Source organism: Somniosus microcephalus, chromosome 19 (assembly GCF_052327205.1).
Source record: "Somniosus microcephalus isolate GS21.2 chromosome 19, FLI_Smic_1.0, whole genome shotgun sequence".
Taxonomy (NCBI): Eukaryota; Metazoa; Chordata; class Chondrichthyes; order Squaliformes; family Somniosidae; genus Somniosus; species Somniosus microcephalus.
The window spans coordinates 14,215,440-14,503,797 of NC_141005.1; the positions used below are offsets into that span (position 1 = coordinate 14,215,440).

The 288,358-nt window shown below is 44.6% G+C and overlaps 3 protein-coding genes across 6 annotated transcripts; 1 reads left to right on the forward strand and 2 right to left on the reverse strand.

Moving 5' to 3' along the window:
• Positions 1–13,717: 13,717 nt before the first annotated feature.
• Positions 13,718–56,680, reverse strand: snap29 (synaptosome associated protein 29). Its single transcript, XM_086012000.1, has 5 exons — positions 56,308–56,680; positions 39,047–39,237; positions 34,605–34,690; positions 19,801–19,899; positions 13,718–17,390 (listed from the first exon to the last, which is right to left on the reverse strand). Exons 1-5 carry the CDS (start codon positions 56,539–56,541, stop codon positions 17,233–17,235), a joined length of 768 nt encoding a protein of 255 aa, XP_085868126.1. The 5' UTR covers positions 56,542–56,680; the 3' UTR covers positions 13,718–17,232.
• Positions 56,681–57,619: 939 nt separating this feature from the next.
• Positions 57,620–230,862, forward strand: pi4kab (phosphatidylinositol 4-kinase, catalytic, alpha b). 2 transcript variants are annotated; one of them, XM_086012001.1, is made up of 56 exons: positions 57,620–57,756; positions 63,336–63,452; positions 66,809–66,902; positions 72,535–72,623; positions 73,382–73,454; positions 74,796–75,058; positions 77,907–77,970; positions 80,415–80,563; positions 82,696–82,761; positions 84,943–85,039; positions 86,886–87,077; positions 89,288–89,388; positions 92,000–92,129; positions 92,568–92,691; positions 94,517–94,612; positions 97,239–97,422; positions 99,544–99,647; positions 101,355–101,523; positions 115,942–115,992; positions 136,981–137,089; positions 140,379–140,515; positions 144,403–144,536; positions 144,630–144,712; positions 145,749–145,819; positions 145,940–146,064; positions 147,616–147,697; positions 147,789–147,872; positions 150,850–150,939; positions 155,433–155,552; positions 158,278–158,301; positions 164,688–164,780; positions 166,267–166,423; positions 167,914–168,041; positions 169,855–170,013; positions 170,308–170,459; positions 171,466–171,573; positions 171,667–171,794; positions 180,111–180,269; positions 180,946–181,025; positions 183,000–183,193; positions 185,541–185,631; positions 196,586–196,753; positions 198,456–198,509; positions 200,793–200,913; positions 202,737–202,866; positions 206,484–206,554; positions 206,787–206,859; positions 207,105–207,175; positions 214,565–214,671; positions 218,041–218,145; positions 219,332–219,457; positions 220,741–220,861; positions 225,823–225,982; positions 229,281–229,370; positions 229,694–229,777; positions 230,433–230,862. In XM_086012001.1, the coding sequence occupies exons 1-56, from the start codon at positions 57,652–57,654 to the stop codon at positions 230,482–230,484; spliced, it is 6,309 nt and encodes a 2,102-aa protein (XP_085868127.1). In that variant the 5' UTR covers positions 57,620–57,651; the 3' UTR covers positions 230,485–230,862. The 2 variants fall into 2 exon arrangements, with proteins under 2 accessions (XP_085868127.1, XP_085868128.1); XM_086012002.1 differs by lacking the exon at positions 158,278–158,301.
• Positions 114,689–131,989, reverse strand: serpind1 (serpin peptidase inhibitor, clade D (heparin cofactor), member 1). 3 transcript variants are annotated; one of them, XM_086012005.1, is made up of 6 exons: positions 131,890–131,980; positions 128,834–128,911; positions 125,665–126,588; positions 124,072–124,345; positions 120,360–120,507; positions 114,689–117,770 (listed from the first exon to the last, which is right to left on the reverse strand). In XM_086012005.1, the coding sequence occupies exons 3-6, from the start codon at positions 126,569–126,571 to the stop codon at positions 117,579–117,581; spliced, it is 1,521 nt and encodes a 506-aa protein (XP_085868131.1). In that variant the 5' UTR covers positions 126,572–126,588; positions 128,834–128,911; positions 131,890–131,980; the 3' UTR covers positions 114,689–117,578. The 3 variants fall into 3 exon arrangements, with proteins under 3 accessions (XP_085868131.1, XP_085868130.1, XP_085868129.1); XM_086012004.1 differs by lacking the exon at positions 128,834–128,911 and having other exon boundaries at positions 131,890–131,989; XM_086012003.1 differs by lacking the exon at positions 128,834–128,911 and having other exon boundaries at positions 125,665–126,591; positions 131,890–131,972.
• Positions 230,863–288,358: the final 57,496 nt, after the last annotated feature.

A 288,358-nucleotide genomic window follows, 5' to 3' on the forward strand; every position in this document is an offset into this window, starting at 1 on the left:
CTGAGGGGGGAGAGATTAGAGGCTGAGGGGGAGGGAGATCGGAGGCTGAGGGGGAGGGAGATCGGAGGCTGAGGGGGAAAGAGATCAGAGGCTGAGGGGGTGAGAGATCGGAGGCTGAGGGGGAGGGAGATCGGAGGCTGAGGGGGAAAGAGATTGGAGGCTGAGGGGGAGAGATCAGAGGCTGAAGGGCGGAGAGATCGGAGGCTGAAGGGCGGAGAGATCGGAGGCTGAGGGGGCGAGAGATCGGAGGCTGAAGGGCGGAGAGATCGGAGGCTGAGGGGGCGAGAGATTGGAGGCTGGATGTGGGGGTGGCGGGGTTGCAGGGAGATCGGAGGCTGGGAGGGAGGTTGGGGCCTTGTCAGCGGCAATGAAAGTGCCGACCGCCCTCAATTCCGACACGTGGAGACCTCGGTAACATCAGCCCAGGAGCTGTGAGGACCTGCATTAAACTGGTAACAGATTCCCTCTTCCGCAGGGCACCGGGCTTCGTGAAATGCGACCTGCGCGCAACCGAAAGCGGAAATGTCCTATTAACGGCCTTCACCGCCAATCCCACCGTTCCAGCAGATTCCGGCCCACACGACCGTTTCTCCAGGGCTTCCGCTGCAGTTACCATGGTGATTGGGATCCACCCCGCCCCAACCCCATAGAGTCTCTTCCCCAAGACATCAAAGTAAGTGGGAAAAATATCTGTGTTAAAATTTCCAGACACACTATTCAAAAGCTGGGCTGCCCGTTTCAAAACAGGCTAGGCGGCCCTGGCTAACCTTTGACCCCCCCTGCAGATAATGGAACTGAAATAGAGGATGTCCAGATCTTCACCATGACAGATGTTTGAATAACACGTTAACTCTCCAAATGACAATGATGACTTGCGTCATTTGTTCAGCCAAAGGGAAACTGTGGGCGTTTAGCAGTTGTCATCAGAATTCATGTAACCAAAAAGGCCCACTTATTCCACCAGTACAAAATAATTGAAGGTTGTCAGCTGTGGCTCACTACCAGCATTCTTGCCTTTGAGTTAGATGGTTGTGGGTTCAAGAGACTTGATCACAAAATCTAGGCCGACACTCCCAGTGCGGTGCTGAGGGAGTGCTGCACTGTCGGGGGTGCCGTCTTTCGGATGAGACGTTAAAGCGAGGGCCCTGTCCTCTCAGCTGGAGGTAAAAGATCCCACGGAACTATTCGAAGAGGAGCAGAGGGGGGAGGGGGTGTCCTCCCCGGTCTCCTCGCCAACATTGGTCCCTCAACCAACATCACTAAAACAGATGAGGCGGCCATTTTATGTCATCGCTGTTCGTGGAAGCTGGCTGTGCGAAAATGGCTGCCGCGTTTCCTACACTAAAACAGTGACGATGTTAAAAAAAAAAGAAAGTGGCATGAAAAGCGCTTTGGGACGTCCTGAGGTCGTGAAAAGCGCTATATCAACACAAGTCCTTGCTTTTTAAAAAAAAAAATGCAGTTGAAACGGAAAAAAAAAAATCCAGTCATAACATAAACTCTGGAGACTGTGAAAATCGCTGCGTTCATTGGAGCACAACCCCAGTATGGCCATGTCAGCGGTAACCTTTCTTTCACTGTTATATACAACACTGGAGAACGATTTGTGCCCGCCATGACTGATGACCCCCGGCTTAACCTTTCGGGGCAGCGAGTTCAGTTCTGAAAAGAAAGGGCGAGCCATCTCCTGGCTCCGTGCCTGATGGCTTCTGACAGTGGTGGATTCAGCGATTATCCCTGCTGAAAGGCGGGGGGACATTCCAGTCCTCAGGGCCATTGTCGTACGCCAGGCGCTGTTTGCTTTCACCAAGACAGTTAAGTTTAGGGTAAAGCTGCTCGAACTTTTATCGATCACGGCACTGACTACCGGTCGCAGCTCCAATCTGGCCGGTCATTGGACGAGCGGCGCCTTTCAGCGAATGGAGACCGCTGCAGAAAAAGAGACGTTGCTGTAATCAGACATCACAGCAGAATTCCAAAAATCATCAACTGGGTTTGAGTTGAGAATTTGTGGTTTCTTTTTTATGGTTTGTAAAATATAGACACAATAACTTGCATTTGCATAATGCCTTTAACATAGTAAAACATCCCAAGGTGCTTCGCAAAACGTAAATCAGACCAAAGGTTGACACTGAGCCAAAGAAGACAACATTAGGACAGGTGACCGAAAGCTTGGTCAAAGAGGTAGGTTTTAAGGAGGACCTTAAAGGAGGAGAGAGAGGTAGAGAGGCGGAGAGGTTTAGGGAGGGAATTCCAGAGCTTAGGGCCCAGGCAACAGAAGGCACGGCCATCAAAGGTGGGGCGAAGGAAATCGGGGATGCACAAGGATTCAGAACTGAAGGAACATCGAGTTCTGGCAGTGTTGTAGTAGGACTGGAGGAGGTTACAGAGATAGGGAGGGGGGCGAGGGCATGAGAGATTTGAACATGAGGACGGTAATTTTAAATTTGAGTTGGTGGATTGGGAGCTAATGTAGGTCAGCGAGCACAGGGGTGATGGGTGAGCTGGACTTGGTGCGAGTTAGGATACGGGCGGCAGGGTTTTGGATCAGCTCAAGTTTATGGAGGGTGGAAGAATCAAAGAGAACTTTGGTATAGTTGAGTTTGGAAGAACCAAAAGCATGAATGAGCTACTGTGCTCATACTTATCGGTCCGGACAACTGATATGACATTTATTGTGATATCTTGCCTGCCCAGCATTCTATCACTACATTAATGAATTTGGTCTCTGACCCCATCGCGTAACTTAGACCTTGTATGAATAATCAGCAACTAAACAGTTTTTGATTTGTTCGTGGGATGTTGAGGACGCTGGAAAGACTACATTTATTAGCTCTTCTCCGAAGGCAGTGGCGGACCTTCTCCTTGAACTGGTGCTCCCACAGTGGTGCCAGGATTTTGACTCAAGCGAAGGTAAAGAGATTACGATAGATGTCCAAGTCAGGTTGGTGTGTGACTTGCAGGCTGAACTTGACAACAGTGATGCTGTTCCCAAAACATTGCTGCTCTCATGCTTCTGGTTGGTAAAGGTCCCAGGTCAAGCAGAGGCTGTGGAAGCAAGCTTGGCAAGTTAGTACAGTGTATCCTGTAGATAGTATGTGTAGTGTCCGCGTATCAATAATACACAGGCTGCAGGAGAACAATAATAACAGGTATTTACTGAACAGAGGGTAAGCTTAAACTGAAAGTACAGAAGCCTGCTATGGCTTGATATACAGGTGTGGTCACTGCCGGTACTACAGTATAAAGTCAGTTCTCTCTTAAAGGTACATACACAACAGTATGCAATGCAGACACAGCACACTGGTGATGGAGGGGTTGGATATTGAGTTCAGCGACAGGAGCGCCAGTCAATCAAACGGCTTCACCCTGGATGATGTCGAACTTCTTGAGTTTTGCAGCTGTACTCATCCAGGCAAATGGTGAGTATTCCACTGTGGCTGCAACTCGCCAAGGCCTCTTCGGCAGCACCTCCCAAACCCGCGACCTCTACCACCCAGAAGGACAAGGGCAGCAGGCGCATGGGAACACCACCACCTCCAAGTTCCCCTCCAAGTCACACACCATCCTGACTTGGAAATATATCACCATTCCTTCATCGTCGCTGGGTCAAAATCCTGGAACTCCCTCCCTAACAGCACTGTGGGAATTCCTACACCACACGGACTGCAGCGGTTCAAGAAGGCGGTTCACCACCACCTTTTCAAGTGCAATTAGGGATGGGCAATAAATGTTGGCTTTGCCAGCGACGCCCACATCCCATGAATGTATAAAAAAAAACTTGGAATATGCATCATTTATTTAGGGCAGGGATTGAGAGCTGGAAGTCAATGTATGTGCAGGTACTATAGTTACTTGTGCTATACATGCCACCAACAGCAAACAAGACCATCTCACTTTCATTCTAGCTCCACTGTTAACCGAGTCTCCAGGTACTGGAGTTTGGGGGTATTTTATGGACGATGCAATATTCTAACGTTTTTTTTCTCTCTTGTACCATCTCTTATTTTTCTGTCCCTCTTTGGGTGGCCCTGGCTCGCATACCATTCCCTGGACACGGGGGAAACAGCAGTAATTGGACACCCAGGCTTCTGCTAAAGCCGCTGTGAAATTGGCCGCCTCTCAGTGACCATGCTGAAAGTTAGAAACTTACCACATTTCAAATTCATACACGCCAACCACCAGCTCTTTAAGCTGTCGGACAACCCGTCAGCATTTTACAAGAGAGAGACCGAAATAAAATCAGCTCTTATAAAAATAGGGTGTGTGTCAAAAATTAAAATGGTCTGGAGGGGTAGCCCCAATAGAGAATCATTCTCATGCCTTCAACACTCACAATCTCCTTTGAGTAATGTCTAAATCACCACTGCTGCCAACTGTGCTCAATAAAAGTGATGGAAGAAAGAAAGAGTTGCATTTCTATGGCACCTTTCATGACCTCAGGGCATCTCAAAAGTGCTTTACAGCCAATGAAGTACTTTTGAAGTGTAGTCACTGTTGTAATGTAGGAAACGCGGCAGCCAATTTGCGCACAGCAAGCTTCCACAAACAGCAATGAGATAATGACCGGATAATCTGTGACGTAAGAAAACTACTAGGCACTTGGTCTGAATATTAAACAAGGCTTTAATCAACTGTTTTTCAACATGGTGATCTAGTTGTGTCCTTCACTAGTTCCTGTTAAAGAATGTCCTGAGCAAGCTGGGCGCATGCCCGAGTATTTATACTCTCCCTGGACAGCGCCACCAGCAGGCCGCCCAGTATTATTTCCTAAGTCATTTCCACATGAATGACAAGATTCATGTCAATCTGTTTTAGTGATGTTGATTGCGGGATAAATATTCCTCAGGCCAGGACACCAGGGATAACTCCCCTGCTCTTCTTCAAAATAGTGGCCGTGGGATCTTTTACCTCCACTTAAGAGAGCAGACGGGGCCTCGGTATAACGTCTCCAACAGTGCAGCACTCCCTCAGCACTGTATTGGAGCTTCAGCCTAGATTTTTGTGCTCAAGTCTCTGGAGTGGGACTATGAAGCCACCACCTTCATGACTCGGAAGGCGAGAGTGCCACCCACTGAGCCACGGCTGACAACGTGAATGTTGGATAGACCGGCAGCGTAGATTATGCTACTGCACCTGCGTCCCACTGCACTTTCAGCCTAACTCCTTGTGTTCATTGTCCTGGGCCAGAACTGTTTCAGAGTTGTCAGCTTTTACCCGTTTCCTAAGTTGGCATGTATGTGAATTGTAGCATTGAACCTGCATCTTGTCGCTCCAGCGTCTGTGACACACACTTAGGTTTAGAATGTAGTCTTACTCTTGACATTCTGCTCTGACCCGACTTTACCTCAGCCCAATTAGGGGCCTTCGAACATCGATTTTACTCTCTTACTGCAGTTTAGTTCGACCCATATACAAATGTAGGCAGTCAGTGAATCACTTTGCAATAAAATCAGTGATGCTTTAATTGTGCTCAGCCAACAGACCCATGCTTGTTTTCACAAAGCCAGTGAAATAAATTAAGAGAACGGGTCATTTTCTGAGTCTGTGCAGCTTTGGATTCCCAGCTTTTATTTTTTTCCCCGCACCTAATAAATTGCAGAAACACATCCTCTTTTTTTCTGGACTCGACGCAGTACACCAGAGACTATCACTAGGTAATGAAAAAGGATGTGGAGACAGCTGCAAAAAAAAACATACCTCTGACAGAAGCAACACAGTGGAGAAATGATGGATCAACGCTCCCGACCTCACTGCACAAATGTAATTTTTCAGTTTTATTAAATTTGGCTTGTAGAAATCATAGGCCTGGCGCTATCAGTCACCTGTCACTTATGTTGGCCAACACTTTTACCCTGTGCTGAATCAGGGTGTGCCAAGGGTGTATTAACCTTCTGCCGACAGGAATTGTCGTAACCTCTTACAGTGTCTTACGTTTAACAGTGAATTATTTGCATTCCACATGCCCGGCCTTGTGAACTATATGGCTTATGATGAGGGAGTTGTTAAAACAAGTATTTCTAAAAACTAGAGATCGAGGGAAGGGGGGGGTGGAGGGGTGGGGGGAGAGGAGGAGGGGTGGGGGGAGAGGAGGAGGGGTGGGGGGAGAGGAGGGGGGAGGGGAAGAGGAGAGAGTGTGGGAGAGGAGAGAGTGGGGGAGGGGGAGAGGAGAGAGTGGGGAGGAGAGAGTAGGGGAGGGGAGAGGAGAGAGTGGGGGAAGGGGAGGAGAGAGTGGGGGAGGGGAGAGGAGAGAGTGGGGGAAGGGGAGGAGAGAGTGGGGGAAGGGGAGGAGAGAGTGTGGGAGAGGAGAGAGTGGGGGAGGGGGAGAGGAGAGAGTGGGGGAGGAGAGAGAGGAGGGGAGAGGAGAGAGTGTGGGAGAGGAGAGAGTGGGGGAGGAGAGAGTAGGGGAGGGGAGAGTGTGGGAGAGGAGAGAGTGGGGGCTGCCATCTTACCAGTTCCCCACCCCCCGCACCCAGTAAAATCGCTTTCAACCATCCCCCTTCAAGATATAAGGAAATTTAGATAATTATTTGGCTTGAATGTCAATCTATGTTGAGAAACCAAACCACATTTATTGGTTGGTTACTTATCGTTGTAAAATAAAGTCACCTATGACAGTGTGTACCATCTAGAAGGTGCACTGCAGCAACTCACCAAGGCTTCTTCGGCAGCACCTCCCAAACCCGCGACCTCTTCCACCTAGAAGGACAAGGGCAGCAGGCACATGGGAACACCACCACCTCCAAGTTCCCCTCCAAGTCACACGCCATCCTGACCTGGAAATATATCGCCGATCCTTCATTGTCGCTGGGTCAAAATCCTGGAACTCCCTCCCTAACAGTAGGAGTACCTTTGGCACACGGACTGCAGCGGTTCAAGAAGGCGGCTCACCACCACCTTCTCAAGGGGCAATCAGGGATGGGCAATAAATGCTGGCCTTGCCAGCGACGCCCACATCCCATAAACTAATTTAAAAAAAAAATAACATCCCTTTAGTATCGATGGGTATGGATAACTACAGGCTTATGTGAAGGAATGGGTATTCTTTGCACTATCTACAACTGCACCCCCTGCATTATTCACCCTTTTAAAGAAATAAAATATCTAACAGTTACTAATCGATTGTTATGTTGCCCGTGGGGAGTGTAGAGCAATGGTAATCTTCATGTGAAATGAAATTGGAGGGTGGGGGGATAATTGGACCAGTCCCCATTTTCAAGTCATACATTCTGCTCTTTCTTAAAAATATAATTAGCCTTTACGTTATTCATATTTAAATAGAAAAACTTAAAGCAAATGGGTAACAGGACTTTCTCTGCATTACTGCTGAGGCGCTGCAGTGTCACTACTGGCAGGAGGGTGTCATTACAACGTGACAAGTTTATCAATGTGGACATAAGAATTTATAACAGCAACTTTTGCCTTTTCATTACAAAAGGCATCAACAGTGCAAAAATGGGACAACATTGCAGGCAACATCATTGGTAAGGGTGATAAAGTGGTATCTTCAGTCTCTCTGTAGCACATTCACCTCTGAGTCAGAAGGTTGTGGGTTCAAGTCCCACTCCAGGGACTTGAGCACGTAAATCCAGGCTGACACTCCAGTGCAGTGCTGAGGGAGTGCGGCACTGTCAGAGGTGCCGTCTTTGGGCATGAGACGTTACACCGAGGCCCCGTCTGCTCTCTCAGGTGGACGTAAAAGATCCCGCGGCACTATTTTGAAGAAGAGCAGGGGAGTTATCCCCGGTGTCCTGGAGCCAATATTTATCCCTCAACCAACATAACAAAAACAGATTATCTGGTCATTATCACATTGCTGTTTGTGGGAGCTTGCTGTGCGCAAATTGGCTGCTGCTTTCCCCACATTACAACAGTGACTACACTTCAAAAAATACTTCATTGGTTGTAAAGCACTTTGAGATGTCCGGTGGTCGTATATAAATGCAAGTCTTTCTCTGTAGCAATGGTGAGGTGGCAACAACAGCCAGCAGACTGCCAAAATGGAACAAAAGAGCGGGATCGGTAGCCACATTTTGACAAGTACTCAGCCGTGCTGTGTGCTTTCATGTCCAAACTTCCTCCAGACTGACTTACTGTTTTCCCTTTCCACTATAACAAGCAAAGGTTGCCAGGCAGTATATACATTATAGATGATTCTGTGAATGATGGGACTGGCTTTTGTATCTGGAACCTGGGATTTAATTCAGTTCAGACTGAGATGGTTAAAAATCTCATCTCCCTGCTGGGACCATGGGTTATAAACAAAAAATGTTTGGGGGACTCGCAACCCAGGACCCGACATCCATTAGTTCACAGCACGAACTATCCACAATTCAGCACTAATTGGCAACCTTACTCAATTTCAATTTCAATTTTATTGGTCACATAACCAAATACAAGTGTAATCTAGTCAGTGAAATGCTTTTTTCTTGACGAACCGAGAGCACCAAGCAGCAAGAACACTGAGCTGCCTGGTACGCACGGAGCTCGCAAGGACGGCAGCCATCTTCATCGGCGCCATCACAAAAAAACACATACCGACATATACACGCATACATACTTTAAATATAAATAAAGCAGACATAAAATAAATAAAAAAGACAAAAAAGACAGCACATAAAATGAACAAGCAATAATGTAAAAAAAGTAATTTCTACAGTAATTACATTGATATTTCTACCCAGGCTTCTAGAATAATCTCTGGCTACAGGGTGGCCGCACTGGGAGAGCATCGTGAGGAACTCACAACTTATAATTAAATAAATTTAATTAATTAATTAATAAAACTCAGCAGTCAGAGGTTGGTTGGTGCGGCAAATGGAAATGTCACAGTAGGGGAGGCGGTCTTCTGATGCCGGGGTTCAGGTGTTGGAAGAGAGTGAGGGAAGTCTTGCTCTGCATCTATCATACAGATTAGCTGGGAGTGATTAGATCCTGTTACTGAAATGGATGTGTGTCATATTCCCCAACACCAACATCCCTCCCAAACATTCACTGAAACATCAACTAAAACAGGAAAAGTATAAATTAGTAAGCATGACATATGCAATCAGTACAAATGTCACAAACTATTTGCATTAGGTGAAGTGCTAAGGTATTTCCTCAAATCTGAAATCTCTCTCACAGGGGCCGTTCAAAATTAAAGAACAAAATTGCATTTCTATAGCGCCTTTCATGACCACCAGATGTCCAAAAGCACCAATGAAGTATTTTTGAAGTGTAGTCACTGTTGTAATGTAAGAAAACACAGCAGCCAATTTGCTGTTTGTGGGAGCTTGCTGTGCGCAATGTGATATTGACAGATTTTTTTTCCCCCCAGTGATATTGAAGGATAAATATTGGCCAGGACACCGGGGATAACTCCCCTGCTCTTCAAAATAGTGCCATGGGATCTTTTACGTTCACTTGAGAGGGCAGATGGAGCCTCAGTTTAACATCTTATCTGAAAGACAGCACCACCGACAGTACAGCACTCCCTCGGTACTGCACTGGGAGTGTCAGCCTAGATTTTTGTGCTCAAGTCTCTGGAGTGGGACTGGAACCCACGACCTTCTGACTCAGAGCCGAGGGTGCTACCAACTGGGCCATGGCTGACAATGAGAAAGTTTGGTAATTTTAGTTTGATAAAGGACTCAGTTATAAATGGGATTTACATTGTGACAGCACAGGTCTGGTTTAGAATGACTAAATAATGGTTCCTTTGCCCTTCCCCAACAAGGTGCTTTAGCCCCAATCTCAGAAGAGCGGTCCCTAATGCATCAATAGGAATTTTGCAGCTCCCTAAACCAGTCTTCCTCTGACCTCCCCGAGTGAGCTTGGCAAATGACTTGAGGGAAACACAAAGACAGACGTTCACAAAGAACAATGATTGCAAAGGAAAACATTTCATTAATCACACAAACGGTGTGGTGGAATATATTTTAATCAATAGCCAGAAGAGGGATAAGAACAATGAGTTGTTGAATCAAATGAATAAACTTTCAAAATCAGTTTGGAGGACATCTGTAATGCAGTCGCTGTAGGAAGTGCCAAGTGTGATACTATTAATCTGTCCCTGTACAATATGCTGCCTAGGAAGCTGAGTAAAGTCCCTCAAGAAGATCTGTGCAGAAATGTACAGCCGCTATCCTCCAAGGCCACCAACAGACTTGAGGAAAAACGTTTGGTTGATTGTTAACAGAACAACCCGTGGTAATCCTAACAGGACAACCCCAGTGGTAATCCTAACACTTGCAGTACAAAATTAATTTCCTGTTTTCCCTAAACCTCCCTGATCAAATGCAAAACACAGCATAATAATGACAGCTTATAGTCATTTACCTCCTGCTCTGCACACCTGCACAAGTTCTGTATAAAGCAACCACTGTAGTCATCAAAGTGCCATAACTGCAAGGGTTACCACATCCTCTTTGGATTTATAATAACAAAGCACACAAGTGCTCACTTGTATTAGCCCATGTGTGTGCATTATCTAAACAAATATTCAATCCTCTATCAAGATGATTGACTTGGGTTTGAACCTAGATTAAACACGCACCTGTTTCAGAAACTCTATGTGTCGTCAGGAGCAGAGAACAGGTTGAAAGTTAAAAAATCTACTCCCAATAAATGAATTGAGATCGTGACCCAGTAGCTTTTTTGTGGGAACATTAATGTAGACAAGAGATCTGAACGCAAGCAGGTCTTTACACCATCAAACTCCCTCCCTGTTCCAAACTCTGGAGGAGCACAGTAACTAAACATCCAGCATGAAAACTTTAAAGTGTTATTCTTCCCTGGCTTAAGATAGGAAGTTTGTATCTTTTAGGATCACAGAAATCACAGAAACCCCACAGTGCAGATAGAGGCCATTTCGGCCCATCAAGCCTGCACCGACACATATCCCACCCTATCCCCGTAACCCCACGTATTTAATCCCCCTAACACTAAGGGTCAATTTATCATAGCCAATCAACCTAACCCGCACATCTTTGGACTGTGGGAGGAAACCGGAGCACCCGGAGGAAACCCACTGCAAACACGGGGAGAATGTGCAAACTCCACACAGACAGTCACCCGCGGCCGGATTTGAACCCGGGTCCCTGGCACTGTGAGGCAACAGTACTAACCACTATGCCACCGTGCTGAAGACATATATTGATCTATTTTTAATAGAAGTTGGGCTCTTTGGATTAATTGGGAGGTCCACCAGGCCAAGTTCCTGAGACAAATGCTGCAAAAAATGTTTAACTGAACACAACTTGCATTTATATAGTGCCTGTAACATGCTTGCTCCTGAAATTGTTGTCAAAATTAAAACAAAATACACTGCCCCCTCTAGCACTAAATACAGCTGTACAGATGGGGAAGAGCACAAGCTCAATCCGATTGTGTGTGGATTTATGTTTGGAGCCGAGGATCATTTGAGAAGTTATAGTTCTGGCTCACCTTTTGAAGTTGGGGGGGGGGGGGGGATAGCGGTAAAAGGTAACACAGCTAGGGCTTCTGATCAATATTCAGAGGTTTCTTAATGGAAAAAGTGCACCATTACGGATGTTTGGTGAAATACTGATCAGGCTTCACTGTGATGGCCTCCACAATTGAATAGACTGGTTTCTCACCACTTGAATACCAGAGGAGTGCTGATATCAATAGAACCACTCCAGAGACTTGGACACAAACATCTAGGCTGACACTGTAGTAAGTGCTGAGGGAGTGCTGCACTGTCAGAGGTGGCGTCTTTCGGATGTGACGTTAAACCAAGACCCCGTCTGCTGGCAGGTGGATGTAAAGGAGCCCATGGCACTATTTCGAAGAGGGGCAGGGAGTTCTCCCCTGTACCCTGGCCAATAATTATCCCTCAATCAACATCACTAAAAATAGATGACCTGGTCATTATTACATTGCTGTTTGTGGGAGCTTGCTGTGTGCAAATTGGCTACTGCATTTCCTACCTTACAACAGCGGCTACACTTCAAAAGTATTTAATTAGCTGTAAAGCACTTGGGGGCATGCTGAGCTTGAGAAAGATGCTATTTTAATACAAGTCTTTCATTGTACCTCAATCTAAGTCAGTGGCTTGAGGATAGGATGGGGAAAGGGAGAATCTGGGAAAAACCATCAAATTAAAAGCGTCAAAAACTAATGACATTGTTTAAATGTAAATAATTACCAAGGGCAAGTTTTAGGAAAGCAAACTTCCTTAGATATTACAGCTGCATTCTTGGAGGGGAAAACTTCATAGAATCATAGGTTACAGCATGGAAGGTGGTCATTTCGGCCCATCACGTCCACGCCAGCCAACAAAGAGCTATCCACCCTAATCCCATTTCCCAGCGCTTGGTCCGTAGCCCTGGAGGTTACAGCACCCTAAGTGCACATCCAAGTACTTTTAAAATGCGATTAGGGTTTCTGCCTCTACCACCGTTTCAGGCAGAGTTCCAGACCCCCACAACCCTCTGGGTGAAGAAATTTCCCCTCCAATCCTTCCACCAATTACTTTAACTCTGTGCCCCCTGGTTTTTGAACCCCTGTGCTAAGGGAAATAGGTACTTTCTATCCACTTTATCTAGGCCCCTCCTAATTTTATACACCTCAATAAGGTCTCCCCTCAGCCTCCTCTGTTCCAAAGAAAAACAGACCCAGCCTATCCAGTCTTTCCTCGTAGCTAAGATTCTCTACTCCCGGCAACATCCTTGTAAATCTCCTCTGTACCCTCTTTAATGCAATCACATATTTCCTGTAATGTGGTGACCAGAACTGCACGCAGTACTCTAGCTGAGGCCTAACTAGTGTTTTATACAGTTGAAGCATAACACCCCCTGCTCTTGTATTCTATACCACAGCTAATAAAGGCAAGCATTCTGTATGCCTTCTTAACCACCTTATCGACTTGGCCTGCTACCTTCAGGGATCTGTGGAGATGCACTCCAAGATCCCTTTGTTTCTCTACACTACTCAGTGGCCTACCATTTAACGTGTATTCCCTTTCCTGGTTAGCCCTCCCCAAATGCATTACCTCACACTTCTCCAGATTGAATTCCATTTGCCAGTGTTCTGCCCACCTGACCAATTTATTCATATCTTCCTGCAGTCTACAGCTTCCTACTTCAGTATCAACCACAGCGCCAATTTTAGTGTCATCTGCAAACTTCTTAATCATACCCCCTATATTCAAGTCTAGATCATTGATATATACCACAAAAAGCAAGGGACCTAGTACTGAGCCCTGCAGACCCCCACTGGAAACAGCCTTCCAGTCACAAAAACACCCATCAACCATTACCCTCTGCTTCCTGCCTCCGAGCCAGTTTTGAATCCAACTTGACACACTGCCCTGGATCCCATGGGCTTTTGACTTCGTGACCAGTCGCCATGTGGAACCTTATCAAAAGCCTTGCTTAAGTCCATATACACTACATCAACCACACTACCCTCATCTACCCTCCTTGTTGCACTTTTGTAAGTCTTCTAGGACGTTACACCATTAATGAGCTAGAAGTTTTTAAATTCACTCCAAAACAGCAGAATGGGAAGCAGTCTCCTCACTCCCATGACTGATATTTTACCATATTTATCACTACTCCATAGCAAGTTCTCTTCTTTATATTATGTTCACAGATCAGTCTCAACAAAAAGTATTTAAATAATTGAGAAATTCAAACTACTGTACATGGAAAGGAGAAAAAAAAGCACAACACTACAGTTTCTCACCAGATTACATTTACTAAAGACAAAAGGGGTTTTAAGGTTTTATTGCACAAGACAAAAAGTTGCATCATTTCAAACTGAAAGTTCAAAAAACAGGAAAGGCAGTTAAAAGTTTTACTCTGAAGAATCAAAATACAAATATTTCCAGTCCAGTAATAAATCACACATTTCATTAGAGTGCAACTTTCTTATGTTCTTCAAAGTATTTATGCAGTTAGTGGTATCAAAGTTTTGACCAGAAACCCTATCGCGTGTATGGCAAGAAACTGCCCCTTGTAAATGTTGGTACAATCTACTCCATACAGGCTAGCACTGCTTTGACCTATTAACATTTTATAGAAGGCACTCAATTAGCTGCGCTATCTAAACACATGTCCACTTAAGCAGTATGTAAATGGCACCCTTCCCAGCTTTGCGAAATGCTGCAGTTACCCATCTAAACAATGTGTTCAAATGCATTAGTCACCAAGTAGAGGGCCAAGCACCAATTTTATAGACCAACATATCTACAAGTCCTTCGAACTAGTCCAACATTTCGTAAAAAGAACAGCAAGGTTTCAAAATACTTCTGGTATCGCAGCACGCTCTGCTCAAGTGTCTGGCTCAGATAAATACCTGAAATAAAAATTGAGTCAAACCAGTTTACCATGAGAGCAGTCACATTTTTAGTTTGGATTGAGCGGCAAGTACTTTCAAGCTCTCAAATATGCACGATATACCTTCTGGGAGTTGAAAAATCAATCAGCTGCTGATTATATATCGTGCAGCAGCAGTGCTCGACCACACGTGACAATAGCCTAGTGCACAGCTAAGAACATTTTCAGTCACTTATCTGCAGTAAGTTTCATTGGTTTTTGAAATAGGCTTATGAAAAAATCCAACTAGGATGTAGAGATTCTCAAAACCCATCGCAACTTAAATAATGCACGTTTGTAGAAAGAAAAACATGGAAAGAGAGCAAAGTTACCGATTTGGCTATTTAAACTAGAATATGGCTAATTACATATGCACAATAAAATGTCAAAAGAAATTAAAGCATTAAATGGTTAGAACAGGAACATGCATTTAATATTTCAAAATGATTCAGCAAAATTGATATTGAAGTTTGCATACAGTTTTACCATTAAAATTACTCCCAGCATGCTGTTCCTGCAAGCCCAAAATTGTAAAAGGATTTCTCTTAATCTTTGATTTCCCCCCAAGTACAATAAAGCAAATTAAGCTTTTGCACTAAGTGAAGTTACTGCAGCCACACAGAAATTGGCAGTTTAAAAAAAAATCTATCCACCATGTGCAATTTGGAACCTAATTATGTTGCGGTTCACTGAAGTGTGCTAACTGATTTTACACTAGAAATTGAGATTTTTTTTTTTTTTTTTTTTATAAAAAGGTGAGAATTTGGTGTATAATCAAATCCAACACCAGCCATAGACAAAACCACTGAATTTTCTTTTTTCAAATGGACATGTTGATGCCTTAATTGTTCGTTTTTCTTTAAATGCAAAAACTGAGGGGGCAGGTATTTTACGCTTTCTCATACAGAAACCATTTTGAAACGTGCTCCATTGCTAAATGGGCTGCGTGTGGTTTTCAGATGCTCTAGCAAGGGCCTACTGTATTTCCTATGCTAGCAGTTATTCCCAGATAGGTTAACTTACCAACTCAGACTTCTGAGCCTCACCAAAAACAAATCTACCACTTCCAGGGTAGGTTGTGCTTTGACCTCTTGACCCCAACCCTGACCCGACTTACAAAGGTTAATGGGTAAATAGGCAGGTGTAATGAGTTTGCACAAATTCCCTTTGAAGGATGGAGAACAAATTTGTTGCGATGACAGACAAATTGTGGAATTCCAAGGACAAAGATTTCGATCGGAGACTAGTTGCCTTATTCAACTCTCCTATTTCCGCTCACCCTTTTCTGTGTAAAACCGACTCTTTGCATACTTTGCTCAGCAAAATACAAACCTCAAGAAAATAATCTGGTAATGAGAAACAAGAGTTTTTGATAAGGTCCTTCATTCCTCAGTAGCACTGTAGCTAGAGAAGGCAGCTACAGGAACGGCCAACAGGCTTATAACTAACATTGCGCTCAGATTCGCGCCGTTTCAAAGTGCCACAGCTGCCCTGTTGGATGGTTAAAGAGCAGCATCAATGGTGACCAGGAAGTCCACAACCTTGACGACTCAGCTCTTGAGAGGTTGCATAATGGAGAAAAAAAACTTGAAGGGACAGAGGCAAAAAAAGAAACCCCCACAAAATGGCCCAGATGTTAAATGCACTCTGATCATTGGTAAACAACAGGGAAGAGAGAAAGGAAGTATATTCTGCAGAATAATTAATCTTTTCATTGCACTGTGGAGGAAGGGAGCGAGAGTGAGTCAAAAAGGTACACATTTCCCCATACAGCATTTAGGATTGTGACAATTCAGTGAACCTGTCTTCCACTTTCCTTTCTTAAAATCTCTAGCTTAAAAAGCACATTTTTTTTTTTAACAAACACAGTTCCCTGGAAATTTGCTCAGTACTCAGTTAACAGCAGTCAGCAAGGTTTCACCCAACGAAAGAAAATCCTGATTACACTACAGGAAAAAGACCATCAAATTAACAGCTTCTAGCAGACCCGCTCTGCAAAGATCTCCCCCAGTGGTGTCGGAGTACATCTACCTCAACAGTGAGTCTGGTTTTATTCAAGTGATTATGTATACGACAGCTTGTGATTCTAAAAAAGGGAACGAAGGACTTAACATTCAAAACACCCCTTAAAAAACAGGCACAGTTCCCATTAACACATACAAAAAAATCCAACAGGTATGTTTTGATATGGATAACTACCATTAACTGATGCAAATGTATTTATTGTTTGCTAGATATATTAATCTTCATAAAAGTTTTGTATACAACAGATGGAGCGCTATAAGACACAGATTACTTAATACACATACGAACAGCATCTTCACAAAACAAGCTAACTCACAGACCAACAAAGAATGAAAGGGGTATGCTGAATTGGACAACAGCACAGAACTGGTTCGTGGTTTTTCAGTGACCTCATAAGGGCTAGTTCTCCTGGCCCCATTCGGTCAACAAAGCTACCAGCAAGAGCATCAAAGCAAGTGCAGCAAAATGCATCCAAGTTTTACGTTAGTAATAACACAAAGTTTAGATCACGCACAATTTCTGCCTTCCATACAAATTGGCACAGTTTATCGAAAAGCAAATTAAACGAGAGTACGTGTGCTTAATATTGCTGCATATCTTTAACGCCATCATATATTACATCAATATTAATCGCTATTTATTTAATGCAAATCTGAATGCAGACACCAAGGATACATCATAAAAAATAATGAAATTAGGCCCCCTGGTAATACATTCAGAAACAAGTTTCATTAAGAATCGATTCAATTTCTTGGAGGTTTGTGCATTTTTTTTCTTTAACCCTGCTCACTAAATCATCCGAATAAAAAAGGTGTTATTTCTGCAAGGACAGTTACTTTCCAGAGGGACGCAGAAAAAAAAACTTGAAATCCAACGCGGCACTTTAAAGTTTGCGAATCTGCCGATCAGTTGCGATAATCTTAGAGTCCATGCGTTCCGTCTTGGTCATCAAGCGGTCAATGATCTCATCCTGCTCATCAATTTCTGACTGCAGGCCAACTGCCAGACCCTTCAGACGGCCCAGGCCAGAGGACATCTCATCTGTGATTAGAGGGAAGACCAGAGGAAACCATGATTCATGCTTGGCTAACAATTGAAACAATTCTCTCATTCAATAGTAGCCTTCAAAAGGGAACTGGATAAATACTTGAAGGAGAAAAAATTGCGGGGATATAGGGAACGAGCGGGGGAGTGGGACTGACTGGATTGCTCTTCGAAAGAGCCGGCACAGGCTCGATGGGCCGAATGGCCTCCTTCTGTGCTGTACTATTCTGGGATTCCAAGAGGGCTCGACAGGATAGATGCAGAGAGGCTGTTTCCCCATGGCTGGGGAGTCTAGAATTAGGGACCATAGTCTCCGGATAAGGGGTCGGCCATTTAGGACTGAGAGGAGGAGAAATTTCTTCACTCAGGGTGGTGAATCTTTGGAATTCTCAGCGACTGAGCATCCACAGCCCTTTGGGGTTGAGTATATTCAAGGCGGAGGCAGATATTTTTTTGGATACTAAGGGAAACTAGGAATATGGGGATCGGGCATGAAAGTGCAGTTGAGGTTGAAGACCAGCCATGATCTTATTGAATGGCGGAGCAGGCTCGAGGGGCCGAATGGCCGACTCCTGCTCCTAATTATGTTCTTATGTAACAAGTCACCAGAAAAGGGAAGCAAAACCCACAACTTTCTCCCCCTCGGGGATGAAAACCTTGGAAGGAGCATATTTTCCAAAATTCAATTAAAACACAAATCAGAGTGCAATAAGAATGGAGCAGAAATACAAGTGCCACTGCAAATCCAGCATCGTGATTTGTGGGCAATACATTCATTGTACAGAGGGTCATGTGAAGACAGGATTAAGTGGCATCCTAGAACAGTTAATATAAATCAGACAGACTTGCATTCACATAGCACCGTATCATATTTGAATGTTTCACGCATTACTTTTGAGTGCAGCGATTTGCGTAGGGAAACAGAGCAGCTTTACTGTATTAGCAAAATGAGATAATCAGCAAGTTAATGTTGCTCTCCGCTTGGGGAGGGCTGCACGGGGCAAGACACCTCTTGCTGGCAAAGGAACAAGTGCCCTCCTTGGTGCTTTCCCGTAGCAGTGTGGCCGAGACTGGGAGCTCAGAAAGGGTAAGGCCCCTCGAGGGGCAGGGCCGCTGAAGCTTTAACCTGCGGGGCCACTTTCTGGCACCGCAACGGCCAATCCTTCACACAGCAGGTTATGGTCTCTGCTGCAGAGGCAATGCACTTGTTTTATTTTTTTTTCTTCCACCCTGTGAACAAGTGTATAACATGGGAGGGTCACTAACAGACTGCCCAGGCACAATCCCTAGCAGCTGGTTTCAGAACCGCATTGGTATAGAGCCAGGGGTTTGTGTCCTACCTCCATGACATCGTAGAGCAGGAGGAGAGAAAATACCGTGATCGCTTCAAAAAAAAAAACCACAGTTCACCAACTTGTATTTATATAGCGCCTTTAATGTAGTAAAACATCCCAAGCCGCTGCGCAGGAGTATTTTAAGACAAAAAATTTGACACCGATCTGCATAAGGATAAATTAGGGCAGGTGACCAAATGCTTGGTCAAAGAGGTAGGTTTTTAAGGAGCATCTTAAAGGAGGAAAGAGGGGTAGCGAGGCGGAGAGGTTTAGGGAGAAATTCTAGAGCTTAGGGCCTAGGCAACAGAAGGCATGGCCCCAAAGGTTGAGTGATTATAACCCATCAGGATTTGATACAGCAATACTCTTACAGATAGAGCTCGAAATTCATGGCTGATCATCCGAAGGCAGGGACAGGGTACTGAGTTTTGATGATCAGCCATGATCTCACTGAATGGCGGAGCAGGCTCGAGGGGCCAAATGGCCTACTCCTGCTCCTATCCTATCTTCTGAAGTACAGAAACCCCAGACTAGTCGCTGATAAGTCTGCTGACAGCAAAGGTCACTTGGGGGGGGGGGGGGGGGGGGGGGGAGAAAAAGAAAGGTGACTGATCATTAAAAATCGAAACTATAAAGGATAGGTCATTTGGATCATTAGAACGGAAACTACAAAAATTCTCTTGCACGTGTGCGCGCACACATAGCAACAGGAGGAGGCCATTCAACCCATCGAGCCTGTTCCGTCATTTAATTAGATCATAGCTGATCGGTATCTCAACTCCATCTACACGCATTGGTTCCGTAACTCTTACTCAACACAAACCGATCAATCACAGTTTTGAAATTTTCAACTGATCCCCAGCCTCAATAGCTTTTGGAGTGGGGGAGATTAAAAAAAAGTTCCAGATTTCCACTACCCTGAGAGAAAAAGTGAATCCTGACGGCAGCCTTGAACGGCCTAGCTCTAATTTTAAGGTTAAGCACCCTTGTTCTGGACTCTCCCACATGCGCGCGCATTCACACACAACAATGAAGGCACAATGGCTAGACCATACAGCCCGACAATACCTTACCTAGATTGTTATCTATCTGCTCATGATGAGTCTGAAGAAAATTGTTCTTAGTGTAACGGTTCTTTCCTTCAGCAGCAGAACTGCTACCGGCCCCAAAACCTAAATGGAAAAGAAAAATTAAGCTCACAAAAAATCGAGGAATTTTTAGTTTCAGCAATTCAAAATTTTAGCCCAAGCTAATATTCCAGACACTTCATTTTTTCCATAAAAAACTATAAGGTACTTTGGTTACATTTACAGATTTTGCAGTTAACTTGAAGACTAACGACTGCCACCTATCTAAAGAAAAAAAGCAGGTTCAAAACCAGGAAAGGTTCACTGCCACTTGTTCCCTTTAGCTGGCATGGTTTAATAACTGCAGAATTCACTCACTCGGTCTGTTGTTCAGAGTTGATCTGCAGAAAGTACAGTTCAAACAAAGGCATCAGATGTCCCCCCCCAAAAAAAATAAATCAAAAACCAACACTACCTGATCTAGGAATCTGCAAACTTGCCCGACAAACAAGTGGGTTAATGTGACGCACAAGCCAAGTCTTAGCCCAAGAGTTTTGGGTGTTAAACACCCTTCTGGTCTCAAGTATCCCAAAGCATGACTTCTCCAGTTCAGCAGTCAGATTTAGTACCAGTTCCCACGACGTGCAAATAGAGGGCAGAGGCAAAAGGTTTTAGGTAAAGAGAAGTTTCTCAGAATGGATACGTATGGGGAGTGGTATCCCTCAGGGGTCAGCGTTAGGTTACTCTTACTATATACTGGACTGAAGGAACAATATCAACATTTTCTTATGACAGCAAGAGGATAAAGATAGGTGGTAGATGCAGTTTAATATAGAAAAACATTAAGTAACATTTTTGGAAGCAAACATAGGTAAGGAAACAATGGCTACTTGAGTGGAGGCTGCAGTCAGAGTAGGATTCCATTTGAAGTGCTCCATTATAGCAAGGATATAAAAGCAATGGAAGTCAGGTAGATTCACTAGGATGCAATGAAGGCCAGTTATGTAGGGACACTTGAGAAGTTAGGACTCCCTACCCGAGCGGACAATGTTAAGGGGTGACCTGATGGAGGGTTATGATACAGTAAACTAGAATGCTTCCACTGGTCAGTAAGATTGCAATGAGAGGGGATAAAATAAAGAGAGAGGGCTAAAAAAAAAACTGCTTTATATTTAACACTATTAGAATATTAAAATCTCTGTCCCCAAACCATTATTGAAGCAGAATCCATAAATTTCAAGAGGGAATTAAATAGTTGATCCGGGGGGGGGGGGGAAAGGAATACTAAATATGGGGACAGTGCGGGGTCAGACTAGGTAGAGAAAAACACTCGTGCAGATTTGATGGGCCAAGTGACCAGTTTCTGTACTGCAAGATTCTTCTGTACATGCGTACATACTGAAATGAATTGTTTTTAAATATATTCCATTGATGGGTAATATGGGCCATTCCAATTGAAAGACACCTGGAAGTAATTACAAGGCTGTAATGCAATGGAGCAGCTCAGAGCAGAGAGAGAAAGCAGAGCAAGAAAGTCATTCACCTTGAGAACAAAGTACAGCTCTGAAATCACTTGGCATGCATGCACCATTAAAAAAAAGAGAATGAATGTGCATTCATTTTGATTTGGGTCTGAATTGTACAACCAGTGGTGCAAGATGTGCGTGTGCCTCACCTTGATGTACAAGGATATTCACACCCAAGTATTAATAGCTGCAATGTCCAACTAAGAATAAGCCTCCACTGTTTAAAAAAAAAAAAAGAATTTTACTTTTACAAGATTATAAAGGGATGATGTTATAAGCCTATTTCTTATATTGATAATTGAATTAGTTGGGTTGGCTATTTCTTTACGAAGTTATGGCTCATTAAAGCTCGGCTCGTGACTAGATTCCTTTGAAATTGCAGCATCAATTTCTTGGTTTAATTAACCGTAGCAAAAATAAGCACTTAACCCCCCAACGTGGGTTAAACTCCAGTTAGAACATTACATTCCACAAACTAATGTGTCAACTGTGTACACGATGCCATCCCACCTGCAATTTACATCTCCTGAAGACCCTGAGCACCAGTTACCTTCTGGGGCTTTCCCCCCCCCCCCAAAGCACACATGCGTCAACAGGCTATCCCCACACATGAGGGTCAGGTGGGAATCACAGCCGCGTCCAATCACGTCCTGGCATGGATCACTGGATAGCGATTCAGGAAAAGGGCACGCTGGCCGACATTCCTCTCTAGCCCAGGAGTACCCAGGCCAACTGTAGCATTCCTTTGTGACCCTGGCTGCGATCGTCTAACTCAGTACAGATGCAAATTGAACTGGAGATCTCCTGGTGTAAATGATTTTTAACCAACGCTAGTTTTAAAGAGACCACTCAGGACACCTTTTCCATGCACCACCTAATGAATTTATAACGAATGCACAACCAATTTTCGCATTAGAATAGGCAGGATATAGTTGTTTAATTCAAACTATTCTCGGTTTCGAAGTGCAGAACATACACTAATATTATGTTGGTATGGTATGCATTGGTGCCATCTAGTGTTGTATAATAAACTTGCAGTTTGTGCTGACAATGCATGCAATAATGCGGCAATTTTTGTTTTACAAGGGCTTATAGCAAAGTTCCCTCTAATTTTTTTGCGATGCGCAGCCCCTTTAACTGGCTGCCCGGCCCATTCAAATTATCGCGCGAGTGCGGTTTCTTCCATTGAAAAGCCGGTGAGTGGCCGCACAGTTTAGCAGGAACATTGGTTTTTAGTATGGTAAATTATAGAATAATTACCCGGGAGCGAATTACAAGGCTGCAATCTTAAATCAAGGATTCTATCAAGCTAAACCACGACAGCAAAAAGTTTACATGGTTTAGAACTCCCAAGATTAGATTACACTCAAGATACTCCCAAGTGGCGTGTATGGGTGGCAGGGTTTATTTTGAGGGCAAGTTACTTTTAGGCCTTTTTGTATTGTTGTTGGGTATCTGAATATTTCAAGTACTTGATGTGCAAGGATTATCCACTATTAAACTAGTCTTACTATGTACAGGTTGAGCGCCCAAAATCCAGAGTTCCGGAATCCGGGACGATTGGCGGCAGGGTCGTCCGGAATCCGGAAAATGTTCCAGAATCCGGACACCCTGTTTCCGCTGCCAGCCGGGCCCAGGTATTTCTGGACTCGGAACATGTTTCTGATGTCCGAAGTCCGCAAATGCCCGAGCCCAGGTTGTGATATTTCCGGACTTCGGACATCAGAAATACGTTCTGAAGTCCGGAATAACACGAAAACTGGCTTGACCTCAGTCCCGAGGTTGCCGGATTTGGGACGCTCAACCTGTCGTACATAGATCGAGTAGAATGGGCCTATATTCTCTGGAGTTTAGAAAGAATGAGACGTGATCTCATTGAAACGTATAAAATTCTTAAGGGGATTGACAGGGTAGATGCGGAGAGGCAATTTCCTCTGGCTGTAGTGTCAAGAATTTGGGGCCATAGTCTCAGGATAAGAGGTCGGCCATTTAGGACGGAGATGAGGAGACATTTCTTCACTCAGAGGGTGGTGAATCTTTGGAATTCTCTACCCCAGAGGGCTGTGGATGCTCAGTCGTTGAGTATATTCAAGACTGAGATCAACAGATTTCTGGGCACTAAGTGAATCAGGCGGGTAAGTGGAGTTGAGGTAGAAGATCAGCCATGATCTTATTGAATGGCGGAGCAGGCTCGAGGGGCTGTATGGCTTATTCCTGCTCCTAATTCTTATGTTCTTAACACTGTCTAAATGGAACATCTGACAGTTAACAGAAGAAATCACAAGTAGGACTGCTAGGATTTCACTCCTAACCAGGGTACTTTTCTAAATGCCTGTAATAGATTCTCTTTGGGGCCCTGAAAGGGATGCTGAAGGACTAATGAGCAAGTCAAAAGTCAATGTATAGGAAGAACAATTAGAATGGGTAATGCAGACAATCACCACCAACTGGCCAGTGAGAGAGAAACCTAATCCATAGAATAATGCTTAAGGAAATCAAAAATGGATGGTCCAAAGTTAAAAAGGAAGTTTTGAGATGCAAGGCTCTGGGTCTCGAGATGCAAGAAAGTGATTGGCAAGAAACTGGAGAGGGGCGAGACAAGGAAGCAGCAACAAATCTCCCGCAGCTGCTAAGAAAAGTGGCTAGCAATGTGCCACAGAATGTCCAATGCTCTACCTAGAGCTTCAATTGCACATATTGAGGAAAGGATAGAAGGACTACTGCGTCGGTGGGAATTTCAGCGGCGGCAGCGAGGCTATAAAAGGCTTCAGAGACCCAGGTAGGCCTCACCAGTCTCGGAACTCAGAGGGAAGGAGAGAAGTAAAAAGTAAGAGGTGTGACATCACCAGAAAGCAGGTAAGTGATTGGTTGGTGAGTATTTCTCTCTTTTTAAACTTTAACTCTGGTTTATAGTTTCTAAAGTCTCTGTGGTGTAGCAGGAACTGCTTATAAACCAGGGCCCTTAAATATACTATTTAACTGTAGTGTAATTGGTGGGATTGATTTCATTTAATTTAATTTGTTGGTAAATTTTATAAGTTGGTAAGTTCATTTAAATAGAGGCGTGATATTCATCATCTAGAATCGGGGCAGAGGGTATTTAAAAATAATAATAAATTTAATCAATTACATAGAATGGGAGAGCAGGTCATGTGTTACTGCTGCAATATGTGGGAGCTGGTGGACACCATTGATGCTCAAGGTGGTCACATTTGCAGTAAGTGCTGGCTGCTCAAGGAACTCCGGCTCCGTATTGAAGAGCTGGAGTCTGAGCTTCAAACACTGCGGCACATCAGGGGGGGGGGGGGGGGGTGGGGGGGAGTTACCTGGACTCTGTGTTCCATGAAGTAGTCACACCAATTAGATTAATTAATTCAGATGTAGTCCGTGGTCAGGGACAGGAGGGTGTGACTATGAGTGAGGCAGGTACGGGGATCCAGGAGGTAGTGTTGGAGGAGCTGCAGCCCTTGCTCTTGTCCAACAGGTTCGAGGCTCTTACTCCCTGTGAGGACAGGAACGGGGACTGCAGGGAGGATGAGCAACCTGGCCACAGCACCGTGGAACGGGGGGCCATTCAAGTGGGGGGGGGGGGGGGGGGGGGGAGTAAAAAGAAATGCTGTAGTGGTAGGGGATAGTATCATAAGGGGGATAGATAGGGTTCTTTGCAGCCGAGAGCGAGAGTCCCGAAGGTTGTGTTGCCTGCCCGGTGCCAGGGTCAAGGACATCCCCTCTGGGCTGGAGAGAAACTTGGAGTGGGAGGGGGAGGATCCAGTTGTCGTGGTCCATGTTGGTACCAACGACAGATAGGACAAGGAAAGAGGTTCTGCTGAGGGAGTATGAGCAGCTAGGGGCCAAATTAAAAAGCAGAACCACAAGGGTAATAATCTCTGGATTACTACCTGAGCCACGAGCAAATTTGGCTAGGGTAAATAAAATCAGAGAGTTAAATGCGTGGCTCAAAGACTGGTGTGGGAGAAATGGGTTTTGCTTCTTGGGACACTGGCACCAGTACTGGGACAGGAGAGAGCGGTTCCGTTGGGACGGACTTCACTTGGCCAGTGCTGGCACTAGAATCCTGGCGAATCGAATAACTAGGGCTGTAGGGAGGGCTTTAAACTAATTAGTGGGGGGGAAGTTTCAAGAGAGTGAAAAATAAAAATGTCAGCGGAGAAGGCAATAGAGCAAAGTAGCAGTGGGGAAATTAAAAACCAGAGCGTGTCAGGAAGGGACAGAATATATAAAGGCAAAGTAGTAAAGGGGGTAAAAGCAGGAATAAATTGTCACAAAAGATATTTAAAAGTTCTTTATCTGAATGCACGCAGCATTCGTAACAAAATAGACGAGTTGACGGTACAAATAACTACACATGGGTATGATCTGGTGGCCATTACAGAAACATGGCTGCGAGGTGACCATGACTGGGAACTAAACATCCAGGGGTATTTGACTATTAGGAAGGACAGACAGGAAGGAAAGGGAGGTGGGGTGGCTATGTTAATAAAGCATGGAATCACTGCAATAGTCAGAAATGATATTGGGTCAAAGGATCAGGATAGTGAAACAGTTTGGGTGGAGATAAGGAATAATAAGGGGAAAAAGTCACTAGCGGGTGTAGTTTATAGGCCTAACAGTTGCAACTCTATTGGTCAGAGTATAAATCAGGAAATAATTGGGGCTTGTAATAAGGGAACAGCTATAATCATGGGGGATTTTAACTTTCATATTGACTGGACAAATCAAATTGGGCAGGGCAGCCTTGAGGAAGAGTTCATAGAGTGCATTAGGGAAGGGTTCCTTGAGCAGTATGTTACTGAACCAACCAGGGGGCAGGCAATCTTAGATCTGGTCCTGTGTAATGAGACAGGATTAATAAAAAATGTCCTAGTAAAAGGATCCTCTTGGAATGAGTGACCATAACATGGTTGAATTCCAAATTCAGTTGGAGTGAGAGAGAGTTGGATCTCAAACCAGCGTACTAAGCTTAAATAAAGGAGACTATGAAGGTATGAGAGCAGAGTTGACTAAAGTGGACTGGGAAAATAGATTAAAGTGTAAGAAGGTACATGAGCAGTGGTGTACATTCAAGGAGATATTTCACAACTTAAGAAAAATATATTCCACTGAGGAAAAAGGGGCGTAAAAGAAAAGACAGCCATCCGTGGCTAAGTAATAAAGGACAGTATCCGACTGAAAACAAGGGCATATAAAGTAGCCAAATCTAGTGGGAGGATAGAAGATTGGGAAGCATTTAAAAGCCAGCAAAGAATAACTAAAAGATTAATTAAGAAAGGGAAGCTAGATTATGAAAGTAAACTAGCAAAAAATATAAAAACAGATAGCAAGAGTTTCTACAGTTATATAAAAAGAAAAAAGGGTGGCTAAAGTGAATGTTGGTCCCTTAGAGGACGAGACCGGGAAATTAGTAGTGGGGAACATGGAGATGGCAAATACGCTGAACAAATATTTTGTATCAGTCTTTACAGTAGAGGACACTAAAAATATCCCAACACTGGACAAACAGGGGGCTATATGGGAGGGGGGGGGGGGGGGGGGGAAGGAGCTAAACACGATTAAAATCACTAAGGAGATGGTACTCAGTAAGATAATGGGACTTAGGGTGGATAAATCCCCTGGACCTGATGGCTTACATCCTAGGGTCGAGAGAAGTAGCGGTAGGGATTGCGGATGCATTGGTGGTCATTTTCCAAAACTCCCCGGATTCAGGAAAGGCCCCAGCAGATTGGAAAACTGCTAAAGTAACGCCCTTATTTAAAAAGGGAGGTAGACAAAAGGCTGGAAACTATAGACCAGTTAGCCTAACATCTGTGGTTGGTAAAATGTTGGAGTCCATTATTAAGGAAGCAGTAACAGGACATTTGGATAAGCATAATTTAATTGGACAGAGTCAGCATGGTTTTACGAAGGGGAAGTCATGTTTGACAAATTTGCTCGAATTCTTTGAGGACATAACAAACAGGGTGGATAAAGGGGAACCAGTGGATGTCACAGAAATCAGAAATCACAGAAACCACACAGTGCAGATAGAGGCCATTTCGGCCCATCAAGCCTGCACCAACACATATCCCACCCGATCCCCGTAACCCCTACACCAACACATATCCCACCCTATCCCCGTAACCCCACGTATTTAATCCCCCTAACACTAAGGGTCAATTTATCATAGCCAATCAACCTAACCCACACATCTTTGGACTGTGGGAGGAAACCGGAGCACCCGGAGTAAACCCACGCAAACACGGGGAGAATGTGCAAACTCCACACAGACAGTCGCCCGAGGCTGGATTCGAACCCGGGTCCCTGGCGCTGTGAGGCAACAGTGCTAACCACTATGCCACCGTGCTGCATTTGGACTTCCAAAAGGCATTTGACAAGATGCCACACAAAAGATTACTGCACAAGATAAAAAAACACAGGATTGGGGGTAATATACTGGCATGGGTAGAAGATTGGCTATCTAACAGAAAACAGAGTTGGGATAAATGGTTCATTCTCGGGTTGGCAATCAGTAACCAGTGGTGTTCCGCAGGAGTCAGTGCTGGGACCCCAACTCTTTACAATCTATATTAACAATTTGGAGGAGGGGACCGAGTGCAACGTATCCAAGTTTGCCGACGATACAAAGATGGGAGGGAAAGCAGTGAGTGAGGAGGACATAAAAAACCTGCAAAAGGACATAGACAGGCTAAGTGAGTGGGCAGAAATTTGGCAGATGGAATATAATGTTGGAAAGTGTGAGGTTATGCACTTTGGCAGAAAAAAAATCAAAGAGCAAGTTATTATCTAAATGGAAAGAAACTGCAAAGTGCTACAGTACAAAGGGATCTGGGGGTCCTGGTGCATGAAACGCAGAAGGTTAGTATGCAGGTACAGCAGGTGATCAGGAAGGCCAATGGAATCTTGGCTTTTATTGCAAGGGGGATGGAGTATAAAAGCAGGGAAGTCTTGCTTCAGTTATACAGGGTAGTCTTGCTTCAGTTATACAGGGTATTGGTGAGGCCACACCTGGAATACTGCGTACAGTTTTGGTTTCCATATTTAAGAAAAGATATACTTGCTCTCGAGGCAGTTCAGAGAAGGTTCACTCAGTTGATTCCGGAGATGAGGGGGTTGACTTACGAGGAAAGGTTGAGTAGGTTGGGCCTCTACTCATTGGAATTCAGAAGAATGAGAGGCGATCTTATCGAAACATAAGATTGTGAGGGGGCTTGATCGGGTGGATGCGGGGAGGATGTTTCCACTGATGGGCGAGACTAGAACTAGGGGGCATAATCTTAGAATAAGGGGCTGCCCTTTCAAAACTGAGATGAGGAGAAACTTCTTCACTCAGAGGGTGGGGAATCTATGGAATTTGCTACTTCACAGAGCTGTGGAAGCTGCGACATTAAATAAATTTAAAACGGAGATAGACAGTTTCCTAGCTGATAAGGGAATTAGGGGTTACGGGGAGCGGGCAGGGAAGTGGACGTGAGTCTAGGTTCGGATCAGCCATGATCCTATTGAGTGGCGGAGCAGGCCAGAGGGGCCGTATGGCCTACTCCTGCTCCTACTTATGTTCTTATGTTATGAAGGCATTCGGAGATGAGCCAACGATGGTAGCCCACAAAGGGCTTACGAGCAAGGGGAAATGGGGTGGAGGTGGTACAGAGCGGGGTGTCCTAGGAATCGATGTTGGGATCTCTGCTGTTTCTAATTTCCAACATCATTTTGGATTCTGAGGCACTCGAGGACACCTATGGGTCACCTCTAAACTTAAACAGGGGATATTTCTGGTGTTTGCTAAATGAAATAAACTAATTAGGAAAACAGATGACAAACAAATGGCTACTTTCATAAGTAACAGACTATTTTTCGGGGTAAAGAGAATGATTTAGGAGGACACGATGCCAGAACCACGCAAAGAGCAATGGCATAAAGGCAGCTATGGTAAACCATTTAAACTGAACAGTGGGGGGTGGGGGAGGGCAGGGAGGTAGCTGGATCCCATACGAGACTAATAAAAGAGCGGATGCTAGTCAACAAACCAGCAGGAACTCAACAATTTGCAGGAAGAGTCAGACACCGATGGCAAAAAGGAGCTACACGAATGCTAGAAGTACTTGCAACAAAATGCCTGAACGAGAGAATGTCATAGCAGCGGGGAACTACAATACAAGACGAACAGAAATATGGCTTATCCTGGTAGATAGAGATGAATACAACACAGTAGGGTAGAGAATTTCAGGAAATGTGAAATATTAAAGAGACGGGGCATAGCTCTATATGCAAGCACATGTGGGAAGGGAAATAGATCATGCGAAAAGGGGAAAAATTATAAAGTGAAATAGCCTGGCTGGAGGTTTCCTCAGGTGGCCAATGGAAAGCCCACTAGTGCTGTACCTAGACTTCCAAAAAGCTTTGGACAAAGCTCCTTGTGAAAGGTTACTGGCTAAAGCTTAAAGTCTGCGGGGATCCAGGACAAAACTGGAGATGGATAAGAAATTGGCTGGAGGGTGAAAAGCAACAACTACTTGTTACACAAGGTAAATTTGTCCGATTCACCGATGATGCTGAAGTAGGCGAGGCGGTAGATTCAGAGGGCAAAGTTCGGGAACTACAAAAAGAAGCTGGGTAAAATGAGGGGGTGGGGGGCAGAACAATGGCAGATATTAAATTTAATACGGACAAGTGTACGACACAAAGGGAAATAAAGGGTGGGAATAAGTACTTCACCAGTGATGCTGAAATTATAAAAAAGGTGGAAGGTCGAGATCTAGGGGCATTAGCAGACTCAAGGTTCAAGATCTCCAGTAACTGTGGAACTACAAATACAGCACCAGAACGCTCAACAACAGAGCCAAAAACAGGAGAGTACGAGGCAGAGGATTCACACTCAAACTGGAGAGAGCTCTGCTCAGATTACACCTTGGAGGCAGTTCAGAGAAAAGGCACGGGGCTGATCCCTCAGTGACAAGAGGGTTGGAGCTCAGAAGAAAGACTGGAGGAAAAACCGTGGGCTTTTCCGCCTTGAAAACAGATGATTGATGCGATATTATTGATATGCAAGATAACAGGTCATATGGAAAAAATAAATTCAATAAAATTACTTTGAACTAAACCATGAGCCGGATAAGGGGACACATTTGGGATTGATGCCAGGAATTTATTTACATACACACACGCAAAACAGATTTCCAAGATAGCAGAGATGAAACTCTGGAATCATTTAAAGAACAGCTAATTTGATTTGGGGCAGGGAAGAGAAAGATCATTTTTAAAAAATAGTTAAGCCAAGATGGACTAAAATGTCCTCGCTCATTTATACTTATCCTATATCAGTGGGATGAGCTTTGCTCTCCTCCTCCGAGGGTTTGCTGGTATGTTAAGCTGTAGTACAACTTGATGCCGATTCAGTCTTTTAAACACCTGTCAAAGGTTATCGACATAGATCCTTATTGAATCATGCCAGGAAAAGGTGGATGTCCCCAGCCCTTATACACTGGAGGCCCCTGAACTCTCAGTCAAATACACATTCATCAACAGGGTCTTAGCCAATGAAGCAGTCAATGTCTTGAGGCGGCGAGGTACAAAACTACTTTTGTTGAACATTAATGATATTAACATGCTAGAAATCCCATGATGGATCAAAGCACATTCTGCCTACAGAGGACCCAATCGTCACAAGACAAACCGCTGAACCATAGCCCTCGGTCTCCAGCCTGATGCCCAGTAGCTACACAGATGGTTGTGGGAAGGAAATTTAACAAGACAACACATTGACCAGGAAGAGCGATAAACTCTCGCTTTGTTTTTACACGAATAGTTAGGAGAGAGAGAATTGCCCATTTTAAGGTGTGCGGGAAAATTTATACATTAAAAGCATTAATGCAATAAACAAGATTTTGAAACAATCGTTGATCTTGCCATCTGAAATGAATTATTCTCCAACATCTCACCCAGATGTCCAATACACAAAACCGCTCATGATCAGCGTGCAGCAGTATTTGCTCCCCATTCATACTAAATGTTACATAGCATAGATGTATTTAAGGGGAAGCTAGATAAAGACGAGGGATCAAAGCATAGAAAGTTAGGGTTGGATGAAAAAGGAGTGGGCGGAGGCTCGTGTGGAGTATAAGCACTGGCATAGGCCAGTTAAGCCGAATGGCCTGTTTCTGTGCTGTACATCCGATGCAAGTGTCCATCCTCCAGTTTATTTATTAGTCAGGGAGCCTCACCGCCAGCATTCAGCTGGTCAAAACAGTGACGGGCTCGATGAATTTACCCAGCAAGTAACAGAGAGACCAGCAAGGTTTAATCTCTACCAATCCATTCGAAGTTGGGTGACCTCATACGGAGTAGTGGAGTGTCCGAGGAGCAAGAAGGAAAACAAACCCAAAAGGAGTTACCCAGCTACCTCTGTTGGAAATGGGCACCCAGATTTGGATTGACCGTCGGTGCTCTCCAGTCAAATAACGGACAATCAAGTGAGCGAGGTACTGAGGGCACACAGTGCTTGTACCTTCGGGAGGGGCGCGAGAAAACTGGAGGGGGGAAATCTGCATCTCCTGTCCGGTCAGTACTAGGGTAGATATTTGGAATGTAACCCCATCTAACTCTATAAATGAACGCAGTCATAGAGAAACATAGAGAGATAGGAACAGGAGTAGGCCATTCGGCCCTTCGAGCCTGCTCCGCCATTCAATGAGATCATGGCTGATCTTCGTCTGAGATCATAGCTGATCTTACCAGTTCAGTACCCCGTCCCCGCCTTTTCTCCGTAACCCTTAATCCCCTTAGCCTTCAGAAATATATCCAATTCTCTCTTGAAAATATTTATTGAATTAGCCTTCACAGCCCTCTGTGGCAGGGAATTCCACAGGCTCACCACTCTTTGAGTGAAGAAATTCTTCCTCATCTCTGTTTTAAATGATTTGCCCGCTATTTTTAGACTGTGGCCCCTGGTTCTGTGCTCCCCGGCCATTGGAAACATTCTCTCTGAATTCAGCCTGTCCAGGCCTGCCATAATTTTATATGTTTCGATGAGATCCCCTCTCAATCTTCTAAACTCCAGTGAGTACAAGCCCAAACTATTTAATCTCTCTTCGTAGGTCATTCCCGCCATTCCAGGTATCAGCCTGGTGAATCGCCGTTGCACTCTTTCCATGGCAAGAACATCCTTCCGCAGATGGGGCGACCAAAACTGTACACAATACTCCAGATGCGGTCTCACCAGCACCTTGTACAGCTGTAGTAAGGTATCCCTATTCCTATACTCGAACCCCCTTGATATGAAGGCCAACATACCATTTGCCTTCTTAATCGCCTGTTGCACCTGCATGCTCTCCTTCAGTGACTGGTGCACAAGAACACCCAGGTCCCTCTGCACTTCCCCATCTCCCAATCTATTGCCATTTAGATAATAATCTACCCTCCTGTTTTTACCCCCAAAGTGGATAACCTCGCATTTATCCACATTATAGTGCATCTGCCACGTATCCGCCCATTCCCCCAACCTGTCCAAATCGCACTGTAGCCTCCTGACATCCTCATCAGAGCCCACCCCTCCTCCTAGTTTAGTGTCGTCAGCGAATTTGGAAATATTGCATCCAATTCCCTGATCCAGATCATTTATATATATTGTGAACAGCTGGGGTCCCAGGACAGATCCTTGCGGCACCCCGCTGGTCACTGCCTGCCACTCCGAAAACGAGCCGTTTATTCCAACTCTCTGTTTTCTATCCGCCAGCCAGTTCTCTATCCACGTTAATACTTTGCCCCCAATCCCATGAGCCTTAATTTTGCATGATAATCTTTTGTGTGGAACCTTATCGAAGGCTTTCTGGAAGTCAAGGTACACCACATCCACTGGCTCTCCCCCATCTATTTTACCAGTTACTTCCTCAAAAAATTCCAGCAGATTAGTCAAACACGATTTACCCTTTGTAAATCCATGTTGACTCTGTCCGATCCTTTCCCCATTTGTCAAGTGCTCCGCTATTTTATCCTTAATAATGGACTCTAGCATTTTGCCCACAACCGATGTAAGGCTTACTGGTCTATAATTCCCTGCTTTCTCTCTACCCCCCTTTTTAAATATTGGGGTAACATTAGCTACCCTCCAATCCACGGGTACTGTTCCCGAGTCAATGGAGTTCCGGAAGATGATCCTTAGAGCATCTGCTATCTCCAGGGCCACCTCCTTAAGTACCCTAGGATGTAGTTTATCAGGCCCCGGGGATTTGTCAGCCTTCAGTCCCCTCAACTTACCCAACACCATATCCCTAGAGATACTAATTTCTGTCAGCTCCTCCCTCTCATTAGTCCCTATGTTTGCCGATATTCCTGGGAGGTTATTTGTGTCCTCCTTTGTGAATACAGAACCAAAGTATGAGTTTAATTGGTCTGCCATTTCCTTATTCTCCATTATATATTCTCCCGAATCGGACTGCAAGGGACCGACTTGGGATTTTACCAGTCTTTTCCTCCTGATATACCGATAAAAGCTTTTGCAGTCTGTCTTTATGTTTGCTGCAAGTTTACTTTCGTATTCTATTTTCCCCTTCCTGATTAATCCCTTTGTCCTTTTTTGCTGTATCCTGTACTGCCCCCAATCTTCCGGTCTGGTGCTTTTTTTTGCCAGTTGATATGCCCTTTTTTTTGATTTTATGCTGTCCCTAATTTCCCTCGTTATCCACGGTTGAGTCACCTTTTTAGGTTTATTTTTATGCCAAACCGGTATAAACATGTTCTGGAATTCTTCCATTCTATCTTTGAATGCTTGCCATTGTCTATCCACTGTCAATCCCCCCAGAAACACCACCCAATCAATCTTACCCAATTCCCATCTCATACCCTCATAATTCCCTTTATTTAAGTTCTGGACCTTAGTCTCTGATTCAATTTCCTCACTCTCCATCTCGACTGAGAGCTCGATCATATTATGATCGCTCTGACCCAAGGGGCCTCGTACAAGAAGATTGCTGATAAGTCCCTTCTCATTGCACAATACCCAGTCTAAAATGGCCTGATCTCGAGTCGGCTCCTCGACATATTGGTCCAGATAACCGTCCCGAAAACATTCCAGGAATTCCTCCTCCTCAGAATTTTTACTAATTTGGGTAGTCCAATCAATATGTAAATTAAAGTCACCCATGATGACAGCTGTGCTCTTATCGCACGCTTCTCTAATTTCCCTTTTTATGCCTTCCCTCACCTCCATATTACTATTTGGAGGCCTATATATCACACCCTCTCTAAAGCCGCTGTATTTGTGCAAAGGCTTACCTGACGTGTCTAGTTTCCGCAAGTTTGGATGGTTTGCCCGGTACTGGTCGTCTTGTTGCTTACTTTTATCCAAAGCGTCTTGCAATCTGCCACACAGAATTAAAAAAAATAGGGACTTGCTTTAAATATTGAACTAGCGGATTATGTAGGAAAGTGAAATGGATATTTATGTTGACTCATTACAAGCTCTAGGACTAATATGCAAACGTATTTCTATTTTTGTTACTTCCCTCGGACAGATTCTATCCTTCACCCAAGTGGTTTTTGCAGATGAGGAATAATGCATGAATTGCCAAATCCCATTGCTCAGTAGCAGTAGGGCAAAGAGAGAGCTCCAAAATAGAGAAATAAATGCCAGGATTAATACTGTTGCACAGTGGAGAAAAGCAACATTCGGACATCTTTCACAACAAATATAAAGGTCAGATTGTAGCCTTCTGCTGCAGATCCTTGGGCTTGTGGCAAGCAGGAAGTTCTGCAACTTGAATGAGAACAGGTCACTTTTGGTAAACAAAATTTGATAAGTAAACTCGTGTTTGCTTCTGAATACCTTAATAACGAGGTGTTCAGAAGCTATTCAGAACACACACGCACAGCTCTCATTCAATGCTTGGATTTGTTGGATCCTTATTCTTTATGGCAGTAAACTCAGTTCTGGAATCAATTATCAGAAACACAGCCAAGACAGAACTGGAGATAGATTAAACAAAAGGAACTTGGATAATTACAGTAAAACAAGGTTCATAGCAGCACATTAGGGAGACTCCAGCCACCTTTATCACAACTTCCCCTTCCAACTGGTAAGACACTGGTAACAAATGCCTTACTGCGCTCATGTTAGAACTGCTCAGTCTAAATGCAGAACAAACTGAAGCAAACAGGAATTTGGGTATTAACAATTTGGCTTCATCTTAGTCTGTGCTCAGCATTTCAGAGACTGAAGACTACAGATCACATGACAGAAAAAGGAGAAAACATTTAATAAATTGCAGAAAATAAAACAGGCAACTTCAGAATTGAAATCAAATGACCTATGCATGTAGCAAAGCAGATGCCAACTACACTCAGCCATTCTGTATTAACTCAATTCTACTAATTCATTGGGCCTTGAAAGCTCAGACGTTTTCCAGTCTAATCATTTTCCTTTTGTAGGAATAGACTAACAACTGAGGTCGCACTAAAATGGAGCACACTGTTGATCAAAAATGAAAGAGTCCAGTAATTAAATGTTGCTTCTCTGCTTTAGTGTCAGCTGTGGCTCAATGGTAGCAAGCTTGCCTCGGTCAGAAAGTTGTGGGCTCTAGTCCCAACTCCACAGACTATTGCACAAAAATCTAGGCTGACACGTCAGTGCAGTACCGAGGGAGAGCTGCGCTGTCAGAGGCGTCATCTTTCAGAAGAGATGTTAAACCAAGGCCCGACCTGCCCTCTCAGGTGAATGTAAATGAGCCCATAGCACTATTTCCAAGAGCAGCAGGGAGGTTTCCCCCGGTGGCCAATATTCATCCCTCAACCAACACCTAAAACAGATTATCTGGTCATTATCACATGGCTGTTTGTGGGAGCTTGCTGTGTTTCCTACACCGCAACAGTGACTATGCTTCAAAAGATACTTAATTGGCTGTAAAGCTCTTTGGGGAATGTCCTGAGGTCATGAAAGTTGCTATAGAAATGCAAGTATTTCTTTCTTTAGAATGTAACTCAGTGTTAGACCCCATTCCCCACAATGAGGGGGGGGGGGGGGGGGAAAGAAAGGAAACAAGATGTCTACAATTCCTCAGACCGTTGATTCTTTCAAGGTTATCGATGAACTGAAAATTGGTCATTTAAAAGCAGCTCCATACAATGGTAGCCATGTTGCTCTTGTAGCGGAAGCAACTACCACTAATTGCAATGGACAAACCAAATCAGCCGTGAGATCTAATGATGGGGTGAGCTCACCAACCCGCTGTTGGCACCCTCTTCTTAGTAGTTTGCCAACACATGTGGAAAGTCCCATGCGAGGAATCTGTGGCAAAGCTGCAGCTTTGCCTGCGACAGAAAATTAAGTCATACAATTTTGGCAGCGAGATGGCAGGTATTTCACAATTTGTCAAGCCTAATACATTAATCATGTTGGCTCTTGTATTTAAAACAATCTGGGTCTCAGCCAGGAATGAAACTTCTTTTTCCCATCTAGTGTCAAACAATCCCAGGTTAGATTACAGGTAAACTTCCTTCTACACTACCCGAACCTCAAAAGAGCACCAGTTCCTATACATGTTGTGCAAGATCCCCATTTACCACACCAATCATCCTTGTAGCCAGTCCGATTAAATCCACGGGTTAGAATGAAAGGAGACCTGTAGTATTGACGTGGAATTTGGCAACGGAGAAGCGAGATCTAATACCAGCAGGGTTTCCAGAGGATCATCCAAATAAAGCTGGTTTACAAGTTCCGTTACACCCCCAATACTAAACTTGGGTGTAAACATAAGAACTGCTGAATTTAGCAAACACGAGACCTCTTGCAGTGACTTGACTGCTAGCTTTTAATTAGCAAATGAATGCAGTTCCATTCATTGCAGCACCTGTTCTATATACAGCAGGCAAAAGATAAAAAAAATATATATACAGGAAACTTTGTGCTATCCGGCACCCACGGGACCGAGCTGCTGCCATTGCCTGAAAACTGCCGTACTCTCCAGAGTTAATGTTGAGAGGTACGGAGATTCTTATCTCCGTATTTGACAACAAACACTGTTGCTTAGCAACAGCTTCTAAACACTCGGGTGTGGCCCTAAAGCTCTGTAGCTAAAGCTGTTGCTATAGCTACAGACCTTGCACAGTTTGACTGTTCAAACAAAGCAAAAAAAAAAACCCAAAAAGAATAAAAAACGGCTGCTGATTTTTGCCGGTGGCTCCAGATTGCCGGATAGCACAAAGTTTCCTGTATATCCGGACATCCCAAAGCACTTTACAGCCAATGAAGCACTTTTTGAAGTATAGTTACTGTTGTAATGTAGGAAACACAGCAGCCAATTTTCACACAGCAAGCTCCCACAAACAGCAATGCGATACTGATCAGATAATCTGTTTTTGTTATGTTGATTGAGGGATAAATATTGGCCGGGACACCAGGGATAACTCTCTTGCTCTTCTTCGAAATAGTGCCATGTGACCTTTCATGTCCACCTGAGAGCACAGACTCAGTTTAACGCCACATCTGAAAGGCAGGACCCCCTCGGTATTGCACTGGAGTGTTAACCTATATTTTGTGCTCCAGTCGCTGGAGTGGGACTTGAACCCACAACCTTCTGACTCAGAGGCGAGAGTGCTACCACAATATTAAGACACAATAGCCTATATTTTCCTCTATTTACTAAAGATAGGGAAAAGGTTGTACGAGTATGAAGGGAAGTTGCTTTATGCTTGTACCAACATGAGCTAAATATTCTCACATATACAAACCATAAAGCCTTAAACAAATTCCAGTCTCGTCGATATCTACTTCTCCACAAAGTTTAATGTTGCTCTAACTCTTCAGCTTTACACCATGTCTAGACAGAGTGGCTTTAGAACATGGTATTCAGATAAATGAGCCTTCAAGGAATCATTGAGTTGCAGTTGTATAGTTTTAATCACAGTGCTCACTCTGCTAGATGATGTCAAAACTGGATTAGGGCTTTCACGTCAGAGCAAGCTTTGCTTAATATATACAGGAAGTAGCATTCAACGCCAATTCAGATTACAGTGAAATTGCAATTATTGAAATTACACTCATGCAGGATGAAAAGGGGAGGTGGCAATGCCTTAAAAAGATCTAAAGAAAAGCAGACCAGATGCTAACCAAAACACGCATATTAAGCATCAGGCTAACCACGATTTCGGCTGCCAAAAACAGTTTAATTTACAGAATATGTACACAAATTTTATATTTTCTGCCATCACTTAAGATCTAAGTATAGACTGGGAGCTTGTATATCTATTGCTCTGCACAAGCAGACTATTAGTTTACAAGTTTGTGTGGGGGACCACCTGCAAATATAGACAAACTCCTAAGGGGTCCTATTCTAACTTCCAAATTTATATGTTAGCTATTCAAAAGCAGAACAATGCAATCATGGCAGAAAATGTTCAATATGCAACAAATGTTCTTTTAATGTAGAACAATTTCATTTGGCACATGACAAGAGGAGGGAAAAAACACTAAGTGGCAGAGTTATGAAAGGTGACCAAAAGTAGAGAAGTAGTGAAGGCGAGGTGGATATTGTCTACTTATATAAGGAAAGTGAGCCTCTGCCTACAGACAGTGCCACTGAGGAGAAAAGCAAATATGAGGAAAGAGAGGGGGGTCAAGGATAGAACCTTGGGTTGCACTGGAGGTGACTGAGCAGGGAAGAGAAGGGGGGAGATGAGAAATATGGGGGGGGGGGGGTGGAAAAAGAGAGGGCGATACTCACTTGGACCTAGTTTGCTTTTCAGGTTCTGGACAGGCTTGTGGTTCAGGGTTCTTAGATTTGAAGTAGTTTGTAATGCCACCAAAGATACTCTTGATGCTGTTGATGTGTTTCTGGCTAACTTTCAAATCCTGGTCCATTTTATCCAACATCTTATCTGATCGCTTCAGTGCTTCACCTTGTCGTATTAGTTCCTGTGTAGCAAATAAAACAAATATACAGTAACTATTAGACTTTTTACAAGAAGTTTGAATACGCTGCCCAAGGTGGCATAAATCACAAATTAATCTGCGAGAACTTTAAAAACAGAATAAGTTAATGGTTTTGTAAAAATGCATCAATGCCATATAGAGTAGCAAAGAGCTAAAACAAACCACAACTGGAGCAGCTGCAGTTAGAAGCAGCCAGAAAAGTCACTGAAGGATAAACGCACTAATGATTTTTGTTTTTCAGGTCACTTATTGGAGTAATGCACACCAGGTTGGTTGGTAACTGAAACGCTCCAGTCCGGTATCAAATTAATAAAACACAGACTTCCCTTTTTAAAATGTGGTCAAACATTGTCAATTTACCAGAATTCTAAACAGCACAAAAAGTCAAAATACATTTGCGATCCTCTCAAATAAGGAATGGATCCCAATGTGATCATTGGGGTTCCTTTTTCGATGTTTTTCTTCCAGAGAATAAAGAAGTTGCAACAATGGATGTAACCAATAGACTAAGCAGTTTGTTGCTCAAACATACAGCTGTGCAGAAAGCGCCTCAGCCATTCTCAAAGCTTTTCTTGTTTTGATTTTTCTTAAAAGGATGTCCGAGAGAGGGCGGGGAGGAGGAAGGAAGTGGGAGGAAGAGAAGAAGCTAGTAGGTGTCAGATATGGCGGATGGGGGAAAATGCAGTGGATGTGGTGTACATGGACTTTCAGATAGCCTTTGAGACGGTATCGCAAAGACGACGAGCGGAGAAGGTTAAAGGTATATGGAATTAAAAACCGATTAGAAGGGAGGAAACAGAGTAGGAGTTACAGGTAGCTGGTCAGAGTGGTTGGAAGTGGGTAGCAGTCTCCCACAGGTTTCTGTTCTTGAACTGCCTCTGTTCACTGCATTCATCAATAATTTGGTTTTAGGGGCTAGACGGAGTGGTGTCCAAATTTGCAGACACTACTAAAATAGATGGTATATTGGCCCAGAAATTCGGGTCTCCACGGGTGAGTACGCACGGGGTACTCACGCGTGGGCCCGATGGAAGTGCCGGTTTCTTGCATGCACTGCACATGCGCGGGAAACCGGCACTTCCGTTCCTCTGAACGAAGGGGTTCAGAGATTGAACGCGTGCGCAGGGGAGTCTGCGCGTGCGCGCTTTGAACTTACGTTTTTTTTTAATACAGGTTTTTCCGTGAGGGTAAGTCTTTCGATTTTAGAAATGTGAAAACCAGGCGTAAGGCCTGCATTTTAAAAGGTAAGTGGTCAATTAGTTAAAATTAAAACATTTTTTCCACAGGTTTATTATTTTTAAATACTTTAAATCAAGGTAAGTTTATTTTTAGCCCCATTAGAATATAAAATTATTTTTTTCAAAAATTTAAAATTGTTTAAAATAGTTATTTAATGTAATTTATAGTTTATTTAAAAAGTGTGATGATTTTTTAAAATTTATTTGAAGGTTTACTACTATTTTGGGGCCGTAGTATTTATACGTTTTGACAGGTCTTCCGGTCACTACTTATGAATGGGCTTTTCCCTGTGTCAATTGGCTGCCCATGGCCCACGTGATCCCAGGGGACGCATCACACTAACTACGCCCCTGGGACACACAAGCACAGCGCGCCGGCAGCTGGGCCAGGCCCCGGAGCGGAATTCCACGGGGCCCTACAGCTCAACTGCCGGCGCGCAAGGCAAGTGCAGGTCGGGGGCTTGCACCCGCGGGAAGCCCCCGACCCGAATTTCTGGGCCAATAAATAATTCTGGAGGGCCAAAGGAAGCTGCGAATGGATATTGATAAGATGGTGATTGGGCACACAAATGAGGTGGAATTCTCTGAAATAGGAAGGCATATGATTTGATTAAAAACAATAATTATACTTTGAATGGTGGAAGGCTCGGCGATGTGGAGCAGTGGAGAGATTTGGGGTTTCAGGTTCACAAGACCTTAAGAGCAGAATCTTAAATGGATAAAGGCCATAAAAATAGCTGAGGTTCATGGTAAGAGATACAGAATATAAAAGTTGAGATGTAATAGTGTATCTGTATAAATCTTAGTAAGACCACCGTTTGAGTGTGGTGTACAATTTTTGCCATAGTACAAGGAGGATGTTGAGGCTGTAGCGAGGGTACAGCACAGATTCGCTCGGATGGTATTTGATTAGGGCAGAGGAAATTTCACAGTAATTTGGTAGTGTTTAAAATTATAAAGGGATGGGGCAGAGTGGATAGAAACAGACCGTTGTCTCCAGTGATTGAGGGGTCCAGAACAAGGGGACCATAGACATAAGATTAAATGTAATACACAGAGGGTTGAGGGGCTGCAGAGAGCACTACCAGAGTTAGTGATTGAAGCAGAGACCATGTCAACATTTAATAGGTTGGATGGGTGATTGACAGAAAAGGGTATAAAGGGATATGAGAACCGGATAGAGACACAGGATCAGGACTACTGCTCATGTGGAGGGGAAACACCAACACAGATTGGTTAGACTGAATGTTGCAATTTATTCATTGATTTGCCTGTAAACATACTAATCGATGTAATTAGCCTGTTAGTTTTTGGTGTTGCACGTACAGCATATGCAAAATTGTAAGAGTTGGATAAACCAGACATTAATTGTTTCCTCATTGCTGTGACAGGTATAGGAAAGCTGTACGGGTGTACACATAGTGGTATTGTACAGAGATAAGTAAGGAAATATCACCTGCACCCAAAACCGGTTATAACACTGCCGAAGCAGCAGTATGCAAGTTTTTGTCCACGTGAAATTAAAATTTATGTTCCAAGCTCACCAGTAAATGACACGACCAATGTTTAAAAGAAAACACTTATCTACAAAATTCCCTTATCGCTCCCTTACAAAGATCCACGTGCTCGGTAAACAGTTAAAAGGAAAGCAAGGTTTCCACTGTTTTCTGACCTTCAATGTTCATTGAGATACAATAGACCTTAAGGCGGCTGCACCCCATTTTATGATAGTTCTGTAGGCACATGTTGAACACAGAATCATACAGCACATGAGGCCCTCATGCCTATGCCGGCTCGTTGGAAAGAGCTATCCAATTGGTCCCACTACCCTGCTCTTTCCACACAGCCCTGCAATTTTTTCTCTCAAGTATATATCCAATTCCCTTTTGAAAGTTACCATCAAATCTGCTTCCACCACCATTTCAAGCATTGCATTAAAAAAAAAATTTCATTGCCTGATGCGCTATCAATTACTCATAAAAGACTGAGTTAGAAGAGTAACTAAAGGCTTTTATTAACAACAGAATGGAGGTCTGCCTCGAGTGGTCGACCGGTCCAGGATACAAGGGCTGGGGAGCAGTCACCTTTATACTAGGACCTGTGGGAGGAGTCAGCCGAGGCATGTCCAGGCATGTACACAGTGGAATACAAACAGGACAAACAGGAATACAAACAGTGGTTTACCACATTCACCCCTTGTTTAAAATTGAGTCCGGCGGGGTGAAGTGTATTAAAAGTTAGTGTATTGGAGTCTCTCCGGAGGTCTTGTCCGCCGCTGTGATCGGCGTGGCGACGGCAGGGGTAGTGAAGCTTCCGGCGTCGAGTCCAGCGTAGGCTGTGGCACAGGCGTGTCGTCCTCGTAGATGTCGAGCGGGTCGCGGGGCCCAGGCCTGCCGTCTGCTGGGGCTGGATATCGGATCGTTGGGGGGGGGGGGGGGGGGGGGGGGGGGTGGTAGTGGGTTACTGTGGTCCCCGAGGGTGCAAGGTCTCTTATGGAGACTGTGTCCTCCCGCCCGTCCGGGTATGCGATGTAAGCATACTGGGGGTTGGCGTGGAGGAGGTCGACCCTCTCGACCAGGGGGTCCGTTTTATGGGTCCTCACGTGTCTTCTCAGTAGGACCGGCCCTGGGGGCGGTAGCGAAGTCCCTGATGTGGACTTCCTTGGGAAGACAAACATTTTCTCATGAGGGGTGGCGTTAGTGGCAGTGCAGAGCAGTGACCGAATAGAGTGGAGCGCATCGGGGAGCACATCCTGCCAGCGGGAGGTTGGAAGGCCCCTCGACTTTAAGGCTAGCAGGACGGCCTTCCAAACTGTCGCATTTTCTCTTTCCACCTGTCCGTTCCCCCGGGGGTTGTAACTGGTGGTCCTGCTTGTGGCAATACCCCTAGTTAGCAGGTACTGACGGAGTTCGTCGCTCATAAACGATGAGCCCCGGTCGCTATGGATATAGCTGGGGAAGCCGAACAGGGTGAAGAGGTTGTTCAGACATTTAATGACCGTGGCACTGGTCATGTCCGGGCAGGGGAAGGCGAACGGGAAACGGGAGTACTCATCAATAATATTGAGGAAGTACACATTGCGGTCGGAGGAGGGGAGAGGCCCTTTAAAATCAACGCTCAGGCGCTCGAAGGGGCGAGTGGCTTTTATCAGGTGGGCCCTGTCTGGTCTATAAAAGTGTGGTTTGCACTCAGCGCAGACTTGGCAGTTCCTGGTCATGGTCCGGACCTCCTCAATAGAGTAAGGCAGGTTGCGGGCCTTGATGAGGTGGAAGAACCTGGTGACCCCCGGGTGGCAGAGGTCATTGTGGAGGACCCGTAGTCTATCGATCTGCACGCTGGCGCAGGTGCCACGCGATAGCGCATCCGGGGGTTCATTTAGCTTCCCTGGCCGGTACAAGATCTCGTAGTTGTAGGTGGAAAGTTCGATTCTCCACCTCAAGATCTTGTCATTTTTGATTTTTCCCCTCTGCTTGTTGTTAAACATAAAAGCGACTGAACGCTGGTCAGTGAGCAGGGTAAATCGTTTTCCGGCCAGGTAGTGCCTCCAATGACGCACAGCCTCCACAATCGCCTGGGCCTCCTTCTCAACAGCGGAGTGTCTGGTCTCCGGGCCTTGGAGGGTTCGTGAAAAGAAGGCCATGGGTCTCCCCGCCTGATTGAGGGTAGCGGCCAGGGCAAAGTCGGACGCGTCGCTTTCCACCTGGAAGGGGATGGATTCGTCCACTGCGTGCATGGTGGCTTTGGCAATGTCCTCCTTGATACGGTGGAAGGCTAAGCGGGCCTCTGCCGTCAAGGGAAAAGAGGTGGACTTGATCAGCGGACGGGCCTTGTCCGCATAGTAGGGGACCCACTGGGCGTAATAGGAGAAAAACCCTAGGCACCTCTTCAGGGCCTTGAGGCAGTGGGGCAGTGGAAGTTCCATAAGGGGACGCATCCGGTCGGGGTCGGGGCCGATGACTCCGTGTTCCACAACACAGCCAAGGATGGCGAGGCGGTTTGTGCGGAATATGCACTTCTCCTTGTTATATGTCAGGTTTAGGAGTTGGGCGGTGCGGAGGAATTTTTCGAGGTTTGCGTCATGGTCCTGCAAGTCACGGCCGCAGATGGTCACATTGTCCAGATATGGGAAAGTGGCCTGCAACGCATTTTGATCTACCATCCGGTCCATCTCCCTTTGGAAGATGGAGACCCCGTTGGTGACGCCAAAGGGAACCCTAAGGAAGTGATAGAGGCGGCCGTTTGCCTCAAAGGCAGTGTACTGGCGGTCCTCAGGGCGGATGGGGAGCTGGTGGTACGCTGATTTCAGGTCAATGGTCGAGAAGACGCGGTACTGCGCGATCTGGTTGACCATATCAGCTATACGGGGGAGTGGGTAGGCGTCCAGCAGGGTGTAGCGATTTATTGTCTGGCTGTAGTCGATGACCAGGCGCTGCTTCTCGCTGGTCTTAACGACCACAGCCTGGGCTCGCCAGGGGCTGGTGCTGCCCTCAATAATCCCTTCTTTCAGGAGCCGCTCCACCTCGGTTTTAATGAAAACCCTGTCCCCGGCACTGTATCGCCTGCTCTTTGTGGCGATGGGCTTACAGTCGGGGGTGAGGTTAGCAAACAGTGGTGGGGGGGTGACTCTGAGTGTGGAGAGGTTGCACCTGGTGCGCGGCGGGCAATTTGGAAGCTGCTGGCTGCGGACTGTGAGTGGGGGTAGGGGTCCACCGTACGCCATCGTAACACTTTTAAGGTGGCACTGAAAATCTAACCCCAGCAGGACGGCAGCGCAGAGGTCAGGCAGGACCAGAAGTTTAAAATGATCGTACACGGTCCCGTCTACTACGAGTGTCACCACGCAGTAGCCGCCGATGTCCGCCGACTGGGACTCGGAGGCCATAGAAATCCGCTGTTGCGCAGGCAGGACTGGGAGAGAGCAACGCCGCACCGTGTCGGGGTGGATGAAGCTCTCCGTGCTCCCAGAGTCAAAAAGGCAGATTGTATCGTGACCATTTACCTTAATGTCCATTGTGGAACTGGCCAGTTGGTGCGGTCTCGCTTGGTCCAGTGTAACGGATGCCAGCGTAGGGGTCGGTGTGTCGCTGCGGGTATCAGATGAGGCGGTGTCGGGGGCCTGCTGCGTCCCGGCTGTCGTCCAAGATGGCGGCGTCCATGATCCCCATGTGGCTGGAGGCGTCCAAAATGGCTGCTGTACCGGTGATTCGCACACGGCCGGGGAGGTCCAAAATGGCGGCCCGCATGGCCCACACGCGGCGCTGCTGGGGTTCGGGGTGGCTTTGGCCCTGCAGACGCTAGCGTAGTGTCCCTTCTTCCCGCAGCCCGAGCAGATCGCGTTTTTCGCCGGGCAGCGCGCTCTGGGGTGTTTTGCCTGGCCACAGAAGTAGCATTTCTGGCCTTGGGGCACTGCTGTCTGGCCTTGGGACACTGCTGCGGTAGTTGGGCCGTTGTTGGGGTGTGGCTGGGGTGGCACGGCGCTATGAGGCGGTCCTACCGTGTCCCAGGCTGTCATTCCCCGCGGCGTCCACGGTGCAGAGGAGTAGGCATCCATGCCCTGGTAGGCTGCATCCAACGATAGTGCGAGTTCAGAGGCCTTGTTGAGGTCGAGGTTACTCTGCTCCAACAGTCGCTGTCGTGTGTAATTGGATCTGTGGCCCGCTACAAAAGCGTCCCGGATAAGTTCCTCTGTGTACACGGCGGCCTTTACATCCTTACAACCACAGGCCCGGCCAAGCACAGACAGTGCCTGAAGGTATTCCACGGTCGATTCCCCAGGTTGTTGTTTACGACTCCCCAGGAGGTGCCTGGCGTACACTTCGTTCACTGGGCGCGTGTACTGGTCCTTGAGGAGCTTGATAGCATCCGCGTACGAGGTCGCGTCTTGGATGACCGAGTACACTCGGTGGTTCACTTTGGAGGTCAGGACATCCAGTTTGTCCTCGTCCGATTTGATTGCTTCGGAGGCGGTCAGGAATTTTTCGAAACACTTAAGCCAGTGAGTAAACTTGGTGGATGAGTCCGCCTCCCGATGATCTAAGTCCAGGCATGCTGGTGTGAGGATCTTCTCCATTATAAAAATGTTGTTAATAAAATTGATGCGCTATCAATTACTCATAAAAGACTGAGAGTTAGAAGAGTAACTAAAGGCTTTTATTAACAACAGAATGGAGGTCTGCCTCGAGTGGTCGACCGGTCCAGGATACAAGGGCTGGGGAGCAGTCACCTTTATACTAGGACCTGAGGGAGGAGTCAGCCGAGGCATGTCCAGGCATGTACACAGTGGAATACAAACAGGACAAACAGGAATACAAACAGTGGTTTACCACATTGCCATTCTGATTCTTTTGACAATTGCCGTAAATCTGTGGGCTCTTGTTACTGACCCTCCTGCCAGTAAAAAGTGTTTATTTTTATCAAAACCTCTAATAATTTTGAACACATCTATTACGTCCCCCCCAACCGTCTCTGCTCTAAAGAACTTCTCTAGTCTCTCCACATCACTGAAGACCCTCGATGTTAGAGATCTATTTATAACCTTTGAGCATATTCAGTGTTATAATAATGTCCTTCAGACTTGCATTTTAATAGTCCTAAACTAGTAAAGACTGCAGTGTCCTGGACTAGTTTTTAGGATTTAATATAATTAAGTCAAAAGCAAAATCTGAATTAAAAACAAAAAAATTCCAGAAATAGTCAGCAGGTCAGGCAGCATCTGTGGAGACAGAAATAGTGTTAACGCTTCAGGCCGTTCAGAACTGGAAGATGCTGGCTTTTAAGCAGGTACAGAGCCAGGGAAAAGGGGTAGAGAAAGAACAAAGGGGCAAACATGAGAAGGGAAACAGGTGAAGCTGAACAGCGCAAAACAGACAAACAAAAGACCCATTGGTCAAGGTGGGCGTCCCTGGAAGAGAAATGGCAGCGAATTAAACTCAATACACCTACAGAAAACAGAAAGAAATACAAATAGCCGTTAGTAAAATCTAACAGGACATTTTCACAGTAGATCACCAAATTATAGGGTATGATTAAGTCAAACCTAGATTAGGAACTTTTAAAATGAAGAAAAATTAAGAGCCCAAGTCAATACCCTCCTCTACTTGGCTGAACTTCCCTCCCTGGATAATAGCTTTGTCCCAATATTCACTTGGACTTTATGCAATCAAAGGGTTTTGCTTATCTTTGATAGTTTACAAAGAATGTACAACACAGAAACAGGCATTTTGGCCCGCGCCAGTGTTTATGCTCCACATGAGCCTCCTCCCACCTTACTTCATCTTACCCCATCAGAATAACCATCTATTCCTTTCTCCCTCTTGTACTTATCTAGCTTCATCTTAAATGCATCTATGCTATTTGCCTCAACTACTCCACATGGAAGCATTCTAACCACTCATTAGGTAAAGAAGCTTCTCTTTTATAAAGTGTATAACTGTCACAAGTTATAAATTAATATCCTTCCTGTGATTTTTTCACCCAGAGGGTGGTGGGGGTCTGGAACTCACTGCCTGATAGGGTGGTAGAGGCAGAAACCCTCATCACATTTAACAAGTACTTGGATATGCACTTGAAGTGCTGTAACTCACAAGGCTACTGACCAAGAGCTGGAAAGTGAGATTCGGGTGGAGAGCTCTCTTTCAGCCGGCAGACACGATGGGCCGATTGGCCTCCTTCTGTGCCGTAAATTTGTCTGAGTCTATGAGCACAGAAATAAAGACTTGCACTTATATAACGCTTTCCACAACCACCGAACATCCCAAAGCACTTTACAGCCAATGAAGTACTTTTTGAAGTGTAGTCAATGTTATAATGTAGGAACCGATACAATACAGGGAGACATTGAAGCTGAATCAGAAGGTTGGGAAGCCCATAGGGCTGGTGATGAAGGACACGCAGCTCCAGCTCCCAACCAGCCTCTCAGCCCCTCGCCAGCCCCCAACTTCACCCAAGCCACACTCACCCCCACCCCAGCCTCACGCTCCCCCCAGCTCCCCACCTCAGCCACTGGCGACCCCTCCCCAGCCTCACAAACCCCCCCCAGCCTCACACCCGCCCCCTACCCTCACCCCCACCCTCCAGCCCCCCCCACCTCTCGCCTCGCCCACCCAGCTGCCCCCCTCCAGCCCAGCCTCTCAAACACCCCCAGCTCCACCTCTCTCCTCCTCCCCCCCCGCCCCCACATCCACTTCTGGTCAATGGCGACCCCCAGGATGTTGATGGTGGGGGATTCGGCGATGGTAATGCCACTGAATGTCAAGGGGAGGTGGTTAGACTGTCGCTTGTTGGAGATAGTCATTGCCTGGCACTTGTGGCGCAAATGTTACCTGACACTTATCAGCCCAAGCCTGAATGTCGTCCAGGTCTTGCTGCATGCGGGCATGGACTGCTTCATTATCTGAGGATATGAAGCAGTCATTATTTTGACTTTGGCCGACAGTGTAAAACGGGCCACACCGATTCAGCTGCCCGTTATACATCGCTCCCGATTTTCATTTCCACTGAAGTCTAGAGACGAAAATCGGGAGACGTATAACGGGCGGCTGACTCGATGGGGCCCGGTTTCCGCTAACGCCCAACGTCAAAATTACACCCCCCACCCCCCGCCAGTTCTGCTAATAGAAATGGCCTTTTTGTTGCAAGGACAACTTAACCAAGCGTTGGGAAGAAAGCCCAATTTATAACAAGCGGCATTTATTACACGGTGCCGTCCTTGGGCCGCACACTTTGTACGAAAGCAACTCACTCCCCTGCTAAAAATGCTACCCCTCCCCTCGAGAAACCCAGGCAACTGGCCAAGGCCCTGGGAGCAAGGCAGCTCGAACATGGCAAAGAGAAGAAAAGACGAGGCAAGTCGAGGGGCAATGGCAGAGCGAAGGTTTGGAAACCCAGCAGATTACAGGAAGGGGGGAATGATTTACCTCTCCGATTTCGCTGTGCAGCTGTCAACCATTTGAACTGCAGCAGGATTATTCGGAGATCAAGTTCAGGAAGTCCCACTGCTCAGCAAGAACTCAGGCATCAGCTGCACAAGGAAACTTTCAGATCTGCTTTGCAAGTATCCCAGTAACTGTTCTGTACACTTGTAAACAGTCACCTGCATCCCTTTACAAAGCCCGGCCGTGGGGTGCAGTCACTGCGACTTCACCTCAGTTTCATATTTAAAAGATTTGTTTTTTTAAGTAGAGCTGGCTTGCAGAGTTTTGTCGATGTTCTGTGAAACAACAGCTAGTTTGCTGGTCACTTCGTTTGGTTTCTTCTGCATGTTGATTCACCGTTTTTTTTGCAAATTTCACGAAACCTTCTTGAAGTCTTTGATGAATACAATGCAATGCGTATTGTAAGCAACATTGGTGGGAGGGGGTGGCGATTATTTACAATGAAGGATTTGGCGGTGGCAACATTTTTTACTCCAAGTATCAGCCTGCACCATTCATAGACCAAGGCAAGGACAATGGGCCATCATTTTCTGTAACAGGGCATCCAACGTTCGTTCCACTTGCCCTTGCACCTTTAGGTTTTTAAAAAAAAATTCCGTGGCAAGTTGCTGAAAGTGCGAGCTGCTAACGGCACAGCGCGGGGAAACCGGGCATCCGGGACCCTGAGTGAACAGGACAAGCAACAGGGTAACTGCACAACCAATCAGATTGAAGGATTGTGAAATTAACAGTGCAAGGACTGAGAAGGAAGCAGGTAAATTCAATGTGAAATCAGGTAGAGAGAGAGAAATAAAGGATGGGAAAGAAAGATTGGATTGAGAGAGAGAGAGAGAGAGAGGAAAAAAAAGGCAGAAAAGGCATCATAAGAACATAAGAAATAGGAGCAGGAATAGGCCATTCGGCCCTTCGAGCCTGCTCCGCCATTCAATGAGATCATGGCTGATCTTCTGCCTCAACTCCATTCACCGGGCCTATCGCCATAGCCCTTGATGCCCTTACTAGTCAGAAATCTATTGACTTCTGTTTTGAATATACCCAATGACTGAGCCTCCACAGCCCTCTGGGGTAGAGAATTCCAAAGATTCACCACCCTCTGTGTGAAGAAATTTCTCCTCATCTCAGTCCTGAATGGCCTACCCTTTATCCTGAGGCTGTGGCCCCTGGTTCTAGACTCCCCAGCCAAGGGAAACATTCTCCCAGCATCCACCTGATCAAGCCCTGTAATAATTTTGTATGCTTCAATGAGATCCCCTCTCATTCTTCTGAATTCAAGAGAATACAGGCCTAGTTTACTCAATCTCTTCTCATACGACAGTCCCGCCATCCCAGGAAACAATCTCGTGAATCTTCGTTGCACTCCCTCTATGGCAAGTATATCCTTCCTTAGGTAAGGAGACCAAAACTGTACACAGTACTCCAGGTGTGGTCTCACCAGGGCCCTATATAATTGGAGTAAGACTTCTTTACTCCTGTACTCAAATCCTCTTGTAATGAAGGCCAGCATACCATTTGCCTTCCTAATGGCTTGCTGCACCTGCACATTCACTTTCAGTGACTCATGTACAAGGACACTCAGGTCCCTTTGAGCATCTGCATTCCCCAATCTTCCACCATTTAGGAAATACTCTGCCTTTCTGTTTTTTTTCCTACCAAAGTGGATAACTTCACATTTATCCACATTATATTCCATCTGCCATGTTCTCGCCCACTCACTGAGCCTGTCGAGATCCCCTTGAAGCCTCTTCACAACTGACACTGTCACCTAGCTTTGTATCATCAGCAAATTTGGAAATGTTACATTTAGTCCCCTCATCCAAATCATTGATATAGATTGTGAATAGCTGGGGCCCAAGCATCGATCCTTGCGGTACCCCACTAGTCACAGCCTGCCATCCTGAAAAAGACCCGTTTATCCCTACTCTGTGTTTTCTGTCCGTGAACCAATTCGCAATCCATGCTAGTATATTACCCCCAATTCCATGTGCCCTAATTTTGTTCACCAACCTCTTGTGTGGGACCTTATCGAAGACCTTCTGAAAATCCAGATACACCACATCTACCGGTTCCCCTTTGTCTACTCCACTAGTTACATCCTCAAAGAACTCCAATACGTTTGTCAAAGAGGATTTCCCTTTCATAAATCAATGTTGACTCTGCCCAATCTTACTATTAGTTTCTCAGTGCCCAGTTATTGCATCCTTTATAATAGATTCCAGCATTTTCCCAACTACTGACGTGAGGCTAACGGGTCTGTAGTTCCCCGTTTTCTCTCTCCCTCCTTTCTTAAAATAGCGGGCTTACATTTGCTATCCTTACCCCACCAACCCCCCCCTCTCCTTCACTCACTCAATTCACAATTCAAATGCTTTATTGGCATGAAAGTTTACAGAGAACCATATTGCCAAAGCTTACACAACAAAAAAGTACAGTTTTCCAACATTCTGTAGGTGTCAAACAATTTTGACCCTTGTTGGGTACATACAATATTACTTTTAAACAATATTAATTTAAACAGTCTTTGTACATCATTGGGTACATTCAGTATTAATTTTAAACCGTCCTCAGGTTGTGACATGTTGTTACATATTTGGCACCAAGGTATGGTCTGTCTCCTTCTCCCAGGACTAATCTTAATTTTGACAGGTCATCCAAATCCTTGAAATCTGGGGTTGTTTGGCTGAGCTTGTTAAATAATATGTTTCTTGATGTGTTGAATTTTTCGCATTTTAGGAGGAAATGCATTTCTGTTTCAACCTCGCCGGTCAGACATTCATCACATATTCTATTCTCTCTAGGCTGCCAGGATTTCTTGTCTCTCTCACCCGACCCCCTTACCCTCTCCCAGCCCAGCCTCTAACTTAGAAACTTAGAGAATAGGAGCAGGAGTAGGCCATTCGGTCCTTCGAGCCTGCTCCATCATTCAATGAGATCATGGCTGATCATCCAAATTCAGTCCCCTGTCCCTGCCTTCTCCCCATATCCCTTGATCCCTTTAGCCTTAAGAAATATATCCAACTCTTTCTTGAATATATTTAATGAACTGGCCTCCACCACCCTCTGTGGCAGAGAATTCCACAGGTTCACCACTCTCTGGGTGAAGAAATTCCTCCTCATTTCGGTCCTAAATGGCTTACCCCTTATCCTTAGACTATGACCCCTGGTCCTGGACTCCCCGGCCATCAGAAACACCCTTCCTGCATCTAGTCTGTCCAGGCCTGACAGAATTTTATAGGTTTCGATGAGATCCCCTCTCAATCTTCTAAACTCCAGTGAGTATAAGCCCAATCGATACAATCTCTCCTCATACGTCATTCCTGCCATCCCAGGTATCAGCCTGGTGAATCTTCGCTGCACTCCTTCCATGGCAAGAACGTCCTTCCTCAGGTAAGGTGACCAAAACTGCACACAATACTCAAGGTGCAGTCTCACCAAGGCCCTGTACAACTGCAGCAAGACATCCTTGTTCCTGTACTCGAACCCTCTTGCTACGAAGGCCAACATACCATTTGCCTTCTTAACCGCCTGCTGCACCTGCATGCTTACCTTCAGCGACTGGTGCACAAGAACACCCAGGTCTCTCTGCACTTCCGCTTCTCCCAATCTATTGCCATTCAAATAATAATCTGCCTTCCTGTTTTTGCCACCAAAGTGGATAATCTCGCATTTATCCACATTATAGTGCCTTTGCCATTTTTCTGCCCAATCACCCAACCTGTCCAAATCGTACTGGAGTTTCACGACATCCTCCTCACAGCTTACCCTCCCATCCAGCTTTGTGTCGTCTGCAAATTTGGATATATTACATCCAATTCCCTCGTCCAGATCATTAATATATATTGTGAACAGCTGGGGTCCTAGGACCGATCCTTACGGTACCCCACTAGTCACTGCCTGCCACTCGGAAAACGACCCGTTTATTCCAACTCTTTGCTTTCTGTCCGCCAACCAGTTCTCTATCCAAGTCAATACGTTGCCCCCAATCCCATGTGCCTTAATTTTGCACGCTAATCTCTTATGTGGGACCTTATCAAAAGCCTTCTGAAAGTCCAAATGCACCACATCCACTGGTTCTCCCTTATCTATTTTACCAGTTACATCCTCAAAAAATTCCAGTAGATTAGTCAAGCACGATTTACCTTTTGTAACTCCATGTTGACTTTGTCCGATCCTGTCACTGCTTTCCAAGTGCTCTGTTATTACATCTTTTATAATAGACTCTAGCATTTTCCCCCACTACCGATGTCAGGCTTACCAGTCTATAGTTCCCTGTTTTTTCTCTACCACCTTTTTTGAATAGTGTGGTAACATTAGCTACCCTCCAAACCATGGGTACTGTTCCAGAGTCTATCGAGTTCTGGAAGATGACCAGCAATGCATCTACTATTTCTAGGGCCACTTTCTTAAGTACCCTGGGGTGTAGATTATCAGGCTCTGGGGATTTATCAGCCTTCAGTCCCATCAATTTTCCTAACACCATTTCCCTACAAATACTGATTTCTTTCAGTTCCACCCTTTCATCAGACCCTATGTTCCCCGGCATCTCTGGGAGGTTATTTGTGTCCTCCTTTGTGAAGACAGAACCAAAGTATGAATTTAGTTGGTCTGCCATTTCTTTGTTTCCCATTATAAATTCCCCTGATTCTGACTGCAAGGGACCTACACTTGACTTCACCAATCTTTTTCTCTTAACATATCTATAAAAGCTTTTACAGTCAGTTTTTGTTTCCTGCTAGCTTACTCTCATATTCTATTTTCCCTTTCTTAATTAATCCCTTTGTCCTCCTTTGCTGAATCCTAAACTGCTCCCAAGCCTCAGGAATATTGCTTTTTCTGGCCAAATTATATGTCCTCTCCTTGGATCTTATGCTATCCCTAATTTCCCTTGTTAGCCACAGTTGAGTCACCTTTTTTGTTTTATTTTTATGCCAAACTGGGATGAACAAATTCTGTAGCTCATCCATTCGGTCTTTGAATGTTTGCCATTGCCTAGCCACCGTCAACCCTTTGAGTGCCATTCCCCAATCAATCCTACCCAACTCGCTCCTCAGACCATCGTAGTTTCCTTTATTTAAATTGAGGACCCTAGTCCCCGAGTCAACTACTTCATTCTCCATCTTAATGAAGAATTCGATCATATTATGATCGCTCTGACCCAAGGGGCCTCATACAACAAGATTGCTAATTAATCCTTTCTCATTACATAATACCCAGTCTAAGATGGCCTAATCTCTGGTTGGTTCCTCGACATATTGGTCCAGGAAACCATCCCGTAAACACTCCAGGAAATCCTCCTCCACAGTATTGTTACTAATTTGGTTGGCCCAATCTATATGTAGATTAAAGTCACCCATGATGACTGCTGTGCCCTTATTGCACGCTTCTTTAATTTCCCTTTTAATGCCATCCCCAACCTCTGCCTTACTGTTGGGAGGTCTATATACCACTCCCACTAATGTTTTTTTCCCCCTTAGTATTTCTCAATTCTACCCATACAGATTCCACATCATCAGAGCTAATATCCTTCATTACAATTGTATTAATCCCTTCTTTAACCAGTAATGCTACCCCACCTCCCTTTCCTTTTTGCCTATCTTTCCTGAATATCAAATACCCCTGGATGCTGAGTTCCCAGTCTTGGCCATCCTTGAGCCACGTTTCCGTAATCCCAACCAAATCATATTTGTTTACCTCTATTTGCGCAACCAATTCGTCCACCCTATTACAAATGCTCCTCGCATTAAGACACAAAGCCTTCAGGCTTGTTTTTTTAACGCTCTTAGACTTATTGGAATTATTATTTACTGTGGCCATGTTTGCTTTAAACCGTTGATTTCTCTGACTACCACTTTTGCTTTTCTCCTTCCTATCTTTTGCTTTTATCACTGTTTCCCTTTCCTCTGTCTCCCTGCTCAGGTTCCCAACCCCCTGCCATTTTAGTTTAAACCCCCCGAACAGTGCTAGCAAACCTCCCCGCAAGGATATTTGTCCCGTTCTGGTTCAGGTGCAGCCCATCCGACTTGTACAAGTCCCACCTTCCCCAGAAGCAGGCCCAGTGATCCAGGAAACTAAAGCCCTCCCTCCTGCACCAACTCTTTAGCCACGCATTCATCTGCTCTATCCTCCTATTCCTATACTCACTAGCACGTGGCACCGGGAGTAATCCAGAGATTACAACCTTTGAGGTCCTGCTCTTTAATCTGCTACCTAGCTCCCTAAATTCTTGCTGCAGGACCTCATTCCTCTTCCTACCCATGTCATTGGTCCCAATGTGAACCACGACCTCTGACTGTTCACCCTCCCCCTTCAAAATGCCCTGTAGCCGTTCAGTGACATCCTTGACCCTGGCACCAGGGAGGCAACATACCATCCTGGAGTCACGTCTACGGCCACAGAAACGCCTATCTGTTCCCCTTAAGATGGAATCCCCTACCACTATTGCTCTCCCACACTTTTTCCTCCCTTCCTGAGCAGCAGAAGCACCACTGGTGCCAAGAAGTTGGCGGCTGCTGCCTACCTGTGGTAAGTCATCCCCCTCAACAGTATCCAAATCGATATACCTGTTTGAGAGGGGGATGGCCACAGGGGTCCCCTGCACTACCTGCCTGCCTCTACTGCTCTGCCTGATGGTCACCCATTTTCCTTCTGCCTGTGCAGCCTTTACCTGCGGTGTGACCAACTCACTAAACGTGTTATCCACGACCCTCTCAGCATCGTGAATGCTCCAAAGCCCATCCATCCGCAGCTCCAGCGCCGCAATGCGGTCTGCTTGTAGCTGCAGCTGGATGCATTTCTAGCACCCCGCCGCCCGCCCGGCCCAGCCCAACCCACCCTCTCAGCCCCCGGCCCAGTCCAGCCCACCCTCTCACCCACCAGCCTCTCACCTCCGCTGTCTCGGCGCCCACTTGCTCCGACTCGTAGATGAGGGCCACGCTGCGGCCGCTGCTCTGCACAGCGCGGTCGGCGCTCCTCATCACCTGCTGCCGCAGGTGCCACTGCTGCCCGCCCGCATCGCCCTCCCACGGCTCGCCGTCCGCCTGCCGGTTGCCCGGGCCGCCCAGCTCCTCGTCGTCATCCTCCTCGGCGAAGGGGTTGTGGCGGCTGGGGTAGGCCGACATGGTCACACACAGTCTCACACCGCCAATCTCCCTGTACTCTTTTGATGGGTAGAGCGGATTGATGAACCTTCACCGCCCGGTTCCTCAGCAATCGCCAGTCACCTGACCACCGCTCGGAGCCCCGCCCATCCCGTACGTCACTGCGTATTGCGTCAGCGCCCCGCTCCTGGCTGAAGCACGTCAAGGGCGCCGCCATGATTGACACTGGCAAGCAGGACCGTCACGTGACCTCAAACCCTCCTTTTTTTTGTATATATGAGATGAATTTCATATACATTATATACTTCATCATAATATATATATGTGTGTGTGTCTCATTCTCTGTATTTATGGTATTTAATACAGAATCCAACGCGATTTTTTTCTTATTAATATGAGTCTGCTGTTAACTATGTTTAAAATATTAACATGTTAATTAATAAACATTATTATCTAATAAAACGAATAATTACTCATAAAAGATCCCATGGTAAACGTTTAACTATATATTTTTTCTCTTTCAGGTGCTGACGGATCTGCTGAGCAGTTTCAGATTTTCTCCTATTCCATCGCCTTTTCATCTCTGATCAATTCTATCTCCTATTCCAGCTCCTCTTGCTCTCTGATCAATTCTATCTCCTATTGAGCTCTGATCAATTCTATCTCCTAGTGCTCTCTGATCAATTCTATCTCCTATTGTTCTCTGATCAATTCTATCTCCTATTGAGCTCTGATCAATTCTATCTCCTATTGAGCTCTGATCAATTCTATCTCCTAGTGCTCTCTGATCAATTCTATCTCCTAGAGCTCTGATCAATTCTATCTCCTATTGAGCTCTGATCAATTCTATCTCCTAGTGCTCTCTGATCAATTCTATCTCCTATTGTTCTCTGATCAATTCTATCTCCTATTGTTCTCTGATCAATTCTATCTCCTATTGAGCTCTGATCAATTCTATCTCCTATTGCTCTCTGATCAATTCTATCTCCTGGTGCTCTGCTCAGTGCTGGCTGAGGTTTGCGCTCCTCCTCCACCGTCACGCATTGTGAGTTGTGCGCTCTCTGGCGCTCCGTCGAGCCGGCCCCGCGGCCGCTGATTGGCTGGCTGGCTGCCGGGCAGCGGGCGGGGAAGATGGCGGACATGGCGGGGAAGGTGGCCGGCCGCGGCTTCTACTTCAACACCGTGCTGAGCTTGGCCCGGTCCCTGGCCGCCCAGAAACCCGCTTCCCTCGACAAAGTGAGTGCTGACCTCGTCGGCTTTAAGTAAAGGGCGATTTGCTGAGATGGAATAAACCGCGGGCGGGATGGTCGGGCTGTGGAGCCCGGCCGCTGTCACAACACGGGAACTAAGGGCTCCTGACCCAACCTTTCCTCAAACACAAGTCACTTGAATGAATGCAGTCATTTTTGTTCTGCCCAACTTGTCTCTTTTGTTGTCACGCGTTTCTTTTTAAAAAAAAAATCTGTTCAGATCGCTTGTCTCCACGTAGAATTATCTCCTCTCTTAGGCAGTCCCTCGGAACCGAGGATGACTTGCTTCCACATTAAAAATGAGTTCTTAGGTGACTGATGAGTCCAATGCGGGACCTACAGTCTCTGTCACAGGTGGGGCGGGTGCTTGGGTTGACGTGCGCTCCTTGAGCTGCCTGCGCTTGGCTTCCGCTTGCTCCCGGCGAAGAGACTCGAGGTATTCGGCGCCTTCCCCGATGCTTCTCCTCCACTTTGTGCGGTCTTGGGCCAGGGATTCCCAGGTGTCGGTGGGGATGTTACACTTTTTCAAGGAGGCTTTGAGGGTGTCCTTGAAGCGTTTCCTCTGCCCACCTGGGGCTCTCTTGCTGTGCCGGAGCTCCGAGTAGCGCGCTTGTTTTGGGAGAATTATACAGCCTATTCGGCCCACTGTGCCTGTGCCGGCTCTTTGCTACAGCTCTCCAATCAATCCCTCCTCTTTCTCCATAGCCCTTTAATTTTGTTTCCCTTCAAGTATTTATCCAATTCTGATAGAGTAGAGAGAGAGAGAGAGAGAGAGTGTGTTTCCACTTGCGGGGAAGAGTATGACTAGAGGCCATCAATATAAGCTAGTCACCAAGAAATCAAATGGAGAATTCAGAAGAAATTTCTTAACCCACAGAGTGGTGAGAATGTGGAACTTGCTGCCGCAGGGAGTGGTTGAAGCGAATACTATCGATGTATTTAAGGGGAGGCTAGATAAGCATATGAGGGAGACAGGAGTAGAGGGTTATGCTGATAAAGTTAGATGAGGAAAGACTGAAGGAAGCTCGAGTGGAGCATGGACTGGTTGGGCCGAATGACCTGTTTCTGTGCTGCATATTCTGCGTAATTCTCTTGAGTTTTACTATTGAATCTGCTTCCACTACCCTTTCAGGCAGCGCATTCCAGATCACAACAACTTGCTGTGTAAAAAATGTTTACTCCTGTTGCCTCTGATTCTTTTGCCAATCACCTTCAATCAGTGTGCACTGGTTACCGACGCTTCAGCCACTGGAAACAGTTTCTCCTTATTTACTCTATCAAAACCTTTCATGATTTTAAACACCTCTTTCAAATCTCCCCTTAACCTTCTCTGTTCTAAGGAGAACAACCCCAGCTTCTCCAGTCTCTCCACATAACAGTCCCTCATCCCTGGTACCATCCATGTACTGTATTGTGGTGATTTACTTTTGCTCTCATCTCGCCAGTGCAATGCATAATAAATGATGGTTGTAAATCTGAATGTTTACAGATGCAAAATTGCGCGTTGGTATAGAATGAAAAGAACTGCAAGGCTGATCCCTAGTGTTAGAAGGAACTGGATGGATTTGGCTTCAGTCTGGAAAGAGGCGTTTGAGAGGTTATCTTATAGAAAGACAAAAAGAAAAGACTTGCATTTATATAGCGCCTTTCACGGCCTCAGGATGTCCCAAAGCGCTTTACAGCCAATGAAGTACTTTTTGACGTGTAGTCACTGTTGTAATGTAGGAAACGTGGCAGCCAATTTGTGCACAGCAAGCTCCCACAAACAGCAATGCGATAATGACCAGTGATGTTGATTGACGGATAAGTATTGGCCAGGTCACCAGAGAGAACGCCCCCGAACCTCAAATAGTGCCATGACATCTTTTACATCCACGTGGTTTAATGTCTCATCCAAAAGCTGACACCTCCAACAGTGCAGCACTCCCTCAGTACTGCACTAGAACGTCAACCGACATTTTGTGCTCAAGTATAGATGTATGCAAAATAGTTAAGCAAATGGAAAAGGTAAACCGGGAATATTATGTTAAATTAAATGGGGGTACAAGGGGGCACAGGTTCAAGCCAGTAAAGGTACATTTAAGACTAACATCTGGAAGGTCTTTCACACAGAGCGATAAATGCATGGAATGGATTTCAACAACTACTTGTATTTATATAGCACCTTTAACACAGTAAAATGTCCCAAGGTGCTGTACATGAGTAATATAAGACAAAAAATTTGACACTGAGCCACATAAGGAGAAATTAGGGCAGGTGACCAAAAGCTTGGTCAAAGGTAGGTTTTAAGGAGATAGAGTAGTAGAGTTGAAAACCCTGGAATCATTTAAGAAACACTGGACGTTGCAATGGGGTTACTGTAGGGTCTTTCTGGATGGCTGGGCAAATGGTCTTCCTCACCCATACTTACCTGGTGAAAAATGTGTGGAACACATTTTGGGAAGTATCTTGTAGATAATGGTCCCTTTAGTACTTTTGTGATTGATCTAGTCCATTACTATACTTTTTCACATTAAAAAAAAATGATTTTATTTAGTTGAAATGAATTTACAAATGCATTGTTTTGAAATGTAGATCTTTGTGCTCCGAGGTATCGCCTTCATGTAAAGTGTTAGTATGGGTTCTCTCATGGCTGAAATGCAGAGCTCGGTGGTACAACATTCTCATCCTTGAGTCCGAAGGATGTGCGTTCAAGCTCCACCCCAGTGACTTGAGCACATAATCTGGGGCGACACTTCATTGCTGCACTGTCTGATAAAGACATTAAACCAAACCACCCCCCCCCCCCCCCGTCCTTTTGGGTGGACATAAAAGATATCAGAGCATTGTTAAAAGAAGAGTAGGGGAGTTGCCTCGGTGTCCTGGCCAACATGAATTCCTCAACCAACATTACTGAAAACAGATCGTCAATTTATCTCATTGCTGTTTGTGGGATCTTGTTGTGTACAAACTGGCTTCCGTGTTTCCCGACATCACAACAGTGACCACACTTCAAAAGTGGATCATTGGCTGTGAAGTGCTTTGGGATGCCCTGAGGCTATATCAAAGCAAATTTCTTTCTTTCTTGAGCCATAGAGATTAGAAAGGCTCCAGGTTCGATTCCCTGCCTGTATGGAGTTAGCTAACCGCAATCAGGATGGTGGGAGAACTGCATTTGGCATCGGTAACCTGGTGTTAGTAATGAAAACAATCCCTACTGGATTTATAACCCTCTTAGATTAACAGTAGTAGGAAACACATTGGAGTCTTCTATAATGGAAGCAGCCAAGAAACATCTGAAAAGAATAAAAGCAGATTGAAGATAGAGAGGAATTTCAGAGAATGGTGACAGGTGATTCTACATTTTAGATGTGCGATCGTACTAATGAAGAGAGGCAAAAGAAAGCTGAATCTGTTCTTGGAAAAAGTGAAAAATGTGGGGAGGGGCGGATGGGGATATGATTCAAGATTTTAAAATGACAGCAATAGGTTAGGAGGATGCAGTGGAGTATCTTGTGCAAAACATACTTGGAAAGCGGCAAGTTATACTTAAAAAAAATTCTCATACTTGTTTTTAAATCCCTCCATGGCCTCATCCCAACCTATTTCTGTAACCTTGTCCAGCCCTACAACTCTCTGAGATCGCTGCGCTCCTCCAATTCTGGCCTCTTGCACATCCCCGATTTTAATCGCTCCACCATTGGCGGCCGTGCTTTCAGCTGTCTAGACCCTAAGCTCTGGAATTCCCTCTAAACCTCTTCGCCTCTCTCGCCTCCTTTAAGACGCTCCTTAAAACCTACCTCTTTAACCAAGCTTTTAATAATCTGTCCTAATTCTCCTTATGTGGCTCGGTGTCAAATGTTGTCTGATAACGCTCCTGTGAAGCATCTTGGGACGTTTTGCTACGTTAAAGGTGCTATATAAATACAAGTTGTTGTTTACAAAGATTCACATGTAGTGATTGATTTACAGATTGGCTGCCATGTAGTGCAGTGAATCCTGACTTGAAATATCTAAAAGGGAGGGGAAGATTTGGGAGAGTAAATAAGTGATTGGATGGGTCCTGATTAAAGGACCCAGGTAATGAATAGTAAAAGTGAACTTTTCTTCCTGTATTCTTGGTTTCTTATGTTGTCTCTGGTAATATTTTGGATACAATATTATTGCCGTCTTTAGGAAATCATCTTTTCAGCAAAGACTTTATTTGGAAAATCAAATAAAAATAATCATTGCAGAATTAGAAGACCATTATGAATGCCCTTGAAATACAGTTTCTGTTCTGCAAATGAGCTGATGGTAACTGATGAAGGGTAATTATTTGTACATTTTTACTGAAGAAAGCCTACTCATTACAATAAAAAAATCCTTAATAGTTATTGGATTTCCCAAATTCTATATAATTTTATTAAAACCCATGAAAAGCTGCTAATAGGTGTCTATTTTTGAATTGCCTAAACCTGTAATAGTGCTGGCCAGGAATAAATAAGGGATATGTGTCGGGCAAAAGTTAAGTAGGATGATTATCTTATCACAGTCGCTGTTGCAACTGTGTACTGTACAAACAGTGTAATTGCAGGTATATTGTGTATCAGACATTGAATTAGTATTAGGTTAGGGCAGTTATTGAATAAAGGCTGTCTGCAGCAAGTTATACCATAAGAAACAAAAAGACAATATATATGAATACAGTTTTGAATTAAAAAATATCAAAACTATATGTAAATAGTGTGAATTTATTACAGGATTAAAGTGGTATTGAAAATATTGTGTAGAACAGGTTATGGGGTAGCAATTGAAAATGAAATAAAACCAATGGAAGTCACTGTACTCCAAAAGTAATTGATTATGTGAATCTATGTAATGAGGCACTATATAAATGGAAGCACTAAATATACTCATGTATAAGTCTAGAAGTGTTTAGAGTTGAAAGTAGGGGCAAGGTCATGTGCTATGTGTCATTGTTGTGGTTGGTACTGTAGCTTAATCTGGGAGTACGTTCACTCCTCCCAGCCCACTCTTATTTTTCTGCCTCTTCTGAATTCTCCATTGCAGCTTCTCTCTTTCTGGCTCCTAGCTTCCCACATCCCTTCGCAAGCTCCTTGTTTCCTGGCCCCTGTCGGTGCGCACCGGTGGCAGTCAGTGGAACAATCAGTGTGCATTAAGAGGCAATTTCCCACTCTTTGTGGAATGGTTGTGATCGATGCCGCATCTTATACATGTGTCATAGACTTACAGAATCATGCAGCATAGAAGGAAGCCACGCGGCCCATTGTGCCTGTGCCAGCTCTTTGAATGAGCTGTCTAATTAATCCCATTCTCTTTCTCCATAACCCTCCAAGTTTCTCCTTTTCAAGTATTTATCCCATTCCCTTTTGAAAGTTGCTATTGAATCTACTTCCACCGCCCTTTCAGGCAGCGCGTTCCAGATCACAACTTGCGGCGTTTTTAAAAAAAAAACGTCTCCTCATCTCCCAGACTTTCCCTCCAGCTGTGGGATATCTTGTACATGTGAACGTTCAGTATTTCTGTTGCTTTATGTTCTTTGTTGAGACAGAGAAGCTTGAATTAACTTTTATTTTCTTGCAGGTAGAGAAGTTATTATGTATGTGCCCTGTGGATTTCCATGGCACTTTTCAGCTGGATGAACGGCGCAGGGATGCAGTTATTGCTCTGGGGGTTTTCCTGACAGAGTCGAACCTTCAGGTAAAAAGGATTTGTTCTGTACATATTTTGATAAGGCTGGACTCTCCTGGAGCTCGTATGTTTGTATCCGGTAGTGTGTTCTATAATGAGCACTGAAGGAACCAGAGCATTTTAAATGAGTTGATTTTGACCCAAGTCTTTGAATGTGTCTTTCTATTGGAATCCATTTGACTATGGCTGTCTCTTGCCTTGGCCTTAATGTTACCTAAAGAGCCCTTGTTACTATCCAACTCCTGTCACTGTTGAAATGTTGCTTTGGTTTGTTAAATCAACCAGCTTTTTTGCAAAATTCTGTTTCATGTAAGTTCCGTAGACGTGTACATGTATCGTGGACAAGTTTTTCCCTGCTAAACTTTCCACAAAAAAAAATACTATGGGCCTGAAATGACGGTGCTTCCAACAGCGTGCTCACACTGTACGCTGTCGGAAGCCTTCAGAATGGCCTCGCAAGTTCCCGGTTTCCATATGCGCTGCGCATGCGCGATTACCCGGAACTTACGATCTGTCAAGTTTCGCTTGGACAGATCCACTGCATCTGCTACAAAATCACTTTTGCTGGTGCAGAGTGGGGCTATTTGCCCAACAGCTGCCCAGCGAATGCCCACCAAACCCTTACGCTTGGTAAAAGCAGGCATAAGGCCTTCTTTTATCAGCATAAGGATTAAAATAAATGTTAAAATAACATTTAAAAAAATTATTTAAACATACACATACATTTAAAATTAGTTTAGGTAAATTTTGGCCTGTTTTAAAATGTTTAAATTTATTTTTCAAAAAATTACATTTCTATTTTAAATGCATAATTAAAGGGTCTTTTAATTAATTTTGGACATGTGATCATTTATTTTTATTTAAATAGTGTGAATTCTTATTTATTTGGGGATTTCTATTATGCTTATGGGGATTCCGTTCGTAGGAATCCCTCTTTTTGATTAGTCGAGCTGGCCCACGTGATCCTAGGGACGCTTGCAAACCGCATGCACCCCTGGGATCCGTGGGCCTTTATGCAGGCCTACGCCTGCAGGCCCAGGAACCGAAGAGGCCGAAGCTCCAGAGACACCAGGTTAGTTCGGATTTTTTATTCGGTTCGGAGGCGTATCCTTCTTGTATGCCTCCGACCGCAAATTTAGGGCCTGTATCTTTTATAAATAGTCGTAAGTTACCAGTGACGATGCTCACGACCAGTTGATGAATCAAACTTGTTCTTGAAATACAAGATGGTGATGGAAATTGGAACGAGACTTTAGAAATTAACCTCACCGCACCACCTAGTGGCCCAAGCCTGAAATTACACTGTGACAGTTGACGTAGGAAAATTGAATGTGAAGCCTTGACATAGCAATTTAGCAATGGTAAATATTAACATGAACGAGTGATCAAAAAATAGTAAGAATAGGAAGTGGTGTGCTGAGCAAGAATTTTAATATTATACATTCTAATGTTAGAATGTGCAAATTTTTTTGAACTTTGCACTTGTCACATTTTATTATTTTTGCATGTACGAGCTATTTGTGTAACTCATGTCCTTGCAGTACATTTTGTACAATGGTCAGGATGTGCGCAGGATGTGTAAGATTTATGTTGCCAATTATGCTTGATTTGACTAAACTAACCCAGAATTGCATGTAATTCTCTAACTCACCCTGACCTTGTATCGTTTTTGTCTAAAGCTGCAGTTTTGCATCCTGCATACGTATTAGATTATACGACACTATATCAGACAAAACGCAGCTTGTCCCTAGGCTCCCAGTAGCAATTGAATCTGGAATTCCAACTTTGATCTTGTTGGGGAAAAAAATGCTGAAATGATGGTGCTTTGTGTCTAAGTCTTTGGCCTGTTGTATAAATTACACTTTATCTGGACACCTTTCAAACTTTCCATGCACTCTAGTTAGAAAGCAAGCTATTTTAGAGTACTTTGATTTTAGTATTAATCTAACATTGGGTGCAGTTGTGTAACTTAGTTGCATAAAATCTAAGTTACGTTACGTTTTACTGAAAGAAAATGTGGCTGATTTATATTTTTGAAAATTCAAGCTTTGTTGTTGCATGTGAATGATATTTCCCACATTAGAACCATACTGCACATAAAGAAGCCATTTAGCACAACTGTGTCTTTGCCAGCTCTCTGTAAGAGCGAAGTAAAACTCATCCCACTGTTCTCGCTTCCTCATAGAATCTTAGAAATTTACGGCACAGAAGGAGGCCATTCGGCCCATCGTGTCTGTGCCGACCGACAAAGAGCTATCCAGCCTAATCCCACTTTCCAGCTCTCGGTCCGTAGCCTTGCAGTTTACGGCACTTCAGGTGCATAACCAAGTACTTTTTAAATGCAATGAGGGTCTCTGCCTCTACCACCCTTTCGGGCAGTGAGTTCCAGACCCCCACCACCCTCTGGGTGAAAACAGTTCTCCTCAACTCCCCTCTAATCCTTCTACCAATTACTTTAAATCTGTGCCCCCTGGTTATTGACCGCTCTGCTAGGGGAAATGGGTCCTTCCGATCCACTCGATCCAGGCCCCTCATAATTTTATACACCTCATAATTTCATAGCCCTGTATCTTCCTCTGATGCAAATATTTATCCAATTATCTCCTTGGAAGATGCGATGGTATCTGCATCAATCACTCTCTGGCAAAGCACTCCATGCTCCAACAACCCTCTGCGTAGAGAGATTTTCACTAACCTTTTCCCTCTCTCTCTCGGTGATAATTTTAACTTTGTAACCTCTTGTCACTGACTCCCCAACCAGAGGAAGTAGTCTTTCGCTATTCCCTTTATCAAAACCTTCATAAATTTAAAAACCTCTATCCAATCTACTCTTTGCCTCCTCTGCTTCAGTGGACATAGTCTCCTCGCCGCAAATCTCCTCATAACTATCGTTTCTCATCCCTGGCATCATTCTGCTGAATTTACGCTGTATGCTTTCTGTGGCTTTAATGCCCTTTCAGTAATGGCGGTACCAAACCCTGCACACAGTACTAATTTATTGTTGTATTGTATACCCCATTTATAAAACGCAAAATGCTGTTGGTGTTTTTTTATGGCTTTATCTATTTGCACTTGCACTTAGAGGGAATTATGTATTTAAACCCTTATGTCTCTCTGTTCATCCACACCTTTCAATGTATTTCCATTGAGTGCACAGTTGCATTACATGTGTTTTTCTGTCCCCAAAGTATTATCTCGCACTTTTACCCATATTAAATTGCCAGCCCGTTCCACTGACTCACTTACATCTTCCTGACGTCTTTCACAGTCCCCTTTTAGGTTTTGCTAAACCTCCTCATTTAGTGCTGTCAACTCATGAAATGATTTGATTTGGACAGATGTAACTAATTTCTTCTTTTTCACAGCATAAAGAAACTGTGGTCCCTTACCTGCTACGGCTCCTTAAGGGGTTGCCGAAAGTCCAGTGGATTGAAGACAGCTCAGGAAAAAAAAGTCGAGGTAATGGGATCTCCTTTGTATTGCCTGTTACAATTGACAAAGTTCAGTGAAAACTTGAGTCATTGTGTGTTTGGAGTATTGTCAGCCCTGCCATGAATTTGTATTCATCACGAGCTTGCGATACGAGAGCTAACTTGGATTCCTTTTTTCAATTTTGTTTGCACAGCGGGATTGTTTAAATGTTATAAGTAACTAGTTACTTTTAAAAAAATTAAATACCAGTTAATCTCCCACAGCACTGTACACGGGGAATCAAGACTGTGTAGTCTTCAGGTGAAGTGGGGTTAGTGATCATGAGAAATTGGGCCAGGACATGCAGACGTAATTGAGTCCCCAATGTAAGGTCATACATTCTGTCGTGTTTATATTCTCATTATAAATAGCCCCAATGTCCACATTAACAATTGAAACTGCTTCTGTAAATTTGTAATCACACCTTCCCCACCCACAGTGGAGGCACTTGGGTTTTTACGACTATCCGGCAGCTTTCTCGCCCGCTCATTTCCTGATAGCAGCCCACTGGATTTATTGAATTAATTTTCACAATTTGCCATGCTGGGACTTGAACTAATGATCTCTGGGCTGATAGTCCAGTTCCATCACCACTAGACTACCATATCCTTTTGGAATTTATAATGAAAATGGTTCAAAGGAAGTGCATGCAGGTGTCAGATTTTTTTAATATAATAATGTTCCTGTCTGCTTTGTTTCCATAGAAGTTGATGTTTAAAAACAGACAGAAATGCTGCCCGGTAGAGCTCTGATTTTAATGAGAAGCACAGCACTGGTCCATGGTGCTGTAATGCGGGGCCCACTGTTGCTTGTGGCTGCTGTGTGTGAGATTGTGGCCCTCTTTCCTGGGGGGGGGATACGGAGTCCCGTGACACTTGCTCACTGCTGCACTGGAAGTCGATCGCTTCAGCTGGTGAAAGCTGCACACTTCTGCTGCAATAGAGATTGCACAGGATGTGGTGAAAGTATGTGGCGGTGTTTCTGCTTTCCCACAAATGGGAAATGAAACAAAGAGAAGGCTCCTTTGCTTCAATAAGCTGCTGTTATTTCTTAACCCTTTGATCCCCGTGGAATGCTTCTGTTTTCTGCAGTTTGAATGTGAAACCTGTAAAAAGAAAAGAAAGACAGACTTACATTTATATAGCGCCTTTCATGACCACCGGATGTCCCAAAGTGCTTTACAGCCAATTAAGTACTTTTGCAGTGTAGTCACTGTTGTAATGTAGGAAACTCGGCAGCCAATTTGCACACAGCAAGCTCACACAAACAGCAATGTGATAATGAGCAGATAATCTGTTTTTGTGATGTTGATTGGCCAGAACACCGGGGATAACTCCCCTGCTCTTCTTTGAAATAGTGCTATGGGATCTTTTACATCCACCTGAGAGAGCAGATGGGCCTCGGCCTGGATTGATAAGTGGCAAGTAGCATTTGCGGCACACAAGTGCCAGGCAATGACTATCTCCAACAAGCGAGAATCTAACCACTGCCCCTTGACATTCAACGGCATTACCATCACTGAATCCCCCACCATCAACATCCTGGGGGTCACCATTGACCAGAAACTTAACTGGACCAGCCACATAAATACTGTGGCTACAGGAGCGGGTCAGAGGCTGGGTATTCTGCAGCGAGTGTCTCACTTCCTGACTTTCCACCATCTACAAGGCACAAGTCAGGAGTATGATGGAATACTCCCCACTTGCCTGGATGAGTGCAGCTCCAACAACACTCAAGAAGCTCGACACCATCCAGGACAAAACAGCCCGCTTGAATGGCACCGCATCCACCACCTTAAACATTCACTCACTCCACCACTGGCGCACCGTGGCTGCAGTGTGTACCATCTACAAGATGCACTGCAGCAACTCGCCAAGGCTTTTTCGGCAGCACTTCCCAAACCCGCGACCTCTACCACCTAGAAGGACAAGGGCAGCAGGTGCGTGGGAACATCATCAACTCCAAGTTCCCTTCCAAGTTACACACCATTCTGACTTGGAATTATATTGCTGTTCCTTCATCGTCACTGGGTCAAAGTTCTGGAACTCCCTCCTTAACAGCACTGTGGGAGTACCTTCACCACACGGACTGCAGCGGTTCAAGAAGGCGGCTCACCACCACCTTCTCGAGGGCAATTAGGGATGGGCAATAAATGCTGGCCTTGCCAGTGATGCCCACATCCCAGGAATTATTATTTTTTTTAAAGGTGCTGTCGAAGAAGCCTTGGCGAGTTGCTGCAGTGCATCTTGTAGATGGTACACACTGCAGCCACGGTACGCCAGTGGTGGAGGGAGTGAATGTTTAAAGTGGTGGATGGGGTGCCAATCAAGCAGGCTGTTTTGTCCTGGATTGTGTCGAGCTTCTTGGGTGTTGTTGGAGCTGCACTGATCCAGGCAAGTGGAGAATATTCCATCACACTCCTGACTTGTGCCTTGTAGATGGTGGAAAGGCTTTGGGGAGTCAGGAGGTGAGACACTTGCCGCAGAATACCCAGGCTCTCTCGTGCTCTTGTAGCCACAGTATTTACTTGGCCGACAAACCAACAGTGACGGTACTTCAAAGGGAATTCATTGACTGTGGAGCACATTGGCATCTCTGAGGACATGAAAGGTGTTACGTAAGTATGAGTTCTTTGTATAATTTGTTTTGCCACGTTGTGCCTATAATGGTTTTACTGGGTTTAATGTGTTCACTTCGGCCACAATAGCTATTGTTTAAAATCAAATAATTGAGTTGGGGGAATCTATGTAGCTCTATTTCCTGTCTCTCTGACTTAATTTTAATGTTTCCACCACCCTATCAGGCAGTGCATTCCAAATCCTAACCACTCATTGAATAAAAAAGTTTTTCCTCATGTCGCCTCTGGTTCTTTTGCCAATCACCTTAAATCTGTGGCCTCTGGTTACTGACCCTTCAGCCACTGGAAACAGTTTCTCTTTATTTACTCTGTCTAAACCCTTCATGATTTTAAACACCTCGATCAAATCTCCTCTTAGCCTTCTCTGCTCTAAGAAGAACAACCCCAGCTTCTCCAGTCTATCCACGTAACTGTAATCCCTCATCCATGGAACCATTCTAGTAAATCTCTTCTGTACCCTCTCCAAAGCCTTCACATCCTTCCTAAAGTGTGATGCCTAGAATTGGTCACAATACTCCAGCTGGGATCGGACTTGTATTTTATATAGGTTTAGCATAACTTAAGAACATAAGAAATAGGAGCAGGAGTAGGCCATATGGCTCTTCGAGCCTGCTCTGTCATTCAATAAGACCATGGCTGATCTTCGACCTCTGCTCCACTTTCCCACCCAATCCCCAAATCCCCTGATTCCCCTAGAGTCCAAAAATCTATCGATCTCAGCCTTGAATATACTCAACCACTCGGCATCCACAGCCCTCTGGGGCAGAGAATTCCAAAGATTCACAACCCTCTGAGTGAAGAAATCCCTCCTCATCTCGGTCTTAAATGGCCGACCCCTTATCCTGAGACTGTGCCTCCTAGTTCTAGCCTCTCCTGCCAGGGGAAACAATCTGTCAGCATCTACCCTGTCAAGCCCCCTCAGAATCTTATACATTTCAATGAGATCACCTCTCATTCTTCTAAACTCCAGAGAGTATAGGCCCAACCTGCTCAATCTCTTCTCATAGGACAGCCCTCTTATCCCAGGAGTCAATCTAGTGAACCTTTGTTGCACCGCCTCTAAGGCAACTATATCCTTCCTTGGATAAGGAGACCAAACCTGTGCCCAGTACTCCAGGTGTGGTCTCACCAAGGCCCTGTACAATTGGAGCAAGACTTCCTTACTCTTATACTCCAACCCCCTTGCGATAAAGGCCAACATGCCATTTGTCTTCCTGATTGCTTGCTGTACCTGCACGCTAACGCTCTGTTTCTCCTGTACAAGTTCACCTAAATCTCTCTAAACACCAACATTTAATAGTTTCTCACCATTAAAAAAATTACCCCTAGTTCTAGACTCCCCAGCCAGGGGAAACATCCTCCCAGCATCTACCCTGTCAAGCCCCTTAAGAATTTAAATTTCACTTCCTGGCTTTTGTACTCTGTGCCTCTCTATTTATAAAGCCCAAGGATCCCATACGCTTTATTAACTCTTTGTTATACTGTAGTAGAAAAGGTCATTCCAATGCTTCATGATATCTGTATTGAACGGAGTTAGCCATTTGCTACAAATGGTGGAAGAGCTGTGCATTTCTCTACTTTTGCATGGTTATAGTTTTCCAATGCCTTAGTTTTACTCTTTCATGCCTGAGCAGTGGAAAGGCTAATTGGAGTTTGTTTCTGAGCTGTTCTACACTAGAAGCATTGTGTAGCACAGTTTAGACTGAGTAACTAAGTACTTGTAATTCTCATGTATTAACTGCATGTTTAGCACAATCCTCTCTAATTAAGAGAGACGTGCAAAAATAAATCTCATTCCTAAGTAGTTACTTTGTACATCTGAGGGAGGGGAAGAGCCCCATCAGCGTTTACCAATGTTTTTACCCTGGAGTATCCATTCTTTAAAACATTTCTTTTGTTATTCAGCGTACTTCGATTGAATTGTAGCTGTCAGCCGTGGCTCAGTGGGCAGCACTCTCGCCTCTGAGTCACAAGGTTGTGGGTTCAAGTCCCGCTTCAGAGACTTGAGCACAAAAATCCAGGCTGACACTCCAGTGCGGTGCTGAGGGAGTGCTGCACTGTCGGAGGTGCCGTCTTTCGGATGAGATGTTAAACCGAGGCCCTGTCTGCTCTCTCAGGTGGACATAAAAGATCCCGTGGCACTATATCGAAGAAGAGCAGGGAGTTCTCCCTGGTGTCCTGGGGCCAATATTTATCCCTTAATCAACATCACTAAAACAGATTATCTGGTCATTATCACATTGCTGTTTGTGGGACCTTGCTGTGCGCAAATTGGCTGCCCTGTTTCCTACATTACAAGAGTGAATACACTTCAAAAGCATTTCATTGGCTGTAAGACGCTTTGAGATGTCTTGAGGTTGTGAAAGGTGCTATAGAAATGCAAGTTCTTTTTTTTCTTTTTGAACCCTCGCTGACTAAACGAGGTTTTAATCACACAGGTTCAGTAATAGGCTTTGGTGTTCTGTGTGAGCAAGAGGAGTAAAGACACTTATTTCCTAATGAATTGTAGCTATAGCCATGGGAGGAGCTCAAAGTTGAATAAAGACTTAGGGAAATGGTCTTCCTGTAAATTAGATGAGATAATTGTGGAATCCTTCTTGGATCAGAGCTTTTAGACTAAACAAATGATGCCAATCTATATACATCTAGAAAACAGGAATCTTTATAAACCTATATTTGGTTTCACAGTCCAACAGCAAGCTATTGACGAAAGGTCATCGACCTGAAACGTTAACTCTGTTTCTCTCTCCACAGATGCTGCCTGACCTGCTGAGCATTTCCAGCATTTTCTGTTTTTATTTCAGATTTCCAGCATCCGCAGTATTTTGCTTTTGTATTATTTTAATCATGTTCTAATCTCTGAAACAGTACAGTACTGTACTGATAGTAATTGCAGTAAAGCAACATTGTATATGGGAAGAGTGTCACAAGGAAATAATGTGCAGAAAGAACTCGCAATTTATTATTTTTTCTATCTTGCAGGAAAGCTTCCTGTTGCTGAAAACTTCAGCTTCTGTTTGGTGACTCTGCTTTTCGATGTAGCCCAGAGAGAATCTGCATTAAGGGTACAGGTGAGGGCATTGTTCTGTTACCTTAGAAAAATGACTAAAGTCTTGGTGACCAGTAACCAATTGGATTATGTGATGGTGCACACTTCTTTTTTTAAAGAGTTCCAATTCCAAATTGGTGGCTATTACTGTGAAACAGTTCAATTGACAAGGGCAGCAGGCGCATGGGAACACCACCACCTCCAAGTTCCCCTCCAAGTCACACACCATCCTGACTTAGAAATATGTTGCTGGGTCAAAACCCTGGAACTCCCTCCCTAACAGCACTGTGGGAGTACCTTCACCATATGGACTGCAGCGGTTCAAGAAGGCGGCTCACCACCACCTTCTCAAGGGGCAACTAGGGATGGGCAATAAATGCTGGCCTTGCCAGCGATGCCCACATCCTAGGAACGAATAAAAAAAAAAACTGCTTTGACTTGATGCCAGAAAAAGACAATATATATCTTTTAGTTATTATTTAGCATAATAGGTAAGATTAACACTTCACATTTATAGTTGCATTTATAGGACTGTCTGTCTTAAGAACTATTTTGTCTTGTGATGCTATTACGAATAACAATTTTGAATATCCATTTTTGTTTCCTCTAGCTGTGGAGAGTGTTGATTTGTAATGTACAGGTTTCAAAGTGTAACATATCTCTGTGCAACCCTTTTTGTATTTACAACTCACTTTCAAATGAAAGAATTCAGAGTGTTTGGGGAAACAGCTCAGAAATTTGAACTTTGTCATTTTTGATTTAAAAAAAATCATTTTACAGATTCTGGAGGCTATACTGGATGTGATGGAAGTGCTGTTGGGAATGTGCCTGGCACCTCAGACTCAGGATAAAGGTATTTCTATACTGCTTTAAATGCCCTCTGAAACACCAGACCTACAAGATCTGGGTTGAGGCTTTTATGGAGAAATTGCTAATCACAATTATCATGAAGTAGTGCTCTGGCATCAAACTTGGATTCAGGAAAGTTCTTCTGTCAGACCTCGGATTCAGTGACTATGACAATAAAGTTAAGGGTGCAAAAAGAAAGTAAGAAATTTAGATTTAATTTTTAATAAGACGGTGATGGAATATTTGGTGTAACAAAAAGCCATGGCAGATTTTTTTTAAAAAGGAGTGGATGAATTCCTGTTAGAAAAGGGGATACAGGCATATTAGTCCCAGAATCATGGTAAGGAAACTGATAGGTGGTTTGGAAGGGTAGGCTAGAGGGACCAATGGTCTCCTGCCCAAAAATTACTGATCTGCTGTCAAACTTTTTCATACTGATTAAATCATTGACCAAATGTGCTATAGGGATACAAACGAGAAATGGTCCGTGTGCTCCTCGTCTTTTGCTCTCGAATTCCCCAGAGGCTACTCATGCTGACAAGTGTGGCCTGAACTTGATTGTCAGGCTCGTGGCTTGCTTTTAGATCACAAATATCTCACTCAAAATGGTCAAAAGATGCATTTTGATTCCTGTACCAGTTCGCTGCAGATCAGCTGTAGTCACTGAGTTTGTATCACTCACGCACGGGAAATATTTCAGAGGCTAAAACCATAAGAAGTTTGCATCACATCTGACAGTTCCAGTTTCCGCATGCTAAAGATAATATGACAGGATTTCGCCGAAATGTCCCTTTTTTTTATTGAACTATTGCTGAAACCTGGGATGGCAGGAGAGATTGGGTCGATTGGGCTTATATTCGCTGGAGTTTAGAAGAATGAAAGAGGATCTCATTGAAACTTATAAAATTCTAACAGGACTAGACAGACTAGATGCAGGAAGGATCTTCCCGATGGCGGGGGAGTCCAGAACCAGGGGTCACAGTCTAAAGATAAGAGGTAAGCCATTTAGGACAGAGATGAGGAGGAATTTCTTCACCCAGAGAGTGGTGAACCTGTGGAATTCTCTACCACAGAAGGCAGTTGAGGCCAACTTATTAAATATATTCAAGAAGGAGTTAGATATATTTCTTAAGGCTAAAGGGATCAAGGGATATGGGGAGAAAGCAGGGACAGGGTACTGAATTTGGATGATCAGCCATGATCTCATTAAATGGCGGAACAGGCTCGAGGGGCCGAATGGCCTACTCCTGCTCCTATCTTCTATGTTTCTATGTATAAACATCAAGTTCAATACCTGTATTCTGTTGGTTTGCTCTATATTAATAATAACTTTTGCCTTTCGCAGTAAACTTGTGCAGATACGCAGTGCCTTGCTTGATTGGAATTGGCAGAGCATTTGGACGTTACAGTAACACAGATGAATCTCTTCTTTCAAAGCTGTTTCCCAAAATAGCACCACAATCACTTAAAGCTCCCAATGAGCTGGATGGACTGAGGCGGCGCTCCTTCAACGACTTTCGATCAATCCTGCCCAGCTCCCTTCTGACGGTCTGCCAGTCGTGTGATAGCTTACGACACAAAACCAGCAGCGTGACGAATGTCTCCCAGGTTATAAAGCAAAACTCAATTTCAGTGTTCACTACGGGTATTAAGTTTTTTGTCTGAAAGACGACTTTCCTCTCTGCTCATAATTAAATTTAGGTGGCGTGGGAAATGGTGCAAAGAAAGGAGGGAGAGGGGGGGAAAAAAGGAACTACAGGCCAGTTAGCCTGACATCAGTCATTGGGAAAATGCTGGAATCCATTTTAAGGAAGTGGTATCAGGGCACTTAGAAAATCATAACATGATTAGGCAGAGTCAACATGGTTTTATGAAATGGAAACCGTGTTTGACAAATTTATTAGAGTTTTTTGAGAATGTAACTAGCAGGATAGATAAAGGGGAACCAGTGGATGTAATATATTTAGATTTCCAAAAGGCATTCGATAAGGTGCCACATAAAAGGTTATTACACAAGATTAGGGCTCATGGGGTTAGGGGTAATATACTAGCATGGATTGAGAATTGGTTAACAGACAGAAAGCAAAGAGTAGGGATAAACGGGTCTTTTTCAGGATGGCAAGCTGTGACTAGTGGGGTACCGCAACGATCGGTGCTTGGGCCCCAGCTATTCACAATCTATATCAATGATTTGGATGAGGGGACTAAATGCAACATTTCCAAATTTGCTGATGATACAAAGCTAGGTGGCAGTGTCAGTTGTGAAGAGGCTTCAAGGGGATCTCGACAGGCTCAGTGAGTGGGCGAGAACATGGCAGATGGAATATAATGTGGATAAATGTGAAACATAGAAACATAGAAGATAGGAGCAGGAGTAGGCCATTCGGCCCCTCGAGCCTGCTCCGCCATTCAATGCGATCATGGCTACCAAAGTTATCCACTTTGGTAGAAAAAACAGAAAGGCAGAGTATTTCCTAAATGGTGGAAGATTGGGGAATGCAGATGCTCAAAGGGACCTGGGTGTCCTTGTACATGAGTCACTGAAAGTGAATGTGCAGGTGCAGCAAGCCATTAGGAAGGCAAATAGTATGCTGGCCTTCATTACAAGAGGATTTGAGTACAGGAGTAAAGAAGTCTTACTCCAATTATATAGGGCCTTGGTGAGACCACACCTGGAGTACTGTGTACAATTTTGGTCTCCTTACCTAAGAAAGGATATACTTGCCATAGAGGGAGTGCAACAAAGGTTCACAAGGTTGATTCCTGGGATGGCGGGACTGTCGTATGAGAAGAGATTGAGTAAACTAGGCCTGTATTCTCTTGAATTCAGAAGAATGAAAGGGGATCTCATTGAAGCATACAAAATGATTACAGGGCTTGATAGGGTGGATGCTGGGAGAATGTTTCCCTTGGCTGGGGAGTCTAGAACCAGGGGCCACAGCCTCAGGATAAAGGGTAGGCCATTCAGGACTGAGATGAGAAGAAATTTCTTCACACAGAGGGTGGTGAATCTTTGGAATTCTCTACCCCAGAGGGCTGTGGAGGCTCAGTCATTGGGTATATTCAAAACAGAAGTCGATAGATTTCTGACTAGTAAGGGCATCAAGGGATATGGCGATAGGGTTGGTGAATGGAGTTGAGGCAGAAGATCAGCCATGATCTCATTGAATGGCGGAGCAGGCTCGAAGGGCCGAATGGCCGACTCCTGCTCCTATTTCTTATGTTTTTATGTTCTTAGATGGGACAGTAAGCCGTGAGGAGAACACAAAGAGTCTGCAAAGGGATATAGATAGACTCAGTGATTGGGCAGTAAGGTGGCAGATGGAGTATAATGTAGGGAAATGTGAGGTTATTCACTTTGGTAGGAAGAATAGAAAAACAGAATATTTTTTAAATGGTGTTGAGAGAGAATTGGGTGTCCTCGTGCAAGAAACACAGAAAGCTAGCATACAGGTACAGCAGGCAATAAGGAAGGCAAATGGCGTGTTGGCCTTTATTGCAAGAGGATTGGCATATAAGTGTAAGGAAGTCTTGCTATAATTGTACAGGGCCTTGGTGAGACCACACCTGGAGTACTGTGCACAGTTTTGGTCTCCTTATCTAAGGAAGGATATACTTGCCTTGGAGGCGGTGCAACAAAGGTTCACTAGATTGATTCCTGGGATGAGAGAGCTGTCCTATGATGAGAGATTGTGTAGAATGGGCCTATACTCGCTGGAGTTTAGAAGAATGAGCGGTGATCTCATTGAAAGGGGTAGATGCTGAGAGGTTGTTTCCCCTGGCTGGAGAGTCTAGAACTAGGGGGCATAGTCTCAGGATAAAGGGTCGGCCATTTAAGACCGAGATAAGGAGGAATTTCTTCACTCAGAGGATTGTGAATCTTTGGAATTCTCTGCCCCAGAGGGCTGTGAATGCTGAGTCTTTGAGTATATTCAGGGCTGAGATCGATAGATTTTTGGACTCATGGGGAATCAAAGGATATGGGGGATCGGACGGGAAAGTGGAGTTGAGGTCGATGATCAGCCATGATCTTATTGAATGGCGGAGCAGCTCGAGGGGCCATATGGCCGACTCCTGCTCCTATTTCTTATGTTCAGCAATTTGGGAAGTATTTAAAGTTGTGAAAGTAAATTATAAGCCTCTTTTTTTTTTCAATTTTCCTCAAAAGAAACTTGCATTTGAGAAGGAAATAAAAATACTGATAGACTAATATCTATATTGGGAAAGAGAAGTTCTTTTCCTCTACAGAAATATAAGCAATAGCTTCTTTACGGGCTCTGTTGGTAAGTGCCCTGTTACGTTCTAAAGCATTCATTTTAGTGCCCTAAGTTTAATCTCCTGTCTGTGCTGAATCAGCTGCTGGTGCCCAGGGTGTTAGTGTAGTTGCATCAATTCAGCACCAAGCTTTGCAGTTTTTGCATTGTTTTGTCCTCATTGTTTTTTTTTAATACTGCAGGTAAGCCCTGAACGCGCAACAGTTCCTTCTTCACCTGGAGGGACCAATTTGCAGTATTTTGAAGGTAAGATTTAATGCTTCAAAGATTGAATCAGCGATTTTTAACTAATAACGTTGCTATTTAAAATGTACTGAATACCATCACCAATGCTGTAAAAGCACAATGCCAATGAATGTGAACATATAGGGGGGAACTTTTACTTCTTGACAGGCTGGGATCAGGGCTGGGGTCCGGTAACGCGCGGGAAACCCGGAGGCCTGGGTTTCTCCGCACTCTGGAGATTTAATTCCACAGCGTGCATCTTCTGTCAGTGATAGGTTCCCCTGTTTGGAAGTCAGCCTGATTGACCGGCTTGGCTTCGAGTCGGACGGGGAGCACTCCGGAGGAGGCCGCAGGACCAGGTGAGATTGGGTCGATTGGGCTTATACTCGCTGGAGTTTAGAAGAATGAGAGGGGATCTCATTGAAACTTATAAAATTCTGACAGGACTGGACAGACTAGATGCAGGAAGGATGTTCCCGATGGTCGGGGAGTCCAGAACCAGGGGCCACAGTCTAAGGATAAGGGATAAGCCATTTAGGACAGAAATGAGGAGGAATTTCTTCACCCAGAGAGTGGTGAACCTGTGGAATTCTCTACCACAGAAGACAGTTGAGGCCAATTCATTAAATATATTCAAGAAGGAGTTGGATATATTTCTTAAGGCTAAAGGGATCAAGGGGTATGGGGAGAAGGCAGGGACAGGGTACTGAGTTTGGATGATTAGCCATGATCGCATTGAATGGCGGAGCAGGCTCGAGGGGCCGAATGGCCTACTCCTGCTCCTATCTTCTATGTAGGTCCTATCCCTGACCCAGGGTGGGGTGGTCTGATAGTGGGGGAGCTTGGGGTGCCAGGAGGAAGCACTGCTGCTCCTCCTTGCCCACAAAGAGTGCTCCTTGAGACTGTCTTCGCCTCCCTGCAGCTGCCCTGTTTCCTGAGGATCAGGAAACCAGGCTGGCCATAGTAAATCTGCTGCTTTTGGCCTCATTAACATATTAAAAATGCCAGCCTGCCTCCTGGGAGCGGGTTGGCTGCCCGCCCCTTGTCCCACCTCGGTAAAACCCAGAGGTCGGTGGTTTGAAGCCGGCTTCCCGACATGCTTCAATTTATTTCTTGCCCGCTTAAACCCCCCCCACCACCTGCGCCCGCTCCCACCAATGTTCCCTTTAAGCATGCACGGTATTTTGAAGGGTCCGCGTGGCGTCAAAAATAATTGCAGGCAACATTGACTCCCACCCACTCATCCATGTTAAAATTCCCCCCATACAGTCAGTATAATTCGAGATAAAATTACTGAATATTTCAAAATGCACGAGTAAATAGAGGACAGTCAACACATTGTTAAAGGCAAGTCCTGTTAGACAAATGCAAGAGTTTTTTGTTGCTGAAGAAGTGATCAATTGGATAGATAAAGGGAATGCATTATAATGCATTCTTATATGGATTGTCGGCAGGCATTTGATAATGTGTCTCACAAGAATAAAATTCAGTTGCATGGTATAAGAGGAGGTATCGTAGCATGGATAGAAAGTGAATTAACGGACAGGAGCAGAGCGTTGGAGTAAATGGATGTTGAATTGGTTAGTCCACCGAAAACTGCGTAGGCTTAGGTGCTTTATTATAGAAAGGACATTAACGTCGTAGAGAGTATTCGGCATAGGTTCAGCAGGATGATGCCAAGGATGGGAAACTATAGTTATAAGGAGAGACTTGAGACACTGGGGCTATTACTAGTGGAGCAGAGAAGGCTAAGAGGAGATTTAATGGAGGTTTTAATATTATGAAGAGCTTTGGTAGAGCAAATAGAGAAAGACTATTTACTTTGGTTGGGGAGTTAGTGATGGAGGGCCATGAATATAAAATTATACATAGATAATAGATTGATAGAAACTTAAGCACAGAAGGATGCCATTCGGCCTGTCATGCCTGTGCTGGCTCCTTGAAAGAGCCGTCGTGTTTAGTCCCACGTCTGCGCTTTTTGTCCGTAACCCTGTAAGTTCCTCATCCTCCAGCACCTGTCCAATTCTGTTTTAAAATTATCGATGGAATCAGCTTCCACCACCTTTTCAGGTCAAGCGTTCCAGATCTCGACAACTCTGAGTGAAAAAATTTCTCCTCGTCTCCCCTCTAGATCTTTTTCCAAGGATTTTGAATCTGTGGACCTCTAGTTATTGGCGCACATGCCAGAGGCAATATTTTTTGCCTATTTACTTTATCAAAACCTCTCGACATTTGAAAAAAAAACTCCAGTATGAATAGCAAAGAGCCAGCACAGACATGAATAACTGATTGGCCTCCTTCTGTGCTGTAAACTTTTATGGTTCTTACCAAAAAAGTAATTCCTCTTTGTGAATGCATTTTTCTTGCAACTGTGTTAAATTGGGTTTTTGTGTGGGTGGGGGGGATTGGTTAGGTTAGCTTCTGTTCTCCTGGGTAATTGGGAAAATTGGCTTTTTCTGTTGCAGGTTCGTACCTCCCCGATGGCAGTGCTTTGGACCCCCAATATTACTTCTCTACCATTAGCTCGAGTTTCTCCGTCTCCCCGCTGTTCACTGGCTGCAGTACAAAAGAATTTCATATTCCACTCGAATACCTCCGACAGCTACTTCAAATGGTACGTACGTTCTCTCAACCCATCTTTTTGATTAAGCTTTCATACATCTCTCTCGCTATAGTTTGCTATCTGTTCCCTTATCTCTTTCTTTTTGTGAAGCACCGGAGGATATATTTTTTTGTTAAAGGGACTAATAATTCAAGCTTTTTTTGAACTGTACGAATGCACTCAGCTCAGCTGTACATCTGTATATTGAAAGCCTTATCTCTCTGTACACTTCCTGTTAACTTTTCCATTATACATTCCTTTTTTTAAATGGTGAGAAACTATTAAATGTTGGTGTTCAGAGGGATTTAAGTATCCTTGTACAGGAAACACAGAAAGTTAGCGTGCAGGTACAGTAAGCAATTAGGGAGGCAAATGGCATGTTGGCCTATATTGTAAGGGGGTTGGAGTATAAGAGTAAGGAAGTCTTGCTACAATTGTACAGGGCCTTGGTGAGACCACACCTGGAGAACTGTGCACAGTTTTGGTCTCCTTATCTGAGAAAGGACATACATGTCATAGAGGCGGTGCAACAAGGTTCACTAGATTGATCCCTGGGGTGAGATGGTTATCCTATGAGCAGAGATTAATTAGATTGGGCCTCTACTCTCTGGAGCTTAGAAGAATGAGAGGTGATCTCATTGAAATATACAAAATTCTGAGGGGGATTGACAGGGTAGATGCTGAGAGGCTGTTTGCCCTATCTGGAGAGTCTAGAACGAGGCGGCATAGTCTCAGGATAAGGGGTCGGCCATTTAAGACTGAGATAAGGAGGAATTTCTTCACTCAGAGGGTTGTGAATCATTGGAGTTCTCCGCCCCAGAGGGCTGTGGCTGCTGAGTTGTTGAGTATATTCAAGGCTGAGACAGATAGATTTTTGGAATCAAGGGATCGGGCGTGAAAGTGGAGTTGAGGTCGAAGATCAGCCATGATCTTATTGAATGGCTCGAAGGTCCAAATGTCCTACTTATGTTCCTAATTCTTGTGGTCTTGTGTCAATGTGTATAATGTCTGTGGGAATTTGTTATTGCTGTAACTGCACTCAGACAGCTGGAGTGCCACCGCTGGTGGGAGGGTGCAATTACAGCATGACAAATTTCTCGTAGAAATGTGGACATAGGAATTTATAAATGAAATGGCAGAATGCATGATTTTAGAACGGGGACTGAATTACATATGCGCGCCCTCGTCCAATTATTCCCTGGCTTCTACCACTGCTTCACTTGAATTACTACACTTTTGTCCTGTCTTTCTGTTTGCGATGGCTCGGGAGATCAACTTGTATATTTAATCTGAACGTCTACCTGGAGCACCAGAAAGCGACACTCCAGGATAAGACTCTGCAACGACCTTATCCTGGAGTTTACAGCTTAAAATTATCAGCTTGAAAAAGATAAGAAAAAATAAATGACTTCTTGTATCTGAAATAGATTGACCTGTTGATTTTTTTTTTTGTTAATGATTGGACTTCCAGTTTTAGAAAAAAAAAAGCCACAAGACTGATTCTATACTCCTATCAACTGCATAAACCTGTGTACAATATTTGGATGTGATACCTTACCACCTTTTTAACCTTGCACAAATCTCTTTGTAGTAGCGTGAACCCTGTTCTGTAGTCTAAGAATAAAGTGCAGATTAAACCAACGTAATTCAGTTAAGATTTTAAATCCAGTGAAAACATCAAACAAGGGCCATGGAGTTGTCGGACGATTTTCCCACCTGCTCTCAGACAAGTTGCCGACGTGTTTTTATACTATTCTGGGCTCAGATTTCAAGAAAATATACCATTTTAGTCCAGCCATTTTGCAATTGTGTACCTTGTAACAGTGCAATTGTGAAATATGGGAACTTAAAAAAAAAAAAAATGGTGGCTATTTGACTAGAAAATTTAGCAGATTGTTTATATTAGCTGGGGCAGCTCTTGGATTGTTTTATGGCATTGCACAATCATCTCCAGGAGTATGCTTAGAGGAAAATGGTAGTTTGTGTCTGGTCTAACATGCACCCTAAATGCTGCATTTCAGTGTTTCTAATAGAAAACAACGATTCCCCCCACGGGTGACTGTGTAACCACTGGTTGTCGGCGTTCTGTTCTTTGGCTTGCCTATTTCATTTTAAGACTGAAGTTTCTATATTTCTTCCCCTAGGTTAAACGGATCGTGGCTGAGTCAGTTTTGAAAACACTGGATGCAACATTGACAGAGGTTACTGAGGTAAAAGAATCACACGTTGTTTTGAAATAGTGTCAGCCGTGGCTCGGTGGGTAGCACCCTCGCCTTTGAGTCAGAAGGTTGTGGATTCAAGCCCCCGCGCCAGAGACTCGAGCACAAAAACCTAGGCTGACACTCCAGTGCAGTACTGAGGGAGTGTTGCGCTGTCGGAGGTGCCGTCTTTCGGGTAAGACGTTAAACCGAGGCCCTGTCCACTCTCTCAGGTGGACATGAAATATCCTATGGCACTATTTCGAAGAAGAGCAGGGGAGTTATCCCCGATGTCCTGGAGGCCAATATTTATCCCTCAATCAACATCATTAAAACCGATGATCTGGTCATTGTTGTTTGTGGGAGCTTGCTGTGTGCAAATTGGCTGCCGCGTTTCCTACATTACAACAGTGACTATACTTCAAAAAGTATTTCATTGGCTGGAAAGTACTTTGGAACGTACGGTGGTCGTGAAAGGTGCTGTAGAAATGCAATCCAGTTTAAAATTATTGTTAATTCAGGGTGGTCTAAAATGATAGTGGGAGGAGGGCCAGACAACACAGTCGATTACTCGATAGCAAAATACTGCGGATGCTGGAAATCCAAAATAACAACAGAAGACGCTGGAAAAGCTCAGCAGGTTTAGGCAACGTCCGCGGAGAGAGAAACAGAGTCAACGTTTCAGGTCGAAGACCCTTCGTCAGAACTGAGAAAAAAGCAGGAAATGAAACAGATTATAAAGCAAGTTTGGGGGCTGGGAAATGGGGGAGGGGATGAAAGAACAAAAGGGAAGGTCTGGGAGGTGAAGAGACATTAAGAGACAGTTGATTACTCACTGTCCTTTCATCTCTAGGAGCTGGGCTCAAATACAAACTAGTGACGGGACAAAATCCTGATAAATGTTCAAGTTATCACCTAACCGTTGCTAATTGGTACTAAGGACTAGATCTCTGGCTATTTGGGGGGGCGGGGGGGTACGGAGCGGACACACACTCTGGATGCCCTTGATGCACATTCTTGGTGAAGAAAGTCACATCAAGTGCCCAATACCTGGCAGTCGCAAACCATGTGGCGCTGGATGGCTTCTACCCGCCGTTTTAGATCGTGGTTTTCAGCACCTGCATCATGATTTGTCAGCTGATCGGGGTGGAGACTGATCAGTTTGTTCACCGTGGGATTTCTCTGTGTTTTACCGGCGCTTCCGGTGTTGTGGCTGGGATTTGCTTTTGTGCTCGGCTTGTGCGCGCTGCCTTTGGTGACTGTACTGACAGCAGATCTAGCTGGTAAGTGGGAGCGAGCCACAGTTTCTAATTCTCAGCCACAGTATCTGAACTGCAACACTGCACAGAAAATACTTGCAGGGCAGAAACCCCACTGTGATTTCTGCAGCTTAGAATCACACAGCATCGGTAATGTGACTATATCAGATCTGAGAGTGCTTGCCCGAAATGGGAAATCCTCTATTTCCAAGCAACTGTCGATATTTCCTTGATGACTACAAAATTCACCCTAAAAGAACCTGACTCTTGCAGAGGGGGGATGATTTTGTTTGCATCTGTTAACAGTTTGGCTGACATTAGGTAAACCTATACCTGATGGAAGAGTTGAATTCCAATGTACCAGCCACTGTTCTATGCAATTAATGATAAAAGTTATGATCTGGAGTGCACTGTCTGAAAGGGTGGTGGAAGCAGGTTGCATTGTAATTTTCAAAAAGAAATTAAGACATATACTTGAAAAGGAAAAGTCTGCAGGGTTATGTGGAACGAGCAGGGGGAGTGGGACGAATTGGAGAGCTCTTTCAAAGAGCCGGCACAGGCGCAATGGGCCGAATGGCCTCCTTCTGTGCTGTAAGATTCTATGATGAGCATAAATATGTCACAAATCTTTTGGCCGGACAATGCACAGTATCTTCAAGGTAGGTTTTGAAGAAGGGTTTCGACCCGAAACGTCAACTCAAATTTCTCTCCACGGATGTTGCCAGACCTGCTGAGTTTTTCCAGCATTTTCTGTTGTTATTTCACAGTATCTTCAGTTCATTTGAAAATGTAACCTCTGCTGCTAATTATTTTGTGGACAGAATCCTGACTGGAAACATTGGATTTTCAAAGATTCTAGCTGAATAGAATCCAAACATGTTTGATTTTCTGAAATGCACATCACAATAATCTTTATATTTATTTTGATATTTAGGCAAATGCTAATTTGGATCTCTACTATCGAAACTTCAGTGATCCTCTCTATGTGGTGGTGTTTAAAATGTTGAGAGACACGTTATATCACATGAAAGGTAAGCTTCTCTTGCCAGTGGTATTTATTAAGATTTTGTTACAGCCCAGGAATTGAGTGTCCTTGGGATACTGACTTGAACGAGTACGCAAGTGTCTTTCTGGAACTTCTGCTTGTAATCGGCCTGTTTGCTGTGCTATTTTGTGGCAATCAATGCCTATTATACAATTAGATGGGGTGGAGTTTGCTTCACTCTAGTGATTGGGCTGAGTTAGTCCCTCCGAGGGTTAAGGAAAGGCAAAGGATGTGGGCTTGGAGGACGGTTACCATTTCCACCCCAACGTTAAAAGAATGCCAGCAAAAAATATTTGCTCCACAGACTCCCAGCCCTGCAGCAAAAAGAGTGCAGGACCCTAGAACCCTACCCCATCCTCCAGAGAGCCTATGATCTGGATTCTGAGGCGCAGGATCAACTTATAATTAATTCCCTGTGCAATTTGTTCTTCTTGAATTCCAAGGGAGATGTTAAAATGAGATGTACTATTTATTTTATATTGGCTGATTTTTCTGCATGGCGTTGCTTGTGAATCAAAGAATATGCTGTTTTACAACGTGGGTACTTTAACCTGTGACAGCACCCTTCCCTTCCAGTCATTGCAGTGTAATGAGCCTGTAATTAACCTCATGGTGTGACGATTTAGAGAAATTAGACTTTCAACCAACAAAACCCAAACAGATTATCTAGTCATTAAATAAAAACAGAAAATGTTGGAAATAGTCAGGCCAGGTAGCATCTGTGGAGAGAGAAACACAGTGAGCGTTGCAGGTTGATGATCTTTCAACAGCGACTCTGATGAAACGCCATCGATCTGAAACGTTAACTCTGTTTCTCTCTCCACAGATGCTGCCTGACCTGCTGACTATTTCCAGCATTTTCTGTTTGTTTTTTCAGATTTCCAGCATCCACAGTATTTTTTGTTGTTATCTAGTCATTATCTCATTGCTGTTTGTGGGACCTTGCTGTGCGCAAATTGACTGCCGTGTTTCCTGCATTACAACAGTGACTACACTTCAAAAAAACACTTTATTGTATTGAAGCACTTTGGGATGTCCTGAGGTTGGGAAAGGCGCTATATAAATGCAGGCACTTTCCTTCCTTCTCTCCACATTAAACGCAACTCCACCGTATCAGGACAATACATTGCGTTACATGATATAACGCCGCCTTTTGTGATAAAACCATATGCAGCCTGCCTAACTACAAGCAATGCAGGTGTGATCCACTGCTCATGAAGGATAATCCAGACTGCAGCATGTTTCAAGGACTTGATGTATCTCTGGATTCAGATGGCAGTGATAAAATCGTACAAGCTTGTTCTCGCAGTTTAGAATAGCTTGCGAAAGTTCTGTGTTGTTACACAAGCGAGCCTACCTCGTTATCTGAAACGTAACCAGTGAATGCTGCAATATAAAACAGGAATTTGCACATTGATCACCCAGAATTTACGATGTGTGAACAACGCCACATTCTTATTATTCAGCAGGACCAAATTTAGAATTAATCTTTGAGTTGCAACAGTAGGATCTTGTTAGGTTACTTACCATAAGGCACAGTTTGTTTATAGCATTCAAATAAGTGGAAGGATGTAAATAACAATGAATTTTTGTATGGCTGTTTTAGAGGGAGAAAGGTAGAGGTAAAAATTAAAGAGAAATTGACATGTTTGTCACTCAGCATAAATTTTGAGCAACCCACACGGATATCAGGACCTTTTGTACATTCCTGTCCAACAGTAGAGTATTGCTGTCAATGGAAGAAAATGTGTTTTTAAGAGCTTGGTTAAACTGAGTCGATGAAATCGCTTTCTTTGATGTGCTGTCAGCATACATCACTTTTGTCCTTCCAGATCTACAGACTGCATTTGTGAAGGAGGTTCACGATTTTGTGCTCGAGCAGTTCAACAGTAGCCAGTCTGAACTGCAGAAGATCTTGCATGATATGGAGTATTTCCATCATGAGTTTAACCCTCTGAAACTCAGGTGTCAAGCGAATGCAGCTTGTGTGGATTTAATGGTGTGGGCTGTTAAGGACGAGCAAGGTAGAGAACACTTGGTGGCGTCTAGAAATCTAATGTTCATTTTCTGTACTGTACTGATTCCTTTTTTTCTATTTGAGTGGTTTAATCAAGTTGGAAATATAGGCCAGGCTTTGTGTTGTGGCCACAGAAGGTTAAGTATTTCTATAGCTCCTTGAATTTCTAGATATCAGTGGTTCTTTTTATACTTTCCTCTCCTCAAACGACTCCCCTTCCTGGGTACATTTCCATGAAGGTAGCCCTTCAATACCTCGACCAAATTGGCTGTTCTTCACGTGTGATTCTAGACACTAAGGGGGGAATTTTAACCCTAAAAAATGGGTAGGTTGGGGTCGGGTAGGAGCTTAAGGTGTTAAAAATCTGAGTCCTCTCCCCAACCCACCCACTTCCGGTTTTAACAGAGGCAAGATGGGTAGCCAACCCACTCCCAGGAGGTGGGTTCGCACTTTGAGGCTGGAAGTCTCGGATTTAACCTGCTTTGCAGGTTTAACTGTAGCCGGCTGGGGTTCCTGGGCCTCTGGATTCCCAGCAGCTGCAGTGAGATGAGGACAGCCTTGGGGAGCATTCCTTGTGGGCCAGGAGGAGCTTTCTCCCAGCCCCCAAGCATTCCCCCACCATCAGCTCCCCCTCCCCCCTGGGGTCAGAGATCAGACCCGCCCCCACCCCCCCATCACCACCACCACCGCCCAAGGGTCGGCCCCTGCACCAACCTGTTTGTTGCGGCCTCTTGTCTGGCGTTCCTTGCCCGACTGGAAGCCAGCCTGTCACTCAGGCTGATTTCCGGCCGGGGAACCTGCCCGTGACGTCACGCGCACACTGAGGAGTTAAAACTCCAAAGCCTGAGGGGGAAACCCGACCTTCTGAGTTTCCCACACTCGATCTCTCTCCCCGCCCCCCTAACAGCGGGTCTCCAGGTAAAAATTCTGGCCTAAGTGTGGGTAAGCCATTCAGCTGTGGAGGGGAGTCGCAGCTAAGATATATTGTGTCTGCTACTTTCTAGCAGGGGTCATTGGATAAGCATCAGCAGGAAGGAAATCCTGATTGTAGCACATTTACTGCTGCCTCGTCTGAGACCAGCTAACGCTGCACCCGGCTCAGCACTGCACCCAGCTCAGCGCTGCACCCGGCTCAGCACCACACCAGGCAGCGCACTTAACCAACTGAGTCACTGCGGAGCACTTGGTAGTTGTGCATTTTGACCTGTTTTTAACGTGAAAGAGAATATTTTGTTTGTTTGGCACGATCTACATTCCCACATTACAACAGTGACTCCACTTCAAAAGTACTTCATTGGCTGTAAAGCGCTTTGGGACGTCCGGTGGTCGTGCAAGGCGCTGTAAAAATGCAAATCTTTTTCTATCTGCCTTTTTGATGAGACAGGTTGAATTGCACTTTCATGGACTTACTGAAAATTTATTTTATACGAATATATTAAGAGTAGTATCTTTTAATTTGCATACCTTTTATTTTAGATGCAATTAGATTTAGTGAACAATTTACTGATATCCACAGCTTTAACAGTTCACAGCTATGTGAACTTCTGGAATTGTTTGGTAATTTATTGGCATTTTAAAGATACAGATTTTTCAATGCAATTTATGGATACTGTAATACAGTACTTGAGTAATGAGTGGAAAAGTATGATAGTAACATGAAGTACAGGATACCTGGGATGGCAGGAATGATGTATGAGGAGAGATTGGGTCGATTGGGCTTATACTCGCTGGAGTTTAGAAGAATGAGAGGGGATCTCATTGAAACTTATAAAATTCTAACAGGACTGGACAGACTAGATGCAGGAAGGATGTTCCCGATGGCGGGGGAGTCCAGAACCAGGGGTCGCAGTCTAAGGATAAGGGGTAAAAGCCATTTAGGACAGAGATGAGGAGGAATTTCTTCACCCAGAGAGTGGTGAACCTGTGGAATTCTCTACCACAGAAGGCAGTTGAGGCCAATTCATTAAATATATTCAAGAAGGAGTTGGATATATTTCTTAAGGCTAAAGGGATCAAGGGATATGGGGAGAAGGCAGGGACAGGATACTGATTTTGGACGATCAGCCATGATCTCATTGAATGGCGGAGCAGGCTCGAGAGGCTGAATGGCCTACTCCTGCTCCTATCTTCTATGTTAGGACATGTTTTTAGTTACAACAGTATGAATAGAGCAAATTCTACTTCAGGTGTTCAACTTACTGAATTCTTTTAATGAAGGTGCGGAAAATCTCTGCTCAAAGCTTTCAGAGAAGCTGCAGTCCAAGACCTCCAGCAAAATAATTCTGTCGCACATGCCTCTGCTGATTTGCTGTTTGCAGGTATGTTTAAATTTTAAAAGTTAATATAAAGGAATTCTATTATTTCCCCGGTGTTTTTTTCTATCAAGTGTCAGCTTGGCTCAGTTGGTGGCATTCTCAAACCCGAGTCGCAAGGTTGAAAGCCGCACGTCAGGGATTTGAGCACCTAATCTCGGCTGACACTTCAGTGCAGTACTGAGGGAGAGAGACGCGCTGTCTTTTGGATGAGATGTTAAACCGAGGCACCGTATCCCTGTTTACGTGAATGTAAAAGATCCTATAGCACTTTTCCAAGACAAAGAGAGCGTTCTCCTGGTATCCTGGCCAACATTTATTCCTCAACCAACGCTACGAAAACATTAACTGGTCATTTATCGGTTGCTGTTTGTGGGATCTTGCTGTGCAAATTGGCTGTTGCGTTTGCCAATAAAAACAACAGTGATTGCACTTCAAAAGTAACTCATTGGCTGTGTAAATGCTTTGGGACATTCTGAGCACATGAATGACATTGTATAAATACAATTTTTTTCCCTTTTCTATTACTAGTCTGTCTTCCCATTTCGGCAAGTTTTTCAAGGCAATGGGATACTCTAAATCTGCCACCCGCACTGGTTAATGGGAGATGATTTTTTTGGGAGGTGAAATTAACAGTTACCTGTCTATCCCGAGCAGCAGTGAGAACCCTGGCTGTCGTTACTCCTCTAGCCCAGTGACCAGTTGTAATGTCCCATCTACTGTCTTAGCTGAGATCTGCTAACTCAATCAACCAGGAATTAAACCTGGGAACGTTTGCTGTGTTTGGGTTAGTGCTGTACCAGGCAATTATTTACCCACTTAGCCATCCAGAGCGTCTGAAAGTGGTTTCTTAATTCATCGTAAGATTGGTGCCATTTCTTGGAAAATATACATTCAGTCCTCGTCTTTTTCTCTAGCACTACAACCCCCCTCCCCCCCCCCGACTCCTCACCCCTTAAAAGCTCTGTTCCTCAGACTCTGGCCTCTGGTGCATCCCATCTCTTCTTGGCAGCTGTTCCTTCAGCCACCTAAGTCCCACACTCTGGAAATTTCCTCCATGAACCTTTCTGCCTCCTTTTCCAGTCTCCTTAAAACCCACTTCTTTGGCCATCCCTCCTATTAACTCTTTCTTTGGCTCGGCATCCATTTTTCGATTGTGCCTCTGAAACGCTTTGAGTCATTTTTCTACATCCATGTTCCATTTTATCAATACAGCATTTATGTTCATTGCAACTAATCTAATTAACTAAAAATATATTTCTTTGTGGGCTTTTTTAAAAAAATTTTTTTTTTTTTTTAAGTGTTCCAGTTTCACTTATCTTTCTCTCAACATAACCTTTTAAAATATTTTAGTTGATCTCCTGTGGCGGTGCAAATGGGTAGTCAAGACCATGTGTAGTCTTCAGGTGAAGTGGAGAGTGGGTGATATCTGGATCAGGGTGCATAGATATAATTAATTCCCCATTTTAAAGCCATGCGCTCTGTCCTTATATACAGGAAACTCGTTTAAATGGCACCTAAATAGCCGGAATAAACGGCAAAATTCTCACTCCGAAAACCGGCAATGTTGCCGAGTCCGAGTCTCCCGTGGCGGCCGAGTTAGTCAGTGGGGGTAGTTCTCCAAACTGCCACTACTCGGCTTCTTGGCGCTGTCCGAAGTCCGAACACCTCAATAACAGGAGTCTGACTCTCCCGCGCTGCCGGTAGTCTCTTCTGATCCGCCATTTTACAGGGGTACTGTGTGTCTCCCACGCTGCTGGTAGTCATTGCATTGCATTACCCTCAACTGGCAGTACTGTACTTAATCAAGCATCTTCCACCATCCAGTTAACACAACATTCTGTAGGTGAGTACCCAATTACTGTATACTGCACATTTCTTGATTTTTTTATTTTTCTTTGTTAAAAATAGCCTCGGTAGCTAACCCTCTCAGTCATCCGGAATTTTTGATCAACCGGCAACACGCCGGTCCCGTCGGTGCCGGATACCAAAGAGTTTCCTGTAATATGATTTGATATTTATAGTTAAATAGCAAAAATTATGGCAGTTTGGAAAGCAGAGAAATAGAGTTGTTTGGTATGGGTTTCGCTGCAGTACAGCTGAGGAGCAAATAGATGCAAAACTGAGGCACTACAGCGCCACCACTGGCAGGTGGGTATAATTACAGTGTTACAAATTTACATACAGTTTCCATTATAAATGTGATTAGGAATTTATAATGGGAAATGTGGATACGCAAGTATAACAATGTGACAATAGGAAGTAAGGTTCTGTAGACAGGAAATGTGTGTTGCTACAAGATCTTTAATTTAGGATTTATTACACTATAACATTGGCACTGCCAAAGTGATCACACAAAAAACATTTTTGCTGTTGTAACATGTTTAATGGATTGGCAGACTGCTAAACTTCAGAAGCACTTTTTTAATGTGGTGTAAACCATTTTTAGAGACAGTAGTTTTTACTGTCAGTTACATAGATTCTAAAAGCAGAAGCTTGAAGGGCAATCAATTTTTAAATGGTTTACTTTTTATTTGAAGTCGTTTTTGCTTGCTGGAGCCACCATGCATTTGTAAGCGTTGCTTGCATTTCAAAATATTTTCTTTTATCTGACCAGGGTCTGGGACATTTGTGTGAGCGATTCCCTGTCGCAGTTCATTCTGTCACAACGTCGCTACGAGATTTTTTGGTGATCCCTTCGCCAGTTCTCGTCAAGGTGTACAAATACCACAGTCAGTATAATTCAGGTAACTGGCTGCTTACCTCACACTGTTGTAAATTTGTAAAATGTCATAATGGCCTTCATAAACGGAATATCGTCACTACCAAAAAAAAAGTTGGTTTGGTACTTTGAAGAAATATTGCAAGAAGGAAATTATTTTCATTGCCAGAAACATTTAGTGAAAACGCTGAGGAAGAAAAGCAGCCGAGAATGTCCTAAGCAACATGCAGTACACAGTGGTGAAAATTGCTGTAACAGGTCCTTCATTTTGCTATATTCTGTATAATTTAGGATGAATATTGAAGTAAACATTAAATAAAATGTCTGTCGCAATAAGGTACAAAAGGTTTGCTGAATAATGTACATGTCCCATGCTCTATTTCCTAGGAGACTTTTATACAATAAAAGACAGTGCTAACCTGTTAGTATTTCCTGTAACGATGCAATTCTGTTCCTTTTAAAGGAAGTGCTGACATTAAGATCAGTGTAACAAATGAGCACTCGGAGGCAACTGTTTTCTCCTCCAAGAAAAACCAGCCATCAATGTACGAACAGCTGAGGGACATTGCTATAGACAACATCTGCAGGTAAGAAAAACCCAAGCTATCTATGCAGGAGCTGACATGAATCTTGTCATTCCTGTGGAAATGACTTATGAAATGATACTGGGCGGCCTGCTGGTGGCGCTGTCCAGGGAAAGTATAAATACTCGGGCATGGGCCCAGCTTGCGCAGGACATTCTTTAACAGGAACTAGTGAAGGACACAACTAGATCTCCATGTTGTAAAACAGTTGATTAAAGCTTTGTTTAACCCTCAGACCAAGTGCCTAGTAGTTTTCTTACGTCAGGAGCATTGTTATATAAAGAAAGAAATTGCATTTATATAGCACCCGTTATATCCATAGATGTCCCAAAGTGCGTCGCAGCCAAGGAATTCCATTTGCAATATAGTCACTGTTGTGTAAGCAGGCACAGCACAATCAGCAATGAAGTGAATAATCAGTTAATGTGTTTTTGGTCGTGTTGGCCGTGGGGGGGGATGTTGGCCAGGACGCAAGGTAAACTCCTCTTTGAATAATGCCATGGGATTCTTTATGTCCACCTGAACAGGCAGGTGGGACCTCGGTTTAATGTCCGACCCAAAGGATGAACCCTCCCAACAATGCAGCACTCCCTCAATATTGCACTGAAATGGTCACCTAGTTGATGTGCTCAAGCCCTGGAGAGTGGGGCTTGAACCCACACATTTCTGACTCGGATGCAAGAATGCTGCCAGCTGAGAGAGTGCTGCACAATTGGAGGTGTCATCTTTTGGACGAGGCCCTGTCTGCTCGCTCAGGTGGATGTAAAAGATCCCGTGGCACTATTCCGAAGAAGAGCAGGGGAGTTCTCCCCAGTGTCCTGGCCCATATTTATCCCTCAACCAACATCACTAAAAAAACATTATCTGGTCATTATCACATTGCTGTTTGTGGGAGCTTGCTGTGCGCAATTGGCTGCCGCGTTTCCTACATTACAACAGTGACTACCTTCAAAAAGTACTTCATTGGCTGTAAAGCGCTTTGGGACGTCCTGAGGTCGTGAAAGGTGCTGTAGAAATGCAAGTCTTTCTTTTTAATCTCTTTGCTGTTTACCACTCCTTTCTACTCCGCCACCTCTCCTGCAAGGAGGGAAAAATAAAGTTGCAAGATGAGTTACCTATTAGGAATTCTGAACTAGAAAATTGAAGGAAAAAAGTGAACTTGCATTTAGAGAGTGCCTTTCACAATCTCAGGACATCCTGAAGCGTTTCACAGCCAGTGAAATACTTTTGAAGCATAATCAATGTTCTAGTGTAAGGTATCACAGCAGGCAATTTGCACACAAGGTCCCACAAACTGCAGTGGGATCATTATAAAGATAATCTGTCTTTTTCTTTTAGCCATGCTGGTTGATGGATACATATTTGGCCACGACACCAGGAGAGCTCCCCTGCTCTTTTCCGAATTGTACAATGGGGTGAGAAGGCAGACTCTGTTTAACGTCTCATCCGAAAGACGACACCTCCGACAGTGCGGCACTGCCAAGAGTTTAAACCTCAGTCTCGAGTGATAGCACTTGGGCTTCTGGCGGGAGTGAGGCTTGGGTGCTGTGTTTGGATAGATTCACAGTTCTCAACGCCTGTGTGTTGGGCAACGTTCCCTCTAAGCTGCGCGGCCGCACAGCTGTCTGCTGATCCCGCGCAGCCTGGGACCGGCTTTTACAACGTGAAATTTTGTGCATGCGAGAAACTTTGAATGGGCCATGCAGCCTGTTAAAGGGACCGCGCACCCAAATTTAAAAAGGGGGAACATTGGTGTTAGGCTTAATTTTGGGGGTCAGATTTTAAAACAAAGTTGTTGCTATGCTTACAGTATTATTTTGCTGCTTAGGTGCCTTAAGGCGGGATCGGTTGCAGACCCAGTGATTGTGGAAGCATTCTTAGCCAGTCTAGCCAATCGTCTGTACATATCCCAAGAGAATGATAAGTGAGTAACACAACAAAGTTCTTCTAATCTATTGTTCCAGTTATGGGCTAAACCATTAGATATGCCTTTTTTCATATACATCTAGCTCAAAATCTGGAAACAAGTGGGTGCTTATAGGCTACAGATTTAATCTACTTTCAACAATGCTATGCTTTTTGTTTGTGAATTCTAAAGTCCATTTATGAATACTATCTGCAAATATACTTGGTGAAAAAATATTTTCACTGAAGCAAAGCTTTATAAATATTTTTCTTTGAGGGAAAATTAATCAAGATTTTGCAGTGGTTGATATGATACTTAACTCATTCTCTCCATGATAAATATAACTGAAAAAACATGCTGGCTTGAATTTTCAGTATTAGAATAGGGATGTTGTGTTTAGGGAATGTTTTTGGTATTGATTAAGAAAATCCAACATCTTACTAGAGAAGATTCCATCCTGGCCGAGGTTGAAGGAATTCTTGCATCAACTGCAAGACTTTGTCTTTATTTCTTTTTATCTTCATATGCTTGGATCAATAGATCACTAGTTCACTAGATTGATCCCTGGGATGAGAGGGCTGTCCTATGAGGAGAGATTGTGTAGAGTGGGCCGATACTCTCTGGAGTTTAGAAGAATGAGAGGTGATCTCGTTGAAACATACAAGATTCTGAGGGGGATTGACAGGGTAGATGCTGAGAGGTTGTTTCCCCTGGCTGGAGAGTCGAGAATCAGGGGGCACAGTCTCAGGATAAGGGGTCGGCCGTTTAAGACTGAGATGAGGAGGAATTTCTTCACTCGGGGTGGAGAATCTTTGGAATTCTCTACCCCAGCGGGCTGTGGATGCTCAGTCGTTGAGTATATTCAAGGCTGAGATGGATAGATTTTTGGACTCGAGGGGAATCGAATATGGGGATCGGGCGGGAAAGTGGAGTTGAGGTGGATGATCAGCCATGATTTATTGAATGGCAGAGCAGGCTCGAGTGGCCGTATGGCCGACTCCCGCTCCTATTTCTTATGTTTTTATGTAGTAGTACAACCGTGATTATCTGTTATAATGGAGGGGACTTTTGGCCAGTGAGTTCATTCAAATTGGCAGATACTCGAGACGCCTGGCATCCCTGTTCCAACAGGATTCGTGAATGTACCTGACCTGCCCTAAACTGTCGTTGTACCGACCCGTGGGTTATAGAGCTGATCCAAATCCCCGACCTAACCCGAAGTTGCCGTTCAGTGCATGTAAAAGTTGAAATGAACTGTACCTATAAGGCCCAACTTGAAGTGGCAATCGAATACATGACTCCTACAGAACTGAATTCCCCCATCTGACCTGACATTTGCAGCCCAGCTGTTAAAAGATTTGACCTGACCTGAAGCCCTGACTCTCGCTGGTTTGGTTTAAGGATAGTTATAAACCAACATTTCTGGGAGGGTGAATAATTCTTTTCAATTTGCTCACGAGATGTGGATGATGTTGACATGGTTGCATTTGCCACCCTTCCCGATTGGCCCCGAGAAGCCGTCTTCAAACATTGCCGTTCTTGTGGTGATGAGGCTCCTATTGCAATTCAGTTGTTGTACAGTGACCTCTGCATTCTACAAGTATGCTTTGCCACAACCACAATTAGATTACAGGATTGTTTAAGCATTTATCCCACACGCTGCCTCTTGCGTATCGTCCCTTAAAACACTAGCGGAATTTCATGGCAAATAGCTGTTGACTATCTTCTTGGTAGATTTGACGTGAATGTTTAATTTTTCAGCTTGTGAGCCAATCGTCAAGTCTCATTTTACTGCCTTATCTGGTTTCTTAGTTAATCTGTCTGACCTGGACGTGACTGTAAACAGTTGTGTGGCTTTTTAAAATAGATTTTTATCTTGTGACCCTCTCCTGTTTCTGAACTGGTGTGAACACTTAAGTGCAATTAAAGCGAATCAGTGCAGAAAACTATTACCTTGTGACCAGAGGCTCTGGTTTCTGTTGATGTGCAAGGCATGCTCTGCTGCTGTTTATGAGCTTAACATAAGAATTAGGAGCAGGAGTCGGCCATTCGGCCCCTCAAGCCTGCTCTACCATTCAATAAGATCATGGCTGATCTTCTACCTCAACTCCACCTTCCCTCACTATCCCCATAGCTCTTGATTCCCTTAGTATCCAAGCATCTATCGATCTCTGTCTTGAATGTACTCAACGACTGAGCATCCACGGCCCTCTGGGGTAGAGAATTCCAAAGATTCACAACCGTTTGAGTGAAGAAATTTCTCCTCATCTAAGTCGTAAATGGCTGACCCCTTATTCTAAGACTATGCCCCCTAGTTCTAGACTCCCCAGCCAGGGGAAACATCCTTGCAGCATCTACCCTGTCAAGCCCCTTAAGAATTTTATACGTTTCAATGGGATCACCTCTCATTCTTCTAAACCCTAGGGAATATAGGCCTAGTCTACTCGATCTCTCCTACGAATGTTTATTTCTGTTGATCTTTTTCGCTGCAAGTGAGTGGTAATTCGAGTATGATGTGTGTTGTTTTTTATTCCATTCAATGAGTTTGAACATTAGGATTTTATTATGACCGAGTCACTATTGATCGGTTGAGTCCCGTTCAGTTTCTTCTTGTTGGATTTATTTTGTGTTTTCTTCCTCTCAGGGATGCCCATCTGATTCCTGATCACACGATCCGTTCCCTCGGCCACATCGCTGTGGCATTGAGAGACACCCCAAAGGTGATGGAACCAATTCTGCAAATCCTACAGCAGAAGTTCTGCCAGCCTCCATCCCAACTGGATGTTCTTATCATCGATCAGCTGGGCTGCATGGTCATCACTGGGAATGTAAGTGAGATGGAGTGATTTTTCACGGTAATTTGCACTGTGGCACAGCTACAGGAAACTTTCTGGTATCCGGCACTGACGGGACCGAGCCGGTGCCGTCCCATCAAAACTGCCGTAGAAACCATGTTAAAACATACGGAGCTTTTGAGCTCCATGTGAATCAACAAACCCTGTTGCTTAGCAACAGCTTCAAAACAGTCGGCCGCAGCTTAAAAGCGTCTCTGTAGCTAAGCAACAGCTTCAGCTAGACCTTGCAGAGCCTGACTGGGGGAAAAAAAAGCAACGAGAAGTAAAAAAACTTATAGGAAACGGCTCCTGAATTTTGCCGGTAGATAGAGCTTTCCGGACATTTAACCTCCGGTTAAACGAAAGTTTCCTGTACTTACAAATCAAGTCCAATAACCACTGGAGGTGGTTTTCAAAACTAGTTAGGGCGCTAGTTGAAATCTCTTGACATTCAGCCCTGCGGATAACTAAGGGGGTAATTTTCAACTTCATAACCTGGTCAGAGCGGATCGATGGAAATGAAAGCTGGGCGGGTTCTTTAACAAGTGGGTAATCAGCTCTGCCAATGTGCTGTCCAGGCAGTGAAGTTGAAAATTCACCCCCTAATGTCAAATCCTCTCCTCAAAAAAAAATAAAAAAAAATAAAAAAAATAATAAGGAACAGTGAGCCTGAAGCTCTCCACTTGCCTGGATGAGTGCAGCTCCAACAACACTCAAGAAGCTCGACACCATCCAAGACAAAGCAGCCCGCTTGATTGGCACTCAATCCACCACCTTAAACATTTATTCCCTCCACCACCGGCATACCGTGGCTGCAGTGTGTACCATCTACAAGATGCACTGCAGCAACTCGCCAAGGTTTCTTCGACAGCACCTCCCAAACCCACGATCTCTTCCGCCTAGAAGGACACATGGGAATACCACCACCTCCAAGTCACACACCATCCTGACTTGGAAGTATATCGCCGATCCTTCATCGCCGCTGGGTCAAAATCCTGGAACTCCCTCCCTAACAGCACTGTGGGAGTACCTTCACCACACGGACTGCAGCGGTTCAAGAAGGCGGCTCACCACCACCTTCTCAAGGGCAGCTAGGGATGGGCAATAAATGCTGGCCTTGCCAGTGATGCCCACATCCCATGAATGAATATTAAAAAAACTTGCATCGAACTGTTCTAAATTAGTTTATAATTATGGTAGCCTATGTTCGGAGAGAACCAACATCTATCTACAAAAGATTGCATCTGTCACTTTCCTGCAATCTGATCAGAGATTTTGTGGAAGCCAAACTGTTTTTTGTGATCTGATTGTCCCGTTAGTTGAAAGAAAGAACTTGGATTTAGATAGTGCCTTTCACATCCTTAGAGTCCCCAAGTGCTTCACAGGGAATTGATTACTATTGGAAGTGGAGTCACCGATGTTTTGTGGACCAATTTTTGAAGCTCCCTTTTCTGCAAACTGATTCGTCCAACAGTTGAAGATAACAATGATGGCCTGTCTTCTGTGTTCGGATTGATCTGTTAGCTGAATGTGATGTCGTAATTTTTGTTCTCCATAAACTAAGGGATGAATTATAAAAGTGCTGCTCCAGAAATATTTTTAACACCAAATAAAAAAATTAGTTTTATTTCATTGTCCTATTACTTTTCCAATATCCAACTTCTTCATCTCCCAAAAAAGGTCTTTCAGATGAGATGATGGCTGTGGGAACTATTGGCTTCTCAACTGCACAATCCTTAACATATTGGGTGATGGTGTCTGTAGTCTTCTTCACTCAACAGTATATTTACTGTAGTTAGAAGAGGCAGTTTTCAATACAATAAAGAGATCAATGCTGATTTATTTCCATACATATCGAGCCTTAAAGATTATTTGTTGTTCCTTAACCGAGTTTTACTTGTGTTTATTGACCTCTGACCTGAGAGTACTTTGGGGAGAGTCCATGAGCAGGGTAAATTACATGTGGGTGGTTGGAAGGGACGCAATGGATGCTGTTCACCTGTCCCATTCTTGACTTGAGAGACGTCAGTAATCTTCCTCGAGTGCCATACCTGGGCAATGTTTTAGTGTCGGAATGCTGAAACGGACTGACCAACTCTTGTTGCATTTTTACAGCAATATATTTACCAAGAAGTGTGGAACCTCTTTCAACAAATCAGTGTGAAAGCCAGTTCAGTTGTTTACTCAGCAACTAAAGACCACAAAGATCATGGCTACAGGTAGGGTTTGAAGCATTGCTGCAAACAATGTGCACAAAATATTTTTTCCATTTCATTCAGCTTGTCCTATTGAGATTTAAAAGAAATCAATGCAAAGATGTAGCATTGTGGTAAACCACTGCTAACTCTGTACATGTCTGTGTGGTAAACCACTGTTAACTCTGTACAGGTCCGGGCATGTCTCCGCCCCTGGCTCCACCCCTAAGCCCGGGTATAAAGGTGACTCGCCACCCTTCCCCTGGGAGCTCTTAGGATGGATCCACTAGCAGAGGCATGCTCCAGTTCTTAGTCAATAAAAGCCTACTTTGTATAAGTTCAGCTCGTAGTCTTTGGTGTTGTTGATAGTGCATCAAGCATACACTGTTAAAGAGAGTCTTCATTTTTACTCACTTGGACTAAAACTTGGGAAAAGTTGAATTAACCTAAAGATCCAAACAGCCTGCTTGTTAGCCAATAATTTCTCCTCTCTTGTGAGCTTTGCGTCATTCCCCATTCCACGGCAAAAGATGTGGAGAGGTGACCCGCATCTGTATTTTTTGTCTCGAACATTCTTGAGCCAAGGACCTGAGGTGACCATCATCTCCCCCTGGCAAACCACTGCGAAGTACTGTCCTTTGCTCAGCACCTTATCCTGATGCTGTGATGGAGATTGGAAACTCAGTGTTGGATAATTGCAGAGCCATTTGTTATTTGTTTGTACAATCATAGAGCACAGAAGGAGGCCATTCGGCCCATCGTGCCTGTGCCGGCTCTTTGACAGAGCTCTCCAATTAGTCCCACTCCCCCAGCTCTTTCCCCATTGCCCTGCAAATTTTCCCCCTTCCAGTATTTCTCCAATTCTCTTTTGAAAGTTACTGTTGAATCTGCTTCCACCGCCCTTTCAGGCAGCGCATTCCAGATCATCATAACTCGTGGCATAAAAAAGATTCTCCTCTTCTTGGAATGTGGGTGATGCTGGCAAGGCCACATTTATTGCCCAGCCCTAGTTTCCCTGAGTAGGTAGCAGTCGGCCTTTTCCTTGAACTGCTGTAGTCCTTGTGGTGGCAGTGCTACAACAGTGATGTTTGGTAGGGAATTCCAAGATACTGACCCGGCAATGATGAAGGAACAAGCCAGGATGGTGTGTGACTTGGAGGAGATGGTATTCCCACAACATTGCTGTTCCTGCCCGTCTCGGTATTCCCACAACATTGCTGTTCCTGCCCGTCTCAATGGTAGAGGTCAAAGTGACCGTGGTTCTACCACTTTGTTCAACAGTGCCTAGGCCCACGGGCCATGAGCCCTGTGAATTGTACCCTTGAAACCATGGCAACTTGTCTTATATGCACTTAATAGTTCTTAATTGTTGGTTTGTTCTGTTTGAATTTTGTGGGCTTGGAGGTTTGGAAAAGATTGTTCTTGGTGCCTCATTAATGGATAAATTCAAAATCAGAGTGATGAAATCTGTTGGTATTGGCAATTTGAGATATATGCTTCACCACATGTTGAATATAGTTAATATATTGCACCTGATTCTGTAATAGAATCAGGTTATTTGGCCCATCATTACTGAATCTCTGCTCCTGAGATATCTGTAATTCATTGACTTCAATGTATAACTTGCTATGAGAAGCAAAATCTTTTTAAAACACTTTATAAAATGTGTATATAATTGGGCTAATGAATGTGGCATTTTGATGTAAACTGTTCTGGTTCTTTTTGTTTCAGGCACTGTTCCCTGGCAATTATCAATGCCCTCGCCAACATTGCGGCTAACCTGCAGGGCGAGCAGCTGGTGGATGATCTTCTAGTCAATTTGCTCGAGCTTTTTGTGCAGCTGGGTTTAGAAGGGAAAAGAGCCAGTGAAAGAGCGAGCGAGAAAGGTCCCGCTTTAAAGGTAAGCAGCAGGCGGCATCACTTACAGAAGTGGCTCCATTTAGGGTAGTTATGGAAGATAGCCACACACGATCTTTAAAGGCAGTTGTTTGTGTTAGAAAGCATTTGGAAAATAAGTTGAGGGCATGCGGTTTGCTTTTAAAGGAGATATCAACATGGTCACTTGGATTAGCCCTTTGGAATATCCCGGACAGTTACTGGAAACTTTATGATGCCTCATGATTAAGTGAATGGGCAAAACTGGGGGAAATGGATTTCAGTGTAGGCAAATGAGATCATCCACCTTGGACCTAAAGAGGATAGAACTGGGTACTTTCTAACTGGCTAAAAGCTAAAAACAGTGGAGGTCCAAAGAGACTTGGGGGTCTAGGTACATAGATCATTAAAATGTCATGAACAGGTACAGAAAATAATCTAAACGGCTAATGGAATGCTGGCCTTTATATCTAGAGGACTAGAATACAAGGGGGTAGAAGTTATGCTGCAGCTGTACAAAACCCTGGTTAGACCACACCTGGAGCACTGTGAGCAGTTCTGGGCACCACACCTTAGGAAGGATAGATTGGCCTTGGAGGGAGTGCAGCGTAGGTTTACGAGAATAATCCCCTAACTCCAAGGGTTAAGTTACGAGGAGAGATTACATAAACAAGGGTTGTATTCCCTAGAATTTAGAAGGTTAAGGGGTGATCTGATCAAAGTTTTCGGGATATTAAGGGGAACAGATAGGGTCGATAGAAACTATTTCCGCTGGTTGGGGATTCTAGGACTAGAGGGCATTGTCTAAAAATTAGAGCCAGACCTTTCAGGAGTGAAATTAGGAAACACTTCTACACACAAAGGGTGGCAGAAGTTTGGCACTCTCTTCTGCAAATGGCAATTGATGCTAGATCAATTGTTAATTTTAAATCGGAGATTGATAGTTTTTTGTTAACCAAAGGTATTAAGGGATATGGGCCAAAGGTGGGTATATGGAGTTAGGTCACAGATCAGCCATGATCTCACTGAATGGCGGAAGAGGCTCGAGGGGCTGAATGGCCTACTCTTGTTCCTATGTTCCTTTGTAGTCATTAAAGTCTGGACACCCCAAACCTGGCTAGCTTTACCTGTGAGGTGAGATAATAATACTTAGCAGTGTGTGGGTGTTTGCATACCTGGGCAAGAAAACCTTTTGAGGTCTCTTGAGTTCCTTTTTGAAATAGCTGGAACTTCTAATCTTGCATCACTGAAGACATGGGGCCATAGACTAATCTTGCCAATGCAACAACCTGTAGCATCATTGTTCTTCTCCCACGAGAACTGTGCCCACTTTCCTTTATCCAACTTTACGCAGCAATAATTCAAGACGAGATGATCAGTGTGCAAAAGATGAAAGTTCTGTTTATTTGTTGCCTTCGCTAAAAGCAGCCTTTGTGTTTACGTATTACTATTTAAAGCTTACAAAAATGAGAGCGGTACGGTGTAGCGTTTGAAGTTGAAAACTCTTCAAGTTCACTCTTTTTGTCATCAGTCTGCTAAATTTGTAAACTGAAGAAGTAGAAATCATCTTGTCAAACTTTTAACAGGTTTACAAATCTCTTGGGCTCCATTTTGCAATACAGGATGTAAGAATTAGGATTTAAATGATAGTAAAATATTTTTGATATTCGCTGTAAACTGCTTGAGCTGACCCAGTATTCTATATCCCGTGCTAATAATATGAAGTATTATTACAACAGATGCATTACTAATCTATTCACTTGCTCAGCAACAAGGTAAATGTCTTGCCACTGGTTGATGTCAGATTTTGTTCCTAAAATGTTGGCATTTTTCTCAAAAGTCAAATTAAAAGAAGACATGTTTATGCTTGTCACAGCTTTTAGAACTGCCCCATAATGCTTTGTACACAACAAATTGCTTTGAAATGAAATGATTCTTACGTAGGCAAATACATCTGGCAATACCTTTGTAACATCTCAGCTGAAAGATGGTGCCTCTGACAATGTAGCACTCCCTTAGCGCTGCACTAAAACGCTAACCTGGATTATGTGCTCAAGTCGATGTGCGGGCTTGAAGCCACCTTCGTCTGACTTCGAATGCTACCAACTGAGCTAAGCTGACGCTTGATTAAGCTTTTTGAATGGCGAACGCACATTGAAAATCCAGGATCAAGTTCCATGCTAAGTACCCGAAACACTGGAGAAGTTGTGCAGAGAATCATTGTGACTAATACAGTCCTGTTGCTGTAGTGCGGTGAAATCATGGCTGCCTTTGTGTCACTCGCTGCATTAACTTGCAGTTGGAATGTGACGCAACCCAAGTTTGCCATATTAAGCTGACGGCAAACCACGTGATGATTTATGTGGTAAACCACTGTTTGTATTCCTGTTTGTCCTGTTTGTATTCCACTGTGTACATGCCTGGACATGCCTCGGCTGACTCCTCCCACAGGTCCTAGTATAAAGGTGACTGCTCCCCAGCCCTTGGTATCCTGGACCGGTCGACCACTCGAGGCAGACCTCCATTCTGTTGTTAATAAAAGCCTTTAGTTACTCTTCTAACTCTCAGTCTTTTATGAGTAATTGATAGCGCATCAATTATGTCACAATAAGAATAAATATTAACAGATCCACTCTCTTTAAACAGTGAATGAAATAACAGTTTGTTCAAAGTTTAAGCTTCCAGGTTAATAATTAGCATGGTGTGGAGATGCCGGAGTTGGACTGGGGTGGACAAATGTAAGAAGCCACACGACACCAGGTTATAGTCCAACAGCTTTATTTGAAATCACAAGCTTTCGGAGCGCTGTTCCTTCTTCAGGTGAAGTGGAGAAATGCATAAAGACACAGCTTATATAGTCAGAGAATCATGTCAGATGTTTACAGGTAACCTTTCCAACTGCCATTTATCACACCTCGGCAGAGAGATAATCACAGCAGTCAAAGGTGTGAATGGTGTCCAAACAGGTCAGTCAGGGAAACATTACATCAAAGAACAATGAGGTGGGGTCACAAGGGGTCAAATATTGCAGATGCTGGGGTCTGTATGAAAAACAAAAAAACAGACAAAAAACATTTTTTTTGGCTGGAAATCACAGCAGGTCCGGCCGCATCTGTGTAGAGAGAACAAGCCAATGTCGACTCGAGTCTGGATGACCCTGCATCAGGTGGGGTTACATGTAGCGTGACATGAACCCAAGATCTCGGTTAAGGCCGTCCTCATGGGTGCGGAACTTGGCTATCAGTTTCTGCTCGACGATTTTGCGTTGTCGTGTGTCTCGAAGGCCACCTTGGAGAATGCTTACCCGAAGATCGGAGGCTGAATGTCCTTGACTGCTGAAGTATTCCCCGACTGGGAGGGAACACTCCTGCCTGGTGATTGTTGCGCGGTGTCCATTCATCCGTTGTCGCAGTGTCTGCATGGTCTCGCCGATGTACCATGCTCCGGGGCATCCTTTCCTGCAACGTATGAGGTAGACAACGTTGGCCGAGTCACATGAGTATGTACCATGTACCTGGTGGGTGGTGTCCTCACGTGTGATGATGGTATCTGTTGATGATCTGGCATGTCTTGCAGAGGTTGCTGTGGCAGGGTTGTGTGGTGTCGTGGTCGCTGTTCTCCTGAAAGCTGGGTAATTTGCTGCGAACGATGGTCTGTTTGAGGTTAGGCGGCTGTTTGAAAGCGAGTAGTGGAGGCGTGGGGATGGCCTTAGCGAGGTGTTCGTTGTCATCGATGATATGTTGAAGGCTGCGAAGAACATGGCGTAGTTTCTCCGCTCCGGGGAAGTACTGGACGACGAAGGGTACTCTGTTGGTTGTGTCCCGTGTTTGTCTTCTGAGGAGGTCTATGCGATTTTTCGCTGTGGCCCGTCGGAACTGTCGATCGACGAGTCGAGCGCCATATCCCGTTCTTACAAGGGCGTCTTTCAGTGTCTGTAGGTGTCCATCGCGTTCCTCCTCGTCTGAGCAGATCCTGTGTATTCGCAGGGCTTGTCCATAGGGGATGGCTTCTTTAACGTGGTTAGGGTGGAAGCTGGAGAAGTGAAGCATCGTGAGGTTGTCCGTGGGCTTGCGGTAGAGTGAAGTGCTGAGGTGTCCGTCTTTGATGGAGATTCGTGTGTCCAGGAATGAGACTGATTCTGAGGAGTAGTCCATGGTGAGTTTGATGGTGGGATGGAACTTGTTGATGTTATCGTGTAGCCTTTTCAGTGATTCTTCGCCGTGGGTCCACAATGTCTTCACCTTCGACAACCAGTTCTTTACCCAAACACACGGAACAGCCATGGGGACCAAATTCGCACCCCAATACGCAAACATCTTCATGCACAAGTTCGAGCAAGACTTCTTCGCTGCACAGGATCTCCAACCAACGCTATACACCAGATACATCGACGACATTTTCTTCCTATGGGCCCACGGCGAAGAATCACTGAAAAGACTACACGATAACATCAACAAGTTCCATCCCACCATCAAACTCACCATGGACTACTCCTCAGAATCAGTCTCATTCCTGGACACACGAATCTCCATCAAAGACGGACACCTCAGCACTTCACTCTACCGCAAGCCCACGGACAACCTCACGATGCTTCACTTCTCCAGCTTCCACCCTAACCACGTTAAAGAAGCCATCCCCTATGGACAAGCCCTGCGAATACACAGGATCTGCTCAGACAAGGAGGAACGCGATGGACACCTACAGACACTGAAAGACGCCCTTGTAAGAACGGGATATGACGCTCGACTCGTCGATCGACAGTTCCGACGGGCCACAGCGAAAAATCGCATAGACCTCCTCAGAAGACAAACACGGGACACAACCAACAGAGTACCCTTCGTCGTCCAGTACTTCCCCGGAGCGGAGAAACTACGCCATGTTCTTCGCAGCCTTCAACATGTCATCGATGACGACGAACACCTCGCTAAGGCCATCCCCACGCCTCCACTACTCGCTTTCAAACAGCCGCCTAACCTCAAACAGACCATCGTTCGCAGCAAATTACCCAGCTTTCAGGAGAACAGCGACCACGACACCACACAACCCTGCCACAGCAACCTCTGCAAGACATGCCAGATCATCAACACAGATACCATCATCACACGTGAGGACACCACCCACCAGGTACATGGTACATACTCATGTGACTCGGCCAACGTTGTCTACCTCATACGTTGCAGGAAAGGATGCCCCGGAGCATGGTACATCGGCGAGACCATGCAGACACTGCGACAACGGATGAATGGACACCGCGCAACAATCACCAGGCAGGAGTGTTCCCTCCCAGTCGGGGAACACTTCAGCAGTCAAGGACATTCAGCCTCCGATCTTCGGGTAAGCATTCTCCAAGGTGGCCTTCGAGACACACGACAACGCAAAATCGTCGAGCAGAAACTGATAGCCAAGTTCCGCACTCATGAGGACGGCCTCAACCGAGATCTTGGGTTCATGTCACGCTACATGTAACCCCACCTGATGCAGGGTCATCCAGACTCGAGTCGACATTGGCTTGTTCTCTCTACACAGATGCGGCCGGACCTGCTGTGATTTCCAGCCAAAAAAAAATGTTTTTTGTCTTTTTTTGTTTTTCATACAGACCCCAGCATCTGCAATATTTGACCCCTTGTGACCCCACCTCATTGTTCTTTGATGTAATGTTTCCCTGACTGACCTGTTTGGACACCATTCACACCTTTGACTGCTGTGATTATCTCTCTGCCGAGGTGTGATAAATGGCAGTTGGAAAGGTTACCTGTAAACATCTGACATGATTCTCTGACTATATAAGCTGTGTCTTTATGCATTTCTCCACTTCACCTGAAGAAGGAGCAGCGCTCCGAAAGCTTGTGATTTCAAATAAAGCTGTTGGACTATAACCTGGTGTCGTGTGACTTCTTACAATAATTAGCATCAAAGCCCTAAGTTCATCCATGGTGGGGTTTTTTTAAGTTTGCTACCGTTTTTACCTGATTTCACAGAATTGTTTTTTTTATTTTTGTTTTTACTCAAAAGTGGTAAGAATTTGAAAGCTGAGGTACAAGAAAAATCGCAATGTTGGAAATCTGAAATGAAAACAAAATGCCAGGAATTCATAGTGGGACAGTCAGCATCTAAAATAGTGAAGATAATAGGTTAACGTTTTTGGGTTTAATGCTTCTTCAAGATATTTGAAAATCTTTTCCCTCCCAGTTGAAGTGTTACGTTTAAGGTCTGTAAATTATAACTACAGAAGAGCATACAGGAAACTTTCTGGTATCCGGCACTGACGGGACCGAGCTGGTGCCGTCCCATCAAAACTGCCGTAGAAACCAGCGCTGATGTTAAAACATACGGAGCTTCTGAGCTCCGTGTGAAGCAACAAACCCTGTTGCTTAGCAACAGCTTCAAAACAGTCGGCGTAGCTTGCAAGCGTCTCTGTAGCTAAGCAACAGCTTCAGCTAGACCTTGCAGAGCCACGACTGCAGAAAAAAAGCAACAAAAAGAAAAAAAACTTATCTGAACCGACTCCTGAATTTTGCCGGTGGACAGAGCTTTCCGGACATTTAACCTCCGGATAAACGAAAGTTTCCTGTATTTATATATACATGTATTTATGATGAAAGGAATCATTCACCTCCCACACCACAGTAAAGTCATCCACATAAGGAATCAATGGACTTTGAGCTATTTCCTTTTACTTTCTTGCCCCAGATAAAGCTGCTTTGTTTCTGAAACATAAACCCACAAAATAGTTTTTTCGTTTTTCTGCGCTCGGTGTAATACAACTAGTAAATTACCTGATGTCACAACCTGGCTGATCATGAACATGAAATGCTGCCCCTTTTGCTTCGACTTCGCCTTACAAGCCCCAAGATCTCAACATCCACATACCATACTGAAGGTAACCTGTCCAATCAGAGAACCACACCAATACCTGACTGACTGACTGGCGGCTGACTGTTGCTCTCCAAACATCTGAACTGTGTGACTTTGTCCATCCTAAGCACATGCAATTGAGCCTTTAAAAAAAAAAAAAAATTGTTCTCCCTCCAGTTTGCATTGATTGCTATTTGCACTGTTTTTACTAGCAAGGAATCTAGGCATTTGTCCATTTTTGGGGCATTTACCTACAAAACAATGCTGACTGCATTTCAAAGCAATTCATTGTGAAACACTTTGGAACATCCTGCATGAAACGATAAAGCACTTTATAAATAAAAGGTTGCTCTTTCTTTGTGAGCTCAAGAATTATTTGAATGATGCGAGTCTGTCACACTGGCCATAAGGAAAGGAAGAACATGCATTTATATAGCACCTTTCACAACCTCAGGACGTCTGAAAGTGCTTCACAGCCAACAAAGTACTTTTTGATATGTATTTACTGTCGTAATATAGGGAAATGCGGCAGCCAGTTTGTGCAAAGCTAGTTCTCACGATCAGCAGTTCGATATATGACCGGATAATTTGTTTTTTAGCAATGTTGGTTGAGTGATAAATATTGGCCAGGACACCAGGAGAGCGCTCCTGCTCATCTTTGAATAATGTCACCTGAGAGGGAAAATATGAAAGACGTCACCTCCCTCAGTACAGGAAACTTTTTTTTATCCGGCACCGACGAGACCGACGTGGTGCTGGTTCATCAAAAATTCCGGATAACCGAAAGCTATAGTAAAAGATACGGAGAGCTGAGCGCTCCGTATAAAGCAACAAACCCTGTTGCTTAGCAACAGGTTCAGAACAATGGCCACAAGTTCCAAGTGTCTCTGTAGCTTAGCAACAGCTGCAGCCACACCCGTGCACAGCAACAGATCGAGGAAGGCAAGCACAATATGAAGTAAAACTTACCTGAACCTACTCCTGAATTTTGCCGGTTATTTAGGTGCCGGTAAATTGAAAGTTCCCTGTACTGCATTGAGGTGTCAGCCTGGATTATAATAATTCAACTTTATTGTCATTGTACAATGCACAAGTACATGAACAACGAAATGTGATCTTGCAAGCTCCCATGAGTCCAGTACAAATAACATTAACAGTAAACGTAAATAGCACCGTCCTGGGAGAAGCAAAGCCGCTGCGTCTGTGCGCGCCGCCATTCCATTTCCACCATTCCTCCTGTCCGACAATCTTCAGCCCAACGCCCGGGCCTGCTCACCAGCCGCCCCTCCCGGGGCTCCTTCCGTGACCTACTCACCAACCGCCCCTCCTCGGGGCTCCTTCCGTGACCTTCTGCACCTGGTCTTCCCTGATGGTTACCCCTCCAGGTACTAACCAGGCCTGGCTCTGCTTAGCTTCCAAGCCTTGCCAGTGAGTCTGGCATGGGGCTTGAACTCTGGACTTTTTGACTCAGAGACGAGGTGCTACCACTGAGCCAAGGCTGACACCTCCCTCTCCCTGTTATTTCCACGAAAGCCTTCCTGTGCGGACTCCCATCATCTGTGCTTTGGTCTCGCGCGCAGTCTTTTCCTAACTCGGAACCATTCCTTCAGTGGCCCAGGTACTGAGACTCAGTCATGCAACACACTTTCCCTGCCTATTACTTCCCCATGTTGTAATACACTCTGTTACTTGTAAACAGAACACTTCACATTAGTTCAGTATTAGCTACGATGTCCTCCCAGTTGATGCCCAATATTTGTTTTACACAGTAAAATTCCAAGCAGTTTATTTAAAATTGCGATTTGCATTTGATTCTGATTTCCTCATTTATGTCAATTGCAGAAAAATCTTTTCTGTAACCATTCACGATCAGTGCCCTGGTAACTCCACCTTGTGTGCAGATTTTTCGGTCATTCTTTTCAAGGAAACGTCAAGAAAAATGTCTGCGAAACCTAATTAAGCCCTGCAATATGCAGTACAGATTAAATTGCGGGTTTCTCTTTGCACTCGGCAAAACAAGCCCTGTTGGCTGGCTGGGCTTCTAAGCACGTGCCTGTATAAAAGTCAACATCTGGTAGGTGTTTGTACAAATTAAATGCCACAAAAAATACAATTTGCTCTTGAAATACTTTGGGGTCCCTTTGCCAATATTGTCTTTAGAGTCAGCAAATAGATTGGGAATTGGAAAATTAATGGTGCAGTTTTAACTTTCATTGGTGTGAGCTACTGCACTGATAATACAGCTCATGCTAAACTGCTCCAGTTGGAGGCATCCATATTTCTGCAATTCAGAGGCGGAACCCGTCTGGCTCAGAAACCCCCACGACTTTGAGTTGGATTCCTCCTGCGGTAACTTTGACTAAGCTAGTTGAGGAACCTACTGGACAATTTTATGTGCCGCCTAGTGTGGGTATGCTGTGTAATATGTGAAGGGATCAGTTTCGGCCCCTGCCTACCAACCTGCCAGCAGGTTCAACAGTTTCATGTCCAATTCAGACTGATTGGTAAATCTGCGCAGCAAGGGGACCATTGCCTAATTCCTCCAGTTTAAAGATTTTCAGTATCATTCTGCATGAAGGTGTAGGTCGGGTCCTATAAATAAGAACCAGAGGTGAGATGAACAGACATTCTTTTACACAGCGAGTTGTTGTGATCTGGAATGTGCTGCCTGAAAGGGCGGTGGAAGAAGATTCAATAGTAACTTTCAAAAGGGAATTGGATAAATACTTGAAGGGGAAAAATTTGCAGGGCTATGGGGAAAGAGCAGGGGGAGTGGGACTAAATGGAGAGCTCTTTCAAAGAGCCGGCACAGGGACGATGGGCTGAGTGGCCATCTGTGCTGTATCATTCTAGATGTCAATTGCAAGGGCACCAATTATACCGAGTTAAAAGCTCTGTTTTTTTCAGGCAAACTCAGGTCTTCAAGCAGCTGTTCGATCAGCCCTTCTTCACATCTCATTAAGGTGCAGTTACCTTGGTTACTTACACTTGCGTCTGTTAATCAGCCCCCAGAGTAAGTGTTCCCTTTACAACAACTGAGGTTGTCAGTGCAATGTAAAAATACTCTGAAGGCAATTGGCACAGTAAACTACAGTATGAGGCAACCTATTAGGGTTTTACCATCCACCTTGTATAGCTTGTGCGTAGTAATTGAAAGTAACATGTAGGCATCGAGATTCCACCCTCAGGCATCTGGAAACCCTTGAGATTTGGGATGTGTGTCTGCTGTGGCTCAGTGGGTAGCACTCTCGCCTCTGAGTCAGAAGATTGTGGGTTTGAGTCCCAGAGTCCAGAGACTTGAGCACAAAAATCTAGGCTGACACTCCAGTACAGTACTGAGGGAACGCTGCACTGTCAGAGGTGCTGACATTTGGATGAGACATTAAACTGAGGCCCCGTCTGCTCTCTCAGGTGGACGTAAAAGATCCCGTGGCACTATTTCAAAGACGAGCAGGGGGATTATCCCCCAGTGTCCTAGCCAATATTTATTCCTCCATCAACATCACTTTTAAAAAAAAAAAAACAGATGATCTGGTCATTATAACATTGCTGTTTGTGGGAGCTTGCTGTGCGCAAATTGGCTGCTGCGTTTCCTACATTACAACAGTGATTACACTTCAAAAAGTACTCCATTGGCTGTAAAGCACTTTGGGACGTCTGGTGGTCATGAAAGGTGCTTATTTCAACCTCCATTAAATAGATCTCTGCAAAGTTACCGTTTATTATAGCCGGCGGCTTAAAATGTGCTGTAAATACATTTTTGGTGCTGTAAATAGATTTCTGTTGCTGTGTCTTTCAGCATCATCTTCAAACCAAAACCGACTGCCGAATTGACCATTTTGTAATTTTCACCAGTATTTTAAAATGGCTAACCATTGCATATCTTGCAGGTTGGCTTAGTTAGAACATAAGAACATAAGAAGCAGGAGTAGGCCAATCGTCCCCTCGAGCCTGCTCCACCATTCAATAAGATCATGGCTGATCCAATCTTGTCCTCAACACCACTTTCCCGCTCTCTCCCCATACCCCTCGACTCCCTTGTAGTTCAAATGTCTGTCTATCTCCACCTTGAATATATTCAATGACCCAGCCCCCACAGCTCTCCGGGGTAGAGAATTCCAAAGATTCACGACCCTCTGAGAGAAGAAATTCCTCCTCATTTCCATTTTAAATGGGCGACCCCTTATTCTGAAACTATGCCCCCTAGTTCTAGATTCCCCCACGAGGGGAAACATCCTCTCAGCATCCACCCTGTCCAACCCCCTCAGAATCTTATATGTTTCAATAAGATCACTTCTCATTCTTCTAAACTCCAATGAGTATCGGCCCAACCTGCTCAACCTTTCCTCATACGTCAACCCCTTTATCCCAGGAATCAACCGAGTGAACCTTCTCTGCACTGCCTCCAATGCAAGTATATCCTTCCTTAAATATGGAGACCAAAACTGTACGCAGTACTCCTGGTGCGGTCTCACCAGCGCCCTGTAAAGTTGCATCAAAACTTCCCTACTTTTACACTCCATACCCCTTGCAATAAAAGCCAGCATTCCATTAGCCTTCCTAATTACTTGCTGTACCTGCATGTTAAGTTTTTGTGTTTCATGAACCAGGACCCCCAGATCCCTCTGTACCTCAGCATTTTGTAGTCTCACTCCATTTAAATAATCATTTGCTTTTTCATTCTTCCTTCCAAAGTGGATAACCTCACATTTTCCCACATTGTACTCCATCTGCCAATTTTTTGCCTAAACTTAACCTATCTTGTATCCCTTTGCACAACTTGCTAACCCACCTATCTTTGTATCATCAGCAAATTTGGCTACAGTACACTCGGTCCCTTCATCCAAGTCATTAATGTAGATTGTAAATAGTTGAGGCCCCAGCACCGATCCCTGTGGCACCCCACTAGTTACTGATTGCCAGCTGGAAAATTACCCATTTATCCCGACTCTCCGTTTTCTGTTAGTTAGCCAATCCCCTATCCATGACAAAATATTACCCCCAACCCCGTGCACTTTTATCTTATGCAGTAAATTTTTACGTGGCACCTTATCGAATGCCTTCTGGAAATCCAAATACACCACATCCACTGGTTCCCCTTTATCCACCGTTTGTTACATCCTCAAAGAACTCCAGCAAATTTGTCAAACACGATTTCCCTTTCATAAAAACCATGTTGACTCTGCTTGATTGTCTTATGATTTTCTAAATGTCCTGCTATTACCTCCCTAATAATGGATTGACAGCATTTTCCCAATGACAGATGTTAGGCTGACTGGCCTATAGTTTCCTGCTTTCTGTCTCCCTCCTTTCTTGAATAGAGGTGTTACATTCGCGATTTTCCAATCCGCTGGGACCTCTCCAGAATCCAGGGAATTTTGGTAGATTACAACCAACGCATCCACTATCTCTGCAGCCACTTCTTTTAAGACCCGAGGATGCAGGCCATCGTGTCCAGGGGATTTGTCGACCTTTAGCCCCATTAGTTTGCCTAGTACTTTATCTCTAGTGATAGAGATTGTTTTAAGTTCCTCCCTCCCTATAGCCCCTTGATTATCTATTATTATTGGGATGTTTTTAGTGTCTTCTACCGTGAAGACCGATCCATAATAATTGTTTAGAGTCTCTGCCAATTCTGTATTTCCCATTATTAATTCCCCAGTCTCATCCTCTAAGGGACCAACGTTTACTTTAGCTACTCTCTTGCTTTTTATATATCTGAAGAAGTTCTTACTGTCTGTTTTTATATTATTTGCTAGTTTACTCTCATACTCTATCTTCTCCCTCTTTATAATTTTTTTAGTCACCCTTTGCTGGTTTCTAAAAATTTCCCAATCCGCTGGCCTACCACTAATCTTCGCAACATTGTATGCCTTTTCTTTCAATTTGATGCCATCCTTAACTTCCTTAGTTAGCCACGAATGGTTCATCCTTCTCGTAGAGCCTTTCTTTCTCACTGGAATACACCTTTGCTGAGATTTATGAAATATCTCCTCAAATGTCTGCCACTGCTGATCTACCGTCTTACCCTTCAATCTATTTTCCCAGCCCACTTTAGCCAACTCTGTCCTCATACCCTTGTAATTGCCTTTATTTAAGTTTAGGACACTAGTTTCAGACCCAAGTTTCTCACCCTCAAACTGAATTTGGAATTTGAAATTCTACCATGCTATGATCAATCTTTCCTAGTTAATCACAGTTGAAAGCATTATTTTCTTTGGTATGTTTGTAAAATTGTGAGAATTATATCGTGAAACGGAGTGACTGCCAACGAACTGGAAGCTACCAGTGGAAGCTGTGCGGAAGGATTCTACGCATAAATGTTAAAAAACCAATTCAACTTTTAATTTTTATTTGGACGCAACTTGCTGCCAACCAAGTAAAGTTTCTTTGGTTGCTCTCATCGAACTTCCCAGAGATTGGTGAGCGAGAGAGGAGGGGAGCGGGTGGGGAAAAGAGATCGCTGCCGCCAAACTGAAGCAAATAAAAATAAAAGTTTGATCGCAGGATCCTGCTTTTTTTCCTGTTCTGACGAAAGGTCATCGACCTGAAACGTTAACTCTGTTTCTCTCTTCACAGATGCTGCCTGACCTGCTGAGCATCTCCAGCATTTTCTGTTTTTATTTCAGATTCCCAGCATTCGCAGTATTTTCTTTTTGTAAAAGTTTGATCGCTGCTGCCGAACTGAGCCATGTCAGGAGAAGAAAATAAAAATTAAAAGTTGAATTAACATTTATGCGCTGCCGAGCCGAGAGAAAGGAGGGGAGCGGGTGGGGAAAAGAGATCGCTGGTGCTGAACTGAGCCGAGAGAGAAAGTTAACATTTATGCGTCGGGGAAAGGTGATCTGTGTCGGGGAAAGGTGATCTGTGTCGGGGAAAGGTGATCTGTGTCGGGGAAAGGTGACCTGTGTCGGGGAAAGGTGACCTGTGTCGGGGAAAGGTGACCTGTGTCGGGGAAAGGTGACCTGTGTCGGGGAAAGGTGACCTGTGTCGGGGAAAGGTGACCTGTGTCGGGGAAAGGTGACCTGTGTCGGGGAAAGGTGACCTGTGTCGGGGAAAGGTGACCTGTGTCGGGGAAAGGTGACCTGTGTCGGGGAAAGGTGACCTGTGTCGGGGAAAGGTGACCTGTGTCGGGGAAAGGTGACCTGTGTCGGGGAAAGGTGACCTGTGTCGGGGAAAGGTGACCTGTGTCGGGGAAAGGTGACCTGTGTCGGGGAAAGGTGACCTGTGTCGGGGAAAGGTGACCTGTGTCGGGGAAAGGTGACCTGTGTCGGGGAAAGGTGACCTGTGTCGGGGAAAGGTGATCTGCTGCCGAGCTGAAGAAAATAAGGACGCGACTGCTGCCAACGAAGTAAAGTAATTGCGCATGTGCTGTTCCATTGGTTTTTTGGTTGTTTGAGGTTTCAACTCTTTTTATGAGATCTCTAGTGGAGCTTCGACAAATCCCAGGCAATGTCTTTATGGTAATGTAGTTACGATAAGTTCACTTCAGACTGAAGCTGAAATTAGATATTGGTGATAACATGTTAAGAGAAAAGAGGTGTTCTTTAATAATATGTCAGTAATGATTGAAATTCCTGTGTTTCAGGCTTCAAGCAGTGCGGGCAACTTGGGGGTTCTTATTCCAGTCATTGCAGTGGTAAGTACCTATTGAAAGTCTTCAACCAAAACCCATGCATTTTATGTACAGTCTTTTTTTTGTAGGCGGTGTGCATGTTCTACAAACTGCATACCAATTAATGGGGGTGAGGTTTAGGCTGTATTTGTTTACGAAAGATATATTTAATTTTAATTACTACCAAAATTAGAATACATTAAAAACATCACATAACTAAACCCCATCTAAAAATTCCCCATGGTATTAGATTTGAGTCATTGATGAACAAAGACCAGCACAAATTTCCACAAGAAAGTGGGTGGTTATTGGGATAATGGAAGTGCCGTTGAAATAGGAAATGATCCTGGGAGGCTGGGTTCGAGACGCCTTATTTGGAGGAATGTCCTCAGCGCCGCTACCAGTGTGAGTGTGACCTGATCAAGAAATACTTACTAGCAGCAATAAGCGCAACACAGAAAAGCTTTGTCTGTCAGCGTCGTTTGCTATTTGTAATCCGGATGAGAGCAATGGATGTTGCATGTAGCTGGAGAATGTGTTTTTCTTTTTTTTTTAAAATAGAATGCTTTGTACCGGAGCTGTTACTCTAATATTTCTCTATTCTGTAAATTCTGCCTGGACTGTTTAGCTATTTGCAGAGTTGATGGGTTAGATTTTAGGCAGAAAGTAAATGTTTAATCTTGTAAAACAAATATAGAGCAAGAGTTGCTGTTTTATTTTTTCTGTTGCAACTTTTGCCAGTCATTGACCTGGTGCAGCCACAATGATGGTGAGCAAAACAGCTTCTGATTTTATAAACCTGTTTAGTGAGGAAGGCTTTCAGCATTTACACAGCACAATTCATGTCTCTTAGAAATATCTACGGGTGCACTTACAATTTCAAGTTTAGCTTCCGTGCAAAGCAGGTTGAGCTTTGCACTGATGCTAAAGCACGAGTTGTATAAATCTGGTGTTAAAGCCTAAACTGACTCCAAAGTGAAACAGAGTGAGACTCCCCCCTGCCCCACCTCTTACCTTCCAGGGTATTGGGTTGGGCCCAGACTACCGATTCAGGCTGCTTTTATGGAAGCCAGTTTGGCAGCCATTTTTCAGATAGCAATCCAGTGGTTGACATGTTAATCTGTTTTTGATAATGGTGTTTGGGAGAGCAATGTTAGGTAGGATATCTGGAGAATCTGCTCTTTTAAGTAGTGCTTTGGGATCATTTTCATCCACCCAAGCCACCTGAAGAATTGTCCTATTCAAAGGACGGCACCGCCAAGAATCGAGTACTCCTTCAGTTCTACAAGGGATTGTCGACCCCGTTTATACATTGAAACCCTAGTGTTGAGATTAAACCTAAAAATGTTAGAGGCGAGAGTTCAGGCCACAGTCAAGCCACCACCCTTGGGTGTAATATTTGAACGGATCAGGTGAACATACAACCTCGGGAGAAAAAAGTTGAAGGACAAGAATTTTTTAAAATTTGGTTTGACAGCTCCTTCCGTGAAGCAGTGCTCCTCATTTGCTTACAGTTGTTACATTCTTATACATTGTTTTATTTTAAAATATTTTTTTTTGAAAAACTTGGCCTATTTAGTGGCAGCTTTATGCTTTTCTTCCGTTGGTTGTTAGTTGTTCTGCGGGTTTGTCACCCGGCCCATGTACAGCAGACATGCAGTGCGGTGCTCGTATATGAGAAATAAGAAGGGTCTGTTGACGGTAAATTCATTCTGCGAGGAGAGGGGCATAAAGCCAACCGTTGTCAAAGATGCTGCTGTCGTTCCTTCTTCATTCACTGTTATTGAACCTTGGTGTTTGAACTGAAAGGATTGAAGCATAAGGAATCATATTATTAGTGCGGACGGGTTGATCAGTTACATCAACTCTGATTAGAACAAATTTGTATTTAAGACCCAAGCAGACTGCATTCTGTCAGCATTAGGATATTAGATGCCGGGTACGATAACATGGTGGTTATGTTACTGGACTAGTAATCCACAGGCCTAAACTAATGTTCTGGGGAGCGTGAGTTCAAATCCGCCCATGACAGCTGGGAAATTTAAATTCAATTCATCAAATAAATCTGCAATAAAAAAACTAGTATCAGTAATGGTGATCATGATACTACCGGATTGTCGTAAAAATCCATCTGGTTCACTAATGTCTTTTCGGGACGGAAATCTGCCGTCCTTACCCGATCTGGCCTACGTGTGACTCCAGACCCACAGCAGTGTGGTTGACACTTAACTGCGCTGTGCCACTCAGTTGTATTCAAGAAGGTGGCTCACCACCAACTTCTCAAGGGTAATTAGGGATGGGCAATAAATGCTGGCTTTGCCAGCGACGCCCACATTCCGTGAATGAATAATCAAAAAATACAGAACTGGAAGAGGCCATTCTGGTCTCATTTGTGTTTTTTTTTGCTTTATTTGATTATATTTAATGGCAAATTTTGCAAATGACATAGATGGACTGAATAAAGATTTCCGTCATATTGAGGAGGAAAAAATCTGTAACTATCAGACAAAACCAACCTTCACAGGAATCAGAACTTGGCACCATTTTGAGACCATCTGCCTGATCAGATCTGGCCCTCTATTTATTTGTTTTTTTATTCGCATGTTCATCATCTTACTGAGGGGGAATGGAATGGTTCCCTCCCAGATCAAAATTCACACAGTTTGTTATAGTTCTTGCAAGTATTTAATCCATTATTACCCCCATGTCTTCCAGACTAATTTGATATGTATTACTGAACCTTACATATCTATGCTACAGATAATCCCACTACCTTGATTCATCTATTCAAGATCCTATAACCGTTTCATTTATTAACGTTTTTATTATTACCTTGTTAAAAGTATGAAGCTTCTGTTGCATTTAGAGTGGAAAAACATAATCTAAATGCGACCCCATTCTCCCAAGTGACCTATTTCGTCGATGGAGTTTGTGTGAATTTTCTGCTCGAATAATTGCTTTTTTAGTTGGTGGAACAATACTTTTTTTAACTGGAGAAAATTCAAAACTAATAGATGTGTTTGCTAGGTGGCCAATGATGAGCAGAAAATAAAACCAGCGGGGGTTTAAATGGCTTGTGTTGTTTATGTAGCTGCCAAATAGAGCTACTAAAATCTGTTAGTTTCATATGGCTACAACCAATGCTCCCTGTCATTTTTTTTGGGTGCACGGCCCCTTGAAGTGGCTGTGCGGCCCATTCAAAGGTTCGTGCATGCATGGTTATTCCAATTGAAAAGCCAGTGAGCGGCCTGCGTGGGAGCGAGTAGAAAATTCACAAACTCCACCAAGGGAACATTTTATGAATGGGTTGGACAGGATAGATGTGGAGAGAATGTTTCCACTTGTGGGAGAATCCAAAACTAGGGGCCACAAATACAAGATAGTTACTAATAAATCCAATGGAGAAATGAGATTTTTTTTTTTTTTTTAACTCAGAGACTAGTTAGAATGTGGAACTCGCTACCACAGGAAGTGGTTGAGGTGAATAGCTTAGATGCTTTCAAAAGGAAACTGGATGAGTACATGAGAGAAAAGGGAATAGAAGGATATGATGCGATGAGAGTAGATAGAATGGGAGGAGACTTGTCTGGACAATAAACACCAGCACAGATTAGTGGCCTGTTTCTGTGCTGTATATTCGATGTAATTAATGTAGTAAAATGTCCCAAGACGCTTCGCAGGAGCATTAACAAGCAAAATTTGACACGAACTACATGAGATATTAGGACAGATGACCAAAAACTTGATCAAAGAAGTAGGTTTTAAGGAGCGTCTGAAAGGAGGAAAGAGAGGCGGAGAGGTTTAGGCTAGGTGATTTTACTGATGGGAAGGAGAAAAAACAAGGGCTTTGTTGGGTTTGCTTTTAGTTTGCAGTGTTTATAGTTGTGAAATACAAAACTGGATGTAATTTTTGGCCATTTCAGTATTGTGACTTTAATTGCGGGTCTAAATAATTGGTGGGGAAAAGGTACTTCAATCCTTCCAATTGTGGTTTTTGGAGCCATGTGGGGTTCAAGCCGAGAGCTTCCTTAAATTTGTAAATCTCTTCACCTTTTTAAAACTTACTTGTCTTTCACCTGGAAACACAAGCTGCACTGAAACCGCAAACAACACAAAAGCAAATCTTCCCTCTTATCCACGTGGTCCATCCTTGCCCGAAGGGAGCTGGTTTTGGTCTATCGCAGGCCCGAACAATATCACTTTCTAGCCGGGTTAATCTTTCTCCACCACCTCAATGAAACTGCCTCCCCAGATGTGTGCGGTTAGCCTAATCTGGTGAGTGCTCCGATCTGATTACTCCTACAGTCCTGCAAGAATTATAGGTTACTGCCGCTCTGTGGCCATCTTCTTTAGTCTGCACATTGGTGTTTGTGCACAAGGGGAACTCCTACCAGGTTAATGCCCAGATTGTCCCGAGTTGATATTCCAGTAAAGTCTGCTCCTCCTTGGAAAGGTAACGTCAATCCCAAAGTCTTCAAGTATGGCACCAGGTCGTAGTGCTTCACCAGATTGAATCTGGGCAGCACCACTTTTCTTGTTCTTTAAAAAATCACAGAAAAAGAATTTATGTTCTAAAGTGATTTTAAATGAAATTCAAACACACGACAGGAAACTCTCTTTTAACCGGCACCTAAATAACCAGAAATCTCTGTTAACCGGCAAAATTCAGGAGTAGGTTCAGGTAAATTTTACTATATATTAGTGGCCGTGTAACCGGGGTTCCTGGATCTGTGGCCGTGTAATCGGGGTTCCTGCACCTGTGGCCATGTAACAGGGACTCCTGGATCTGTGGCCGTGTAACCGGGACTCCTGCACAAGTGCCGTGTAACCGGGGATCCTGCACCTGTGGCCGTGTACAGGGCTCTCGAACCTTGGTAAGTATACCTCTCTGTAATCCGGACTTTTTGATCAACCAGCACCACGCTGGTCCCATCGGTGCCGGATAAAAAGGAGTTTCCTGTACAGTGTTTTTATAGAAAGTTTCAGAGTGTGTCTGTTAACCTTGCCTCTGATTTTATGGTACTTTAATTGCTAAAATGTTAATTCAGAAGAAACAGAAATCTGATTGAATATTTGTATAGGTGATATCTAGAGATTGCAGCCTTTTTATATTGTCGTTTTTTTTCTCTGCTCATCAGGGTGAGGGATAATAGTGCCGGAGATGGAACTGTTCCTAATCCAGGTGCGCAGTGTCAGCATTAAGCACTCCCGGGTCAGGTTTAGCACAGACAGATGCAGAGTAAAGCTGCTCCTGCTTTGCCCCAACAAATGTTACAGTCCCCGACCCGAGGGGGCCCTAAGTGGCATTTTTCTTTCATTTCCCACATCTGCCACCCTATAGTTTCTCTGAAAGAGATTGTCAGTGAGTGTCAAATCATTCACTGTGTGAGTGTGCCTCACAACCCCCTCTTGTCCTTTTCTTTTTAAATCTTGCTCAGGTCTGGTCACAAACCTATCTTATTAAATGTTCACATTCCCTCAATTTCTTAATGTGGCAAATTGCGCCATAAAATTTGTGATTCATATTGGGTATTGCAGTAAGCTTTGGGGCATATGTAGGAATCCTGAAATGTAGACTTTGTCATATAGGCATGTGGAAAATTAACATAGAAACATAGAAGATAGGAGCAGGAGTAGGCCATTTGGCCCCTCGAACCTGCCCCGCCATTCAATGAGATCATGGCTGATCATCCAAATTCAAAAGACGTGCAAAGATCGACTTCTCCATCCAGACTTGCACCATCAAGCCCCCCATGACCAGTTTTGGATCTGACTCCCAAAGGCAATTGGAAGTAAGCTCCAGGAGACTGCAGTAACTGATATCCATAGTTACAGCTCCCCCTCACCTAACTTCTATAACTTGAGCTGCCTGTGATTCTTGGGAACTCATCCAACTCTTCCTTTTGAAGAGCTGCAATGGAACCATACTTGCCATACGTTTGGTAATCTATTCCAGAGGTCGCTGACTCTCGAGAACTACATCCTGGCATCTAACTTAACTCTCCGTTCATATTTTAAACTGATGCCCCCTAATCCATTCACCCGTATCTATTTCAAATAATATATCTGCATGAGCAGAATCTGTTCCTTTCATCCTTGTAAAATCCTCAATCATGTCACCTTGAAGTCTACATTTCTCCAATGAAAAACGCCTCAGTTCCCTGAGCATATAGAATCATAGAATGATACAGCACAGATGGAGGCGATTCGGCCCATCGTGCCTGTGCCAGCTCTTTGTGAAAGAGCTATCCAATTAGTCCTACTCCCCTGTTCTTTCCTGATAGCACAACAATTTTTTTCCTTTTCAAATATTTATCCAATTCCCTTTTGCAAGTTACTATTGAATCTGCTTCCACCGCCCTTTCAGGCAGCGCGTTCCAGATCACAACAACATGCTGTGTAAACATTTTTTTCCTCATGTCGTCTCTGGTTCTTTTACCAATTACCTTAACTGTGCCCTCTGGTTACCGACCCTTCCGCCACTGAAAACAGTTGCTCCTTATTTACTCTGCTCCTTATTTACTCTTATCAGAATCCTTCAAGATTTTGAACACCTCTATCAAATCTCCTCTTGACCTTCTCTGCTCTAAGAACAACCCCAGTTTCTCCAGTTTCCACATAACTGGAGTCTTTCATCCCTGGTGGTATTGTAGTAAATCTCCTCTGCACCCGCTCTAGCTATCCTGATAGTTAATAACTCTAAGACTAGGTATCCCGTTTGGTAGCCTCGTTTGGGCCTTCTGTGGAGCCTCCATATCCCTTGCCATGTAAGAGGACCATAGTCATAACGGCACAGAAGGAGGCCATTCGGCCCATCGAGTCAGCGCCAGCTCCCTGTAGAGCAATCCAGTCAGTCCCATTCCCCCGCTCTATCCCCGTAGCCCTGCAAGTTTATTTCCCTCAAGTGCCTATCCAGTCTCCCCTTGAAAACATTGAGTGTCTCCGTTTCCACCACTTCCGTCGGCAGCGAATTCCAGGTCCTCACCACTTGCTGCGTAAAAAAGTTTTTCCTCACGTCCCCCCTGTATCTCTTGCCCAAAACCTTAAATCTGTGTCCCCTAGTCCTTGTACCATCAACTAGTGGGGACAGCCTTTCCCCGTCTAGCCTATCCAAACCCATCATAATCTTGTACACCTCTCACCCTTCAACCTCCTTTGCTCTAATGAAAACAAATCCAGCTTCTCCAACCTGTCCTTGTAGCTAAGATCTCCCATCCCCGGAACCATTCTGGTGAATCTCCTCTGCACCCTCTCAAGGGCCTTCACATCCTTCCTAAAGTGTGGTGACCAGAACTAGACGCAATACTCCAGTTGTGGCCTAACCAGGGCCATTCATTAAATTGTTCATTGTTTCGTCCTCTATGACCATGGGTACTGCAGTGAATGGAATGCAAAAGAAGCCGTGCCATTCCTTATCTTTTACTGACAATAAATTGACTTAACTACCTTCAACAGCACTCTACACAACCTCATTTCCTTGATGAAAAGCAATTCCGTTGCCTTAACAAATTTTAAAGCGACTGAATGTTGTTATAAAATGGTCTAACTAACTTCCTTGGTCAGAGAGGAGACTCCTTACTCCTTACCAAAGCAAGCCCTGCCTGAAATCCACCCCCCCCCCCCCCCAAAAAAAAATGAGGCAACAGCATTAAAAACAGTCCTTGAAATTCAAACAGGGCAAACCAATGAGTAAGAAACATCAAGTGCAAATGCCACAGGATGCTTGGGCTTCATGGGCCATGTTGCCAGGCCCATATTTTTGACACCTCTCGTGTCGTGTCTCACATAATAGTTAGCACGTGATGTATGACCTCATCAATCTTCCTGCTATGTTTAATTCTCTACTGAAAGTAACTGGATCTAATTCATTACGAATTCTGTAAATCTGTAGAAATTTTACAAGCATTTGGACGTTTATAAACACTTAATAAAAGGGCGTCTTTGTAGAAGAGAGTGTGATTTAGATCACTGTTAAATTCACACTGCTTTTAATCCAGTCTTGTGTGCCAGTGCACAGCTTTTGTGTTTTTTTTTCTATTTTGCTGAAGTCCATTTCTCTTGGACTCTTAAAGTGTAAACAGTATCGCTGTGTACAAAATGTACCTGTTAGTCATGCTGTTTAACCACTTCACCACCACCTCTGACATCAGCTGTTTTTCAACGGTCCTCATGCCAGAGAATTTGCGGGGCACCACGATCAGCATGCTGATGTTTCCCACGTACGGCAGCTGGAGAATGTCGCATTCGAGCTCGTGATCTGCCGCAGCCAGGAAGTTTCCCTTTGTATGCATCATAGGCACTCTCACAGTCTCCTTTTCGTTCAGCCAGAACGAACCCCTGTACGTCTTTTCGGTCGGAAATTTAGTTTCCCAAGTTCCTGTTCAACCGGAGGAAAATAAAATGTCACATTAGCAGCATCTTTACGTTTGAGCTCAGGATTTCAGATTTCTGAATGAGAAGTGAGCGCTGTAAAATTGAATATTATACAATTTACAGCTTTTAATATATTTTCTCTACACGTAATGAGGGACATGATTAGCATTTTATGGGCAATTAAATGCTAAATAGTTGAAGCATGATAATCAGGAGCAGCACACTTACGAGTTTAAAATGTTCCTCTTAAAGAGTTCAGTCTACTGACTGCAACTTCTCAATTTCAGAGTTTTTTTGTTGTTGCCCCTTTTGAAATCCTGAACAATTGGCTGGCATAGGAAACTGAAGTAGGCCATTCAGCCCCTTGAGCCTCTTCCGCTGACCATTTTGAAGTGCTCATTTCACGAGGGAAGTCAAGCTGCCAAAACACTGGGAATATCTGTCCTTTCCTTCAGGACAGTTGATTTTGTTTGTTTTATTGGTAAACGGGTGGCTGGGAGTGCAGTGAAATGCTGTGCGCTGGATTGGTCTTGCCCAATGTGTTAGATTAGCTCTAGTCAGCCCTACTTGAAACATAGAAACATAGATAAATAGGAGCAGGAGTGGGCCATTCGGCCCTTCGAGCCTGCTCCGGCATTCAATATGACCATGGCTGATCCTCTATCTCAATACCTTAAGGAGAGGGAGGGTGCTTTCAACGTAAAATACTCCCTTTCCTGATTGGTTTAATATGAAAAATTGCTTAAGCTTTTCCTGATTATCATGATTATGTTGCGCGGTATTGGTTTACGGGTCTGTCATATGTCATTCTTTGTGCGCTGCATGTTACTGCCACTGTTGGAATAGCAAAGGGAATTTCATGACTCGACTATTGTGCAATTGCAAGGCTGTTGTCTTTAAACCAAGGGTGTTTTCTGTCATTTTTGCAGGAGCCCCCTAATTTAGCACCACAGATAATAGAACAGTGACGCCGATGACTCTGCCCCCTAATTGCTGGATTCTAAAATAATTCTTTTTATTAAAGCAAAATTAGGACTTGGATGGCTCTATTGTGGGCGCAGTGGTACTCGTGCATATTTGTGGCATAAATTCAAGTGATTTGGGCTCGACAGCTGGAATTTGAACTGAGAAAAATTATGATTAGGTTACAGTGCAGTTATGAATGAACTTAATTGTACATGAATGAAAAAGTTGGGTTTAGTATTTACGGTACAATGATGAATGAAGTCTGCTGTACCACCAAGTGCAGTGAGGTGACGATACAGTTTCGCTTGGAATTGAGAAGCCATGTACTCGCTGAATTTGTAACTTATATTAATTTACCTTTCAGGTACAAGCAGTTCAGAATCATGATTAGAGTTTGTGGATCTATCGTTTTTAAGGCTTCCTTAATCAGTCCTTTGGTGAGCTTCAAAATGCGTTGGTTTATTTTACTGATCAAAACAGGGTCGGAAAAGTTGGCTGACTGAGGCTCGGCAAAGTAATAGGTTTTCATATTTTGTGTAAAGTTGCTCAGAATCTCTGTCTCCTGCTGTACAAACAGGTTATTAGCAGCCTGGAGAGTGTAACCAAAGTTATGGCGAAAGAGGCGGTGGGTTAGCCTGCGGAAGAGATTATGAACGGTCATCGTGTCGTATTTTACACTTGCATTTACAAAATCCGCAAAACCAAGTGCATGGAATAGCTGCTGATGGGTTTCGTGTCGTGCACCTAAAGAAACCATGCCCAGGGTGATTGAAATGCCGACAGGCGCCAGCAGTATGTTATCAGACTGATCAGCAGCATTCCTGATGCTTCTATAAAGACCAAAAGCAAAGTTTGCGTTGACAGTGTTCAAGCGTTGAATCCTGGTTTTGCCGTGGAATAGTTTGAGTAGTTTGGCTCTTTTGGCCACGGGGTCTGCAGGTTCAAGCTCCGTGTCTATTGCTGGTCCACTTTCTATCTCGTCAATTTCATCAATGTAATCATCATCCTCCTCAGCCAATAGTCTATCAAAATCCAGGTAGTCGTCCTCCTCTCCTTCTGGAAGGAGATCTTGCGTTAAGGTATTATCTTTATGGAATTGTATTTGGAGACTTTCAATGTCGGGATCCTCACTGTCCAAACTGGTTCGAGGCCTTGGTGGTTCGCCTGTTGCCTTTGGGTTGAAGTGTTCATCTAAAGACTTAACTCCACAAAACGTAGGCACTGGAACGAGGTAGGCACTCAGCATGAGGAGTAGGAACCTCATTTTATACAGATTTGCTTCTGCTGGTGTCAAATGGAAGAAATTAGACATTCAGTGAAATAATGAGAATGACTACAAGCAATAAGTTGTAGGTTGGCATGCCAATATATTTTATGCAGCACTTAAGTGCTTCACCTGTTTACTGTAAGCATAGATTGTTTAAGTATACTATGCCCGTACTGATTTATCGGTAAATAACGTAAAATATACTTAAAGTTCTGAAAGAAATTAGTTGACTTTGGAAGTTACACCATATCGTCGTATTGTGATTGTCCATCTGACTATTTAAATTGTGAATGGTCACAGGGTTTATCAAATAAAACAGCTGTGAATGACATACCTAAAATTGTAATTTTTAACACTTTATTATCTGGTTATACATACTGTAATAGATAAACAGAAAAATAATTTTTTAAATCTCAGCAGTTGTAAAATCACAATTTAGTATTGTCATAGTCAGAGTCATAACGGCACAGAAGAGGCCATTCGGCCCATTGAGTCCATACTGGCTCTCTGTAGAACAATCCAGTCAGTCCCATTCCCCCGCTCTATCCCTGTAGCCCTGCAAGTTTATTTCCCTCAAGTGCCTATCCAGTCTCCCCTTGAAAACATTGAGTGTCTCCGCTTCCACCACTTCTGTCGGCAGCGAGTTCCAGGTCCTCACCCCTCGCTGCGTAAAAAAGTTATTCCTCACATCTCCCCTGTATCTCTTGCCCAAAACCTTAAATCTGTGTCCCCTAGTCCTTGTACCATCAACTAGTGGGAACAGCCTTTCCCTGTCTAGCCTATCCAAACCCGTCATAATCTTGTACACCTCTATCAAATCATCCCTCAACCTCCTTTGCTCTAATGAAAACAAATCCAGCTTCGCCAACCTGTCCTTGTAGCTAAGATCCCCCATCCCCGGAACCATTCTGGTAAATCTCCTCTGCACCCTCTCAAGGGCCTTCACATCCTTCCTAAAGTGTGGTGACCAGAACTGGACGCAATACTCCAGTTATTTATGAAACCCAAGATCTCATAAGCTTTGTTAACCACACTCTCAATGGGCCGGATTTTCCGATCGGAGGCTTCCTACGGGCGGACGCCTCCGATCAGGAAAATTCTACGCACTTACCTGCTGGCTCTGTAGGTCCCGAGACTTCCGATCCTGGGCCTCTGCTGGTCCGCGTGCGCAGAGGCCCAGGTATCCCAGGGGTGCAGGCGGTTCGCAAGCGTCCCTGGGATCACATGGGCCATGGAGAACCGATCAAAGAGAAGAATCCCCCTGCACACTTTTGACAGGTCTCTACGCACATCTCTGTCAAAAGTATGAATGGGAATCATATTAAAAAGTTAAACATTAAATTAAAAAAAAAATTAATCACATATTTAAAAATAGTTAAAATTACATTAAATTAAATATTTTAAACAACTTAAATTTTTTGAAAAATAAACTTTTTTAAAAGTATTTTTTTTAATTATAAATGAGTGGGGGAAATTTTTTTTAAAAACTCTTATGCTGGTAAATGCAGGCCTTACACCTGCTTTTACCAGGCGTAAGATTTTTAAAGATTTTCAGTGGGCGGAGGTTGTGCAGAAAGCGGAACTCTCCACCCGCAGAGGCCATTCTCCCGGGCAGGCGGATGATCTGATAATTCTTGACAGATCGGAAGTGCCGGGTTTTAGTGCATGCTTGAAACCAGCACTTGCGAGGCCTCTACAGGTGCATACACACCTCGTACGCATCTGTCGGGGTCAGAATATCCGGCCCAATATGTCCTGCCACCTTCAGGGACCTATGCGCGTTAACTCCCAGGTCCCCCTGTCCCTGCACACTCTTTAAAACTGTGCCATTAAGTGTATATTGCCTCTCCCTGTTCTTTCTGCCAAAATGCATCACCTTACACTTCTCTGTATTAAATTCCATCTGCCACTTGTCTGCCCATTCTGCGAGCCTTTCTATGTCCTGTTGCAGTCTATTGATATCATCATCACTGTTTACCACACCCCCAAGTTTGGTGTCATCGACAAAATTAGAAATTCTACTCTGTATTCCAATATCCAGGTCATTTACATACATCAAAAAAAGCTGTGGCCCCAGCACTGACAGTTGGGGAACATCACTGTCTACCATCCTCCAGTCTGAAAAACAGCCATTTACCACAACTCGCTGTTTTCTGTCCTTAAGCCAAGTAATATTGTGGTAAAGTGTAGTGATAATCCCAGCTGGCAAAATATAATAATTTTTATGTCTACAAAGAAAAAAAAAGAGAAAGAACTTGCATTTATATAGCGCCTTTCACGACCTCAGGACATCCCACAGCACTTTACAGCCAATGAAGTACTTTTGAAGTGTGGCCACTGTTGTAATGTAGAAACACATTTTGCATGTTCACAAAACCTTACTGTCATGCTCCCCATCACACCATGATCTAGTGCTTAATTATTATTAGCCCCCCCCCCCACCCCGCCCAGCCCAAATCATTCCAAAGGCTTTCTGGGGGAAAAAAAATTGCCCTTTCTCTCAGTAACTGAATTCTCTGCCAAAAATAAGGTTTTAAAGTTCAAAAAAATACATATTTCCCAATAACAGGAATACAATCAATTGAATTGCTGTTTTTTGTGCATTTTAATGTCTTTGTTCAAGGTACTACTTGAAGGCCTCAACCCCTCACAAAAACTTGGGCTGGGATTTGACATTTTTGCCTAGAATTGTGATTCTGGTAGCGGAGTTCAGATTGTGCAGCCTGAGCATGTGCAAGGTACCTAATTTCCCAGGATGTGCCAGTACCATTGTGTCAGCTGAACTGATGGGATATTTTTCTTTAGCTTCCAGCTATGTGCTCACCTGTTTTTTTCCAAAATTATTTGAAGAAAAACTTTGAGTTAAAGTTTATATTGAGTGTTCTTTGTTACACAGTGAAGCTGTGTGTAACAAAGGAGTGAGAAAAATATGACAGTTAACTGATTACATACCTGTTGTAGCTTTTGTTTTGTGTTCTATAACAACAGCAACTTGTATTTATATAGCGCCTTTAACATAGTAATATGTCCCAAGGCGCTGCACAGGAATATTATAAGACAAAAAATTTGACACCGAGCCCCATAAGTCCCTCCAAGTCACACACCATCCTGACTTAGAACTATATCGCCGATCCTTCATCGTCGCTGGGTCAAAATCCTGGAACTCCCTCCCTAACAGCACTGTGGGAGTACCTTCACCACACGGACTGCAGCGGTTCAAGGCGGCTCACCACCACCTTCTCAAGGGCAATTAGGGATGGGCAAGAAATGCTGGCCTTGCCAGCGACGCCCACGCCCGTTATGGGGCTGGAAGAGATTACAGAGATAGGGAGGGGCGAGGCCATGGAGGGATTTGCAAACAAGGATGAGAATAGACTTCAGAAAGTATATTAAGTTAAGTGAGAGAAACAATAACTGCCTTTCCTCACGGTAATTCGGTCATTTCTCGGGGGGAGGGGGGGTGGAGAAAGAAAGTTCAATTTTGAAGCCAAAATAAATTCTCATTATTTCAATAAGTGTTTTGTTGGAACTTGGAAAATGTAAATGGTAAGACTTATGAGGCAGGGTTCTAATTAATTACACCTGTGGGACAGAGAGAAGCAGACAGACAGACACGAGGAAGGAGGAAGACAGACGAGTGTCAACTCGAGCTGAAAAACAACAAAAGGACTCTAATACAGACCTCTAATTCAATCTGTTCCCATCTGCTATTTTTATTATAATGAATAAAAATTGCATATTTGCCTGCAGTTTAACCTCCTCCCCTCACCTGCCCAAAATGTCAACCACAAGGATCTGAATTTTGAAAATTCATGTCTGAGGTGCCATATAGAAATATCTGCAAATTATGAATCACCGTGCATACAACAAGGGTGTAATTCTTAGAAAATATAAAGCTAATAAGTGTCAACTTGGCACAGTGGTAGGATTCTCACCTGAGTCAGAAGGTTATGGGTTCAAGTTTGAGTACATAATCTAGGATGACACTTCAGTACAGTACTCAAGGAGTCCTGCATTGCCAACTTTCAGACGAGACATTAAACTGAGGCCCACCAGTTCAGGTGGATTTAAAAGATCCCACGTCACTACTTGCAAAAAAAAAGCAAGGGGATCCCTCTGGTGTCCTCGTCAACATTCATCCCTCAACCAACGCCACCAAGAGCGATTAACCAGTCACTTATTTTCTTACTGTGCACAATTAATTGGTTGCCTGCACAACAACAGTGACTACACCTCAAAGGCAATTGGTTGCCTCTGAAGTGCTTTGTATAAATGCAAGTTTGGTGTTTTTCTCTCTCATTCTTTCTCCTTTTTTCCATATTTCACATTCATTGTGTGTCTATAGCTATATACATACAATAGTCTTGCATCTCGCACGTGAAATTTGCATCACACCTGCACCTAGTTGGTCAAATATATTTGTAAAACTAATTAGTTGAAACGGAACAAATAAGGAACCTGACAATAAGCAAGTAGCAGCTTTTAAATTTGAAAAAAAATTATTAAAGACAAAGGAAAAGTTAGTCATTTCCTTCTGGTCTCTTCTGATCTTGCTTCTCTCAAAGGGAAGAGCCGAGGGTTTTCAAGCAGTTGTTATTTTAGAGGCAAAATTCGTCCTGGCAACTTTAATTCCCCGGACGTGTCCTAGTCCTCCAAGCAAGCACATCCACTGCGCTTACTCTTTGTGGCCTTAAAGGCACAGCCAAGTTAAACACGGCTTGGCCAAGTTACAGGATGGCCGTGCGTTGCAACATGTTACCCGGCTGCTACCTCGGCTGGTGTGCATCGTGAAAGATGAAGGAATTTATCAAAGCAATTTCAAAAATCATTTATTTTTTCCTTCTTTTGAGAGTTGAACCTTTTCTGGATTTTTTTTTCATCCCGTGAGTGGGCGTTCGTTTGGTTTTATTAGAGGATAATCAGCCAACAACTCCCGAGGACAAAAGTTCCCTCGAATTTACAGCACAGAAACATGCCATTCATGTTCCACATGAGCCTCCTCCCAAAACAAAATGTTAACTTGGAAATTGCGTTAATTTCTTTTAAAAATCTTATCGTATAATACTTTTCGTACTCCTTTATTTAAAGAAGTGATGCATCAGCTTTTTTCAGAATCTAATTCTGCTCAAGAAAGGATTCGAGATCCCAATCATGTACAAAAGAGCACTTTTCTAACTTAGTCCTGGCTGTGTAATGCAAACTCTTTGGCTCCAATAGTGTTCACAGGCTCCTCAATTAAGTATCACCGCTGTTCATTTTGTTATTTGTCGTCTTAAATAAATTGGTCTTAGTTAAAATGGTTGAAATGGGCTTACCTGCAGGCACTGTGTAGAAAAGCAATCTTGTGCTGTTGAAATCAGCAGGCTGTATGTTTTTCAAAAACTCTGCACTTAAAGGGCTGCCCTGATTGTCACTGTGCATTGAACCATGAAAAAGCAAACAAGCCTAAATCAAACACTTCAGGACATGTAATACTATCACTGGGTAAGACTATTCCAATCAATCACTTCAAGTTGGCATGTAGGTACACTGGTGCACATTTTGCACTTGCAGATACTTAAGCATTGTGACTTGGCTGAGTGGTATAAGAGGCGCTACAGTTGGCCTCAGGACCTGTAATCTAGTGATTGGAAATTGAGGCACGGTTCCTGCTCCTGATCGGGTTCAGCCACTGCTGCTGGCAAGTTCTGCATTGGGATGAGGGGGCGAGGACAGGATTCAGCTCCGTGGCGACGCCCCCTGCAGTTGAACAGCCCATCACCACTCACTGCCTTGGGCACGCAGCTGGAGGGCGATGTCTTCAGGAGCGATGGGCAGATTATTGACCCAAAAAATAAGTTCTTGAAAGACGTGTAACCTCACAATGGTGTTCTAATTCGGGCTACAGGGTTAATGGCTTATCACCGGTTTCAAGGCTGCAGTTTATCAAATGTTTTTCATTAACTTTGTATGTAAAGCAGTTTAAAAGTGACCATCGGTATGTTTACATTCAGTGGATACACTGACTTTGCTTTGGAAAGCGCCCAGCAAAAAAAAATATGTATATGGCCTGCTTTAAGTCACCCTGACGTTAGTCGTCAGAAGTAAACTACTTGAAGTAGCTGCACCTACTGTAACATTCCACATCTGTGACACGTGCTTTAAACACTGCGGCAAAGCCTTTCCATATTAACCTAACATAGTGAAGTCTCACTGTTTATGTAATGTAGGTGACTGTCTGGGTTGTAGAGTGGGCCCCCCCCCCCATTAAATTGGAAGTGGCAGCAGCAGTAAGATCTTCCAAATATATTTCAGGTAAAGTGAAGTTTACAGCATTTTTCTTATTCATTCATGAGATGTGGACGATGCTGGCAAGGCCAGCATTTATTGCCCATCCCTGAGTGCCTTCTTGAATACAACTGAGTGTCTTGCTAGGCCATATCAAAGGGCAGTTAAGAGTCAACCACATTGCTGTGGGTCTGGAGTCACATATAGGCCAGACCGGGTAAGGACGGCAGATTTACGGCAGATTTCCTTCTCTGAAGGACATTAGTAAACCCAGATGGGTTTTTACTCTAGATTTATTTAATTGAATTTAAATTCCCCAGCTGCCATGGTGGGATTTGAACTCACCATGACCATTAGTCCGTGATATACCTATCAATTCATCCAATGAAAAGCGACGAGTTAAGAAAGTAACTATAGGTTTTTATTGGCTAAATAACAGAGCCCACCCTCGTGGGTGATCGGATCCAACAAGGAGGAATACCAGCCAGTCGACCACCTTTATACCTGGGCAGGTAGGTGGAGCCATGGGCGGAGTCAGCAGTGGTCAGCCCAGGTATAACAGCGTGACAAGAGGCGACCTCGTATAGTGATACAACAGTGTGAACAGTGATAACCATAGAGTAACGATATAACAGTGATAACTATAGTGTAACGATAGTGAACGACAAAAGTGGTTTACCACAGTCCGGGACTCTGGATTACTAGTCCAGTAACATAACCACTATGCTACCGTACCCCCGGCATCAACCACTCTTGAGGTAGTGAAGTAAGCCGTTAATCTGAGCTAAAAACAGAAAATGCTGGAAAAACTCAGCAGGCCAGGCAGCATCTGTGGAGAGAGAAACAGAGTTAAAGTTTCATGTCGATGATTTTTCATCAGAACTAGAAATCCGGAGAACGCGAGTGCGAATTCCACCATGGCAGTTTGAGAATTTGAATTCGATTTAAAAATTCTGAAAATAAAAAGCTAGCATCAGTAAAAGTAACCATGAAGCTGTAGGATTGTCATTTATAAACCAATCTGGTTCACTGATGTTCTTTAGGGAAGGAAATCTGCTATCCTCACTCAGTCCAGCCTATATGTGACCCCAGTCCTGTTCCAACATGGTTGACTCTTAACATGCAGGTATAACAAGCAATTAGGAAAGCAAATGGTATGATAGTCTTTATTACAAAAGGATTGGAGTATAAGAGTAAAGAAGTCTTACTGCAATTCTATAGGGCCTTGGTGAGACCACACCTGGAGTATTGTGTACAGTTTTGGCCGCCTTACCTAAGGAAGGATATACTTGCCTTAGAGGGAGTGCAACAAAGGTTCACAGGATTCCTGGGATGGGGGGATTGTCCTATGAGGAGAGATTGAGTAGACTAGGCCTATATTCTCTAGAGTTTAGAAGAATGAGAGGTGATCTCATTGAAACATACAAAATTCTTACAGGGCTTGACAGGGTAGATGCAGGGAGGATGTTTCCCCTGGCTGGGGAGTCTAGAATCAGGGGTCACAGTCTCAGAATAAGGGGTCGGCCATTTAGGACTGAGATGAGGAGAAATTTCTTCACTCAAAGTGAATCTTGGAATTCAAGACAGAGATCGATACATTTTTGGATACTAAGGGAACCAAGAGATATGGGGATAGTGCGGCAAGGTGGAGTTGAGGTCAATGATCAGCCATGATCTTATTGAATGGTGGAGCAGGCTCAAAGGACCGACTCCTGCTCCTATTTCTTATGCCCTCTGTAGTGGCCTAGCAAGCCACTCAGATGTATCAAATCTACCACCTCAGAGCAACGAGGGATGGGCAATAAATGCCGGCCTTGTCAGCGATGCCTGCATCCTGAAAATGAATTTTAAAAAGCACACCGTTGACGTATAAGTGTAAAGTGGTCACTTGAACACTTGAACAAAATACTGCGGATGTTGGAAATCTGAAATAAAAACAGGAAATGCTGGAAACAATGAGCAGGTCAGGCAATATCTGTGGAGAGAGAAACAGAGTTATATTGTAAGTTGGTTAAATCTTCATCTGAATCATATTACATGAAAAAACTCTTCTCTTCACCCTCCACCTTCTCCACCCCAATAATATTTAAAAGAAATTAGATTGCTCACTTCTGTAGAATCCCTGGGGCTAATGCTCTGCTTTTATACTATAGAATTAATACATTAAGATGATGAGCAGACTAGTCTTTTTAGGCATACTTGTTGAATGTGCTTTTCTAAAATGATATACAGCCATGATTTTAAAATGCCAAATTGCTTTCTTTTCTCCCAAAGGTCAATTCTTTGTGTCTGTCCTGGGTACCTGCAAGAAGGCAGAACTGGTACTTATTGATAAGAGGGCTGATTGTGGAGAACAGATGTTTGTGTCCAAGGTTATTTTGGACTTGCCACATAAATATTCCTGTCTGTTCAGTCAGCTTTGTTATCAGTGCACCCAATGTGAACTCCAGCTTGTTTGCGGGAAGGGAAGGGAAGGCACGATGAATCGACCTCTGATCAGAATGCCATCAGTAAGCTAACCTAGTGTTCTTCAGGTAGATGTACTCCTGGGCAGTGCTACTGGCACGGAAGTTGTTCCCACAGAAGACTTCCTCCGTTGCTGCACATGCTCGTTCTTGTAGCTTGACCCAACAATTGCCAGTGCTAACCCAGTAAAGGGTGTAATATTTTTCTGGAAAAGTGAAGACTGAGGACTAATGTTCCCTCTAAAATTTCGTCCTTGTGCGTGGCCAGTTTTTTCAATGCACGGCGGTACCTTTACATTTTTTGCAGTGGCCGCTCACAAGCAGTACTTGAGAGCTTGTGAGGGGGTCTGCGCGGTGCCTTCAAGATTGCTGCGCGCAGCTTAGAGGGAACGGAACATTGCTGAGGACCTAAGAGAGGTCTTTAAAATTATGAAAGGGTTTGATCGGGTAGACGTAGAGAAAATGTTTCCACTTGTGGGGGAATTCAAAACTAGGGGTCATAAATATAAGATAGTCACCAATAAATCCAAGTAGGAATTCAGGAGAAACGTCTTTACCCGGAGAGTGGTTAGAATGTGGAACTTGCTACCACAAGGAGTAGTTGAGGCGGATAGCATAGATGCCTTTAAGGAGAAGCTAGATAAGTACACGAGGGAGAAAGGAATGGAAGGTTATGCTGTTAGGGTGAGATGAAGTAACATGGGAGGAATCTCATGTGGGGCATAAATGCTGGCACAGACCAGTTGGGCCGAATGGCTTGTTTCTGTGCTGTAATTTCTATGTAAGAGACGTATTTCATGAAGATGACCCCTGTGATTCACCAGACTGATACCTGGGATGGCAGGAATGACTTATGAGGAGAGATTGGGTCGATTGGGCTTATACTCGCTGGAGTTTAGAAGAATGAGAGCGAATCTCATTGAAACTTATAAAATTCTAACAGGACTAGACAGACTAGATGCAGGAAGGATGTTCCCGATGGCTGAGGAGTCCAGAACCAGTGGTCACAGTCTAAGGATAAGGTGTAAGCCATTTAGGACAGAGATGAGGAGGAATTTCTTCACCCAGAGAGTGGTGAACCTGTGGAATTCTCTATCACAGAAGGCAGTGAAGGCCAATTCATTAAATATATTCAAGAAGGAGTTAGATATATTTCTTAAGGCTAAAGGGATCAAGGGATATGGGGAGAAGGCAGGGACAGGGTACTGAATTTGGATGATCAGCCATGATCTCATTGAATGGCGGAGCAAGCTCGAGGGGCCGAATGGCCTACTCCTGCTCCTATCTTCTATGTTTCTATGTGATGCTCCTTAGGAGAGACCTTGATTTAAATGGGGCTTCCACCTTTTGCCACGTTCAGAGCCAGACACCAGGTTGGGATGGTGTTGGGGTTATGGCTTGAACTTTGATGTTTACCTAGTTGCTGATTAAAGTTAATTGAAGACCTTCAAAACTGATGCCTCTCCAGCATACAGGACCAAAGCAGGCAGGGCAAAAATTGATTTGTATTTTTAAAATCATTCTGCTTTACGTTTTGGCAATTCCCCAACTCTCCAGACTAGTTTCAAACCTTCTGAATGAAGACTTTCAAAATGATCTGCGTGTTAAGACAAGTACATTCATTGAAAAATAAATGAGCTTGGAGCTGCTAATTATGTGACTTCCGTTTTCCAGCTGACAAGAAGACTGCCTCCAATCAAAGATGCTAAACCCAGGCTTCAGAAGCTGTTCCGTGACTTCTGGCTCTACTCTGTCGTGATGGGCTTTGCCGTGGAAGGCTCAGGTACCTGAGAGAATGCGAAAATACCTGGCTGTGGCCGGCATGTTTATTATGCGGTTTCTGGTTTGGCAATATTCCAAAAACATTGTCCTTCCTAACTTTAAGACTCAGGAATTTGACATTTCTGCTGTGGGCAATCACACAGGCTGTGAAAATGCTGGTTTCTGAGCGACTTGAGTGATAATAAATCACTTATCATAGTCGTTATTGTGGACTTGTGAAAATTGTTAATATGTCTGGAGTTTAATAGTGGAACTTAAAAGAAAAAAATAAGACGAGAGTCTAAACCCTGTATTAATTTAATGGATTTCTTCCTCTTTTTCTTTCTATCCTTTTCTCTATCTCTTTCCCCCTCTTTCTTTCTCTTTCTTTTACTCTTTCCCTTTCTCTCATAAGAACATAAGAAATAGGAGCAGGAGTAGGCCAATCGGCCCCTCGAGCCTGCTCCGCCATTCAATAAGATCATGGCTGATCTGATCCTAACCGCCAATCCACTATCACAGAACCATCTCCCGAATCTAACAGAATTAGACACATGAAATAGGAGCAGGATCAGGCTACACGGCCCCTGGGCCCGCTCCGCTACCCACAGGGCCATGACCATTCCGAACCTAGACTCATGTCCAAATTCCTGCCCGCTCCCCGTAACCCTTAATTCCCTTTACTTCTAGGAAACTGTCTATTTCTGTTTTAAATTTATGTAATGATGTAGCTTCTACAGCTTTTTGGGGCAGCATATTCCATGGACCTACCACCCTCTGAGTGAAGTAGTTCCTCCTCATCTCAGTTTTGAAAGAGCAACCCCTTATTCTAAGACTATGCCCCCTAGTTCTAGTTTCACCCATCATCGGGAACATCCTCCCCGCATCCACCTGATCCAACCCCTTCACAATCTTATATGTTTCAAAAAGATCGCCTCTCATTCTTCTGAACTCCAATGAGTAGAGTCCCAATCTACTCAACCTCTCCTCATATGTCCATCCCCTCATCCCCGGGATTAACCGAGTGAACCTTCTTTGTACTGACTCGAGAGCAAGTATGTCTTTTCTTAAGTATGGACACCAAAACTGTACGCAGTATTCCAGGTGCGGTCTCACCAATACCTTGTACAACTGAAGCAATACCTCCCTATTTTTATATTCTATCCCCCTAGCAATGAAAGCCAACATTCCATCGGCCTTCTTAATCACTTGCTGCACCTGCATACTAACCTTTTGAGTTTCATGCACCAGGACCCCCAGATCCCTTTGTACTTCAGTACTTTCCAGTTTCTTGCCATTAAGATAATAACTTGCTCTACGATTTTTCCTGCCAAAGTGCATAACCTCACACTTTCCAGTATTGTATTCCATCTGCCAAATCTCTGCCCACTTACTTAGCCTGTCTATGTCCCCTTGCAGGTTTTTTATGTCCTCCTCACTCACTACTTTCCCTCCCATCTTAGTATCATCTGCAAACTTTGATATGTTACACTCGGTCCCCTCCTCCAAATCGTTAATATAGATTGTAAAGAGTTGGGGACCCAGCACTGACCCCTGCGGAACACCACTAGTTACTGATTGCCAGTCTGAGAATGAACCATTTATCCCAACTCTCTGCCTTCTGTTAGATAGCCAATCCTCTATCCATGCCAGAATATTACCCCCAATCCTGTGATTTTTTATCTTAAGCAATAATCTTTTGTGTGGCACCTTGTCAAATGCCTTTTGGAAGTCTAAATACACTACGCCCACTGGTTCCCCTTTATCCACCCTATATGTTGCTTCCTCAAAGAACTCCAGCAAATTTGTCAAACATGACTTCCCCTTCATAAAACCATGCTGACTTTGTCCACCACCCAAACTGTTTCATTATCCTGATCTTTTGACCCAATATCATTTCTCTGTATTACAGTGATTCCTTCCTTTATTAACATAGCCACCCCACCTCCCCTTCCTTCCTGCCTGTCCTTCCTGATCGTTAAATAACCTGGTATGTCTTTCTCTCCCTCCCCCCCCTTGAGTCAGATAATGTATTACTTAATTAAACTTGCTGTATTACAGCAATGAGTGAACCACTGTCATGTTTAGACTGCAGTGGGGCCATGATAACGTCAGAAAGCACATTCTAGTAGAAGACTTGGAAAAATGTTCACACTAGTTGGGGCCACAATCTCACTTGTCATGGCAGTTTACAAAAATCACAGGATTTGCCATGGGATATTTGCTGTACTCTTATACACCTTTTAATTTACCAGGGTTTGCTCTGATATTTAATTTACCAGGGTTTGCTCTGATATTTAATTTACCAGGGTTTGCTCTGATATTTAATTTACCTGGGTTTGCTCTGATATTTAATTTACCTGGGTTTGTTCTGATATTTAATTTACCAGGGTTTGCTCTGATATTTAATTTACCAGGGTTTGCTCTGATATTTAATTTACCAGGGTTTGCTCTGATATTTAATTTACCTGGGTTTGCTCTGATATTTAATTTACCAGGGTTTGCTCTGATATTTAATTTACCAGGGTTTGCTCTGATATTTAATTTACCTGGGTTTGCTCTGATATTTAATTTACCAGGGTTTGCTCTGATATTTAATTTACCTGGGTTTGCTCTGATATTTAATTTACCTGGGTTTGCTCTGATATTTAATTTACCTGGGTTTGCTCTGATATTTAATTTACCTGGGTTTGTTCTGATATTTAAAGACCTCCTTCCTTTCACAATTCATTGAAACTTTTTGAATCCAAAGATGTGCGGGTTAGGTTGATTGGCCATGATAAATTGACCCTTAGTGTTAGGGGGATTAAATACGTGGGGTTACGGGGATAGGGTGGGATATGTGTTGGTGTAGGGGTTACGGGGATCGGGTGGGATATGTGTCGGTGCAGGCGCGATGGGCCGAAATGGCCTCTATCTGCAATGTGGGGTTTCTGTGATTCTGTGAAATACGTGTAAATAAACTTTGTGGTTAGTTATTTTTCTGCATATATTCAGAATTTGCTCACAGAGGCTTAGAATAGACAGGAGCAGCAATGAATTTAAAGAGGGAGGAATTAAGACATTCTTTTCAAAAGCAGATGTCTGAATTATAAATAAGCGGATCATACTGATCAGAAGATTTCACAATGTTTTACGTGTTGTACAGTTTGATTATGAGCAACGTTGACAACTAGCAGCTCTTCACACTGTTTCTTGTTGGAAGCTGTGGTGCCTCCATTCAGGCTTCACTGGCACTTTTCACTGGTTCTTTTCACTGAAACCCATGCTTCCAACTGCTAGTGACGCGTTTGCTTTCTGCGTTCCTATAGGCCTGTGGCCAGAGGAGTGGTACGAGGGAGTGTGCGAAATAGCCACCAAGTCTCCACTGCTAACCTTTCCTGGAGGAGAGCCTTTACGCTCAGAACTGCAGTATAACTCCGCCCTGAAGAATGACACCGTTTCACCGGTAAGAACATCCATTTCATTCCAGAGACCAAAACAAAACGTTCACTATCGGGCATGGTAACCCAGTGGTAGTGTGTGCTGGTGTACTTGATGGCAATTTAGGATGAAAATTCACTCTCCTAAGTTTTCAGTCGTGGCAGGGCTGCCGGGCAGATGATTCAAGTGAATCCTGTCTACTATTCCACTAGAGGGGAGGGTAAAATTTGGGCGGACAAGCGGCCCCACCTTCTAGTGGCAGCATGTCGAGGCCTTAGTCTAATTTTGGCCTCTTGAGCTCCACCATTGGTGGCCATGCCTTCAGCTGCCGAAGCCCTAAACTCTGGAATTCCCTCCCTAAACCTCTCCGCCTCTCTTTCCTCCTTTAGACGTTCCTTAAAACCTACCTCTTTGACCAGGTACCTGCCCTAATATATCCTTAAGTGGCTTGGTGTCAAATTTTGTTTGATAACACTCCTGTGAAGCGCCTTGGGATGTTTTACTACTTTAAAGGCGCTGTATAAATACAAGTTGTTGTTGGTGAACGGCGCCAGCCAATCAGGGATAGTATGTGGCACGTGGTGGGGCAGGAGAGGCTTGAGAGAGAAGATTGGGTCTCAGTTTAAAATTCTGCATGGGAAACAGATGTTTTTCAGTGACAAACATCTGAGGAAAATGCAACAAAAATGGCAGAAACACATAAAGAAAGAAAGACTTACATTTCTATAGCACCTTTCGCAACCGCCGGATGCCCCAAAGCGTTTTACAGCCAATGATGCACTTTTGAAGTGTAGTCACTGTTGTAATGTAGGAAAGGTGGCAGCCAATTTGCGCATAGCGAGCTCCCACAAACAGCATTGTGATAATGACCAAATAAACTGTTTTAGTGATGTTGATGGAGGGATAAATATTGGCCAGGACACTGGCATAACTCCCCTGCTCTTCTTCGAAATAGTGCCACGGGATCTTTTACGTCAACCTGAGAGCAGACGGTGCCTCGCTTTAATTTCTCATCTGAAAGACGGCACCTCCGACGGTGTAGTGCTCCCTCAGCACTGCATTGGAGTGTCAGCCTAGATTTTTGTGCTCAAGTCCCTGGAGTGGGACTTGAACCCACAACTTTCTGACTCAGAGGCGAGAGTGCTACCCACTGAGCCACTGGTGACACGCAAAGGATGCTCGAGTGTCTTTGAATTTTGACTCTACTCTACCGGAGTACAATGACCCAAATATATTTTCAGTCCTTTCATTTTGTTGAGACTCTTAATTGCTTATATGCTTTAGTAACTGGTGAGCAGAAGGCTATTTTTCTTCAAAGAAAGAACGAGGAAAGAAGAGTTATGATCTGAAATGCACGGCCTGAAAGGGCGGTGGAAACGGATTCAATAAGTTTCAGAAGGGAAACGGATAAATACTTGAAAAGGAGAAATTTGCAGGGCTGTGAGGAAATCGCAGGGGAGTGGGACTAATTGGAGAGCTCTTTCAAAGAGCCAGCACAGGCACTGTTGGCCGAATGGCCGCCTCCTGTGCTTTATGATTCCATAAGAATGCACCAAGCGTTAATCTTCTGTCAGTTAACATGGTTCAAGCCATAACTCCTATAACATAATTTCCTAATTTCCTTTTTAAGAGCAACAATGCTGGAGTACATTCAGAAGATGTTTCAGATTGCCACTGATACAAGTCTTAAAAATCTGTCAGGAGTGTCCTTCATATCTTGCCTGTAACCCCCTGTACCATCTGCTCCTGGAACAAGTTGTACAGATGCTGCTGTTTAGTCAGAAAACATTTACTTAAATACCTGCTTGTCGCTTAGAGCAAAATATTAAGAGAAAGATGCCAATGGGAAAAAACCTTAACAAATGCTGATGAATGGATGTGTACATCCAGCATTTTCTGTTTTTTAAAATTCGTTTATGGGATGTGGGCGTCGCTGGCAAGGCCAGCATTTATTGCCCATCCCTAATTGCCCTTGAGAAGGTGGTGGTGAGCCGCCGCCTTGAACTGCTGAGGTACTCTCACAGTGCTGTTAGGGAGGGAGTTCCAGGATTTTGCCCCAGCGACGATGACTGAACAGCGATATACTTCTAAGTCAGGATGGTGTGTGACTTGGAGGGGAACTTGGAGGTGGTGGTGTTCCCATGCGCCTGCTGCCCTTGTCCTTCTAGGTGGTAGAGGTCGCGGGTTTGGGAGGTGCTGTCGAAGAAGCCTTGGCGAGTTGCTGCAGTGCATCTTGTAGATGGTACACACTGCAGCCACGGTGCGCCGGTGGTGGAGGGAGTGAATGTTTAAGGTGGTGGATGGGGTGCCATTCAAGCGGGCTGCTTTGTCCTGGATGGTGTCGAGCTTCTTGAGCATTGTTGGAGCTGCACTCATCCAGGCAAGTGGAGAGTATTCCATCACACTCCTACTTGTGCCTTGTAGATGGTGGAAAGGCTTTGGGGAGTCAGGAGGTGAGACACTTGCTGCAGAATACCCAGCCTCTGATGGCAATGGTTCTGGTAGTCTTCTCCATTACATTACACTGCTAGCTTTCGCCTCCAACATCAGGTTCCCAAACCAATCTATCAGTGCCACAAATTTGTCGCACTTAATTGCCAGACAAGGCATGTCACACAAGAAATGACCTCTATAATGGCTGTGGTCAGTTCAGTTAGGATGTAAAACTGACAGCATAGAGCGTTGCTTTTTGAAAGAGGTAAACTTTTGCTGGACCAGTAGTTCCTTGCGTCTGATAACAATAACAACCAACGGAGCGTTCGAACTACAGGAGTTGTCGAATCCGCAAACTATTCTCTGCCTGCTCCCACCTCCAGCGAAGGAACTGAGGGGGAGTAATGGTGAGAACCAAGCATTACCTGTCACGGGAGCAGAGTAAAGACCTGCTCACCGCATGGATACTACGATGTATCAAACTCTTCACATTTTGCTTTTTGTGCTCATTAAAGTGAGGAATGTCGGTGTGGGGGGGAATGGAACACTTTTGCACCGAGTGTCAGCATTGAGCAAGTCTAGGTCTGGTACAGCAGGAGTTTTAGTAGGTGTGCATTCTGCTGCCATATTTCACTGTGTCAGCCATGGCTCAGTTGGTAGCACTCTCGCCTCTGAGTCAGAAGGTTGTGCCATGTTTCTCTTAATATTTTGCCCTGAGTGATGAGCAGGCATTTAAGTGAATGTTTTGTGCCAGAAAACGGAATCTGTGCCAGGAGCAGACGGTACCGAGCGTTACAGGCAAGATATAAAGGACACTCCTGACAGATTTTTAAGACTTGTATCAGTGGCAAAAAGAAACATCTTCTGAATGTACTCCAGCATTGTTACTTTTAAAAAGGAAATTAGGAAATTATGCTAAAGGAGTTATGGCTTGAACCATGTTAACTGATTGGTGCATTCTTATAGAATCATACAACACAGAAGGAGACCATTCAAGCACAAAAACCTAGGCTGACACTCCAGTGCAGTACTTGAGGGAGTGCTGCACTGTCAGAGGTGCTGTCTTTCGGATGAGATGTTAAACAGAGTCTGCTCTATCAGGTGGACATAAAACATCCCATGGCACTATTTCGAAGAGGAGCAGGGGAGTTCTCCCCGGTGTCCCGTCCAATATTTATCCCTCAATCAACATCACTAAAACAGTTTATCTGGTCATTATCACATTGCTGTTTGTGGGAGCTTGCTGTGCGCAAATTTGGCTGCCGCATTTCCTACATTACAACAGTGACTACATTTCAAAAAGTACTTCATTGGCTGAAAAGCACTTTGGGACGTCTGGTGGTCGTGAAAAGCGCTATGTAAATGCAAGTCTTACTTTTCTCTTTCTTTTGCAACCTTTCTAGCATCTCTTTAAATTACTTATTTAGTTGGTATTGGGAAATGTAGGCTAACCAATTTTTTATTATTATTTATCATTAGGCTGAACTGCATGAATTGAGAAGCACCATCATAAACCTCCTGGATCCTCCTCCAGAAGTGTCTGCCCTCATTAATAAGCTGGATTTTGCGATGTCTACCTACCTACTCTCTCTGTACCGTCTGGAATATATGAGGTCTGAGAAACTTTGTAACGCAAAATGCAAGAATCCCTTTCTGTGGTTACTCTGCACCGTACAGCTGCTAATATGCTACATGTTGCTTTGCAGAGTATCACGCTCTACAGACCAGGACCGTTTTCAGGTTATGTTTCGATATTTGGACGACAAAGCTATTCAGAAAGATAAAGCGGGTAAGCATTTGAAGTGTAGGAGATGATTACGAATTACGGTCTGTCGCAGATATCTGCTTGGGTTCAGTGTTGTTAGTTGCTTCCTTAAGCGGTCTGATTGCCTGCTTCTAAAGGAAGTTGACTCCCACTGCCCTGTGTCGAGTCGCACGATACTGGGAGCTGAGAGTTTTACGCACGTGTACTTCATCAATCTCTCTGTAGGCAGACTTAGTGAACACGAGGTGAGACGGAATTTGGTTTGATTTCTAAGATGCTTTATTCCACTGTAGGCAAAACATACAATTTACACGACTACGATGAGAGACACTTGATACCTCTAGTGTAACCTTTGGTTGTGTACTGTTACAAAAATAAAGTATAGGCATACCCAAACCCACTTTGGTGAGCCCTTTACTTACTGTAAAAGCACACATTCTCCCTGATCAGAGTCCTCCCCTTGCAGCTTGCTGCTGCCTCCCTTCTTAGTGTATCGCCTGATTTTTAAAAGCCCCTTTCCTCCTGACCCATAAGAGATCAAACACCAAGATGCCCAATGTCTTCCTGTATGATCAGACATTGTTAATGAATTGCCTGTTGTTTGGTCTCTGAAAGAAAGCAATTCCGCATCTCGCACCTTAATTACCATTCGTCTGTTTACGGAATCGCAGCGCAGCATGAGGCTGTCCGGAAAAGCTAACATTTTTTAGGCAGATTTTTCTGAGGCTGTTTTTTTTTCCTTGCTGCCTGCTGAGCTCTCTAATCAAGCACTGCTGAAGGTCTTTCCTACATTACAGCAGTGACTACACTTCAAAAGTACTTCGTCAATGGCTATAAAGCGCTTTGGGCCATCCAGAGGTTGTGAAAGGCGGATGGTCTTTCCTTCCATAGAAACGTCGAATCTTACAGCACAGAAGGCGGCCATTCGGCCCGTCGTGCTTGTGCTGGCTCTTTGAAAGAGCTCTCCAATTTAGTCCCTCACCTCAGCTTTTTCCCCCCATGAATCCTCGTCAAGTCTCTTTTATAGAGATTGAAACGTTTTTTGTGCTCTGTTTCACAGGTATGATGCAGTGTGTGGTTGCAGTAGCTGATAAAGTGTTTGATGTTTTCCTCGCTGTCATGGCAGACAAGGTACCACGTGCTTTAATTTAACCAGTTGTTCTTTCATTTCAATCCGTTTGAAGCATTTTTCAAGTATCTATGTTAATAAATCTTTAAAAAAAGACACACCTTGGTATTTACCTCCTTCAGCCCAAAACGAAGGAAAATGAGGAAGAGCTGGAGAAACACGCCCAGTTCCTGCTGGTTAATTTCAACCATATCCACAAGAGGATTCGACGGGTTGCTGACAAGTTCCTGTCGGGCCTGGTAGATAAGTACGATTTTTTAAAAATATTAATTTTGTTACCTTTAAGCTTTGAAGCTGAAATTGAAACTGGATACTCTACATTTTTCAAAACACATACATTCTGGGGGAGTCCAGAACTAAGGGCCATAAATATAAGATGGTCACCAATAAATCCAATCGGGAATTCAGGAGCAACTTCTTTACCCAGAGTGTGGTGAGAATGTGTAACTCGCTACCAGAAGGAGTAGTTGAGGCTAACAGCATTTAACGGGAAGCTAGATAAACACGAGGGAGAAAGGAATAGAAGGGTATGTTGTTAGGGTTAGATGAAGAGGGTTGGGAGGCAATGTTCCCTCTAATTTTTTTTCATGCGCTGTCCCTTTAACTGCCTGCATGGCCCAGCGGGAACGTTGGTGGGAGGAGGCTCGTGTGGAGCATAAACACTGGCATAGACCAGTTGGGCCGAATGGCCTGTTTCTGTGCTGTACATTCTGCGATTCTATGAAGTATACAGCATTTTTTTTTAGCTTTTAAAAAAAAATGTTTCAATCAATGCAATGTTTTAAAACAAGAATTATTGTAGTATTCCTTCCAAATTTGTTTGTAACAGCTTATGACCATCGCAGTAGATCGCCCTTTGGTGTCGTCAAGGACATGGGTTGAGAAGCAAAATTACCCAGGGTGACACATGAAGACATGGGAGAGTTGCAAGTGTGAAACCGGGAACATTGGAACAGGAGGCAGCCATTTAGCCCCTTGAGCCTGTTCCGTCATTCTAAACATGCCAATTCAGCCAATCAGCAGGCTGTGTGCCCCACAGGACCTTGGCGGCATATCTGACATTTTCCCATAGCTTACATTGGATGTGAGCCAGATACAGAACTTTTAATGGGACAGATGGATTTGACAGGAGCAGAGTTTAATTTGTACAGGTTTGTTATCCCAAAAGTCGGAGATAATTAAAAGTTCAATAGAAAAGCAGTGACATTTTCTCCTGGTGCTGCGATGTATAACTCCAGGATGTAAAAAGATGGCACTAATTCTGTAGTTACCTTCTCCTTCTCCAAGTGTCAGCCGTGGCTCACTGGGCAGCACCCTCGCCTCTGATTCAGAAGGTCGTGGGTTAAAGACCCACTCCAGGGACTTGAGCACAAAAATCCAGGCCGACACTCCAGTGCAGGGCTGAGGGAGTGCTGCACTGTCGGAGGTGCCGTCTTTCGGATGAGACATTAAACCGAGGCCCCGTCTGCCCCCTCAGGTGGACGTAAAAAATCCTATGGCACTATTTCGAAGAAGAGCAGGGGAGTTATCCCTGGTGTCCTGACCAATATTTATCCCTCAGTCAACATAACAAAAACGGATTAACTGGTCATTATCACATCGCTGTTTGTGGGAGCTTGCTGCGCACAAATTGGCTGCAGCATTTCCTACATTACAACAGTGACTCCACTTCAAAAAGTACTTCATTGGCTGTAAAGCGCTTTGGGACGTCTGGTGGTCATGAAAGGCGCTATATAAATGCAAGTCTTTCTTTTTAAAGTTACAAGTTGTACTTCATTTTTGTCATTTGTAATTCCAGATTCCCACATTTGCTATGGAGCGGTACTGTCCTGAAAACTATGCTGGATATTCTTCAGACACTGTCCCTTTCCCTCAGTGCGGTAAGGACCAGACATAGTCGACAAAGTGCACTTGACGGAAGAATGTTCTCACGGCCAGAGATAATGATATTAAATCTATTCTGCCTTGCAGGACATCCACAAGGATCAGCCTTATTATGACATTCTCGATACCCCTTACAGAATCACTGTTCCTGATACCCACGAAGCCAGAGAGGTAATGTTAGCTTTCACTTTCAAAACCATCAATGTTTATCTGGGGCCAAAATAAAAATGGCAATGTTTTTACACTTTTGTGCCCCATTTAATGATTTGCTTTCCACTGTCGGGCAGCTTGTAACCTGTTCCAATTCCTTTATCGCACAGTAACTGGCTGCTCAGGGCAGCAAGTTTAACCATATAACCTTTTTTACTCTCCTTCCCCCCCCCCCCCCCCACCCCCTCTTTGTTCTTCCTTCTAATAGAAAAGTGCATTGCCTTAGCTTAGAGCTTCCCTGAAGCCTTGTCCAAGATTATGAACTCACCAAACAATAACAACCTGCATTTATATAGCTGCTTCAACATAGTAAAACATCACAAGATGCTTCACAGGAGGGTTATCAGACAGAATTTGACACCGAGCCACATAAGGAGATATTAGGACAGGTGACCAAAAGCTTGGTCAAAGAGGTGGGTTTTAAGGAACGTCTTCAAGGAGGAGAGAGAGGCGGAGAGGTTTAAGGAGGGAATTCCAGAGCTTAGGGCCGAGGCAACTGAAGGCACGGCCACCAATGGTGGGGTGAAGTAAATTAGGAATGCGCAAGAGCCCAGTATTGGAGGAACACTGATTTCTTGGAGGCTTGTAGGGCTGGAGGAGGCTACAGAGATAGGGAGAGGCGAGGCCATGGAGGGATTTGAATGCACAAGGGTGCGAATTTGAAAATCGAGTTGTTGATAGACTGGGAAGCAAAGTAGGTTACCAAACGTAAAACCCCGAGTACACTTGTTTTGCAAACTACTGACCGTGAAGCATATGCAGCCCACCGACTTCTGGCAGTCTGGCTGTCAAAGCTCGGGCAGTTTGGTTTTATTGAACCCTGTATTTCCGATTTACTCTTTCGTGGGTCTGGACTTTAGCAAAGAGCCGTTCTTGGTGAGTAATTCCTAACTCCGAACACCACAATACGTTATGTACACATCGTGAGATATGTGCAAGTCAACTGGTGCAGTGACTTAAACTTTATACAAGGCCCACGAGGCTGCAAACTATGCACGTTAGCAATCTACAAAGGCAAAAACCTTAGACACTGCTGTGCTACACCACCAGGTGGCCTCACTCATACTTTGTATTATAATGGCCTGCGCTACTGGCAAACCTTTTATAGTGTTCCCAGAAAGAATTAATTTGTATGCAATCTGAAGCTACTGAGGACCTCAAACCCGGCACTAAGCTCATGGTCTACAGAGCAGCAGTGATACCCGCCCTCCTGTATGCCTCAGAGACATGGACCATGTACAGCAGGCACCTCAAAGCACTGGAGAGGTACCACCAACGCTGCCTCCGCAAGATCCTGCGAATCCATTGGCAGGATAGGCGCACCAACGTCGGTATTCTCGCTCAGGCCAACATCCCCAGCATCGAAGCTTTGACCACGCTCGATTAGCTCCGATGGACAGGTCACATTGTTCGCATGCCCGATACGAGACTCCAAAAACAAGCGCTCTACTCGGAGCTCCGGCACGGCATGAGAGCCCCAGGTGGGCAGAGGAAACACTTCAAGGACACCCTCAAAGCCTCCTTGAAAAACTGCAACATCCCCACCGACACCTGGGAATCCCTGACCCAAGACCGTACAAAGTGGAGGAGAAGCATCCAGGAAGGCGCCGAGCACCTCGAGTCTTTTCGCCGGGAGCAAGCGGAAGCCAAGCGCAAGGAGCACACGTCAACCCAAGCACCCCACCCACCCGCCCCTTCAACCACCGTCTGCCCCACCTGTGACACTCATTTCTAGTGTGGAAGCAAGTCATCCTCGGTTCCGAGGGACTGCCTAAGAAGAAGAAGACTGTATAACTAGCTTACGTAATCTATAACAAATGTTCTCTATGTCACATGCTCCTTATTTGGGCCATCACCATTCTGTCATGCCTCTAGGTGGCGGGACAATAGGTTTTCCTCATTGTGAAGCGACCGAACAGTCACATCTGCAGCTGCGCAATTCTGCCACTAGATGGAGAACTCATAAGGTCCCAAAGCTGCAGATCCTCTTATCTACGCTGACAGCATCCCTAATGTGCCCTGAGAAAAATTTGCTTTTCCCTGATTTCCCGAGAGATTCACGAATATTTATGATGCTCTATGCGGGTTTTCTGTTACATCACACTGCAGTTCACAGATGACAGTGGACCTTGGTCGAACTTCTTTGTTTCGGTGCATTTGTGAAATATAAGAAGTCGAATACTCTGAATAACCACTTGTAAGAACATAAAAAAATAGGAGCAGGAGTAGGCCATACGGCTCTCGTGCCTGCTTTGCCATTCAATACGATCGTGGCTGATCTTCGACCCCAACTCCACTTTCCCACCCTTTCCCTTGATTCCCTTAGTGCCCAAACATCTATCAATCTCAGCCTTGAATGAAGAAAGAACTTGCATTTCAACAGCACCTTTCACGACCTCAGGACGTCCCAAAGCGCTTTACAGCCAATTAAGTACTTTTTAAAGTGTAGTCACTGTTGTAATTTAGGAAATGCCACAGCCAGTCTGCGCACAGCAAGCTCCCACAAACAGCAACGTGATAGTGGCCTGATCATCTGTTTTAATGATGTTGATTGAGGGATAAATATTGGCTCCAGGACACCAGGGATAAACTCCCCTGCTCTTCTTCGAAATAGTGCCATAGGATCTTTTACATCCACCTTAGAGAGCAGACAGGGCCTCGATTTAATATCTATCCGAAAGACGGCACCTCTGACAGTGCAGCGCTCCCGCAGTACTGCACTGGAGTGTCAGCCTAGCTTTATGTGCTCAAGTCTCTGGAGTGGGGCCCTGTAAGTTCCTCAACCTCCAGTACCTGTCCGACTCCCTTTTAAAATTATTTATGGAATCAGCTTCCACCGCCTTTTCAGGTCGAGCGTTCCAGATCCCAAGTAGCTGCAAAAATAATTCACCCCGGTTAAGACTAATAAATCAGTAGTTTTTTTTTCCTCTCCCCTCAGAGTATTGTCCGAGATTTTGCAGCTCGCTGTGGTGGGATCCTGCAGGAGGCCATGAAGTGGGCGCCATCTGTCACCAAATCCCATCTTCAGGTAAACTGGCAGCACATGTCTTAAAACAGGAAATGAAAGCGCATGGAATTCGAGGCAACTGCGACATTGGGATGGAAATTGGTTGGGTGATAGGAGACAAAAACTTGCATTTATATAGCGCCTTTAATGTAGTATGACGTCCCAAGGCGGTTCGCAGGAGAGTTATCAAAACAAAATTTGACGCCGAGCCACATGAGGGGACATTAGGACAGGTGACCAAAAGCTTGGTCTAAGAGGTAGGTTTTAATTCTGATTGGCAGGATGTGACTAATGGTGTCCCCCAGGGATCTGTGCTGGGGCCTCAGCTTTTCGCTATATTTATCAGTGACTTGGATGAAGGAATGGAGAGCCTTATATCCAACTTTGCTGACCACACTAAGTTAGGAGGCACAGTGTAAGTAGTGCAGAGGGGAGCAGGAAGTTACAACGAGCCACAGACAGATTAAGTAAGTGGGCAAAACTGTGGCGAATGGAGTTCAGAGTGGGGAAGTGTGAGGGACAGAATGTATAATGATAAAGGTAAAGTGGTAAAAGCAGGAATAAATTGTCAGAAAACATATTTGAAAGTTCTTTATCTGAATGCACGCAGCATTCGTAACAAAATAGACGAGTTGATGGTACAAATAACTACACATGGGTATGATCTGGTGGCCATTACGGAAATATGGCTGCAAGATGATCATGACTGGGAACTAAACATACAAGGGTATTTGACAATTAGGAAGGACAGACAGGCAGGAAGGAAAGGGAGGTGGGGTTGCTATGTTAGTCAAGGATGGAATCACTGCAATAGTCAGAAATGATATTGGGTCAAAGGATCAGGATAGTGAAACAGTTTGGGTGGAGATAAGGAATAATAAGGGGAAAAAGTTACTAGTGGGTGTAGTCTATAGGCCTCCTAACAGTTGCAACTCTGTTGGTCGGAGTATAAATCAGGAAATAGTTGGGGCTTGTAATAAGGGAACAGCTATAATCATGGGGGATTTTAACTTTCATATTGACTGGACTAATCAAATTGGGCATGGCAACCTTGAGGAAGAGTTCATAGAGTGTATTAGGGACAGGTTCCTTGAGCAGTATGTAACTGAACCAACCAGGGGGCAGACAATCTTAGATCTGGTCCCGTGTAATGAGACAGGATTAATAAAAAATGTCCCAGTAAAGGATCCCCTTGGAATGAGTGACCATAATATGGTTGAATTCCAAATTCAGTTTGAGGGTGAGAGAGTTGGATCTCAAATCAGCATACTGAGCTTAAATAAAGGAGACTATGAAGGTATGAGAGTAGAATTGACTAAAGTGGACTGGGAAAACGGATTAAAGGGTAAGACAGTACAAGAGCAGTGGTCTATATTCAAGGAGATATGTCACATCTTTCAAGATAAATATATTCCACTGAGGAAAAAGGGGAGTAAAAGAAAAGACAGCCATCCGTGGCTTAGTAAAGTAATAAAGGATAGTATCCGACTGAAAACAAGGGCATATAAAGTAGCCAAATCTAGTGGGAGGATAGAAGATTGGGAAGCATTTAAAAGCCAGCAAACAATAACTAAAAGATTAATTAAGAAAGGGAAGACAGATTATGAAAGTAAACTAGCAAAAAATATAAAACAGATAGCAAGAGTTTCTACAGTTATATAAAAAGAAAAAGGGTGGCTAAAGTGAACGTTGGTCCCTTAGAGGATGAGACCGGGAAACTAGTGGTGGGGAACATGGAGATGGCAAAAACGCTGAACAAATATTTTGTATCAGTCTTTACAGTAGAGGACACTAAAAATATCCCAACACTGGACAAACAGGGGGTAATGGCGGGGGAAGAGCTAAACACGATTAAAATCACTAAGGAGATGGTACTCGGTAAAATAATGGGACTTAAGGCGGATAAATCCCCCGGACCTGATGGCCTACATCCTAGGGTCTTGAGAGAAGTGGCAGTAGGGATTGTGGATGCATTGGTGATTATTTTCCAAAACTCCCTGGACTCAGGAAAGGTCCCGGCAGATTGGAAAACTGCTAATGTAACACCCTTATTTAAGAAGGGAAGTAGACAAAAAGCCGGAAACTATAGACCAGTTAGCCTAACATCTGTGGTTGGCAAAATGTTGGAGTCCATTATTAAGGAAACAGTAACAGAGCATTTGGATAAACATAATTTAATAGGACAGAGTCAGCATGGTTTTATGTTTGACAAATTTGCTCGAATTCTTTGAGGACGTAACATACAGGGTGGATAAAGGGGAACCAGTGGATGTAGTGTATCTGGACTTCCAAAAGGCATTTGACAAGGTTCCACACCAAAGATTACTGATCAAGATAAAAAATCATGGGATTGGGGGTCATATACTGGCATGGGTGGAAGATTGGCTATCTAACAGAAAACAAAGAGTTGGGATAAATGGTTCATTCTCAGGATGGCAATCAGTAACTAGCGGTGTTCCGCAGGGATCAGTGCTGGGACCCCAACTCTTTACAATCTATATTAACGATTTGGAGGAAGGGACCGAGTGCAACGTATCCAAGTTTGCCGACGATACAAAGATGGGAGGGAAAGCAGTGAGTGAGGAGGACATAAAAAACCTGCAAAAGGACATAGACAGGCTAAGTGAGTGGGCAGAGATTTGGCAGATGGAATATAATATTGGAAAGTGTAAGGTTATGCACTTTGGCAGAAAAAATCAAAGAGCAAGTTATTATCTAAATGGAGAGAAACTGCAAAGTGCTACATTACAAAGGGACCTGGGGGTCCTGGTGCATGAAACACAAAAAGTTAGTATGCAGGTGCAGCAGGTGATCAGGAAGGCCAATGGGATCTTGGCTTTTATTGCAAGGGGGATGGAGTATAAAAACAGGGAGGTCTTGCTGCAGTTATACAGGGTATTGGTGAGGCCACACCTGGAATACTGCGTGCAGTTTTGGTTTCCATATTTAAGAAAAGATATACTTGCTCTCGAGGCGGTTCAGAGAAGGTTCACTCGGTTGATTCCAGAGATGAGGGGGTTGACGTATGAGGAAAGGTTGAGTAGGTTGGGCCTCTACTCATTGGAGTTCAGAAGAATGAGAGGCGATCTTATCGAAACATATAAGATTGTGAGGGGTCTTGATCGGGTGGATGCGGTGAGGATGTTTCCACTGATGGGTGAGGCTAGAACTAGGGGGCATAATCTTAGAATAAGTGGCTGCCCTTTCAAAACTGAGATGAGGAGAAACTTCTTCACTCAGAGGGTAGTAAATCTATGGAATTTGCTACCCCAGAGAGCTGTGGAAGCTGCAACATTAAATAAATTTAAAACAGAGATAGACAGTTTCCTAGCAGATAAGGGAATTAGGGGTTATGGGGAGAGGGCAGGGAAGTGGACGTGAGTCTAGATTCGGATCAGCCATGATCCTATTGAATGGCGGAGCAGGCCCAAGGGGCCGTATGACCTACTCCTGCTCCTACTTCTTATGTTCTTATGCCATCCATTATGGATCCAAGACTGACAAATCGGAGTATTTTCTAAATGGTGAGAAACTCAAAAAACGGTGAAGGAGCAAAGAGATGTGGGTGTCCATGTACACACCACTGAAAGCTGGTGGACAGGTACAAAAAGCAATCAAAAAGGCTAATGGAATATTGGCCTTTATCTCAAGAGGACTGGAATACAAAGAGGAGGAAGTTATGCTTCAGTTGTAAAGACCCCATCTGGAGTACTGTGTTCAGTGCTGGGCACCGCACCTCAGGAAGGCTATATTGGGGTGAGGTGTCGATTCACCAGAATGATACCGGGGGGTTAAAGAGTTAAATTATGAGGACAAGTTGCATAAACTTGGCTTTACCTTGAGTATAGAGGATTGAGGGGGTGACCTAATCGAGGTGTTTAAAATGATAAAAGGATTCGATAGGGGAGATAAAGAGAAACTACTTCCTCTGGTGGGGAAATCTAGAACAAGCGGGTATAATCTTAAACTTAGAGCCGGGCCATTCATGAGTGAAATCAGGAAGCACTTCTTCACACACAGAGTAGTGGAAATCAGGAACACTCCCCCCCAAAAAGACTGTGGAATGTGGGGGGGTCAGGTGAAGCTTTCAACACTGAGATTGATAGATTTTTCTTGGGTAAAGGTGTCAAGGGTTATGGGTCAAAGGCGAGTAAATGGAGTTGAGGAACAGATCAACCATGATCTAATTGAATGATGGAACAGGCCTGAGGGACTGAATGGCTGCCTCTTGTTCCTATGAAATGGCCCCATCCTAATAAAGTGTATGTTGCCATCTCATTGGAAAAAAGAGGAATTGTGGCAACTTTTTCTGGTGAAGTTTCCAAATGCAGGAGAATATTCAGATGCTTCTAAGTTTAAAGACTGTAGCGTTTCAGCCTGTTTATATGTTGAGTGTTTCTGGAATTATGCTATTCAGCTAAAATTAACCTTCATATTGGATGATTTTATTTTACAAACAGAGAATTTAAGTGCAGAGTTGTGAAAGAGTGGTTTCCTGTACTTTTGTTTTTCAGGAATATTTGAATAAGCATCAGAACTGGGTATCTGGTCTGTCTCAGCACACTGGCCTTGCTATGGCAACCGAGAGTATCTTGAACTTTGCGTGTTACAACAGACAGAACACTACACTGGGGGTATGTACAGTAGGGACAGAATTGTTAATGAATGATATAGAATTGCATTTGTTTCCTGTTCTAATCACTCTCCCATTCCTGATTGATCATTTGTTCCTCTGATTTCCATTTATTAAGTGTGGTGACCCACTGTGCTAATAAGCCAACTGCTCAATCATGGAGTCACCGATTCCTTCGGATACCTATCCTCCTCTGAGGTGAATCTACTCCAAATAAGACTGGAAGAGCCTGCAGTCGGAACTTGCAATTGCAAATCATGAATCAAACCTCTGAATACAGCTCCATTCGATCACTGATTCTCCATTGAGAATTAATAGTTAACAGTTATTAGCTTTAGAATCATAGAATGATACAGCACAGAAGGAGGCCATTCGGCCCATTGTGCCTGTGCCGGGTCTTTGAAAGAGCTCTCCAATTAGTCCCACTCTCCCCTGCTCTTTCCCCACAGCCCTGCAAGTTTTTCCCCTTCAAGTATATATCCAATTCCCTTTTGAAAGTTATTATTGAATCTCCTTCCATCGCCCTTTTAAGCAGTGTATTCCAGATCGTAACAACTCGCTACGTTAAATGAATTCTCCTCGTATCACTTCTGGTTCTTTTGCCAATTACCTTAAATTGCTGTCCTCTGGTTACTGACCCTCCTGCCACTGGAAACAGTTTCTGCTTATTTACTTTCTCAAATCCCTTCATGATTTTGAACACCTCTATCAAATCTCTCTTAACCTTCTAAGGAGAACAGCCCCAGTTTCACTAGTCTTCCCCACATAACTGTAGTCTTTATTTAAAACAAAAATGCATTTGATTTAACTTCATTAATATAGCAGCAACTGAAATTCCATTTTATTCTCAAATATCTGTGCCAAAAGATATAGCTATTGTCTACTTTGAATTGTATTGCATTTGTAAGGTAATGAAAGCGTCTGTGCAGATTAGAATTCTGCCGCAGGCATCCCGGGCAAATACTTCAATTGTTTCTAAACAAAGAGAAACTGTTAAACAACTGTCCCAGGGAAACCAGTCCACTGCAAGCTGCTGTTGAGTATTTCCTGGTGGCAAGAATCTGGGAGTGAGTTTGTCTTCCTAATCTCTCAGGTAGGAAAAGGTATGTAGCATTTGGCAAGGGAGAACATGCCAAAAAAACATTTTTAATTGTTCTCTACATGCAAAGGAAGAACTTTTATCCGGTGCTCAGAAGTGTCCCAATGCACTTCACATACAATGAAGTACTTTGACGTGCGCTTGTGTAGGCAGACGTGGCAGTGCTTTGGTGGACAGCAATGTACCATGGACGTCATTGCATGATTGCATGCTGGTGTTGGTTGAGGAAAGAATATTGTCACGACACCGAGAGCTCACTGCTCTTCTTCGTGGGATCTTGAAAACGCCCACTTGAACCACCTGGAACAGTTAGTCGGGACTATGCCGCGACATCTCATTCGAAAAGACGGCACCTCTGACAGCGCGGCACTCCCTCACTTGTTGCACTGAAGTGTCAGCCTGGATTATGTGCTTAAAGTTACCGGATTTGAACTCGCACCTTCTGACTCCAAGGTGAGCGTGTTCTCGCTGAGCCAGGCTGAAACGTACATGGTTAGCAAAGCAACGACATTCATTTGTTTAGCCAGGTGAATCATGCTGGTTGCCGAGGGAGAGGAATTGTACATGGAGTTTTAGAATATCAGATCAGCTGGTTCAGTCATTTGAGTACCATTGAATATTTCATTTTTTCTCTAAATAAAGAAGCTCTGCAGTACACATTGAGTTTTGCTTTTTCAAGCCAATATTTTAGATTGATTGGCCAACAGTACCGCTGAAGTCAAGAATCAGGTTAAACATGCTGTATTCCCTTCTTTTATATTCCCACATTTATATTGTGCCCTTTTTATTAAAAAAAAAATTTCCTTTCTTTCAGTCTCCCCTTGTGCCAATCTCCAGCCTGCTCCTGATCATTTCCCGCAGCTTATGATGATCAGCCACCAGCCATGGCTCCCATCATAGCTCAACGAGTTTATCCAGAGAGCCATGCAGATAGGAAAGTTACCCTTTTCAACTCCCAGCCTGTGCTGAATAGCTGACCTGAACTGAGGCACTATTAAGGAGTAGAAAATTACCCTGATTCCCATTCCTGATCACTCGTTGTTGCAAAGTGCACACACAGACGTTGGATGAAGACCGGATTGAGCTGGGCTGCCATGCGAACCCCCCCCCCCCCCGCCACGCCCCTCTCCCTCCCCCCTCCCTCCCCTGCGATCAAGAGCTTCCTACCCCCTCGCTGTTATGTGCTCAGATGAATAATGGCCACTTGGGTTGAGGTACAGGAAGGAGACTGGTGGAATTGTTACCCTAGCAACCAGTAAACACCTTTTGCAAGTGGGTGAGAAAATGTAATTAAAAACAAATGACCCCTCAGCCTCTGTCAGAGTATTTGGTCCCTTCAATTCTCCTGTGAGAAGCTGCCATCACAGATTGGGCTCCTCCACTTAACAGTATAGCCATGCACGGAAACATACAATGAGGGAAAAGATGTTACACGGCTGCACATCCTACCACTCTATTGTGCTACACACTGGAGCCCTATTGTTTTATTTCAATTTTTCAGTGTGATATGTTTGTTTGACTTCTTTTGTATGTTTTTTATCCCCCCCATGAATTTGACTTGTTGTGACGTGGTTGTTCCTGTTTTTCATATTCACTGGTTGTCCTGCACTGTGTATAACCTCCACAGCGGCCATCTTTCATTGTTACCCAGGTTTGTTGTAGCAATAGCCAACGCATTAGACGTGTTTTGTGGGAGTTTTAGCTTCTCATTTCTTTCACTGAAACAAATTATCTAATGGCAACATTTGTGCTAATAGGTTTGGGCATATAATGTAAGTAAAGAAAAAAAATCTAAAGTTCAATTTCTGCATATTAATACACCAGCCTTAAAGCAGATGTATTGTTTAAAACAGGCATCTGCCTCATGCAAATCCTGAATCCTAATCGGAATCGTTTTGGAAAGGGGATCATGACTTCAGAAAGTTAACACATGTGGCATTTTTATCTAATAGTAGCACAACCCAAATGGAAGCTAAAACATGAATTTTGGAAGTTGGAACATTAGTGAGTGCAATCTGGGTATATCAGTGTGGATTTTCGATTGTTTTGTAGATCTTTACTGTTTAACGATGATCTCGGGGTGAACTGCAATGGTTGGTCATGATCCACTGGTTGGTACCTGCAAATCACCAGGAAGAATATTTCTTGATTGGGTTTGCTAACTTTCTAATGATTTCTACTAATCCTCTAATCTTACCTGAGTTAACTGTAGATTCTCGTCAAGCCTTTTATAACACACATGCTGTAGGTGATCTATGAAGAATGCAGTAGCATTGCTGTTCACAAAATTTCATTTACTTCAAAAATGCAGAATAGTGAGACTTATTGACGAGGAAAGCCGGCGCCTAGTTCAGGCCACTTACCTTGCTCTGTAAAATTCTTCTTCTGAACTTAAAATATGTGGAAAGGCTTGCACGTTGGGAATGCACAAAAGAGAAGGTCCCTGATGACCTACTGGTTGATGGTAGTCCTGTGCCATAAAGAGCAGAAGATCCCAGGTTCAACCTCCAGTGTGCACCGAGCTAGCTGATCTCCGGTGATGGTGAGGGCACGACTTTGCTGTTTGTGGGAGCTTGCTGTGCACAGATTGGCTGCCACGTTGCCTACATTACAACAGTGACTGCACTTCAGAAGTGTAGTCACTGTTGTAATGTAGGAAACAACATTCCTACATGTTGTTTTGGCTTTAGCAATCCCTAAGCTAAGGAGAGCTAAAATCGAGGTTCCTGAAAGAAAGAAAGACTTACACTTCTATAGCGCCTTTCGTGACCACCGGACGTCCCAAAGTGCTTTACAGCCAATTAAGTACTTTTTGAAGTATAGTCACCGTTGTAATGTAGGAAACGTGGCAGCCAATTTGCGCACAGCAAGCTCCCACAAACAGCAATGTGATAACAACCAGATAATCTGTTTGTGATGTTGATTGAGGGATAAATATTGGCCAGGACACCAGGTTTAACTCCCCTGCTGCTCTTCAAATAGTGGCCATGGGATCTTTTACGTCCACCTGAGAGAGCAGACGGGGCCTCGATTTAACTTCGAATCCGAAAGACGGCACCTCCGACAGTGCAGCACTCCCTCTGATCTGCACTGGAGTGTCAGCCTAGATTTTTGTGCTCAAGTATCTGGAGTGGGAGCTGAACCCACAACCTTCTGACTCAGGAGGTGAGGTTGCTACCCACTGAGACAAGGCTACACAGTCAGACTTGGCCCTGAAGCCCTCCACTGTCGAGTAGCCTGCTGGCATGCCCTGTTTAGGCCCACGTTTGAGGTGTGGTCTCTTGACTGAGGGATACTGGAGGAACCATACCTCAACAAGAGTTAGCACCTTCATTAGATGGTGGGTGGGGGGGGGGGGTGCAGGGAAGAGAAAAAAATGTATTACAGGCCACTTTAGTTTGCTTTACAACATTCTTCTTTACTAGCTTAAATACAAAAGGAAAGACTTGCTTAGTGAGGCCTTATTAAACTATCAGTACAGAAAAAATTAGGTAGAGAATGAATTGGCACGCACTGAATCACACGGCAGAAAAGTATTCATGGCTGTGCTGACTGATTTTCAGCGGATTATGGAGCACAACAGGTGAATAACTGATATAATGCAATGCTGCTTAAAGGTGGTTGCTGTTTCATTCTTAATGTCTTTCTGTAAATGGTGTGTGTTATAAATTGCTTCTTGTGTTTTTTCAAAGTACTTGGAAGTATAACAGGTGGTGGTATAGAATGTGGTTTGAAATATTGTATTCTGTATAGATAGCTTTGAATGTGCTATTCTGTTGTCAACATTGCCTTCTGATGACCAGCATTATTAAACTGTTGGAGACCTGTCTGTAAAGGTGGGGCATGCAACCCTTCTTCGACAGCACCTAGAAGGACAAGGGCAGCAGGCTCATGGGAACACCACCACCTCCAAGTTCCCCTCCAAGTCACACATCATCCTGACTTGGAACTATATCGACGTTCCTTCATTGTCGCCGGGTCAAAATCCTGGAACTTCCTCCCTAACAGAACTGTGGGAGTACCTTCACCGCACGGACTGCAGCGGTTCAAGAAGGCGGCTCACCACCACCTTCTCGAGGGCAATTAGGGATGGGCAATAAATGCCGGCCTTGCCAGCAACGCCCAGATCCCAGGAACAAATTTTTTTTAATGCAATATAACACAATCTGGTCTTGGGTTTGAGGTAATCATCCACCTGCATTTATATTTTACATTATTTGCTTCTGTTAATTGTAAGGAAATATGCAAGATATCAATACTGCAGGTGATTATGAAGTATCAATATTATAGGTGTTTGACAAATATCAATGCTAAGCCATATTTATAAAACGTCAAAACGATTTATAAAATCAATACTGTAACAACTTATTAAATATCAATACAGTAAACGCTTATAAAATGTTGATTGGAGTTTTATAAAATGTCGCTATTGCAAATGTTTTATAAAATATCAGTACTGTAGATTCATAAGATATTGATACTGTAAGCCATTTACAAAATATTAATACTGTAGGAAATTTATAAAATAGTGATACTGCAAGTGTTTTACATACTTTGTAGGTGATGTATAAAATATTAATCGAAAGAACTTGTATTTCTAAAGCACCTTTCGTGCCTGGGTGTGCCCCCAAGCCATGCAATTGATCTAGAGCTGGAAATCCCTGTGAGCCTGGGGCTGGACAGGTGCATTGCACATCGAGTGCTTTCTTCCCTCTGGTGTGTGGGAACAGGAGGGATGGGGTGTTGGGGGAAAAAAATCCACACTCTAGTGTAAATGCACCTCCAAGCTTGCACATCATGAAGAGGTACTCGGTTAGGCTACAGGTACTTTTAGCAGAGGAGTGCAGAAAGTTGGAATGGGTAGGGGGATTGCAGAATACTCGAAGCATGAATTGTGCGGAGCAGGTCTTTACTGTCCCCAGAGTTGTATTAGATGGTTTTGAGATTAAGGTGACCATTTGTCCCCATTTTCCAGGGACAGTCCCCGGGTGAGGTACTGTGTCCCCGGGCAAACAATTTCCCCAGTTCACAAAACCCGTCCCCGAATAGACTAGAGCCATATTCATTGGAATATATGTATATCATACCGTTCAATGTAATCACAGCTTCAGGTCAGTGGACTGAACAGTGTTGGTGTATTTTTCATAAACGGTGTCTGAATGCATTTCTTTCGCGTGATGTCACATCCGCGGTAATTATATGCACATTTGTTTTGCATTTGTAGTGTATATATAGGCTGCTAAAAAAAATTGCCTCGCTATGCTGCACAACCTACCTTTTCCGTCCTGGCTCCTTTGCTGTGCTCCCGCCCTGTGCGTCCCTGGATTTGGTTTCGAAAATATGGTCACCCTATTTTAGATCTTCCCATAGCTTAAAACTTTGTGTATTTTTATTAACGGATGGGCTTGAAGCTATTTACTGGGTTTATTGCCATAATCAACTGGTTGGACCAGTTATAAACGCAACACCCAAAGTTCTGTAACTGGACTTTGTATAATCCTGTGGAATAGTTTGTGCACCCTTTAGATAAATATTGATTATTATTTTAAATGAGTTGACCTATTAATAGTCCATTTTATTTTGTAGCTCTTAGTGTGCCAACTATGGGCTATTTTACACTCTGGTACCTGGTTAGCTGTGGATTAGATTGAAACAGTTAAACCAGAATAGCTTATAGCCCTTATAGTCGATCAAAACTAGAATCCGTCATCCCCTTTGGTTGGATTTGATCCTTGGGTCCCTCAGTATTGCTCTGATGTACCACTCGTTCCCGAAGTGTAACTGGCAGCTTATTATGTTGGGCACCCGGCATGGACCTGTTGGGCTGAATGGCCTGTTTCTGTGCTGTAAATACTTTGCTCATTGCTGTTCCAGATAAAAAGGTATATAAACCCGTGGAAGATATAGTTATTTGGCTATAATCGCAAAATATTCAAACTTAGCGAATGTTGATTAAGGCTGTACGGTATGAGCTGTTGACTCCCAGTCAGAATCCAAGGTTTACCTGTTGCTTCAACTTGCTTGGCTTAATTGAGTGATTTCGATCCTCTAGTAGCGGCGTCGCAGGTTTTTCATGCTGAGAGCTTTGATCGTTGTATTCAAAGACAGTTAACATCTGGCTCAGCCCCCACCCCTATAAGTTGTGGTTCCTGTTACCTGATTAAAGAATATTTCACTTGTGATTAATAGCAGATATGGAAGCTGCAATCGCCAGAACTGTGATTTTTAAATATCGGAATCATATTGGGGCAGTAATTCCTCCCCAAACGCGTGAGTACGGAAAGGGTACTCACGCGCCTGGACGGAGGAAATGCCGGTTTTCAGTATGCACAGCGCATGCGCTGAAAACCGGCATTTCCTCTCCTCTAACCCAAGAGTTGAAGAGGCTAGCGCATGCGCTGTAGGGGGCAGCGCGTGCGTCTTGGATTTCCTCTGTTTTGGGGGATTTGCGCATGTGTAAAGGCCTCCGGTCTTTACGCTTGTAAAAAGCACACGTAACTATTTACTTTTACAGGTAAGTGGTGTTTTAGTGTAATTTAGAATGTTTTTTCCCACAGGTTTATTATTTTAAAGAATCTACAATAAGGTAAGTTTAGTTTTAGACCCTTTTTATTAAAAATTTATTTTTGTCAACAAAAAAAAATTGTTTAAATTATTTTTTTTAACTTATTTATACTTAATTTAATGATTGGGATGTAGTTTAAATAGTGTTTTGGGCCCCCGTAGTTTTCATGAGTTTGACAGTTCTTACTCTCAAACTCATGAATGAACCTTCCCCTCCCCTGATTGGTTGTACAGTGCTCACCTGATCCCAGCCGACACACTGCACTAACTACGCCGCTGGATCAGGTAAGCACTGCGCGCCGACATCTGAACCGGGCCTGTGACAGGAAATGCAAGCAGGCCCGGGCTTCAGGGTGAGTGCAGATCGGGGGCTTGCACGCGCGGCAAGCCCCCGACACCAAGTTCTGGGCCATTATATCTTGTGTAATTGTCACAGGTGACTGAAATGTCAAGAAACTGATATTTTCTCTCAACAAATTTCCCTGCCACTGATGATTGATGCATTTTAAAGCACAGACTGCCCTGAACTGGTTGGATGAGGATGTGGTGGTGAGAGAATGACTGTAATTATTTAATATTGTCAAGAAATGGTATCAGGTATTTCCTAAGTACCGATAAGAACATAAGAAATAAGAGCAGGAGTAGGCCATTCAGCCCCTCGAGCCTGCTCCGCCATTCAATAAGATCATGGCTGATCTTCTACCTCAACTCCACTTTCCTGCACTATCCCCATATCCCTTGATTCCCTTAATAATCAAAAATCTATCGATCTCTGTCTTGAATATACTCAACGACAGCCTCCACAGCCCTCTGGGGTAGAGAATTCCAAAGATTCACCACCCTCTGAGTGAAGAAATTTCTCCTCCTCTCAGTCCTAGATGGCCGACCCCTTATTCTGAGACTGTGACCCCGTGTTCTAGACTCCCCAGCCAGAGGAAACATCCTCCCTGCATCTACCCTGTCAAGCCCTGAAAGAATTGTGTATGTTTCAATGAGACCACCTCTCATTCTTCTAAACTCTAGAGAATATAGGCCTAGTCTACTCAATCTCTCCTCATAGGACAATCCCCCCATCCCAGGAACCAGTTTGGTGAACCTTCGTTGCACTCCCTCCATGGCAAGTACAATATATCCTTCCTTAGGTAAGGAGACCAGAACTGTACACAATACTCCAGGTGTGGTCTCACCAGGGCAGTATATAATTGCAGTAAGACATCTTTACTCCTGATGTTGTATGAGAGTTGGATATTTTGATGAAACCTATTGGAATTTGTAGATTAATAGCAGATACGTTATCTACAGTCTCCAAAATGGATTAAATGTCAGAATTATGTTTGTCTTGTACTATTGTCACAGGAGCCTAAAACTTAAATAAACTGTTATTTTCTGTCTCTAAATATTTACATTTCCCATCTTCTGATTGAAACATTTTACACCAAGAATGCTTTACATGTTCCGTGCATTAATCTGCAGGCTACTCAGCTAACTGAAAGGCCTGCTTGCGTCAAGAAGGACTACTCCAACTTTATGGCTTCCCTCAATCTACGCAATCGTTCTGCAGGAGAGGTAAATGCTGCTTTGTAAGGTATTCCTTTGCCTTCTCTTTTTTTGTTGTTTGTTCTGAGACTCCAGAATCCGGAGCTGAGGTGCACAAGCTGCTTCCTCACTGTCAACGCTGCACTGAAACCACTCATTCAGAGCTGTGTGAAAGGAGCCCTGGCAAGAAAGAAAGAAAAATCCAATACGAAAGCAAAATACTGCGGACGCTGGAAATCTGAAATAAAAACGGAAAAGGCTGGAAATGCTCCGCAGGTCAGGCAGCCTCTGTGGAGAAAGAGAAACAGAGTTAACGTTTTGGGTCCATGACCTTTCATCAGCTCTGACGAAAGGTCATTGATCTGAAACGTTAACTCTGTTTCTCTTTCTCCACAGACGCTGCCTGACCTGCTGAGTATTTCCAGCATTTTCTGTTTTTATTAAAGAAAAAAATCGGTTGCATTTATTTATAGTGTCTTATCGTGGTTTCAAGATGGCCCAAAGTGCTTTACATCCAGTGAACTACTTTGTAAAGTGCAGTCACTGTTGTCACGTAGGCAAACAGGGCAGCTAATTGGCTAGGACGCAGATCATGTGTTATAAAAGGTGGGTAAAATGCCAGGTAATATAAGCTTGGGCAGTGTGGTCTCCTGGACTAATTTTCGACTGCCATGGTGGTCTCTGAGGAATTTTCCAGATTTACCCCCCTCATTAGCATTGGGTATTTAATCTCTGCTTTTTTGCTTCCTCCAGGAGTGGGGGGTGGGGGGGCGTCTATTCATGATGCTTCCTGCATCACGATTGTGTGGGGCAGAATTGATGGACCAGATGGTCTTTTCTTGCTTGTCTTTTTTTGTATGCTCGTATTTGTGTCCAGGAAATGAGATAAATGTTAAGTTAATCTGTATTGGTGGTGTTGGTTGAGTAATGAATATTGGCCAAGATACCAGTAGAATTGTCTGCTCTGCTTTGAACACTGCCATGGGATCTTTTACATCCATCCAAGCAAGCAGATGGGATCTCGGCTCGACGGAAAGACTGCATCAGCACTGCACTGTGTCAGTCTATAGGTTATGTGCTGGAGTGGGTCTTGAATCCCACAGCCGTCTAGACTGAGCCAAATTGACAGGCACATTGTTCTTGAAAACGTGCGGGAGGACAGGAACAGGCATGGCTGTTGAACAGGTCCCCGGTCGAATATCCTGCCGATGCTTGGTTTACACAAAGAATAATGGCACTCGGTGAGGCACTGGAGGGTTAACATTCCCACAGAACTATATCCTGTTAAAAGTCAGCACCTTCAGGAGAAAAGGCGAAAAAAAATTAGTTTAGAAAAAGAAAGATAAGGTGAAGCAAAAATATTGTCCTTCAGTGCATTACTTTGCTAGAATTAGACTTCAGTGGTACGGAATTATTCTATAAAACCCCAGCAATGATTCTGTTGCCTGTCATATGGAACCTACATCTGCTGCCTGTTCAGTATTTTGGGGTATTTCAGTGCTTTTTCTCTCTGCAGATCGCCGGCATGATTCAATTCTCTGAAGCAACTGGTCGGCAGTCTGACCTGAACAAAGTCATGATTAAACAGCTTAACGATGCACTGGAATCGGTTGGGAGTGAGGCTTACACACAGTCCATGTTCAACCTTACAGCTTTGCTCATCAGCAGCAAAGGTGAGGGGCATAGCTGTTACAATCTCTAACTGAAATAATTGTTATCTGGCAAAAAGGTATGGTCTGTGTTACACAAGATGCAATGCAGAAGAACTATGTAATGTCTAATTTACACTTTTAATACGTGATATAGGATGCGACTTATGCATTGATGAGACACAGGCACTATACTTTACAGTAACTTTGTAATTGAATTGCAATGAAGTCAAAAGAGTGAATTTATTGAAGGTTTAGAAGCACTAAACCAGAGTGTTAATGTTTTGAACCGCCGCGGCAGAGATCAACTCATTAACCTTCTGCTTAAATCGAGCTTACTCCTTGGAGTGTCCTGTAGCACCTGAAGGGAAAACCGACAGCATAAAGCTTCACTATAGCACTTTATAGTTAAATGCACTCATCTCTCCACCTCGGCTGTTGTGTAACAGGGTACAGAAAGACTCCGCAGTTCTCCACCAGTAATTTACTGACACTTGGGAAAATGGGGGGTGAAATAGAAAAAATATATAGTTAACTTGCAGAGGCTAAATCAAAAAAACAAGCTTTAAAATCTGGTATTTTTATTCATGCACAAGAGGAATTGGGGAAATTTGCATTTTTCCACGGTGAATATGTTCCAACAAATAGGAGTACTAGCTCTTCCCCCCCGTGTAAATCAGCAAGGCATTCCAAGCTAACTACTGTCATTAGCGTATCGGTACAATAGATGTGATTGCACTAGAGAGGGTGCAGAGCAGATTTACGAGGATGTTGCCACAACTGGAGAACTTTAGCTATGAGGAAAGATTGGATAGGCTGGGGTTGTTTTCTTTGGAACAGAGAAGGTTGAGGTGTATAAAATTATGAGGGGCTTAGATAGAGTGGATCGGAAGGACCTATTTCCCCTAGCAGAGAGGTCAATAACCAGAGGGCACAGATTTAAAGTAATTGGTAGAAGGATTAGAGGGGAGTTGAGGAGAATTTCTTTCACCCAGAGGGTGGTGGGGGTCTGGAACTCACTGCCTGAAAGGGTGGTAGAGGCAGAAACCCTCATCGCATTTAAAAAGTACTTGGATCTGCACTTGAAGTGCCATAACCTACAGGGCTATGGACCAAGAGCTGGAAAGTGGGATTAGGCTGGATAGCTCTTTTTCGGCCGGCACAGACACGATGGGCTGAATGGCCTCCTGTGCTGAAAATGTCTAATTTCTGTGAGGCTGCAGTAGTGATATACTGCAGCCTCCGAGGTTCAATTTGAGTTGATGCTGACACTTAACATTACTTGTCGTTACTTGTGTGGCTGTTTTATTTACAAAGGAAGTCTGGATGAAGATTTTTGATCAATAATTGCACCAGCACGTGGCAAATCAGTTATAAAACTCCATTAATTGTCACGAACGCTTCTCATCATTTAACTCTCTTGTAGTCCATTTCAAATTGAAATGAATAATTAGATTGCTCATTCATGGAAAGAGTTCTATTTTTGTTGTTGTTTCCTTTCTGTCTGGCTACAGTTTGTGATCCTCAACTCCTTCACCATCTGTGCTGGGCCCCTCTGCGCATGTTTACAGCGCTGGGCATAGAAACTGCTGTCGCTTGTTGGGAGTGGCTGCTGGCTGCAAAGAATGGCATAGAGGTGCCAGTAAGTATTGTGCCTTCAGTTAACGTCCTTTTTAAAACTAAGTTGCAGCAATTAAGCCTTTATTGAGTTAATGCCACTCACCACCTTCGAGTAGTGAGCATGCATCTCTGTCTTCTTGCAAGATCTTTTTTTTTATTGCAAAAAGAAGAAACTTCTTGCTGGATTAATAGCTACACATTTATTGGGCATAATTTATTTTTGAGACTCTGCAGATCCCGAGATGACCTGAAAGTGTACAGATCAGAAAATAATCTATAGATGTTCGCCTGCTGTGCACTGACGATGTAGCTAATTCACAAGGCAGGGAGGAAGATTTATTGAACTGCCTTTGATTGGTCTTTTATCATAGTATTTCTTTCTTGACCTCTCAAACACCTCGGATTAGATTAACTTTTAAAATCCATTTATCCTTTTATCTATATGTATGTATATATGTGTGCGTATACATACATAGAATTTTTTTAACAATGTCAGTAATAAGAATTACAAAGCCATTTTATTTCCTACAAAAGTTTAATTTGAAATGCTGGTTTTAAAAAAATAATGTATTTTTTTGTTTGACAGTTAGAATAAAAGTTTGTTGCAGGAATATTTGAAATTAATATAACTTTCATAATTTATTTTATAAATGTTATTAGCTCTCCGGTGACATGCTAAATAAAGACAGCCGTTTAGTCGTTGGACCAGAAGGTTCCAACTTTGACAGTAGTTGGGGGTGTTGTAGTTGGCCTTGGTGGCCCAGGGCTAGTGAGGGAAAAAGCTGATCATCCAGGAGTTACATAAGACGTAGGAGCAGGTGTGGGCCATTCGGCCCCTCGAGCCTGCTCCGCCATTCAATAAGATCATGGCTGATCTGATCTTGGCCTTAACTCCACTTCCCTGCACGCTCCCTATAACCCTTGACTCCCTTACCTTTCAAAAATCTGTCTATCTCCACCTTAAATATATTCAATGACCCAGCCTCCACAGCTCTCTGGGGAAGAGAATTCCAAAGGTTCACGACCCTCTGAGAGAAGAAATTCCTCCTCATTTCCGATTTAACAGGGTGCCTGCCCCCTTATTCTGAAATTATGCCCCTTAGTTATATAGATTCCCCCCACGAGGTGAAGAATCCTCTCTGCATCTACCCTGTCAAGCCCCTTCAGAACCTTATATGTTTCAATATGCTCCCCTCTCATTTTTCTAAACTCCAACTCCAACAAGGCCCAACCTGCTCAACCTTTCTTCATAAGACAACCCCTTCATCTCCAGAATCAACCTCTGTTCCTGCTCCTGATTCCTCCAGACATTGCGTGACGGCCAGGATCAGCATCAGCTATGATGTCCTCTATGGCCGTACCAGCAACAGTCGGCAACCTTGGGGAGGAGGGGAGAAAAGGTGGTAGTTTTTTTTTTCTTGTTACCGTCCATCTCCCTCTACAGTGCTTTGTAAGCATCTATTTCAGGGGTCAGTGTGCAGCAGTTATGCTGGGATGGTCACCGCAGCATCCCCTTCATTGTGACTGCTCCACAGAGCTCGTACCACTCTTTGATGGCCTCATGCGTTTAGTTACAAATAACTTGTCCTCAGAACCCTGCCTATGTGGCCGCGCAGCGCTCCAGGGAACCCGTGCAGCCGGCTTGTCAATGCAAAAGCTGTGCGGCGCCAAAAAAACATTAGAGGGAACATTGTTGCTTGCCCTAAATTACCTTGGAGCTCAGTGAAAAGATTGTCCTGATCTTAAATGCAATGGCCTTTTGATGCATTGTGCTTGTGGTCCATTTATTGATGGCAAGAAGGAGCATTTTCTATTTTGCTTGTTCTGGTTTGCAGTTTATGCGGGAAATGGTTGGAGCCTGGCAGATGACCATGCAACAGAAGTTTGGCCTTTTCTCAGAAGAGAAAAAAGAAGCTGATCCTTTGGCAGCTTCTGAAGAGAGCCAGCCCAAGCCCTGTGCCCCGGAAGTTACACCACACCACATCTGGATAGAGGCAAGTGCAAGGCATCCCCCGACTCTTGATGAATGCAAGATGGGACTTGTAAATCATTTTGGGTAGCGAGCTGTCCTTGGGTACTACAGCACTTTCTAATTCTTTAGTACTTTGTACTACAGTATTTGGATTCAAGATTGTCAAGATTTACTTAAAACAGTTCCAGAATAATGTTTGGGAAAACCATTGCAAAGAAATGTGTATAATGCATTGTATCCAGTTAACTGATCTGGCTTTTATCTTATGATTACCGCAAGTCCATTTATTATATTTTTTTCTCCTTCTTTGCTTTAGTTCCTGCTGCAAAGGTTCGAGATTGCCAAGTACTGCAGTGCAGACCAGGTGGAAATCTTTGGCAGTCTTCTGCAACGCTCTCTCTCATTAAACGTTGGAGCCTCAAAGGGGAGTTTGAACAGACACGTGGCTGCCATTGGGCCAAGATTCAAGTACGTGGAGTGCGACGACTGTGGAGATTGCATTAACGTACAAAACAAATCATAATGCTTCTACTTCAAATTTGCTCTCGAGTGAGAGGAAAGAGCTTTTTATTGAAATGTACAGTCATTTTTCTCCCATTAGTCTTCCCATGAACCAACCCTGGATGAAAAAGCTGAAGCTCTATTCCCAGGATTCTGCTAAATGGCGGATGATTACAGCGTTGGGTGACTCACCCTGCAAAATGTTTTATTTCCCCCTTTCCTTCAGTCCTTGTGGAGGAGGTGCCAGCCTTTGCTTGCTATCTTCTAGAACAGCATGGCTGAAATTGGTAACTTGGCATATGGAGAGCCGTGGGACTGAGCCCGCACCCGAGGACTCTGGTGCCATGTATTGATACTGCTGCATAGCCTTAATGTGTCGGAAATATTTTTGGATTAAAGTTGTCTGGTAAAGGGTTAAAGACATAAGAAACAGGAGCAGGAGTAAGCCATACGGCCCCTCGAGCAGGGTAAGAAGATGAAGACAACTTGCATTTATATAGCGCCTTTCACGACCACCGGACGTCTCAAAGCGCTTTACAGCCAATTAAGTACTTTTGTAATGTGGGAAACGCGGTAACCAATTTGCACTCGGCAAACTCCCACAAACAGCAATGTGATAATGACCAGATAATCTGTTTTTGTTATCTTGGTTGAGGGATAAATATTGGCCAGGACACCGGGGATAACTCCCCTGCTCTTCTTCGAAATAGTGCCATGGGATCTTTTACATCCACCCAAGAGCGCAAACGGGGCCTCGGTTTAACGTCTCATCTGAAAGACAGCACCTCCGACAATGCAGCACTCCCTTAGTACTGCACTCAAGTGTCAGCCTAGCTTTATGTGCTCAAGCCCCTGGAGTGGGACTTGAACCCACGACCTCCTGACTCAGAGGTGAGTGTGCTGCCCACTGAGCCACGGCTGACACTCACTAGGCTACTCGCATATCTAATTACTTTTCCCTTTGTCGCCCTAGGTTATTGACACTCGGTCTTGCATTATTGCACGCTGATGTCATTTCCAATGTCACAATTCGGAATGTGTTGAGAGAGAAGGTCTATTCCACTGCCTTTGACTATTTTAGGTAAATATTATCATTGTTACAGTGCAAAATCATATTTATTTTCTGTGTAGTGGCATAGAGGTATCTCCATTTAATTTTTTCTAATTATTTTAGCGTTGCACCTAAATATCCAACGCAAGAGGAGAAGAGACTGCGGGAAGATATCAGTATTATGATCAAGTTTTGGACAGCCATGTTCTCTGATAAGAAGTACCTCAATGCAAACCAACTTGTTCCTCCTGGTAAGGTTGTTCGCCTTCCCATTTAAAATCTAGTTTAAATCAGTGGAAGGAGGACTGAGCCCCGTGCCGTTTGTCGAATGTGCAAAGTGGAGGCCGGAAGGACCACATCTGGCATAAGTAGATAAATATGCAGAGGACGTTTGAAGTGGGTGAGGGAATGGAGGGTTGAGAATGTGGCTAATTGGCAGGCTATAGGACAAGGGGAAATTAGCAACACAGATGAGAGACTGGAGAAAAGTTCAGAGGTTTCAGGGCAGTGGCCAGGGTATTTAAATGTACATTTATATACAAAATGTATTTGTTTCCTAATGCCGAGAATTTGGAGAAATTTCATTAAGGTGCTGTTGAAGTTTTATCTTGAGATTAACTGAAATAGTACTGATTGAGATATATTTAAAGTTCAAATGTGTGTCTGGCTTCTTTCTATATTGGGTGAATTGATTAAATTCTGTATAACCTTTCCTTTCTGCTTCTCTAAACTAAAGACTACATTGGTGTTTTAACCAAATGTTTAAGGAACTTCCTCTCACCGGCAGTGACTTTAAATGGGTACAAAATTGCACAATGGGTGCATTACATTTGCTGATTGACGTCTTGAATCTGGCACTGAATTATTGCAATGCAAAAAAAAAACGGCTTAACGCTTAGTCTAATTACAGGACCCAAGAAAACGCGGAATGAAATAGGGGTATCGGGCGCATCGAGCCCATTCCATCTACAGATCATGTACATTCCGGTCCATCAAAGAATCCACCCAGCTGAGAAAATATTTACAAATTTCTCCCAAAATTTAAGCTGCAGAACTCCATTTTATATTGTTCATCCTTGACCAGTTGCCTTTCTTGGCATATTGCCATGGTGCCAGCAGCCAGATATTGTTTTGCACACAATATCTGATCGTCTCTATCTGTACTCACTTTATAACCCTTAATCCTGTTCTTGGCCCTTAGCTGCCTAGGCCCCAGGGTCTGGAATACCCTCTCTAAACCCCACCAGTTCTCTCTCTCTCTCCCTCTCCTCCTTTTAAGACCCCCCCCTTAAAACCCACCTCTTCTACCAAGCTTTTGTCACCTCTCCAAATACATCCTTCTTTGGCGCGACATCCATTTTTTCCCTTGCATCTCCATAAAGCGCCGTGGGATATTTTTTCTGCATTAAAAGCACTGTATCAATCAGATATTCAACTAGCCCCTTCATCAAGATGTTAATAAATACAACATGTCCCATCCGCATCATAACTCTGGGAGAAAAAAAATCCTTTAAATTTCAAAGTTTTGTTGTGCTCTGTTCACCGTCGAAGCCAACTAACCAGCTTGTTTCTACATTATCCATTGCCGTAGCATTTAAAAAGAAATCTGGATCATTCTTGCTCTCAATCATCTTATCCCTAATGAATTCAATGTTGTGAGTTTCCGAGTATCTGAGAGGGAAATATAATGTAGGTGCAAGCAAGTGAGTTAGCTTTTAAGTACGCAATCAACCTACTGTCCTTTTGGACCCCCTGTTTCATTGCCCCAAAGCCCCTTCAGTACAATCAATCTGCCTTGTACTTGTTTCCTGGCAAAGTAGCTTGCTGTCATCAAATCTGATAATGTAATACTAGAATTGCCGCCTTTAAAATCGCTTATGAGTAGTGTGAACAGTGCAGCGTGCAGAACAGATCTCTGTAGATTGGCTAGTTGCAGATACAGTAGTAGACCAGTAGTAAAGGCTCACTCGTATTACTCGCTCAGTACTTTATATTGGTAATTTTAGTTAACAATGATATTTGCATCTGTTTTTCCCCTGATGAATTTTAAAGTATTTCTACAACCATCCCTATTTGTACAGAAAGGAAATTTTTGTGAGGATTACACTTATAGTTTATTTTTATTTTTCTCTCCTTCTCGCGCACGCTCTCTAACTCCCTCCCTCCCGCCCTCTCTCTCTCTCTCGCTCCCTCCCTCCCTCCCTGTCCCTCTCTCCCTCCCGTTTATCTATCTCTCTCCCTCACGCTCGCCCTTGCCCACCCTCCCGCGCTCGCGCCCTCGTACCTGCCCTTGCCCGCTTTCTCCCTCCCGCACTCTCGCTCTCCTTCCCACCCTCGGTGTCTCTCCTTCCCGCTCTCACTCTCACTCTCACTCTCACTCTCCCTCGCTCTCTCTCTCTCTCTCTCTCTCTCTCTCTCTTTCCCCCCCCCCCCCCCGCTCTCTCCATCACTCTATGCCTAATTTTCATTTTCGCTGTGTTTTATCTTTCATTATTCCTTACCTCAATATCACTAAAGCAGCATAAGGGAGAAAAGGTACCTATATTTCACTTCCCTCAGTACAGAGTCCTGTGTCACATGCCTGAAGTAAGACTCTCTGCAGATTGCTTTCTTCTGGCAACTTGTATGTGGAGCGGAGAAATGCGGAAGAGAAAAGGAGAGACCATGAGTAAATTAAAAAATACCTGCAAGCTCAGGAAAGGAGAAGACAGACATTGAGGAGATAAACCAGGAAAAGATAAGAAACAGAAGAGGAAGGAATAGAAGAGGGAAATTTGAGGCTTTGTTCTCTCCCATCAGGTCCATTGGCTTGTGCCACAAGTCGCAGCACCCTCTGCTGTTGAAATGAAACAAGTTTGGCATTTAACCAGCCTGTCAATCTTTCGGAAATAAATTATTTTTTAACTGTAAATTGTGATTTTTTCCTAATGTTCTTTCTTCCACAAATAAGCCATGGAGGCAAGACACTTAGAGTAGCGTTCTAAAAGAACAAAGGCCCATCCCAGTGATTTTTTTTCTTCCCCCCCCCCACCATAATTTTGCCTCTTTTTCGTCAAAGAGCAATGCACATATTTCATATTTTCTTTTCTTTTCTCCATTTTTGATCCTACATTTGCACGCACCAGTTTGTTTTTAACATTGCAACATTACAACAGTGACTACACTGCAAAAAGTACTTCATTGGCTGTAAAGCGCTTTGGGACATCCGGTGGTCGTGATAGGCGCTGTATAAATGCAAGTCTTTCTTTCTTTATATAGGATTACATCGGCTATACGGCACAGAAACAGGCCGTTCGGTCCATGCCGGCGTTTATGTTCCACTCGAGCCTCCTCCCGTCTTTCCTCATCTCACTCCATCAGCGTAACCCTCTATTCCCTTCTCCCTCATATGCTTGTCTAGCCTCCCCTTAAATGCATCTATACTATTCGCTTCAACCATTCCCTTTCTTTATTATATCTGTGGATGCGAACTAAGGTTTAGGTCCAGGCTATATGGCCATCATTATTCTTAAACTGGCACAAACACCTGCTTTCTCTTATGTTCTTGAGTGCATTAGGAGAAAGTTTCTAAAGCTTCTACCTTGACAGCTTGATCATGACTTTCTCCTCCTGGCAAGGACTGATTTTCAGAGGATAAATGGGAGATGTACCAGTAGAAGCTGAATAGCTCCTTTTAACCCAAAGCAGCTGGTGCAGACCGTTATCACAGTACTGTGGTGCTTAGTAATTGTCACCAGCAGTCCAACCCCAGAGGCGCTAGAGGGACATAACGTAAGAGAGAGGAGCAGGAGTCGGCCACTCGGCCCTTCGAACCTGCTCCACCATTCAATAAGATCACGGCTGATCTTCTACCTCAACTCCACTTTCCCGCACAATCCCCATATCCCTTGGTTCCCTTAGTATCCAAAAATCCACTGATCACTGTCTCAAATATACTCAACAACTCAGCATCCACAGCTCTGTGGGGTAGAGAATTCCAAAGATTCAGCAGTGAGTCAAAAAGATCCAGCAAGGAAAGTGCCATCACCAAAGTAGTAGCTTCCCATTGAAATGTGAGCTTCAAGCCCTTCCGCCCCCTTCCAACCCAACTTCTGGTTGTACACAGCCTTTGAATTCTGCTCAGGATTCCCTTGGTAGGTGGAGTTTTCTGAGGCTTTGGTGACTATCGCAATGAAAGCATGCATAATGAGCCATGTTCTCTAAATCCTGGTGTACATGTGAGATGGTTAAGGGAGATTGACCACTTCTCTCGTGTCCTCATTTCCTATGGCTCTCAGTTTAGCTGGTCATGAGCAGATTTTTGCTCAGACTCGAGCAGGGCTACCCTGTGAGTGACGACTTGTGTTTCATAGTTTTTTCAGAGTGGCTTTGCTTTCCCAGCCCACGGCTGTTCTTGGTGGAGTTTGTTTGATTTTGCGAGCACTACTGTCACACTTCTTAAGCCACTTGTGACGTCCACACACTCATTAACTGCTTGACTGCCATGTCTGTTTCCGCTGTATACAGCTACAGTACAGTAATGTAGTGGATATGGCGGACAACTGGTTTAGCCATTCACTGCCAGATCTGGCTGGACCACATAAAGCATGATCGGGCCCTGCTCTCATCTGCCAACATTGCTCCAGACTCATTCTGAAATGCAAAGATAAACCCTGGCTCCTTTTCTCTACTGTTAACCGTCTTCTTAAACCCCTCTCCCCTGTCTTCTCCACCCTCGCCTCCGATAACAAGTGTGAGGAGCTCATGGATTTCTTTGTCTCTAAGATTGAGACCATCCGTTCAGCTGTCTCTGCCATTTCTCTTTTTTCCCCTAGCCTGCTGGACCAAGCTTCCTCTAAGGTTCCTCTCTGCCCTAGCCCTGAACTCACATCTTTCTCCAGTTTCTCTCCGATCTCCCCTCATGACCTCTCCACGCTCATCTTGTCCATGAGACCCACTTCCTGCTCCCTTGACCCTATTCCCACCAAACTGCTGACCACCCAACTTCCTTTACTGGCTCCCATGTTAGCTGATATTGTTAATGGTTCTCTCTCCTCAGGTACTGTCCCCCCTCTCCTTCAAATCTGTCGGCATCGCTTCTCTCAAAAAAAAAAAAAAAAAAAAAAAAAAAAAAAAAAAAAAAACCCTTGATTTCTCCGTCCTTGCCCCATCTCCAACCTCCTTTTCCTCTCCCAAGTCCTTGAACGTGTTGTCGCCTCCTAAATCCGTGCCCATCTTTCCCGCAATTCTATGTTTGAATCCCTTCAATCAGGTTTCCGCCCTTGCCACAGTACCGAAACAGCTCTCATCAAAGTCACAAATGACATCCTTTGTGACTGTGACAAAGGTAAACTATCCCTCCTCATCCTTCTTGACTTGTCTGCAGCCTTTGACACAGTTGACCACTCCATCCTTCTCCAACGCCTCTCCACCGTCGTCCAGCTGGGTGGGACTGCACTCGCCTGGTTCCATTCTTATCTAACTAATCGTAACCAGAGAATCACCTGCAACGGCTTCTCTTCCTGCTCCCGTGTTGTTACCTCTGGTGTCCCCCAAGGATCTATCCTTGGCCTCCTCCTATTTCTCAATTACATGTTGCCCCTTGGCGACATCACACGAAAACACAGCGTCAGGTTCCACATGTACGCTGACGACACCCAGCTCTACCTCACTACCTCTTCTCTTGACCCCTCCGCGGTGTCTAAATTGTCAGACTGCTTGTCCGACATACAGTTCTGGATGAGCAAAAACTTTCTCCAATTAAATATTGGGAAGACGGAAGCCATTGTTTTCGGTCCCCGCCACAAACTCCGTTCCCTAGCCACTGACTCCAACCCTCCTTAATATCTGTCTGAGGCTGAACCACACTGTTTGCAACCTTGGTGTCATATTTGACCCTGAAAATAGCTTCAGACCACATATCCGCAGCATAACAAAGACCACCTCCGTAACATCGCCCGTCTCTGCCCTTGCCTCACCTCATTCGCTGCTGAAACCCTCATCCATGCCTTTGTTACCTCTAGACTGGACTATTCCAATGCACTCCTGGCTGGCCTCCCACATTCCACTCTACGTAAACTTGAGGTCATCCAAAACTCGGCTACCCGTGTACTAACTCGCACCAAGTCCCGTTCACCCATCACCCCTGTGCTCGCTGACCTACATTGGCTCCCGGTTAAGCAACGCCTCGATTTCAAAATTCTCATCCTTGTTTTCAAATCCCTCCATGGCCTCGCCCCTCCCTATCTCTGTAATTTCCTTCAGCCCCACAACCCCCCCCAGATATCTGCGCTCCTCTAATTCTGCCCTCTTGAGCATCCCTGATTATAATCACTTAACCATTGGTGGCCGTGCCTTCTGTTGCCTAGGCCCTGAGCTCTGGAATTCCCTGCCTAAACCTCTCCGCCTCTCTACCTCTCTTTCTTCCTTTAAGACGCTCCTTAAAACCTACCTCTTTGACCAAGCTTTTGGTCACCTGCCCTAATTTCTCCTTATGTGGCTCGGTGTCCAATTTTTTTTTTGGTCTTATAATACTCCTGTGCAGTGCCTTGGGACGTTTTACTACGTTAAAGGTGCTCTATCAATACACGTTGTTGTTGTTGTTATGGTACTAGACTGGCCACCAGAGGTTGAGTTCGAGTCCCACCAAAGTGTGGGTTAGCACCAGGAAAATGACGATGAAAGCTGGTTGAAGTCTGTGGTTTTTGCTCCCACCACCCTACTCCGAGATCTATTCCGAATGCTAATGGTTCTTTGATGAACAACTTTGGGACATCGGTCCTAAATTTGCCTTTCACCAGTTTGAACCCGCGTTCTCTTGATTGACGTTCATGGTTTACCTTCAAGTTCTGGATTGACCTTTTCTGTACCATTAATACCGTATATACTTTTGGGTCCCCTCTCATTGACTTCCTGAAGAGCCTAGGTTTCTCCAGTGTTTCGTCATACTTGAATCCTCTGGGGCTACGGATCATTCTTGTGGTTTCACTCTGTCCTGCCACCATGTACCCCTAGTGTCTTGGTGACCAAAACAGGGTACAGCACTCGTGGTCAGGTCTGATTCAAGCAGTGTACATTTTCAGCATGATGCCCCCTAATTTATGCTCCATCTTTTTAGCGATACAATGCAACAGTCCATTTGTTTTGTTCATTGGCACTCCACAGTGACACACAACCTCTCTCATTCTTTGAACTTCGCTCTTTTAGTTTGACGCCATAGAATATGTATGTCTTTGTTTTTCAACCCGTAGAACCTTACTCTTGGCATTCGGTTTTAACTTGCTACTGTTCTACCCCCACCGCAACTGAGAGGATAATATCTAGTTCCTCTTGTAGGTTCTTGGCTCCTCATCAGAATCAACTCTTCTCTCCATCCGCCCCCCTCCCCCTCCTTGCCCCCGCCTCAACCAATTAATTTTGTCCACGACCAATTTGCATTTCATGAATCCAAGTTTGTGAGAAAGTGAGCCCACAGCACTGATACCTGAGGCAATCGGAATATTTTCAGCCCTCGTTTATCCTCCCTCCCCTAAAATTAAGAATGCAAAAGAGAGGTGGAGAACTGGAAGCCAGTCAGTTCTGATTGTTGCTCGTTTTGGTTAATGTTCTAACCGGCCACATTTTACCTCCTGTTTTCTGGTGTTGAGTGACTGGTTTTGGATTCTGTGGTTTGTGCTTGAGTTCGGAACTCGGGGACATTGAGTTCAGTAATGGGAATGGCTGCTGCATGTATTTACAACGCTGAGTGGAGACCTACATTCTGTCATCAGAATTCTGCTTTTGATTCCCTTTATAACGATTTCTGGATTCAGTTTCCCAAAGAAACTTTTACAAAATGACACTATCCTTTAGAACCACGTCAGACTGTGCCCCTACTGTCTGCTGCTGCTGTTGCAATAAAACATCTATTGATGTATTCTTACAAGCAAACTCGCTGGTGTGCCCAGTTAAAATATGCCTCATCAAAAAATTAAAGTGCTACAAACCACCACACTTGCATGGTGTGCTACTGAGCCTAATAGACCAAGGAGATCTGATCTATACTGAGTTAGCTGACCTCAGCTAGATGCCAGGGGAGATGCTACAATTGGGCTCAGCATCCCTGGTCAGGGAGGGTTCCCCCTCCTGGCACTGTACAGTGCAGGCAAGCGCGAGTGTGTGTGTGGAAATCGGGTGAGGGCAGGATGCTGTGATGCTCTCGTAGGCTATTTGCTTATTGACGCTTGCTATTTGGGCACACGTATAAAGAACAGCAACTTGGGCAAAGTTCCAGTCATGCCTGAGAAATTGGTCCCCAACATAAGTCAGTGCCATCCGAAGAGAAGGGGCAGAAGTTGATCTTTTCTCTTGCTGCAAAATGCAGTTATGATTGTGCCACCATAAGGAAACCATTGTGCGGTGAAGATAGTTTCATGACCTCAAGAAAGTGCTATTTAACAGCTGGGGCTCAGCTGCCATATACTAATGCTTTTCAATTGCTTGTATTCTCTCGCCTGCAATTTTGTTTGAAAAAAGTTGTTGCAGTTTTATTGTGGTGCAAAAAAAAAATTACTGGGCATAAAGTTTACAAATGGAAAACTATTCTTCAGACAACCAGGATCCCTCTGTGAATAACCTGTCTGTTATAACTGTGGCTGATTCGCGGAACAATCTTGACATTGCTGTTGGAACACGACAGCAATCTGCACAAGGCTGGATCAATACGTACCCACTGTCCAGTGGAATGTCAACTATCTCCAAAAAATCAGGTGATGTTTACAATGGAAACCTTTTAAACCGTGTATCGGAACTGCATTTCACCTAGTCATTTTTCAGAGCCATGAATAAGGCTTTCCATGCTGTAGATGTGGCGTTCTTGTTGCTTAGTGTCTGCCGTTTGATAATTCTATCGCTGTCCATTTTATATTTCGATCATATGTACGAGGATCTTTTGCAACCTCTGTGATGACCATTGCATGTACAGAGACCACTTAAATACATTTAATTGTATGATTGGGCACTTGCTCCTTATCTCTCCAGAGGTGACTGTAATTTAAACAATGTTTAAGCAAAAAATTAATTTTAATATCTACTTAAGCTCATGCAGAGTTAGCCAGAAGTATCTTAAAAGAAGCATACTGTATGTAGGAAATCTCAGTGTGCTGCAGAAAGGCATTAATGCGCCCTTGATAGTCTGAAGTTGTTGGTGTCCAGGGCTGTACACAATATTATAGAAACATAGAAACATAGAAGATAGGAGCAGGAGTAGGCCATTCGGCCCCTCGAGCCTGCTCTGCCATTCAATGAGATCATGCTGATCATCCAAACTCAGTACCCTGTCCCTGCCTTCTCCCCATATCCCTTGATCCCTTTAGCCTTAAGAAATATATCTAACTTGAGTTATTCTACAAAATCTCATTAAAATGTTTTATTATTTCCAATCAGGCATGTCAAAGAAGACTAACCGCGGTTCTCAGCTGCACAAGTACTACATGAAACGGCGCACACTTCTATTGTCTTTACTGGTGAGTTGGTTATCAAAGTAGTTGAGAGAAAGCTGTGCTTTACACACTCCGCTTCATTAAGCCATTTCCTTTAATGGCCGGTCGCAGTTTTACAAACAATAATGATGTGTGTTGTTTTGATGGCTTTTTAAAAAGTGGCTTTAATCCCCACTGTCAATTTTTATAGATAATGCAACATCTAAAAATTTTCTAGCATCCAGTTACCTGTTTTCACAAGATAGTTATGGATGAGAAAGGCCATATGGCCTATCTTGGTTCATTCATTGAGAATGACCCTAAAGAACCCCTCATTGCAATATTCAATTGATTCTTAAATCGCTTCCGGGTTCTTGCCTTCGCTACTCTATCCAGGAATCTACTCTGTCCACTCCATGTGTTGATCGCTCTTTGTTTCCCTGATATTTGTCTTTTACTAGTTTCAACCTTTCGCCCCTCGCCCTCCTGCGGCAATTTAATTTAAAGTAATTTTCCAGATTTATCTTTTCTGTATTGTTAACACTCTAGTATACCTCTATAATATCACCTCTCTGACACCGGACATTCCTTTTCCTTTTTTTTTACTTTGCCATTGCTATTTAAGCCAAGCCAAGACCAGGACTGGGAGAGAAGTGGTATTGGTCCCCATTCTTTCACATTTTCAGAAATAACTGAATTGATGCGTGCTATATTTATGAACCTTGGATAATTTGGGTGATGAGTTTTATTTTTTGAGAAGGACAAAGGCTAGAATCATGCCACATGCAAATGCACCGTTGATATTCTATTTCTACTAAAACTTAAATTATTAACCCTGCACATTTATGGAACTCGAGGATCAGTCAGTAGGCTTATGGGAGAAAATAGCATATACTGTAGATTGGAATGTGTTACAAAGCAGTCACCATGTAGATACAACAACTTACATTTTATATAGCTCCTTTAACATAGTAAAACGTCCCAGGACGCTTCAGAAGAGCGTCTGCTTGAACTTCACTTGTGAGGGTCATCAGTGTCATCAAAAAGATTTGACATATATATTACACATGCGTATACATGTATAGAAAAACTTTTTGATGTTTAATGTATTACCATATATTATTTCCCAAAATTTGGTCAGTTTTGCTCCGCCAACACCGTTCCAACTTCATTTGGCTAGGTTTTGAATTATAGAGGAGAGTAATTATCTAACTAGTCTACTCTGTACATGTAGCAGGCTCCTCTCCACAGCCTCTGGTCACTAGAGAACCAGTATGTCATGAACAATTCATTATACATTTCTCCATCATCTACGAAATCAATCAGTGCAGTTATGTAGTGCAACACCACTGTGATTTGAATGTCAATATGATTTCAAGACTATCTGACTTTCTACTTTGAATTATAGAGGAGAGTAATTACCTAACAAGTCTATATATTACACATCCGTACACGCGCACACACACACCCCTATTTTATGAAATACAGTCTGCTCTTAATTCAAAGTTGCTTAATTCCAATTGTTAGATAGTTCAATTAAAAAATTTAAAAAAAAATGGCTAAATTATCCAGAGCAGACTATATATTTTACATAGGCTAGGCTCAGTGAGTAAATAAGGAGAAACTGTTCCCATTGGCAGAAGGGTCGGTAACCAGAGGACACAGATTTAAGGTGATTGGCAAAAGAACCAGAGGCGACATGAGGAAACATTTCTTTTACGCAGTGAGTTGTTGTGATCTGAAAGGGCGGTGGAAGCAGATTCAGTAGTAACTTTCAAAAGGGAATTGGATAAATAGTTGAAGGGAAAAAATTTACAGGGCTATGGGGAGTGGGATTAATTGAATAGCTCTAACAATGAGCCGGCGCAGGCACGATGGGCTGAATGGCCTCCTTTTGTGCTGTATCATTCTATGATTCAATGCTGCAGGAGCATTCAGGAGGAATTGTTAAAGAAGCATCTAACTCTAATCTGATGTACCATTTTATCAAGAATTATTACTTTTGTTTTCAATATTTAGGCAAGTGAAATCGAGCGCCTCGCCACGTGGTATAACCCTCTCTCGTCCCCTGAGTTGGCAATGGACCAGGCAGGAGAAGCGAGCATAGCGAATTGGCGGTCAAAGTACAACAGTCTGAATGAAAAGCAGTGGAAGGATAATGTAAATCTGGCCTGGAGCATCTCGCCTCACTTGGCCATAGAGCTGCCTACCAGGTAATTGGGCCAGACCCATTAAAACTTTGCATTATCATTTTACGTTGTAGGTGTTAATTGGAAGCAGTATTGCTGCTGCTTAACATTTAATATCAGAAGTCAACCAGTTAATACTTACTGTAACTTAAAATAGTAATGTTAGCTATATATGTTTTTTGCCTGCTATGTTACCACTAAATGCAGCTTCTCTGTTTTGTTCTTCCTCACACCATGGGCATTGATCCAATGCTAGCACAATCCAAGCATTTCCCTGTTAAGTGCATAAATAAGCTTTGAAGCTGAATTTGAAACTGGATACACTACATTTTTCGAAACACATACATTGCGGGGGAGTCCAGACCTAGGGGCCATAAATCTAAGATAGTCACTAATAAATCCAATAGGGAATTCAGAAGAAACTTCTTTACCCAGAGAATAGTGAGAATGTGGAACTCGCTACCGCAAGGAACAGTTGAGGTGAATAACACAGATGCATTTGAGAGGAAGCTAGATAAGTACATGAGTGAGAAAGGAATCAAAGGATATGCTGATAGGGTGAGATGAAAAGGGGTGGGAGGAGGCTCGTGTGGAGCATAAACACCAGCATTGACCAGTTGGGCCGAATGGCCTGTTTCTGTGCTGTATATTCTATGTGATAATCCCATCTTGCAGCTTTTCATTTGCATGGACCGAAACCTGCATGGTGCACTAAACACAATAAAAATGAAATTAAATAGCTTCCCTCAATGGGTGGGCAATTTGATCCATTGGGAAGCTGAACCATGAACCAGAAAGGAAATAAAAACAGAAAATGCTGGAAATACTCAGCAGGTCAGGCAGCGTCTGTGGAGAGAGAAACCGAGTTAAGGTTTCAGGTCGATGACCCTTCGTCAGAACAGTCCATGCACAGTCTGGATTGAGGTCACTGATCTCTCCTCAGTAGGAGCGCTACAATTGTCCTCGGCCTCGTGGTTAACGAGGGAAGAATTTGGCTATTGCTGCCATTCTTGAATGCTGTTGAGCAATCCCTTGCTGTGAAGGTGCGTGCAAATGTTGGGCGAGGCCAGGATTGTGTTCAGCTATGATGTTCCCCACCCTCCTTGCAATCAAATAGTTGCCGGCGGTCGCTGTCTAGGCTTGCTTGTGAGGAATGGCAACTTGAGCGAGATACTGGAGGGGAACTGACACCTACGGAACCGTACCTCAGCAAGGAGTGAATGCCTTCAGAAAGAAATATTGGAAGGAAAAGAGATTAAATATGTTAGCATAAGACTGACAGTGAGGCTAAAACCAATACGATAATGTTGATGAGTTTTGCTTACATTACATACAACATTACATAACTGGTGGGGTGGAGGGGGAGAACAGAACGAAGCTAGTGATTAAGTTGGTTATGTAATGTCAGTGGTTATTTAATGTTGGAAATGCAGTGTCTCCTGTATAGGTCTGCCCTCTTGTCTGAACTCTGAGCCTTGAGTTGGAAATTTCACCTGGGCCTGAGTGCTTGGGATTCCTGGATGCCATGGACGATGTATGTGTTTGTGTTCATGCATGTATGCATACATGTGTGCATACATGACCAGGCAGTCGTTACTAACAGAAGGAAGGCAAGAGGGGCAGTGTTCTGGCACCTGTGGAGAATTCTGTTGGGAGAGATGCATCACGGGAGGTGTTTTCACTCTGCTCCTTTTGAACTGCAATACCCAAACTCTGACAACTAAAGAGAAAATTTACAAATAACAGATTTGGAATGTGTTAGGCACTTTCTACCGTCAAATGAAAATTCTGAGCTAACCGTGTTGTTTGGGATGGGGGGGTTGTTTTGGTCTGCTGTTCATGGCATGGCCAGAGGGAGATGTTTACAAAATTCGTTCTTGCTGATCTCTGATATTCTGGCCAGAGTCAAGTGGCCAGTCAGTCAGCCAGGCCTGGACCACGACAAATGACAGGTTACAGTGTACAGTAAGACCACAAAGGCATCAACATGACCACACTCCAGATCCCGTACTGCCTGTGATCAGTCCCCTGCTGCCCGCGATCAGTCCCCTGCTGCCCGCGATCAGTCCCCTGCTGCCCGCGACCAGCCCCACGCCGCCCGCGACCAGCCCCACGCCGCCCGCGACCAGCCCCACGCCGCCCGCGACCAGCCCCACGCCGCCCGCGGCCAGCCCCACGCCGCCCGCGGCCAGCCCCACGCCGCCCGCGACCAGCCCCACGCCGCCCGCGACCAGCCCCACGCGAGATCTATCCTGTTTGAAGGATGCGGAATATTGTACCTATAGCTGAATAATCTTGCCTCTTTTATTGAACAGTACGTTAGATTTATTGAAAATTTACACCCGTTTGTCCAACATTTTGCATCTGCCAGATTTAAAAACACTGAAGCCATAGGAGCAGAAGTAACTCGTTTGGTGAGGCTGGATCCGGGAGCCGTTAGTGATGTCCCAGAAGCCATTCGGGTAAGGATATGGACATTAAATGGATATGGACATTAAATGGATGCCCCTAAATAGCTGCCCTTATTTGGCTTTTGTACAAAAACTTAAAAATGTGAGCAGCAGAAAAGGGGAAACTGTTTAATTTGAAAATGGAATAAATTATTAGCGATTATTACATGGAAAAAGATGCACACAAAAAAAAGACAAAGACTTGCATTTGTACAGCGCCTTCACGACCACCGGACGTCCCAAAGTGCTTTACAGCCAATGAAGTACTTCTGAAGTGTAGTCACTTGTAGTGTAGGAAGCACGGCAGCCAACTTGCGCACAGCAAGCTCCCACAAACAGCAATGTGAAACATGTATAAATGCTTATTACCATATTTAAATACCAGATGTGGTGTCATTTTACTTGCCCGTTGGCACATTTCTGCAAAGTCAAAGTTGATCTTTTTTTTGTACTCTTGATCGTTATCCAAAGTCTAAGCACTTGACGCCTGAGGCACAAGTGACGAGACCAACGGGGCATTTTGTAAAGTCGAATTGCTTGTTCAGCATGTTTATGGCAGTTCCTGTAGATAACTCTGGCCAAGCTTTTCAGTCAACCTTGTGAGAATGCCAAGAAGGATTCAGCAGCTGGCTGGGTGTGTTCGCCTAGTTACATTCTGTCTGAGAAGCTAACGTACAATAAAACTTGGATTTCAGCGACTGAAATGGAGCACCGCATAATCTTCAGGAGCGGCCCAGTGATTCCGAGCAATGTGTTTTTTGATAGCAGGGGGCAAGAACGTAAGCCTTTTGAAGCTTCTGCATGCTGGGGATCACTCCTTTCAGAGGACGAATCAGAGTATGTTGTATTTGGCTATATTAGTTAAGCTCAATGCTGTAGGAATTCAGGGTCAATCTTGGGAATAGGTAAGAAACTGGCCGAAGAGGTAGAAGACAACAGGGGGTAGAATTTCCTCGGGTTCCTGAATTTCCCTCCACAACTCTGGTGGGTGATTGGCAGAAAGCCCGGCGCTTAAACCATTTCTCCTGGGTTTTTCCGCCAATCTCCCACCAACGTTGCAGAGGGAGATTGGGAGAACCCCCTTGGGCCTTGCTGGCAAGGTGTTTATTTAGAGGAGTTATGTCAGGCTTGTGGGGAAGTTCCGAGTGGGTTCCCCAGTACTGTGTTGGGAACACTAATGCATCTAATTTACATCAATGACCTAGAATCAGAAAGTCGATGGAAATTAGTCAAATTAGCAGAGATACCAAACTAGGAGGGGGCTGTGCAACCCAAGGAGGCAGTTCAGAAATTACAAAAATTGTTGGATAAAGTGGGCAGATCATTGGCAGATGAAATTTACTTCAGACAAGTCCAAAGTCCTACACATTGAAAGGAAATCGGGGGATACGTGCACTCAGGAAGAAGTTGAAAGCGATCTAGGAGTCTTACTCAACATGTCAAATCAATTCAGAATAGCAGCTCAACAAAGCCAATAGAATACTGAACTACATAATCAAAATAGTGGAATACAAGTCAGCGGAGGTAAAGAAATAGCTTGCATTTCTGTTGTGCCTAAGAACGTCTCAAAGTACTTCACAGCCAATGAAGTACTTTTGAAGTGCAGTCACTGTTGTAATGTAGGGAATTGCAGTCACCAGTTTGCCCACAGCAAAGTCTCATTTAATGTTTTTTTTTAATGATGTTGGTTGAGGGATAAATGTTGATCAGGAAAACTCTGCTGCTCCTCTTCAAATAGTGCCAGGAGACATTTTACATCCACCTTAAGAGGGGAGACCCCCCCCCCCCCGCCCCCCCAGGTCTCAGTTTAATATCGCATCTAAAAGATGGCATCTCCGACAGTGCTGCGCTCCCTCATTCCTGCACTGAGGTGTCAGCCGACATTAAGTGCTCAAGCCTCTGGAGTGGAGCTTGAACCCACAAATTGGACAGTGCTCTGGTCGGGCCACACCTTGAGCACTATGTTCAGTTCTGGTTGCCAATAAACAAAGGAGACATTAATGTGCTGGAGGCAGTGCAGAGAAAAGCCAGAGGATTGAGTCATGAAGAAAAACTGAAGAAACTTGCATTTTTCAGTCCAGAAAAGAGGTGTCAGAGAGGTGATTTTTGTCAAGATACATAAGATAGCTAAGGGATTGGAAAAGGTAAATCTGGAATATTATTTGAAATTAAACTATGGGAACAGAACAAGGGAACCGAGATACAAATTAGTAAAATGTTGGGAAGCACTTCTTCACACCAAGAGGTATCAACACATGCAATGAGCTTCCAGTTAGAATATCAGAAGCTAAATGTTACGATCAATAACGAAGCAATCGGATGCTGAAATGGGGGAGTGCCGAGTCTTTCCAGATGGATAGATTAAGATGGGTGGAACGGCCATTCTCCACCAATATGATTTTGTGCCAAAGGTAAAAAAACGAAAGTATTCTTTCCAGAGAGGAAAACAATTAGAATGTCCCCCTCAATATCTAGTAGAAAACAGCAAACAAAATACAGGAAACTTTGTGTTATCCGGAGGCTAACTGTCCGGAATGCTCGAGCCACCGGCAAAAATCAGGTGACGTTTTCGTTAGGTTTTTTTTTCTCGTTGCTTTTTTCCTCAACAGTCAAGGTCTGCTGAAGCTGTTGATAAGCTACAGAGACGCTTGGACTGTTTAGAAGCTGTTGCTAAGCAACAGGGTTAGTTGACAGATACGGAAGCTCGTATCTTTCAACATGAGCGCTGGAGTGTCCGGCAGTTTTGAGGGAATGGCAACAGCTCGGTGCCGGATAGCACAAAGTTTCCTGTATTATAGTGCAAAGCTATTTGGTACAGATGTGCTCATAATGGCAAATGGGGAGAAAAAATTGATCCAACAATGCATCCGTTTAACAACAGAAAATGCTGGAAAAACTCAGCAGGCCAGGCAACATCCGTGGAGAGAAAATAGAGTCAACGTTTCAGGTCGAAACCCTTCGTCAGGACTGAAAAAACACAGGAAATGAAACCGATTAAAAGGCCAGTTTGGGGGCTGGGAAATGGGGGTGAAAGAACAAAAGAGAAGTGAAGAGACATTAAGAGGTATTCAAAACCAGACGAGATGGTGATCGGACTAGTAAAGAGACAAAAGACGGCTCTAGATTAGGTGTGAAATGCGCTGGCAGAATGAGAGACAGCTGCCGTGTGGGAGAGAAAAAAAGGGGGAAATGCATCTGTTTACACAGTTTCACTTCTGGATATCTGAGGTGAGGGTAAGATAATTAGTGAGGCATAGTCTTCGTTCTGTAATCTTTGCTTTGCCATTTAGAAAGTTCCTTTTTTGCTGACTTGCCTGGAACTCAAGGAAACTTGGAACTCGCTGTGGCTTCTTTGGCAGCGCCTCCCAAACCCGCAACCTCTACTGCCAAGAAGGACAAGGGCAGCAGGTGCATGGAAACACCATCATCTGCAAGTTCCCCTCCAAGTCACACACCATCCTGACCTGGAAATATATCGCCGATCCTTCATCGGCGCTGCATCAAAATTCTTGAACTCCCTCCCTACCAGCACTGTGGGAGTACCTTCACCACATGGACTGCAGTGGTTCAAGAAGGTGGCTCACCACCACTTTCTCAAGAACAGTTAGGGATGGGCAATAAATGCTGGCCTTGCCAGCGACTCCCACATCCCAGGAACGAATTTTTAAAAAGACCTGTCGATAATAAACTCTATATTATCCACTTAACATTCTGGGAGTTATTAATGAAAGAATACGCATTTATTTATAATGGGGTAAGTGGCAGATTTATGACACACCGTAAAAAGACTGCAGTGAATTAGAGATGCGGTTTCCGCTAAGTATGGGCGGTTCAAAGTGCCCTGAGCCAAACTACTGTTTGCAAAGTTAACCCCTTGCATAGACTTTGATTTGCAATATATTCACTCTTTTGCACGTGATCAGTGTTTTCGCAATTGTGTAGTACTGAACAGATATTCCGGGGAGGAAAAACAACAACTTGTATTTATATAGCGCCTTTAACATAGTAAAACGTCCCAAGACAAAACAAGTTAAACATTACTCATCTGTTAGGACTTGTGCTCTGTTTATTTTGTGTACTTGTTTGATTCTGGGAGGCTTTCAAAATGTTGGAATGGTGATGAAGGCAATAGTGGTAAATGGTGAGAAAGGGCTTTTCTTTTGGTCCAATTTTCTCCCTCCTCTCCTAACAGTTGCTGGTAGTCCTGTGGTATCTCACCCAAGTGGCGATTGTTCAGATAGGAATCTAAATGAGTGTTGGCCAGCTATTTGATCTTGCCCTGCCCAGTGTGCATGCCGCACTTTCTGGAAGAAGTAATTTACTAGCCATCAAGACGGAGAGTCCTGGCTGATGTTTATTTTCTTCTCCCAACTCGAGCATTTTCAATGATACATCATAGCAATATAACCCCATTTCATCACCTACCTAATGTATCGAAGGATTCACTATCTATTTGGATGAAAGGGCGTAAGCAATCCCTCCATCAGCCTTCCCTTCCCTCTGATCGGTCCAGTGATTCAGCTCATCTCTCAGATATTTTCCTCGCCTCCAATCCTACCTCTTGTGCTGTGTGTCTTCTCGCTGGTGGCCACTTCTAACACATAACCTCGTTTCTGCCTTTTAGGTAATGCTCTGTAACAAATCACACCCTGTCAATCAACCCAGCTTGTTTCACACCAATAATCACTTCATTGATCAGAAGCATTTCAGGCTTCATACTATTCCCCTTCCTCTTGAAGAGTTTTGAGAGGAAATTAATTGCATCGTCCCTTACTATTCCAGCACCTCAGAACTCTGGAATTCCTCGCCTTCCTCCATTCTTTCTGTTTCCTTTTCTTGCAACCTTCAGGGTTTTACAATCCACGCTTGGTGTCGCCTAATTACTACATTTGCATTTATCTAGCCACTTCTTTCATTATTTTCGGTCTTGGTGGTATACCGCACTGTGGACGTGGCCCTTCACATTGCATCTCCATTTATTTTTAAAAGCATGTAGACTCTAGCCATAACAAGCTGATCGAGGGATTGTATAATAAATCTTTAGATTCAATGGGGATGTAGGAACAGAGAGACCTGGGGGTGTATGTACATAAATCTTTAGAGAGCAGGACAAGTTGAGAAGGCTGTTTTAAAAGCATGCAGGATCCTGGGCTTTATTAATAGAGGAATAGAATATAAAAGTAAAGAAGTTATGCTAAACCTTTCTAAAGCACTGGCTAGGCCTCAGCTGGAGTATTGTGTTCATTCCTGGGCACCGCACTTTAGGAAGGATGTCCAGGCCTTAGAGAGGGTGCAGAGGAGGTTTATTAGAATGGTACCAGGGATGAGGGACTTCAATTATGTGGAGAGACTGGAGAAGCTGGGGTTGTTCTTCTCGGAACAGAGAAGGTTAAGAGGAGATTTGATTGAGGTGTTCAAAATCATGAAGGGTTTTGATTGTATAAATAAGGAGAAACCGTTTCCAGTGGCAGGAGGGTCAGTAACCAGAGGACACAGATTTAAGATGATTGGCAAAAGAACCAGAGGCGACATGAAGAAACATTATTTTTACACAGCAAGTTGTGGTGATCTCGAATGTACTGCCTGAAAGTAACATTCAAAAGAGAATTGGATAAATACTTGAAGGGAAAAAACTTACAGCACTTTGGGGAAAGGGCGGGGGAGTCGGATTAGCTCTACCAAAGAGCCGGCACAGGCACGATGGGCCGAATGGCCACCTTCTGTGCTCTATCATTCTATGTATCTAAATAAGTCATGGAAAACATGTACGATAGTGCGGCTTGTTTACTCCTCGCTCATTACCACTGTCCTGACATTCACAATAATGTCAGATCATTGAGCACCATCATTAGAATTTTCAACGTCATTTATTACTATTTTTGCTGCAAATAAAGGAGTTTGTTTGCATAGACTCCTTTAGGTCTTTTCAGCCCCTGGGATACAAGGGTCCCTGCGGTGGAATAGCTGAACTTCTCTTCCATTAAGACCACATTAACCTGATTGCACCTGCAGGAATTCATACGACAGGAGTGAGGTGAATAAGAACGTAACCATCTTCTCTGTTATTAAACCTTTTGTGTATCTTAAAAGTCAGAACCTTATGCTAATACAGCATCTGATTCAGATTTTTTTTAAATGCCTGCAAGGAGTGATTATTTTTAATAAGCATTTACTATATGACTCTTCAAAAGGGAATTGGCTGAATACTTGAAAGAGAAAAGAATTACAGGGATATGGGGAAAGAGTGGGGGAGTGGGACTAATGGGATTGCTCCACAAAAGAGCCAGCTCAGACTCGATGGGCTGAATGGCCTCCTTTTACTAGTGCTTTACAGATGGCACAAATCCTTCAAATTCTAATTTTTGGGCCAAAATCTGCTGAACACAAATTGCTGGGAACCCCATCACCAAGTGGCATTTAGTCGACTGGTCTCACTGCATACTACGCAGTCTCACCAGCAGAGAACACTTAGCAGCACTTGCAAGCCCTACTGCTCAATCTCTAGTAACTTTGTAAAGTTGGTTAAAATAAAGTTACCTTATGCTGGGGATGTTCAAACCGTGACCCATGAGCTACATGCAATCCTAAGCTCTGGAAATCTGGCCCTTGGCAACTTGGTTACATTTGCACTTTATGGGTCTCCTGGCCAATATTTATCCCTCAACCAACAGCTAAAAAAACAGATGATCTGGCCATTTATCTCATTGCTGTTTGTGGGCCTTTGCTGTGTGCAAATTGGCTTTTGCATTTCCTATATTGCAACAGTGACTACACTTCAAAAAGTACTTCATTGGCTGTAAAGAGCTTTGGACATTCTGAGGTCCTGAACGGCGCTATATCAATGCAAGTCATTCTTTTTATTTCTTATTCACTAGATTGTCCTGTTTGAGTTTTGTGGGCCTGGAGACTTGGAGTTCTTAGCACTTTACTTCATTGGTGCATCAATCCTAAATCAGAACACTAACATCTGCTAGGATCAGCAACTTGAGATGTACTTAAATTAATGGGATCATGGATTTAAACTTCATACGTGGTTCCCCCAAAGCTCCATGGATCACACCAATGCAACAAAGACAAGAAATCTAGGACACCCTTGCCTTGGGCAAAGTGTACAACTACTAGCATGAGTAATCTCCATCAGACATCTGAACAATTAGGGAGATTGGCCATCAAAATAAGCTAGAGATGCCGTAGGGATGTTCAACCCATCTTAATATCAGCATGTGTGGAACTAATGTAATAAAGATTATACGCCTAGCGGGGGTGGCTCAATCTCCGTCTTGTTATCCTTCACCTGCAGAACTGTCATCCAAATGATCTTAGAGATATATATAGTCAGTGCTGGTTCTGGAAAGCTTTGGAGCAGAGGAAATGAAGAGGAGATTTAATAGGAGTTTTTAAAAGTATGAAGGGTTTTGAGGGAGTGAATAAGGAAAGGTTTTTTTCTCTGGTTGGAGAGTGACGAAAATGACGGGAAGGAGAAGGCCAACTGGTCCATCAAGCCTGCCCTGAGTTAGTAACGCAATTTAAAATGGTCACTAAAAAAAAAAGTGAAGAGAGGGGTTAGGAGAAATTTCTTGATGCAATTTGTTGAAGCATGGAATGTTTTGCCACAGGGAGCGGTTGTAGAGGCAAAATTGGACAAACATTTGAAGCAAAGGAAGATGCAGGATATGGGGAGAGAGCGGGTCAGGGGGATTAGTTATATACAATTGACCTTCTACTGTGCTGTAAATCTTTACGGTAAAGTTAAAACTATTAACCATTGGGTGAAAGTACTGAAGGGAATAGCTGATGGTTGGCATTGGGCCATAATTTGCTGTCAAAGTAACGGTGAGGCTAATGGCGCTCGCCGTTATTTCTGGGTAAATGGTGCAGCAACTTCAGGCAGAGGGCAGATGCGCGGTTAAACGCCAATATCGAAAAGTTGCTGCTCGAGTTGCGGCGCTTCGCCATTAGCTTCGCGAAATCAGCATCTCACCGTCTCCCTCGCCATTGACGGGCATTGAGTGGGGTGAAGTTGCTGTATTTGCGCGGTAGATGCAAACTAAACTTGCCACAGAAAGTAGAGTCTTTTCCATTCCAGTCTAAGTACCCTTTCAACAAAGTGATAAGTGTTAATTACTGTCAGTCAACCTTCCTGGCACCGAAAATGAACTAGTACATGGTAAATGGCTGTTTTTCAGACTGGAGGATGGTAGACAGTGGTGTTCCCCAAGGGTCAGTGCTGGGGCCACTGCTTTTTTTGATCTATATAAATGATCTGGATATTGGAATACAAAGTAGAATTTCTAAATTTGCCGATGACACCAAACTTGGGGGTGTGGCAAACAGTGATGATGATACCAATCGACTGATACAGGACATAGAAAGGCTAGCAGAATGGGCAGACAAGTGGCAGATGGAATTTAATACAGAGAAGTGTGAGGTGATGCATTTTGTGAGAAGGAACAGGGAGAGGCAATATTCACTTAATGGTACAGTTTTAAAGAGTGTGCAGGGACAGAGGGACCTGGGAGTTGACGTGCATAGGTCCCTGAAGGTGGCAGGACATATTGAGAGAGTGGTTAGCAAAGCATATGGGATCTTGGGCTTCATAAGTAGAGGCATTGAGTACAAAAGTAGAGAAGTTATGCTGAACCTTTATAAAGAGCTGGTTAGGCCACAACTGGAGTATTGCGTCCAGTTCTGGTCACCACACTTTAGGAAGGATGTGAAGGCCCTTGAGAGGGTGCAGAGGAGATATACCAGAATGGTTCCAGGGATGGGGGATCTTAGCTACAAGGACAGGTTGGAGAAGCTGGATTTGTTTTCATTAGAGCAAAGGAGATTGAGGGGTGATTTGATAGAGGTGTACAAGATTATGACGAGTTTGGATAGGCAGACGGGGAAAGGCTGTTCCTACTAGTTGATGGTACAAGGACTAGAGGATACAGATTTAAGGTTTTGGGCAAGAGGTACGGGGGGATGTGAGGAAAAACTTTTTTACGTGGCGAGGACCTGGAACTCGCTGCCGACGGAAGTGGGGGAAGCGGAGACACTCAATGTTTTCAGGGGGAGACTGGATAGGCACTTGAGGGAAATAAACTTGCAGGGCTACTGGGATAGAGCGGGGGAATGGGACTGACTGGATTGCTCTACAGAGAGCCAGCATGGACTCGATGGGCCGAATGACCACCTCCTGTGCCGCTATGACTCTAGTGCAAGTGTGGAGTCTCATTCCTTCAGGTTTTAATTATTGGGGATTTTTTAAATGTAAAACTTTTAATTTTTATTTTTTTTAACAACCTTTTTGTCTCTTTTCTCTCTCTTTTTCTCTCTCCCTCTTAATCCAAACGATCTTTCCCTTCCTTTATTTCTCTCCCTACTTGATTTGACATTGAATTCACCCTCTCTAACTTACACTTCCTTCTCGGTCCTTGCGCCGTTAATTTCACAATCCTTCAATCTGGTTGGTTGTAGAGATACCCTGTTGCTTGCCCTGTTCTCTCAGGGTCCCAGATGCCCTGCTTTTTCCCTCGCTGCGCCGTTATCGGCTCGCACTTTCAGCAACTTTCCACGCAAAAAAATGTAAAAACCTAACAGTGCAAGGCCGAGTCTAACTAACGGCAGATACCGTTAGAAGCCGTGTTACAGCAAATTATGGCCCAATGTGTGGAACCCAGGACGGGAGGTCACATGGCGTACTTGTTAAAATGTTCTAGAAGGAGGTGTCCCTGTCATTTTCCCCTGTTAACCCTCCCCAATTAGTAGTGTGGACTATATTCATAACCTTCCAATGAAGCTCAACATAAGCTCGAGGAACAGCGCCTCATCTTTCGATTAGGCACTTTACAGCCTTCTGGACTCGAAATCGAGTTCAACAATTTCAGACCACAACCGTTGTTCCTATTTTTTCACATGGCAGCTGTTGATGATTCTGCCATTCCCTTTTACACCTCTTCCAGACTCATCTTTTGTTTCTTTACTTGTCCCATTACCATCTCCTTTTGCTTTGTACTATCATACGTTTTGTCATTTAATCTCTTCTGTCTTACACCCTATCACAGACCTTCCCTTTGTTCTTTCCTCCCCTCCCCTCTTTCCCTGCCCCTGCACTTGCTTAAAACCTGTTACATCTCCAACTTTTTCCAGTTCTGACAAAAGGTCATCGACCTGAAACGTTAACTCTGTTTCTCTCTCCACAGATGCTGTCTGACCTGCTGAGTATTTCCAGCATTTTCTGTTTTTATTTCAGATTTCCAGCACCTGCAGAATTTTACTTTTATATTAGCTTACATTTCTATTGGGCTCCTCACCTACAGACGTATCAAAGTACCTTACAGGGTGATACAAATTAGACCCCAAGCGGGAGGCAAAAGCAGAAAAATATTAAGTTGTTGAGGTGCAGGTGAAGCCCAGTCAAAGAGAGGTTATTAGGTGTTTGAAAGGTGGTAAGATGGTGGAAAATGAGGGCAGGGAAGAGTAGCCATTGATGGCAGAGTGGGAAACAAGGTGTTAACCAGTATTGGAGAAGCAGCGTGTGCTTGTGGGAACATACGGCTAGAGGAGGTGGCACAACCACACAGACTGCAGCGGTTCAAGAAGGTGGCTCACCACCACCTTCTCAAGGGCAACTAGGGATGGGCAATAAATGCTGGCCTTGCCAGCGACGCCCACATTCCATAAACGAATTTTGAAAAAATAGAATGGGTGAGGCCGTGGAAGGATGTGAAAGCCAGCACAAGGATCAAGGTGGAAGGCTAGTGGATATCTGTAGATACTGTTTTGTACTGCATGCAAGTATTTTTTTTTGGAAACTGTCTTGACTGAAGAATTTGCATAAATAATGCGACTGTTAAACCTGTGACTTTATCCCAATGATGAACCGATCAAAAGGTTAGTTTTTTGTAGAGTTATTGATATCCAGACTTTGTTTCCTATTTGTGAGTTTAAACTTTTTTTTCCCCGCTGTTTGTTTTTGCAGTATTTGGTTACTTGGCACACAATTGATGCTGATGCCCCAGAGCTGAGCCATATTTTGTGCTGGGCACCTACAGATCCGCCAACTGCCCTCTCTTACTTTTCAAGTTTATATCCGCCACACCCGCTGACCGCACAGTACGCTGTAAAAGTGCTACGTTCATTTCCTCCGGTAAGGAGCAATATAATCGGGGGGTGAAATACTTAAATAAACTAATCGCTCTGTAACTTGCAGTACCCATAATACATTAAAAGTCTTGCAGGTCATGCGCACTTCCAGTAAGTATCACACTTGCATGTTCCACTTCCAGCACGTATCACACTCGCGTCCTATAACACTTTTTTCCTTGTCACACTTTCCATGTCACACTTAGTTGATAACCTTCCGCTTGCTATAAAACGGTGTGTTCTCCACCTCACCTTGCACAACCCCATGGGAGATAAGCTTGTCATGTTTTAGGCAATTGGCATTGTCCTATTAATAGAGATTTGTTGCTATTTTATGAATGAAATTTGTTTTTTTTAATGAATGAGCCAATCAGCAAATGTGACATTTTGAAGTGTGATGGGCGCAAGTGAAATACAAGTGTTTTAATTATATAGATTGCATCTTAAGAACATAAGAAATACGAGCAGGAATTGGCCATTCAGCCCCTTGAGCCTGCTTCACCATTCAATGAGATCATGGCTGATCTTCTACCTCATCTCCACTTTCCTGCCTGATCCCCATATCCCTTGATTCCCTTAATATTCAAAAATCTATCGATCTCTGTCTTGAATATACTCAATGACTGAGGCTCCACAGCCCTTTGGGGTAGAGAATTCCAAAGATTCACCACCCTCTGAGTGAAGAAATTTCGCCTTGTCTCAGTCCTAAATGGCCGACCCCTTATTCTGAGACTGTGACCCCTGATTCTAGACTCCCCAGCCAGGAGAAACATCCTCCCTGTATCTACCCTGTCAAGCCCTGTAAGAATTTTGTATGTTTCAATGAGATCACCTCTCATTCTTCTAAACTCCAGAGAATATAGGCCTAGTCTACTCAATCTCTCCTCATAGGACAATCTCCCCATCCCAGGAATCAGTCTGGTGAACCTTTGATGCACTCCCTCTATGGCAAGTATATCCTTCCTTAGGTAAGGAGCCCAAAACTGTACACAATACTCCAGGTGTGGTCTCACCAGGGTCCTGTATAATTGCAGTAAGATGTCTTTACTCTTATACTCAAATCCACTTGTAATAAAGACCAACATACCATTTGCTTTCCTCATTGCTTGCTGTACCTACATGTTAACTTTCAGTGATTCGTGTACAAGGACACCCAGGTCCCTCTGAACACCAACATTCCCCAACCTCTCACCATTTAAAAAATACTCTGCTTTTCTATTTGAGGGGGGATTTTTTTTTTTAATTACAGGAAACTTTGTTATATCCAGCACCGACTGGACCGAGCTGTTGCCGATCTATCAAAACTGCCGGACATACAAAGTTAATGTTGAAGCATACGGAGGTTTTCATCTCCGTATCTGACAACAAACACTGTTGCTTAGCAACAGCTTCAAACAGTCGGCCCGTACCTTGGAAGCATCTCTGTAGCTTAGCAACAGCTTCAGAGAGACTTTCCAGAGCCCGACTGTTGAAAACAAAGCCACGAGAAGAAAAACAAAGCCACGAGAAGAAAAAAAACCTAACAAAACAGCTCCTGATTTCTGCCGGTAGATCGAGGTTTCCGGACATACAACCTCCGGATAAACCAAAGTCTCCTGTATTAGAAGATATTAAAGTTTTATTTGAAGAGATTAAACAAAACCGTATCTCTGCCAGCCATTTGTTTTGACTGACCTAACCACTGGCCCATATTTTTTCCCAAACAGGATGCAATTCTGTTCTATATTCCACAAATTGTTCAAGCCCTCAGATACGACAAGGTGAGGAATACGTTCACTTGATTTGGTTAAAGACAAACGGGGAAGGATTTTGCCAGTTCACACTGGTGTTTGGTTTGCTACACATTGAGCTGAAAGGTTCAGAAATTCATGGAAAATGCCCCATATCTCTCTTTAAAAGAGTGACTTTTCTGTCCTATTGTTAAGACGTTGGGGTTTGCGGGTTTCAGAACTTGCTTCTGACACAATAAAGTTGGATTTAATGAGTTTACTTCCAAATAATTTGTTGTGAGCTGGATACTGTCCTGAAGCTGGTTTTCCACTGCTGCTATATAGTGTCCGTGTTACGGGAATATCAGGGAAACCTGTCAAATATTGACTCCATAGCCACAGTGGGCAGTCTGTGTGGAGTCCTCCTATTGATGCAAGAGGATCTCCATATTTAGCTTGTGCCAGATTATTGATTATATTGTGCACTACAGATTTCAACTTTCCCTTTGAGATGCACCCTACTGGGATGGGCCATGTATTTCCATACGGATAGATTTGTAGTCTGTGGGTTTTACTGAAACCCAAACTGGCGAACAAATACGTGAACCAAAGTTGTATAGCAAGCATTATATTCCTTTCTAATCTCGCCTCCTTCGTACATTGGTTTTGCAGACAGCTTCCCCCAAAAAGAAAGATAAACAAACCTGCATTTACATGATGCCTTATTGTGTCTCTCAGAAATGTCCCAAAGTACTTCACTTACAATAAATTACTTTGAATTGCAGTCACTGTTTAAAATGTAAAAAGGATAGTTGTTTTGTGTTCAGCAAGATCCCACAAACCGCAATCGAATGAAATTTGTGTATTGTAAAATAGAAGATTGGTATCGCCTGACGTGATTCGGATTCAGACTGCCATGCATTGGTTTGATACACCTTATATTGGCTACCTGCTACTTAAAGCCTTAGAAGTTTATAGCACACAAGGAAGCCGTGCTAGAGCAGTCCAAAACTAATGCCTCTGACCTGCCGTCTCTCCATCGGCCTGCATCTTTACCTTTTAAATGTTTATCTGCTTTACCCTTAAAAGATGCAATGGTTGGTGCCTCAACCACCCCCTGTAGCAAAATATGCTACGCTCCAACAACTCTCCTCACTCCCATACTGACTGTTTTAAATTGATGACTCCTTGTCACCCCAACCAGAATAAAGTCTCTCCCTGCTCACTCTTCTCAAAACCCTCTATAATTTTAAAAAACCTCCATTAAATCTCCTCTTCGCCTTTCCTGCTCTAGTTAAAATAATTCCAGTACCTCATGTCTCCCCTTGTAACTTCAGTTTCCCATATCACAGAATCACAGAAACACCACAGTGCAGATAGAGGCCATTTCGGCCTATCGAGCCTGCACCGACACATATCCCACCCTATCCCCGTAACCCCACGTATTTAATCCCCCTAACACTAAGGGTCAATTTATCATAGCCAATCAACCTAACCCGCACATCTTTGGACTGTGGGAGGAAACCGGAGCACCCGGAGAAAACCCACGCAAACACGGGGCGAATGTGCAAACTCCACACAGACAGTCACCCGAGGCCGGATTCGAACCCGGGTCCCTGGCGCTGTGAGGCAACAGTGCTAACCACTATGCCACCGTGCTGCCCTTTCTTGGCATTATCTTGGTGGATCGACAATGTATGATCTCTGTGGCTTTAATGTCCTTTCTATAATGGGGCACTTAGCTGCAGCTTTACATCAGCTGCCTCACCTGGCTAGATGTATAGTCAGGCGAGACGAGACGGCCTCCTGTTAACTGGAAATTATTACTGTAAGCAACTCCGGCTAAGCACAGTGAACTGCCTAAGCTGCCTTTCCTCCTCCCCTCAAATATTTAGTACTTTCATCTGGTACTTGAAAAATTATTAAATTGAGCTGCCCACCAACCCCGCCCCCCCTCCCAAATCCTGGGCAGACTTGCCACAGAACATGCGTTCTCGTTTGTGCTTGCTGTAGAAATTGGCCTGCGGGGGGTCCTGTAGAATTCTAGGAGCCATGCCAGGTGTGGGAGGGAATTCTAGCTGCAGGGTTAGTTTTCAAAATGCAGGCAGGAGTTAATCACATCCATAATATCGTCATAAAGCACTGTTCCATCAAACAATTTTTTTTAATGAACATTGCTCTTCAGTTTTATATATATAAAATTATCATATCTGCTACAAGTATTTTTTTCTACCATTATACCAGTCGGCAGAACTATGAATAGCACTTTTTATCCCTATACTGTTTCATTTTGATTTTTTTTAGCTCTATTAACTGTTTTACAATATTTTCTAGATGGGATATGTAAGAGAGTACATCTTGTGCGCAGCTGCCAAGTCACAGCTATTGGGTCACCAGTTTATTTGGAACATGAAAACCAATATATTCACTGATGAAGAAGGCAGTCATAAGGACCGTAAGTATTTAGGCTGTCGAGCTGTATAAAGGACGACGGTTGTTTTATTCGTTGCCCTGTTCCTTACCCGAGTGTGACATTGACATTCTTCGCTTCCTTTTAATTGTGCTTGGTTTATTTTTTTCCAAAGAAAATAATTCTGGGGATGGTTTGGGCGTCGCTAGCCAGGCCAGCATTTATCGGCCATGCCTAGTTGCCCTTGTGGAGGTGGTGGTGAGCAACGGCCCCTGTAGGCTGCGCTTTGTTCTGCGCAGCCTGTTTCTTTTAATGCGCGGTCCTTTTAAATTTCTGTGCGTGCGCGGTATCTACAATGGAAAAGCCGGTGAGTGGCCGGCGCGGGACCTTTCAGATTACTGCGCGGCCGTGCGCGCACCTTAGGGGGAACATTGGGGTGGTGGGCCTTCTTGATTGAACCGCTGCAGTCCATGTGGAAGTCCCTGTTAAAGCCGAGACTACTGAACTGTGTAGTTGCTAAATGGCAAGTTTTTGTTTTCCTATACAGACTGAATGGGAGACTAGCAGGAACCTTTGAATAGCCATTGTGCATTGAAGGTTTCAAGTCCCCAGTGATGGTTAGTAAAACAGGCCCCTGGAGATAAAGGCCAGAGGAGGAGCAGCTAGTACCTCAGTGACATACTTCCTACCCTGTGATGTGTTGCTTATTCAAGTGCCCAAGCATATATGCAATGCCACCAATGTGCCCTTTAAGCCGTGCGGCCGCGCAGCGCTCTGGACTTCCGGCACAGCCAGCTCACCGGCTTTTTCAACCGGCTTTTCAATGGGGAAAAACCGCGCATGCGCGATATTTTGAATGGGCCGTGCAGTCTCTTAAAGGGACCACGAGCCCCCAAAAAATTAAATTGAGCATTGAATGCAACATCAGTCTAAAGCTGAGGTTCTGTCCCATCAATGGTGCAGATCCTGATCTATCCTTTTATAAATATTTGTTTTGAACTATCTATTATTTTAAGTCACTTTAATGCAGTTTGTTAATCTAGAACAGTAAAAACTTTGATGCTTTGCAGTCTTTAGTGTATATGTGCCTTTGCACCAATTAATATTTCAAATGCACTGCCATAGCCTGTTGGCCAGAAAAGACTGTATTCACTATCATGTAAAAGCACTGAGAAAATGGGTTCCTTGACTATTGTGAATATACGGAGCTGTTAAGCTTCAAGGGTATTACGTGAATTAATTAGGCCACCGACTTGATATCAGCATTGGGCACAAAGAAGCAAGGTAATGTGAAGTATTTCAATCTGCAAAAAATATACAGGTTGTTTTCAGCCGATCAATTAGCTGAATGGAAGGTGATATGGTGGCACAGTCTGTTGACGGACTAACTTGTTGTAGAATAGAATGATTGAATACAAAGTTTCGTGCAGGATTACCAGCATGGTAACTTTCCAGAGTCTCCCTTCGTACTGTCTGGGTGGAGCCACAAAACACTTTGCCTCTAAAAGCATTTGAAAATTAGAGGGCGAGTTCCCCACAGGCCACTCTCACAGCCTGGGGGCACATTGAAGAATGGTGTTTAACAGCGACCTGGGAAAAATGTTGGCTGCTTGTCCTTTTATGCCTGTGAATGGGTTTACGATGCCCAGCAGTTCTAAGAGAGGGGAGAGATCAAAAACAAAGAACAATGGGACTGGTTTTATGTTTTGTGAAGTGTACTTTACCTGCCTGTTACATAAATTACATAGTTTACAACCTGTGGTAAATCTGCTCCTGCTTCAGATTGGAACAAGCACTATTTGAATCCTGAATTGACAGATTTTTTAATTTAAAAACAATTGAATGTTTGCTGTGTGTTTTGTTGGCAGCTGATATTGGTGAATTACTGGAGCAATTGATAGAAGAGATCACTGGCTCACTGTCTGGCCCAGCTAAGGACTTCTACCAGCGAGAATACGACTTCTTCGACAAGATCATTAATGTTTCTGCTATCATCAAGTAAGATGGTGTCCTCTCAAAACCCCTCATAATTAGGGTTTGAAATTGGTGGTATGACTGTTGTATTACCCATGCCAGTCAACAGAGAGCACTTTAGTTCCACAAAGGATATTGGAATTTTTTTCATCCACATTTTACTTTGTGTCCCATCGGTCAAGAGAGGTGAGGATGCTTTAGGGTGCACTTACACTGCGCAATGAAACCGAAGAGACCAGCACACTCGAGTTCACTGTGCATGGATACCATGTTATTGCTGCAATAAGACTGTGGTAAAAGTGAAACACTTTTGTCTAAGACTTTGTACAGTATCGTTTTTAAAAACTCTGTCATGGGTTAAAAACCCGTCTCCCTCCAACCGCCCCCCCCCCCCCCCCCCCAAGAAAACCTATCTCTGCTTGATCTGACACATTTGTTAAAGAGTTTAGCCCGTTTGTCTGTGCTTGATGTACATGGGAAGGATCAAGCCATTTGATTCAAATATATGTTTAATTTTTTGAATATTCACAGACAATTACTGGAATCTCCTCGGTCCCAGTCACTTTAGCCAGAGAATTACCTGCAGTGACTTCTCTTCCCGCTCCTGCAACGTTAGCACTGGTGTCCCCCAAAGATCTGTCCTTGGCCCCCCCCTATTTTTCATCTACATGCTGCCCCTCGGCGACCTCATCCGAAAACACAGCATCGGTTTCCACATATACGCTGACCACACCCAGCTCTACCTCACCACTAGTTCTCTCGGCCCCTTCACTGTCTCTAAATTGTCACACTGCTTGTCCAACATCCAGTACTGGATGAGCAGAAATCTCCAACTAAATATTGGGAAGACTGAAGCCATTGTCTTTGGTCCCTGCCACAAACTCCATTCCCTAGCCACTGACTCCATCCCTCTCCCTGCCAACTGTTTGAAGCTGAGCCAGACTGTTCACAAACTTGGTGTCATAATTGACCCCGAGATGAGCTTCCGACCACATATCCTCTCCATCACAAAGACTGCTTATTTTCACCTCTGTACCATTTCCCGACTTCACCCCTGACTCAGCTCAGCTGCTTCTGAAGCGCTCATCCATGCTTTTGTTACCTCTAGAATTGACTATTCCAACGCAGTCTTGGACATCCTCCATAAACTTTAGGTCATCCAAAATTTTACTGCCTGTGTCCTAACTCGCACCAAGTCCCGTTCACCCATCAGCCCTGTGCTCACTGACCTACATTGGCTCCCGGTCCGACACCGCCTCAATTTTAGAATTCTCAACTTTGTTTTCAAATCCCTCCATGGCCTCGCCCCTCCCTATCTCTGTAACCTCCTCCAACCCCAAAACCCTCCGAGATCTCTGCGCTCCTCCAATTCGGGCCTCTTGCACATCCCCAATTTAAATCGCTCCACCATTGGCGGCCGTGGCCTCAGCTGCCTAGGCCTTAAACACTGGAATTTCCTCCCTAAACACCTCTACCTCTCTTTCCTCCTTTAAGACGCTCCTTAAAACCTACCTCTTCGACCAAGTTTTTGGTCACCTGTCCTATTATCTCCTTATGTGACTCGGTGTCAAATTTTGCTTGATAACGCTCCTGTGATGCGCCTTGGGATGTTTTACTACAGTAAAGGCACTACAGGAAACTTTGGTTTATCCGGAGGTTGCATGTCCGGAAACCTCGATCTACCGGCAGAAATCAGGAGCCGTTTTGTTAGGTTTTTTTTCTTCTCGTGGCTTTGTTTTCAACAGTCGGGCTCTGGAAAGTCTCTCTGAAGCTGTTGCTAAGCTACAGAGACGCTTCCAAGGTACGGGCCGACTGTTTACAAGCTGTTGCTAAGCAACAGTGTTTGTTGTCAGATACGGAGATGAAAGCCTCCGTATGCTTCAACATTAACTTTGTATGTCCGGCAGTTTTGATAGATCAGCAACAGCTCGGTCCCGTCGGTGCCGGATATAACAAAGTTTCCTGTATATAAATACAAGTTGTTGTTGTTGTTGGCTTCTAGGGACAACTCTTCTCTATCAGTCAAATTTCCCCGTTTTCCTAACACAGAATAAATACAGCCTAGTTCAGTGTGACGTCATATTAAATAATGCTAAATAACAACAGAAAATGCTGGGGAAAAACTCAGCAGGCCAGGCAACATCCATGGAGAGAGAAACAGAGTTAACGTTTCAGGTCGAAGACCCTTTGTCAGAACTGAGAAAAAAGCAGGAAATGAAACGGATGAAAAAGGCCAGTTTGGGGGCTGGGAAATGGGGGGAGGGGATGAAAGAACAAAGGGGAAGGTCTGTGAGAGGTGAAGAGATAGTCAAGGCGAGACGAGATGGTAATGGGACAGGTTAAGAAACAAAGGATGGCTCTAGATGAAGTGTGAAATACACTGGCAGAATGAGAGACAGCTGCCATGTGGGAGAGAGAAACAAAAAAGGAAAAGGCACAAACCAAAAGTGTGGATAAAAAATATATTTAAAAAAAAATGCTAGTTGTGATTAGCCAAGATATTCTAACTGAGAAATATTTGTGACCTTGAAACGAATAGGAAGTAGTTTTTTCATTGTATGATTTTCACTGTATGTTGCTGTCAGCTGCTGGAAAAATTCAATCTCGTTACAATTTGAGTTTTTGTACAATAAAGTGGCGACACCACCTGTAGTTTTTTTTTAACGCTTTATTATGTAGCAGTAAAATCCACGAAAATGAAAGGAAATGACGAACTTGAGTTTATTGCTAAATGTATTATAGGTTTGTAAAATTGTTTTGAAACAAGAAAATAAAAATGGGAGGGGGGAAGGAGATCTGAAATTCGAGTCTATCTGGCAAGTTTTACTGAAGCAGGGTATTCCGTGCACCTTGTTTACTTAAAACAAATCCCGATTGCCTCATTATGATTAGCTTGGCCTCATTACAGGAGTCGCTTTTGCTGTTTTTAAATGCGTCCTTGTGTACATTTTTAATTGGAAGTTACTGCATTAACTCTTTATTTCACCAATTATATTTAACTTGTCAGCACATTCCGTCAGCCTTTCTCTCAGAATTAAAGTTCATCTCTCGTATACCTGCATTGAGGAAGTGGGAAAAACTGCCTAAAGTTCCACTGGTCCACTCTGCTTCGTATTGACGCTGCAGATACGGTTGTGAAATCGGGACCCAGAGTCCAACCTGACATCAGAGGAAAAGGAGCGAAAGTCCCTGGAAGAGGTGCTCTCGCTCCACTTCCGAGTCGGTTTTAGCCTTGACGCCTGATTTACACTGAGGTTGTGCAGGAGTGCGAAGCTGAAGGGTCTTTGCGCTGACACTGAACTTGCAATGCGAATGCACCGCCGGGTGTTTCATTGATGCAACTTGAGCAGTGGCAGAGCACCAGCTTCAAAGGAGAGTTTTCCTAGAAAATGTCGACAAGCGCGGAGCCTGCCTGAACAGAGCCGGAAATGTCTCTTCAAAATTACACGCGTGGTGTTCCAGTTCTTAACATGTTATACTATTGACTGTGCGTTGCAGAAAGCGTAGATCAATGAAAATCTAATTACAGATAGATGGTATTTACCAGGTTCCATCAGAAAGTGCAGTTAACTTTTCTCTGAAAGAGCAGCAGAAACACTGAGAAGGCTGACTCTTACACTGATTGTCCCTTACCTCTTTAGGCCATATCCTAAAGGAGAAGAGAGGAAGAAAGCTTGTCTGAAGGCCTTATCTGAGGTTAAAGTCCAGCCTGGTAAGGGAAAATGCTCCTTTTTCATGTTATTTCCAGCATCCCAAATGGCAGTGTGTTATCAGTTCTCATTTTGTAAATGTGTCCCTATCTTTAATAATGGACTGCTGCAATTTTGGGATTCTTCACTCCAGAAGACGCCATTGTGTTCTTAATTTATTTCTCCTATTAAAATAAAGGTACAATAATTAACGGATGACCATCATAGCATTGCCCTGGTTTCTTTTGGTTTCAGGCTGTTACCTTCCCAGTAATCCAGAAGCTATTGTCTTGGACATTGACTACAAGTCAGGAACTCCCATGCAAAGGTGAATTTGATTTGTCTTTTAGAACTCCAGTCAGCCACCCCTTTTAAGCATTTATTGCAGTAGGTGACTCTTTTTATGTCGAACAATTAATGCTTTTTGAAATGTCTTAATTGAACTACATTTTAATTACAAATAAAGTGGGGGGTGGAAAGTCTGCAGTGTAACTTTTGTTAGTTAAAATATCCTATTCTATGCTGTGTAAATCCTTTCTATAAACGTGTATGTGTTTGCTTCTTGTTGCACAGTGCTGCAAAAGCTCCCTACTTGGCAAAGTTTCAAGTCAAACGATGTGGAGTATCTGAGCTGGAAAGGGAAGGTCAGTAAAACCATTTGTACTCTGGGCATTGCACGTGTCACTCATTGTAAAATCTGCTAACAATAAAGATTTCTTGTTGGTATCTAATCAACTCCAGTTACTAAGTCCAGATAATCGTGAGATATAACGGGCAGGGTCAGTAGAAAAAAGAAAGACTTGCATTTCTATAGTCACCTTTCACAACCTCAAGACGTCCCAAAGCGCCTTACAGCCAATGAAGTACTTTTGAAGTGTAGTCACTGTTGTAATGTAGGAAACGCGGCAACCAACTGCACACAGCAAGCTCCCACAAAACAGCAGTGTGCTAATGACCTGCGATCTGTTTTTGTTTTGTTGATTGAGGGATAAATCTTGGTCAGGACACCGGGGAGAACTCCCCTGCTCTTGTTCGAAATAGTGCCAGGGGATATTTTATGTCCACCTGAGAGAGCAGACGGGGCCTCGGTTTAACGTCTTATTTTGAAAGACGGCACCTCCGACAGTGCAGCGCTCCCTCAGGACAGCACTGGGGAGTGTCAGCCTCGATTTTTGTGCTCAAGTCTCTGGAGTAGGACTTGAACCCGCAACCGTTTGACTCAGAGGTGAGAGTGCTACCCACTGAGCTACTGGCTGACACAATATTATAGAGAAACAATATTGTATTTTCTTTGTCGTTGATAGCTTGGAAATGGTTTTCATAGACTGATACTACAACAACAACTTGTATTTATATAGCGCTTTTAATATAGTAAAAGGTCACAGGAGTGTTATAACACAAAATTTGACACTGAGCCACATAAGAACATAAGAAATAGGAGCAACAGTTGGCCATTTGGCCCTTCGAGCCTGCTCCTCCATGCAATAAGATCATGGCTGATCTTCTACCTCATCTCCACTTTCCTGCACTATCCTCATATCCCTTGAATCCCTTAATATCCAAAAATCTATCAATCTCTGTCTTGAATATACTCAACGACTGAGCCTCCACAGCCCTCTGGGGGCAGAGAATTCCAAAGATTCACCGCCCTCTGAGTGAAGAAATTTCTCCCCACCTCTGTCCTAAATGGCCAACCCCTTATTCTGAGACTGTGACCCCATGTTCTAGACTCCCCAGCCAGGGGAAACATCCTCCCTGCATCTACCCTGTCGAGCCCTGTAAGAATTTTGTATGTTTCAATGAGATCACCTCTCATTCTTCTAAACTGCAGAGAATATAGGCCTAGTCTACTCAATCTCTCCTCATAGGACAATCCCCCCATCCCAGGAACCAGTCTGGTGAACCTTTGTTGCACTTCCTCTATGGCAAGTATATCCTTCCTTAGGTAAGGAGACCAAAACTGTACACAATACTCCAGGTGTGGTCGCTCCAGGGCCCTATATAATTGCAGTAAGACGTCTTTACTCTTGTACTCAAATCCTCTTGTAATAAAGGCCAACATACCATTTGCTTTCCTAATTGCTTGCTGTACTTGCATGTTAACTTTCAGTGATTCGTGTACAAGGACACCCAGTTCCCTCTGAACACCAATATTTCCCAATCTCTCGCCATTTAAAAAATACTCTGCTTTTCTATTTTTCCTACCACATTTCTCCACATTATAATCCATTTGCCATGTTCTTGCCCACTCACTTAGCCTGTCTATATCCCCTTGAAGCCTCCTTGCATCCTCCTCACAACTTACATTCCCACCTAGCTTTGTATTATCAGCAAACTTGGATATATTACATTTGGTCCCCTCATCCAAACATTGATGTAGATTGTGAATAGCTGAGGCCCAAGCACTGATCCTTGTGGTACCCCACTAGTTACAGCCTGCCAACTTGAAAATGACCCGTTTATTCCTACTCTGTTTTCTGTCCGTTAACCAATCCTCAATCCATGCTAGTATATTACCCCCAATCCCATGAGCCCTAATTTTGTTTAATAACCTCTTGTGTGGCACCTTATCGAATGCCTTCTGAAAATCCAAATACACCACATCCACTGGTTCCCCCTCATCTATTCTGCTACTTACAACCTCAAAAAACTCTACAGATTCGTCAAACACGATTTCCCTTTCATAAATCTGTGTTGACTCTGCCCAATCCTATTATTATTTTCTAAGTGCCCTGTTACCACGTCCTTAATAATAGATTCTAGCATTTTCTCTACTACTGATGTCAGGCTAACTGGTCTGTAGTTCCCCATTTTCTCTCTCCCTCCTTTCTTAAATAGTCGGGTTACATTTGCTACCTTCCAATCTGCGGGGACCGTTCGAGAATCTATGGAATTTCGGAAAATGTCAATGAATGCATCCACTATCTCTATAGCCACCTCTTTCAAAACCCTGGGATGTAGGACATCAGGTCCAGGGGATTTATCGGCTTTCAGTCCCATTAATTTCCCCAGTATTTTTATTTTTTTTACTCATACTAATTTCTTTCATATCTCATTCTCGCTAGACCCTTGGTTCTCCACTATTTCCGGGAAGTTTTTTGCGTCTTCCGTGAAGACAGACACGAAGTAGTTGTTTAATTTCTCTGCCATTTCCTTATTCCCCATTATAATTTCTCCTGTCTCAGCCTGTAAGGGACCCACATTTACTTTCGCTAATCTTTTCCTTTTTACATACCTATAGAAGCTTTTACAGTCTGTTTTTATGTCTCTTGCTAGTTTACTCTCATATTCTATTTTCCCTTTCTTTATCAATTTCTTGGTCCTCCTTTGCTGAATTCTAAAATCCTCCCAATCCTCAGGCTTACTATTTTTGGCAACATTATAAGCCTCTTCCTTTGATCTAATACTATCTTTAACTTCTCTTGTTAGCCACGGGATTTTTTTGCCTTAAAGGAATGTATATTTGTTGTAAATTATGTATTAATTCTTTAAATGCTAGTCATTGCTTCTCTAGCATCATACCTTTTAATGTAGTTTCCCAATCTACCTTAGCCAACTCGCCCCTCATATCTACGTAGTTTGCTTTGTTTAGATTTAAGACCCTGGTTTCGGATTTAACTAAATCACTTTCAAACTCAATATAAAATTCTATCATGTTATTAAGGCCCTTTACTACAAGGTTATTGATTAACCCTTTCTCATTGCAAAATAGTCTGTTCCCTAGTTGGTTCCTCAACATACTGATCTAGAAAACTATCTTGCATACATTCCATGAATTCGTCCTCCATACTATTACTGCAAATTTGGTTTGCCCAGTCTATATGTAGATTAAAATCTCCCATGATTACTGTATTACCCTTGTTACATGCACCTCTAATTTCCTGATTTATGCTCTGCCCTACATTACATAAGGAGATATTAGGGCAATTGTCCAAAAGCTTGGTCAAAGAGGTAGGTTTCTGCCTGTGGATGAGAAATAGGATGGGGGGCAAGGATAGATCCTTGGGGGATACCAGAAGTAACGATGCGGGAGTGGGAAGAGACACCATTGCAGGTGATTCTCTGGCTACGATTAAATAGATAAGAATGGAACCAGGCGAGGGCAGTCCCACCCAACTGGACGACGGTGGAGAGGCGTTGGAGATGGATGGAGTGGTCAACCGTGTCAAAGGCTGCAGACAGGTCGAGAAGGACTAGGAGGGATAGTTTACCTTTGTCACAGTCACAAAGGATGTCATTTGTGACTTTGATAAGAGCCGATTCGGTACTGTGGGAGGGGCGGAAACCTGAAATACAGCACAGAAGGAGGCCATTCGGCCCATCGTGGCTTTGCTGGCTCTTTGAAAGAGCTATCCAGTTTTGTTTATATCTGCAGAATTCTTCTCTATAAACCTTTTAAAGCCAGTCACTTACACGTACCATTTGAAATCTTCGTACAATTGCAACGGATGCAATTTTTAAAAATAACAATCGGCACATTGAAAATAGGCGTCAGCCCCACCCAAACCAATAAACTCCTAACAACACCTGCCGTATCACTGAACATTCCTGGCTGCAGTAATGAAGAGTGAAAAGTAAATTTCAGATGTATTTGCCAATTATTTACAGTGCTCCATTGTTGCCTTGGTATGTAAACCCATCTCTCAATCCACTTGGGACTGTGCATTTCCCCAAGAGATGGAATACAGGAAACTTTGTGATATCCGGCAGCGACGGGACCGGCGTGTTGCCGATCTATCAAAACTGCCGGACATACAAAGTTAATGTTGAAGCATACGGAAGTTTTCATCTCCGTATCTGACAACAAACACTGTTGCTTAGCAACAGCTTCTAAAGAGTCGGCTGCAGCTGCAAGCGTCTCTAGCTGAAGCTGTTGCTATAGCTACAGACCTTGCAGGGCCTGACTGGGGGAAAAAAAAAGAACGAGAACTAAAACAACTTATAGAAAACGGCTCCTGATTTTTGCCATTAGATCGAGTATTCCGGACATACAACCTCCGGATAAACCAAAGTTTCCTGTAGTTGCGTGCAAATCACTCAGGACACTCTTACCCACCGTTCTTCGGAAGCACCTCCCAAACCCGCAACCTCTACCAGCTAGAAGGACAAGGGCAACAGGCGCATGGGAACACCACCACCTCCAAGTTCCCCTCCAAGTCACACACCATCCTGACTTGGAAAATATATCGGCCGTTCCTTCATCGTCGCTGGGTCAAAATCCTGGAACTCCCTCCCTAACAGCACTGTGGGAGCACCTTCACCACACGGACTGCAGCGGTTCAAGAAGGCGGCTCACCACCACCTTCTCGAGGGCAATTAGGGACGGGCAATAAATGCTGGCAGAGCCAGTGACGCCCACATCCCGGAACAAATAATTAATAAATAAATGCTGGCATCTCGTGAACAAATAAAAAATTTTAATTTTTTTTGTTGAAAATCCAGTAGCTAATTTCAAGAGTGTCATTTCCTCAGCTGGGTTGCTGCACCTAACGTGGAGGAATCTGAGAGTGGGATAACAACACCAGCTATTCCCCCAGTTTTTTTTTTAAAACAATGAGTTGCATTTTCATAGTATTTCCTGTTTCACATAAATGTCTCAAAACACTTGATTTGTAATGAACTGCTTTGAAGTTTAGTGATTGTAAACAAGGCAGCCGTTTTGAGCTCCCTCGGATGACAAGTTGATTGGCTGGATTGCCTGCTTTTGATGCCGTTGGTTGAGGGAGAATTGCTGGCTAGGACACCAGGAGAATTCCTTGCAATTCTTTGAATGAAATCTGAAACAGGATAATGCTAGGGTTCAAGATACGATCTGAAAGACAGTGGCTCTGACATTGAGCCTTCACTCAGTACTGCATTGCCATGTTAACTTATTATCTGCTCAGATCATCAAATTGTGTTGCTTTTGTTTGTTGTGCAGGGAACAGAAAATGTGTTTTCAGTAGATTTTTTTTTAAAGAAAAATCTAATTGCAAATGCAGATATTTCTCATTTTAATTGCCCCTGATATTAGGTTGATGTTAAAAAGCAGTGAAGGTTACGGTTAAGTGGACCCTACCAGCAACGATTTAAGTTTGAACTTTACAGTACTGATAAAATTGAACATTTTCTAGCTTGGACGATGCTTCAGATTACAAAATATTATAACCTGAGGGATTGGTGTGTTTCAATACAAGCTTACAGTCACCGAGTCACACCCCTTAGTTTCTCCTGCTATGTCAGAGTCATACCGGCACAGAAGAGGCCATTCGGCCCATCGAGTCCGTGCCGGCTCTCTGTAGAGCAATCCAGTCAGTCCCATTCCCCCGCTCTATCCCCGTAGCCCTGTAAGTTTATTTCCCTCAAGTGCCTATCCAGTCTCCCCTTGAAAACATTGAGTGTCTCCGCTTCCACCACTTCCGTCAGCAGCGAGTTCCAGGTCCTCACCACTCGCTGCATAAAAAAGCTTTTCCTCACATCCCCCCCTGTATCTCTTGCCCAAAACCTTAAATCTGTGTCCCCTAGTCCTTGTACCATCAACTAGTGGGAACAGCCTTTCCCAGCGTCTGATCCTCTGCTCTCTATAGATACATTTGAAGACATTTTCAACATTAAATGCACTATATAAAAAGTTGTTGCTTGAGTTCCCATAGTAACTATAACTAAAAAGGTTACATCGGTGCAACCCATTATACTCTAAATATAATTCCTCACCGTATTTACTGTCCTGGATACAAAAAGAACAACAACCTGCATTTATATAGCGCTTTTAATGTAGTAAAACACCCAAGGCACTTCACAGGCGCGGCATCAGACAAAATTTGATGTTGAGCAACATGAGATACTACTGCAGGTGAACAAAAGCTTGTTCAAAGAGGTAGGTTTTAAGGCGCGCCTTAAACGAGAGGTTTAGCAAGGGAATTCCAGAGCTTAGGGCCGAGACAGCTGAAGGCACGGCTGCGAAGGGAGTGGGGGATGTACAAGAGGCCAAAATTGGAGGAAAGTAGAGTTCTTGGAGGGATGGAAGGGCTGGAGGAGGTTACAGAGATAGAGAGGGCCGAGGCCACGGAGGGATTTGAACACGAGGATGAGAATTTTAAATTTGAGGTGTTGCCGGACCGTGAGCCAATGTAGGTCAGCGAGCACAGGAGTGATGGGTGCACGGGACTTAGGACACGGGCAGCAGAGTTTTGGAGGAGCTCAAGTTTATGGAGGGTGGCAGGTGGAAGGCCAGCCACGAGTGCTTTGGAACAGTCGAGTCTGGAGTCAACATAAGCATGGATGAGAGTTTCAGCAGCAGATGGGCTGAGGCAGGAGTGGAGACGTGCGATATTACAGAGGTGGGAGTGGGCGGTCTTGGTGATGCAGAGGTTATGTGGTCGGAAGCTCAGCTCGGGGTCAAATAGGAGACCGAGGTTGCGAACAGGCTAGTTCAGCCTCAGACAGTGGCCAGGGGAAGGCATTGTCATATGCAGTACGTCAGCGTGAGACCTATGTGTGAACACCGATAATTTAGTACATTCACAGTTATATTGATGGTTAAGTTGGTGGGGTGGGTTGGGGTGGGGGGGGCCCGCAGGTGACTAGTTTGGCCCTGCAGTTTACCTCAGTATCTCTAGGCTAGGAAGGGGAAACATGAAGGAGGGTTCCTCCTCTTGATGTGCTATCCAAACATCCTTCTTGGTGAGGTCTTGTGTGTAAATGTTGGATGAGTACAGGATTGGCTTGTCCATGTTGCACTCCACGGTTGATTGGCCTGCAGACACTCGGCCCAAAGGCTAGCCACCCAGGTGAGGCAGCAGGGGAGCTGAGATACCAGTGGCTGTGGGAACCATACTACACAGAGGAGAAAATAGTCAAAAGTTTGTACGTGTGTGTTCCAAACACTTTCAAATCTGAATAAATAGTCGTATATTGATCATTATTTTGCCTTTTACCAATGATGTGTCTCATTTTATGCTTTAACCATATGCTATAAATGTTTTAGGCAGGCTTAAACATTGAAGTGACATGCTAATACGGTGAGGAATAACGTATAGGAATCTGATTTCCAGGTCTTCGCTGCTGTTCTGGCTTCACTGATGACAGTACTGAGAGAGATGACTCTGAAAGAATTTGTTGGCAGGCTGCCATTTTTAAAGTTGGTGATGACTGCAGACAGGTAAACCCATTCACCCTGCATTTAATTTCTGTAATTATATCTCGGCAAACAATTTATAATGTTAACTTAACAGGCAGGTCTGAAGTAATTAAAACAAGAACCAGTGAACATTCGGTGGGATCTGCTGACATTAGTTGAGGTTGGGATAAACGCAATACTCAGCAACAACTTTAACGTAATAAAACGTCCCAGGGCGCTTCACGGGCGTTATCAGACAAATTTTGACACCGAGCCACGTGAGGTATTAGGCCGGGTGACCAAAAGCTTGGTCAAAGAGGTAGGTTTTAAGGAGAGAGGTTGAGGGAGGGAATTCCAGAGCTTAGGGCCTAGGCAGCTGAAGGCACGGCCACCAGTGGTGGAGCGAAGGAAATTGGGGATACGAAAGAGGCCAGAATTGGAGGAGCGCAGAGAGCTCTCTTGTTGTAGGGTCGGAGTGAGTTATAGAGACGCAAAGTAAATCTTATTTATGACAGCAACCCCAGTAACTAAGTTACTTGGGAAGATTGTGGGTCCGATCCTCATTCCTGGACTTGAGCGCATAATAAGAACATAAGACGTAGGAGCAGGAGTCGGTCATTTGGCCCCTCGAGCCTGCTCCGCCATTCAATTAGATCATGGCTGATCTGATTTTGGCCTCAACTCCACTTCCCTGCCCGCTCCCCATAACCCTCGCTTCCCTTACCATTCAAAAATCTGTTTATCTCCACCTTAAATATATTCAATGACCCAGCCTCCACAACTCTTTGGGGAGAATTCCAAATATTCACGACCCTCTGAGAGAAGAAATTCCTCCTCATTTCCGTTTTAAATGGGCGACCCCTTATTCTGAAACTATGCCCCCTCGTTCTAGATTCCCGCACGAGGGGAAACATCCTCTCAGCATCTACCCTGTCAAGCCCCCTCAGAATCTTTTATGTTTCAATAAGATCCCCTCTCATTCTTCTAAACTCCAATGAGTATAGGTCCAACCTGCTCAACCTTTCTTCATAAGACAACCCCTTCATCTCCGGAATCAACCTCGTGAACCTTCCCTGCACTGCCTCCAATGCAAGTATATCCTTCCTTAAATAAGGAGACCAAAACTGTACGCAGTACTCCAGGTGTGGTCTCACCAATGCCCTGTACAGTTGTAACAGGATGGACCGCACTGATTTGAGGTCAACACACTAAAATAAAAGTTTGCGAGTCCAGTGGTAAGTTTTAAATAATCGATTTATTGCATCACTTGATTTACACTGTTTGACTTTCTTCCTCCGACTGACTTCGTGTTCAAAATGGCTGGTTTTTATGAAACAGCAGATGTACCCGCCCCCTTTATAACCATTGGCTCAGCAGCATTCCCTACTTTTATACTCCATTCCCTTTGCAATAAAGGCCAACATTCCATTTGCCTTCCTAATTACTTGCTGTACCTGCTTGTTAACTTTTTGTGATTCATGTACAAGAACCCCCAGACCTCTCTGTACCTCAGCATTTTGTAATCTCTCCCCATTTAAATAATAATTTGCTTTTTTATTTTTCCTACCAAAGTGGATAACCTCGCATTTTCCCACATTATATTCCATCTGCCAGATTCCTGCCCACTCACTGAGCCTATCTATATCCCTTTGGAGATTCTTTGCGTCCTCCACACAATTTGCTTTCCCACCTATCTTTTTATCATCAGCAAATTTGGCTACATTACATTCGGTCCTTTCATCCAAGTCATTAATATAGATTGTAAATAGTTGAGGCCCCAACACTGATCCCTGCGGCACCCCGCTAGTTACAGTTGCCAACCTGAAAATGACCCATTTATCCCGACTCTCTCTGTTTTCTGCTAGTTAGCCAATCCTCTATCCATGCTAATATATTACTCCCAACCCTGTGAGCTCTTATCATGTGCAGTAACCTTTTATGTGGCACCTTATCGACTGCCTTCTGGAAATCCAAATACACGACATCTACTGGTTCCTTTATCCACCCTGCTCGTTACATCTAGGCTGACATTTTAGTGCGGTACTGAGGGAGTGCTGTATTGTACATGGGGCCACCTTTCAAATGAGCATCAAAGATCTCATGGCATTATTTGAAGAAGAGAAGGCAGTTCTCCCAATATCCTGGCCAACATTCCTCCCTCAACCAACACCATCAAAAACAGATTAACTGGTCATTCATCTCATTTGCTGTTTGTGGGACCTTGCTGTGCACAAATTGGATGTCGCATTTGCCTGCGTAACAGTGATGCACCTCAACAACAACTTGTATTTATACAGCGCCTTTACGTAGTAAAGCGTCCCAAGGTGCTTCACAGGAGCTTTATCAAACAAAATTTGACACCGTGCCACATAAGGAGGTATTAGGGCAGATGAAGAGGTAGGTTTTAAGGAGCGTCTTAAAGAAGGAAAGAGAGGTGGAGAGGTTTAGGGAGGGAATTCCAACGCTAAGGGCCCTGGCAGCTGAAGGCACGGCCGCCAATGGTGGAGCGATGAAAATTGAGGATGCTCAAGAGGCCAGAGTTGGAGGAGCGCAGAGATCTCGGAGCGTTGTAGGGCTGGAGGAGATTAGAGAGATACGGAAGGGCGAGGCCATGGAGGGATTTGAAAAAAAGAATGAAAAATTTTAAAATCGAGGCGTTGCTCAAAGTAATTAAGTTGTTGTGAAGCACTTTTGGGCGACCCAAGTACATAATAAGGCACAATATAAATCCAAGTTTGTTCATTTGTTCTTAGTCTGTAGAAAGTGAAGATTTAAACTCGCCTCCGCTTTGTGATTCCAGTTTTCCCTCCTGCCCTAAAAGTTTAGGATCTGTACAGCCATTAGAGAGTTGTTTTGTAATGCTTTGCAGAGAGTACTTAACAAAAATGATGTGGGGTAACATGGGAGTGTCTCCAACACTGAGCTATGTGTGCTGCACTAAAGCAAAACTTTACTTGGCCTCCCGCAGGGAGATGGGTCAGCCACACTTTTCATGATCCGTTCATTGATGGGGAGGCCAGTATGTGGTTCAAATAAAATAAAATCTGACTGAATGAGAGAGAGGCCAGTGACTACACAAAAACCCCACAATGCAAGACCTGCTTTGATGAATAAAAATTCATAATTACAAACTGAGGCGAGTTTCAACTCCCAGTTTTTTGCATGGGAACTAGGTTTAGAAATACGATTTTTCCAAACCTTCCTTGGATCGTTCCTTTAGAGTATTTGTGTTTCAATATTAACTGTATCTAGAAAAAGGTGACTAAATATACAACTTATAAACCACTTAATGATAACCGGTTCTGTGCTCAGTTTTACCTGAAACACTTCTGTTAGAAGTTTAGTTCCTAATAGTTGCATGCGTGGTGATGCCTGCCTTTCAAAGTGTGCTCACTGTATGTGTCTCCGCAGGATATGTTGGCGTTGCAGATCATTGGTCTTTTCAAGAACATCATTCAGCTTGTGGGTTTGGATTTGTTTGTCTTTCCCTACAGAGTGGTGGCTACAGCTCCGGGGGTACGTCCTACATGATGGAATGAGATTGAAAATGTTAATGTTGCTTACTGTGATTATTCATTAAACTTAGTTATATGCACGAAGGTTGAAAATAGAAGGACAGATAAACTGTTACTGTGTGCAAAGAGCTAACCTTGAAACACCGTGCCATATTCACATGTCAGAATTACATTCTTGCGGACTTGATGAGACATAAAAACCAGGAAACAAGTGTACCTCATAGAAGTGAATTTGTTTTTTTTTAATTTAGACTAAATTCCAGCAAATTGAGAATTCCTCTCCATGTCGGAACCTTTACTTTAAAATAATTTAAAGCCCTTTTAGTGTGCATACTTTCTTTTCAACAGTTTGCTGTTTTCAGTAAACTGGTTAAGTGCTGACCTGTCCTTTAGGCTTCACTGCACTGTATTGTATTTCACGGTGAAAGTTATGACACCTGTGGTCCTAAAAGCTGATATTTATCAATGCGCGCTACTAATGGGGAGTCATTAAATCATTGATTCCTAGGATGAGAGGGCTGTCCTATGAGGAGAGATTGAGTAGATTGGGCCTATACTCTCTGGAGTTCAGAAGAATGAGAGGGGATCTCATTGAAGCATATAAGATCTTGAGGGGGATTGACAGGGTAGATGCTGAGAGGTTGTTTCCCCTGGCTGGAGAGTCTAGAACTAGGGGTTATAGTCTCAGGATAAGGGGTCGGCCATTTAAGACTGAGATGAGGAGGAATTTCTTCACTCGGTGGGTTGTGAATCTTTGGAATTCTCTGCCCCAAAGGGCTGTGAATGCTGAGTCTTTGAGTATATTCAAGGCTGAGATTGATAGATTTTTGGGCTCTAGGGGAATCAAGGGATATGGAGATCGGGCGGGAAAGTGGAGTTGAGGTCGATGATCAGCCATGATCTTAATCTTAATGAATGGCGGAGCAGGCTCGAGGGGCCGCATGGCCGACTTCTGCTCCTAATTCTTTTGTTCTCATCAGTGGACATAATATCATGGTGGGTGGATGAGAACTGCCCGCCGGTAGCAAGCATTTGTAAAACCAGCCCCGTAGTGTTTACTGTCAGGGTTATTGCCCGCTTACCTAGTGAAATAAATCCTGTACAAGACTGGAGTTCTCAAATGGATATTGATTGTGAGCAGAATTCAAATATGACAGCAGTTGTATTGCTAATGGTTAATTTTCCAGTGTGGAGTTATTGAATGCATCCCTGACTGTAAGTCACGCGATCAGCTGGGCCGGCAGACTGATTTTGGAATGTACGATTACTTCAGGAACCAGTACGGAGATGAATCAACTTTGGCATTCCAGAAGGTAAAGTCAGGGCATCCAACTAAGTACGTTGGTTGTAAATTGGGAGGAACGAACTGTTACCGGTGATTGATTGTTACAAAGAAACAAATGTTCATTTCTCTAGAATAGAGGTCTTTAAAAATTATGAAGGGGTTGGATAGGGTAAACGGAAAGAAGATATTTCCACTTGTGAGGGAGTCCAAAACTAGGGCCCATAAATATAAGATAGTCACTAATAAATCCAATCGGGAATTCAGGAGAAGCTTCTTTACCCAGAGAGTGGTGAGAATGTGGAACTCATTTACCACGTGGAATGATTGAGGCGAATAGCAGAGATGCATTTGAGGAGAAGCTAGATAAGTACTTGAGGGAGAAAGGAATAGAGGGTTATGTTGATGGGGTGAGATGAAGTAGGGAGGGAAGAGGCTCCTGTGGAGTATAAACAGCAGCACAGACTAGTTGGACCGAATGGCCTATTTCTGTGCTGTAAATTCTCTGTAAATATGACCATGCCCATTTGATCCGGTGCTATTAGAAAGGCAGTAATCTGTCTTACTGGTGCATATTATCACTGCTGTACACATCTCTGTGTAAAGGATTTCATAAAATTTGGAATTCAACAGGGTCACCTTGTATTGAAAAATTGAGAGATTTAATAATGAATTGGGGTGGGGGGAGAGGAGAGGAGAGAGTTCTAATTTTTGGTGCAGATATATCTAATTTACTGCATATTTTGATAACTAAACACAGGGAAGGAAAATTTGTTTCGGCAAAATGTTCCAGCACAATTCAAAATCAGCAGAATTAATTTATACAGCCAGGTATAGAAAATGGGTGTAGCTGTATTTTGAAAGCCCCAGAGTACATTCAGTATTAAGTTTGAATTTACTTTTGGTGTAATTAGTTGGCCTCGCTCTGTTCTCGAGAAACTCCGCGGAGCAATGCAAAGCCGATGAAAAATGACTGCCTGATGATACTGCTGGGCATTACTTAGTTATGCATTCTGTAGGCAGTCAAGAGGCATCCTAACTGCTAACAGTCACCCCTGTGACAGGTTCTGTGCAAAAAGCAGCAAAGGCACATCTCTGCTTTGTCAAGAATTTGGATCTTGACATGCCAAGCCTAAGCAAGATGATAAGTGGGTTTTATAAACTGATGAGTAGATGTGTTTACCAGACTGCGGCCAAGGTGAATTTTTAGGGGACAGTAAGGCGGGGCCAGTTTTGCTAATAAACCATGCTGTCTTAGATGAATATTCATCAATTATTTATTCCACAATTAACATTTTCTGTCTTTTCTCGAAGGCACGGTATAATTTTATCCGCAGTATGGCTGCGTACAGCCTCCTTCTCTTCTTGCTCCAAATCAAAGACCGACACAATGGGAACATCATGCTGGACAGGAAAGGTCACCTCATCCACATAGGTCAGTGCTCATCTTGCAAGAACAGCACAGAGTCTCTTCAGCATCAAAAGCTGAGTCAGTTGCTTTCAATGTGCCTCCGTCAAATCCCCAGTGCTGGCCTCGCTTCCATCAGCTTTCCGCTGGTGCTGTCGCATACCTTTCCGCATCCATGTACAGTCTCCAGTCTTCCTCTGCGGCCTGCCTTTGAAACCATTTTTTCACCCATTTGCTGCTTATAAAATCTAAAATTGAATGTAAAAGGAGATGGCAATTCTCTGGATAGGAACTATCCGTGATAAAAGTGCACACAAACTATAACGAATGCCCTGTAGAGATTGGCGGTGGAGAAGGAGAATAGAAGATGTCCTCTGTGACTGGTCTGTGCAAAAGCACCAAATGTTGAACTCAGTGTTGCACATTACAGCTTTCTGGACTCAACATTGAGTTCAACACTTTCAGATCATAACCTCTGCCCCTATTGTTTTGGACGGCAGCTGTTGATGACTCTGCCATTCTCATTTGCACCTCCTCTAGACCGATCTTTTGTTTCTTTACTTGTCCCATTACCATCTCCTGTTGCCTTGCACCATCATCCCTTTTGTCATTTAATCTCTCCTGCCTTCCGCCCTATCACAGACCTTCCCTTTTGTTCTTTCCTCCCCTCCCCCCTTTCCCCGCCCCTCTACTTGCTTAAAACCGTTACATCTCAAACTTTTTCCAGTTCTGACGAAAGGTTCATCAACCTGAAACGTTAACTCTGTTTCTCTCTCTACAAATGCACATCTCTGTTCTCTTAAGAATTTGGATCTTGACACATTAATTAAGAATAAACTAATAACAACAGAAAATGCTGGAAAAACTCAGCAGGCCAGGCAACATCCGTGGAGAGAGAAATAGAGTCAACGTTTCAGGTCGAAACCCTTCGTCAGGACAAGAATAAACCAATGATCAGCGGCTATTCATGTCTGTCACTTGTTGGCCTCAGTTTATTGTTTGTGTCTGGGTTGGGTAAGGTTACATTTTAAGAACGCAAGTGGAGAACATAAGAAAGAAGCATTTTCCTTTATTCCTGCCCTCAACCATTGCCGTCACTGAAGTTATGTTAACTTTGTCTAGAACCTTGGTTAGACCACACTTGCAGTACTGTGCACTGTTCTGGTCCCCATATTACGAAAAGGATATAGAGGCAGTGGAGAAGGTGCAAAAAAGATCCACAAGGATGATACCAGAACTGAGAGGTTATATCTATCAAAGGATTGAACAGGCTGGGGTCTTTTCTCTAGAAAAGAGAAGGCTGAGGGGTGACCTGATAGAGGTCTTTAAGATTATGAAAGGGTTTAATGGGTAGACGTAGAGAAGATGTTTCCACTCGTGGGGGAGACCAGAACTGGGGGCCATAAATATAAGATAGTCACTAATAAATCCAATAGGGAATTCAGGAGAAACTTCTTTACCTAAAGAGTGGTGAGAATGTGGAACTCGCTACCACAGGGAGTGGTGAGGCGAATAGTATAGATACATTCAAGAGGATGCTAGATAAGCATATGAGGGAGAAAGGAATATAAGTATATGGTGATAGGGTGAGATGGAGAAGTGTGGGGAAATGGCCTGTTTCTGTGCTGTACATTCTATGTAATTCTATGTTTTCAGACATGTCCAGGTCAGATATAGCATAGATGAATACAAAGTATATTTTCCTTCAGATTTCACCAATAACCTCATTATCAGAAGAACGCTCCTTACTGTATCAGTCTGACACTTCCATGTCCCACACAATCCATCTTTGAGACCCATGAGTGAAACTACCAACTTAGTGCCTTCTCATTCACAACTAAATGCAGTTTGTCTGCCGTATACTTGCTGTGGACCCATGCCTAGTTGAAACTGAGATGAGATTGCTCCAATTTATTTCATGGAGGCTCTTTGCACCTGTCCAAGAGAGTGTACATTATCATTCCATCTGTCTGGCCTGCTGTCAAGTTTCATTGCCAGAGGTGAAAGCCCCGTATTCTAACCTATTGCCCCACCTTTGGCATACACCTTGCTCAAGTTCCTCATGGAAGTGACTTTTCATTTAAAATTGTTTTTGAGTGCTGTCTCCGTAGAAAGTTTAGTGAAATACCTCATTGGCTGACCTTGAAGAATTTTGGGGGTGGGGGGGGAGTCGTTACAGCTTTTTGAGAAGAATTAATTAAAGAAATACAATTTATTTCATCTGTAATCTAAATGGAAGCAGTTAAAGTGATGCAGTCTTTCTTTAAATTGCAGGGCATTTAGATAAGAGGGTACTAGAACACTAGCACTTGGAGAACAACTGTTTGTTGAAACATGCTACGGTTTTAAAGCTGCAGGAATGCCATAAATGTAACATTAGCGGTTGTGCTTCTTTGTTTCTCATTGCCATACTGGTGTAACCAGCCCACTGGAAGGGCGTTGACTCCTGGCTGCTCCGAGCCAATGGTCAAGCAACAGGTGTGGACAGTACTCGTGCCGAATTCCTAAACAAATAAAATTCTCTAGGCTAAGGGGGCGGAAACATTAATGGTCTTTTGAAGAGCAGCGTCACGAGCCATCGTTTGCCGCTGAGCTGCCCACCTGATCCTGGCACAACCGCTGGTGATAGACATCACCTGGAGGCTGGTATGTGGCCAGGTGCTCATGTCTTCAGAGTGAAAGTGGCCACCGTAATTGAGTTGAAGAGAAGCACGCAGTTGCAGCTGAAGATCCACGTATGCATCTGGGCAGAACCACTGTTTATGCTGTGGTTAGGAGAGTGGTGCATTGCTGGTCTCTGCACTCTGCCTAGCGACAGCTGAATTCTGTGATTGCCAATTGTCTATCTTCTTATGGGGGGTGGGGGGGGAGAGGGCAGAGGCAAGGTGGTATGTGGGCTCTTTGGGGCAACAAGGTGACACTCCTGATGCTGGAAGATTAGAACAGAGCCAGCCCTCTGTGCCACAGTCATTAATCTGGTCACTGAGCCAAGCGGGTTTACTGTGCCCCAGGTCACTGGCTCATTTATGAAATTTAGAGAGTAAATCTGACCTTGGGAGGTTAGGATTCTCTGCATTCAACCCTAGCTATCCCTGCAAACCTAACAGGTAGAGTAAAAAAAAAGAAAGAACTTGCATTTCTATAGCGCCTTTCACGATCTCAAAGACGTCCCAAAGCGCTTTACAGCCAATGAAGTACTTTTTGAAGTGTCGTCGCTGTTCGACTTGGAACGCGGCAGCTTGCCTGGATGAGTGCAGCTGCACTCAGGAAGCTCGACACCATCCAGGACAAAGCAGCCCGCTTTATTGGCACCCCATCCACCACCTTAAACATTCACTCTCTCCACCACCGGCGCACCGTGGCTGCAGTGTGTACCATCTACAAGATGCACTGCAGCAACTCGTCAAGGCTTCAGCAGCACCTCCCAAACCCGCGACCTCTACCACCTAGAAGGACAAGGGCAGCAGGCGCATGGGAACACCACCACCTCCAAGTTCCCCTCCAAGTCACACACCATCTTGACTTGGAAATATATTGGCCGATCCTTCATCGTCGCTGGGTCAAAATCCTGGAACTCCCTCCCTAACAGCACTGTGGGAGTACCTTCACCACATGGATTACAGCGGTTCAAGAAGGCGGCTCACCGCCACCTTCTCAAGGGCAATTAGGGATGGGCAATAAATGCTGGCCTTGCCAGTGACGCCCACATCCCGTGAATGAACTATTAAAAAAAAAAGCCACTTTGCACAGGGCAAGCTCCCACAAGCAGCAATGAGATAATGATAACCTGTGATGTTGGTTGAAGGCTGCATATTGGCCAGGGCACTGGTGAGAACTCCTTTGCTCTTCTTTGAAACAATGCCGTGGGATCTTTTACACCCACCTGAGCGGGCAGACGGGACCTCAGTTTAACATCTCATCCAAAAGACAGCACTCCCTCAGTACTGCACAGAAGTGTCGGCCTAGACTATGTGTTCAAGTCTCTGGATTAGGGCTTGAACTCTTGGGAGGGAGTGCTACCACTGAGCCGAGGCTGACACTCGACAGTATTGTCACTAGTTAAGTATTCACACTGCGACTGCAGTGTCTGTGCGAATGACATAACTGCAGTGATGGTGTAAATGTAGCCTGTACCCAACATCATGGCCTGGCCTGACATAAGCAAAGAGCTAGCTGGACAAGCTCTGTAAGATGCTTAGTGTTAGCTGTGGCTCAGTTGGCAGCACTCTCGCCTCTGAGTCAGAAGGTTGTGGGTTTGAGTCCCACTCCAGGGACTTGAGTACAAAAATCTAGGCTGACACTCCAGTGCAGTGCTGAGGGAGTGCTGCACTGTCAGAAGTGCCGTCTTTTGGATGAGATGTTTAATCGAGGCCCCATCTGCCCTCTCAGGTGGACGTAAAAGACCCTATGGCACTATTTCGAAGAAGAGCAGGGGAGTTCTCCCCGGTGTCCTGGCCAATATTTATCCCTCAATCAACATCACTAAAACAGAATTTCTGGTCATTATCACATTGCTGTTCGTGGGAGCTTGCTGTGCGCAAATTGGCTGCCCTGATTTCCTACATTACAACAGTGACCACACTTCAAAAGTTCTTCATTGTAATGTGCTTTGGGACGTCCGGTGGCCATGAAAAAAAGACTTGTATTTATGAAAGGCGCTATTGAAATGCAAGTCTTTCTTTCTTTATGTGTGGGTTTAGCTGATTAGACGCCAATGTGCACAATGGGTTTCCAAAAGCTAAGCCTCCAGCTAAACTTCCTGAACGTTGGTAAGAGGGCGTATAGTTTACATTAGCTAAGCAGAAACTCTGCCCGTGTGGATTTAGCGGCAGCTTGGTTTGGAGCGTCCTGAAGAATAGCGATGGATTTCAATGCTTTTCAAACACCTGAATAGCTGGGGAAAAAAACACTATCAGTATTAACGGATATCTGTGTTGGAGAGAAACCCACTGACTGTTGATTAAATCAAGCCTCGTGTGTTTTTGCAGATTTCGGTTTCATGTTTGAAAGCTCGCCAGGAGGCAACCTTGGATGGGAGCCTGATATCAAGTTAACTGACGAGATGGTGATGATCATGGGAGGGAAGATGGAGGCCACGCCCTTTAAATGGTTCATGGAGATGTGCGTTAGGGGATACTTAGCGGTCAGGTAAGAAGCCAATACGAAAACTAATACTGTGTAGTTTTCACTAGAGTCATTTAAAGGGAATTATTAGATTTTTAAAAACTGTGGTGCAATTTAAAACAGTTGGCGATATTCACAAAAGAGACCCCTCCATTATGGAGAAGGCCCCCTCCATTATGGAGAAGGCCCCCTCCGTTATGAAGATAATGGTGGCCTTGTGTAGTTGGCACTGCGCTGCAGATGGGCAGGATCGGTTTGTATTTAAATAGAATTGAAAGGATGGTTGAGCTTTGCAGTTTGTTGTGTCCACCAATTTGTTACTGATGCCTGTATCCGGACACTAACTGCATCAAGATAACTAATGCGACAGTGATGATCATGGGAAGGATATGTTTACCTTCGAGGAGGTGCAACGAAGGTTCACCAGACTGATTCCTAGGATGAGAGGGCTGTCCTGTGAGGAGAGATTGAATAGATTGTGCCTATACTCTCTGAAGTTTAGAAGAATGAGAGGTGATCTCATTGAAACATGTAAAATTCTTAGAGGGCTTGACAGGGTAGATGCTGAGAGGCTGTTTCCCCTGGCTGCAGAGTCTAGAACTAGGGGTCATAGTCTCAGGAAAAGGAGTCGACCATTTAGGACTGTAATGAGGAGAAATTTATTCATACAGGGGGTTGTGAATCTTTGGAATTCTCTGCCCCAGAGGGCTGTAGATGCTGAATCATTGAGCATATTAAAGACAGAGAGCGAATAATTTTTGGACTCTAGGGGAATCGAGGGATATGGGGATTGGGTGGGAAAGTGGAATTGAGGTCAAAGATCAGCCATGATCTTATTGAAAGACGGAGCAGGCTCGAGGGGCCGTATGGCCAACTCCAACTCTTAATTCTTATGTTCTAAGTATCTCTGAAAGTTGCCAGTTCGGTTAGTGAATTGGTAACTAGAGGACATAAATTTAAGAATCAGAGGAGAAGTTAGGAGAATTTTTTTTTCTGTCCTCCAGAAACAGGCGGAAGCAAAATTCTGCGTAACTCTTAAAAAGAAAGTGAATAAATATTTGAAAAAGAAAAAATGTAAAGGGTACAGGGAAAGTGCAGACGAATGGACTAAGTGAATAGCTCTTTCAGTAAGACAGCACATGCACGGTGGGCCGAAGGGCCCCCTTCTGTGCTGTAAGATTCTGGTCCTAGGAATTCAGGTTTGCTATATTTTGACAGACTTACATGATGGTCCACAAATTAAGTGAGTGGGAATTAAAAATAAAGTTGCTTTGCTTCACGAGAAAATGTCTCTGTTCCAACGTGTGAATGAATGCCTTGGTATATAATGTGAGGTCATCTGTGTGGTTTCAAACTGAAACAAATCATCCTTCTCGGATTGCTGCATGCTTCCCTGATAGCTCAGCGTGTTTGGGCAAGGAACAGCCGAGCTGTACGGATTAGAAGCATCTCGAGTTCGAACAGCCTGCACTGTGTTGGCTGATCTCAGCTGAGGAGGTGGTAAGGGTGATGCAGTCTGCCTCATTACCCCTGGCTTATGATGGGCAAAACTGGTCGGGCCCTTGATGGGGTTTTCTTTTCATTCACGGGACGTGGACGTCGCTGGCAAGGCAAGCATTTATTGCCCACCCCTAATTGCCCTTGAGATGAGCCACCTTCTTGGCAACTGAGTGGTCTCGCTGGGCCATTTCGGGGGGCAGTTAAGAGTCAACCACATTGCTGTGGGTCTGGAGAAACATATAGGCCAGACCGGGTAAGGACGGCAGATTTCCTTCCCTAAACTCACTGGAGTTTAGAAGATTGAGAGGGGATCTCATCGAAACCTATAAAATTCTGTCAGGCCTGGACAGACTAGATGCAGGAAGGATGTTTATGATGGCCGGGGAGTCCAGAACCAGGGGTCACAGTCTAAGGATAAGGGGTAAGCCATTTAGGACTGAAATGAGGAGGAATTTCTTCACCCAGAGAGTGGTGAACCTGTGGAATTCTCTGCCACAGAGGGCGGTGGAGGCCAGTTCATTAAATATATTCAAGAAGGAGTTGGAAATATTTCTTGAGGCTAAAGGGATCAAGGGATATGGAGAGAAGGCAGGGACAGGGTACTGAATTTGGATGATCAGCCATGAATGGCGGATCAAGCTCGAGGGGCCGAATGGCCTACTCCTGCTCCTATCTTCTATGTTTCTAAAGGACATTAGTGAACCAGATGGGTTTTTTCGACAATCCGGTTTCATGGTCACCATTACTGACACTAGCTTTTTATTCCAGATTTATTTAATTAACAATTTAAATTCCCCAGCTGCCGTGCTGGGATTTGAACTCATGCCTCCGGGTATATTAGTCCTGGCCTCTGGATTACTCGTCCAGTAACATAACCACTAAGCTACTGTTCCTGTATGAGTGCTGCCCACTGAGTCCCACTGGAGGTGGACAGATTGGACTCGGCTTTAATCTACCCTTCCCTGCCCTGTGAACAAATCACCTAATGCCATCATCGTCCAGCGTCACACCTGAATAATGGGCAGGCGGTGACCTGTCATAGAAACATAGATAGAAACATAGAAGATAGGAGCAGGAGTCGGCCATTCGGCCCCTCGAGCCTGCTCCGCCATTCAGTGCGATCATGGCTGATCATCCAAATTCAGTACCCCGTCCCTGCTTTCTCCCCATATCCCTTGATCCCTTTAGCCTTAATGTTATCCATGGAACTATACCCAACAGAGGTCTTTAGGATTATGAAAGGGTAGACAAATAGGGTAGACGTAGAGAAGATGGTTTCCATTTGTGGGGAGAGTCCAAAACTAAGGGCCATAAATATACGATTGACGCTAACAGATCCAATAAGGAATTCAGGAGAAACTTCCTTATCCAGAGAGTGGTTAGAATGCGGAACTCACTACCACGTGGAGTCATTGAGGCGAATAGCAGAGATGCATTTAAGGGGAAGCTGGATAAACACATGCGGGAGAAAGGATTAGAAAGGTTATGCTGATCGGGTGAGATGAAGAGGGATGGGAAATGGCTCGTGTGGAGCAGAAACACCGGCACGGGCCAGTTGGACCCAATGGCCTGTTTCTCTGCTGTGAATTCTGTGTGATATGTAAGAAGCCAACACATTCAGAAAAGGAGAGAAAAATGAAGCTGGTATCGGTGCCAGTCAATGCTGAAATCTGTTTAGTTTCTCGTGTAGGAAACAAATTTAATTAGAAAGAAGCCCGTGAAACTTTCCTGTGCTCCCGCTTGGTTTATTCTGTTCTCGCTTGCTGTTCAATGTGTGAACCGTTTGGGGCCTCTGGTGACTGCTGATGATCTCACTCTTTAGGCCTTACATGGATGCAGTGGTGTCACTCGTTACACTCATGCTGGACACTGGACTTCCTTGTTTCCGAGGGCAGACCATCAAGCTTCTGAAGTAAGAACGTATGGTTTATGTTGTGAGCTTTTGATATTAAACCTTTTAAGCATATCTGGTTTTGGAACTTGTAAATATCTTTGAGATTCCCCTACACTTGTTGACAAATGTTAATCCCATTTTATGACCTTTCGTGAGAACGCACTGAGAGTCCTTTTGAATGATTGAATAAGCCTGTATTAAATCTATTGTTCAGTTGATGTGCATGCAATTTTATTAAGCCACACATTTAACATTTTGCCATCATTTGAAATTACAGCACTTCAAATGCCCAGAATAAAAGTCTTCAGATTTTTATTAACACTTTTCCTGTTGTGTTTCAGACAAAGATTCAACCCGAATGTGAGCGAGAGAGAGGCAGCAAACTTCATCATCAAAGTCATTCAGAACTGCTTCCTAAGCAACAGGTAGATGATTCCTCTTTTTCTGTCCTCTAGATTCCCTTTCCTCTTGTTGAGCAATATTTTCCCAGTTGAGAGTGGGCAAGCTTCACTCGTCCATCATACCCCCCATCTTTGTGTGGGAGGAGCACGTAGCTCCTGCAAAGCTCCAAGGTGGCAGGACATCGGGTCACATTGTTCACAATTAGTCACGGAATGTGCCATATTCTTCCTCCGGGATAGGGTGGGAGAGAGAGAGAGAGGGAATAGTCATAGATTTAAAGTAATTGGTGGAAGGATTAGAGGGTGGTGGGGGTCTGGAACTCACTGCCTGAAAGGGTGGTAGAGGCAGAAACCCTCATCGCATTTAAAAAGTACTTGGATATGCACTTGAAGTGCCGTGTCCTACGAGGCTGCGGACCAAGAGCTGGAAAATGGGATTGGGCTGGAGAGCTCTTTTTCAGCCGGCACAGACACGATGGGCCGAATGGCCTCCTTCTGTGCAGTAAACTTCTGATTCTATGAATAGTCACCTCAAGCTGCACTCAACAGGCTGCTGGATTGGAGTTGGTAGTGTCCTGGGAGGAGTCGGGAGGATGAAGGAAAATGATGCACGAGATTCGTAGTGACGGTAAAATGTGCATTGAATGAAATGCTAGATAACGGTGTCGTTACTTTTCAGGAGTAAAACATACGACATGATCCAGTACTACCAGAACCAGATCCCATACTGATGATGAGCTCGGAATTCCCCTGTCACCGCCTCAAAACATGAAGGTGTGACCATGCTGTTATCACTACTGTATAATTCTTGCACTTTTTAGCCTCCGTTTGTGTTACCTGTCTGTAACGGCTGTATCTTAAACTGTATTTTTGGGACCTCACAACAATCACTTGTTACAAAAAAGATACTCAATCACTCTTTACGATTATAGAGCATAGAATTTGTGTGTCAAATCATAGTCGAAGCATTAATTGCACTATATGTGTTGTCTGGGATGATGAAATTTAAATATTAAAGTTATACGTGAAGATATTATTTTTCTGTAGTGTATGCAAATGTGTGATACAGATATGTGAAATCTATAATGTGAATAAAGCAGTTGAATTGGCTTGGTGTTGCTTGCCGTCTTCAGTTTCTGGCTCTTTCCTGAAGAGAACAGAAAAATAATAATATACAGTCAAATTAATGTACCATCAATTGGCAAAAAAGCCAGGGGGGGAGCGGAGAATTTTATTTACTCAGTGAGTTGTTTACGATCTGGAACGCGCTGCCTGAAAGCACGGGGGGGACAGATTCAATGGTAACTTTCAAAAGGGAATCGGATCTCTACTTGAAAAGGAAAAACTTGCAGGGCTATTATGGGGAAAGAGCAGGTGGGGTGGGACTAATTGGATAGCTCTTTGAGAGAGCCAGCACAGGCACGATGGGCCGAATGGCCTCCTTCTGTGCTGCAGGATTCTGTAACAATGTATACCCAGTACAAAGATACAGATGGGAAGCTGCCAAAATTTTGCCTTGTTACATACAGGAATCCCGCCCCAACCGCGGTTTTGCCATACGCAGATTTCAAGTATACACGGTTTCCTCTGCGACAACTTTTGCCAACCGCGGCAGTGAATTTTGTGTATACGCGGTTTTTAATTTAGGATTAAGGTAAATAACGTGATTTTATTGCTTTTATATTTTTTTTTATTGTGTTATTTGAACATTTATACTGCATTTGCCAACCGCGGTTTTACTAACCACAGGGGTTTTCAGGGAGGTATCCCCCGCGGTTGGGGAGGGATTCCTGTGTTCAGCTGAAAGTGAGCTTTTAGTTAAGAACGAAAGACTTGCATTTATATAGCACCTTTCACAACCTCAGGACATCCCTAGAGTGGGACTTGAACCCACAACCTTCTGACTCAGAGGCGAGAGTGCTGCTAACTGAGCCATAGCTGACCGTTCAGTGGGGCCATCGACTGGATATGGTATAACCTGCAGGAGCTCCTCCCATGGATTTCACCATTAAGACCAAATTCAGTGCTGATGCCCTTGGAAGATTTCACACTCTAAACTTCCCTGATATCTGAAGAACGATCCCAGCGACACATCAGATAGATTAGGCATCCTATTCCCATTGGTGAAAGACAAAATACTACGGATTCTGCAAATCTGACATATAAACAGAAAATGCTGGTAATACTCCGCAGGTCAGGCAGCGCCTGTGGAGAGAGAAACACAAGTTAACGTTTCAGGTCGGTGATCTTCTGTCAGAAGTGAAAACTCCATGTTACTTTTCTAGCAGATCTGAATGGCGCCCTTTTAGTAATGGGACTACAGGAAACTTTTTTATCCGGCGCCGACGGGACCGGCGTGGTGCCGGTTGATCAAAAAGTCTGGATTACAGAGGTATACTTACCACGGTACGAGAGCCCCGTACATGGCCACAGGTGCAGGAACCCGGTTACACGACCACAGATCCAGGAACCCCGGTTACACGGCCACTAATATATAGTAAAACTTACCTGAACCTACTCCTGAATTTTGCCGGTTAAGAGAGATTTTCCTGTACAACAATACTGTGTGAATGTCTGATCCCATCCATTGCTCAGCACCTACAAAGCCGTGAAATGCACTTCAAATCAATTGAAACCACAACCCCACATCATAAGATGCTTCATTTGTTTGCCCACTGCCTCAATAACCAGGGGGGGGCACAGATTTAAAGTAATTGGTAGAAGGATTAGAGGGGAGTTGAGGAGAACTTATTTCACCCAGAGGGTGGTGGGGGTCTGGAACTCACTGCCTGAAAGGGTGGTAGAGGCAGAAACCCTCATCACATTTAACAAGTATTTGGATATGCACTTGAAGTGCCGTAACCTACAGGGCTACGGACCGAGAGCTGGAAAGTGGGATTATGCTGGAGAGCTCTTTGTTGGCCGGCACAGACACAATGGGCCGAATGGCCTCCTGTGCTGTAAATTTCTGATTCTATGATTTTAAAGAGTTAAACCCAGATTTTAACAGCGTTCATTCCCGTTGAGCTTACCAGTCTCCGGATAGCAGCTCTCTTTGTTAGTCTGTTTTCTCTCAATTCTGTTGTCAAACTAAATCAAAAAGAGATGGTGATCTTGAAATGGATCCCTTGCTGTATCCCCCTTGATCATTTCATCACATGGACAGCAAGTAACAATCTGAACCCCTCCAACACGGTGACGAGCCCTATTTAATTGTGTTTTTTTTAGAAAACAAAGTGGGGATGCGGCAGAAAGAAGAGTGCTTGAGGTGAACTGCCTGTACTTGTTAAAACTGTTGAGTTTTTGCAATCGGGTGAAATAAGTTCCTGATGTGCCTGCCGGATAAAGAAATGTGTTGATTCTACCAAAAGAAGCAAAGATCTTGTCGAAACGTTCAGACAGGACCAGGAGACATAATTACTCTGGTCTAGTTCTCTAATGAGACACATTCCCCTCGCGATGTGCTTCGGCACTGGGGCCTATTGTCCAAATAATGAGCTTTGCTCTAATAATGTAATCCACCTCAGTTCTCAGAATAACTGTCAATATGGTTTCCATCAGCCAGCTGAAGCTTAAAGCCCATCATTAAGGCTTTTACGCTGACTTAATATTTACTAAAACAGGTTTTTCCTGATGCTTTTAGAGCATTGCATGCAATATCACCTCAGTGTTTTTTTCCCTTGTGCGGCAGCTTGCATGTGCATAAGGTACCTCTTTCCGCAGCGGCAGCTGGTGAGCGGCCTGCACGGGACCTCACGATTGGCGGCCACGCACCTTAGGGGGGAGCATTGATTGCATGTGCAATGATTGGGTGTTTACCAAAACACCATTTGACTGCTGCATGTACAGCAGGCACCTCAAAGCACTGGAGAGGTACCACCAACGCTGCCTCCGCAAGATCCTGCAAATCCATTGGCAGGATAGGCGCACCAACGTCAGTGTGCTCACTCAGGCCAACATCCCCAGCATCGAAGCTTTGACCACGCTCGATCAGCTCTGATGGACGGGTCACATCGTCCGCATGCCCGATATGAGACTCCCAAAACAAGCACTCTACTCGGAGCTCCGACACGGCAAGAGAGCCCCAGGTGGGTAGAGGAAACACTTCAAGGACACCCTCAAAGCCTCCTTGAAAAAGTGCAACATCCCCACCGACACCTGGGAATCCCTGGCCCAAGACCGCACAAAGTGGCGGAGAAGCATCCGGGAAGGCGCCGAGCACCTCGAGTCTTTTTGCCGGGAGCAAGCACAAGGAGCGCACGTCAACCCAAGCACCCCACCCACCCATCCCTTAAACCACCGTCTGCCCTACCTGTGACAGAGGCTGTAGGTCCCGCATTGGACTCTTCAGTCACCTGAGAACTCATTTTTCATGTGGAAGCAAGTCATCCTCGGTTCCGAGGGACTGCCTAAGAAGGAGAGTTGACCGCTGTTAGTCACAACACAACTTCTTCTTGGTGTGGGAGTGCAAGGAGCTGCAAAAAGTTCATCCCGTGTGGATCCAGACTGATTTTAAATCACATTTAATAACCCTGACCCTAATAATAAAAAAGTGCAGTGGAAATACGGGCCTCTCTTTCTCCCCCCCCCCGCCCCTCCAAAAAAAAGCTGTTGAGGTTGGGGGCTCAGTTAAAAACGGCAAAACTGAGATTGACAGGTATCTGTTCAGCAAGGGTATTAAGGGTTACGGAACCAAGGCAGGGAGACAGCCCCGACATTCCCTCTGAGCTGTGTGGTCGCGCAGCTCTCTCCGGTCCCGCGCAACCCGGGACCGACTTTTTCAATGGTAAGTTTCGCACACGCGCAAAACTGAATGGGACGCCGCCCCCCCCCCAAAAAAAAAATGGAGGGCAACGTCTGAAGCTTCCGCGCAGGCCGCTTGCCGATTACTCAATGGAAAAAACCGCGCGTGCGCAGGCATTTGGATGAGCTGCCCAGCCCCTTAAAGGGGCCGCGCACCCCCCACCGCCCCAAAAAAATGACAGAGAACATTGCGGGATGATGGAGTTAAGATACAGATCAGCCATGATCTCCTTGAATGGCGGAACAGGTGCGAGCGGCTGAATGGCCTCCTCCTGTTCCATTGTTCCTAAAACGTTTGAAGCCGAAGTGTCAACAGTGGCAGCTGGAGTCTGTGGTTTGGACAACGGACGCGACAAGTAATGGCCGTTATCCGACGAACAATTTGCGAAATTTAAAAGTAAGTGGAACCGTGCAGCACATCAGACCGCATCCGAGAACGAGGTCAAGAAAGGCCATTTGTGGAACCATATCCCAATGTGAATCAGAGCTTTTAAGGGAATTAAAAAGTCGAATAATTATTATACTCCTAGCTTTAAATTACTGTTAAATGACGGAAGGGGGAAACAGAGCACTCGGCATCTGCTGCGAGCTGGTGTCCAGCTACCAGTGAAACTTTCAATGTTGGGAAAAAGTTGACCAAAAAAGCTGGTCCTTTATTAAGATCAGAAATGGAAAATTTTCCCTGGGAACTCCTTAAACTTTTAATGAAAGAAATTTAAACAGCTGACTTCTCACCTGTTGCAGTTATATTACCTGCTGGGCCTGATATCACACCCTAAGCCCAACCCCCAAGCTCATGCTAGCTTGGCTACAGTTATGCTAGCACATTTACATCACTTTTTTAATTCATTCGTGGGATGTGGGCGTCGCTGGCAAGGCCAGCATTTATTGCCCATCCCTAGTTGTCCTTGAGAAGGCGGTGGTGAGCCACCGCCTTGAACTGTTGCAGTCCGTGTGGTGAAGGTACTCCCACAGTGCTGTTAGGGAGGGAGTTCCAGGATTTTGACCCAGCGATGATGAAGGAACGGCGATATATTTCCAAGTCAGGATGGTGTGTGACTTGGACGAGAACTTGGAGGTAATGGTGTTCCCGTGCGCCTGCTGCCCTTGTCCTTCTAGGTGGAAGAGGTCGCGGGTTTGGGAGGTGCTGCCGAAGAAGCCTTGGCGAGTTGCTGCTGTGCATCTTGTAGATGGTACACACTGCAGCCACGGTGCGCCGGTGGTGGAGGGAATGAATGTTTAAGGTGGTGGATGGGGTGCCAATCAAGCGGGCTGCTTTGTCCTGGATGGTGTCGAGCTTCTTGAGTGTTGTTGGAGCTGCACTCATCCAGGCAAGTGGAGAGTACCAGAAGGCCAAGCTGTGCAGCAACGAGCAAGGGGTCATTCTCATTGTTCTGTGGACAGGGAACAGCGGCTGCTGGAAGCCCAAATTAGAAATTCAACTATTGATGGCCAGACAATCAGGTGCAGGCCCAAATCTCCAATATATGCTATTAACAGGCAAGGTTCCCTGGCTGAGGGACAAACTCAGAAAATTACCCCTATAATCTCCAGCATAGTAATAGGCTGCAAATAATACATCTTGTATTAGGTCAGAAAATGTACAACGGTCAGTATTTGTTCAGGAAATCCAGAGAGTTTTATTCACCTTTTACCATGTGTCAGCCCAGGTTTTGGTGCTCAGGTCTCCGAGGTGGGGCTTGAAACACAAGCTCCAGCCCCAGAGGTGAGAGTGTCACCCACTGAGCCGCCAGTAGCGGTTTGCATTCATATTTCTGTGAATTTTGACCCCCCAAAAAATGTATTTGAACCGTTCATTTGATGGGATGTTCACAAACCAAAAATCCACTCTCGCCCCTGTGAGTATTGATGGAGGATTTCTGTACCGGGCTCCTGTTGAGATTCTAAATGTGATTATATAAAGGCGGTAACCGGGACACATTGAGGTTTGTTTACATCTCTATTTCTGTTTTATAACACCCAGTGTTTCGTATTGCCGGCTATTACAAGTAAACAGAGCTATTTGCAACCTAAAGGCCTATTACAGCACTTAGTGCATTATGTAACAATGTGGACCCTTAAAGGCTCACCTTAGGGTTTATTGCACCAGGGAAAGTTAGTGAGCAGTCTTCAGGAACCATCAATCCCTCAGAACTTTTCCCTGCTTAATTTACATACATATATAGATAGGAAATGACATGGACTAATCCTACCTGACAAGTGAGTTAAGTGGGGATCATTAAATTTGATTTATCATTAACAAGCCTCCTAATTAGATCCCTTATCATGTCAGGACTGATTTGAGCCAATGAAAGGCAACTTGGCTCAGGCAGGTTGCTAAACTCGAGTCGACAGTTTGTTTACATTCGTCGCAAAACTGGAATGAAACGCAAATTCATCCGAGAGATGTGCGGGGAATCCCGTCGGGGGAAGGGACCAGGGGGTTGGCCCTTTCCCCTCTCGGAGTCGGCTGTCATCACCTGTCCCAGTCTCAAACCACACAGGAGCCGACAAGCTGATCAGGGACTCCGCACTTAATAACGGGAGCTCAGTGACAGAGCAGCGCATTCTCATTGAATTTCCCTTCTGCACAAGCTCCCCTCACACAGCTCTTATAGATCACATGTGTGTTGTGCTTGATGTGAATCATAGAAAGATACAGTGCAGAAGGAGGCCACTCGGCCCATCGTGTCTGCCGGTTGAAAAAGAGCTCTCCAGCCTAATCCCACTTTCCAGCTTTTGGTCCGTAGCCCTGTAGGTTACGGCACTTCAAGTGCATATCTAAGTACTTCTAAATGCGATGAGGGTTTCTGCCTCTACCACCCTTTCTTAGTCCGAGTCTTGTAGGTTATGGCACTTCAAGCGTATATCCAAGTACTTTTTAAATGTGATGAGGGTCTCTGCCTCTACCACCCTTTCAGGCAGTGAGTTCCAGACCCCCACCACCCTCTGGGTGAAAAAAGTTCTCCTCAACTCTCCTCTAATCCTTCTACCAATTACTTTAAATCTGTGCCCCCTGGTTATTGACCTCTCTGCTAAGGGAAATAGGTCCTTCCGATCCACTCTATCCAGGCCCAAAGTTGCTGTTTGTTTACTTACCTTCCCCCGCCTTTCCCCTATCCATTTTATATATTATTTTTGCATTACATTTAAGGTAGTTGGCAAAAGAATCAGGGGGTTGGATTCCCACAGCCTCCCCTTGGCAGTCCATTCCACACCTTTACTGTCCCTTTCCGCAAAGCAGTTGGTGGCGTAGATTTTGACTTTCTAGAATAGCGTGAGACTGGCGATAGTGAATCGGCAGCCCGTTTTACATCTCCCGGTTTCCGTTTCCATTGAGGTTTTGCTAGAGTCGACAGGGGGAAGCTGTTTGCAGTGGCAGGGGGTCCGGTAACCAGAGGACACAGATTGAAGGTAATTGGCAAAAGGAAAAGGCCAGGGAGGAGATGAGGAGAATTTTTTTTTAACGCAGAAAATTGTTGTGATCTGCAATGCACTGCCTGAAAGGGAGCAGATTCAATCGTGAGTTTCAAAAGGAAATCAGATAAATACTTGAAAAAGAAAAAAAATTGCAGGGCTCTGGGGAAAGGGCAGGGGGGAGTGGGACTAATTGGATAGCTTTACCAAAGAGCCGGCACAGACACGATGGGCCGAATGGCCTCCTTCTGTGCTGTAAGATTCTATGATTCTAGATAGTTTAACAGCACATTGCAAGATTTATATTGCTCACTGTATACAACCTAACTCTACGCATTTTAAAATGTATTACTATTAATACCTATCTGCCCAAAACTCCACTCTTATGTCAATACACAGTGTCAGCTGTGGCTCAGTGGGTAGCACACTCGTCTCTGAGTCAGAAGGTTGTGGGTTCAAGTCCCACTCCAGGGACTTGAGCACATAAATCCAGGCTGACACCTTCGTGCAGTGCTGAGGGAGTGCCGCACTGTCGGAGGTGTCGTCTTTCGGATGAGACGTTAAACCGGACCCCACCTACCCTCTCTCAGGTGGACGTAAAAGATCCCGCGGCACTATTTTGAAGAAGAGCAGGGGAGTTCTCCCCGGTGTCCTGGCCAATATTTATCCCTCAACCAACATCATTAAAAACCGATTATCTGGTCATTATCATATTGCTGTTTGTGGGAGCTTGCTGTGTGCAAATTGGCTGCCGTGTTTCCCACATTACAACAGTGACTACACTTCAAAAGTACATCATTGGCTGTAAAGCGCTTTGGGACATCCGGTGGTCGTGAAAGGCGCTGTAGAAATGCAAGACTTTCTTTCTATAAAGCAGTTTATATTAAATAGTCCTGGAGATGGCGCTGTTTGAAAATGTACTGAGAGAGAAAAAAATTTAAACTTCACAAGAAGTCTTAATGATTCATGTAGGTAACGTGAAAAATCTGAATGAGATGGATCAGACTCTGAGCGATGCTTCAGCTCACAACATGAACTGAGGAATTTTATGATTCTTTAAAAAATTTTACATATGAAGTAATAACACTAGTACTAGTTAGTTAACCAAGCAAAACTGTAGACTACTAGAAAGAAAGATATAAGAAACATAAGGATTAGGAGCAGGAGTTGGCCATACGGCCCCTCGAGCCTGCTCCGCCATTCAATAAGATCATGGCTGATCATCGACCTCAACTCCACTTTCCCGCCCGATTCCTATATCCTTCGATTCCCCTGGAGTCCAAAAACCTATCGATCTCAGCCTAGAATATACTCAACGATTCAGCATCCACAGGGGTAGAGAATTCCAATGATGCATTTATACCGCGCCTTTCACGACCTCAGGACGTCCCAAAGCACTTTATAACCGATTTGCGCGCAGCCAGGTCCCACAAACAGCAGTGTGATAATGACCAGGCAATCTGTTATTTCAGGTGTTGGTTGAGGGATAACTATTGGCCAAGACACTATTAAGTGGATAGTGAACAAACAACTAGGTTATATCTGAAGCTGTAATTAAATGAGGGGATTCGATTTCCCTATTAACTGAGCCTATCAATGGTTTAGGCTGTTTTTGAAGTTAAAACAACAGCACTGTTGTGTTTGCATATTGTACGCAAGTCCTGAAATCTCTAATTCCAGCGTAGTGTAATGTCAGGTTTGTTTTAGTAACTGTTTAGTTAGATATATAACCAATGCTCCCTCATTTTTTTTGGCGCACGGTCCCTTTAAATTTGCCACGCGGCCATGACTGCGCACGCGCGGTATCTCCCAGCGGCATCAGCAGGTGAGCGGCCTGCGCGGGACCTCCCGTGGCCGCGCACCTTAGGGGGAACATTGTACATAACCACAACTCTTGTACACAGCCTACAACACCGATTTTCTGAAGGCAGGCATTAGTAATGTAGAAGACAACATTTCTTAATTTATAATCTTGCAATAAATGAGGGAAAATGTAACCTCCTCACATTTTTTATTTTGATCAATTAAAGGCAACTGTAGCTTAGGCTAATATCAAACTTGAAGACGACTTGCAACCCATCTTAATTCGCTTTCTAAATGATTTAAGGGAAGGGGATATCCTGCTAAATTGCGACGCAGTCTTAAATGTTATAAAGTGAGACAGATCAATACTTTCATCGGTGTCTCTCAGTCACCTCTATGATGCTGCTGTTTTATGCAGTAAAACCATCAATTAGAATCAGCCTGGAGGCAGACATTTTGTGGCCACCCTTCCCATTCATGATGTCACATCTGTGGAAGTTCTGCACAAAATGGCTGCTTCCAGTCTGCCTTCAACGAGCAGGTTCAAAGCAGGGAATGCATGTCAACAAGGGTTTTTTTCCCTGCTGGATTGAAAAACCTAGGTGAAAGGCCAAGGCCCAGAGCCAGGGTCATGGTGTAGGATGGATTAGGGGAGACAGATGATGAGGTAAATTAAGAAGCAGCGATTGATTAGGTCACACCAAGGTCAGCTATTGAGAGCCCAAGTTGGTAAAGCGACTACCTGGTGAGGTACTGAGCCGCACAGACCAGAAGGTTCTAGGTCTGATCCCGGCTGGGATAGAAATTGGGGCACTGTAGTTTGAGCTGAAAGCCCCCAGGCTGGGAAGGACAAATCCGCCACAGTTACTGCTCCTGACCACTGTGCAGTGAACTTTGCTGGAAACCGTGCACAGTTAGATATCGCGTGAGAGCTCAGTGTCATCATGGGCAACCATGCTCCCTGTGGCTTGCTTAATCATAGAATGGTACAGCACAGAAGGAGGCCATTTGGCCCATCGTGCCTGTGTTGGCTCTTTGGTAGAGCTCTCCAATTAGTCCCACTCCTCCTGCTCTTTCCCCATAGCCCTGCAGATTTCTCCTTTTCAAATATTTATCCAATTCCCCTTTGAAAGTTACTATTGAATCTGCTTCCACTGCCCTTTCGGTCAGCGCGTTCCAGATCATCATAACTCCCTGCCTAAAAATAATTCTCCTCCTCTCCTCGCTGGTTCTTTTGCCAATTATCTTAAATGTGTGTCCTCTGGTTACCGACCCTCCTGCCATTGGAAACAGTTCCTTCCTATCTACTCGATCAAAACCCTTCATAATAAATTGCCTTAGGGATTTGGAGAGGAATTTGTCACAAGAATTTTTCTTGAATTGGCTACAGGTTTTTTTTTGGCCTCTCCCAGACAGACTAACTAGAGGAAGGGAGGGTAGTGTACGAGTTACACCATCTACTGAACAGTTATGAACAGATTGTAGAACACACCAGGATTTTTTCTTATGACTGATAGCAAGACTGCGTGCTGTAAGATTCGCAAAATTGATATTGTATTAATAAGGGTCGAATGGCAGAAGAGGCCATGATTTTAAAGACTGTTTTAAAAGAAGCCTAGGAAAAAGGGGCATTCAAAATGGCCGCCAGACCCCGTGACCAACTTATTGGGACACTTTAAAATGGTTCCTGCAGTCCTCAGACAGCTTTGTGGATTCAACCCACAGTAGGTTCTGGAAGCCATTTCTGAGAACGAAACCAGACACCCACACATACATAAAGATTGGATGCAGATCCAGTCCGATCGGCCTGTAGATAAAGGCCATCTAAATGTTTACCCAGACAAAGGGGAACAGTTCCATATTCATAAAGAACGCATCAAGGACCCGTTAAAGACATCAAGAAGACATTAAAAACAATGAAGGTCATTCCAGACCAGAGATGGCCCGTTACCGGCCATCCAAGAACAGTTTAAAATATAATAACTACCCCGTTGTGCAACCAGCCCGCCAAAATTAAAACAAAAGACTAACCTGATTTGGCGCGAGATAAGGGCTTCTGCTGAGAAGTATAATTGGGAGACACCGGGGGTAGCAAAAAGGGGGGCTTCATCTTAGATATTGGGAAGAGAGAGGTTCCTTTCTTCATCATCTTCGTGGGATCTTCGGTAATAGCCGTTACCTTCGATAGCAGCTGGAGTTCGGAGAAGAAGACGGTTCGAGCCGGCGTCCCGCCCCGGGGTAAAACATCGGGAGATCATCGACCAACCCCGGGCCGTTGACGAAACGGGAGGTAGTAAAACTACCGAAGAAACCTACATGAAAGCCAACTAGGGGCTTCCAACCGTGGTCAAGCAGATGATCTCCGCCGACATCCAGGCCCGTCAGTGTCCAGCCTGTCCGTGACCTTCACCTCGAGAGAGAGAGAGACAGAGAGAGAGAGAGAGAGTGAGGTGTGGCGCAGCCCACTGTGGCTCCACTGACCACGAGGAAACAGGACGCCTGAGGGGATCAAAACGCAGACCTGTTTCAAAACTCTATACTTTTCCAACTGGATTGGTGAGCATGTTTCTGGCCCTTCATAATCGGAGCTAGATAGGTTTAAGGGGGTGGTCATTTTGGGTATAATTAACATGAGTTGTTGTCCCTCGATGTTCCGTGTGTTTCCCCATTTTATGATGATCTTTGTAAGGTATAATATGCCTGTATCCTTTTTAGTTAGTACTGTATTGTTATGATTTGTTTTTCCCTCCCATGTACCCTCTTATTTGCTTGCATTTGATTCGTTTTTCCTTATGCAATAAAATATCATTTTGTTTCATTAAACCTGGTCTATAAGAGTATTCTCTACATTGTAGTTCCTGCACCTAAGTCCAGTGTCTAGAATCTAAGGGGTGAGTGTGTCGAACCACTCAAGGTTTTTCTGTGCAAAAGAGAGAGAGAGAGAGAGAGGGGCCTCTGAGAGAGAGTAACCTCCGCGATCTACAGAATCTCTAGAGAGAGAAAACCCCTTACAGTGCTGTGCCATAACTTGGTATTTGTAAGGCCGACTCCCTCGCCCCCATCTACTGATGGAAAAGCCCTGCAATCTCATTATTGGGAACTCCCATCAATACCCTAAGCTAGCTTTGCAATGCTTTGCAAAGCAGAGTCAAGCATGAGGTAACCTTTTCCTTGAGCAACAATACAACGAAGTACAAACATGTCTTGTAATATTATATTACAATATAATATTGCTCAGTGGGTAGCACTCTTACCTTTTGATTCAGACGGTTGTGGGTTCAAGTCCCACTCCAGAGACATTAGCACAAAAAGCTAGGCTGACACTCCCAGTGCAGTGCTGAGGGAGTGCTGCACTGTCGGAGGTGCCGTCTTTCAGATGAGACGTTAAACCGAGGACCCGTCTGCTCTCTCAGGTGGACGTAAAAGATCCACTGGCATTATTTTGAAGAAGAGCAGTGGGAGTTATCCCCGGTGTCCTGGGCAATATTTATCCCTCAATCAACATAACAAAAAACAGTTTTTCTGGTCATTATCACATTGCTGTTTGTGGGAGCTTGCTGTGCGCAAATTGGCTGCCGTGTTTCCCACATTCCAACAGTGACTGCACTTCAAAAAGTACTTCATTGGCTGTAAAGCGCTTTGAGACGTCCGATGGTCGTGAAAGGCGCTATAGAAATGCAAGTCTTTCTTTCACAAACAGTTTATCTGGCCTAGATTTTAGTGTCCCAGTCCCTGGAGCGGGACTTGAACCCACAACCTTCTGACTCAGAGGCGAGAGTGCTACCAGCCAAGTCACGGCGGGCACTATGGAGCCCAGCAGAAGCCAGCGCCTTCTGAAAAAATAAAATCACCAACAGAATTATCACTGGACCTCACTTGTACTGGTTCAGAGTGTGAGTCAAATGCACTCTGTCTACCCCTACAGTACAGCAGTGACTACACTTCAAAAGTGCTTCATTGGCTGGAAAGCGCTTTGGGACATCCCGAGGTCATTAAAGGCACGATAGAAATGCACGTTCTCGCCTTCATTAATCTTCTTCCCTGCTTTTCGGCTCCTTTTAAGTTCTTTGACATTTTTCTATTGATTCATTTCACCCCCACGCCCCCCTCTTCCTCCCCCCCCCCCCCGAAGGTGCTGACCCCCTGTTGGGGTGCAGCTCCACTGGGGCTAACAGCCATGCAGCACCTCACTCCAATGTCCGTCCTTCATCTGCGACTCCAGGCAGCAAGACTTCCGATGAAAGGTCATCGACCTGAAACGTTAAGTCTCGTTTCTCTCTCCGCAGTTGCTGCCCGTTATTATTTCAGGGCTCCAGTGTCCGCAGTATTTTTGCTGCTGTTGACGCAAATGTCGCAGGACTATTTGACCACCCCAGCATAGTAGCCAAGCCTGTGCCTGTTCTCCCTCAGCTTTCTGCGGGGAGTCACTGTAGAAGGTACGCTCAGGGGTGAGGACCCTGGCTGACCTTTTGCCCCCTCAACCAGAGTGTCGAGACCAATTGTAGCAACTCTGTAAACTTGAGGTCATCCAAAACTCTGCTGCCCATGTCCTAACTCGCGCCAAGTCCCGTTCACCCATCATCCCCTGTGCTCGCTGACCTACATTGGCTCCCAGTCCGGCAATGCCTCAATTTTAAAATTCTCATCCTTGTTTTCAAATACCCTCCATGGTCTCGCCCCCTCCCTATCTCTGTAATCTTCTCCAGCCCTACAACCCTCCGAGATCTCTGCGCTCCTCCAATTCTGGCATCTTGAGCATCCCCGATTTTAATCGCTCCACCATTGGCGGCCGTGCCTTCAGCTGCCTGGGCCCTAAGCTCTGGAATTCCCTCCCTAAACCTCTCCGCCTCTCTACCTCTCCCTCCTCCTACAAGAAAGATGCTCCTTAAAACCTACCTCTTTGACCAAGCTTTTGGTAATCTGGCCTAATGTCTCCTTATTTGGCTCGGTGTCAAATTTTGTTTGATAAAACTCCTGAGAAGCGCCTTGGGACGTTTTGCTACATTAAAGGCGCTATATAAATGCAAGTTGTTGTTACTGCATACCCACGATAAAACATGGGAACAGGAGGCGGCCATGCAGCCCCTCGAGCCTGTTCCGCCATTCAATTAGATAGAAACATAGAAGATAGGAGCAGGAGTAGACCATTCGGCCCCTCGAGCCCACTCCGCCATTTAATGAGATCACGGCTGATCATCCAAATTCAGTACCCTGTCCCTGCTTTCTCCCCATATCCCTTGATCCCTTTAGCCTTAAGAAATATATCTAACTCCTTCTTGAATATATTTAATGAATTGGCCTCAACTGCCTTGTGTGGTAGAGAATTCCACAGGTTCACCACTCTCTGGGTGAAGAAATTCCTCCTCATCTCTGTCCTAAATGGCTTACCCCTTATCCTTAGACTGTGACCCCTGGTTCTGGACTTCCCAGCCATTGGGAACATCCTTCCTGCATCTAGTCTGTCTAGTCCTGTTAGAATTTTATAAGTTTCAATGAGATCCCCTCTCATTCTTCTAAACTCCAACGAGTATAAGCCCAATCGACCCAATCTCTCCTCACACGTCATTCCTGCCATCCCAGGTATCAGCCTGGTGAATCTTCGCTGCACTCCCTCCATGGCAAGAACATCCTTCCTCAGATAAGGCGACCAAAACTGCACACAATACTCAAGGTGTTTCTATGTATGTTTCAATTAGATCACGGCTGATCTGTATTTTAACTCCATCTACCCGCCTTGGTTCCGTTACCCTTAACACCCCTTGCCCAACAAAGATAGGCAGCCAACTCACCACAGGAATAGGAAACTGAACCAAGGTGACTTTCCTGATCGGCGTGGCACAGCACCAAACCAAACAGGCACTTACCCACCAAACCATGGGGGCGGATTACTCCTACCTTTCCCACTGTCGTTTGATTATAGGCGATAATGAAGTTACATGCATCCACCATGCATGATACTGTGCCTCACTCTATTCCCCAGTTGGCTGACGTTAATTGACACAGGAAGGGATAACCATATTCCAGCAGGAATAGTTTCATACATATATTTACAGTTTGTGCAACATGTCATTAATCAAAGGGCACTCCATGGACATAAAGCTGGAAGTGCACAGTGTGAATGATTTATTTAGCCATATGATCACAATCTGCTCTCAGCAGTGTGGGCCAGGATACTCACTGCACTCAGATTTGCACCTATTTTTATTCCCTACAATTGGCTCGCGCTGCAACAGTTGACTTTTTCTCCCCCCCAAGAGACCTTGCTCTCAGGAAATGGGAAAACATCTGTGCGCTCCTCCAATTCTGGCCTCTTGCGCATCCCCCGATTTTCATCGCTTCACCATTGGCGGCCGTGCCTTCAGCTCCCTCGGCCCTAAGCTCTGGAATTCCCTGCCTGAACCTCTCCGCCTCTCCGCCTCCCTTTCCTCATTTAAGACGCTCCTTAAAACCTACCTCTTTGACCAAGCCTGTCCTAATTTCGCCTTATGTGGCTCGGTGTCAAATTTTATTTGATAATTGATCCTGTGAAGCGCCGCGGGACGTTTTGCTACGTGCAGTGTTGGAGGAGCGCAGAGGTCTTGGAGGGTTGTTGGGCCGGAGGAGTTTACAGAGACAGGGAGGGCCCGAGGAGACCCTGGAGGGATTTGAAAACAAGGATGAAAATGTTTACATTGAGGCGTTGCCGGACCGGGAGCCAATGTAAGTCAGCGAGTTCATATAAAAGAACACACTCTTCCTATAATGTTAGTTCTTTTAAGCTCCCTAATGATAGACAAAAGAAGAAAGAAAGACTTGCATTTATATAGCGCCTTTCATGACCACCGGACCTCCCAAAGCGCTTTACAGCCAATGAAGTACTTTTTGAGGTGTAGTCACTGTTGGAATGTAGGACAAGTGTTCCAATCCCTATTAACCATTTGGGAAATTTTCTACCACAAGGTTTTAAGAGCAAAAAAGAACATTAAAATAATTCTCTTCCAAACCTAATGCTTGAATTTTTGAAAATAGAATTGCTTGATTTTTTTTAGGATAAGTAAAGTAATGGCAAAGAGAGGGGATCAGATCCCGTGGCCATAATACCCCGGGAGATTTTAATTTAAAAAAGAACTCTCTCACCTCTGTCACTGAGGGGAAAAGATTTAAGATTCAAAGGAAAACCATTCTGGATTGAGGGCCTGAGCTTGTTATCTGTTAAGAGATTTTTGTAAAAATTTAATTAAAAATTAATTCCGCTTATCATAAAATAAGATTAAATATCAGTTTTAAAGTATATCCCCCAGTAATAACTTAGAGCAGAAACGTATTTTAATATTATTTGCGTTTTTCTAATCTTTAAAGGCAGATCTGGGATTTAAACTTGAAGGAGACACAATAAACAGAGGGGGCAACATGTCCGAGTCCGCACTTCTGGCTGGAAGGCTCGCAAGTCGGGAACGGATATGGGAAGACCGAGCGCACATTGAGCGTTCCCAACTGTTGACGGCTGTGACCTCGGCCCCACCCTCTGGAATTCCCCCGCTAAACCTCGCCGCCTCCCCCTCCTTAAAACTGACCTCTTTGACTAAGCATTTGGTAGCCCCTCCTGACATCTCCTTTCTTTAATAAAAACAGAAAATGCTGGAGATACTCAGCAGGTCAGGGCAGCATCTGTGAAGAGAGAGAAACAGAGTTAACATTTCAGGTCAATGACCTTTCATCAGACGAAAGGTCATCGACCTGAAACGTTGGGCTGGATTTTATCAATGGAGGCGTGTAGGAGGCGGGACTACAACTTTTGGAGTAGTAGTCCCGCCTCCATCCAGTTTTGGCCAACCCACGCGATTTTCACTTGATTCACCTTGTTAAGCCCGCCCAGTGGGCTCAGCAGGCCAATTTAGGGCCGCCCAGCAACAGGTGATGTCACAGATTGGCATTTCATCTGTCAAGAGCTTTTGACAGATGAAATATCAGCGTTTGACAGCTCTTTGAAGCTGTCAAACACTGACAATCTGTACTCTAAGTTAATTCCTTCCTCTCAGGCTGATTTAGAGATCTCTCCAGAACAGAAAGCTGAATGCTGCAACTTTTGGCAGCTCGCTTTCTGTGCCGGTGAGATGAGGGATTCCCGAGGCCTGAAGGAAGGAAGGCTGCAAAGGTAAGTAAAGGTAAGTAAAACTTCTTTAAACACTTTACACACACTAAACACACTTACCTCTGCACTCATGCACCCATCACTCACCTGAACACCGGACATCTCGACCCCTCTGTAAGAATTCGCAATAATTTACAGTTCTGAAGATTAATTTTTTTGATTAAAGAATCCCTGGGCGTTGTGCTTTTAAATTTCCAGGGATAAAAATGGCTGTCACACCACATGGCCGAAGACAAAGGGGCTTGGAAAGCAGCTTTCTGTGTCTGGAAGTAAGGTTCAATGGAGCTGCCAATAAAAGGGGTGTCCCCACCCCCCCTGCAGCAGGACAATCGATGCTTGTTTACAAAACGTTACCACAGGACAATGCTTTGTTTACAAAGCAATTGAATGCTATTAGCATTTGTTTGTATATCGAGTGGATACATCTAAACTGCAGAAGAGACTTTTGTACCTTGAATGGGAAACGTTTTAAGAACTGAATGGGTCTAAATCACCTAGCATTCTGGACAATAGAGCAGTTGTATTTCCCTTTTGTTTCAGCCCAGGGAGCTCCGGAAGACACATTAACCCAGTCCAACCACTCTGAGTTAGCCAATCACAGCTTTCTCTTGTGTATTGGAACCTTTGGGTGGGAATTTTGCACACAGCCCTTGCAGGGCAGAACGGCAGGACCTCACCAGGTATATAGATAGCTGCTGAGAAGCTATCTCTCTCTTTACTTCGCTGGACCACAGGTGAGCAGGGTGTTCTGACTCCTCGGCAAGGTAACCTAGCAGGAGTTTGGGGTGGTGATTTGAGGGTAATTGCTAAGATTGTTTAAATAACATTGTAGTCATTTTATCCCTCGTTTTCGCCGTCTGCAACCCCCTGTTATATAGTTTTACTGTAATTACTGTGTTCGTGTGGTATAGTTTATTCTTTTGATTGTAGTTTATTTAGGTAATAAAACTTGATTTTTCTCTCATCCAAACCACTTGTCCATTTTAAAATCATTAATTATAAGTTCCTCCACTCAGAACTGAAGGAGGGGTAGCGATTCGAAACTGCTGTTTGTAAATTGGTTTAGAGTGCAGCAGCAAAAGGCTGCTGGCCAGGTAAATTCCCATAAATCAGTTAAAAGATGCCCCCCTTACAAATGGCGAGTCAGGTAGGAGTGGAGGCAGTTTTTGATTTAATAAGTGGTCTGGATGTGGAGAAAGCATCAGCTCTTGTTTCTCTCGTTGTTTTCAGTATGTGGGTAGCCCTGCGGATGTTAGCAGCAGCGTGTAGGCTGACCTATCATGGTATAGGTGGCTGGGTTAAGGAGGGTGAGAAGAGGGTGCAGGAGGAGGTCGAAGAGGCCAAGAATCGGGAGTCCCAGCTTGAAAAATGCCAGGCGGAGGTAGAACGCCTCAGAGAGGTGTATGAGGCCAGAGCTAGTGGTATGAGGGTGCGGGAAGAGAATGCACGCCTCACACTAGAGGTCACGAAATGCCAGGCATTTATAGAGCGCCTTGTGCAGGAAGTCACAGAGGCGAGGGACAGAGAGATGAGGCTACAAGAGGAGAATGCACACCTCACCCAAGAAGCTAGCGAGGGAGAGAGCCATGCGAGAAATGAGATAGAATTCCTAAAGTACCAAATCACTGAGGCCAGGGAAAATGAGATGAGACTGCGGGAAGAGAATGCCAGGTTTGGTGAAGCAGATCATGGCCCCTGTAGGGCAGAGATAGAAAGCCTTAACGTGGCTTTAAAGGTAGCAAGGGGAATGATTTGCGTGATCAGCCCGAAGGCAGGTCAGCTGGATTTTACTGGCAGCCCAAATCAAACCGCCCCAGAGGCAACACCCAGGGAAAGGCTGGCTAGGGAATTAGAGACCCCAAGACCGCAGCCCACAGCTCCGAGTCTTGAGGAGCTCTGGCAGCGAGGAGGGGTGGACAATGGGGTGGTAGGAGAACACCAGCAGGTCCCGCTAGGCAGGCGGGGCCCAGGATCAGTGTACCCCCTCCAACAACGGAGGTACGGTCCGCCCGTGAGGAGTGAGCCTGAAAATAGGAATCCTCAGCCCACAGCAAGTTCGAGTTCACAGGCAAGCACTGTGGCTTGTGTGGGGGGAGGAGCCATTCATGTTCAGAGTAAGCTGTTTAAGCCAGGGAACAGGGAAGGAGAGTTCTGGGACCCCTGTAGAGCAGGTCCAGTAGCAGAAATCTAGGACAAGGGAGGCACACAGGGGATAGTTTTGGCCCCAGGAAAAAGGCAGGTCCAAAATTCCCCATTTAAAGCCACCTGGGTGAGGGAACATGAGTTTGCTGTCCATGCAAGTTCAAGTTCACAGCCTACAAAAACAGGAACTGTGACTTGTTTCCAGGGAAAAGTTGTCCAGCCCACCAATTGGAACACTTCCCTACCCCAGTGGGACCCTAGTTTTGCCCAAAGTTCAAATTTAAAAGGATTATGTGGCTCAGAAATGGAGAAACAGCAGCCTGGGATTAGAAATCAGCAGGCTGCTGCCCATTCATTCACAGAAGATCGCTTGGAGACTGCCCGCGCATGCGCATTCACTGGTCTGGAGACAGGAATCCCCCAGTCTTCTGAACAGCAGATTCACGCAGGTGCAGTGGCCTGTTTAAAGGGACCAGCTTCTCAGCCAGCTTCTAGAGTGGTCCCCCCCCCCATGATGTGGGACCCTGGGGGGGCAGGGATAGCAATTCCTCTTGTAGGGGAGCTGGTAACGGGTTTTGGACATGGGGGAGTAGGTTCCCAGCCAGCTAGGGCTGCGACCCTGGCTCAGGGTCCGCCAGCCAAAGTTTCCCCCACTGAGACGCCCCTCAGAAGGTCTCAGCGGGCCCGCAAGCCCAAGAAAAGGTGGTCACCAGGGTACCTGCCACATAGAGCAATCTCCCAAACCGGGGAGAAGCCAAAGAACAGGGGTCCCCACTCAACAGCCATAAGGTGCGAGGGACCAGAGACAGGAAGCAGTCCAGCTTCGCTGCAGCCAGCAGCAATCTGCGACAGTGCCAGAGATTAGTCTGGCCGTCCGGAGACGGGCGGCATCTGTATTATAGCTATGTGTGTGTATATAGCTTGCTTTAAGGTGTAAATTTTTGTTTCATATAACCAGTTTGAAGTTTAAGTTTAAAGAGTTTAAGTTTACATGTGTGCCGAATGTTTGTGTTTTTGGTCCGAGGTCGAGGGACCCGACCATGTCTCCACCAGGTCAGTGAGACCTGGCTGCATGTCCCTTTTAAGTTTTTGCAGGAGATTGGAAAATGAAGCAGCCATGTTCGCCCAGCCCGAGCTGGGCATCGAATGAAGATATGGAGACAGAATGTTGGGGATCACCTTGCCACTGGACGAATCCAGGAGACCCCGCAGCGATCTTCGGGAAAAGCCGGACAGGGTCCGGAGGAACTTGCCTACTCCTCCTACGGGGAGGAGATGGCCCCAGCTGGGTGGGGCACGGCCCCCAACCCAGCACTATCCTGACCGAAGTTCACTTGCGGGAGACCTCGCTGTTGAGGAGTCATGATGGGGAAGCGCGGGCGCCTTGTGATAGGGACGCGTTCCCCGGGAGTGGGTGGTGATGGCCCGGGAAAGATTGCATAGGGAGGGGGAGACCCAAGAGTCGCATGAGTGCGTTCGGGGAAGGGAGGAACTCACCCGGGGGCCCACGGGCAAAGTGAGGGTAAGTGTGGTTGGGAAGGATGAGTCGGTGGCCGGATCAGTGTGGGGCCAGGGAGAGCCGCCACACAGGCACCCATCATTTTCTACAGCCAGTCGAGGGTAGACGGGAGGGGGAAAGACTGGGAGTCGAGATCCCATGCTCCCCGGTCTCGGTCTGTGCTAAGGTATATTTTAAACAGGAGGGGTACCCCGCCTCCAGAAAGGGACAAGGGAACGGCTCGGGGCTGGCGGAGCAGGCTGGTCTGTAAATCCATTCTGCCTGTTTTAAAGTTTAAGACAATCAACAGGGGGGTGGAAGGTACTTTTACTGCCCGGGTGGGAGGAGCAACACCCACTCGAATTTTGCGACCCATCATTGGCACGTGATGATCGGGGTTTATTTAAGCATGTTGTTTCAAATGTTTAATGATTTTTTGTATTTTGTGTTGCAGCCCCAAGTTGAGCAGAGGCGTAGGATCCTCTCCGTGCTTGGGACCATTTTGTGACAACTCCAAGTTGAGCAGAGGCGTAGGACCCTCTCCGTGCTTGGGATCATTTTGATTACATTGTGTAACTAAGATTGCAACATTTTGTAATAAGTTATGATGTAAAAAAGTGATTGTAAATTTGGATTACATTGTATAATTTTACAAGCGTGTAGGGGTATGAGACCCCTTATTGAAAACTGAAGTATCTGTAAGATGCCTACCGTACCATGGTTTTTTTTCTTGAATTTAAGGGGAATAGACGGGATGGGGATCAGTGGCAGATAGCTATTAGGTAAATACAGGGGATGGTTGTTTGTGAGGGGTCAGAAATTATTGCTCATTTCTTCAAGAGGATACTACAAGCAAGCTGGAAGTATCCAAGGGCGGACTGTAAGAATTCGCAATAATTTACAGTTCTGAAGATTAATTTTTTTGATGAAAGAATCCCTGGGCGTTGTGCTTTTAAATCTCCAGGGATAAAAATGGCTGTCACACCACATGGCCGAAGACAAAGGGGCTTGGAATGCAGCTTTGTGTGTCTGGAAGTAAGGTTCAATGGAGCTGCCAATAAAAGGGGTGTCCCCACCCCCCTACAGCAGGACAATCGATGCCTGTTTACAAAACGTTACCACAGGACAATGCTTTGTTTACAAAGCAATTGAATGCTATTAGCATTTGTTTGTATATCGAGTGGATACATCTAAACTGCAGAAGAGACTTTTGTACCTTGAATGGGAAACGTTTTAAGAACTGAATGGGTCTAAATCACCTAGCATTCTGGACAATAGAGCAGTTGTATTTCCCTTTTGTTTCAGCCCAGGGAGCTCCGGAAGACACATTAACCCAGTCCAACCACTCTGAGTTAACCAATCACAGCTTTCTCTTGTGTATTGGACCCTTTGGGCGGGGAATTTTGCACACAGCCCTTGCAGGGCAGAATGGCAGGACCTCACCAGGTATAAAAGATAGCTGCTGAGAAGCTATCACTCTCTTTACTTCGCTGGACCACAGGTGAGCAGGGTGTTCTGACTCCTCGGCAAGGTAACCTAGCAGGAGTTTGGGGTGGTGATTTAAGGGAATTGCTAAGATTGTTTAAATAACATTGTAGTCATTTTATCCCTCGTTTTCGCCATCTGCAACCCCCTGTTATATAGTTTTACTGTAATTACTGTGTTCGTGTGGTATAGTTTATTCTTTTGATTGTAGTTTATTTAGGTAATAAAACTTGATTTTTCTCTCATCCAAACCACTTGTCCATTTTAAAATCATTAATTATAAGTTCCTCCACTCAGAACTGAAGGAGGGGTAGCGATTCGAAACTGCTGTTTGTAAATTGGTTTAGAGTGCAGCAGCAAAAGGCTGCTGACCAGGTAAATTCCCATAAATCAGTTAAAAGATGCCCCCCTTACACCTCCAAGCCCTTCAGCCCGACGGTCCGCCTTGCTAACTTGGCGTGGTTTGGAGCCGTCGGGCAGCCCACACTTCAGGGATAAAAATAGGGATTAGGCCAAAAACTGCCTGTTAGCTACCTGTTAACAGGCAGTTAATTGGCACTAATCCCCTTCCCGCCTCGGGGAGGCGGCTCCCAGCACAGGTCGGGTACCCGCCTCCTGGGAAACAGGCATGGAGGCAGGTTGGGGGCAGGAAGGGTTCGTGCCCCCCGATTTCACGATTTTAACCCCCCACACACCTCCAATCCCGCCTCAACGACCCGATGAAATTCGAGCCCATTGACTCTGTTTCTCTCTTCACAGATGCTGCCTGACCTACTGAGTATCTCCAGCATTTTCTGTTTTTATTTCAGATTTCCAGCATCTGCAGTTTTTTCTTTTTGTATTTCCTTTCTTTAGTCTGATTACAGCTGTGTGAAGTGCCTTTGGGTCCTTATTAACGTTGAAAGGCGCTGTATAAATGTTAAGTTGTTGTTGTGTTAGGAACTTTTGGGTGAGCGATAGGGCTGAATTTCCACAGGGGTTGTCCTAAACTCCTGTCATAACTTCAATCGGAGATTAGCGGAAACCCAGCAGAGAAATGGCATAAATAGCTGAAATTGCCAAAGTTATGGCAAGGAGATCAAAGGAAGCCATTGGAGAAACGCAGATCCAATGTGCTATCGCCAGTTAGAACGCCCTAACCCTGTTTCATTTGATTTCTCTTGTGAAACTAGCACCACTTATGGAATTGTCCTTTCATTCAGTTATTAGCTCAGCCTCAAAAATATTTTTCAATTTGCTTTAAAAAAATTAATTGTCGGGATATTGTCATCACTAGCAAGGCTGGCGTTTGTTGCCCATTCTGAGTTGCCCTCGAGAAGATGGTGGTGGACCTTCTTCTGGAACCGCTGATGAATGTACAGCGAAGGTGTTGTTAGGTAGGGAGTTCCAGGATTTTGACCCAGCTATGAAGAAGGAACAGCCGATTGATTGTGGGCCAGAAATTCGGGTACCCACGGGTGAGTACGCGCTGGGTACTCACGCGCAGGCCCAACGAAAGTGCCTGTTTCGTGCATGCACTGCGCATGCGTGGGAAACCGGAACTTCTGTTCCCTTAAAGGGGTTCAGAGGTCGAACGCGTGCGCCGGAGAGGCAGCGCGTGCGCCTGGAACTTTTGTTTTTTTTGCAGGTTTCTCCGGGAGGGTAAGTCTCCAGGAGCTATGCTTCTAAAAAGCAGGCGCAAGGCCTGCTTTTAACAAGGTAAGTGGTGAATTAAGTAAAATTAAAACATTTTTTCCACAGGTTTATTATTTTTAAATACTTTAAAGAAAGATAAGTTTACTTTTACCCCTGTTAGAAACTGTAATTAATTTTTTCCAAAATTTAAATTATTGTTTAAAATAGTTATTTTATGTAATTTATAGTTATTTAAAAAATGTGATTTAAAAAAAAAATTATTTGAAGTTTTAGTTATGTTTTGGGGCTGAATTGTATTTATAGATTTGACAGGTCTTCCTGTCAAATCTACGAATACAGATTCCCTGCTATGATTGGCTCTCCATGGCCCACGTGATCCCAGGGGACGCATCGAACTAACTGCGCCCCTGGGATACGCAAGCACTGCGCGCCGGCAGTTGGAGCAGGCCCAGGTTCGGAATCCCGTGCGGGTCCCACAGCTCAATGGCCGGCGCACTAGATAAGTGCAGGTCGGAGACTTGCACCCGCGGGAAGCCCCCCGACCCGAATTTCTGGGCCAATGTGTCCAGTGGGGAGGGTGTGTGACTTGGAGAGGAATTTGGAGGTGATGGTGTTCCCATGTGCCTGCTGACCCTTGTGTCAAAAGTTGTTGCTGAAGCATATTTCTGTATAAAGTGTCCGTGATTTCATGCTAACTGTGTCCTTAGACACTTTTATATTGTGCTGGCGTCGTACCAACTGCCCTTACCCGGTCTGGCCTATGTATGCAACTCCAATCCTCACACCAACGAGGTTGACTCTTAACTGACCTCTGAGATGGCCCAGCAAGCCACTCAGTTGTATCAAACTGATACCAGTGGTTGAAGGAGAAGACCCACCACCAACTACTTAAGGGCAACGAGGAACGAACACATCCCGAGAACGAATTGGAAAAAAATCCTCAGATAAACCGAGTCAAAATATTTCTTTAGATTAAAAAGATTAAAGTTGTAGAATTAATCCAAATGTTTAAAATTCCAGATTTTCTTGGGAATGGGTGGGAGAAAAGAGAGGGAAGCCCCTCTGGGCCATGCTAGGCTTTCGCATGTTGGTGCCCAAAGGAAAGAATCATTTGGAAGGAGTGGGTAGGATTTTAAGTTTGTCGACTACACCCTGTCTTGACTGGAGCCGCTGCTATGTTCGAGATTCACATGTGTGGGAACTGAACATTCCCTCCTGGCTTCAGTCTGTATTTAGAGCATCAAACAGGCCCCGGGCAGAGTTGAGAAATGATGTCTAGTTTTTGAAGTAAACATACAAGTAAGGAAAGACTTGCCTTTACGTTGTGCCTTTCACGATCTCAGGACATCCCAAAGCTTTTGAAGTGCCGTCACTGTTGTAATGTAGGTAACGTGAGAGCCAATTGTGCACAACAAGCTCCCACAAACAGCAATGTGATAATGACCAGATTATCTGGGTTTTTTGTCAGTGATGTTGGCCGAGGGCTAAATATTGGCCCAGGACACCGGGGAGAACGCCCCTGCTCTTCTTCGAAATAGTGCCGTGGGATCTTTTACGTCCACCTGAGAGAGCAGACGGGGCCTCGGTTTAACGTCTCATCCAAAAATACAGCGGCTCTGACAGTGCAGCGCTCCCCTGAAGTGTCATTCTGGATTTTGTGCCCAAGTCCCTGAGGTGGGACTTCGAACCCATGACCTTCTGACTGTGAGGCGAGAGTGCTGCCCACTGAGCCACAGCTGACACTGTCTTCCCAATAGAGTCGGGAAATTATTGCCAGTTTTCGAAGGATATACACGGTGTATTAAATGTCAACCCAGCTCTCTCGGGTGCCCCACGAGCTCCCCGGAGAATCCCCCTCCCCCTCCCCCTCCCTGCCACTCTGTATTTAATTACTGAACACATGTAAAACCTTCCAGATCGTCAACAGCAGAGAACCAGCGCCTTCTGCATCACCTCGACCTGAACATAAATAATTTAAGATGCACTTAAAACAAAGAAGGTCAGGGGGGTGCAGGGGGGAGGGACGCCCTGACACATGCAAAACATAACCTGGAGTGCGAATCAAACAGTTTATTTGGTAATTAGCGATGACTTCTACCAGTGCACCATCGAGAGTATCCTATCCGGCTGCATCACTACCTGGTATGGCAACTGCACCGCCACAGACCGCAAGGCTCTACAGATGGTGGTGAAAGCTGCACAACATACTATAGGAATTAAACTACCTGCTGCCCAGGATATCTACCCCGAGAGGTGCCGGGGGAAGGCCCTGAGAATCATCAAAGACGCGAGCCACCCCAGCCACAACCTCTTCACCCTGCTCCCGTCCGGTAAGAGATATCGAAGCACATGGTCTCGTACCAGCAGGTTTCGAAACAGCTTCTACCCCCAGGCCATAAGACTCATGAACAAATAATTTATTATTATTTATTACTGTTGTTTTATTTATTATTACTGTATTTCTATTAGTATTTTTATCATTGCTATGCCATATTTATTCCAATGTTGGGAGGACTCGTAGAAATCAACATTTCATTGTGCAGTACACACGTTTGCTGCATATATGACAAATAAAATTGAATTGAATTGAATTGAATTGAATCATTCAAATATTTACAGCACGTTCCCAGCTGACTTCTGTATCTGCTGATTGTTCCAATTGTCCTGGTCAATGTTTATCCCTCAACCAACATCACTAAAACAGATGATCAGGTCATTATCACATTGCTGTTTGTGGGACCTTGCTGTGCGCAAATTGGCTGCCGCGTTTCCCACATTACAACAGTGACCGCACTTCAAAATGTACTTCATTGGCTCTAAAGCGCTTTGGGATGTCCGGTGGTCGTGAAAGGCGCTATAGAAATGCAAGTCTTTCTTTCTGTTTATAATTGCTGGTTTCAGTGCCCCGTGCAGTTACAAAGAGAGACCTTTATGAGGACCATGGGTCGGGTGAGATTTGGAGGACTTTCTACTTTCGACTAAAGGAGTCATAGAGTCATAACAGCACAGAAGGAGGCCATTCAGTCCATCGAGTCCGTGCCGGCTCTCTGCAGAGCAATCCAGTCAGTCCCATTCCCCCGCTCTATCCCCGTAGCCCTGCCAGTTTATTTCCTTCAAGTACCTATTCAGTCTCCCCTTGAAAACATTGAGTGTCTCCGCTTCCACCACTTCCATCGGCAGCGAGTTCCAGGTCCTCACCCCTCGCTGCATTCTGCTTTCTGCTCTCTCGATCACAAGGCACCCGAATTCTCTCGAAATTGCAGCCGTTGAGATTCAGGATTGCTCTTCAATGAGATAGAGGATGTTAAATTTGAGAGTCCTCCCCTACCCCTCACCACGTACGAAGCTTGATGTCTGCTCTGACACTGAGGAATAACTGGTCCCATTATTGCTGCGCCGAGGGAAGAATATAGTTAAAGATCTAAACCTGCAACAAAATCACAGAAACCCCACAGTGCAGATAGAGGCCATTTCGGCCCATCGAGCCTGCACCGACACATATCCCACCCGATCCCCGTAACCCCTACACCAACACATATCCCACCCTATCCCCGTAACCCCACGTATTTAATCCCCCTAACACTAAGGGTCAATTTATCATAGCCAATCAACCTAACCCGCACATCTTTGGACTGTGGGAGGAAACCGGAGCACCCGGAGGAAACCCACGCAAACACGGGGAGAATGTGCAAACTCCACACAGACAGTTACCCGAGGCCGGATTCGAACCCGGGTCCCTGGCGCTGTGAGGCAACAGTGCTAACCACTATGCCACCGCAATCTAGGCAACTATTTGAGTTAAAGCAGAGAGTGGGGAGGGTGAGTGGGAGTGCAACGTTATATATTAGAGGGGAAAAAAATGATTGCTTTATTTGCAAATGGGGATATCTGAAATGGGTTTTATTTTCATCATTTAAAATCTAGGAATCTTCACCAACCTTTCACGACTTAATCACGGGCTGAGCCTAATAAATAGGTCACTTTATTTCTCCCGGGCAATGACACAGGTGGAGTATTCTCATTTATCCCATTCGAGCTGCTGTAACCAACGTTCCCTCTAATTTTGTTTTTCGTGCGCGAACCCTTTAACTGGCCGCGCGGCCCATTCACATTTTCGTGCATGCGCGGTTTCTTCCGTTTTAAAAGCCGGTGAGCGGCCTGTGCGGGACCTCCAGATGGCTGCGTACAGCTTAGCGGGAACGTTGGTTGTAACCCACTCAATCCCTGATTTCTTGCGTTTTGGGAAACCCTTTGGGTTTTCTCCCCAGCCTATTTACTCTCAGGATAAGGGGGTCGGCCAGTTAGGGCTGAGATGAAGAGGAAATTTCTTCACTGGTGATGAGTCTTTGGAATTCTCTACCCCAGAGGGCTGCGGATGCTGAATCGTTGAGTATATTCAAGACAGAGATCGATAGATTTTTGGATATTGAGGGAATCAAGGGATATGGGGATAGTGCAGGAAAGTGGAGTTGAGGTCAATGACCAGCCATGATCTCATTGAATGGCGGAGCAGGCTCGAGGGGCCATTTGGCCGACTCCTGCTCCTATTTCTTGTGTTCTTATGTTTACAGTTTGATGCACCGGCGAGCTGCACAAACAAGCTGCCTCAATGTGCAGTAATGAGCCTCTCACACACGTCAGCCTTTTATGCAGGGCATGAATCTCATGAATCAATCAATCAATCAATCAATCAATCTATCTATCTATCTATCTATCTATCTATCTATCTATCTATCTAATCTATCTATCTATCTATCTATCTATCTATCTATCTATCTATCTATCTATCTATCTATCTATCTATCTATCTATCTATCTATCTATCTATCTATCTATCTATCTATCTATCTATCTATCTATCTATCTATCTATCTATCTATCTATCTATCTATCTATCTATCTATCTATCTATCTATCTATCTATCTATCTATCTATCTATCTATCTATCTATCTATCTAATAAACTGGTACGTCTCTCTGTCTGTCTCTCTGTCCGGCTATACAATCAAAAGTTATAGAGCGTACCTACACGTATGTTATATTGAAAGAAACCTTATCGTTAGGGGACTCTCGTAGGCATATTTACTTTTTCGTCAGACAAAAATTGTTTGGACAGTATACAAAAAACGTTCAAAAATCCTCAAACATCCACTCATTAGCGGTTGACCAATCCTACCTCTCATTAGCGTTGAGTGACGTGCTGCTTGACCAATCCTACAGTTCACTCACCTGATGGTTGACCAATCAATGCGTCACAGGCGGGTCCTAATCCTCCAGTCTCCCTAAACTTCGCCGCCATTTTTTCCATCCCCACAGGGACAGCAGCAGCAAAAGAAACCCCCACATTGCGGCTTCCGATCCCGCTCCTGCCCCGCCGGAGCGGCAGGTAAGTTGGGCTCACTCGGGCCGTGCCTCGCAACCGCTGGGCCCGACACACACAGCGGTCAGGGGAGCGGCAGCGGCTGGCCGTCCTCGGCCCTGAAGCGCTAGGCCCCGCACGGCCGCTATCACAACGGCACCGGGCCTCAGGTGCTAGGCAGGGAGAGGGGAGGGAGGGAGAGGGGAGGGAGGGAGGGGGGGAGGGGAGGGAGGGTGAGGACAGCACAGGGAGAGAGAGGGGGGACAGACAGGGGCAGGGAGACCGCACAGCCCAAAATTGCCCTGGCAACGCCGGGCACCCCCAGCTAGTATATCATAAGGCAGCACCCCAGCCTAACACACACACACACACATGGCATAAATCAGCGACTGATACTGAGACACAAGCGGAACAAGACTGATGACACAAGCCATCCACGAGCAGTAACTTTGCAAATGAGCTCCACGTTCAGGATTAAGAGTGTAACAAAAGATTCCGGACATTTCAGAGAGCCTGGGAGAAGCATTTGCCAAACAGAAGAGTCAGGAGTTTGCAGGCGATTTATCGATTTCAAAGATGCCCTCTTGCTTATCAGGGAAATTAGACAAGTGCCGAGGAACATGCAGCAATGTGACAATGTGTCCTGGGGCCAACATTTATCCCTCAATCAGCATCACTAAAAGAGATGATCTGGGTCATTATCACATTGCTGTTTGTGGGAGCTTGCTGTGTGCAAATTGGCTGCCGCGTTTCCTACATTACAACAGTGACTACACTTCAAAAGTACTTCATTGGCTGTAAAGCGCTTTGGGACGTCCAGCGGTCGTAAAAGGCGCTATAGAAATGCAAGTCTGTCTTTTCTTTCTTTCAATATCGAGGGCATCAACAGGCCACTAACATCTGGACAGTTTCCTTCCCAGATGTGTAATGGATTGCCAGCACCAGTGAGCTCTGGCTGCATTTCAAACTCATAAGCAAATTTTATTTGAAGGAAAATACATCTTTAAACGTCTGAGCAACGTAAAGAGTGCTGGGGTTACCATGGCGATGCAGATCTAGGTTAAATAAGTCAGAGCTTTTATTATTATCGGTGCAGTTTGTTTCTACAGCAGTTTTCTCCCCTCCCCCCCCATCCACCACTGATAGTGAGAGAGATTGAGTAGGTTGGGCTGATACTCCCTGGAGTTTAGAAGAATGAGAGGTGATCTCATTGAAACATACAAGATTCTGAGGGGGATTGACAGGGCGGATGCTTGACTCATCTTTTGCTTCTTTACTTGGCCCATTACCATCTCCTTTTGCTTTGCACCATCATCCTTTCTGTCATTTAATCTCTCCTGCCTTCCACCCTATCACAGACCTTCCCTTTTGTTCTTTCCTCCCCTCCCCCCCTTCCCCTGCCTCTGCACCCGCTTAAAATCTGTTACAACTTTTTCAACTTCTGACGAAGGGTCATCGACCTGAAACGTTAACTCCGTTTCTCTCTCCGCAGACGCTGCCTGACCTGCTGAGTGTTTCCAGCATTTTCTGTTTCTATTTCAGATTTCCAGCATCCACAGTATTTTGCTTTTGTATAGATGCTGAGAGGCTGTTTCCCCCTGGCTGGGGAGTCTAGAACCAGGGGGCACAGTCTCAGAATAAGGGGTCAGCCATTCAGGACTGAGATGAGGAGGAATTTCTTCACTCAGAGGGTGGTGAATATTTGGAATTCTCTACCCCAGAGGGCTGTGGAGGCTCAGTCGTTGAGTATATTCAAGACAGAGATCGATAGATTTTTGGATATTAAGGGAATCAAAGGATATGGGGATAGTGCAGGAAAGTGGAGATGAGGTAGAAGATCAGCCATGATTTTATTGAATGGCGGAGCAGGCTCGAGGGGCCATTTGGCCGACTCCTGCTACTATTTCTTATGTTTTTATGGAAAGGCTGTTTGACAGGGTGGGGCGGTTGGAAACGGGAAGTCAGGTGAAGAAACCTTCAGGAATATGTCCCAACAGATTCGGCAACCCAAGGGTGGCATCGTGGCTGAGCCCAAACCTGCCCTCCCCCCCCCACGTCCACACAAGCTCACTTCCTGGCAAGGACTGCTCGATAGTGGTCAGGAGAAGGCACCCTCCCTCCCTCCCTCCAGGGCACCGAGGCCAACTTTAGCACCCATACTGCCGCCTCGACTGAGATCAGGTAACTGCGCACAAGCCAGGGGCTGAACCTACGACCTCCTTGGGCCATAGGATTAAACCCACACCAAACTACATCCATGCCTCAGCCCATTGTGGCAGCTAAGGCCAAAATAAGCCTCAGGTGCTTCATGAAGGCAAGTTTGTTTTGGAAGTACTGTCAGTGCAATACACAAACCCCCCACCCCACCCCATCCCAACAACAGATCGGCTCCCTCTAGCCTGTAATTACAAGCAATTAAAGTCTCTATGATATTTTTACCATTTTTAAAATTCATTCTCAAGACATTGCTGGCAAGGCCGGCATTTATTGCCCATCCCTAGTTGCCCTTGGGAAGGTGGTGGTGAGCCGCCTTCTTGAACCGCTGCAGTCCGTGTGGCGAAGGTGCTCCCACAGTGCTGTTAGGGAGGGAGTTCCAGGATTTTGACCCAGCGACAATGAAGGAAGGGCCGATATATCGCCAAATCAGGATATTGTGTGACTTGGAGCGGAACTTGGAGGCGATGGTGTTCCAAAGCATCTGCTGCCTTTGTCCTTGTCTCTCTGGTATAGAGCAAAGTGGCTGGTGAATTGGAAAGAGAATAGGAAGAAGCAGTGGTGGCTTGGGAGGTGCTGCCGAAGAAGCCTCGGCGAGTTGCTGCAGTGCATCCTGCAGATGGTACACACTGCAGCCACGGTGCACCGGTGGTGGAGGGAGTGAATGTTTAAGGTGGTGGATGGGGTCTCGATGAAGCGGACTGCTTTGTCTTGGATGGTGTCCTATAGGATAGCTATCCTGTATATAGTACGTAGGGTAACTGCTGGCATATAACCCTAAGCTAGTTTGAGAGCTGGACTTGGATGATGCTGTGGGCACAGAAACACCAAACCGTTGAAGATACTCCTCCCCAAAGCACCTGAAAGACAGGCACCTTGATTGTTAGGAATTGGAAAAGACAGTAAGGACCCATGAATGGCAGCAACACCAGGAAGTGAAAGAAGGCCCGAGGGCCCAGGAACCTTCCCCAAGGCTTCAGTAAAGGAAAAAAAACACCAATCGTCTGAGAACACACCTGTGGGGGTGGGGAGGGACAGGGAGTCAATATTCAGCCCACCAGTGGGTTGGAAAAATGAAAGACTTACATTTCCATAGCACCTTTCACAACTTCAGGACGTCCCAAAGTGCTTTACATCCAATGAAGTACTTTTGTCACTGTTGTAATGTAGGAAATGTGGCAGCTAATTTGCGCACAGCAAGCTCCCACAAACAGTAATGTTGTAATGACCAGATCATCTGTTTTTTATTGATGTCGGTTGAGATATAAATATTGGCCAGGACACCGGGGAGAATTCCCCTGCTCTTCTTCAAACTAGTGCCATGGGATCTTTTACGACCACCTGAGAGAGCAGATGGGGCCTTGGTTTAACGTCTCATCCGAAAGACGGCACCTCTGACAGTGCAGCACTCCTTCAGCACTGCACTGGGAGTGTCAGCCTAGATTTTTGCACTCTAGTCTCTGGAGTGGGGACTTGAACCCACGACCTTCTGACTCAGAGGCGAGGGTGCTACCAACTGAGCCACAGCTGACACAAAATGGGGGAGAAGAGGAAGTTGGTAGAGGGAAGGGGCATGTATGCAGAATCAAGGGCCATGCATGCCCACTGCAGAGATTGGATTGCAGGAAAAGAAATGTTCTTAGAAGACATGAAATAACCAATTCCCAGGCAAACTACACATAGGATTACATCGGATATACGGCACAGAAACAGGCCATTCGGCCCAACCAGTCCATGCCGGCGTGTATGCTCCACTCGAGCCTCCTCCCGTCTTTCCTCATCTAAATCTATCAGCATAACCCTCTATTCCCTTCTCCCTCATATGCTTGTCCAGCCTCCCCTTAAATACATCTATACTATTCGCTTCAACCACTCCCTGTGGTAGCGAGATCCACATTCTCACCACTCTCTGGATAAAGAAGTTTCTTCTGAATTCCCTATTGGATGTCTTGGTGACTATCTTATATTGGTGGCCTCTAGTTATGCTCTTCCCCACAAGCGAAAACACTCTCTCTGTATCCACTCTATCAAAACCTTTCATAATTTTAAAGACCTCAATTAGGTCACCCCTCAGCCTTCTTTTTTCAAGAGAAAAGAGGCCCAAGAGGCTTTTAACAGACAAAAAGCCTGTGGAAGAAAGCTTTCTTGAAGGTACTTCCGGATATGAAATAGAATTCTATAGGTAGGTTTAATGCTGTTATTGCAAAATTTGTAACTTTTTATTATGTTTACAACCTTATTTTGGACATTAGAAATTTCAGTTACTGATTTTTTTCAAATGGCACATGAAAGGACTTTCTATTGGAATGTTTAAATTGGTTTGTCTTTTTTATTCACAGGTTCTTCCGTCTGGCCGTTTAGGATTGGTTGTTTTCATAAGTCTCTAGTAGTTTGTCAATGGGTAGTTTTCTAGCCATTTTCCTCACTTTTGATTTGTACATTCGCTGTCTCCTCAGTTCTGATATTAGTTCTATTTTACTTCGAGCCAATCAACAGAGTGCAGTGGCGGAAGTGTGACAGTCGCCTGACAGAAGGTGAGTGCAGACGTACGGTTTTTTAATTCGCTACTAGCAGAACCATAGAGGTGTTGATCAAAGAGAGTGTGAAGGGAAAGAGCTACAGGAAACAAGTGTGACACAGGAAGCGCACGCTATAACACATTATAGATAGATTATTAGTGATGGTTGCACAAAACATGGAACATCATTGAATTAGCTTTTTTGATTCAGTCCGGGTTGGTGTTTATCCTTTCATGTGAGCAGTAGTTGTAAGCCCGTGTCCTGTTCCCATATCCCTTTGTTCCCCTTTCCTTCAAGTACCTATCTAGCCTAGTCTTAAAGTCATGACGACTCTGTTTCAATCACTAACTCTGGTAGCGTGTTCCACAGCCTCACAACTCTCTGTGTAAAAATGTTTTTTCTTTCTCTCTATCCTAAATCTCTTACATTTAATATTATATCCCTCTCCCCTTGTTCTAGACCCTTCAATCACTGGAGACAATGCCTGAAGTTCCGGTCGGAGGCTTCCCCGTGGGCGGATGCCTTTGAACCGCAATAAAACTACCAACCTAACTGATGGACCCGGCTCCACGGAGACTGGCCGCTCCTGGGCCTCTATGCGTAGACATGCGTAAGGGCCCACGTATCCCAGGGGCGCAGGCGGTTCACAAGCGTCCCTGGGGTCACGTGGACCGGTCCAACCAATCAGAAAGGGGGATCCCCATTATGCTTATGAGGATTCCATTTACGTATGGACTCCCTGTGAGCTTAATAGGAATCCCCTAAAAAAACACATTTTAACAACACTGAAATAAAAAAAAATTACATGTTTAAAATGAACTAAAACACAATATTAATATATATAGGGCCAGAACTTCGGGTCCCCATGGGTGAGTACGCACGGGGTACTCACGTGTAGGCCCAACGAAAGTGCCAGTTTTGTGCATGCACTGCGCATGCACGGGAAACCGGAACTTCTGTTCCCTTAAAGGAAGGGGTTCACAGGTCGAACGTGTGCGCCGGAGAGGCAGCACGTACGCCTGGAACTTCCCATTTTTTTCCAGGTTTCTCTGGGAGGGTAAGTCTCCAGGAGCTACAATTGTAAAAAGCAGTCGCAAGGCCTGCTTTTAACAAGGTAAGTGGTGAATTAAGTAAAATTAAAACATTTTTTCCACAGGTTTAATGGCCCTGAAATTAGGATCGGGTGCTTGCCGCGCATGCAAGCCCCCGATGTGCACTCACCCGGCGCGCCGACATCTGAAGCCTGGGCCTGCTTGGAATTCCTGTCACTGGCCTGGTTCAGATGTCGGCGCGATGTGCTTGCCTGATCCAGCGGCGTAGTTAGTGCGATGTGCCGGCTGCAGCCAATCAGGGGAGGGGAAACTTCATTCATGAGTTTGATAGTAAGAACTGTCAAACTCATGAAAAGTACGGGCGCCCAAAAGACTAGTTTAACTTTAAATAAAAAAATTTAAAACATCCCAATAATTAAATAAACTATAAATAACTTTTAAAAACTATTTTAAACAATTAATAAAATTTTTGAAAAAAATAATTTTTTAAGAAATCGAGTCTAAAAATAAACTTACCTTACTGTAAAGTCCTTAAAAACAATGAAGCTGTGGAAAAAATGTAATAATTTTAAATAATAGACCACTTACCTTCAAGAATCCAGTCCTTACGCCTCCTTTTTATATGTGTAAAAAGTTCAGGCCCTTGCACACGGGCAAACCTGTCAAAAAGAAGGAAGTTCAACGCGTGCGCGCAGAGTCCTGTGCGCACGCGTTGGACCGCTGAACCCCTTGGAGGAAATGCCGGTTTCCCGCGCATGCGCTGTGCATGCTGAAATCCGGCACTTCCAACGGGCCCACGCGTGAGTACGGACGGGGTACTCACGCGTTGGGACCGGAATTACTGGCCCATTATTTTTAAATACTTTAAAGAAAGGTAAGTTTATACTTAGCCCCGTTAGAAACTGTAATTAATTTTTTCAAAAATTTAAATTATTGTTTAAAATAGTTATTTTATGTAATTTATAGTTATTTTAAAAATGTGATGTTTTTAAAAATTTATTTGAAGTTTTAGTGATGTTTTGGGGCTGAATTGTATTTATAGACTTGACAGGTCTTCAAACTAACTGCTTCGAGCTAACTGCGCCCCTGGGATACACAAGCACTGCGCGCCGGCAGTTGGAGCAGGCCCAGGATTGGAATCCCACGCGGGCCCACAGCTCAATGGCCGGCGCGCTAGGTAAGTGCAGGTTGGGGGCTTGCACCCACGGGAATCCTCCGACCCGAATTTCTGGGCCCATAATATAATTAAACATTTTAAAACAAATATTTAATTTTTTGTAAAAGAAATTTAAATATTTTTAAAGGGGCCAAAAATAATACAAATTATTTTACAGGTTTTTCGAATGTTAAAATGATTTTTTTAAATATATTTTAATATTTATTTAAACCCTGACGCTGGTAAAAGAAGGCCTAACACGGGCATTCGCTGGGCAAATAACCCAACTCTTCGCCATCGGAGGCCCTTTTCCCGGGGGTGTGGATGACGTCAAGCAGTTTCTTGACAGATCGCAAGTTTTCACGCATGCGCAGTGCACGCCTAAACCCGGAACTTGCGAGGCCTCTACGGGCCGTGTACGCGTGCGTACGTGGTCATAGGTCCCGGAAAATCCGGCCCATTGTTTCTGTCAACTCCGTCACATCTGTTCAGAGCTTTAAACACCTCTACCAAATAACCCCGTAATCTCCTCTGTTCTAATGAAACTAGCCCAATATATATGTTGGTACATATAAAACTAAAATGACACAGAACATTTAATGTTTCTTCTATATTTGGAAATATTTATACTATGTGCTGTGATGCCAATCCATTGTAGACGTCTTTCTATGAAATGTGCCCCTGCAGGTTTTGCATATTGACACCTACCCTTCCTCCCAGTATAGATCAATGACAATTTGACCTGTGTGCAGAAACAGACTATCTTTAGAGCAAGGAATTACCAGTCTTCCTATATCTGGGAGTGTAGGGTTACAGTCTCATATTATTGGTCTTTGAACTGTTTCTAGGCTGATTTTCTTTTTCTGTATCCTTATTCCGGATGCTAAAAAATTAGCCAATGGTCAATCTGCCCTAAAATCCTCATCTAACCGCCTAGTGCGATACACAGGTTCATGGTACTAGCTATCCAAGTCGGTCTTGAATGTTAGTTCCTAATGGGGACTAACCCTTCTTAGGCAGTCCCTCGGAACCGAGGATGACTTGCTTCCACATTAAAAATGAGTTCTCAGGTGACTGATGAGCCCAATGCGGGACCTACCCTCCGTTCAGTCTGTAAGGGTGACCCCGAGCTTCCGGTCGCCTGTCATTTTAATTCACCGCCCCATTCCCACTCAGACCTCACCGTCCTCGGGCTCTTGCATTGTTCCACGGAAACCCAGCGTAAGCTCGAGGAACAGTACCTCATCTTCCGATTAGGCACTTTACAGCCTTCCGGACTCAATATCGAGTTCAACAATTTCAGATCATAACCTCGGCCCCCATTACATTTTTATATATATTTTTTATCCACACCTTTGTTTTGTGCCCTTCCCCCTTTTTTTCTCTCCCACATGGCAGCTGTCTCTCATTCTGCCAACGCATTTCACACCTCATCTAGAGCCGTCTTTTGTCTCTTTACTAGTCCGATCACCATCTCGTCTGGTTTTGAATACCTCTTAATGTCTCTTCACTTCTCTTTTGTTCTTTCATCCCCATTTCCCAGCCCCCAAACTGGCCTTTTAATCGGTTTCATTTCCTGTGTTTTCTCTCAGCCCTGACGAAGGGTTTTGACCTGAAACGTTGACTCTATTTCTCTCCACGGATGTTGCCTGGCCTGCTGAGTTTTTCCAGCATTTTCTGTTGTTATTACAGTCTCTGTCACAGGTGGGGCAGACGGTGGTTGAAGGGGCGGGTGGGTGGGGTGCTTGGTTTGACGTGCGTACCTTGCGCTACTTGCGCTTGGCTTCCGCTTGCTCCCGGCGAAGAGACTTGAGGTGTTCAGCGCCTTCCCGGATGCTTTGTGTGGTCTTGGGCCAGGGATTCCCAGGTGTCAATGGGGATGTTGCACTTTTTCAAGGAGGCTTTGAGGTGTCCTTGAAGCATTTCTCCTGCCCACCTGGGGCTCTCTTGCTGTGTCAGAGCTCCGAGTAGAGCGCTTGTTTTAGGAGTCTCATATCGGGCATGCGGACGATGTGACCCATCCATCGGAGCTGATCGAGCGTGGTCAAAGCTTCGATGCTGGGGATGTTGGCCTGAGCGAGAACACTGACGTTGGTGCGCCTATCCTGCCAATGGATTTGCAGGATCTTGCGGAGGCAGCATTGGTGGCACCTCTCCAGTGCTTTGAGGTGTCTGCTGTACATGGTCCATGTCTCTGAAGCATACAGGAGGGCGGGTATCACTACTGCTCTGTAGACCATGAGCTTGGTGCTGGGTTTGAGGTCCCGGTCTTCAAACACTCTCTTCCTCAGGTGACCGAAGGCTGCACTGGCACACTGAAGGTGGTGTCATTGACGTCTGCCCTTGTTGACAGTAGGCTCCCGAGGTATGGAAAGCGGTCCACATTGTCCAAGGCCTTGCCGTGGATTTTGATAATCGGGGAGCAGTACTGTGTGGTGGGGGCAGGTTGGAAGAGGACCTTTGTCTTACGGATGTTTAATGTAAGGCCCATGCTCTCGTACGCTTCGGTGAAGGTGCTGACAATGGTTTGGAGTTCGACCTCCGAGTGTGCGCAGACACAAGCGTTGTCTGCATACTGTAATTCGACGACAGAGGATGGGACTACCTTGGATCTGGGCTGGAGGCGATGGAGGTTGAACAGTTTCCCATTTGTTCTGTAAATTAGCTGCACTCCAGCGGGAAGCTTATTGAGGGTGAGATGGAGAATTGCAGCAAGGAAGATCGAGAAGAGCGTTAGTGCGATGACGCAGCCTTGCTTGACCCCGGTTCGTACGTGAATTGGGTCTGTGGTGGAACCGTTGGTTGGGATCACGGCTTGCATGTCGTCGTGAAGCAGGTGGAGGATGGTGACAAACTTTTGAGGGCAGCCGAATTTGAGGAGGGAAAGTCATTGCAAGAATCCTCCTCAATCGCCTTCTCCCAGTGGCCGAAGTGCTCCTCCCAGAGTCGCAATGCGGATTCCGCCCACTAAGGGGCACAATGGACATGATCTTCACCGCGCGTCAATTACAAGAGAAATGCAGGGAACAGCACCAACCGCTGTACATGGCCTTCTTTGATCTCACAAAGGCCTTTGACACTGTCAACCATGAGGGATTATGGAGTGTGCTCCTCAAATTCGACTGCCCATGGGGATTAACACTATAGTGACGAGTCCAATTATAATAAGACTTTGAAATAAATCTCTGACCACTTTTTTTTCAATTCATTCTCGGGATGTGGGCGTCGCTGGCAAGGCCCAGCAATTATTGCCCATCCCTAATTGCCCCTGAGAGCCTGATAGTGAGCCTTCTTCTTGAACCGCTGCAGTCCGTGTGGTGAAGGTGCTCCCACAGTGCTGTTAGGGAGGGAGTTTCAGGATTTTGACCCAGCGACGACGAAGGAACGGCCGATATATTTCCACGTCGGGATGGCATGTGAGTTGGAGGGGAACTTGGAGGTGGTGGTGTTCCCATGCACCTGCTGTCCTTGTCCTTCTAGGTGGCGGAGGTCGCGGGTTTGGGATGGAGCTGTTAATAAAGCCTTGACGAGTTGTTGCAGTGCTGTAGATGGTACACCAGTGGTGGAAGACATTAATCCCTGGATGGGAGGACAGTTGACCAGGTACAAGGTTCCTACAATTTCTGTTCTGTAAGATCACAAGATAATTATGGACGAGGAAGGCCATTTGGCCCATCATGATGCATCTATCCAGAGAGGTCCCACTGTAGCATCAAATTGAGTCGAGGGTTTCTACCTCCCACGATCTCTCTGGAAGTTCACGCTTTATATGAAGAATTTCCAGATGTATAAGGGGGAAAAATTGGGGTTTAGGGTGCTAACGGGGCGCAAAGCAACTAGCGCCCGGGCGCGGCGCCGCCAACACCTCCTGCAAAATTCAGCGGGAGGTTAGCGGCGGCACTAACCTTTAGTGCCCCGCAGCACTGGCGATGAGATCATCGCCGTGCGCAGCACCCCGCTCGCACCCCGGCCGCGATCTTCGGGAGTGCCCCCTGACTTACCGCCGGACGCTATGTCCGACGGGGTCAGAGGGGGACCTACCTGCGGCCGGGGCGGCGCAATTTAAAGGCCGCCTGCCAGCGCTCCCGTCCCCTGGCCTCCTGAACCGCCCCTTCCGCGGAGTGCCGGCTGCGCTCCATGAGCCCGGCACTTCTCTTGAGTGCCGGGCTCTTTTGCCGGCACTCCCGATCCCCGGGGGGCCCGGCTGGGTCCCGGGTCGTGCTGGGCAAGGCCCCTCCCCTTTAGGAAGGGGAGAAGGCCTGCAGTACCGCGGCACGTAGCGCCGCGATATTCCGTCGCAGCGCCCCAAGAGGGATGCGGGGCGCTTCCAGTAGCGCCCCACCATCCCCTTGGGGCGCTACCACTCAATTTCCATCGCGGGGGCACTAATTTTTCCAGGGAGCTCCCGGCGAAGTTTTAGCCCCTAGAATCATACAGCACAGGAGGCCATTCAGCCCATCCTACCTGTGCTGGTGTGAATATTATTGCTGTTATTATATTCAAGTTGTTCACAATGTGGTCTGACTAGAGCATTATAAAGTTTGATCATTATCTCCTCACCTGTATTCTACTCATTTGGTTATGTAGGTCAACATCCTGTTGGCTTTGTTGATTGTGAATCTGCGTTGATTGGGCATGTTTTAGCATTGACTCCACTGAGACTCCCTCCCTGGTCTCTTTCAACTTCATCCTTAACTATTTCAGCACTAATCCTGGAGCATGTGTGTCATAGAAACATAGAAGATAGGAGCAGGAGTAGACCATTCGGCCCCTCGAGCCTGCTCCGCCATTCAATGAGATCATGGCTGATCATCCAAATTCAGTACACTGTCCCTGCTTTCTCCCCATATCCCTTGATCCCTTTAGCCTTAAGAAATATATCCAACTCCTTCTTGAATATATTTAATGAATTGGCCTCTACTGCCATCTGTGGCAGAGAATTCCACAGGTTCACCACTCTCTGGGTGAAGAAATTCCTCCTCATCTCTGTCCTAAATGGCTTACCCCTTATCCTTAGACTGTGACCCCTGGTTCTGGACTCCCCGGCCATCGGGAACATCCTTCCTGCATCCAGTCTGTCCAGTCCTGTTAGAATTTTATAAGTTTCAATGAGATCCCCTCTCATTCTTCTAAACTCCAGCGAGTATAAGCCCAATCGACCCAATCTCTCCTCATACGTCATTCCTGCCATCCCAGGTACCAGTGTGTCGGCTGCATCTTCTTCCTACGTGTAGAGCTTTGCATCACTCTGCATTAAATTTCACCTGCCGTTGCTCTGCCCACCTACACATGTGGTCCAGCTCATACTGTCGTTTCGGAGCTGCCTCTTCCGATTCCACTGCCCCGCCATGTTTGGTGTCATCTGCAAACTTGACCACTTTGCATTGAGCTTCTGGACGCAAGTTGCTTATATACATTAGAAGAAACAGTAGTGGTCCCAGTACTGAGCCCTGACACGCCCGATTGAGTACTTCCCCTCACTCTAACGTAACTCCTCTAACAACTACTCATTATTTCCTAGCCTACAAGCAGCTTCTTATCAACATCTTTTCTAGACCCATCTTTTGTTTCTTTATTGTCCCATTTACCATCTCCCTTTTCCTTTTCTACCATCATCCCTTTTATCATTTAATCTCTCCTGCCCTCCACCCTATCACAGACCTTCCCTTTTGTTCTTTCCTCCCCTCCCCCCTTTCCCTGCCTCTGTACTTACTTAAAACCTGTTACGTCTCTAAATTTTTCCAGTTCTGACAGAAGGTCATCGACCTGAAGCATTAACTCTGTTTCTCTCTCCGCAGATGCTGCCTGACCTGTTGAGTATTTCCAGCATTTTCTATTTTTATTTTTATTTGAGCCTTGATCTTATTCTTTGGAACTCTCTCCCTAAAACTCTCCACCTTTGAGGGCCTCCTCAAGACTCAGCTCCTTGACCAAGCTTTTGGCCAAGCCTTCTTAAATCTCTCCCTGTCCGGCTCGCCGTTCCTTCACCTTACACACACGTGGGGCCTAGAGGAGTCCGTGGGGGAGAAATTGGGTATCGCCCATTTTGGGGCCCTAATATCGGCCGGGCGCAAAGTTAATTATCGCCTCCGACTGCAAAATTCGCCTCTATCGCCCCCTGGAGGTGATTTGAGTGCTAAATCAGGCGCTACACACCTCTCTTAAGGCGCAAACGTCAGGGAGCGAGGCGCTACCTCAGAACGCTACCGAAGCTCAGGTGATGTCAGTTACCATGGAAGCCAGACAGACTGGCGCCGTCCAGTTCTTAAAGGGGAGGGGCCATCTTGCTGGCCAGCCACACCCTGCTCATTGCAGCCTTGAACCTCGGCCTGGAGAGACCGCTAAAGCAATTGTGTTGGAAGCACTAATGGATAGGCCCAGGGAAAGAGCTCGGCGCTTAGGAACCTCAAAAGTGGTGCTGAGGGCCAAAACTCCTTAGGACAGCGTTAAAACCAAACATTTTGCCGACAAGAAAAGGCAGGAAGCGCCTGCCTTTAAATAGCGCTCCCTCAGCCCCTTCCCGACCTGAAAACATTCCCTTCTACCTGTTGCTCCTAGCGGCAGGCGCTAAGGCAGGGGGTGAGACTCAATATCCGGTCCGGGGCGCTACCGAGGCGTTGCACGCTCGACTGACGTCACGATCTGTGGGTGCAGAAGATTGCTAACGGGAGGCGCTAATCAACCGAATTTTTCCCCCCGTGTTCCACGTTTATACGGAGTGTGAGAGGTTGCAGCCCCTCTCTCATTATTTGAAGGGGCTGCTCCTCAATTTTTGGCTGCACTTCAGTCCCACGCTCCTGATTTTTGGTCACCCAGTGCGGAGGGGAGCGGGCAGGTCGAGGGAACCTCCTCGTGGGTCTGCTCCTGGACCTGACCATGGTGGCCATCAACTGGCCCAGGCAGCGGGCGGTCGAGGGGGGTCGTTTGGCCCGATTGCCTGCCTCTCTTCCGCGGCCATGTTCGCGCCCGGGTGGCCCTGGAGACGGAGCACGCAGTGTCCGCCGGCACGCTCGAGGCCTTCCGCGACCAGTGGGCGCCGCGGGGACTGGAGTGCATCATCACCCCTGGGAATACAATTTTAATTGAATTTGTTAAGTTGCCTTTAATGCTTTAAGTTAAGTTACAGTTTATTTATTAGCACAAAAGAGTACACACACGTGGGAAAGGTTTTTTTTCTCTCTCTCTACGTTGAAGGCGTACGGTGAATGCCAGTTGTTAATTTCCTGGGAGCTTTGTGGCGATTCTCCCCTTTGTGATCATGTGACAAATATAAGAAGAAGCAGCCGAGAATTCCAGGCTGACGGACACATTGGCCCAGAAATTCGGGTCTCCACGGGTGAGTCCGCATGGGGTGCTCACCCGTAAGCCCAACGAAAGTGCCGGTTTCCGGCAAGCACTGCGCATGCGCGGGAAACCGGCACTTCCGTTCCCCTGAAAGAAGGGGTTCAGAGGTCAAAAGCGTGCGCGGGAGAGGCTGCGCGTGCGCATCGAACTTACGTTTTTTTTTGCAGGTTTTCCCAGGAAGGTAAGTCTCCAGAATTTACACATTTAAAAAGCAGGCGCAAGGCCTGCTTTTTACAAGGTAAGTGGTGAATTAATTAAAATTAAAACATTTTTCCCACAGGTTTATTATTTTTAAATACTTTAAAGAAAGGTAAGTTTATTTTTAGCCCCGTTAGAAAATAAAATTATTTTTTTCAAAAATTTAAATTATTGTTTAAAATAGTTATTTCATGTAATTTATAGTTTATTTTAAAAATGTGATGTTTTTAAAAATTTATTTGAAGATTTAGTGACGTTTTGGGGCCCGTAGTATTTCTAAGTTTTGACAGCTCTTCCTGTCAAACTTATGAATGGAGCATTCCCTGCTCCGATTGGCTCCCCGTGGCCCACGTGATCCCAGGGGATGCATCGAACTAACTGCGCCCCTGGGATATGCAAGCACTGCGTGCTGGCAGTTGGAGGAGGCCCAGGATCGGAATCCCATGCAGGCCCCACAGCTCAGCGGCCAGCGCGCTAGGTAAGTGCAGGTCGGGGGCTTACACCTGCGGGAAGCCCCCGACCCGAATTTCTGGGCCAATGTCGAAACCCTCCGCAACTTCCTGCAGCAGCTGCTCCGTATTGAAGACCTCTTCCTGCTCACTGACATCAGGGGCACTTCAAACCCACGCACTGCAAAGTTTTCAAAAGAGCTTTCAAGAGCCACCGAATCCTTGCCCGTGCATTTGTGTTTAGTTAGGATCAAAACATTTGCAAACTGATGTTTTTTTGTTGTTGTTGTTGCAGTTAACACCCCCCCCCCGCCCCTCCACTCCCGAGTCTCTCTATCTCGGTCGGTTGGATACTTATGCCCCAGCTGAAAGACCAATTTCAATAACTTTTCTGCTTCAGGTGTGTGTGTGATCTCATCTCTCCCTTTCCTCGGTTCTCTTTTTTTTTGGAAATAAGAATGCACAGGATTTGGGGCTTAGAAGCACCTGAAGGATTGATAAACTAACGTGAATTGGGTCATGGGAGGTCTTGGTGGTGAAGTATCTGAGGAAGAGGAGGTTCTGTATTTGGGGCCAGTTTTTTGACTGTATACGGGCAACTCGAAGGACATCTGGTTGTTAATCAGCGTGACTGTGTAAGTTATGCAGAATCCGTCAGCGAGTGGTCCCTGGGTACGGTACAGATCTTTATTATTTTGCTTAATTATATGTCAGGAAGGTGTCTGTGGTGTTATCTCCTGGCCTGTCGATGAATATGGGATTTTTATTAGATGCAAGATGTCCCAGTTGGGCAAGAGACTTCAGAAATTCACGAGGTAGTACCACCTAGTGGGCAGAGCCCGTAACTATAAATCGTGACAGTTGACATAGCAATTTACAATGTTAAATGTTGTCAGATATGTGTGACCAAAAATCGTGACAACAGGAAATAGGATTTGTGGACAGGATGTGTGTCTGCTGCACATTCATTTTAATTAAATATTTTCATATTTAACTGGCTAAAACTAAAACTTTTTAAATAAATAACCTTGCTCGATGCCCATTAGTGTACTGATAGTTAAATTTGGCTGGTGGTTTGACAGCAATGCTCAAGTGCATGATGACTAAACCAGTAAAACACACGCCAACAAGGGTGCGACAGACGTCATGCGGCTGCTCATGTGCCCATCGTAAAGTCATTCTTTTGGAGTGAAATATATTCCATGAAATGTGACTGTTGCTGTGACTCAGGGATAAGGGGAGGAGTGTTCAAATAAAGTCACGTTGCCCACCTTGGAGGGTCTTGTTTTTTATGTCCTATGAGTCCTACCCCTGTCCAAAGCCCAGTCCCACCGCAATTTTGGGGTCAGCAAAAGGTAACTAACCGAATGAGGACAGGATCAGGAAGGGCTTTGATTCTCCTCTCCTTTCCCATCTCCTTCGCCCTCTTGTCTTTTCTCCCTTCCCTTCCCTTCCCTTTCCCTTTCCCTTCTCAGTCATTTAGTTAAATCCAAAACTAGGGTCTTGAATCTAAACAAAGCAAATACGTAGGTATGAGGGGCGAGTTGGCTCAGGTAGATTGGGAAACTACATTAAAAGGTATGACAGTAGACAAACAATGGCTAGCATTTAAAGAATTAATACATAATTTACAACAAATATACATTCCTTTAAGGTACAAAAGGACTCCACAGGAAAAGTGGTCCAACCGTGGCTAACAAGAGAAGTTAAAGATAGTATTAGATCAAAGGAAGAGGCTGATAATGTTGCCAAAAGTAAGCCTAGGGATTGGAAGGATTTTCAAATTCAGCAAAGGAGGACCAAGAAATTGATAAAGAAAGGGAAAATAGAATATGAGAGTAAACTAGCGAGAGACATAAAAACAGACTGTAAAAGCTTCTATAGGTATGTAAAAAGGAAAAGATTAGCGAAAGTAAATGTGGGTCCCTTACAGGCTGAGACAGGAGAAATTATAATGGGGAGTAAGGAAATGGCAGAGAAATTAAACAAATACTTCGTGTCTGTCTTCACGGAAGAAGACGCAAAAAACTTCCTGGAAATCGTGGCGAACCAAGGGTCTAGCTAGAATGAGGATCTGGAAGAAATTAGTATGAGTAAAAAAATAGTACTGGAGAAATTAATGGGACTGAAAGCCAATAAATCCCCTGGACCTGATGTCCTACATCCTAGGGGTTTGAAAGAGGTGGCTATAGAGATAGTGGATGCATTGGTTGTCATTTTCCAAAATTCCATAGATTCTAGAATGGTTCCTGCGGATTGGAAGGTAGCAAATGTAACCTGACTATTTAAAAAAGGAGGGAGAGAAAAAACGGGGAACTACAGATTAGTTAGCCTGACATCAGTAGTAGGGAAAATGCTAGAATCTATTATTAAGGACATGGTAACAGGGCACTTAGAAAATAATAATAGGATTGGGCAGAGTCAACATGGATTTATGAAATGGAAATCATGTTTGACAAATCTGTTAGAATTTTTTGAGGTGGTAACTAGCAGAATAGATAAGGGGGGACAAGTGAATGTGGTGTATTTGGATTTTCAGGAGGCATTCGATAAGGTGCCACACAAAAGGTTATAAAACAAAATTAGGGCTCATGGGATTGGGGGTAATTAGCCTGACATCAGTCATCGGGAAAATGCTGGAATGATTAGACAGAGTAAACTTGGTTTTATGAAAGGGAAATCATGTTTGATACATTCATTAGAGTCTTTTGAGGATGTAACTAGCAGGGTAGATAAAGGGGAACCAGTGGATGTAGTATATTTGGATTTCCAAAAGGCATTTGACAAGGTGCCACATAAAAGGTTATTACACAAGGTTAGGGCTCATGGGGTTGGGGGTAATACAGTAGCAGGGATAGAGGATTGCTTAACGGACAGAAAACAGAGAGTAGGGATAAACGCATCTTTTTCAGGTTGGCAGCCTGTAACTAGTGGGGTGCCGCAAGGATCAGTGTTGGGGCCTCAGCTATTTGCAATCTATATTATGACCTAGATGAAGGGACCGAGTGTAATGTATCCAAGTTTGCTGATGATACAAAGCTAGGTGGGACAGTAAGCTGTGAGGAGAACACAGAGTCTGCAAAGGGATATAGATAGACTAAGTGAGTGGGCAGTAAGGTGGCAGATGGAGTATAATGTAGGGAAATGTGAGCTTATTCACTTTGGTAGGAAGAATAGAAAAACAGAATATTTTTTAAATGGTGTTCAGAGAGATTTGAGTGTCCTCGTGCAAGAAACACAGAAAGCTAGCATGCAGGTACAGCAAGCAATAAGGAAGGCAAATGGCATGTTAGCCTTTATTGCAAGGGGATTGGAGTATAAGAGTAAGGAAGTCTTGCTACAATTGTACAGGGCCTTGGTGAGACCACACCTGGAGTACTGTGCACAGTTTTGGTCTCCTTATCTAAGGAAGGATATACTTGCCTTGGAGGCGGTGCAACAAAGGTTCACTAGATTGATTCCTGGGATGAGAGGGCTGTCCTAGGATGAGAGATTGTGTAGAATGGGCCTATACTCTCTGGAGTTTAGAAGAATGAGAGGTGATCTCATTGAAACATACAAGATTCTGAAGGGGATTGACAGGGTAGATGCTGAGAGGTTGTTTCCCCTGGCTGGAGTGTCTAGAACTAGAGGACATAGTCTCAGGATAAGAGGTAGGCCATTTAAGACTGAGATGAGGAGGAATTTCTTCACTCAGAGGGTTGTGAATCCCCAGGGCATTGGTCTCCACTTGGGGTCACCTCTGCTGCGGGTGACGTCCACTTTGGTGAGGGTAGCCGCAGATCCCTGTTTGCTATTTATAGATCTGTGTCTCCCACCCACCAGTGTGGACCCACCTTCAGCCGCTCCCTACACCACTCGAAGGGCACTCCCAGGGAGGGTGCGTGCGCTCCGGAAACAAAATTGGGAGCCTGAGTCGACCACGGCTTCCGTGCGTTGAGGCTTTTCTAAGTATTCAAAACAGGGGTGACTTCGAGTCTGAAACTGAGAGTTCCGGGGTTGCATTGGTGTCACCAGAGCGGACGATGGATGCCTCTGGTGAAGGACACACCAACAGTCGCTGGTGGTGCTTGGGGGAACCAGCCTGATTCTGGCACCAGTAGGCACGGACACACCTCCGAACCAACTGGTGCCAGAGAAGGATCCTTCATCCTGGGAGGCCTCGGTACAAGTTGGTACAGGAAACTCTCGTTTAAACGGCACCTAAATATCCGGAATTCTCTATTAACCGGCAAAATTCTCACTCCGAAAACAACACCTCAATAACCGGCAATGTTGCCGAGTCTGAGTCCGACTCTCCTGCAGTGGCCGAGTTAGTCAGTGGGGGTAGTTCTCCAAACTGCCACTACTCGGCTTCTTGGCGCTGTCAGAAGTCGGAACACCTGAATAACAGGAGTCTGACTCTCCCGCGCTGTCGTTAGTCTCTTCTGATCCGCCATTTTACAGGGGTACTGTGTGACTCCCACGCTGCTGGTAGTCACTGCATTGCATTACCCTCAACTGGCAGTACTGTACTTAATCAAGCATCTTCCACCATCCATTTAACACAACATTCTGTAGGTGAGTACCCAATTACTGTATACTGCACATTTCTTGATTTTTTTACATTTTTCTTTGTTAAAAATAGCCTCGGTAGATAACGCTCTCCGTCATCCAGAAATTTTGATAAACCGGCAACACGCCGGTCCCGTCGGTGCCGGATAAAAAAGAATTTCCTGTACCGGGGTTTCACCTGATGTTGTTGACTGGGATGGATTGGCTTTAACCAGCTCGTCCCACTCCACACCATCGAGGCAACAACCGGAGTGTACACCCTTGAGACTTTCCTGTTCAGTCCCAAGTTGGACCACCGGTCGACATCGGTCAGAGATGACTGTATGGACTGGGCCCTATCCAGTACCAGTACAGTTGTGGGGGATGAGTCTTTACTTGGGGTCTTGCAAAGGCCTCAGGCATCAACCTTTGTTGGATTCCCCCTCCCAATTTCCAGGGCAGTTTGGGCGAACGTGATAGGCGCGCTCCAGTTATGGCCAAGGTAGACAGCCCTGCCACCCTGCCTCACAACTTAAGGTTCGCTGGTACAGCTGGCGAACTTCAGTCGTGAAAGCATAAGGAAGGAAACCACCCAGGAAACTAGTCCTGTTCCACCCACCAGAATCCAAATGGTGGGACATGTGGGTCTGGCGGACATTCCTGCAGGGTTTGGCGCATATCCCGAATTCCCCGCCACCAAATCCACTGGGGCCGGCTTCACTGACCAGCAGGTGAGTTGAGGGAGCAATCCCTGCCAGAGAGGACCACCTTCAGAGAGCATCTGCTGCAGCAGCAGACTGTGTGGGTGCTCTCAATGTAGGAGCAGGATCTATCGTCCAGTGGATCTTGCATCGCCGCTTAGTTTGGCCTCACACCGAGGGCTTCTTTGGCGAGCAAGTGGAGGAGCTGCTGTAGCAGAACCTTCAGGCATTCTCGAATTGGCACACAAGGGGGTGTGGGGACACTGCTCACTTTGTAGCCTAGCCCAGCCCATCTATAGGCCCCTTCTACTCGCCAATACCAGCTCACTCACCACCACCAATCCATTCCAGTCCACTCACCACCTATCCACTAACCATCACCAATGCACTCACCACCACCAATCCATTCACCTCCACCAGCCTTTTCAAGGCTTTATCCGGAGCGCAAAGTCCTTTATATCTTGCTAGCCCGTCATTCCACATTAGGACCTGGAATGCAGGTAGTTCGCAACAAGTAACCTTCGAGACCCTCTCCAGCTCCACCTCCCCCAGCAGTGATCATGCCTGGATAGCCCACCTCAGAGTTGTGTGGGTGGGCTATTTCCAGTACTTCCCTGTGGAAGTGGATCACTCTGGATGCTTGGGTCCGGGAGGCCAGAAGTAGTGTGTATCCTCTGCATTTGCATCTTGAGCCTCTATGTTTTTCACCACGAGGTTTGGTTTGACCATCAGAGGAACCATCTACTAGTGGGCATACTGGCAGGTCTTCCACCATCCACACTGAGAGCAAGTGATAGTCATCCAGAAGGCTCAACTGTTGGGGATATTTCTCCAGTTGAGCCTTCTGGATGACCATCACTCTGCCAGTGATGTTTCCACAGGTCTCCTTTGTCGCAGCATCTGAACTAGAGCTGGTGGTCCTGGGAGCACAGTGCTCTCCAGGCATTGGTGCTACAGCCATCAGGCTCTTCAGCTAATGCTTTGACATATGGGTGGGAGCCACATTCAGGATGAATGGTCTTCTCGGCCAGTGAGTTCACTTGACATTTCAATAGGCTCAGGGTGTGAACGGTATAATAGGATATTTCCACTTTCAGACTCGGTGCGGGTAAGTCAGTGGGCTGGATTTTCATTGGGCAATGGAGTTGGAATTGGAGGCACGTGGGGGTTTAAATTCCCGAAATTGGGGGTCCCGACCCCATCCCGCAACCAACCCGCCTCCATGCCAGTTTCAAAGGAGGCGGGTACCCGCCCCGCACTGGGACCCGCCTCCCCGAGGCGGGAAGGGGATTAGTGCCAATTAACTGCCTGTTAACAGATAGTTAACAGGCAGTTTTTAGCCTAATCCCTATTTTCATTGTTGAAATGTGGGATTCCTGATGGCTCCAAACCACGCCAAGTTAGCGAGGCGGGCCGTCGGGTTGAAGGGCTTGGAGGGGTCAAGATGTCCAGTGTTCAGGTGAATGATGGGTGCATGAGTGCAGAGGTAAGTGTGTTTGGTGCGTTTAAAGCATTTAAAAAAGTTTCACTTACCTTTACAGCCTTCCTTCCTTCAGGTCTCGGGAGTCCCTCATCAATACCAACAATTATACTACAATTAAATGATATACTCAAGGGCCCTTGTTTCCTAGCACTCTCTGCTACACAACAGAGACCTTAGAAACTATAACCACAAAATTAAGACCTTCTAAACTTTATAAACGATGAACCTTAACTGTCAACTATAGAGTAGTATAAATACTCATCTGGCCATACTCACCCAATCAGCTGCTTCCTCCTGCCCGCATCACGTTTTGAATCGTGACATGGCTCTGGAACACCGCCGCTGGTCTGTGAGATTGGTAAGCCTCTGTAAAAAAAGTCCGCGAAAGTGAGTTTAAATACTCACTGAAACTCCGCTCTCACCGCTCCCAACACCAGCCTCTGTAAAAAAGCCCGCGAAAGTGAGTTTAAATACTCACTGAAACTCCACTCTCACCACTCCCGACAATGGCCTCTGTAAAAAAGCCCTGTCCCTGCTTTCTCCCCATATCCCTTGATCCCTTTAGCCTTAAGAAATATATCTAACTCCTTCCTGAATATATTTAATGAATTGGCCTCAACTGCCTTTTGTGGTAGAGAATTCCACAGGTTCACCACTCTCTGGGTGAAGAAATTCCTCCTCATCTCTGTCCTAAATGGCTTACCCCTTCTCTTTAGACTGTGACCCCTGGTTCGGGACCTTATCGAAAGCCTTCTGAAAGTCCAAATACACCACATCCACTGGTTCTCCCTTATCTATTCTACCAGTTACATCCTCAAAAATTTCCAGTAGATTAGTCAAGCACGATTTACCTTTTGTAAATCCATGTTGACTTTGTCCGATCCTGTCACTGTTTTCCAAGTGCTCTGCTATTACATCTTTTATAATGGACTCTAGCATTTTCCCCACTACCGATGTCAGGCTTACCGGTCTATAATTCCCCGTTTTCTCTCTACCACCTTATTTGAATAGTGGGGTTACATTAGCTACCCTCCAATCCATGGGAACTGTTCCAGAGTCTATTCAACACCCGGATGTTGAATAGACAGTTTCATTTCAGGAGCCCACGGGAGAAATCCAAGTCATGTGAAGAGTATAAACGACCCTACATTTTTTTAGGGAATTTTTCATTCAGACATCCGCCACACACTGCTCGACACTGTCCAACTGGTACTCAGGATGAGAAGGGCGGACCCTGCAAGGGAACAGACTCCGGCTCCCAGGACAAATAGATCAAAGTGGGTATTATTCACGGGTGCCAGCACCAGATCCCAGCAGTAAGCTGAACTGTCAGGATCTGGATTTGGATCCTGCCAGCTTTCTGATTGATGGCCTGGCTGTTGAGATGGAATGCCCATCAGATTAGGGTATACCAGCAGAGCGGCACTCATGGGTAATGCTCACTTTATTCTGTCTGTCCTGGTCACTTAAGCCTCTGTTCCCATACAAGTCACTCCACCCTCCTCGTCCTCAGTACTACTTGGTTAGTCACCAGCAGTGTGTGCAGAATGCCTGAATGAAGATCACAGCTCCCTTGTCAGCTGCTCCCTTGTAAGCTCCTCTTCATTCTTCAAGTGACGCAGCAATTTGCCACCCACCTGGTTGTCTCTTGGGTCTTGTGGGGAGTGTGGTTCTGGGTTGTGTTTGGGTGTCAACAAACTGAGTTCTGGGGTGTGCTAAGAGTTAACACTGCACGGGATTCGGGGAGGGAGGGGAAAAACATGTGGGTGTGTGAAAGTTAGGACATCTTAACAAAATGTCTTAACAGCGAAGGTCATGCCTTAAGAGGTTTACCCCAGGCAAATTGTGCTGATGCATCCCGGTAATTAGATCCACATTCCCCCCCCCCCCCGCCCCCCCCCAATTTGGCTTGTCAATGTTAAAGAACTGATTAATGTTTCATCCAATCATTGCTGGCTCAGTAACTAAATTAAATCCATTGAGCACGCCACAGCCTAAAGGAATGACATCATCTCCCAGCAAATTAAAGGGTGTCACCGTTAGCACTTGAAAGAAAAGATTGGGGACTGCTTTCGTTCAACCCGGAACGACAGAAATGGCAACTAGTTTCTCGTCATCGCTGAATGTTGGGGTTGTGATTGCTGATACAGAGCTAGACTGGAGATTGTTGGAGACCAGGCTCTGGGGACCGTGTTCAGTTGATGTTAGCAGAGTAGAAGTGGAAAAGCAATTGTCTTAGATTGCATGGACTTATTGGGGCCAGAATGATCTCCTGGACTAGTTTCGATCGCCGAAGGGGGTCGGAGAGGAATTTCCCAGATTTTTTTTTCCCAAATTGGCCTGGGTTTTTATGTCTGGTTTTTCGCCTCTCCCAGGAGATCACATGGTCTTGGGTGGGGTGGGGGGTTTATAGATTGCGATGGACAAGGCATCACAGTTGTGTTGGACAGGCTGGATGGACCAGAGAATCTTTTCCTGTCGTCGTATTTCATACATTACAAGTCACGTTGTTTCAACGACTGAAATGTGAGAAGTTTAACATTTGGAAATAAAAGTGGATTGATAATGAACAAAATTACTGTGTGTTTCCTGATTTGTGCATGGATCATAGCAAGGAACAGAAAGGGGACGAGATGAGTTCTCCCACGGGGGATTGCAGACTGGGGATTGTCCCTGGGGCTCAGTTACTGACTGGGTGAACTCTCTGAGTCACACACCAGGCTGGGCCCCGAGTCCATCCCCAGTCTGCACATACAAATGGGAGAGCACTGTTGCTCCCGACACATCGCAATCTAAACTAACCACTAACTCGCGCTGTAACTGGCAATGTCCTCTCGGGGACTGGTCAAGAGCTGTAGTGACCCCACCCACACCACATGTGGCACATGTTTGTTCCGGAGGGTGATGACTCTGTGACAAGTCATAGAATCATACAGCACAGAGGGAGGCCATTCGGCCCATTGTGCCTGTGCCGGATCTTTGAATGCGCTGTCTAAATAATCCCACTCTCCTGCTCTTTTCCCATAGCCCAGCAAATTTTTCCTTTTCAAGTGTTTACCCAAAGGACATTCGTGAACCATGTGGTGACGATCCAATAGTTTGATGGTCATCATTACTGATGGTAGCTTTTTATTCCAGATTTATTTAATTAACTGAATTTAAATTCCCAAACTGCCTGTGGTCGGATTTAAACTCATGTCTCCCAGATCTTTAGTCCAGGTCTCACTCGATTGCCAGTCCCGGTAACACAACCACTCTGCTACCATTCCCAATTGCTGCTGTGAGCAAACCTGGGAAAAAAAGTCAACGGGACATTAATGATTTTTTTTTTCCATTTTCTTTGCCCACTTTTGTTTATTTATAAAGCTATTGGAGACGGGGGAAAAGGCGGTTGGAGTCAGGAGGTCACGTGACGAAAGCTCCGGGAATGCGTCCAACCAGAGATGGCGACCCGAGTCGTGTGACTCACACCATTTATATACCACGACAAGATAAAATAAGAATAGTATGCATTGATAATTGTGGGTGGCACCAAGACACACGTGCAGAATGTGAAACCTGTAGAATAATCACTGACTACAAGTGGGTCTAAATAACATGTTAACATAAACAGAAAGGCTGCATATTAATGGCATAGTAAATAACTTGGGATATAATAGGCTTTAATACAAAAAGAAAATACTGCAGATGCTGGAAATCTGAAATAAAAACAGAAAATGCTGGAGAAACTCAGCAGGTCAGGCAGCATCTGTGAAGAGAGAAACAGAGTTAACGTTTCAGGTCGATGACCTTTCGTCAGAACAAAGGGTCATCGACCTGAAACGTTAACTCTGTTTCTCTCTTCACAGATGCTGCCTGACCTGCTGAGTATCTCCAGCATTTTCTGTTTTTATTTTATAATAGGCTTTATTTTGGAAGTACTTAGCTCCCAAGCTCTCATTGTCACAGGGCTTGCCAAGAAACCATTGGATCTTCTTTCAATCACAGGTGTTAAAAGTCACGACCAATTGTTGTGTCGGTACCTTTCTACCTAGACACAATTTAGGACTCAGAACTCAGAGATTCAAACATGAAGTGCTTTATTCAAAAAGAAGGTTCTAGAGAGTACCGAACAAAGAGAACTAAACTTAACCAAGAGAACAACCCCAACCATTTATCTGCTGTGACAGCGCCACCGCAGGCGGGAGGAGAACACCCAATACATAATGGGCCAGTAATTCCTGTCCCAACGCGTGAGTGCGGTCGGGGTACTCACGCGTCTGGCCGGAGGAAATGCCGGTTTTCAGCATGCACAGCGCATGCGGGGAAAACCGGCATTTCCTGTCCTCTGAACGAAGGAGTTCAGAGGCAGAACGCGCGCGACTGCACAGGCAGCGCGTGCGCAGTAAAATTCCTTTTTTTTTTTCAAAGTTGCGCGCGTGTAAAGGCCTCCGGTCTTTACGCGTGGAAAAACAAGACGTAAGTATTTAGTTTTTCAGGTAAGTGGGCTTTTAGTACAATGTAGAAATTTTTTTTCCACAGGTTTGTTATTTTTAAAGAATTTACAGGATGGTAAGTTTAGTTTTAGACCCTAATTTAAAATTTTTTATTTTTTTCAAAATATTGATTAATTGTTTAAAACATTTTTTAAAACTTATTTATAGTTATAATCAGTGGGATGTTTTTTTTAAATTTTATTTAAAGTTAAAGTAGTGTTTTGGCAGCCCATACTTTTCATGAGTTTGACAGCTCTTACTGTCAAACTCATGAATGAGTTTCCCCTCCCCTGATTGGCTGCACAGTGCTCACCTGATCCCAGCCGGCATATCGCACTAACTACGCCGCTGGATCAGGTAAGCACAGCGCGCCGACAGCTGAACCGGGCCTGTGACAGGAAATGCAAGCAGGCCCGGGCTTCAGATGTCGGCGCGCAGGGTGAGTGCAGATCGGGGGCTTGCACGCGCGGCAAGCCCCCGATCTAATTTCAGGGCCAACATATTCCTCCCCTCTTAAATGAAAGGTCCACATTATTCCTCAACAGGTAAGTTACTAAGCCTACAGATCCAAGCGTCTTGGAGGCCACCGCTCTCTGACAGGATACTGGCGGTCATCGCTGGCTTCCACAGCAGTAGGCATTGACACAGGCCTAGATAGAGAAGGTGCCTGTGTCATTCGAAAGTCAGGAGTTTGCACAGGTGGAACAGTCTCTTTGACTTCCTGTGTTGCAGAAGAGTACTGTGGCAAAGGATGCTGGTTTGCGGTATCATCCGGAAACAGTTCAGGCCAACCAGCCGTTGGAGCCTCTGTGGCTGTCTCTGCTCCTAGCAACAGTTGATCTGTGTGTCTTCTCTAGACGACGTCCTCAGCAGTCTCAACCGTGTAAGACACAGGGCCTGTCTGCGCGATCACCGTAGCAGGAACCCATTTCGGTCCAGTGTTGTAGTTTCAAGCTAGGACGTGCTCTCCAGGATGAAACCGTCTCTCCTTGGCTCTTTTCTCTCTCTTTTCAACTTGAGCTTGTTGTTGACGATGGACAACCTGCTCTGCCCTTGGAGGTTTGAGTAAGTCAAAACTTGTCCGCAACTGCCTCTTCATCATGAGCGAAGCGGGGGAAGTTTTGGTTGTGGCATGCGGCTCGTTCCTGTAGGACAACAGGAAGCTGTTCAGACATTGGTGGATTGAGCCCTGACCTTGCGATGCCTTCAAGGCGTGCTTCAAAGTTTGCGCGAACCTTTCTGCCAGGCCGTTAGTAGAGGGATGCTAGGGCGCAGACCTGATGTGTTGGACACCATTCACATGCAGGAAGGTTGCAAACTCCTGTGATACAAATTGTGGACCGTTGTCACTTACGAGTTGTTCCGGTGAGCCATAACGGCTGAACATCTCACCAAGTTTCTCAATTGTTTTCTCTGCCGTGGTAGACCTCATCACAGCGACCTCCGGCCACTTGCTACGAGTGTCCACAACCACCATAAACATCTTCCCTTCGAAAGGACCGGCGAAGTCCACATGTACTCACTGCCACACTTCTTCAGGCCAATCCCAGGGGTGTAGGGTTGCCAGCTGTGGAACATTCCGGACCCTTTGACATGGGGAACATGTTTTGGCTTTCTCCTCAATATTTCCATCGAGACCTGGCCACCAGAAGTAGCTTCTTGCCATTTCCTTCATCCGAACCATCCCACTGTGGCCTGTATGAAGTTGTTGCAGTATAGGTTCCCTCAGAGGTGGCGGAATGATGACACGGCATCCCCAAAGAAGACAACCTGCCTGGACGGAGAGCTCTTTTCTTTTTGAAATGTATGGTTTCAAACTAGGAGAATCTCCTATAGCTCTCCCTCGAATGACATCGCCCATTACCTCAGACAGGACTGGATCGTTGCGGGTGTACCTTCGCACCTGAACTGCAGTGACAGGTGCTCCCTCCACTTGTCTAAAGTAGAAGATGTCTATCTGACGAGGCTCTGGGGGAGTAACAGGCAAGGGCAGCCTCGAGAGACCGTCTGCGTTACCGTGCAAGTCTGATTTGCGATATTTGATGTCGTATGTGTATCCTGACAACAGTAAAGCCCACCTTTGCATCCTGCTTGCAGCAAGAGACGGAATTCCGGTGTGGGGCCCGAAGATTGAAGTCAATGGACGGTGGTCTGTCAGGAGTGTGAACCTTCTCCCAAAAAGGTACTGATGAAATTTTCGAATTCCAA

What these genes read in the sequence shown, in the direction of transcription:
- snap29 (XM_086012000.1), bottom strand. Translation starts at nt 56,541, where the DNA reads ATGTCGGCCTACCCCAGCCGCCACAACCCCTTCGCCGAGGAGGATGAC. An exon ending in TGGGCGCCGAGACAGCGGAG is followed by an intron (nt 39,238 to 56,307) that starts GTGAGAGGCTGG and finishes TTTGCTACACAG; the next exon opens with GAACTAATACGACAAGGTGA. An exon ending in GAAAAGCAAACTAGGTCCAA is followed by an intron (nt 34,691 to 39,046) that starts GTGAGTATCGCC and finishes TCTGTGTGGCAG; the next exon opens with ATTGCAAGACGCTTTGGATA.
- pi4kab (XM_086012001.1), top strand. Translation starts at nt 57,652, where the DNA reads ATGGCGGACATGGCGGGGAAGGTGGCCGGCCGCGGCTTCTACTTCAAC. An exon ending in GGCTGTTAAGGACGAGCAAG is followed by an intron (nt 87,078 to 89,287) that starts GTAGAGAACACT and finishes CTTTTAATGAAG; the next exon opens with GTGCGGAAAATCTCTGCTCA. An exon ending in AGAATGACACCGTTTCACCG is followed by an intron (nt 140,516 to 144,402) that starts GTAAGAACATCC and finishes ATTTATCATTAG; the next exon opens with GCTGAACTGCATGAATTGAG.
- serpind1 (XM_086012004.1), bottom strand. Translation starts at nt 126,571, where the DNA reads ATGAGGTTCCTACTCCTCATGCTGAGTGCCTACCTCGTTCCAGTGCCT. An exon ending in TTAAACAGCATGACTAACAG is followed by an intron (nt 120,508 to 124,071) that starts GTACATTTTGTA and finishes GATTTTTTAAAG; the next exon opens with AACAAGAAAAGTGGTGCTGC. An exon ending in ACAATCTGGGCATTAACCTG is followed by an intron (nt 117,771 to 120,359) that starts GTAGGAGTTCCC and finishes CAATCCTTTCAG; the next exon opens with TTCAAACACCAAGGTTCAAT.